The sequence below is a fragment of the Lygodium microphyllum genome, chromosome 1 (genome assembly GCF_053477565.2).
Source record: "Lygodium microphyllum isolate KBCC chromosome 1, Lygodium_microphyllum_v1.1.10, whole genome shotgun sequence".
Taxonomy (NCBI): domain Eukaryota; kingdom Viridiplantae; phylum Streptophyta; class Polypodiopsida; order Schizaeales; family Lygodiaceae; genus Lygodium; species Lygodium microphyllum.
In genome coordinates, this window is record NC_141135.1 from 33,885,625 (window position 1) to 34,173,982 (window position 288,358).

The 288,358-nt window shown below is 42.0% G+C and overlaps 3 protein-coding genes and 2 pseudogenes across 13 annotated transcripts; 2 read left to right on the forward strand and 3 right to left on the reverse strand.

Annotated features, from left to right (window-relative positions):
• Positions 1-5,126: 5,126 nt before the first annotated feature.
• On the forward strand, positions 5,127-7,652 carry LOC148040982 (uncharacterized). The gene is made up of 2 exons (XM_087687359.1): positions 5,127-5,750; positions 7,294-7,652. The coding sequence occupies exons 1-2, from the start codon at positions 5,211-5,213 to the stop codon at positions 7,474-7,476; spliced, it is 723 nt and encodes a 240-aa protein (XP_087543485.1). The 5' UTR covers positions 5,127-5,210; the 3' UTR covers positions 7,477-7,652.
• Positions 7,653-64,444: 56,792 nt separating this feature from the next.
• On the forward strand, positions 64,445-237,709 carry LOC148040983 (uncharacterized). Of its 8 annotated transcripts, none has more exons than XM_087675297.1 (9): positions 64,447-64,600; positions 64,759-64,874; positions 103,982-104,084; positions 136,426-136,618; positions 189,800-189,870; positions 189,984-191,087; positions 222,758-223,045; positions 223,141-223,197; positions 236,941-237,697. In XM_087675297.1, the coding sequence occupies exons 3-9, from the start codon at positions 104,016-104,018 to the stop codon at positions 237,100-237,102; spliced, it is 1,944 nt and encodes a 647-aa protein (XP_087531423.1). In that variant the 5' UTR covers positions 64,447-64,600; positions 64,759-64,874; positions 103,982-104,015; the 3' UTR covers positions 237,103-237,697. The 8 variants fall into 8 exon arrangements, with proteins under 8 accessions (XP_087531428.1, XP_087531449.1, XP_087531423.1 ...); XM_087675313.1 differs by having other exon boundaries at positions 64,448-64,600; positions 189,812-189,870; positions 236,941-237,692; XM_087675306.1 differs by having other exon boundaries at positions 64,465-64,600; positions 64,797-64,874.
• LOC148040984 (secreted RxLR effector protein 161 pseudogene) lies at positions 94,429-94,941 on the reverse strand (annotated as a pseudogene).
• On the reverse strand, positions 183,443-184,025 carry LOC148040985 (uncharacterized; annotated as a pseudogene).
• A 29,153-nt stretch (positions 237,710-266,862) lies between the features above and the next one.
• On the reverse strand, positions 266,863-273,014 carry LOC148040986 (uncharacterized). Of its 4 annotated transcripts, XM_087675328.1 has the most exons (9): positions 272,624-273,014; positions 270,792-270,847; positions 270,441-270,576; positions 270,261-270,325; positions 269,645-270,121; positions 268,858-269,508; positions 268,568-268,780; positions 267,833-267,985; positions 266,863-267,629 (listed from the first exon to the last, which is right to left on the reverse strand). In XM_087675328.1, exons 1-9 carry the CDS (start codon positions 272,670-272,672, stop codon positions 267,024-267,026), a joined length of 2,406 nt encoding a protein of 801 aa, XP_087531454.1. In that variant the 5' UTR covers positions 272,673-273,014; the 3' UTR covers positions 266,863-267,023. The 4 variants fall into 4 exon arrangements, with proteins under 4 accessions (XP_087531454.1, XP_087531462.1, XP_087531456.1 ...); XM_087675336.1 differs by lacking the exon at positions 270,792-270,847 and having other exon boundaries at positions 272,779-273,012; XM_087675330.1 differs by lacking the exons at positions 270,792-270,847; positions 272,624-273,014 and having other exon boundaries at positions 270,261-270,339; positions 270,441-270,578.
• Between the last annotated feature and the right edge of the window lie 15,344 nt (positions 273,015-288,358).

A 288,358-nucleotide genomic window follows, 5' to 3' on the forward strand; every position in this document is an offset into this window, starting at 1 on the left:
TCCAATCATCAAACCAATAAAATAACCCAAAATACTTACTTGTTTCGAATATCAAAAAACCCAAACTTCGTACCTATCTCAAGCTTTGTTTCGGGGATGAATCCCTTATTTCGATGCTCGATATGAGGTGCACACGTGCTCAAGCTTGAATCCATTTGTCCCGTCAATGGAACCTAAATGTAGTGGGAGCTCACACTCAACCGCCAAGACCCATGAACCGCTTATTGTTTCAAGCGTTTCAAGTGAGCTCTCATGGCTATCTCTCACCTAGCCGACGCGCCGTTGATCCTCTCATGGTGTAGTGAGCTTACCTCGATGCTGGAATGAGTTGCCTCCTCTCTCACACATGCCGGTAGCTCCACGATCCTAGATGCTAGCTCAAGCATCCTCAAGCCTTCTCCATCTCCAAGCTCCATCCACCATAACTACGCGCTCGAGAAAAGAGAAGAGAAGAGAAGGGAGAAGAAGAGAGAAGAGGGGATGGTGAAGAGCTTCACCCTCTTGATCCCTCACTCCCACACACTCACTCACTCCTTCACACTCTCACACTCCCTCTCTCAAGAGCACACACACAAGCAAGGTGAAGAGAAGAAGAGAAGAAGAGAAGAAGAGAGGACTCTTGTTAGCCACACACTAAAGAATCTTCTCATTCACTTTTCAACTTTATATACAAACCCTAAAATCCCATGGGCACCCATCCCTTTTTATATGACCGGCCATTGTGGCAAGGTCCCTTTTTCTAATTCCCCCTTCTTGCTTCATGCCCTAAGCCTATACCCATCTATTCTTTTACAAATGGCACAAGAGGGAGCCTTGCGCTCTTTTACAAGAGTTTTTAGAGTTTTTTGAGGTGCTTTTCATTTAAAATTGTGCTTTTTGCCTCAGCTTAGCTGTAGGGGCTGCCTCTACGCCTTTGCTCTTTTTCCATCCTTTTTTCGCTTTTTCCTTCATTTTTCCGCCATCTCAAATTTGAGGTTAACAAAGCTCTTAACATTACACCTCCCACCATCATTGAGGATCAGTTCTCATGGCCACCATTGCATGAAGTGTGTAACATGTTGTCCATATTTTTCTTGTATTTCTCTTTTATTCTAGATAGGGCTTCCTTGTGCCATATAAACCATATGAATATATGGCATGGCTATGGCATTCTTGGATGTAACATGTATTTTCTAGGTTAAAGTGTTAATTCCATTCACTTAGAAGTTCCTCTCTTTCACTTTTAATGCAATGCATGTCTCAAAATTTCAAAAAATTATGAGAGGTATACTCTCCAAAACTATTAGTCTACAAGTATCTCAACTTTTTCCCTATGACTAATTCTTACTAACATAAGAAACTTTGAAATGTATCAAAGACATCACTCTTCATACAAAGGGAAACACCCATACTTTCCTAATGGCACTATCAATGAAAGTGACAAAGTAGGATGCTCCATCCAAAGAAACTGTAGGTATAAGTCCACATGCATCACTATGCACCCAATCCAAACATTCATATCTTACAGTATCAAAACCCTTCTTATGTGAAATACTTACAAATTTCAAGATCAAAAAAATTAAAAGACAACAAGTTCTACAAATCACCTTTCTTTTCCCTTATTCTTGCTTCTCCACTTGAAACAATCCTTCTTTATGTCACCTTCTTGTTGCAATAGTATCATTCCACACTTTTCTAGTACATGACTTACTCATGGTGCTCCCCCTATCACAAGACTTCCTCCTTGCATTAGATCTCCCTCCTAGAGCTCCCAGTATCACACAACACTTACTCCTTGCATTTGATCTCACTCTAACTATCTATGAGCAATTTGCTTTCAATATTTGTAGCTGTCAAACTACTAGCAGATGTAGAATTACTTATGACACTCTCAAAAGTAGGCCAACTTTCAAGTAAGTGATAAATAAGAACATGGCATTCACTAAATCATGAAAAATGATGCTTTATACTGTCAATTGATTACAAATATTATTGAACTCATTGAAATGATTGGACATAGAAGTCCCCTCCTCCATGCAAAAGTTAATGGCTTTCTTCAACCAGTACTCCTATGAAGCAGTACATTCTTTTTCACACAAGTCATATAGCTTCTTTGGACCCCAAATGCACCATCTTCCATATCCTTAACATTAAATTACATCTATTCAGAGAGTGTTAGCATAATGGTAGAGCACTCAATCTCATTGAAATCATTCCATGCATCCCTTCCATGTCCTCAAGTTTCACACTTCACAATCTAATTGGCTTGATCTGTCTCTTTTGAGCTAACATATTGTAAATATGCTCTTCTCAATATGAAAACTTTGTACCATCTAGCTTTTCAATGTTGAACAATGCATTTTTAGAAGCTAAAGAAGAACACATAGCCATTGCAATACATGTCAAACAACCTACAAGACCAAGAAGACCACTAGATTGCAAATCAGAGTGCTTATCACAATAGCCAACTAATAGCAAAAGAAATAACAAAAATATCCCAAGAACTTTTTAGTGCATACCAACCTTTTTTGAAAATTAGTCCTATAATTTTTTGGGTGTATATCTCAAGAAAAACCATCTCCAAAGAACTTATATCTTCTCTTTGTAGAGTGAAAATGGTACTTTTTCTAATCTTAGTTCAAAGGTTAAAGTAAAGGTTCTTTTTTATCAAACTAATGCCTTGTAGCTTCCACAACATGGAAAAAAAATGGGAAAATGGTGTCAATAGCCTTATTCATCAAAATAGGTCATTTTCATCAAGAACAACCTCTTGGAGTAGTTTGATGCACATTACAACCCATAGATATATGTTGGATTTTTTAGCCTACTTAACTGGCATGGCACCTAACTCTAGATCTTGTATATGATTCTTTGATGAGCCATCAGTAGTCATAGTATTCATAAAGTGATGCATAACAAACAATTGTTCACTTCTGTCATCATTGTTTCTACTATTGGATGTATAATTGCCTTGTTGTTTTTTCTCATTTCTAATTTCAACCTTCTTTTTAAAACAATTTTTAGAAATGTGGCCTTTCTGACCACAATACTAACACTTCCTAATATCACTAGAATTCTATTACGCATTAAAATCTGCAACTTGGCCTCTTTGGATCCCCCTTTCTCAAGTCTGTTCTCCCCTATTTTCTATGCATCATAACTTTGACCATGACCACCACTTTTTCCTCTCCCACAACCTCTACCCCTACTAGTAGAGTAAAACACATGTTTAGACTTGTTATTTCTTTGAGAATAAGAGAGATCCAAGCCAAGGTTCTTCTCATTAAGTATTAGCATAGAAATCAAGTCTGCAAAATTAGGAAGAATATTATCCCTCATATTTGTAGATGACCTGAAGCTCTTGTATTCATCTCCAATTCCATATAAACATGCATGCACAATATCATCATCATCAACTATCACACTGATAAATCCAAGAGCTTCCACAATACCCTTGATCTTCAAGGCATAATCATTAATGGACATGTTCGATCTTTTCACTTGGTTTAGTCCCCCCTAACTTAAGTTGCAGCTTTCTAGTCTTTGTATTTACTTTGAATAGCCTTGCCAAATTCTTTCGTGTAATAGTAGGGGTATTAGATTCCTGTAAATAGTCCATCGTGCTATTAGTGATACTAATAGATAGCCAATACATGACTTTACTTTGTGTTTGCTCCTAATCTTTCGTAGCCTTTACATGTTCTGCAATAACATTCCATGCAAGAACTTCAGGTGCTTTAGCCATGTCTCCTTCAATGTAAGTCCAAACATCTTTTTCCTTCAAGAAATTTGTCATTCTAAACTTCTGTATAACATAATTTTTATTATCAAGTTTCTTGCTAACAATCTAGTTGAAGTTGTCCGACATTTTGATGAAACAAACAACTTGCAAAAAACTATAATTTGGAGCAAGCTAATACTAGATGCACTACAAGTAAATACACAGCCTTTTTCACTAACTACACAACAATAATCGTAATTTGCAATTTGTATGCAAATGCCTTTTGTGTCTACAACCTAGCAAACACCTAAACCTTATATATTCGAAATCTATAATATGTGCATCTATAAATGTCCAATAGAACTGAAACTATAGTGTACACAAAAATTGCTATCGGGCCACTTGTAGATCCAGAACAGAGGGTGAAATGACTTCAGATACCACCCTAAAGGGCCATTTGTGGTAAATGCATTGTTGTTCTTGCTCGTCAAGTTTCATTGCAATCGGAGACTGTGGCCTTCCCAGTCCCTTAGGAGTCTCTTGCAGCTATAACCTAAGGCAAATCAAGCAAAGTGGAAGAGCTTCTTGCCCGTTTCTTGCTTGGTTAATCCTTTGACAATGTTAAACCACCTAGGAGTCATACTAGTTCAACTATTTAAAAATGTAGTTGTGTCTCTATATACATCCACCACAATATGGTACTTACAACATTAATGAAACACCAACATTTCCTCGATGCAAATTATTTTATGATTAGATTTTATGACGAGGTGTTTGGTTTGATTTCAATGTCACAAAAAACGTACCCACATCAATGCATGTTTTACCCTTTGTGGCAATGTATATGGTAGCACATCAGAACACAATGCCATAATTTGCATAACAACATATTTGATTAGGATTTTATGAACCTTTGATTAGGTCCTATGGTAGCCTATGGGTAATTACACCTCACCCTTTATATGACCTTTGATTAGGTCCTAATGGCAGCATGTGGGGTGGAGCACACCCTAGCACGAACGTATACAATTCAATACATGTCTTACTTGAAGTAACCTTTGGGGGAACATGGTAGCGCTTTTGGGTAATTACAATTAAATACATGTCTTACGCTTGGATTAGGGCTTTATGTGACCTTCGGTTAGGTCCTATGGGAGCATGTGAGTGACAATCACACTTGAGACTAATTTATGAGACTAATAATCACATGTTACAATGCGACCTTTGGTTATCACATCACCCTAGCATAGAAAGACAAACAAGTAATAATCCATTCGATAAAGAGGGTGTACATTCTGGACGTTTTCTGTAGGAGGTAAGACACTTGGCAGGAGGGAGAGTCTGCATGCCTGCCATGAATGAGCATGGAGGACGCCACAAAAGACGAGAGGAATGCGCAGCTGGTTGTTTAATGGCACTGGTTATTATTGGAAAGAATCCAAGTTAATCACAGCACAGATGTGACAGACAGAGAGAGAGTCTGCATGCCTGCCATGAATGAGCATGGAGGATGCCACAAAAGAGGAGAGGAATGCGCAGCTGGTTGTTTAATGGCACTGTTTATTATTGGAAGGAATCCAAGTTAATCACAGCACAGAGAGAGAGAGAGAGAGAGAGAGAGAGAGAGAGGGGTCAGAGCAAAGAATTAGCTGCAGAAAGAGGAGGAGCGTCAAATAGAGAGGATCAGATAGGCACAGACACAGAGATGCAGAACCCCCGTGAGGACATCAAGCATGTCGTCCGCCTGCTTGTGAACCGGCCCACGCTGCAGCGCCAGGCTGAGACGCTCCGCCGCTACTACACCCCTGACGTCGCCTTCTACCACTTCTATGTCAACGTCAAGGGCCGTGAGGACCTCACTGCCCTCTATCAGATTGGCGAGGTCTTCTTCAACTACCAGGATGCTCAGTTTCATGACATCGTTTATGACGAGTCTGCTAATGCGATGTGCGTCGAGGTGACAGTCTATGTCCGCCCGTTCCTCGCGCTCTACCAGGAGTTCCCTATGGAGTTCTTCATTCTGCTTGAGCTGGAGGATCATGTCCGCAAGGTACTGCTCTTCCAGCTGCATCTTGTATTGAATCAGCGTGCCCAACACACAATCATGTCTCCTCACTGCATGTTGGATCAGTGTATCAACACCCAAGTACAGCTTGCTGCATCTTGTATTGAATCAGTGTACCAACACACACAATTATGTGTCTCACTGTATGTTGTATTTGATCTGTTATATCTTGTATCTGATCAGTGCTGCATCAACACCCAAGTAGAGCAATTAGAGCTTGCTGCATCTTGCATATTGCATCAATGTATCATACGTCTGGAAAACACACCAAATAAGAGTTCTGTCCATTGCACCTTGCATATTGCATGTATGATACAGAGTTCTGTCCATGGCATCTATGCATATTGCATTAATGTATCATACATCTAGAAAACGCACTAAATAGAGAGCTGTCCGTTCTGTATTGAATCAGTGTTATGTGCTGTATAATATACAATCTGTGCATGGAATTCCTTGCAACAGAAATTGTGTGTTGGGAATCCATATATATGGCTTTTTTTGCGTTGGTATCAGTATTCACAAGAAGTAGAGCACATTAGGTTACAAGGTAGGTTATAGGGTAAACTTCAAATGATGGCATTACTCTTCAAATATCGATTGCCAAATAGTGGCTCCCTTGTAGTTTATAGTGGCTTCTTTGTAGGGGCATAGGGATTCTTCAATTGCTTATAGCTTCTCCTGTTCAGTGGTGTTATTATCTCCCTTACTTGTAAGATGAGGTTATAGTTGCTCCTATGTAGTGGTGTTATTGTTCTTCATAATTTTTCTTGTTGGCCCTCATCTTACATTCTCAAGCATGGAGCTCCTTAATAGTGTTAGTACTATTTAAATGTTGATTGCTGAGTGTGCTCTTAGTTTTCTTCAAAATTTTCTTACAAGGTGCAATGATGTCGGAGGGATAACCTACCTAAGGTTTTCTTCTTGTTGTTCCTTGATGTTTTTCCCTTTTCCTCACCTTTAGGTTGTGATGGTATTTACATTTTACCATCCCCACTTTAGGGTGCATGTATATTGGAAGGTTTAAGGAAGCGTTTTATCTTCCTTAGGGTTTTCCCATGTTTGCTATATTTTTACCATGTTTGCTTTATTTAAAAAAAACCAAGGATTGGAGGGATAGACTACCTAGGGTTGTCCTCAGGTTTTCCTCATATTTTTATCTACTTTAGCGTGCAAGGATTTGAGGGAGTTTTCAACTTCATCATAGTAGTGGAAATTGGCTATTTTAGATGTGAAATAATTAGATTAATAGTCTTGTAGATTATTAGTTAAGTCATAATCATGACTTTAATCTTTTGAGATATCATGTTGATACTCTTGTAGCTTACCAATAACTTGAGGAAATGCGTTGTATTCTTAATTTTTCATTTTGTGATTTAATGATATTTCATCAATACAAATGTATAATTCTAGATTTGAGTTTGGTTTCATTTCCCTATGGATATGGGTTTCAATAACTCTTTTATCCTGTATCATACAATTTGTAGTGCTTGATGTGAGATGGCATGTTTGATTCTTGTTTACGATGTAGGATGGGAAGGTTGTGAAGTACATCAAGGCGCAACATGATTACTTCGATCGTTCACCGATGATCTCAACTTTTCCCGTGATAAGTTCAATTTACAACTCTTCAAAGTTACGAAATGCAATCGCGCATATGCAAATCATGCTCTTTGCTCCACTGAAAAAGGCATGCACTGTATTTCTTCAATAGTTTGTAACAAATATGTGAACCCTCGGGATACACCATATTTCTTTAGATAGTTTGTGTTAAAGAATCCTAAATCCTTCAAGTACATTAGCCATATTATGGTAGCACGCCAGATAATACTAATTTTGTTTTTGACATTAGATGTTTGAGAATATTAGATACCATAAACACCATATTTCTTTGAGGCTTTAATGAAGATGCCAAAACACTTTTGAGCACAAAAGGCATGTGTGCACTCTTTCTTCAATACTTTGTAACAAAATAAAACTTTGCGGGCGTGTTTTTGGATTTATGTGGGGTTTATTCAACAATAGGGGGTGTTTAAATTAAATAAGAAAATTGGGGCATGTTCTCGAAGAATTGACTCAAATTTTGGGGGTGTTCAAAAGTTCAAATGTTTAAAGTTTAATAGGCTATGTTCACGAAAACTTTTGGCGAGGGTTGAGAACTTTTGGTGAATTGGTTTGAAATTAACATTCACTGGAGGGAATATAGTTTTTTTTGTCATGTACTATGTTTTTTTATTAGAGTGAGGTTCAAAAGTTTATAAAGTTTAGTGTAGGCTATGTTAGGAAAATTTTTGGTGTGGGATTGTAGAATTTCTAAGTGTTTTCTAAATCAATATTTGTGTATTGTGAAAAGTTATAAATTTTGGTGTGGGGTGGTAGAATTCTTAGTGTGTGTTCTAATTTAGTATTTGTGAAAGTTATAAATTTTGGTAGAAAACAATATTTGTGTATTGTAAAAAGTTATAAATTTTGGTGTAGTGTGTTCTAAATTAGTATTTGTGAAAGTTATAAATTTTGGTGTGGGATGGTAGGATTCTTAGTGTGTTCTAAATTAGTGTTTTTGTATTGTTCAATTTAGGAGTGTTTTCTAAATTAGTGTTTTTGTATTGTTCAATCTAGGAGTAGCACTTCATAGTATTTGTGTATTGTTCAATTTAGGAGTGGCACTTTTGGTGTGGGGTAGTATGATTTCTTAGTGTACATTTTCGAAATTGGTGGGGTGTGTGTTTTCAATGTTTATGTATTGTTGAATCTAGAGTAGCACATTTTCTAAGTTCTTTTTTTGTATGTTTGGTTTTGCTATTTTTTTTGAAATTTTTAGTTCTCGAGAGAAACTTTGTTTGAGTGTGCGTTTGAGTAGCACATTTTATAAATTGGTGTTGTGTATGTTTGGTTTGTTATTCTTTGGAAAACATGTAGGCGATTCCTTGAGAAAAATGTACACCAAGAAGTGCTTGAAACTTCGTATGTAGGCACCTTTAGTTTTGAAAGTTTTTGAAACTTTGTTTGATTTGGATGTGTTTTTTTGAACATGTAAAGAATTGAATTCTATGGCGATGTGTATAGGTAATTTTGTGGCAAAAATGTAGGCAAGTTTTTTGAAACTTTGATTTTGGTTTTTTTTTTAATTTCTAGAGAAAATGTGGGCACCTTTTTGAAACTTTGATTGTGGTGTGTTTTTTTTTTTAATTTTGAATTCTTTAGAATGTAGGCAATTTTCAAAGAGTGAAAAGAATAAATAAATTCTCTAGAGAAAATGTAGGTGATTGAAATGTAGGTGATTCTCTAAAATGTAGGTTAAGCAATTTTCAAAGAGTGAATTTCTCTAGAGAAAATGTAGGTGATTCTCTCTACTTGAAACTTTGGAGTATCACATATGAAAAAGTGGTGTGACGGTCCAACCCTCGAATACGAGGACCCTCTTTGGACCTTGTCTAGGCTCCAGAGGAGCGCCAAACCCTTTGCCCAACATTGCCATCCAAACATCTCAACACGACACGAGACACCCCAATGCGCCATGAAATGTGACACGAATCATAACACGCTCACGGGTTTGCACAAGGGCCCATCTTGAGGGCGGCACGTCATATTCATAGCCAGAAAATATGTACAAGATAGCTGGGGCACAGCAAGGGACTTTGTGTCACGGGTGGTGGGTGGAGCTATCAATGTGCTGCGACACGACGCCAACCACGTGGGTGAGGGAGCTACAAGAGGTACTCCCTCGTACACACCTCCCCTTGAAAAAACTCAAATGACCACATTGAGTGGGGAGGCACAACTTACTAGCCTTGCAAAACGGCTTTTTGATTCAAACTCATGTTTATCATCGGGGGTCTTAACATGCTTCACTATCAAGGTGGTCAATGTCTACCAGTTAGGTGCCATGCTCACTGACTCTATTTACAACAGTGAAACATGGACTTTTGCATACTTCTTGCGTTCCACCCATTGACTTTTACAACTGTGGAATGGAATGGGACTTGGGCAGAATTGTGAAAGAGACTTTATTGTGCACATCAACCCATCCACCTGTTGACCATATTTACAAGCACAGAATGGATGGTATTTCGGTCGGAGACACGTTGCGCACCCATGCTCCAACTTAGGCCAGATAGCTTGAGCGCACAGAACTGCCTGTGGACTAAGAGCTTGAGACACAGCTTTCGCTCTGAATGCCAAGCCCAGAATGCAAGGGTCCATGCAATAACACCTCGCAAAAGAAGTCCCTCTTTGGTCACATCTTGCAATCTACTACCGATGGGAGTATAAGAGGTGCGTTCACCTCCCCTTGAAAAGAGCTGGATCTTCATCATCCAAATCTCCGTTGACATGCACCCTTGAGTCTTCTTGCCCTTCTTGGCTTGAATCTTCGATGACACGCCTTTCCTTCTAGCTTTTCTTATAGTGCCCGGAGGCACAAATCTGATTTGAAGCACCTTTTGAGTATGCCATTTGGCCCTTCGCACGAGGTCCATTTCACTCGTGTCTAGAATCCTTCCCTGCCTTGCAGCGCACAACTTGAAATAGATTTGGGAAAGTTTTTTGCTAGACTAAAGCTTCACGGAGAGCACGTGTGACATGAGCGAACCGTACAACACGCTTGGAAGCTACATATCGTCTAGCCCGTTGCACGAAATCCATGTCTCCTACATCAAATGTCCTCACCCTCGTTGAAGCACACCCCTTTGAAAGGATAGGATGAGAGCACCAATCCTGGTTGGAATGGAGAGCTGGAGTGCTTGGACAGCTCGTGACTACTTGATGGGTTGCATGAAACCGCCGCGCGTGTAAAGTGAGGGCCATTTCCCTCGCTGCGATCATCTTCGGGCCTCTGATGCCCAGATCTGACAGTATCATGTGCAAGAAAAGAAGGCAGGCTTTAGATCTATCTGTACATGCGACGCCCACTTGAACTTTTAAGTCCTTAGTGGCCAGATCAATCTCTAGACGGTTGGGTCCATTTCATAGCGTTGAACCTTCTGGCTTGCATTGTGAGGGTCATGTCCCCCGCCATAGTCACGTCGAATTGGCCCTCCACGGCCTGAAAAGGCAAGAAGGTTCCCCTCTACTCAAGCAAATCTCAGTGAGGGGTCACCATGCCTCGCTTTGCTTCAGAAATGGGCCTATGCACGCCCGGACCCGTCTTGTTAGCTTGAATGAGAGCTAATCCTTCACACTTCACCCTCTCCTTCGTCACTCGCTCCTTGATGAGCCACATTTGCATGGAATACTTTGGAGCGTGAAGCCTCTTCCCCCTTGGTTTCATCTCGTAGTCTTTCGGCTACTTTGACTTTGCCAAGATTGCATCCCTTAGGCCCAGAGACCAAAATGCGCTTAATTGCACACATGGGATTCCCCAACTCCTGCACCTTCCTAAAGCTCACCGTCATGTTGAGCGCGGGTCCGATGTCATTCCCTAACCCAGCCACTTGGGTTCGATTCCTAAAGTTGTCACCCCGGAATCGGCCTTTGCTTTGCACACTTGCTCGTTGCATGAGGGATTTTCACCCTTTGAATTAGCCATTGAAGCACAAGTTAACTCCTCCTCGGTTTTGTAGCAATGGGACTCCCCTTTCTTGCGAAAGCTAACCCATTGTCACCTACTAGCTAATTCAAATTCAAGGGGAATTGGATTTGACAGCTTTGTCTCCTCCTTTGCCCCAGAAATAGACATAAGATTCACAAGTTTCCAAAGTTCTCTTCCTTCTCACCACTTTCTTCCACACCAACACGCTTCCTCCTCTCCTTTTTTTCGCCCAATACCTCACCTTCTTTTATACTCCCGGCTGAAGGAGTCTTCCACACCCACATCTCCTCTCATCTTTCCCAAACACCTCTTCCTCTTCTCAACCCAACATGCAACCATTCTTTTACCCTCCCAGCACAAGGAGCTTTCCTCAACACATAATAAGGCCGTTCTTTTATACTCGCAGCTAAACGAGTCTTCCACACCCACATCTCCTCTCATCTCTCCCACACCCCTCTTCCTCTTTTCCACCCAACATGCAACCATTCTTTTACCCTCTCGGCACAAAGATCCTTCCTCAACACAAAACAAGGCACGTTCTTTTATACTCGCGGCACCACAAGTTTCATCAATAAGGTTGCCCGTTCTTTTATCCTCCCGGCGGTGCAAGGAGTCTTCCTCAACACACTTTCCTTCACCCAACTCATTCCCTTCATCATCCAAGGCACATTCTTTTATACTCGCGGCACCACAAGTTTCATCAACAAGGTTGCCGTTCTTTTATCCTCCCAATGCAAGGAGTCTTGCTCATGACACTTCCCTTCACCCAACTCATTCCCTTCATCATCCAAGGCACGTTCTTTTATACTCGCGGCACCAAGAGTCTCATCAACAGGGTTGCCCGTTCTTTTATCCTCTCGACGCAAGGAGTCTTTATCATCACATAGCAAGGCCGTTCTTTTATCCTCTTGGCTAAAGGAGTCTTCCCCAACACACTTTTCATCACCTAACTCATCCTCATCAACACTCAAGGCACGTTCTTTTATACTCGCGGCACCACGAGTTTCATCAACGAGGTTGCCCGTTCTTTTATCCTCCTGGCACAAGGAGTCTTCCTCATCTTCATGCCCAAACACGGCCTTTCTTTTAGACTCGCGGCTCACAAGTTCTTCATCAACTATCCACTTGGTTTCATCTTCCTCCATCACCCAACTACCTCCTCCTCCACACACCATTTCTCAACTCAACATAGGCAGCTTCAACTCTTCCTCTTCCTTCATCTCAACATCAACACCCTTCAGAAAATCTTCAATACATAACTCCTCATCTGCACTAAACTCAACACCCCATTTCATCTCACCCTCAGCACAAGACTCCACCATTTCATTTTCTTTTAGCTCAACACACTTTGACTCAACCTCACTCTTCAACTTAGCATTAGCACACGGCAAAACACATGGTCCTAGTTCATTTATGCTCATTGGGCCGAATGAGCGTTCCTTCTCTCTTCTACCTCTTCCAAAACATGGGGCACATCACCCCACAACACACTAGAAACACAAGATTTAGACTTTGCCTCTTTGGCTTCGTCCATCTCCTCAATCACCACTCCATCCACAACACACCTCTTCCCATCCATGCCCTTGAACATAACATTCTTCAGTTTTATCTCCTCTTTGGCTTCGTCCATCTCCTCAATCACCACTCCATCCACAACACACCTTCCCATCCATGCCCTTGAACATAACATTCTTCTTCAACTCAACACACTTCGACTCAACCTTACTCTTCAACTCAGCATTAGCACACGGCAAAACACATGGTCCTAGTTCATTTATGCTCGCTAGGCCAGACGAGCCTTCCTTCTCTCCTCTATCTTCTTCTACCTCTTCCAAAACATGGGGCACACCACCTCGTAATACACTAGAAACACAAGATTTAGACTTGGCCTCTTTGGCTTCGTCCATCTCCTTAATCACCACTCCATCCACAACACACTTCTTCCCATGCATGCCCTTGAGCATAACATTCTTCTTTAGTTTTATCTCCTCTTTGGCTTCGTCCATCTCCTCAATCACCACTCCATCCACAACACACTTCTTCCCATCCATGCCCTTGGACATAACATTCTTCTTCAGCTCAACACACTTCGACTCAACCTCACTCTTCAACTTAGCATTAGCACACGGCAAAACACATGGTCCTAGTTCATTTATGCTCGTTGGGCTGGACGAGCCTTCCTTCTCTCCTCCTCCTCCTACCTCTTCCAAAACATGGGGCACATCACCCCGTAACACACTAGAAACACAAGATTTAGACTTGGCCTCTTTGGCTTCGTCCATCCCCTCAATCACCACTCCATTCACAACAAACTTCTTCCCATACATGCCCTTGAACATAACATTCTTCTTCAGTTTTATCTCCTCATGCACACTCTGCTTCATCACCACACCCTTCTCATCAACACAAACTTTTTTCAAACAAGGGGCCGGCGACTTCGCCGTAACACGCACCTCATCCTTCCCTTTCCCACTATTCATACACTTTTTTTACCACATCCACTGGGACATCACTCTTGGCCTTGGGCATCTCTCAACATCCTTCATACCCTTCTGCATAATTTTCATCAAGTTTAAAAATTGGACCTTCATCGCTCATTCCCTTTCTTCACTCTTCTCATCCTCATCCTCACTCCCATCATCATCTTCATCTTTAGACTCGGAGCTCGAACTCGGCTCCCTTCACAACCTCAACTTCTTTCTTCACACCCAGCATTCCAGCAATAGCAACCAACGCATCAAAATCCAAAGCAATTTTTCTTTTCAACTCACTTTCAACCTCCAATGCATCCCAATCTCCCTTCCTCGTCGTCTTCTCTCTCCACTCCTCAATCCCTCCATTCACACCCTTCAACTTCATCTTCAACTCATCTTGTCTCTCTTCAATCATCCTCATCTTCTTTTCCAACTCATACCGAATTTGGGGTGGGGCACTTGCCCCGTTTCCACATCCATACCTCAACTTTTCCACCAAACCTCGCAGATCATACTCCAAGTCATAAAAATCATCTAAAAGGCTTCTTCTTCTTTTATAAATATCCTCCACAACATCAATTCTTATTGTATATGAAAATGTAGGCAATTTTCAAAGAGATGAATTTTCTAGAGAATGTAGGTGATTCTTTGAAAATGTAGGCAATTTTCAAATAGAGAAAATGGCAATGAATTCTCTAGAGAATGTAGGTGATTCTTTGAAAATGTAATTCTTTAGAGAATGTAGGTGATTCTTTGAAAATGAATTCTCTAGAGAATGTAGGTGGTTCTTTGAAAATGTAGGCAATTTTCAAATAGAGAATCTAGGCAATGAATTCTCTAGAGAATGTAGGTGATTCTTTGAAAATGTAGGCAACGGTGTTTGATTCTGAAGTGTTTTTTTGGAATTTTGGATTCTCTAGAGAAAATGTAGGCGAGTTATTGAAACAACGGTGTTTGATTCTGATGTGTTTTTTTGGAATTTTGGATTCTCTAGAGTGAAACTTTGAAAATTTTGGATTTTTTATAGAGTTTTTGAAAGAGTAGCACGCTTTCAAAATTGTTGTATGTTTTGATTGTTTTTGAATTTTGTAAATCTAGATTTTTGTTGTTTTTTTTAGCATGTTTTAAAAAATATTAGTTGTGTTTTAAAAGACTTTGAATTTTCTAATAAGCATGTTTTAAAAGTTTTTTTTTTAGTTGATGCATGTTATAAGTCAGAGACTTATAAATCTTCGAATGAGACTTATAAATCTTTTTGAGTGATGTGTGTTGTGTATTTTAAGAGACTTGTAAATCTTTTAATAAGCATGTTTTTAAAATTGGCATTGTTGTGTTTTTTTTTTTTGAGCATGTTTAAAAAATTATTGGTTCTGTTTTAAAAGACTTTGACTTTTCTAATGAGCATGTTTTTTTTTTTGGAGTTGTGTATGTTAGAGACTTTTAAATCTTTTGATGAGACTTGTAATAAACCTTTTTGAGTTTGTGTGTTGTGTACTTTAAGAGAGACTTATAAATCTTTTGATTAGCATGCTTTGTAAATTGACATTGGTGTGTTTTTGAATTATTGTGAAGCATGTATGTTAAAGACATGAATTTCTTAATGAGCATGTTTTTTTAAGTGTATTTTTAAAAATCAATGTTGGTGTGTTTTATTATTATTCTATAGTAAATCGATATTGGTGTATGCTTTTTGGATTGATACTAGTGTGTTAAAGACTTTGGTTTTTCTAATGTGCATATGTTTTTGAACTATTTTTCAATAATATTTTTGAATTTTCTAATGAGCATGTTTTTTGAATTGGATGATGTTTTTTTGGTCAATTGAGCATGTTGGAAATACTTTTGAATTTTCTAATAAGCATGTTTTTTGAGATGAATGATGTTTTTTTGTCAATTGAGCATGTTTTTTTAATCTAATAAAATGTCTCTCTCTGATGTTGGTGTGTTTTTTATTTATTTTTGAGTAGTGTTTTGTTTTATTTTTTAGTAATGTTTTATATATGTTGAAAGACTTTGAAATTCCTAATGAGCATGTTTTTTGAATCAATATTGGTGTATGCTTTTTGGATTGATGCTATTGTGTTAAAAACTTTGAATTTTCTAATGCGCATGTTTTTTTAGTGTGTTTTTGTTAATGAGCATGTTTCTTAAATTATTATTATTTTTCAACTAGGTCTTTTGAATCGATTTTGGTGTGTTGAGACTTTTAAATCGATTTTGGTGTGTTAAGACTTTAAATTTTCTAATCAACTTGTTTTTTAAATTTGATGTGCTTTTGGCAATGAGTGTGTTTTTTGAATCTGATGTGTTTTTGACAATCAACATGTTTTCTAAATTATTGTTTTTTAGTACTTTTTTTAAGAATCAATATTGGTGTGTTTTTTAATTACTTTCAAGTAATGTTTTGTATTTTTTTAAAAGGATTGTTAAGCATTTTTTTGAATTTGATGGTGTGTTTTGCTCGATTAAGCATGTTTTTTTAGTATGTTTCTTGAATCGATGTTGGTGTGTGTTTGAATTATATCAAAGTTTTTTTTTAAATCTTTAAAATACTTTGAATTTTCTAAAGACTTATTTTTAAATGGATGTTGATTTTTTGAAGTTGATGTGTTAAAAATTTAAATTTTCTACTGTTTTGGGTGTTTTTTGAATTGATGGTGGTGTCTTACAAACTTTGAATTTTCTAATGAGCACGTTTTTTGAATATAATGATTAACTCTCAAATTTTATAATGTTTAAGGTGTTTTTTGAATTGATATTGGTGTATTAAATTTCAAGACCTTGAATTTTCTAATGAGCATGTTTTTTTAAATCTAGTGATGTGTGCTTGCTCGATGAGCATGTTTTTTATATTATTGTTATTTTTAGAGTTTTTTTTTGCAATCGATGTTGGTGTGTTTCTAAATTACTTTCAAGTAATGCTTTATGTATGTTTCAAAAAATGTTGATAAGCACATTTTATTGTAAAGCATATTTTTTTAATCGGCTATATTTTTGAATACTTTTGAATTATATTCAAGTAATGTTCAAAAAATGTTGATAAGCATGTTTTGTTTTAAAGAATGTTTTTTTGATCAACTGTATTTTGAATATTTTGTAATTATATTCGAGTAATGTTTTTTGTGTTTAATGTATTTTTTAAATCAATTGTGATGTATTTTTGAGTTATATTTGAGTAATATTTTTTGTCTTTAAGAGACTTTGACTTTGCTAAATAATTATTTTCAAGTAATGTTTTATATATGTGAAGATTTATTTTCAAGTAATGTGATGGTGTATTTTTTAATTGTATTTTTGAATTATATTTGAGTAACATTATGTATCTTTCAAAGATTGAGAATTTTTCAAAGAATTATTTTGAGTAATATTTTATGTATGTAACGAATTATTTTCAAGTAATGTTGGTGTATTAAAGACTTTGCATTTTCTAATGAGCATGTTTTTTGAATCTAACGATGTGTGTTTTTGTCAAAGAGCATGTTTTTTAAATTATTAAAGACTTTGATTTTTTTAATGAGGATTTTTTTAGTGTTTTTTTAAATCCATGTTAATGTATTTTTAAATTACTTTTGAGTAATATTTTGTGTATGTTTCAAAAATTAATATTGATAAGCATGCTTTTTTAATCTCATTCATTTTATCAATGAGTATGTTTTTAAAATTGTTATTATTTTTCTAGTATGATTTTTGAATCGATGGTGGTGTATTTGTGTATGCTTAAAAGACTTTAAAGAATTATTTTTTAGTAATGTTTTATATGTTGTACATGTTAAAATATTTTGAATTTTCTAATGGGTATGTTTTTTCAATCAATGATGTGTGTTTTTTGAATTTGATGTATGAGGCATATTTCACGATGGGTTCCATAAAACTATATTTATTTATCGGGGCTCGTACACAAGGTGGATTCCTTGTGCAAGAAGTTGATATGGACGCTTGTCCTTTTTGGGCGTTAGATTAATTTAATGTACATGTGGGTGATTCCACAATGTGCGATTCCGTAAAATATATATCAAATTAATGGATGTTTATGAGTTTAGAGTGTGCACTCGAATTAAATTAAGTTTAGGACAAAGTTCCAACCTATTTAATTATTTTGTAGCTGAAGATTGCTAGGTATTCACTTTTGTGGGTTTTATCTTATTATTTTCTAACAATTGTAAATGCTTCAGTTGATGTGTAGAGCAGGTGACGGTTGCGTTGGGTAGTACTAAGCGATGGCGTGAATTTAAAATACCTAGAAGAATAATATTTTTTAATGGATGCGCACCTTATCATTAAAGGCATGGCGTCAATATTTATTTAGGCGCGCTTATTTATTAAAGCGTTTGACAAGCATCTATTACTTTATATATGTATAGGCATTTGGTTAAATATTTTATTATTTGGTATTTGTATTTGGATACATCCCGACTATTGGGATGCCCAAACGCTTGGCTCTTTACTTGGGCAAAAGCAAACACAAAAGCCAAAAGCATGCTAATTATAAAGTGGGCTATTTTTTAGCTTGGAGATTAATAAATCTATAAATACATGCCTTGTGAAACGCTCACACAAGGCATGGGGGGAGATTACATCCAATTGGTATTTTTGTCTTGTGTCGTGCAAATCCTCTTTTGCTTTTTATGAAGCTTTGTAGAGTTTCTTGTTCTTGAGAACCTTCCGACATTCACTACGCGAGCATACAGTACCCGATCTGCGCACTAGTTACAAATACCAAATAATGAAATATTTAATCGAGCACATATGCACATACAAAGTAATAAATATTTGTTAAGCGCTTTAATAAATAAGCGCACCTAAATAAATATTAATGCCACACCTTTAATGATAAGGCGTGTGTCCATAAAAAATAATAATTATTCTAGGTATTTTGAATTTACACCATTGCCATGTGCTTCCCAATGCCTCCATTGTGTGCCTTACATATCAACTGAAGCATTCACAATTGTTAGAAAATAATAAGATAAAACTCATAAAAGTCAATACCTAGCAGTCTTCAGCTACAAAATGATTAAATAGATTGAAACGCTGTCCTAACCTTAATTTAATTCGAGTGTGCACTCTAAACTCATAAACGTCCATTAATTTGATATGTATTTTGCGAAATCACTCGATGTGGAATCACCCACATGCACATTAAATTAATCTAACACCCCGAAAAGGACAGGTTTTTCCATCAACTTCTCACATAAGGAATCCACCTTATGTATGAGCCCTTGTAAATAAATATAGTTTTACGGAATCCACCGTGAAATAAAACCTCATGGAATCCATCATGGAATATTCTCTTAACATCATACCCCCGGTGTTCTTTGAAATGATAGTAGTGTGTTTTTAAATTATTTTCGAGTAATGTTTTATCTTTAAGAGACTAATAATTTTCTAATGAGTATGTTTATTGAATCGATGATGGTGTATGTTTCTTGAATCAATATTGGCATGTTAAAAACAAAAAATTTCAATTAAATTATGTGAGTAATATTGTGTGTGCTAAAACACTTTGAATATTCTGATGAGCATGTTTTTGAATCGATGATGATGTATGCTGGTAGACATTGAATTTTTTAATGACCATGTGTTTTGAATTTGATCTTTTTTTTTTGAGTTAATGTTGGTATATTAAGGACATTGAATTTTTTGACGACCATGTGTTCATGTGTTTTTATCAATGTTGGTGTGTTTTTGAATTATTTTTTAGTAATGTTTGGATATTTGTGTGTTCCTGTATTTTTGAATAATTTTTTAGTAATCTTTAGATGTTAGTGTGTTTTTAGATTATTTTACTTTGAATGCTCTAATGAGCATGTTTTTGAATGGATAATGGTGTATGTATTTTGAATCAATGTTGGTATGTTAAAAGACATTGAATTTTCTAATGAACATGTTTTTGAATTTGATTTGTGTTTAATGTTGGTTTGTTTTTTAATTATTTTTTAGTAATATTTGGATATTGGTGTGTTTTGGTGTGCGTTTGAATTATTTTGAAGTAATGTTTAGATGTTGGTGTGTTTCTGAATTACTTTAACTAATTTTTTGTGTATAAGAGAATTTTCTAATGAGCATGTTTTGGTGTTGAATTTTCATTAATGAGTTTTTTAATATAATTAGTGTATGTTTTTTGAATTGATGTTGGTATGTTAAAGACATTGAATTTTCTAATGGACATGTTTATCAATGTTGTGTGTTTTTGAATTATTTTTTAGTAATCTTTGGATATTTGTGTGTGTTTGAATTATTTTCAAGGAATGTTTAAATGTTGGTGTGTTTTTGAATTTTCAAGTAACGTTTTGTGTATAGGACACTGAATTTTCTAATGAGCATGTTTTGGTGTTGAATTTTCATTAATGAGCATGCTCGTTGAATTTGATCTGTGCTTTTGTTGATGTTGATGTGTTTTTGAATTACTTTCAAGTAATGTTTGGATATTGATGTTATGGTGTCTTTTTCTTTTTTAAAACTATTTTCGAGTAATAAGTTCAAGTAATGTTTGGACTTTGGTATGTTATTATGTTTTTTGGAATTATTTTTTAGTAATGTTTTGTGTATATTAAAAAGACTTTGAATTTTTTAATGAGCATGTTTTGGTGTGTATTAAAATGATTTTCAAGTAATGTTTGGGTGTTAGTGTGGTTTTTGAATTATTTTCAAGTAATGTTGTGTATATTAAAAAACTTTGAATTTTTCTTTGAATATTGGTGTGCTTCGGTGTATTTTTGAATTATTTCCGAGTAATGTTTGGAGGTGTGTTTTTGAATTATTTTCAAGTAATGTTTTGATGTTGGTGTGTTTTCAAATTATTTTCGACTAATGTTTTGTGTATGTTAAGAGACTTTGAATTTTCTAATGAGCATGTTTTGGTGTGTATTTGAATGAAGTAATGTTTGGATGTTCATGTGTTTTGAATTATTTTCAAGTAATGTTGTGTATGAGCATGTTTTATGAGTTTGATTATGTGTGTTTTTATCGATAAGCATGTTTTTTAGTTATTTTTCAGTAATGTTTTGTGTATATTAAAAGACTTTCAATTTTCATTATTTTTTAGTAATGTTTTAATATGTTTGAAAGACATTGAATTTTTAAATTATTTTTTAGTAATATTTTTGGTATGTTTAAAAGACTTTGAATTTTCTAATGAATTATTTTCAATTAATATTTTATGTATGAAGGACTTTGAATTTTCTAATGAGCATGTTTTTCGAATTGATAATAGTGTATGTCTTTTGAATAGTTGTTGGTGTGAAGACATTGAATCTTCATTAAAAGAGACTTGAGGTTTCTAATGAATTATTGCATATGAATTTTATCATTATTCTTTTACTTTTTCATTTTATGATTTGTTTCTTTAATAATGTTATTGTTTTTACTTTTATTAACTCAAGTACTTATTTGTAACCCTATGCTTCATTTTATTTAATAAAATGACTATGTAAAGCTATGCTTCATTGGATACTTGTTAATGCTTCTTTAAGCTTCTTTGTGAATGCTTTGAGCCCATGGTTTATTTCTCTTTGTTGTGCTAAGGTCTTTATGGTTGGTTTGTGTACTTTCATTGTTTATGTTGTACATTTGTGTGATGCAGTGTTAGTTGCAAAAACATAATAGTTGATGTGGATGTAAGGCATGAGTAGCGCTATAAAAGAACTAAAATAGGGGCATATAAAAGAGCAAAGGATTGTACATGCAATCAGTTTTTACACAACAATACATCTTTGTCCATCTCTCTCTAACTCCTCTTGTCCTTTCATGGCTTCCAGCTATCTCTCTTCTTCTTTCTTGTCTTTCTCTCTCCTCGTCACTCTCTTTTTGTCACTTCTACACTTCTTTTTCTCTCTCTTATGCAGTCTTCTCTCTCCTCTTTCTCTCTCTCCAGTTCACTTCTTGACAAGTGGTATCAAAACATTGGTCTTTGATCCATTTTTCCTCTATTTCAGTCCAATTTTTCTCCATAAAACCAATTTCAGACAAGTACTATAGGTACTTGACATAGACATTGACTAGCAAAGGTTTCCAAATCATCTATAGCTAGCAGGAGACTATATCTGGAGATCTTCAAGGGTAGATATGGCACTAGAAGGCTAAAATAGCAAGTCCTCATCAAATTTTCATGCAATTTTTGGAGACACCTTGAGAGCCTTACAACCATTCAAGATCTACACTGATTCTCTGTGCACTTTGAATAGGTTCCTGAATTCATCCTCCATCCTAGACATGGCAAGCTGCAAGAAATTTTAAGCTTCATCAAAGCTACCATTATCCCTGCAATCTATAGGTCCCATGGTCTACAAGAGGAACAAGGGGAACAACAGGTGGAATAGGAGGAAGGTCAACAGGTGGAACAGGAGAAAAGCCATACTCGAGGACCCTGTCCCTCTGCCTTCTCTGCCTCTTATCTCCATGACTCTTGTGCTTCTCCCTGTCAGTTTCTTTCTCCTTCTCCCTCGAGCTTCTTTCCTTGTCTTTCTTCTTCTTTGACTCCCTTTCCTAGTCCTTATGCCGATGGCTGCTTTCCCTCTCTTTGTCAGAGTCTCTCGTTTTGTTCTTGTAAACCCACTCCTTGTCTTTCTTTGAGTCCCTATCCTTCTCTCTATCCTTCTCTGAAGTGGCGCGCCTCTTCCTACCTGTGGTAGAAAAATCGTCCTCCTCCATTCGATGCTTTCGGCTATTCGAACGTAGTTTACCCTACTCTCCTTCCATGGCCATGGGGCTCCCAAGCTATCTAGACCTTACAAAGGACCGCCAAATAGAAGCTCTCAGACTTTGTGGGAATGTGCAGCAATGCAAGGATGGCTAAACAGAAGCTTTCAGACTTTGTGGGAATGTGCAGTAATGCAAGGAGACTTTTGAATAGAAGCTCTTAGCTTTTACTCAACATTGAGCAACATCCATGAAGAAAGCTTTCGACCACTACCTATGAGGCCACATGTGAGACATGGCCCCTCAGTTGCACGGCTGTGCAGGCGAGAGCCTAGGAATTCTTCAAAATGGCAATCAATGCAGCTACACAAATCCTTAGACGACGACTACTACATAGAAGGCGCAAAGGGACTGAATTCTTGCTGGCACATAACCATCTCCTTGACAAAAGGATAATCCTTCATCATCGTCATCATCAATAGAAGAAGAAGAACACAAGGAGGACATCAGGAGAACACAAAGAGGAAGGAAGAAAACAACAAGTTAACGAAAAGGCACATCAATTTATTTTTCTCTTCTGTCAGATCCATCTCTGTTATAGAAGACGCAAGAATTGTAGCCCAGTTATAATCCCAATGCAGAAGATTTGGAGTGCTTGTTGTCAATTGACGATGTTGGAGCCAATTTATTGTTTATGTACACACCTGTAACTCAAGAAGGTGTAAAAGGAGAACCTCATTTTGCAACTACGGGTGTAGAATTTGGAACAAAATTCTGCACCTGAATGCAGACTCTTGAATTTTCAAATATAGGGGAACGGCACTTATCCTCGTATGAAAGTTTGGCTAGCACCTCATTTGTGTCAATGTTTGCCTTCCTAGATTCTTTATCTTCAACCTACTAAAGAATTTCTGATAAAGATTCTCTTAGTGGAGTATTGGGCAACCAAGTCTGACATAGTAATGGATGAGTGAGTAGAGAACAATCAGCGACGTGCTGCCATGAATTCTCATTGATGTTGTAGATGAGGCCCTGGTTGTAGAAGTAACAACAAAAGAAGATGAGATGTCCCTGCATAGTGCAGTAGAAGCATTCAGAAGGGGAGCTAAAGAACTGCTCACAAATCACACGAGGCATCTTGCCTACTTCTTTCCATCTGAAGGTAGTCTGCTTCAAGGACCATATGTAAAGGCCCAGCACATAGCGACGAAGGGCCTTCCTGACAATCACAATGCTGCCCCGCATTCCACTAGATGTCTGAACTTTGAATAACCAAGTATCCTCTCAAGTGTCAAATGCCTGTACTACACAGGTACCACTTATCCTATCATTTCAGGGCATGAAGTTGTTGGAAATGTTATTTTTACTGAGGTCAGTTCTTCAGTTCAGACATCACATGATTCAAGGTTGGCGATCATGTTGGTGTTGGATGTATTGTGCACTCACGCGGTGATTGTGAAGCTTGCAACAAGAGATTCTTGAGAAGTTTTGCCCCAAAATTGTGTGGATGAACAATAGCAGATTGAAAGACACATTGAAATATTAAAAATTACATAACTGTTAGTAGGCAGGTGACATGCAACAGAGGAAGACATAATAAAAGTAGAGAAAGAAAAGGAAACAGACCAGGACTTCCTTATTGTGCATCTATAACTTCTGTTGGACTGGCTATTGTGGGCAAAGGATGCATCCACCTGGTGGAGCTTGATGTTGAGCAGTGTTCATCTGTTGATGACAATGGAGTTCTAGTATTAGCACACCATTGTACGGATTTACAATAGGTCAATCTATCTTACACTGCAGTGTGATAGATCAAGGCCTTATAGCAATTATCAAACTTAATCTCATAAAAAAATATGAAGCTGGGCTGTTGCCATGATTGAGGGATCTCCTACCCCGGAAAGTAATAGCATACAATTCAGCATCCTTCACCATCTTTTGAATGTCATCTTCAAAAAGGCCTCCAGATGATTAAATGAGTGATCATCAGTGGTGATCAGAGGCAGCTGGTTGTGGTCATGCTTGAGCTCACCAGGATCTACAGTTTCTCCATAATCAAAAAATGCATATGACCAGGCTACCCCTATGCTTCTTATTAATGAAAGCCATATGGCCTTGTTGGCACAAGGTTTGAAGTAGGAAATTGTTATAAATGTCAACTTGATAGTGATAATAAACACATATATAGCAAGATGGAGGTAGATTGGTTGTGCAAAGAGGAGACGGTACCATCCCTGCTAGATATGCCTAGTCCAGGTGATTGGGAAACTATTGTAAATGCCTAAGACACAGATGGGTTGCCAACTGAGGAGTTAATTTGACCTCCTAGAGAATTCATCACACCCTCAGACATTCTCCTCAACTAAAATGCATCTTGGAGTTCTTTATGTGACTTGAAATTGGTCACTAATGATGGGCTTGCAGAAACCCCAACATTGTTGAATTGCTTGCATTGAAAGCCAAGGCCCCTTACACAACATTAAGTGTTCATATGAAGTGCTGCTCTCTTTTGGGATGCCTTTCTGATTTTTCTTTTTTAAAGATCATCAAAGGGTATGCAAAGTAGCAATCCTCTTGTTTCTATGCCAACACAATTACCAAACTCAACAGATTCCCCATTGTCTATGCTTATGCTTCAACAAGGATATTGCTCACATGGTTTTGATCCCTATCATATACCACAAGGCAATATTGACTCTGAATTGTCTTATAGAAGGCAAGTGGCATCCAGTAGCAATATTATGAGCATCATAAGAGCATTGGAATTCAATAAGTCAGTTGCTCACATGCTTAACATGATTGCTGTATTGGCATATGCACTTATACATTTTGATGCAACCATGATGGCAGAGCTGAAGTGATAGATGCCATCTAGATAGAACAAGCACTTGTTAAACATTTGACATCTCATATAGATTAGTTGGTACAACCATGCATCTTGGAAGCTCTCATCAATCTTTATGGTACTATTGTTTTACAAGAGGGTTTAGCACATGTATATGGCAAGTATATAATGGTTGTATCGATTGCCATGGCTGATGCAATGGTTCAACAAGACTTATTACAATCATTGCTAAATATATACAACAATGAGTATAGACAATCACTCTCTCATGGACACCAATACCTATATGGACAGCAATATGACTATGAGCAGCATTCATGTCATTCTTAGCCATATGCTTCTCATGAATATCTTGAACAATAGTATGATTATTCTATTGCTGATCTATATAGTAATGATGCGGGCAACATTGGGTCTAAAACCTATAAAGCTCGATAATTAACCAGTGATCAAATCAGAGAGTTGCATACTCAAGGGTTATGTTATAGATGTGATGAACCGATGTATTTTAATCACAAAGACATGTGCAGAGCAAAGAATGCAAGGATATTTGTGGTACTTGAATATTCTGAAGAAGAGGATAAAGACAGTCATGCTGAAGATAATTTTGATGATGATCAAGAGGTAGATAAAGAGTCTACAGTTGCAGCCTATGAAGCTTCTGATGAGGAAGACCATGACCATGGGCTTCTATTTGATTCTATTGCTTATGCTTTTGTGGATTCATTCGTACATGCATATTATCTCATGAGTGATGATATCTCTGATTTGGTGGTCATGATGCATGGATGGGATATTACCTTTTCTTTTGACCTGGGAGGTTAAGGGCTGGACTTAACTCTCAGCGTGGACCAGCATCACTTTGGGAATGGTGTCCTTACCTTCAAGAATTTTTAGACACATATCATGCTAACTAGTGGGCTTTGTTGCACTATAAAGCATATCTCTGTTTTGAACCAGATTTAATAATGAATTAATGACAAAGATGTGTGAGTCATATGGGCTGAAAGCACTTAACGAGAGCTTCGTTTGGAGCTATAGCATGTTTAATTCGGATCAGCCAATCCAAAGTTATTACAGATTTAGTTTCGGCAAGCCTGTAATGGACAGCACAAAGTCTCCATCTGGGAGGAGCTCTTAATGGTAACATTTTGGTCCAAGATTTAATTTTCATGTTTCCCAATGGTTGTCAATGATTTATACTTGATTCTCAGCCCTCTACCTGTACTTATTTTGTGAATCCTTGAAGATTAGGCCATTTTATTTTAGTCTATGCAGAGTACCCTACCCTTTACACAACAATACGTCTTTGTCCTTCATCTCTCTCTAGCTTCTCCTATCCTTTCATGGCTTCCAACCATCTGTCTTCTTCTTTTCTATCTTTCTCTCTCCTACGCTAGCTCTCTCTCCTCATCACTCTCTTTCTCTTACTTCTACATTTCTTCTTCTCTCTCTTCTACAGTATTCTCTCTCCTTTTTCTCTCTCTCCAGTTCGCTTCTTAACAAGCGCTCATTGATTTCTAGCTCGCTATGGTAGTAGCAATAATTATGCTAATAACCCTTGTGGTGCAATGCACATATCTCTTGTGAATAACTAGCACATTGAAAAAAACCCAAAAGAATTGAAATACTAGTGTGCTTGCTATACCTTTTTTTTGCCCCCCCCTTCTCCTTAGGATGCAGCAGGTCTATGAAAGGGAGCGACGGATCGAAGGTTGGACTCGAGAGCTATGGCGGGAGAGCAAGAGCAAGAAAGGGAGAGACTAGAAATGGGAACTCCAACAGTCACAATGTGTGATCGGGCCTCCCTTTATTCAAACTGTCACTAAAAGAATAAAGAATAAAGTGACGGTGACGAGCGCCCACCACCTACAGTGTGTAGTGGCGGTGATTGTCAGTGTAGTAATACACGGGCGGCTAGGCAGAGGCGCCTTTACCCCCAACAACCTCCCACTTAAAGACGAATCTACCCCAGTGAGGAGTGAAAAGAAAAAGAAAAAAGGCAGTACAACATGTACACATGTACAACAGGATGAGGAAAGACGTCATCTCATCCCACGCCCATCAACCTCCTGAGGAAGGCAAAGCACTCTGTAGAGAGGCTTTTTGTGAGTAAATCTGTAGGATTCTGGTCAGTCGAGATCTTGACAAGATCAACAGACTTGTCCTCAATGACCCCACGTATGAAGTGATACCTCACCTCAATGTGTTTCGTCTTCGCATGAAAGACCAGATTCTTGGCTAACTGAATAGCCCTAATAGAATCCGAATGCAGTGTAGGGATAGCATCAATACCAAGGTCAGTAACTAAACGACCCAACCAAATGGCCTCCTTACAAGCCTCAGTGGCTGCAACATACTCGGCCTCTGTAGTAGAAAGGGACGTACATTTTTGCACCCTGGACATCCAAGAAACAGCACCTCTAGCATAGGTGAACACATAGCCGGAAGTAGACTTCCTACTATCTGCATGTCCTGCATAATCAGAGTCAGTGTACCCCACGACTCCTGTATCCTGGCTGCCATAGCATATACACATATTTGCAGTGCCCTTCAGGTACCTCATGATACCCTTCACGGCATCCCAATGCTTCTTGCCATGTGTAGTCATATAGCATGCCACAACACCAACTGCAAAGGCAATATCTGGACGAGTGGCTATCATGGCATACATAAGACTGCCCACTACGGATGCATAGGGAATCTTGGCCATCTCGGCCCTTTGCTCATCTGTCTGCGGATAATCAGCGTGTGATACCTTCACATAAGAAGGCAATGGACAGCCAATAGGCTTTACGTACTGCATGCGGAAGCACTCAAGGACTTTATGAATGTACTCCCTTTGTGACAAGTAGAGGAGTCCCTGATGCCTGTCGCGTCTAATGCGCATACCAAGTATGTGAGCGGCCTGTCCCAGATCTTTCATCTCAAAGCTCTTCTTGAGCTAAGCCTTAAGAGCATCTAGCTCATCATGAGCTTTCCCTGCTATCAGCATATCATCCACATAGAGTACCAAAATCAATAAAGAACCATCACAGGCTTTCTTCATGTAAAGACACGGATCCATAGCACTCCGACTGTAGCCTTGTGACTGCATAAAGGCATCAAACTTATAATACCACTCCCTAGGTGCCTGTTTCAAGCCATAAAGATTTTTCTTCAATTTGCACACTAGGTGCTACCTCCCAGATTCTGCAAAGCCCTTAAGTTGCTCCATATAAATCTCATCATGCAAGTTCCTATACAAGAAAGTCGTCTTGGCATCCATCCGGTATAAATCCAAGTCAAGCTGAGCAACCAAAGCCAAGACTAAGCGTAGGGTGGTCATCTTAACCACAGGAGAAAAGACCTCGTCAAAGTCCACACCATACTCCTGCTTAAAACCCTTTGCTACCAATCTAGCCTTGTATGCTGGCTTGGGGTGTCCAGGGGTACTTTTTAGATTGTGCACCCACTTGCATGGCAAATCCTTCTTGCCCGTAGGCAAGGAAAACAAATCCCAAGTGTCATTCTTATGCAAGGAGTCTATCTTAGACTGCATAGCCCTCTCCCAGGAGTGACTGTCACCCCTGCGCATAGCCTCATCATAGGTGAAAGGCTCTCCTGCTTCTGTAACCAAGACATAATGCATCGAGGGTTGAAATCTATCAGGTGGACGTCTGTCTCTAGTAGACCGTCTCACGGCAGGCTCTGCTGCCTGTCCAACATCCTGACCATGAGTATCTGCTGCAGCTGTAGGCTTTCCAACTGGTTGTGCGGGAGCTCTCGGCTTCTCCTGAAATATGACCCTGCGGATCTCAACAACTCTCTCAGGTTGCCTATGCATTTTGTCTTCACGGAAGACTACATCATGACTGCGGATGACTTTCCGTGCCTGCGGATCCCAGAGACGGTAACCCATCTCGCCTGCATCTCCATAACCAAGGAAAATACATTTGACACTCTTGGGATCTAGCTTACTTCTCTTGTCCCTGGGCACATGGCAAAATGCCTCACGTCCAAAGACATAGAGATGTGCATAAGAGGGAGGCCTTCCAGTCCATACCTCCTCTACAACCTGGAAATCCAAACCACTAGAGGGTGATCTGTTTGTAATATACACAGTTGTACTAACTGCCTCAGCCCAAAAGCTCTATGGTAGGCTTGCATAGCTAAGCATACTGCGTACATGCTCGTGGATGGTTCTATTCATCCGCTCAGCCAAACCATTCTGGGGGAGGGGGGTAGGGGGCAGTCAACTGATGCTTAATATCCCTCTCATCACATAACTACTCAAAAGCACATGAGACATACTCACTCCCATTATCTATCCTTAGGCATTTTAGCCTATACCCAGACTGGTTCTCAACTAATACAAGCCATCTCTGAAACACTGCCAAGACATCGGATTTCAGCTTTATGGGATAAGCCCAAACTTTCTGTGAAAAATCATCTATGAACGTAACAAAGTACTTTGCATCACCCATAGACTGACAAAGCATGGGCCCACAAACATCCGAATGTACCAATGCCAAGGGCTCACTCATGCGTGGCCTACCAGACTTCTTATGCGTAGACCTAGTCTGCTTGCCATAAAGACAATGCTCACATGAATCAAAACATGCATAATCAAGGGGCGGTAAGTAGTGCAAGCCAGAAAGCATTTTCATTCCCTTCAAAGACATATGGCCCAAACAGGCATGCCAAAGAGATACATGTGGGATAGAACCCACAGACAAAACATGATCAAGGGAAGAAGCTGATACAATCAAGGGGTAGAGACTGCCAGCCTTGGTACCTCTCGCAATCACAAGTCTGCCACGAGTGATCTTCCATGCAAAGTCTCCAAAACATACATGATATCCTACATCATCAAGCTGTCCAGCTAACATGAGACTACGTGTCAAAGCAGATACATGACATACATCCTGCATAACAAAACTGCTACCAGAAAGAAAATGCAGCCTAACATCACCAATGCGCACAATATCAAGAGAGCTATCATCACCCAAGTGCACAGAACCCGAAACAATACGGTATGAATGAAACCACTCTCGGCAAGGTGTCACATGAAAGGACGCACTTGAGTCTAAGAGCCAACACCGTGCATACATAGAGTGTATCTCTGTCATCTGCAAAGCACTAGAAGAAGCTGCTAGGATATAATCATCATCATAACATTCTTAGGCTGCATAACATTGATCTCTTCAATTTCAACACTAGACTTTGCAGGTACTATGCTGCGATCAGAAGACTTATCTTGCACTTTGTCTTTCCCCTTATCTTTACGCCTTTTATTGCGCAATTCATGGCATTGTGGCCTAATATGGCCCTTTTTCCCACAATGGTGACAAGTAACATCTACATTCCTGCCACGGGATTTGCTACATGACTTCCCACGAGACTTGGATCGACATTTCTAAGAATCCCATCCACGGCCACTACCACTGCCATGCTTTCCATATCCATCATTCCTTCCTCTAATTGTTATAGCATGAGACACACGAGAGACATCCAAATTCTTACGGTTAACCTCTTCCTGTAGAAGAGCACTCTTAACATCAGATAATTTCAAGGTAGCAGTAGAGGCACATAATGCAGTGCGGAATACATCCCATGACTCATTAAGAGTACCAAGCAAGAAAAGAGGAGTGACATCCTCTGCAAAAGTGATGTCATGCGAAGTCAAGTTCTTGAGTATAGCATGGAACCGGCTCAAGTGAGCAGATATAGTCACATTCTCATTCATGCGCAGATCCATAAGCTACTTCAGCCAATACATCTGACTCGTTGGACTTTTCTTGTCATAGAGATTTTTGATCTTTTCACGCAACTGCCATGCACTCTGTTCTTCCTCAAAGACATTATAGTGAACCTATTCTGTGAGAGACAATACAATAGTGGACTTGCATAACTCATCAAGCTCAAGCCATTCCTCATCTAGCATAGTTACAGGTGGATGCCCGCTTAACCTCAAAGGTTTGATTTGCGATTTCTACACCAACACCTGCCAAATCTAGCTCTTCCAATAAGAGTAATTCGTACCATCAAGCTTAGTGATGTTGAAAATAGCATGATTAATGGACGAACTTGCCATAATGCAGGTTGAAAGACTGTAGAAAATTTAAAATTGCTTGTTGTTTACTGCAGAAAATGACAAAAAAATCACCAAAATCGAGGAAAAATGGCGAAGAAAGTGAAACCAAAGCTGCTGCCCACCAAGTACTAGTGAAAGTACATCATTTCAGAGTGTTTCAACATGAAAAATCCATGTCAATCCATACATATATGCTTGTTGTAATAAATTTCAGATTTCAGTAAAAGAGAGCTAACAGTGCCAAAATCAAATCCCAAGGCAATCAGATACTGCCAAGACCAAAGCTAGCATCATGCGGGCATAGCATAAACATATGACGGTCGATAAGCATGAATCCAACACCCGTATGTCATACAAACATCTGCCAATGAGTAGGCACACCCCCCAGGCAACGAGGCAAAGTGTTCCTGCCACTACCAAAACTTGACACAAGTAGATGTTAGTTCACAAAGATACGGATCCAAAACTGAGACTTAGCTCATAAGCATACAGTGAACCAAGACATATGATGTATCATCCCAAAAGGTAAGAAGTCCCAAAGTCTCAAGTGTCTGTAACTGCTCAATAGCATGTAACGACTCAATCCATAAAAGTACCACCTGGTCAATCTCTGATAAGCATTCAAGAATGCTCCCATTGGCACAAAATCCGTATGTACGAGCTCAAGAGCTCAAGCCAAGGCAAGACACAGTGCCAATGACATAAGTCCAAGACAATACATCAATAGTACATCTCGAACATGTAGGCAGTAGAGCATCTATATGTAGCATCCATAAGCATGTAAGACATCAAGTGCATCCCAAGATACAATTTTGGCAAACCAATAAATAGCTCAAGTAAGCTCCGAGAATCCAAAGGTCAAGCCAAGACTAAGCTCCAGTAGCAATAGGCTCCAAACAATGTAACTAGCATGTAGTAATGGCATAGGCTAAGCATGTCAAGACCGGTCAGACATACGCAACATACATGCCATAAGTACATCCAAGATGGAGCATCCAAATGCTTTGCAAAGCAAGCTCAAGCTCAACCAACGATCCCAAATCAAAATCAAGCTCTATGTCGAGCCCCAAGTGTCAATACATCACCATATATGCCCGAAACATAGTCCGAAAAGCATAGGCATAAGTATGCATGAGTAAAATGACTTCAGCCCAACTGTGTACAGGAGTGATTTGCTGTTCAAAACTAAGAATTTTAGCACCAAAATCAGCTCCAAATGGTTGCCAAAAAATAGGCATAAATTCCCCTAACATCCGGGACCAACCGGGCTTTAAATGACAATGCCAAACAAGCTATAGCATCAAATGTCAGTGTAACACTATCATAAACTGCCTGTGGGCTGTTATGACAGTCCCAAAATAGTGTTAAATCAGTCCAAATGCTATGCGAACACATCAATTATCAAAACCAAGCATCAAAGCATGTTCATATGTCTGAAATGGAGCCTTTCCAAGTGCCAATGGAGGGGGAGAGTTGTTGTTGTGACTATCAATGCTGAAGACACATATGGGAGGGCTGTGTGATTCTGCCAACTGTAAATGCTGGTCCTGGGGCTACAAAAAAATGGTGGCCAAGCTTTGGAGGGGTCCGGTTAAAGCCAAGGAAGGCCTCAAACAAGCTCCAGCAAGTCTTGTTCAAAGGCAAGTGAGATATGAAGCAAGGAAGCTTCAATGGTGGCTGCCCCAATCTTGTTTACAGCCTGTGAGACTTGAGAACTGAAGTAAACCCTGAAGAAAATGATCAAATACCTTTGATGTAATGCCTTGAAGGTGCCCAACAATGCCGTGGGGAAGCCGAGGAGTGACGGGAGCTCGAAGGAGTCGGATATGGCTGCCGGGAAGGAGACCCAATGCAAGTAGGGAGTCAATGGGATGCTAAGAATGCCATGAACCAAGCTCAAGAGTCAAAAAGCAAAGCTCTGATACTAGTTGAAAGGGAGCGACAGATCGAAGATTGGACTCGAGAGCTATGGTGGGAGAGCAAGAGCAAGAAAGGGAGAGACTGAAATGGGAACTCCAACAGTCACAATGTGTGACTGGGCCTTCCTTTATTCAAACTGTCACTAAAAGAACAAAGAATAAAGTGACGGTGATGGGCGCCCGCCACCTACAGTGTGCAGTGGCGATGACTGTCAGTGTAGTAATACACGGGCGGCTTGGCAAAGGCACCTTTACCCCCAACAATCTATAGAAAAACCATCATTAGTAGTTTCTCCCTTATGTGGAGAATTTTTATAATACGTGCAACCTTATCGAATGCAACCTAATTGGCCACCATAATTTAGAGAAGAGTATGTAGAGAAGAAGAAGGTGACAAAGAAAGCAAGAAGGCAAAGAGGGAGGGTAAGCTAAATGCAACAATTTGCAAATGAGCCCCAGTTTGTATGTCATTGAGCTAATGATCAAAGCTAAAAAAGTTTTCACCAATGTATGCTTGCCACATCAACCACCTTCCCCATGATGCTGTTAGAGATCATAGCCTGCACAGTCAGTTGGACTGCCACGTGGCAGTCCGACTGTCTGCAGCCTAGTTGGCTGCATTTAATGCAGCCGACTTGTTTCCAGGCTGCGCCCTGTTTCTGGCGCCCCAGTTCGTGGCAGATTTCGACTATTTAATAGTCGACACTTTCAGCAGTCTACACACTTCTTCTCTGACGCAGATTACAGACCAGTGACGCGCAATCTCTGTCTCTGTTCACAGATTTTATACAGCAGACAGTGCAAACTGCAGCAGACTTCGAGGTGGACAGCAGATCGCATCGTCGAGGTGGAGACACGCAGTCCAGCGCACTGCGCCCGTGTATATCTTTGTATTCAGCATTCTTTATATAGCAAATCTTCATTGTCCACTGTCTCTTTCTCTCCCTTCTCTCTCTGCATTCTCTCTCTCTCAGTCCTACGCTTCCGCACCGCTGCACTCTGACAGATGCACCATTAGTGTCTCTTGCATCACAAAGAATTATACCATTGCTATAAAGAATGCCCACCAAAAATAGTAAGTGTCTTTAAGACCTCCCACACATAGGCCACATAGTCCACCATCAAAGCCATCTAGACCTGAATACCTACAATTATTGGGTCTATGGTGTCATAAGATTGATCTACAGACTGAAGGATAGAAGAAACTGGAGACTCATTGGATTCATCCAATAGAAAGAATGAGCACACCAGCCCATCCACATGATAATGGCACAACAGAAACCCATTAACTATGTGAGAAATGAGATTTTCCTAAATATCTATGAGGTAGGAGGCATTCAATCCTGTACTACAAAAATCCAGTCCATTTGAATTTTAACTTGCTCGAAAGATTTCCCATCCAAGTTTTGTATACCAAGACTACTTGGGCATATTTGAATAAGTGCCTCTTAGAGAAGCAATCAATTTGATACTTGTACTGCCACAATTGAACTTAAAAAAGAAGATAAGAACTCTCAATCTAGTATCATCCAACTAGGCCATCACTTTGAGCTTGAATGGTAAAGACTCCTCCAGAAAGAGCCAATTGGAGACCACAATCCATAGGTTGGATACTTGAAATTCTAGGTGAGTGAGAGCTTCCAACCTAAAGGCCAATTTGTATGGAGAAAGCCTAGTAGCCACTTTATAAGAAGTTCAGTAGGCCCGTAATCTGGCTAGAATTTTATTGTCCCAATCTTTTCGATGATGCTCTACCAGCTCTGTCAAAATTTTGCACAAGGTTTTATTAGTAGATTTTGCACAATCTTTTCATGGTGATCCATAAGAAATCTCTCCAAGCCAATCCATTGGCTTGGAGAGATTTCTTATTTATCACCATGAAGAAGGCCATCGGGCACTTGATCACCTTCTTAATGAAATGACATCCTTGGTCACTCACAATTAAAGTATATAGTGCAACCATCAAAATAAAGCAAATCTATTTAATCTCATCATGATTCCCTACTTGTTCTTCTTTCCCACATAATCTACTCTTCTTGCTCAACCATGTTTTCCAACATGGTATCGGAGCCTCATTCCTAGAGGCTATGTGGTTATCGGAGTTTCCATGGCTATAATTCATGGTTTGAGAGTCCTAGTGGTGGTACTACTTTCCAAGAAGCTCAAAGCTTAGAGATTTGAGGCCTACAAGGGTGTGGAGTTTGGTTAAAACTTTTGAAGAGTCTTCCATTGAAGAAAGGTATTGAGATATGTCATTCTCACTTGGTCATTATCATTTCATAGGCTGTCATTCTAAGAAAAGGAGAAGGCTAAAATCATTGGAAGGGTGGTGTCAAGTTCCATCACCTCCATTTTTTGGTTGCCATTGCTTGCACATAGGCCTATTCAAGGGGGTTGCATGTGCCCTATGCTTAAAGGGCTTACTTCAAACAAGCTAAGGGCCTACTTGGCTTGAGAAGCTTAGGGGCTGCTTACATTACAATCTAGGGGTTAGGTTCTATGTTTGACATCGAGAAAGAGAAGAGCAAGGATGAGATTGATTGGAGCATAGAGCCATTAGGCTCCAAAGAGCATCATGTGTCTGCTATGTTTAAGGACAATGTTAATCCATTCAAAGGCATCATCGATGTCTTGAAGGATTGCATAGATTTTTCACCAACACAACAAATGCTGACGCTACTTGTCAAAAAAACGTCTTCTTTATCTTTTCTTGTAGCCTTACATTGAAAGGCTAAATTAATCACCTATTCTAAATCACACCTACTCCTCCACAAAAGCTGGTTATCCACAATACCCTACTCGCATTGAATAATTCAAAGTCTACATTCACACTACATACTATCTTGAATTGGTTTTTTTGAGCTACATTCATAACTTCACAAAGTGGAGCTAGTTTTAAATAGCACAAGGTTTGTTCACATTGCCCATGCTAAATTCGTTATTTGTAAAGGGCACAGGAAAATCAAGACATAAAAAACTATTCTTTTTTGAAATTTTTGAAATTGACAAAACTCTTTGAATCCTTCCAAAAACTAATTGCATCCTTGTAAGGAGTTAAGATACTTCTATGTGAGTCACTAGTTAGTCCTCTCCATTTTCAAAATGGCTGAGATTGAAGCATTGTAAAAATTCAATGGCTTCAATTCTCACACTTGGAAGATGATAAGCATGTATCACCTAATGCAAAAAGACCTTTTGACAATATATGAGGAATCCAAGAAGCTTGATGACCCAACATGGAAAGGAAAAAACAATAAAGCACTCCAAATAATAGCATGGGGCTTGTCAGATGATATCACATATTGGGTATTACAAAAGCAAAATAAGCCTAGGATGGACTAGATAAAACCTTTGGCCTCCAAGCAAATAATTCAAAAATAAATATTTTAATGGAAATTTCAAGCTAGATCTAAATAATTATGACTCCTTGAATTCACTTATAAAACTAGCTTTGCTTAATAAAAAACATTGAAGCAATTGTTGTGCTACTAAATAGTGTGGTCAAACCTAACAAAGGCTATGAACAAGTTGTGGCTACAGTAAGGAATATACTCAATAGAAAGCTCAATGTAGTGGAAGCCACTTGCTTTGCTCGAGCAATAGAGCAAGATCAAGGCAAAGACCCAAGAAACTTCATGGAATTCTATAGGTTCTACACTCTATAGTAAGCTTCAAAGATTTAATAGGACATGTGAGAAAGCTAGACACAAGAAGCAAGACTACTAGAACAAAGGGAAACCCAAGTGGAAGAACTATAATAAATTTGGATACACTAAGAAGGATTATTACAATAAAAAAGCCAACTACGTACAAGAATCATCATTCTCTAAGCAATGTAATGAAACTCTTTTCCAAACAGATGTATTGTCTACACACTACATGACTTAAAAATCTTGTAGGCATTCAAAGGGCGCACTTGTCTAGAGGGTGAGCTAGTACTAAGGGGGAAATGTTAAAACTATATGGTGCTAAAGGCTATGCTACAAGCACATGACAAAACATTGTATCCCATAAGCATAGAGGGAGATGTGTATCCAAGTTGAAAAGCTATAAAATAATGTACTTGCAACCATCAAAATAAACCAAGAGTCGAGTGAAGCAATAACTTATCACAAGCCAAAGACCACTAATAGGAATCACACTATCTTTTCCATCTTTGCACATGATAGATTCCTATTCCATTGCCAATAGAGATGAAAGGAAAATATTTGAATTTTATGAGCTCATTAGTATTATTATTATCAATGGGTGTAATTGTCACTATTTAGTTTAGTTTATTTTAGTAGCGGATTGTTTTGAACTAAGGCAGCACCACCCTTTGTAGAACTCCAAAAAAAGTTTGCTGATAAAGTTGATCCAAGATACATTTAAACCACCAGCTTTATAGTGCTTATGTTAATCCATTGGAAAGTGATCTAGGACCTCCCATAGTCAAAAAGATAAGCTTTTCCTCATACCAGGTCCATGGAGGATTGACACAACCACTTGCTAGATTCTTGTTGCCATATTCTGAATAACTAACATCACAAAGAGTTGAGCATTGGAAAAATCATCATCCACACCCAACAAAACCTCATAAAAATACAACTGAGAAAGAAAATCTACCACCACATGCTAGACGTGGACAAGCCGATGCACAACTTGAAGCTCCAACTCCTAAAGCAAAAGAATCCAGTGTGCCAAGTTATTATAACATTTTGCTACTTAACCAAATAAACATGGGCCAAATAATCAACATGAAAGAAAAATGGATGTCCCTAGCATAGTACATAGACTATAACCATCCATCGAAATCTTCCTACAGTAGCACACTACCAATTGCACTATTCAAAGCATCCATAAAGATATGGAATTTCTTGTTTGAGTCTAGAGGAATTACTATTGGATCCTTCGATAGTAGCAACTAGAGCCATCAAAATGCCAAGTTAGCTACATCATCCCACTTGAATGCTAGCTTCGAAACATGGGCCAACTTGTTTAGAGGAATGGCCACATGGGCTAGAAGCCACAAGTATCACCCATGCCAGCATACCTAGGGCAAAGGAACCTCAGAACAGTCGATGGATAATTAGGAACTTCCACCTACATTACAACTATCATCTTCCATATGGATTGACAATGATGTCATATTCTAAAATGACATGTTCTAGTAGCATGCATCCCTTCATAGCAAAAGAACTTTTCATGGGTTTGAGATTGAGTCTGACCTCCTGACATTGCGTAAGGCACAACCAAAGATGGTAGAGATGTAGGAGAATAGTCTTGAATATGCCAAAGTCATCTAGAAACACCCTCATGAATTCTCTTAGGTAAGGCCCAAAGATTTTGTAGCATGTCATGCTAGAAGGAAGTCAAAGCGTTCTTAAGACCAAATAATATGACTATACAAATGAACACTCTCCAAGATATAATAAAGATTGTCTTTGATTAGTCCTCTCGAGCAAGTTGGACATGGTTGTAACCCCACTGAAGCCATCTAGGAAGGAGTACGTCTCATGACCAGCTAACTCATCCACAATGTTATTTAAATATGGTAGGGGAAAGAGATCGAGAATGGTTGCTTCATTTAACTTTCGGTAATCCACATAGATTCAAAGCTTCTTATTCTTTTTTGGAATAATGACTATGAAAGAGTTTCATTTTCCTCAAACCATTGGACCAATGAACCCCACACAAAGCAATCTATCTAACTCCTCTTTCACTAGCTCACCATGTGTGGATTCATTTTATATATTTGCATTTAGACCAGAACTACATTTGGTTTGAGTGGAATGTAGGGCTAATAAAAATAGGGATCTAGGACCTTCATATTAGAATAATCCAAGGTGAATACATCCTTAATTCCTTCAACAAAGAGAGCAACTACTCATGAGACTCTAAAACCAAATGAGCATTGATTTTGATTCACTTGACCTCATCTGAACCAAGATAGATTGTAGATTTTAATTCACTTGGTCTCATCTGAACCAAGATAGATTGTAGATAGCTCATCCTTCAGTGGCCCTTATAACCTTCTAAAGTTGGGCCTCAAATTCATATTCTTCATGTAGCACTTTTTCCACATCCAAATTTGCAATAGCCACATCTTTTGCTTCTTCCTCTTGGATTCCAAGACAGTTGATTTCACTGGTTCCTACACTAATGCCAACTCTACTGCCTTTGAAATACCTCCGAAAGGATAATTGCCAACAACAATGAAATGAGATATTGATGACTGATGTGTAGCATATCCACATTCATGTTCATTGGAAGAAATCCATGGATGAAGAAATGGCTATGTTTTGATGTAAATCTGACTTGGGATTTAGTGTCATTACTTAAGGGAAGGAAAGCTATAAGTTGCAACTAGATTTGTGCAAAGTGCTTGATTGAAGAGTCTTCAATGGCATGAAATTCTAGTGGCCCATCTCAAGAGATATACCTAAGTGACGTTGTTCAAAACTCCGTGGAATATCATTGAGTTTTTCACTCAGGTTTGCTTGAGTTTGCATTGCATATAAGATTCTAGCCATATCCATAAGGATCAACTTGAATCTAGATCCCTTACATAAGCTAAGGTAACCTAATGGTCTTCTAACCTTGGTCTTTGAGCATCTACTTTGCACAAATACACTAGAATTGAAGCGGATTAGTGTCGCACATGGTTTAAAGAGAGTGAGAAATGACACGATAACTTTAAAGCAAACCCACGTCATGTTGAGATATCGAGCTCCACTCGTGATATACCAGGGTGACTGTTATGCATTTATGTCACCGACATGTCAGTTGCAGATATAGTTGGTACACCGCCCATGAATAATAGCTAGATGACAGCTATCCTTATCTACTCTAGTTCGTGGCTCAGTTAGTATACCACCTTAGTTAGTTGAGTTTGGTTTAAGACCCATATATAGGGTTCTTCTATTTCTATGTACTTGAGTTCTTTTTGGCTTACACAACTAAGAAGAGGAAAACTGTTTTCAGCCTCCACCTGTGTGTGTATTCCCCCATTGTGCAAGCAAGAAAGCTACAAGTGAGACTCCTTCCTTCTCTCCCACAGGTTACTCTGTTTTTTTAATTTGAGGCCATTTCAGGGCCTGTTTTGAAGGCGGAAGTTTTTTGCACGCACTCAGGAAAAGGCCCTGTTTTATGCTGTGTGACCACTGTTCTATAGGTCGGTGAAAAGTTATTGTAGAAATTGCATCGTATACCTGTGCATAGAGACATTGGGAGTTACAAAATCATCCTTGTTGCCTGTTGATGCAAAATCATCACTAAGAAGTGACTGTGTGGTCAAATACCACTTTCGTCAGTTTTGCAGATTTGCCCTTGTGAGGCTGAAGTTGTGTTCTTTGCAGTGACAAAATATTTTGCAGTGTTCTGTAATGGCGTCTGATTCTCTTTCACAGATTGTCACTGAAAAGCTTGACAAGCACAACTTCCAAGCATGGAAGTTTAGAATGACGAATTTCCTTATGGGAAAAGGATATTGGGAATTTGTTGCAGGAAATGAAGAAGAACCAGTTCTTCCTGATGTTCCCAATCAACAGCAAATGCAGGCATTTAAAGCATGGCATGAGAGAGCCATGAAAGTTATGTATTGGCTGTCTATCAGCATTTCAAACTCTATGATTGTGCATATTCAAGATGCAAGTACGCCAAAGGAGGCATGGGATACTTTGTCAAAAATGTATAGCACAAATACGCAAGCCAAGAAAATGCAGCTCAGGCAAGAGTTGCACAATGTGCAAAGAGAAAGTATGAGCATCAATGACTACCACATGAAGGTGAAGAAGATTGCAGATGCACTTGCTTCCATTGGGTCACCAGTGGAAGATGATGATTTAGTTTCTGTGACCTTGAATGGTCTAGGAAAGGATTATACACAGTTCCGAACATCCATTTCCGTCCGTGAAAGATTTTCTGATTTTGAGGAGTTGATTGCTCTTCTAATTTCTGAGGAGCAGAGAAATGGTGGTGCATCTTCTTCAGGAGAAACTTCAAAAGAAGCTGTCTTCTACTCAAATGCTGGAAGAGGTAGAGGAGGCCAATCTGGAGGCCGTGGTAGAAATCAGAATATGCAACAAACTCAAGAAAGCCAGTCCTATGGAGGAGGACGTGGTAACTGTAGAGGCAGGGGGAGCCAAAGAGGTCGTGGTGGATGGCAAAGAGGCCAAAATGTAAACAGCAATGTTGAATGCTACTACTGTGGTAAAATGGGTCATATGGCTAAAGACTGCTATAAAAAGCAGAATGACATCATGAATGGAAAATTGCAACAAGGAAATTATGCATCTTCTAGTAGACAGGGTGATGACAGAAATGAGCATTTGTTTATGGTATAGCACATGACCAATTCTGTGACAAGTGCAGAAGAAAGCAACGATGTGTGGTATGTTGACTCGGGTGCATCAAACCACACAATAGGTCATGCAGAATGGATGCATGATGCAAGAAAAATGAAAAAACCAGGATTTGTGGAGACTGGTGATGATACTGCACATCCTATTGTGCAGATTGGAAAAATTCATTTGTCTATGCAGGATGGGAAAAAGAAATACCTATCGGATGTATTTCATGTCCCGAATATCACCAAGAACCTAGTTTCTATTGGTCAAATGGTTGAGCAGGGCTTGCAGGTCAGATTTAATTCTCCTGGATGCTTTGTTGAGGATATGAAAAATAAATGTCGCTTGATAGCAAAAGGAAAGAAGAAGGGCAGAATGTTTACGTTGGATGCAGACATGTCTGAATTGAGTGCAGTAATGTTTGCACATGGGACCGGTGTAGTTGCAGATATTGATATCTCGCATAAACGCATTGTGAGAGCGGAATTTAGGTGACGGGAAGTGCTTAAAAATAGCTAAAAATTATGAAGATCAAGGGAAAAATATCCACCGTCAAAGGCGGCGGCTCGATCTAGGACGATTTTAAGCGCCAAAGTGCTTTAAAGGCGCCCGAGCGACACTTGGTGATTTTTCATAATTTTTCAGACAGTCGTGCGGATTGACACAAGCTACTGGCCAATGCGGGATGCTAAGCCGGATGCCCAGGATTTTTCAGAGCTCGATTCCGAGTCCGGACGGGGAAATGGCCAAGAAACCGGTCAAGATTTGAAGAGGTGGACAAAATTTGGCCAAAATGGGCAAGTGACCCTTGGGAGCCCAAATTTAAATGTCACATGAAAGTTTGGGAGAGAAGAGATGCAACAAATCGTGGGAAGAAAACGTGAGCAGATGGCGCCGAAATTCACGCCATGATGTTGATCATGCTTCTCCCTGCCTGCAAACAACCCCCCTGTTTGACAATGGCCCCTCATTCCCCTCCGTATCCTGACTCTATCGCCGCCCTTCGCCCGTCGAATGATGGCCTGGTTTGGAATTTCTGATTCTAGTCTTTCTCTCTCCTCCCTCTCTCTCTTCTAAAGGCAAGATCATGTGGGGAGAAGAAGGAAGAAGAAAGAATGATGGAGGCTTGTCCGGCATGGACCGGATTGCTCCACGGGCTGAGAACGGTGATTTGTGATGTTGCTGGACATGAAGTGTTGCTGTTTTCCAAATCTACAGCCATGGAAAAAAAACCCGAAACACGCGTTTAAGCGGTAAAACAAAAAAAATTACAAAGAAAATTTAGTGTTTTATGCTTTTGATTGATGGAATGCCGTTCATATGGACTAAGATTTGATTATGCTGCTGATTCTTCTGAGTTCTTACTGTTTATAACCAGAAATCATGAAAAACATGCATTTCATGGCTCGAAATAATGTCAAGAAACCCGAAAACGCATGAAAAATGGGGAAAAACAAGGGTTTTGGGCATATAAATGGGGAAAACCGTCGATACACATCAACTAATCTTTCAATTTTGTTGCAAATGAACTAAGGGCCACAGCCCACAAACTGGTTTTCATTTTCAGCAATTTAAAAAATACAAGAAAATGAAGAAAATGGGGGAAAATGGTGAAAAACCCATGAAAAATAGGGGAAAAATACATTTGGGGTTACGAAAAATATAGAAAAATAGGATTTATGTTTGTTGATGTATAGCAAGGCTGGGGCATGAAGTTATGCTTCAGTTCAGCCTTGTTTATATGTTTTAGTGCGTGTTTCCTTCCTTTCTCCACATAAAATGACAAGGAAACCCTAAAAGAAATGAATGCAATGATGCACTATCAAAACGGGGAAGGGTAGAGTTGTGGAAAAAATGGTTAAATGCCGCTGAGCATGAGGAATAATTTGCTGATTTTATATGCATCGCATCTAGGACGGAATAATAATGATAAAAATTAAAACCTAGTGGCACGAAGATCACTTCGGTGCTAGGTGTTGCAGCGAAGCACAAAGCGGTTAGAAAGAAAAGCATGAAAGAGATGTTTTGCACTTGCACGCTGCTGGTTTTTTAAAATGTTTGAGCACTAGGCATCCACCTCTTTGCATGATCATTTAGAGGAAATTAAAAGTATCAGAGTTAGCTCCTGGATATGCATAGCAATTGTTTTCAGTAGGCCTGTGACCCACCGTTGAGAGTGTGAGGTTCCTATGCTGTAGGCTAGTCGTGGGATCAAAAAGGGGAAATCAAGTAAGGACAATGGTACATTCCTGGATACGTTTATTTGGTACCTTGAGCGACATTTGTGCGAAATGTCTAAATGTTGAGCGACGCATCGAGGGGCCAATCCCCAAGGTGTAGGAGAGTCGCAGAGGGTTGACGGCATTCAGCCGTAGGAGGAACCCCATGTGTATGTGATTCGAGCCTCTTGGCCATGTGAAAGGGACTCCCTCTGAGGAGTAATATTGGGTTAGGATCAGTTGGACTACAACGTATTACAAACGCAATGTTTAGGAAGGCAGAGATTTTGATAGACGCTCCTGGCCGCGAGGCCGAGGGGTTGTCTTGTGCATAGTGACGAGGTCCGGCTAGTGCATGAGCCAGTGCCGGCCCGTTTTTAGGTCCATCAGTGGTGCGTCTGCCGGGAGCTGCCTAAAAGTGGCGGTTCTCGAATCCTGGTTGTTTAAGGACCAACTAGCAGTTTATGCCAGAGGATACTGAGCTTGATCCGTTATTTATTGATAAGCATCGTCTAGCAGAAGTCCAAAAGCAAGAAAGAGACGAAAGAGCTAGGCGACGTGCTGAAATTTTTAGGAGATATTCCCCTAAGCGTAGCGGTGCTGAACCCTTACGAGGGAGTGGATCTAGTGGTCTTAGGACCACAAGCAGTAAGTTAGGAGAAGGTGGAAGCTCTAGTGCTCCCCTTCCTTCTATAAGTCAGTCCACGTCAAGTACGGGAGGTGTAACCCCACCGTCCCCTATTCCTAGTACAAATCCAATCCGTGTCATGGCGCAGCCTATTGCAATTCCAGCAGGAACGACGGATTTGCCGGCTCTAGGTTACCCGCTTCCCATTTTTAATGGGCTAGTTGAGGAAGATGCGGAACTCCACATTAGGGAGTTTCAAAAGTTGATGTTTAACTGTCGCATTCAAGAGGAAGGACATTTAATGATGTTCTTCAACACGACTCTCAAAGGAAGAGCCGCTATATGGTATCATGGTTTAGAAGCCGGAACCATATTGAATATTGATGCATTTTATGGAGCTTTTCGAAGGGAGTTTGCCCCTGAAAGGGGTGGGCAATATTGGTTGCGTGTACTCAACGTGACCCGCCAAGAACCACACGAGGATATTCGTGCTTATGCGAAGAAGATAAAAGAGGTTTTCCGTAAGTTGGACACCTCTATTCCTATACCCGCAGCTGCCCAATTGCAATATTTCCTGCATGGGTTGGACTTTAATATCCAATTGCAGTTGAGTAGTGTCCCCCTGGGGGATATAGACACTGCCATTACACGAGCACAAGAGGTGGAATCCCGACTACAAGCAGCCTATGCTTCTAGAGGCAATTCGAATATGGGTTTAGTATTGGGAAATAATGTGGCAATGGCCAATGGCAGTAGTGGTCAAGGGATAGCGATGGCTAACCCTAATGGGAGAGGGAACATGATGCAGAATGTGCCTTTATTACCAGCTCCCCCTAGCATGTCGATGCCGACGGGCAGTCAAATGGCTCCAAATGGTGGAGGCCAGGTGGTCAATTCTAATACCATGCCTGTGACTCAACAGCCTGTGCCTAATCGAATTGTTAGGCCGATTGAACGACATGGTAATGACCAAGGCTATGAGTCGAGTTCTTCCAATGTTCTTGGCGAGGTTAAGGACATGATGAAGCATTATACCGACATGATTACGGAGCAGTATCGGCAAATAGCCGTTGATGTCAACTTCCTTAAAAAACAACAAAATTTGATAGGAAGTAGATACCCGGAGGAGGGTGCACCGTCGAGGTTTAGTTGCAAATGGTGTGGCGGGCAGCACTATCTAAGAAATTGCCCAAATGTTAAGTGCGATATTTGTGGAAAATCCGGCCATCTAGCGGCTACTTGCTGGAGTAAGATCAGTTCTCTCCAGCGGGGTAGTCGGCAACCAGGGCCTGTTAATCATCGTGCTCAAGGAAATGATTCCCAGCCAGAAAATGGGCCTAAACAAATACTTCAACGACCAAAGACTACAGTGGAAGAGCTACCAAGTGGTAGTGGGGTTAGTTTGATTGAGGCTGTACGCGTTAATGATGTTGAAACCTCTAATCTACGAGCTGTCCTTACAAGAGGTAAAAAGGGTAGAGAAGCCGACATGGATAAGCCTGTCGACGGAAACCCTAAACAAGGCGACAAAGGAATGCAAGTTTTGGATCCTGCCCTAGAAGGGGGACCTTTGAAGCCCGTAGAGAGTAAAGCCGATAAGGAAGCACCAAAGAAGAAGGTGAAAGTTAAGAAAGAGGCAATAAAGCCAGCTCAGCGACCTAAAGAGCGGATGATTTGGCGTGAAAAGCGAGCTCTTTCGAACTATCATGAATTTGATTTGGCGGGCTCTCTTTGCAAAGTCAAGCCGGATGTGAACCTTTTGCAGCTTATTAAGCTTTCCCCAGGAGTACGCAAGGAATTTAGAAAGATCCTACGTACTGGGTATATCGTAGAACCTTTGGGTATTGCGCGAGTTGGTGATGACTGGTTTGAGCATGCTGAGAAGCATTGCCCAAGGGTTGCAGCCTATGTCGATGGGATATTAGTAGATTATGCCATTGTCGACACAGGATCATCTGTTAACATTATGAGTTCTGAACTGATGGAAAGGTTGGGTCTTGCGATTCAGAAAGATACTTCCACAATTCTCAGAATGGCAGATGACAGTTTGAGACAGCCGGAAGGCTGCATTACTAAGGTCCATGTCACTGTTGCAAATGTAGAATGCATGTTGGACTTTAGGGTGATTCGTTTTGCAGGGCGGCCAAGTTACCAAGTATTACTTGGACGACCTTGGATCTTGTAAGCGGATTGCCAAGTGGATATACCCGCCGGTCGATTAATATTCGGCAGAGGTGCTCAGCGTGTGGTGGTTGATGCTTATCCTGAGTCCCCGTAGAGTGAGAGGGCTCCTCTATCTTCTACAGAATTGGAGACATTAGAAGATTCATCTGTTAGTGAGGCATCATCGAGTGATGAGTCCAAAGAGGGATCCACCACGGAGGACATCTATCAGATCACTTTGAACGAGCCGATAGAGGCCCAAGATCGTATAAGAGATGCAGATGTTATCGAGCTAGACCTTGGTACGCTTGATGATTCGCGGCCAATCAAATTAGGGTCCATGCTCAGTACAGCAGAAAGGGAGGACTATGTGGCCTTGATCCAGGAATTCCGTGATATCTTTGCCTGGAGTTATGATGAGTTGAGAGGCATCCCTCCTAGTCTTGCTGTTCATACAATTCCGTTGAAAGAGGGCAGTCGTCCTGTACGGCAGAAAGTAAGGCGTATGCCTTTCGAATTGAGGGACGGGCTGTTTGAAGAGTTAGAGAAGCTTCGAAAAGCGGGTTTGATTTTTCCTGTGCAACACACGGAATGGTGTTCGCCAGTTGTGATTAGAAAGAATAAGAATAATCAGATCCGTTTATGTGTAGACTTTAGGGAGCTGAATAAGCAGACAGTTAAGGACTACTACCCATTGCCATTTATTGACCAGATTTTGGATCAATTAGCGGGCAGGGAGATATATTCGTTTATGGATTGCTTTGCAGGATACAACCAAATGGCAATTGCAGAAGAGGACAAGTTGAAAACAACTTTTATCACTGTATTTGGTACTTTTGCGTACCATGTGATGGCCTTTGGTTTATGCAATGCGCCTGGTTCGTGGCAACGAACAGCAAATAAGACATTCGGTGACATATCCCCTGAAGAGTTGAGGGTGTTTATTGATGACTTAGGGGCCGCCACCGTGAGAGAAAGGCAGTTGATCATTTTGAGAAAATGCTTTGAGCGCTGTAGACAATTTTGCATCGCCCTAAACCCACGGAAGTGTGCTTTTGGAGTACCTTATGGGCTATTGCTGGGCCATGTGGTCAGTTCGGTAGGAATTGCGACAGACCCCAAGAAGGTGAAAGTTATAGTTGCCATGGGTCCACCACGCACTCCGAAAGAAGTTCATAGCTTTCTGTCTTCGGTTGGTTACTACCATAGATTCATTAACGCCTTAGCAGAAAGAACGTTGCCTCTTACAAATTTATTGTCCTTTAGCTGTTCGTTTGTGTGGGGTGACCCTTGTAAGGTAGCATTCGAGGATGTGAAACAAGAGCTAGCAAGAGCGCCCGTTTTAAAAGCACCTAAAAGAGGTGAGGTGTTCTATATATTCTCAGCAGCCACCATGTATAGTATCAGCTGCTGTTTAGCCCAAATTTGGGAAGAGAAGTGGTACCACCCGATTGCTTTTGCTAGTCGGAAGCTGGGGGTATCCGAAATCAATTACACCTATATGGAGAAGCTGTGTCTAGCGATGGTCTTTGGGACCAAGAAATTCAGGCATTACATTCTCTATGAGAAAGTCGTGCTTTATACGAAGGCGGAGGGACTTCGACTATTGATGAATAAGTTACAGCCGCCTGATCGTTTAGCGAAGTGGTTGATCACTTTGCAGGAATTTGATTATGAAATCAAGAGTAAGCCACCAAGGTTGCAAGGCATCGTGGAATGTCTAGTGGACTTTGGGGAGCCGAAAGAATTTGTGGCTGAAGGTAGTGACATAGAGATGATATTTAAAATAGATACGGCATCTATTCCCTCCTGGTATGCTGCAATAACGCATTATTTATCAACGGGAGAGGCGGGATCCGAATTATCTAAGGCTAAGAAAAGGAAAATTAAGCAGCAAGCGTTAAAGTTTGCCTTGATCGCAGGTACATTATATCGGCAAGGGGTTGATGATATCTATCGCCGATGTGTGACGCCTGACGAGGTGCCATTCATTTTGGAAGAGTGCCATGATTCTGCTTGCGGTGGCCATTTTGCTGGACGGCTTACAGCACAAAAGGCGTTAAGAGTAGGTTATTGGTGGCCTGCCATCTTCCAGGATGCGTTTGCGTATGTTAAGAGATGTGATATTTGTCAACGACATGATAGTCGAGAGAATAGGAAACGACCACTCAACCCTATTATGGCGATACTTCCATTTGAAAAGTGGGGAATAGACTTTGTGGGTCCTATTACTCCGTCGTCGACTACACAAAAGAGGTACATCATTGTAGCAACTGACTACTTCACAAAGTGGTCAGAAGCACGGGCAACAAGGAAAGATGATGCTAAAGAAACTGCTAGTTTTCTTTTAGAGCAGATAATATGCCGGTTTGGTCCACCGAAAGAATTAGTGTCGGACCGCGGAACTCATTTCCTGAATAAGGTGATCAAAGGTTTGACAGAGTTGTGGAACATCAAGCATAACAAGACAACCCCATATAATCCGCAAGCCAATGGGCAAGTCGAAAGTACCAACAAGCAGCTTGTGGGCATCCTGTCCAAAACTGTGTCGGAAAAGAAACGGGATTGGGATAAAAAGTTATACATGGCAGTATGGGCTTATAATACGACTTTCAAACGAGCCACTGGCCATACCCCGTTCAAGTTAGTATATGGGGAGGAGTGTGTCTTGCCTCTAGAAATTGAGCTGCCGACTATTCGGTTTGCCATCAATCATTCTTTGAGCGATGAAGACGCTCTTTTTGAGCGCTTGACGACATTGGCCCATTTAGACGAGCTTAAGTTGCAGAGCTTATTGCACCAAGAAGTGGCGAAGCGCCGAATGAAGAAGCTACACGACCTCAAAGCCAAGAAATACACCTTCAAGAAAGGACAGCTTGTTCTGTATTATGACGCACGACGTGAATTATTCCCAGGCAAGCTAGAACCCAAATGGGATGGGCCCTATAAGATCGTTAGAATAGGAAAGAATAAATCTACAGTGCTGTTAGCTGACCTTGAGGGGATAGAATTTAAAAATAAGGTTAATCTTAATAAGATTAAACCTTATTACTTCTGATTGCACTAATGCTATGACTGCCTTGCAGGTCTAGGCAAGATTGATCAAACATCTGCAAGGAGATCGTGATAGAGGTTGATGGGTCGTCTGATCCCTTATTTAGAACACCCATATTTGGAACAGAGATATCATCAGGGAAAGCTCATTTGGTGGAGCAAAGGATACAAGGTGATTGAGCAAGAAGGCGGGACATTTATTTGGGAAATCAAGGTCTTCTGCCATCACTGCCTACAAATTTTGACGAGCATCCCTGTTGAATTCAATGATGATGGAGGGATGGAGCCTACAGTCCACCCGTTGAATATGCTGAATTTCGATTACCATAATTACGAGTAGAGTTCAGGATGGCAGGATATGTAAACCCTTTATGGACGTACACCTTGTACTTTGATGGGGCGTCCAGAGGTGCATGCAAAAAAGGAAGTGTAGGAGTTGTCATCCGCGATCCCCAACGACGCATTGTCATGAAGTTAGCTGCTTATCTCGGGGCGAATTTTACCAATAATATGGCAGAATACAAAGCCCTGATCATGGGTTTGAATATTGCAAAACAAGGTGGTATCCGCCAGTTGTTGGTGAAAGGGGACTCTCAGTTGGTTTTAAATCAACTCAATGGGACGTACATGGTGCGGAACCCGATCCTTTGTATGTACCATCACACTGCCATAGCCCTGCTAGACGAATTCGATAGAGTGTTTTTTCAGCTGATTCCACGGAATTGGAATCAGTTTGCCGATTCATTGGCTAATCTTGCGTATGAAGAGGACCTCTTCTTTAATTGTGGCCCTTGTCCCGATATATCTATTGATGGTGAGACAGGACCTGGTCGTTTGTGGGGTATGCTTTCTAAACATGCCCTCTTTGGCAGACGATGGTTGATTTGGGTGATGCAGAGGGTAAGTGAGACTCATCTACCTTTATTATCGGGGACCCATAGACTGATTCGACGACATGTGATGCGAACACCTCTTGCGATATACGCAGGAGGGATAGGTCATAATTTAATGCACCTAGTTTAGGGCTACAAGCCCTGTTCCCCTGGGAATAGTATGCTTTGATGTCTATCATGGTTGTTTCCAGGTGGATGTTCTGCATAGTATTGTTTGATTTCATTAGGCCAAGAGGGCCGATTCAGTTTTGTGGCAAAGTCATGTCTGATTTCATTAGGCCAAGAGGGCCATTTCCCTGTCTAGTGCGGGTGCGTTTAATTGGGTTTTTGTTTTAGTGTTGTGCTGGACAGGTTTCGTGGTTCGTGGAATTTGGTGGAGCCTGGAGGAGCCTTTGCTGCGATGGAAGCTTCTTGTGGCCACTCCAGGTGATATTTCTCCTTTACGAGTACCTTTCTTTCCTGTTATATGTGTATTTGTACTTGTTGAGGGGATACTTTTTGTTGGGGACCGGCAACCAAGGCATGAAGTCCCAGGTTGGGCTAAGTATGTTTGAGGGAGGTCGGAGTAGTCATTGCCTCCTGTAAAGACATTGTTCGACATTGAAAGACCTGTTTTAGACAGAAGTCCTAGTGGCTCTGTTATGCTAACCTGCTCGGCAGCCGTTCTAGGAGTTCTTGTTAGTAGTGAGGCAGTTAGAGAAGCCTGCTAGAAGATCATAATGCTGATGCCAAGAAATCCTGAATCTCCCAAAAGATGAATATAAATGTGAAGGTGTGTAAAAAGGGGTTCTAACCCCTATCAAAGAGGAGAAAAGAAATGAAAATATATAAGCAGTTGATCATTGCCTTGCGAAGGCCTGGTAGGTTCCTGGGGACGAGTCAGACCCGGGGCCGATACCTTGTCTTCCTAGGGGTGGCTTCTTGCTGGAAAAATAATATCAAAACCAGGAAGGTTGGAGCGAAAATAAAAGTGAGCGTTAGAAAAGGATTAAGTGTCGCCTTGCGAGGGCCTGGTAGGTTCTTGGGTGCCGAGACAGGTCCTGAGACCGATGCCCTGTTCTCCTTGGGTCACTACCCTCAGCTCCCTCCTTTTTACATGCCCAAGTATGTTCATCTCATAAAAACCCTAAAAGAAGAAATGGACTGAAAGAAAATATCATTTGCTTAGGCTATAGGAGTCCTCGCCTTGTAGGAGCTCCTAGTTGTGTTGTCTTTAGTTGGTCAGTAGTTCAGACTACCACTTAGGGCAACCTCTTTGGCAGTTCTTTTTAGTTTGGCTGTGTTGGAGCAGCTGGTTAGTGACTCACTTCGGATCTTCTATTAGATGATGCTAGGCCTACTCCTTGTGGATGTCATGCCTTGGTTCTGTCCAGGGGTAGGGGGAGCATTGTGCTGAGTTTTATGATGATAATTGTTTTGTATCAGTTTGATGCTTCTTTGGTTGTTTATGTGCAGATATGTTCGTGGATTCGACGGGCTAAGTCGCCCTATCCCGTGGTCGCCAATGAGAGCGGAATTTAGGTGACGGGAAGTGCTTAAAAATAGCTAAAAATTATGAAGATCAAGGGAAAAATATCCACCGTCAAAGGCGGCGGCTCGATCTAGGACGATTTTAAGCGCCAAAGTGCTTTAAAGGCGCCCGAGCGACACTTGGTGATTTTTCATAATTTTTCAGACAGTCGTGCGGGTTGACACAAGCTACTGGCCAATGCGGGATGCTAAGCCGGACGCCCAGGATTTTTCAGAGCTCGATTCCGAGTCCGGACGGGGAAATGGCCAAGAAACCGGTCAAGATTTGAAGAGGTGGACAAAATTTGGCCAAAATGGGCAAGTGACCCTTGGGAGCCCAAATTTAAATGTCACATGAAAGTTTGGGAGAGAAGAGATGCAACAAATCGTGGGAAGAAAACGTGAGCAGATGGCGCCGAAATTCACGCCATGATGTTGATCATGCTTCTCCCTGCCTGCAAACAACCCCCCTGTTTGACAATGGCCCCTCATTCCCCTCCGTATCCTGACTCTATCGCCGCCCTTCGCCCGTCGAATGATGGCCTGGTTTGGAATTTCTGATTCTAGTCTTTCTCTCTCCTCCCTCTCTCTCTTCTAAAGGCAAGATCATGTGGGGAGAAGAAGGAAGAAGAAAGAATGATGGAGGCTTGTCCGGCATGGACCGGATTGCTCCACGGGCTGAGAACGGTGATTTGTGATGTTGCTGGACATGAAGTGTTGCTGTTTTCCAAATCTACAGCCATGGAAAAAAAACCCGAAACACGCGTTTAAGCGGTAAAACAAAAAAAATTACAAAGAAAATTTAGTGTTTTATGCTTTTGATTGATGGAATGCCGTTCATATGGACTAAGATTTGATTATGCTGCTGATTCTTCTGAGTTCTTACTGTTTATAACCAGAAATCATGAAAAACATGCATTTCATGGCTCGAAATAATGTCAAGAAACCCGAAAACGCATGAAAAATGGGGAAAAACAAGGGTTTTGGGCATATAAATGGGGAAAACCGTCGATACACATCAACTAATCTTTCAATTTTGTTGCAAATGAACTAAGGGCCACAGCCCACAAACTGGTTTTCATTTTCAGCAATTTAAAAAATACAAGAAAATGAAGAAAATGGGGGAAAATGGTGAAAAACCCATGAAAAATAGGGGAAAAATACATTTGGGGTTACGAAAAATATAGAAAAATAGGATTTATGTTTGTTGATGTATAGCAAGGCTGGGGCATGAAGTTATGCTTCAGTTCAGCCTTGTTTATATGTTTTAGTGCGTGTTTCCTTCCTTTCTCCACATAAAATGACAAGGAAACCCTAAAAGAAATGAATGCAATGATGCACTATCAAAACGGGGAAGGGTAGAGTTGTGGAAAAAATGGTTAAATGCCGCTGAGCATGAGGAATAATTTGCTGATTTTATATGCATCGCATCTAGGACGGAATAATAATGATAAAAATTAAAACCTAGTGGCACGAAGATCACTTCGGTGCTAGGTGTTGCAGCGAAGCACAAAGCGGTTAGAAAGAAAAGCATGAAAGAGATGTTTTGCACTTGCACGCTGCTGGTTTTTTAAAATGTTTGAGCACTAGGCATCCACCTCTTTGCATGATCATTTAGAGGAAATTAAAAGTATCAGAGTTAGCTCCTGGATATGCATAGCAATTGTTTTCAGTAGGCCTGTGACCCACCGTTGAGAGTGTGAGGTTCCTATGCTGTAGGCTAGTCGTGGGATCAAAAAGGGGAAATCAAGTAATGACAATGGTACATTCCTGGATACGTTTATTTGGTACCTTGAGCGACATTTGTGCGAAATGTCTAAATGTTGAGCGACGCATCGAGGGGCCAATCCCCAAGGTGTAGGAGAGTCGCAGAGGGTTGACGGCATTCAGCCGTAGGAGGAACCCCATGTGTATGTGATTCGAGCCTCTTGGTAATGTGAAAGGGACTCCCTCTGAGGAGTAATATTGGGTTAGGATCAGTTGGACTACAACGTATTACAAACGCAATGTTTAGGAAGGCAGAGATTTTGATAGACACTCCTGGCCGCGAGGCCGAGGGGTTGTCTTGTGCATAGTGACGAGGTCCGGCTAGTGCATGAGCCAGTGCCGGCCCGTTTTTAGGTCCATCACATTGGTCATGTTAATGTACAATGACTTAAATCAATGCAGGCCCAAAATATTGTTGCAAGATTGCCAAAATTCAAGGTTGCAGAAATGCATAAGGTATGTGAAGCCTGTCAGTTTGGAAAACAGGCAAGGAAACCATTTCCTAGACATGTTCAAAAGAGTAAGAAGCCATTGGAATTAATCCACTCTGATGTGTGGACTACTAAAGCTGCATCTCTTGGAGGCTGTCATTATTTTGTCACTTTTATTGATAACTATAGCAGAAAATTTTGGGTGTATTCTATGAAAAAGAAAAGTGAAGTTTTTGGGCATTTCAAAACTCTTAAAGTTATGGTTGAAAAAGAAATAGGCCTGCAAATAAAATGCCTAAGGTCAGATGGAGGGGGGGAGTACCTCTCAAATGAGTTTGCAAGGTTCCTGCAGGAGCATGGCATAAAGCAGCAATATTCATGCAGTCATACCCCACAACAAAATGGAATTGCAGAAAGGAAAAACATGCATATTGGAGAGGTATCTCGTGCCATGCTCAACGAAAAATACTTGCCAGATTTTTACTGGGCTGAAGCAGTTGCTACAGCAGTCTACATAATGAACATGACTCCCACGGTAGCAATACATGGGATGACTCCAAAGGAGAGGTATACTGGTAGGAAACCAGATATTTCTCATTTGAAGATTTTTGGTTACATTGCCTATGTTCATGTGCCAGATGAGTTGAGATCCAAGTTGGATCCAAAAGCTGAGAAGTGCATCTTTATTGGTTACTCTCTACAGCAAAAAGGGTATAGATGTTATAACCCTTCTACTCGAAAGTTTACAGTGAGCAAAGATGTTTTTTTTTATGAGATGAGTAGCTGGTATAAACCAGTAAATGTGATTGATAACGTAGATGCACAAAATGGTAATGCTGCACAGAATTCACAGCAGCAGTCACAAGATATTAGTGGACCTGGAGCGTCCTCTAGCAGTGGTTCACATTCTTCGCCATGGACAGGCAGATTGAGATCAGGAGAATCTTCTCAAAGCAATGCAGATAGTGGTATGCAGGTATCACGAAAAGAAAAAGAGAAGGTAGATCAGCCCATGTTTGATGTGAATGCAGGTCACTCTTATGTGGATGGTGAATCTAGTGGCTCAGAACAGAGCATTGATGATGAGTTGGGTATTCCTTCTATTGTTACACTTGGAGTAAGGAAGACCAGGGATGTTTTGAGAGCACCTGGGAGTGAACCTACTTTGCCAGGTCTACCAGAGCTAGGTATCCTGTGGATAGACTGAAATATGATGGATTTACAACCATTCACTATGCATGTATAGTCAAAGTGATACAGGAACCAGAACCCACTTCTTTTGAGCAAGCCATGGGAAAAGAAAAATGGGAGCAAGCCATGGATGAAGAAATGGATGCCTTGGAAGCAAATGCTACATGGGAATTGGTATCTTTACCTAAAGATAAGAATGCAATTGGTTGTAAGTGGGTTTATAAGGTGAAACACAATGCAGATGGTTCTGTGAATAGATACAAGACAAGATTAGTAGTCAAGGGGTATGCACAAACATATGGCATTGATTATGGAGAAACATTGAGTCCGATTGCAAGGATGGCAACCGTAAGAGTAGTCATTGCTATGGCTGCATCAAAGGGATGGTATTTACATCAGATGGATGTAAAGAATGCCTTCTTGCATGGTGATTTGCAAGAAGAGGTCTATATGGAGCAGCCACCAGGTTATATGCATGCTATTCATCCTGAGTTTGTTTGCAGGTTGAAGAAAGCCTTGTATGGGTTGAAGCAAGTACCTAGAGCATGGTCTGACAAGATAGGACAGTATCTTGTTACTATTGGCTTTCAGATTTCCAAGGCAGATTTCTCACTTTATGTGAGAAAAACAGAGAAGGGTATTTTGCTACTTGTCATTTATGTTGATGATTTGATTATGACAGGTGACAGTGATGAAGATATCCTTCATGTGAAAATGCTATTGAAGCAGAAGTTTGAGATGAAGGATTTGGGAGAGCTGCATTATTTCTTGGGCATTGAGGTGATTAGATCACCAAGTGGGATACGACTCTTGCAGAGGCAGTATGGATTGGACATGCTGTCCAAATATGGGATGATAGGCTGTAAGCCTATTTTAGTTCCTCTGGAGCAGAATGTGAAGCTGAGGGCAGATGCAGGTGAGTTTCTCGAAGACCCTACTATGTACAGACGTATAGTAGGGAGTTTGATTTATATGACTATTACCAGGCCAGATTTGAGCTATGTTGTTGGATTGGTAAGTCAGTTTATGCAGGCTCCAAGGAAACCGCATTTGGATGCGGCTAGACGCATACTCAGGTATGTGAAGTCGACATTGCAATATGGACTACTTTATGAGACTCAGGTTCAGATACAGTTGCATGGATACACTGATGCTGATTGGGCCGGTAGTATTTCTGATAGACGATCTACCAGTGCATATGTATTCTCTTTTGGGAGTGTGCAATCACTTGGAGTAGCAAGAAACAGCCTACAGTTGCCTTGTCGAGCACAGAGGCTGAGTACAGGGGCGCAGCAATGGCTGCATGTGAGGTAGCTTGGTTGCATAAGCTACTTTATGATATGCATCAGCCTACAGATGGGCCAGTTGTCATTTATTGTGACAACATGAGTAGTATACACTTGGCAAATAACCCAGTCTATCATGCTAGAACAAAGCACATTGAGGTGCATTATCACTACGTGCGAGAGAGGGTTTTACTAGGTCTTATTGATCTAGTTTATGCCAACACAGAGGATTAGGTAGCTAACATATTCACGAAGGCATTGGGCGCAGAGAAGCTACACAAAGTTCAAAGACCTGCTTGGTGTGCAGGAATTGGGATTGAGCTCGAGGGGGAGTATTGAGATATCGAGCTCCACTCGTGATATGCCAGGGTGACCCTTGTGCATTTATGTCACCGACTTGTCAGTTTGCAGATGCGGTTGGTACACCTCCCATGAATAATAGCTAGATGACAGTTATCCTTATCTACTCTAGTTCGTGGCTCAGTTAGCATGCCACCTTAGTTAGTTAAGTTTGGTTTGAGACCCATATATAGGGTTCTTCTATTTCTATGTACTTGAGTTCTTTTTGGCTTACACAACTAAGAAGAGGAAAACTGTGTTCAACCTCCACCTGTGTGTGTATTCCCCCATTGTGCAAGCAAGAAAGCTACAAGTGAGACTCCTTCCTTCTCTCCCACAATCTTGACACGTCACACAAATCTTGAATTCTACTTGATTTCCTAATTAGGTCAATTTGTGATTTCCTAACTAACACAACTTTGAAGAAAGCTCTTAGGTAACCAATACCACATGACCTTACGACAAACCTATCAAGGGTTCCGTCCTCCCGCTTTTATTTTGAGATAGAGTTCTTTAGTTTTCTAATTACCTACCATATTTAAGTGAACACATAACAATAGCTACTTTAATTATTCTTTAGGCACTAGGTTTGTTCACATAAATTAAATCACAACACTCAAACAAGTAAATCAATCATTTTCAAACTGTCCCTTACTCATCTTAAAGGCTTAACTTATTACAATAACTTTTCCTGTCCATAAAGATGAGTTCAAAGATACAATCCACCAAGTTCCTACTCTCAAGTGATAACAAGGCCTTTCATGAATACCATCCTAGTCTTGTAGAAGTTAGGTAGATCCTAGGCATGTAACAAATTTACAACCAGAGCCCCCTTCAAGCACTTATCATGTCCTACCTAGTGTCCTCCCTATGGAGAAACTTCTCGAAAATGAGACCGGTCCTAGCTTCCAATGTGGCTAAAAAAACTCCTTTAGTGTAGGGTTTCCATTACTAGCCTTAGGGGAGGTCCAGTGTAATCTATGTCAACCTGTTATTATTAAGGTTTAATCAGAATCCTAAATCTTACAAACATAAATATTTCATTTCATGGTGTATCAATCAATCCTTAAATGCACAATTTAAAATGAAAATTACCCTGGTAAGCAATCCCTACAACAATCCTTGGGTTCACTCTTCCCCTTGGGATTTTTCCTAGGATTTCTAAGTCTTGAATAACCTTCTTAAAGAACTAAGGTTCTGTCTTGTGTTCATCTTCTTTTACCTTATAAATTCATCAATTGCTTTTACAAATTAATTAGGATTTTTCTTACAACAACCTTAAGTCCAAGGACTCGAGAGAAGAATACTTTTTTGGCCACGCACAAGTAAAGGTGACTATGCATATATGCTCTAGTTACTGCATGAAAGGTATGTGTACAAAGAGTCTTAGTGCAAACTGTAGTGCACAAGCACACTTGAGTGTTGAACAAGTGTATATGTGCACTAATGATTACATCAACGCGCTAGTGTGCACTAGGGTCAAGTTGGTGTAAATGGGGTGCCTTGTGTAGCACTACATGTATGCTTTAGGTGCAATGAGGTGGGTGCTATGGTGTGTTAGGTGCACTTGTGATGGGGGTGCATTAAGCTATGTGTGCACGAGTGCACAAGGGTCACTGATACATAAGGGTCACTAGTGCACAAGGGTGCACTAATATGGGTATTGTGTTATGGTTAAGTGCACTGTGGGTTATGCATGCAAGAGTGTATGCTAGGGTGCAAGGTTACACTCAATAGTGTTTATGATAGGCTAGGTGCAGGGTGGTGCATTATGGAGCATGGAGGAGACACAAGGTGCATTGGTGCATGGACTGTGCACTATGGTACAAGTTGTATGTATTTGTTTAACCATGCACTAATGGGGTTTATGGTGTAACATGTGTGGGGCTAAGATGAGTGCACTAATATATGTGTATATTGAGTTGCAATGCATTGGCTTGTGCAGTTAAGTGCACAAGCCACTTGTGTGCAAGGTCCTAAGGGTTGGTGCAAAGTTGTGGCTTGTGTATAGTGAGTGCATAGATGTGCACTGTGTAGGGTGTGGATGGTACAATGTTGAATGCAATGTAGTGCTCAAGGTGCAACACAAACCTAAGGATGGTTGATCTTGATGTAGGTGTAAATGTGTGAATCTAAGGGTGTGATCTAGTCAAACAAGTGTAGAAAAGGCAATGCACCTTGGATGGACGGAGGCAAGTGCAAGGTATAAATGTGGTGTACCAATGCACAGGTGTGTACAATGCACCATGCAGTGCACTAATGCATGAGGGTAGTGTGCTAGGTCCATCATACACAGTGCTGTAGGTAGTAGGTTAAATGTATAGTGAAGAGGTTCTAGTGCCTATGCACACAAACATGTGTAAGGGTGGGTATGCAAGTGGATGTGTGCATTGTGGATACTAGGTTATGTGTGAGTCCGCTACCTTTCGCTTGTGGTGGGTGGCGTGAATGATTTTTCCTACATGTGAGTGGACTAAGATGGCTATGTGCCAACTATGCCATGTGCATACTAATGCACATAAGTGTACCCTAGTGCACGTGGGTGCACACAAGGACACATGCTCACAAGTGTTCACTTGTGCATGCTATTGGTGAGTGTATATGAGTTCACTTGTGCAATGGGTTCTAAGTGGATTTAAGGGTTGTGCTAGGTGTACCGTGGGCATTACCCATCTTCTTTCAAGCTCCCCTCAACCCTCCCCTTCCATGAGATGGCCAAAAGAGAAAGGAAGAGATAAGATACATATGAGTACACATGGCATGTCCCTTCATACATGAGTACATTGAATTTGTGTATTGTGTTGGTATATAATGCTTTTGCCAAAGTGGGGAGTAATTTTGGATAAGGAAAGTGGTCACAAACGTGTTTGTGTGCCCAAGGCAATTGTGTAATGAAATGCGTCTACAAGATGAGTGCAAAGCAAGTGCATTATGGGGTGCACTAGTGTGTTGGGCCTTATAGCCCAATGAGAATGACCTTCCTCGATCCTCAAAACTACTAAGAGAGAGAAGGAGAGAAGAATAATGATGAGAGAGAGAGAGAGATATCAATGCAAAGAGGCAAGCAAGAATGTCAACTGAATTGCACATGAAATGAAGAGCATACATGTGTTGATATAATAACCTTTGCACCCCTTGGCACCACATTAAAGTGAGTTTACATGAGAAATTTGATGTGCTCTTTCAACCCTTAACACTTAGCATGCACCAGGGACCAATTGTGAAACAATTAAGACCCCACTATTCCCCTAATTGAATGTTAACTGCATTATCTCTCTATCTATGAAGTAGATTTGGTTACAAATAGTGGAGAATGATGAACAACAAAGATAATAATATTGGTCTAGCATTGATTCACCAAAAGAGTCTTCCAAAAGCTTGTCCAAGATTGTGCTTCTTGCAGGCTCCACATCTTAGGTAGTACATCCGATCTTCTCTTTACTCGATATGCCCCCTTTGGATTACTTCATCCTTGCTGAAATCATTCTCTTGAATCTACTTCAAAAATACACCTTCTAATGTCCATGGCTTGAAACTTGATCTTCACTGACTTCTTACTTTGAATTTTTGTTGCTTTAGTCTTCTCTTTTGAATAAACTTGATGATTGCATTTGAAGATGATAATTACATATTGAAGAGGATGGGTTATCAAGAGTAACATGATAGATTGTGGGGATGGTAGCTATGTGGATGGAGTTCACTTATATATGTGAGATTTGATTTAGTGAGGTGATTAAGGCAAAATGTATGTGCATCTACAGGTTTTATTTGTGTAAAAGTTGTATTGTTATGACCTTTATCATAGAGAAATCAAAGACAAAGGTTAAAGACAAAGGTGATGCATATGATGACATGGTGAATAGCATGACATCGATATTCATGTGGATGTTGAGGCTGATGTGTCGACAATGACTAGTTACGATGCATTGATGCTGACGATGACAGTGAACTACTGATGGGCAGGCATACGAAGCACTAGTGTGGTTGGATGTCGAGGCAGATGGGGTGTTATGCTAAGATGACATGGTGGATTATAGGTTGTCGTGGCACAAGCACATGCCCATAAAAGAAAGCTTGCAAAAAGGTATTAGAGCATTCATATGAGATTTAGCATTGTCACGCACGGGACTAGCCTTATGTATCGGCACTAAAAAATCCCTCATGCAATTGTTTAAGGGAGGACTTCATTTTTACTTTTAGCAGTGTTTAGATTTTTAGTACGTACAAAACACTTTCAAGATTCATTAGACTGCAAGGCATCTATGTAAATGCTTCCTACTAACAAATAATGTATTGAGGCCCTCAATTGCATTTTCATTGGACATATTGCACATTTGCATTAATTTTATCTAGTTAATAAAACAACATCAAGTCTTGAACTCAAAATGGCCTTCTGTTTGAGAGTAATACCACTATATTTTGTTCAAAAACTCCTTAGACTTCATCTATAATTTTTTTGTTTAAGTTATGTAATGTCTTACTAGAAGAATGTCCATTAGTTATGGAACAACGAATACGTTATGACCAAACCCAAGCTAAAAGATTGAATTGAATGACTCATCAAAGTTAAAGTGAAGGGTGTGAGTAGCTATTATTGAAACAAAAAAGTAATTAGTCAGTCATCTTGGGAAAAACAACCCTTTTGAGAAATCATGTCAAACCTATTAGCTTTTCTCAAAAGGGTAGTCATTTTAGATAGGATAATAGTTACTTCTCACTTATTAGGATGTCCCATAAGCCCCTCACTATCTTCCATCTTATTACCCCCACCTATTAGTTAAGAGGAGCTTACTCCCCAACCAAAACTAATGAGGGTTCCCAATCACAAGAGTTGGGTGGAACCTCTCCTAACTAGTGTAGTCAAGTTGTTTTACATAGTAATCATGTTCATCGTCTTTCCTTAAAGTTTAAAAAAAAAACTTATGTTTGAGATAGTCTCAATGATGCCTTCAAAGATCTTCCTATGATTTAGGGGATTTAGTTAGATTTAGGAGGAATTTAACTATTAACTCTCAATACTCCTCTACTAAGGATCTTCAAGGTGGAACATTTCATAATTGGAGCCTTTGTGTGACTCGAAAGTTTAATGAGATTAATCAATCAAAGTCATGTCATCCAACTATATCATTGAGCTATAAGTTGTAATATCCAACTAGTACAGTTTATATAGATTTGTTGCATAATAGATACAAAGATCAATAGGTTGTAAGAGACAAAAGATTCTTTTATGAGTTTTGTATGTTTTCCTTGAGAAGTGGAGATAAAAACCCTAAAGTTAAATGTATTTTAAGTACTTGTGTTTACCTATGAGCAACCATAAAAATGATGCCTTTCAACTTAACCTTTAAAATGGAAGAAATTATGTGAAATGAATCTATGATATCAAGCATAAGGATAGTGAGCATCTAACTAGTTTTGGTTGTCCCAAGGTTGTCTATTCTCTTTCCTTTATTTCCACTTCTTCTTTCCTCAACTCATGCTCTCTCAACAATATTACCAACCATTATCAACTCACAATCATTGACAAATTGATTGAAAGGAATGGGGGGAGTTCAAGGAAGGGGCATGTTATCCCTATACATCAAGAATCACTTGCCATCCCAATAGTATCATTGGCCTCCCTTCAAAGGGCACATTCCTATAAGGCTAATAAGGTTCCCATTGATCAAATAACTCTTGTGTATATATGGGTGCATGGGTGCAAGTGCATGCACACGTGCACATTTGCACGTGCCCACATGCGTGCACGCACACACACATACGGTATGCATGTATGCATGTGTGTGTAAATATATTTGAGCTCATATAAGAAATTGCCCAAACTACGGGGATAAAATCTCAGAGGTGGAAATTATTTCAAAACATTGCTTCTCTCCATCTAGGTAACTCCCCTTCGATTGGCTTTTCTTTGTAGTATATGCTCTTATTCCCAACCAGACTACCAATTCACTCCTCCATCAAAATTGATATTTCTCCTTCTCAATTTGGGTAAGCTCAAACCTCCATATCTCAATTTCCCATTCATCATTCTCTAGCCCTCTTAAAATTTTGGACCTCTAGTGCATACACACCATATCAATTTCTTAGGTACATATTTGTTTGCATGCTTTAAAAGCATATGCCTATAATTTTGGACCTCTAGTGCATACACACCATATCAATTTCTTAAGATACATATTTATTTTTATGCTTTAAGAGCATATGCCTATAATGGTTAGATGCACCAATGGTTTAGCATTAAAAGATTTACTTCAATTCTTTGCAACATGTGGCATCTCTTCTCTAACTTCTCATCCCCTCGAATAATGTTTTTGTATGTACACATGTATGTATGATCACTATGTTCTATCAGTAGAGTTGCCAAAAGGATTAGATAAAGAAATGTCACTATACATATTTAGTACAATATTGTACTCATTTAAGATTTACTTGTTTGAACAAATGAGCAACAAACATTGGCATGAAGTGAGACAAAACTAACTCCATGTTTCAACCTAATTTTCTCTTTCTTGTGGCCATCCTATAAGGTAAAGAAGAGAAGAGGGAAAATAAGTTTCAATTTGTTTGAATTGTCTATAAGGCCATCCAATTGAAATAGTTGAGGTGCCTTCTTGTTTAAACAATTTCGTGTTAATAGAAGTTTTGGACTTTGTTTTTTGGGTGTGTTTGCATTTCTTGAAGGCCTCAAATAAAACCTAGCATAACGATGGAAAAATTGATGGCTTATTGGCAAGCTTATTGGGGGTTCATAACAATGAGGTTGTGACTCCAAAACTTGAGTGATGGGTCCATCATTGGACACCCTACATTCACATGGTATGTTTGTGTAAGTCGAGGCTTATGCACTCGAATGCTCAATTGGTCCTCCTTCTTGGGAGGTTCACCATACCCTACCAAGGAGGAGGGTCCTTATGCTATCAAACTCCATTGTTCATCTAGCTTTGTGAGCTATCACATTTGCACATAGGGAAAGATACCAATGTGGCTCTTGCTTGCTCTCTCCTAATATTTGGAGGTGAGGCACCCCCTTTGTGGGTGTTCAGTTATGTGTGTGTGCTATTTGCCAGAAAAAAAATGTAGAATAACAAGAAGAAACCAACATTTGAATTGGCATTTTAATGCGTTGAGATGCCCCATTGTGGGTGTTTGCATGTGTGTGTTTCTTATCTAAAAAAAAAAGGATACCAAAACAATAAAAAGAAATTCTCATTTGAACCCAAGGTGCCCCATTGTGGGTGTTTAGGTGTGCATGTCTTGCCTCGAAAAAAATAAATCAACACAAAGAAAAAACCGGACTCCAATGCACCAAGGTGCACCCTTGCACTAATGTTTTATTTATCATTATTAAGTTTACTACTACTACTATGGCTAGTATTATTATTATTATTAGCCTTTAGCAACTACTGCAGCAAAGGAGAAAGAAGAGCATTTTGGACAATGCCTCGTGTGAAGTCGCCTTTAGGATGCTACCTTCTCCAAGCTTTCTGCTGCAGTGAGAGTGCCTTTGTTCCATTTTTGGCTTGCCAATACAAGAACGAGAAGAATGCCAGGTATGATTCCTCGACATTCGCCGAGAATTCAGTCGAATTCCAATGGAGACCATCTCATGTGTTCGATTGTTGCTGCTGTATATCTTCTTACGGTGTACAGATTCGTGACTATTTGTTTTCTCTCCCCCTCCCTCCCCCTTCCTCCCTGCTTGATCCAGGAATGCCTGAAATGGAAGGAATTGTCTCGTCATTACAGAATAATTCAAGACTTCTCTGTCGAGTGTGGATTCCGTTGCATTTTTGATTACCGAAATATGCTCTAGTTCGTCCATTTGTATGATTTCTTCTCCTTTTGCGTAGCGATTCGTTTGAATTTATGACGGAATTGTGATACATCGTGCGTGTGCCATTTTAATTCTGATTGTTGATCGGCGATCGGTAACGCCTGTATTCGTAGACTGCCAATAGTTTGAATGTGACAATTTCATTTCGACATGATAATTGACTGTTTAGCATGTGCTAATCTGTTCTAATGGCACGAAAATAATGATCACAGAGATGTGCACATTCGGAATGTTGTCTATATGCTGGAGAGACATTTAGATTTATGGCCCGGAACTGCATAATTTTGTGTAATCATGAAACCTTTAGTTATGCAAGCCGGAAAACACACATCCTCTTGAGAACTAGTTACTTCATATCCATTGTCCAATTACATTGGCATTGGTGATCCAGAATGCATGCTTACTACAGTAAAGCAAAGGTGCGCCTCTTTTTACTAGGGATTGTCCCTTTTTATCAGTAAGGAGTGGCAAAGTGCATCACAGTTTGAATAATGTCATGACAGGTTTTTGATGTTAAAGGACATTACATGCTGTAACTGTCATGACAAGGTTTTGCATGTTAGTTCATTCTTGTATCAGTTTGTACACATCAGTTCACTGACCAGTGTTGCTTTGAAAAGTGCAGAATCGCGTAATGCTTTAGAGCCACTTGGAAGCTTAGTGCTGTGGTTTTTACAAGAGGAGGCTTTTATTTCCAGCATGATTGTCAATCAACAAAACTGACACAGGGAAAAACATGTGTTGTCAGTGCAGTTGAGTCTACATAGGTTTAACATTTCTTCTAAAAGTAGTTTGCTGAGCTACTGGGTCTCAAATCTTAACCTTGCACCGTAAAGGCTTAGTGACTGGGCAGGAAATGAAAGGTCTACAAGGTTTATCTAAAGTCAAGTGGGATTGCTAGCTAAGTCGAGGCTATAGGGATACATTCTATTCATGAAGTTTCATCTTGAATGGATCATAAGGCAGGTGCCTTTTGAGTCTATTTTACTTTTATTGCATAATTCTGTTTGCTTTAGGTTGGTCTCCTGAAGAAGCCTAATTATGTGATATACCTGTGGCACTTGATGTGCAAGTTTCACATGTTCTTTTCAATCAATGGTCAACTTGGTGGCAAAAAAATTTCAACTGGGGCCTGAAGATGAGGCCAGTAAACACCAGCTTTGTTTCTCTAATTACTGATTCATCTGAAAGATACGTTCGTGACAAAGAGCACACTTGGCAACCTTCATGGTACAAGGAGACTACGATAGTGACTTGGGGGATAGGGCCATGGACAGAGGCCTTGCATGTAGACACGAGGATTTTTCAAGTAAGCTAGTTGTTTCTCATATTTGGTTGATACTTGAGCATGGTTTCCATGCCAAACATTTTGGAGTTAGAATGTGTAAACATTACATGGTGCAGTAAACAAAATATGGCAAGGCAGTCAAGCGACAAGTCTTCTGCTGCAAACACAGTATTCCTTGGTCAAGTAACAACGCTTCTCAGCAAATGCACGTAGTCTTCATGCAGGCGACAGTCTATCTCCCCCGGGTGGATCCTCTACATCGCCTTCCTTGTGATCCTCTAGCCATTTCCTCTTGTTTCAGGGCTGTCTACCGCCCAAACGCAGATTTCTTGTGGGTGTCTTGCAGGATATCGAAGATGTCTTATCACCAATTCTTTGCCAACTCAAAGGATGAGGTCTCTGTTCCTTCCTCTGAGAGACGGAGAGATTTTCATGCTAGTTCATGCGACGACCGGAGATCAGCTAGCCTGTTTATATGGGATCTCTCTCCTCCCTGTTCTCTCCATGTTTCACGGAAAGCCTGTTCTGCTGGCCTTCATATGCCTTTCGTGGCACCCTCTATACATGTGCCGTACTCCCTTCTTTGGCCAAAGAAGACTGGCTTGATGCTTCCAACTGTCAAAAGATGACGTACCAGCGAGACAGTAGGGTTTGCGGGGAGGAATACGGAGTAAACTCGGCAAACATGGAGAAGAGAGAAGAAACTCTGATAGATGAATGGAATGATGGAGTTCTGAATCATGGGGTGAATGTGATACAAGGGAACAAGGGTGCGGTAGCACAAGGAAGATGATGAAGACAGCCATGAACCACGAACCGCAATGTCCTCTTGAAGGGGTGTGAGGGCGGTGGAGAGGCTGGAGAGAAGAGGTGACAGACTGAATGAATCGGCCGCAAGGAATGAATGAGAGAGTGGCCTATAAATAGGCACAGTTAGTCTAGGATGGCGCCCTTTTTGGGGCTGCAAACCCTAGACGCAAAACGCAGAAACACAAAAAATGCAAATTGCGGTGAAGGGTTTCTCAACACCCCCTCTCAGGCCCAAAAAGGGGAAGAAGAGAAGAGTGAGGTGGAGATGGAATGCTACATGCTGAAGAATGCTCATGCAATAGGTGCCACTTGGATAATGTCCCTTGTGGGGAAATTGTTCACTTGCCCAAGCGCCCTAGTACAAAGATGATGAAAACATGCAATGCATAGGAGGAATGTCAGACTTTGTGTGGTGTCAAGAACCATAAGAATATGCTCGTACTTGATCTCAGGAGTTGGCTCCATGCTGACCAAGTGACCAAGGCAAGAAGAAGAGGAGGAAGAAGATGTAGAGGATCCCTAAGATCCAAGATTTCCACGTGAAAGGTAACTTGCAGTAAAGAACAGTAGACAGAGTGAACTGGAGAACCTGAAACTCAACCTCGGGAGAGAAGCCACTAGCTCCATGCATTCATGCAAGAAGGAATACGAAGGCCTCGTCATCAAGTTGCGGCTAAACCTCCAAGATCCTCGAGATCTTGGGAATCAACAGATGATATGACCGCTGGAAGGAAGCCATCCCATCCAAGGGAGGAAGAAGGTAAATGGCCTCTGCCAGATTGTGTAAAGGATGAAGCGGTGGGTGGGGACCCCCTTTGAAACTGGAGGAATAGGAGCCCCCTCTGAAGTTGCAGTAGATGTAGATGCCCCCTCGGAGGGCAAAGAAGATCTTCCCCCTCTGAATCCCCCTCTGAGATAGATAGGGAATCCGAAACTCATGGATCATGGACTCCAAAATGTCTGAGGGTGAAGGAAGTGCTGCCGGTCGTGCCGAAGAAGGTATTTGGGGTGGTGAAGAACGCCTAGAGGTGGCCTCTCGAACCTGAGTAGGCGAGGGTGAAGGGTGGGGCTCAGGTTGAGCAACGAGTGGGCAACAATTGCTACTTCTCAATGGAGAGGACCAGGAAGCCGAAGAAGAGGAAGGAGTCGAGCAGCCAATGTCTCTCGAAGGAGCGGACTGACGAGGAGACGGTATCAAACAATCATTGTCTCTTGATGGAGCGGACTGCCGAATCGTGGGCCGTGGTAGCCACTGTACCCAAAAATAGGTGGGAGAAGACTGCCGTTGGCATTGCGACGATCTCTAGGAGGTTGTAGCACCAATCAATCTTCCATGTGTCCGAAAGGACTTAGTGCGCATCGGATGCGTCTTATTGCCTTGAGCATAGTACTCTGATAGCCGATATAAAATGATCTTTGTGGCCTAGAAAGGAGAGGTGGTGCAGGAAGTGCTAGGTGGGAGATGCATATACTCCAGGGGGTCGGGAGCAAAGATCGAAGTTGGCAAAGCATCGGTGGTGTGTCTGGCGATGCCACAATAGGAGCACCCAGTAGTCGGGTCATCTGTTGGTAAAGAAGCCACGGGTACCACTGTGCCTTGTTGAAGAAGGAAGAGGCGGAAGAGGTTAGCCACGAACCGCAAGCCGCAATGTCCGCCTCAAGGGGTGTGAGGGCAGTGTGAAGCACGAACCACAATGTCCGCCGCAAGGAGTGGGAGGGCAGTGGAAGGCTTGGAAGTGAGCTGCCAGTGGGAGGAGGATACTACCCATAGTAAGAGGTTGCAACCAGTAGAAAAACGTAGGTGAGGAGAGAGAAAGACTAAAAACGTAGGAAAAATCGGCAGTAGCAGTCAATATGCTAAAATCAGCTCCGATCAGTGTGTGGTAGGCTGGAAACAGGTGCCAAACTGTTGTAGACAGCAACAGCCAGCTTGGACCGCGATGTCCTCTGTGTCTTGTTGGGAATAAAGGCCTCGTGCCTTTAAATGTGCTTGGGTGCGAACACACCCTTAGCACTTGTACTTACACATATATATCTATCTAAAAACTTAAAGGTTCACTCGTTGGAAAAACCGGCAGTAGCAGTCAATATGCTAAAATCAACTCCGAACAGTGTGTGGTAGGCTGGAAACAGGCACCGGACTGTTGTAGACAGCAACGGCCAGCTTGGACCGCGATGTCTTCTGCGTCTTGTTGGGAATAAAGGCCTCGTGCCTTTAAATGTGCTTGGGTGTGAACACACCCTTAGCACTTGTACTTACATATATATATCTATCTAAAAACCTAAAGGTACACTCGTTATTGTACCTAAAAACGTGCACACTCTTTGCTCACTCACTCTCTTTGTCTCTCGCTGTGCGTAACGACTCACTGTCTCGATCTTTGTGTTTGACCAGTCACTACAAATTGGTATCAAAGTGCAGAGTGCATGCTCCCCGAGGTCAAAGGCAGCTTGTGTATAGCTGCTGAGTGACTGTCGACAGACAGGAAACGAGTAGCAGTCAGGCAGAAGCAGGCGACATTTCCAGGTAGCGAGTAGGTCAAAATGTCATTAGTGCAGTTGGGCAGGTGACTTGTAGCAGACGTGACACGCAGCAGACAGCGCGTGCAGCAGTTGGCGACGTTGCAGACTAGACAAGGCACATCGGGCACCAAACGCGCCATGCCAGCGACCAGGCGCCAATGCATGGCGCCATGGAACCGGCAGCGGGGCTCACGGCGCACGACTGACGGGTCAACGGACCCGTCATCCTTTTTTTTTATTCTTCAAAATTTTTTGAAAGTCCTCTCCCCCTACCAAGGGTTCACGCGTTGGAGGCATAGATCTCAGATCTGTGCAAAATTGAGCCAGAAATTTGGGGCTTTTCTCGAATTTGGGGATCTTAATGCAGAATTGGACAATCTGACTTAGAAATTGCAAAGTCGGTGCACATTTGCCCGGGAATTTTGGGGCTTTTCACATTTTGGGGTTTTGCTGAAATTGCTCTATTTTGGCAAAATTGGCTTGCTTTATGCTTGACAGAAAAAATGCAGATGTGTGGTTGATGCTTTGAGCACAAATATTTTGGGGCTTTTGACCGTTCGTGTCAAATTTTATACCCATGGGTACATGTACAACAGAAATTGCAGCTAAAATTTGGGATTTCTCATGTAAAGTGATGCATATGCCCTTGGAATAGCTGTAATCAGTTGTGGAATGCTGTAGCACATGGCTTGGCGCTTCTGAAAATTTAATTACAGATCTGAAATCTGTGCTTCTAAGTGGTCATTTATTGCTGGTTGGTACTTATTTGTACCTTAGTCACTTGGGTGACAGTTTGGACTTGCATTTGCTGATTTTTTGGTCACATTTGGGCTGAAAATCATGGCTGGCAGCAGTGACAGCAGTAATCTCATGCACATAAAGAAGCTTGAAGGAGCACATAACTTTGCAGTTTGGCAAAATCAGTGCTACAATATCCTGTTGCAAAAGAAGTAGGCAAAGCCGATCAAAACACAAGGGGCAAAGCCCGCAGATATGGAACATGATGATTGGGATGAGTTAAATGAGCTTGCACGCTCAATTATTGAGCTATCGATTTCTGATGCCTTATTGTTTAACATTGGAGGTTTGGATTTTGTATATGCTATATGCACTAGACTGGAAGAACTGTATGCACAGAAGAGTGCTGCAAGCAAAGTGTATGGGTTGAAAAAGCTTATGGATTTGCGTATGAAAGAGGGTACAACAATGTCTACTCACTTGAGTGAGTTTAACTCCATTTTCAGCCAGCTGGTTGCCTTGAAGTTCATGATTGATGAGGAATTTAAGGCTACTTTCTTGCTTTGCACTCTACCAGAGAGTTGGGATACATTCAGGACTGCTATGAGCAATTCTAATGTGATCCTTGTGTATGCTGATGTAGAGAGTGCTCTACTCATGGAAGAAATGAATTGGCACAATAATGCATCCAGTAAGTCTTTCAGTGCTTTGCATACTAGGGGCAGATCATAGCAGAAAGGCGAATATGATGGCAAGAGACGCAGTAAATCACGTGGCAAAGATGTTGAATGCCATCATTGTGGCAAGAAGGGTCACTTTAAATGTGACTGCTACAAATGGAAGCAAGAGAAAGGAAAGGGAAAAAAGACAGATGATAGCAAGAAAGAGAAGAAAGACAGTCAGCCTAAGAAAAGCAGTGTCAAAATTGAAGAGGTGAATGTAGTCACTCATGACAGTGATAGTGGGAGTGATGTACTCTTTGTCTCTTCACACTTTGGTGCACATGCTTTACTTGCAGATACAGATGATGACATGCATACCTGGATTCTCGATTCAGGTACTTCCTTTCATGTCACCCCTCATCGTGAGTGGTTCTTTGCCTATACAGGGGGTCGACATGGTGTTGTCCATCTTGGGGACAACTATGCATGTGAGATTGCAGGTATTGGCAGTGTGCAGTTACAGTTTCAGCATGGCTCTGTCTTCACACTTCAGCATGTACGGCATGTACTTTAGCTCAAGAAGAGCTTGATTAGCACAGGGCAGCTAGATGATGATGGTTTTCATACCACCTTTGGTGATGGAAAATGGAAAATCTGTAAGGGATCTAGAGTGATTGCCAGAGGGTGTAAGAGTAATACTTTGTATCCACTTCATGTATCTAGTGTGCGTGACCATGTCGTTGCCGTGACCGAGCAGCCAAGTGTTTCTTTGTGGCATGGCCGGTTGGGACACATGAGTCAAACAAGAATGAAAGTGCTTTTTTGTTTGGGTTACTTGCCTTGTCTTCGTTATACTGATTTTAAGCATTGTGATCATTGTATTTATGGTAAACATGCACAGACGTCTCACAAAAAGTCTCTTTCTTTGAAATCTTCTCCTCTAGAGTTAGTACATTCAGATGTATGTTAGATGTCAGGATTATCTTTAGGGGGAAATATATATTTTGTTACCTTTGTCGATGATGCTACACGAAAGGTATGGGTTTATCCTATTCGTAGCAAGGATGAAGTGCTTGACAAGTTCGAAAAATTATTGGCGTTGGTTGAAAATCAGATTGATAAGACACTTAAGTGTCTTCTCTCTGACAATGGTGGAGAATATGTGTCCAAGGCCTTTCAGGCATTTTGTGACAGCAAAGGGATAAAGAGGGAGCTCATTGCCCCTCATAATCCGCCCCAAAATGGAGTTGCAGAGTGTATGAGTCGGACCATACAGGATAAGGTCCACACGATGCTGTCTCATGCTGCATTACCCCATGGTTTTTGGACAGAGGCTGTTATGACAGCTGTTCACTTAATTAATTGGTTACCAAACAGGTCTTTGGGGGGGGGAAGGGAGGGGAGTTCCCCAAGAAGTGTGGTTGAGCAAGCCACCTTCATATGCTCATTTGAAAGTGTTGGTTGTGAGGCTTTTGTGCACATTCGTAAAGAAAAACACAGCAAACTTGAGCCAAAGTCCTGTAAATGCATTTTCTTAGGATATGGTGACGAGGGTGAAATGGGGTATAAATTGTGGGATCCCGAGAAAAGGAAAGTAGTATGCAGCAATGACGTTATCTTCTCGGAAGATCGCATGCATAAACAACCCAAAATGACTGAGGAGGTCCGTAGGGTTGTATTCGGGGAAGAAATACATTTTGGACAGCAAAATGTGCCCGCTGTACAGTAGCAAATACCTGCTGTAAATGAACCTATAAATGCAGAAAATGATGCTGGAAATAATCAGCTAGCTATTGCCCATGATAATGAGCCACTACATGTGCAGGAACAGCCAGGACAGCAAGCTGTTAATGCTGATTTGCAGGCTGAAATGCTAGGACAGCATGCTGAAAATGGAAATTCGCAGAAACAGCCAGCAAACAATGACCATTGGGTTAGGAGATCGTCTAAGGCTACTAGACAACCTGATAGATTTGTTCCTAGTGCAAATTTTGTGGCTGATTATGTCATGTTGACAGACTGTGGTGAACCGTCTTGATTCATGGAAGCAATGGACAAACAAGACAACAAGAAATGGTATAAAGCCATGTTGTTAGAAAGGGAATCTCTTGAGAAAAATGGCACTTGGGACTTGGTGCAGTTGCCTAAAGGGCAGAAAACCCTTCCATACAAATGGGTTTACAAGATGGTCACTTCTAGTTCCTCACCAAAGTACAAAGCAAGATTGGTTGCAAAGGAGTATAAGCAGGAGCATGGAATTGACTTTGATGAGATTTTCTCTCCTGTAGTGAAGATGACTACATTGAGAACCATTTTGGGCTTGGTTGCAGTTGAAGATATGGAACTCATATAGATGGATGTAAAGGCTGCATTTTTACATGGTGATCTGCATAAAGACATATATATGCAGCAGCCTGAAGGGTTTGTGGAAAAAGGGAAAGAGAAGATGGTATGTAAACTCAAAGGAGTTTGTATGGGCTAAAATAAGCACCAAGAGAATGGTATCATAAGTTTGATACATTTATGCAGTCTCAAGGCTTTCATAGAAGTCAAGTGGATCACTGCTTGTACACCAAGAAGGCAACGGATGGCGGCTTGATTATCTTGGTTTTGTATGTTAATGACATGCTGATTGCTGGCAGGGATACTCATGCCTTGGACTCACTGAAGCAAAATCTTCATGGTAGCTTTGACATGAAGGATCTTGGTGATGTAAATCACTTTCTTAGCATGCGAATACTCAGAGATAGGTCGACATGCTTACTCTATCTATCTCAGCAGGAGTATATCTCTAAGGTTTTGCAGCGTTTCAATATGGAGGGGGGGAAAACAATTGGGGTTCCATTGCCTCCATATGTGAAACTTAGTGCAGAGGACAGCCCTGCTATACGTCCTGACATTGCCTTTGCAACGGGAGTGGTTAGTAGATACATGGCAATCCGTGGAAAGAATCATTGGGATGCAGTGAAAGGTATTATGAGATACCTCAAAGGCAGAAAGGAGTTGTGCATCTGCTTTGGAAAGCAGAAGGCATCTGTTGTTGGCTTTACGGATGCAGACTATGTTGGTCATGCGGATTGTAGAAAATCCACTTCTGGGTATGTGTTTACTTTTACAGGAGGAGCAGTCTCTTGGATCTCCAGGCTACAAAAGTGTGTTGCATTGTCTACTATAGAGGCAGTGTATGTGGCTACTACTGAGGCATGCAAGGAGGCTTTATGGCTTTCACATCTGGTGGGAGAGCTTGGCATTACATAGTTACCTGTTCTCCATTGTGATAGTCAAAGTACTATCATGCTAGCACGGAATCGTGTCTTTTATGTAAAGACAAAGCACATATAGGTGAAGTACCACTTCATTAGAGATGTACTTGACAGCAAGAGCATTGAGCTTGTCAAAGTACATACAGATGATAATTTTGCAGACCTCATGAAGGGTCCTCTAGCCAGGCGGTTTGCTCATTGCCGATAGATGATGGGAGTTGGATAGTTATATGCATTTCAGCTTTGTACATACTAGACTTAGCTGATTCTTTTCTCCTTTGAAGACACATTGCCTTTAGGTGGGAGGTTGTTGGGAATAAAGGCATCGTGCCTTTAAATGTGCTCGAGTGTGAACACACCCTTAGCACTTGTACTTACACATATGTATCTATCTAAAAACCTAAAGGTACTCTCGTCATTGGACTTAAAAACGTGCATATTTTCTGCTTTGCTCTCACTCACTCTCTCTATCTCTTGCTGCGCGTAACAACTCACTGTCTCGATGTTCATGTCTGACCCGTCACTACACGTCTGGGGTGTGGGCAGCAAGCTAAAATACCTGAAATCTGCAAAGACGAGATTGTTTTCTGAATGGAGAGTGATCAGCAACAGTCGCTCTACTATAAACAGCTGCAAATTGCGGGTGGAAGGCTGGAAACAGGCGCTTGACCGTAGATGACAGCAAGGGACAGCTGAGACAGCGATGTCCTCTGTGAAAGGGGTGTGGGCAGCAAGCTGAAAACACCTAAAACCTGCAAAAACGAGATTTTGATGCAGCGGAAGAAGAAGAGAAGCAGATGCCGAACCCGCCACTGGTCTTTGCCGTCATTGGAGTGGATGATCTTTGCCGTTGTTTGAGCAGATCCAGCTCTGATACCATGTCAAAAGATGATGTACCAGCGAGACAGTAGGGTTTGCAGGGAGGAACATGGAGTGAACTTAGCAAACATGGAGAAGAGAAGAGAACTCTGATGAATGGAATGATGGAGTTTTGAATCATGGAGTGAAAGTAATACATGTGAGAGCGGTGGAGAGGCTGGCGAGAAGAGGTGATGGACTGAATGAATCACTCGTAAGGAATGAATGAGAGAGTGGCTTATAAATAGGCATAGTCAATCTAGGATGGCGCCCCTTTTTGGGGTTGCAAACCCTAAACGCAAAACGCAGAAACACAAACTGCTGGTGAAGGGATTCTCAACACTAGCTACTCACTTTTGTCATGTAAGGTGGAGTGTATCCTTGATACCTTCGATCTTTGGGAGTTTGTTACCCATCCTATTCCCCGTCTAGTGGAGGATTCTGTTTGATCTTTCCTCTTTATGAGCTTACAGGATTCTGTCCTAGTGCATGTGCGCAGGTTGTGGAAAGTAGCAGAAGTGTGGACAAAGCTTGCTTCTTTGTACCATTAGAAGACATTTGCCCATCGGATTACTCTCGAGAAGAAATTACGGATACTTGCTGTGATGATTCTCCTTCCATGAAGGATCATATCAACAAGTTGGAGGACATGAGGGATGAGCTTACATCCCTTGGCAGGATGATCTCTTCGAAGGATATGGCTATGATTCTTTTGACTCAGCTGCCATCTTCCCGGTTTAATGTCATCTACACTAGCCTTCTTGTATCAAGGACCCATTAGAAGCTTCTATGGGAGGAGCTTGCCCTGCTCGTTTTGGAGCATGACGAGCATGCCAAAGAGATAGCTAGTGGATCCACCTCCACCAACTCTTTTGTTGTAGGTTCGGGAGGGGGGAAGCAGAAGAAATGGAAGTTGAAGGGTAACAGACAGGAGAGTTCTTCATGCTCTGACTTTGACTTAGAGAAGCCTAAATGTCCATACTGTGGGAAGGGGACACATCCAGAGGAGAATGTTGGAAGAAAGCCTTCTTTAGTGGTTGCCTCATCTTTTGAGAGACCTTGGTTGGTTGATAGTGGAGCTTCTAGTCATATGACTCCACGAGCTGATTTGTTATAGGATCTATTCCCTTCTGAGGGTTCAGTCACTGTTGGTGACATTGTTTCGGTGCTTGTTTGTGGTGTTGGCACTTTCCCTTTATTTTTCGACCGCGCGTCGAGCTCCCTTTCACAGGCCCTTTATGTTTTGGACTTGTTTCCACCTCTCTTAGTTCATGGCCTTACTAGGCTTGGTACTTGAGTTGTCTTCATTGAGTAGGCCATTTGTATTGAGGATTTCTTATGTAGGGTCCTCTGAGGCAGTTATCTATTGCTACACCTGTTCCCGCTTGTGCACCATCTTTTCCATAGGTTTCTTCCGATCCCCCGCCCTCTCCTCCGGTGGTTGACCCCCATTCCTTTTAGAGGGGGTTGATCTCGATGATGTGGTTATGGATTCCCTAGCCGCTAGTGTTTCAAAGGGGGTTTCCTAGGATCGTGAGGAGCTTCTTCATTGGTAGTCTTTATCGACGGACTTTATCGACATTGGCATTTCTCTCGCCGCCCCAGGATCCGTTTCTTCCTTGGCCTTCTGCCATATCCAGGATCTAAGAGGGGGTGTTAGCAGTCATGTTTGTTATCCCTTGTCATCTCCTTCCTGTGAGCCTTAGTTGCATTTTCTCCTCCAGTCGGGATTTTATGTGCATTTCCTAGGCAGTTTTTGCATTCTTCAGCCTGGCTCTCTTGTCGGACATTGTCCACCCTTTCCGGGATTTTTTTGAGCATTTGTGGCATTTTTACCAGCATTGAATGTTGGTCGGCCATATTTTGGTCATAGATTTTAGGTCAGCCAATTTTTTGGGATATTTGGCTATTTATAGCCATTTCCCACTTGGCAGTCACATATATCATCATCTTCCCTCCTTCCTTGGTAGATGCACTCTCTGACCTCATCATCTTCTTCTGTCTTCAGTGTTGCCGTCATCATCAACCTGATCTAGGGCCCTCACTGACGCTCTGGTCTGCGTGCAGGGATTGAGGACCATTGTTCCTTGTTCAATGCAGGTTTCTTTTTTTCTTTTCTTGCAGATTGTATCTCTCTCTCCCTTTGTGTTCGAGTTCCTTCTTTTGTTGTGCACTCTCACATATCTAACATAGCGGATTGAGGACCATTTTTAGGACAAGGTTTAGTTGCTAGCATTATTGCTTGATACTTTTGGATTGCAATATATTTGCAAGACATACTTACTTTAAAGATTTTCAAGGATTTGAATAGAGATTGTCCACATACTCTATGGGAGATGGGAGGGACTATACGGCAACTTTGAGTGCACAAGGAGTAGGAGATGTCTCTTTTGCACTTGGGACTCTGGCACCTTCTACCATTTAGAGTCGCATGTGGTTTGGTAGTATAGACCACTTGATTGGCGACACAATTGGCTTTTGTATTGGACTTCTTATTTTTCATGGATGTGTCATTGAAGCTGTACACTAGGCTTATTTTGTATTTTTACCTCATGAACTCTTTTGTGAGGTGTTTATTAATAGATTTCTATTTTCTTTGGGGAAAAGAAAAATCTAGGAAGGGCATTGCTCTTAATCCATTTGAGAGCTTGGTTGGGGCAGGGGTGAATGTGTGGCGCTTTGTTAGTGGATTTCATCTTGTGATTTTGGATTGCCTAGAAGAGAAAATTTCCTGCTTTTTAAAATGTTGATGTTCAACTTGTGAGCATTCCAAACAAGCTTTCTCCAATGACATCATGTACCACACACGTCATTGAGGATGTCAATCAAATTAAAACCCAATCTCAAATAGATTGCGAGAACTTAATGAAATATTGTCTAGCTAAAACCCCAATTGCCTTTGCCTTGTGTTGTGACATCTTCTCCACATTCCTTTGCCACATGCTTAGTAGCCCCCTCTTTAGCATCTTTCAAAGTCATTTGGAGTTAATAGCACTTCATTTTTGCCTTAGAGATGGGTACCAATAGTTTGTGACTGTACAATGATGTTAACATTTAGTGAGTGTTAATCAATCTCATGATTTGGATGATGCTGAACAGGGAGCCCTCATGCATGTAAAATATACCATAATTGGAAATGATCAGCATAATTTGAGAATAATGACTAGAGCACAATGAGAGTCTCTTTTGAATAAGGGATGTTCCTTCTTCTGAAATTTGCATACCTTCAAAGAGAGGGAGAATTCAAAGGGTGAAGAAAAATAATGGGTAATACACACAAACTATGAATGAATTGAAGCATTATCGTGTCTTTTATTTTACTCATGTATTTGTTGCTCCTTGCTCTTCAAAGCGTGTTGCACCAAAGATGAATTGCTACAACATGTTCATCTGATTATAGATTGAGTTAGTCTCTTGTATTAGTTCTTGGCTTCATGCTTAAATATGCCTTCATTCACTTTTATATTTTCATCCCAGTTGCCTAAATTTCAGTCCTTACCTGTTTCATTTGGTTACTAATCTCTTCCATGGCCAGAAGACTGCTGTATTTCAGCCTATGTCTGCTCTGTTTCAGACCTGGCAACACCCTTCCAGCCTTAAATTGTTGTGTTTGAGAGTTCTTGGCTGTTGTCATGCTACCAAGCCTTCTTCATGAGCATTTGATATTGAGTGAAACCAGCCTTTCTTTTCAAGAAACAATGGTGGTATCTTGAATTATACTTTATGTAAAAAATAAATAATATATTGAAAATTCAGCACTTTACCACTTTGGGCTAGATTGCCCCGACATGGGCCGACATTGATGGGCCTTAAAAATGTTGGTGCCACTTGCGGTATTACTTTTCACATTAATTTTAGAAACTGCTACAGTTTGAATAGGTCGAATTCCAAAGAAATTGGCGGGCCATGCCATGAACTCAAGGAATATGTCTGAGTTCGCAATCCTCAGCATATCAAGCATAATCCCACACAAATCTGAAACCACTTGCTATTTTCTGTAAGGAGCAATCCTATAATTCAATTTGCCCCTTGATTCTACATCACGGGTAGCACAATTGAATCTTCTCCAATTTTATGCAAATTAGTCCTGCTGTAGACCACCAAATCTCAGTGATCCTGCTGTCCGCTAATCGAGTTTACATCGGCAACCTTCCTCATTCATCGAGGCATGCATGCATGCATCCCAACGCAGCCATGTAAGACTCTAATTCTTGCTGGTTACAGATTGGATCTGTAAATTCCTAATTAGCAACACTTTAGGTCCACAATCAAGGTTTGAATATTCAATTTTCACCACCAGAATGCACATGCATCAGCCATAGAGGAGAGAGAAGAAACATGAGAGGAAAAGTTTTGAATTCCAGCCTTGGAAATGCTTTGTACAACCTTTGCCCAGCAGCAATCAATGCTCCCAAAGCTATTGCCTTACAATGGGGGAACCCTTCTAGATGCTACTGCATGGCTCAGAAACTGTGCCAGAGCAGGTTGTTAGCAGTCTAGTCAGCTCATATGCGAGTCTCTGGGCTATGCTGGGCATTACTAGGTATATTAAGCATTTTTTAGTGGCCAGTATGCTGATTATTTTGGCATTTTTTGCTTGCCAACCAGCATTAAATGCTGCCCGCCTTGCTGCCATTTATGACATTCTTTTGGCCTATTTATTCAAGCTCCTCCTCCCCATTTAGATCATTCATCACTTGTAGATCTAGTGCATGCCTTGTGGCGAGAGGGAGCTGGTGCTAGTGCCCACGCAGCTAGTGACTCACTGTTGTATGCGACTGTCTCGTGTTTGGTATATGGATTCCATTTTCTGAGGTTTTGGCTTGCCTTCACATGTTGCAAGTTCTTGCCACTGCTGGTTTTACCTTGTGAAGAAGGTACAACCAGTCCCCTATCTGAATAAGTATGTGGAGGATTTCTTATGGACTTGGGTCATGTAGCCTTGCGTAACACAAGAATGGCACTCAAACTCGTAGAAGGTCGGCAATTTAGGTAGTGAGATAATGTGCTGAAGCCCATAAGATAAGGGAGCATTCACACTAGAACATAGGAGAAACATGATAAGTGTAACAAAACCCCTTGAGTGATTGATGTGAACGTATAGAGGGAATAGGCAGATCAATCCCCTCATGGTATCAAGCCGAAAGCCTTGCGAAAGGCTTCAAACTTCTCTCTGGAGAGAGCTTTTGTAAACACATTTGCCAAGTTGTCCTGTGTAGGGATATAAACCAAGTCAATCTCCCTTGCATGGAGTCTTCCTCTAACATAATGATAATGCACCTCAATGTGCTTAGAACCACCACTGTCAAAGTACCAAGTGTTGCAATTTTCAGCAACTAAAAGACATTGCTCATGTGAAGAAGGATCATACGAACAACGCACAACAAAGGCATAAGACTATGACCAATGTCCAAGCTTGCCAAATGCGTTGTTGCATCCTTTGCATTAGCTGAATTTTCAGCAACACTCATGCTTGATTGTTTCTTCTTTTCACTTGCCATCCTCTTTCTGCATTGTTCAATTACATACCCCTTCTTCTTGCAATAATTGCACCTCTTTTTCTTAGACCATCATCCTTGGTGCTTGAGGAGTCGGTGGAAGAAGTTGTTTTGGCTTTTTCTTCGGAGTTTGAGGGCTGCCATGACTTGCCTTTGTTATGATGGCTGGCTGCAAATGCTTGGTTATCCATACTTATATTAGAGTGATTCAGTTGTGATTGCTCTTCTTGCAACAATAGTGATACCGATGCATCAAATATGTAAGCATTAGCATCTCCCTTTGCAAGTAAATGAAGTATAGTGGTAAAATTTTGATAAGTATTAGTTAGACCAGCCAAGACCATGGATACAAGAGATACATGACCAAAAACTCCCAAATTTTCGAAAAATTTATGGTGTTGATGAAGAAATTGCAGTTGAAAGGACTCCAATATTCGCAAATGTTGATGTAGGTGTTATTGGCCGCAATGTTGATGAATTTGGGAAATTTTGCAAAAGCCCCAAATTTAATTGGTGAAATTTGGTGAATTGAAGCCAAAGTGTGAAAAGCCCCAAATTTCGGTGCAAGACTGAGTAATTTCTAAGTTGTGAGTGTAGAATCCCGAAAATGTTTGTGAGATTTGGGGTTTTCAGGCAAAAGCCCCAAAATTCTAGGAGGAATTTTGGGGGAAATTGGGATTTACTGCAAAATTCCCAAATTTTGTGTGTTTTAGGGGCATTGCGCTTGAATGAGAGCAATTTTAAGTGGTTTAATGTTGTTTAAGGCTTGGGGAACAATAAAAATTAAATATGTGACTGTCAGGGGCGTTAGACATCAGATTCGTGCAAGTTTTCAGGTGACAATGATGAGGTAGAGGTGTTGGTACTTTAAAAGTGGACGGGCTGTTGGGTGTGGACAAATTCACGACTGCAGGCGTGATGTGGCGAACTATCGGGAAGAGGCGACGTGTGCAGCGAATTGATTGTCGGGTGGAATGTTGGATCAAGATGTAAATAGCACAGATAGAAATAGGCGTCTATTGACCAGACTATTGGGTAGAAGTGACATGGTTGTACCTAGCAGAGATTGTTCAGCGCTTGTCTGACGTAAAGGTTTTTGGTTAGCGCAATGTGTTGAGCGATAGGTAGGAGTTGGACAATTGTCACTGTAGGCTTGAGCCAGTGCTATTGAGGTGAATAGATGGCATGCAATATGAGGAACATAGTATGCAGCCGAGCTCGAACTGGGCATGTAGATCGAGAAGAGGGAGAGTAGCCAAGATTAAGACTCAATGGCAGCTATGGCAGCATGCGAGCAAGGTGGCAGCAGCTGAGATGTATGGTTGTGATACCACTGTTAGGTTAGGTTTCAGTAGCATGTGCACACTCACACACACACTCAATGAACTAGTGAACAACAAGAGAGGAGAGTGTTGGAAGGTCACATCCACGATGGAAAAATGAATGAAAGTACAATTCCTAAGGTACTAAGTATCACACCCATTGATGGGTGTTTGTACAGGGAAAAATCTCTTCTCCAACTAGGTCACAAGTGCTCGTGAGATAAGGGAGCGTTCATATCGTAACATAGGAGGAACGCGATAAGTGTAAGAGGCATTGAACAAAGGGTACATGGTTGTTGCCCAGTGGCCTACCAAGTCTACAGAGGCGATGATTATTTTACCAAGGAAGTCCAAGTAGTCACCCTAGAGAAGCCAGGGCCTCGGACAAAGGGTGCACGTTGGCTGCCCAATAGCCTACCAAGTTTTGCGAAGGCGGATGGAACCATAGTGAACTTTGGTTTTTTTTTTTTTTTTTTTTTTTTTGTGTTGTGTTGTGTTTTTTTGTTTGGATGGTTTGATAACGATTATTTCAAAAAGGGGAGGTGGCAGCCGATTAAGTAATGGACAAGAGACTAGTAGCTAGAACCAAAGGTTTTGATAAAATAAACAAGCTATTCCTACCACTATTGGATGTCGATGACAAAGAAATAGGCCAATGATGTGTGAAGCAAATATGGTGGGTATGTGGAGAGGCAAAAAAGGATGTGTCGAAAGCAAGCTAGCAAAGCCAAGCAAGCAAGGTAGATTGCCATGTGCAATGCTACAAATATGGTGGATCTAGAGTTGACTACTCAAAAATACTGAAAAGGGATAAATGCGCACAGATGCATGTTTACAAAATAGAATACCAATGTATTAGAGTTATGCAAGAGGCGATGCATGTGTGATTATGCTCATGCAAAATGCTATGCAATGGTGCCACTTGGATAGTACCCTCACAGGGGAATTGTTTGCCCTAGTACCCTTTTACAATCATGTCATCTTGATGATGTGGATGAAGATACAAAGGTACAATATATACACATGTTTGAAAAAGAATCTGTAAATAACATCTTGTCACCACCAAGAGAAGAAAGCCACCCCCTCTCAAACTGAAAGGGAAAGGTGGAGGGAATCACCCTCTCTCTTGTCAATCTAAAGTAGGGGAGGGTATACCCAATTGGGTAGAATATATTGCAACATTGGGGCTGATTGACTGTCTTGGTCAATATATTTGCAAAATTGTCGGATGAAGGCACAAGCTCTAGGCTTATGGTGCCTAGCTTAACTTGCTCTCTAGTGAAGTGCAAGTGGATTCCCATATGTTGTATCCGTGGTATAATGATTGGATTGCTTGTAAGGGCAATGGCACTTTTCTTGTCGTAGTAGATAGCAGTTGGAGAGTTGTATGGAAAGTGAAGTGTTGCCAGTAAGCTCCTCAAGTAGATAGCCTCTGTGGTACCATAAAAAAGAGCCCGATACTTAGTCTCGTCCGTGGAAGTCGCCACCGCCTCTTGCTTACGACTAGCACAAGAGATGGGTGTTGTGCCCAAGGTAAAGAGGTAGTTGCCATGGGAACGCCGGGTGCGAGGATCTTCTACCCAGTCAGAGTGAATGTACCCTTACAAACATAAATGAGAACCATAAGTTAAGTCATAAGAATAGGTACACTGCAAATATCTCGAAACATGAAGATATGCAATCCAATGTGACATCCTAGGTGCAGTGAAATGCTGACTAAGCAAACTAACTAAGCTAAATCTAGCCTAGTGTGAATCAAGAAGTTTCCCTTACCATAGTTCTATAAGTGTGCGTGGAGGCACGACTGCCAAACACTCTAAAGTGGGAAATTACATGCTGAGAGCCAAAGAATGCCACATACGGAGTCCACCGAGGGACCGTCGCAATTGGGGGCATCGGTTGAGGATGTATACTGAAGTGTTAACAACTTCGACCTAGAGACGCTTGGGGAGCTTTGCTGTGAATAGCATAGAGCGTGCCATGTTCATGATGGTCTGGTTCCTACGCTCTATGACTCCATTCTGTGAAGGAGAGATGGTAGAGGTAAGTTGGTGTGAAATACCATGCGCCTGTAGAAACGCGGAAAACTCGTGGGAGGTGAACTCGCCCCTACTATCACTCCTCATGCATCCTATACGATGGCTAGTCTAGTTATGCACCAACAACACCCAAGCAGAAAAATATGTGAAGGCATGGGACTCATGCTTGAGAAAGTACATCCATATGTAACAAGAATGATTATCCACAATTAAAAAAAAGTGCAATGCGCCGTTCAAGGTAGCGGTGAATGTTGGACCATAAAGATCAACATGAATTAATTTAAGAGATGCCTTAGCTTGATGTGTAGATTGTTGAGGGAATGGGATATAGTGCTATTTCCCGAGCGGATAGATGTTATGGTATCACCTATTGTGCATTTATTGAGGGTTATGGATGCTATGCAACCTTGCATTGGCAAGGTATATGAGGCTATGGATAGGCTGAATGAAAAGTTGCAGGAGTTGGCACCAAATGATAAGGCATATGAGGAGGTACGCCATTTAGTTGTGACGAGGTGGAACTCCTATAGCTCACCCATGCATGCAGCTACATTTGTTGTGGATCTTGAGTTCCAGGGCAAGGGTTAGGAGAATGACATTGAGGTTATGGATGCATGGAGACTTATAGTGTCTCGTCTAGTGCTTGATCCGCTGTAAGATTGGGGCAACTTTGTGATGGGAGGACTATGGTTCGGATGGTCTTGAGTTGCAGCAACTAGTTATCCGTATTTTGAGTCAGTCAGTTAGCTCCTCTTGTTTGGAGCAATTGTGGAGTACATACGCTCACATTTGCTTCAAAGAAGAGGAACCGTCTTGGTGTGGAGAGGGCAAACGATCTAGTATTTGTCAGTGGTAATTTGAGAATGCTATGTAACAGTATGACAACAAAACCCAATCCATTCATAGAGTAGGAAATGCAGCAAGAAGAGGAGACACATGTTGATATTGAGGGAGATGCAACAGTTCATGGTACACATGATGATGAGACTGATACTTCAAGAGTAGCTAGAGCAGCCTCATATCATGATGATGATCTTTGATTTAGTTTGCTTATTATCATGAGTCTCATGATACATGACACATGTACATTGTATATGATATTAAGATCATTGATTATAGTGTGACACTTGGGCGGTTGTGCCAATGTGACATTATATTTGTACTTGCAGTCTTGCAGTTGCCCTTGGGCTATTTTAGCATGCCGCATTTTGCTTCAGTCTAGAGATTAGACTTCATATTTGTAGTCTTTTTTGGGGCAATGAGCATATTCTTTCAAAGATTAGACTTCATATTTGTAATCTTTTAAGTTTTTTGGCAATGGGACCATGGGCATGTTCTTTCAGCTTAGACTTTAAAGTTTAGTTAATTATTCATTGTTTTATCATTTATGGCATATGTATTATGCATTTTATAATTGAATAACTTAACTCTTGAGCCTTGTAAGTTGTAATTCAATTTCTAATGAGTAGTTTTAGAATAATGCATAATATCTTTAAAGTTAAAACTTAAAATGATTTTTTCTTGTGGATTATATACCTTGGTTTTAACACTCCACATGGATTATGAATGAAATATTAAATTTTTTCATTAATTCTAATTTTTTAAATGCCCTTCCCGTTCCCACGTCCTTGTTCCCTAGGTTTGGCGTCCCCGTCACCATCCCTATGAGGGTAGTAGTCCTCCCTCACCCACGTGATGGCGTCGTGGTATGCATGTTGATAGCGTCCATCCTCTACACGTGATTTCTCGTCCCTCAAGCCTTTCGGCTTTCTTGTAATTATTATCGTGCCTCCGTTGCACCTCATAATATACATATCGCGTTACCTTGATTCCGTGTCGTGTTACCTTGCCCGTTACGTGTTACCTTCCGCTGCCTATGACGCGTTATGTTCCGCGTTCCGTGCCATGTTGAAAAACGCTTCTGCACAACTGTGGGACCGCTGAATAGAGGGTGATCCCTCATGAGGCGGGCTCCATGGGGTGGGTGTTGCCTACCCCATGACGGCTCCAAGGGAGTGTTGTCTCACTTGGTATCAGAGCAAACTCCTCGGTTGGTGCGCAATGACCCCCGAGTGAGTGAGCCTGGTCGAAGTACGATGGGTAAAAAGAAGAAAGGTGCTGGAAAAGTGAAAAATGAGCACAAAACAGTGGATAGGGCCCAAAATGAGGCCGAAAAACAGCAAATTGAAGATTTTTATGCTGAAAAATACGAGATTTTGACGCACTGGTTTAAAAATGAGGATGAAAAATGGATCCTTTGGACATCGAAGATACAAGGGCTGCTAAGCGGCCATGTTTTGTCAAAGAAAGAAGAAAAAGATTTTGAAGGCAAATTGAAGCTCGTAAAGGATACACAACTAGGTGTAAAAATGTGTCTTCGAGCAGTGAATGACGATATAGCCGAATGGTCTGAAGCACAGAAAAAGAATTTGGCTTTTGATTTGCTCCTTGTCGAGCGCCAATTGGAAAAGGAAATGAGAGAAAAGTATGGTGTTGTCATAGCGCAGGGGGGTATGCCAGATGTCATAGTTTCAACAGAGACACCCCCCGTATGTCAATCTACACAGTGTGCTGATATGCACAAATCCGACAGTGATGATGAGTCAGAAAGTGAATCAGAAAGTGAAAGCGGCGCAGATGATCTATTGAATGATCAAGAGTTTTTGACTGCAACAGAATGCCGCATAGCCATGGCTGAACAGATGATATCAAATGGGTAATTGACTCTTGAACAACAAAGAATGCTACCACAGATGGTAGAAAGGATGAAGCAAGCGCTGGCAATGCACAACCGACAAACTCAGGAAACTGTCCAACTACAGCTTGGCAGTATTGATTCAACATATACAGAAGCAGATGACGAAGGTCAGCACTATGATGATGAAGCAGATCAAGAATGGTCCAATGGGCCAGATGCAAATGAACAGTATGAAGAACTCGTAACGGCACGGACGAGTATAAATGAAACCGTGGCCAAGGAGCCTCCAATATGCATATAGGGGCCAGTACGCCCAATTACATGGTAGATGGAGTGCTTATTGAAGAATATGAAGAGTGGCAGGCGACCTCTGGGTCGGATTTAGATATAGAAGAGCAGCTTGAAGAACTTGTGACGGCACGGGCGAGTATAAAGGAAACCGTGGCCATACAAGCTCCAGTGTGCTTACCAGTGGCATGTGGGCCTAGTTATTTGTTTCATGATGTCTTGATAGAAGACTGTGCTGAAGAAAAGACGACCTCCGAGTCGCATCTATTATCAGATGGCGTGATCCTAGAAGAGTGCAAGATCGTGGATGAGGCAATTATATGAAGAGTGCAATATCGTGCATGAGGCAATTATAGCCCAATCCCAAGCAGTTGACCACCCCTATGGCATGGAGTCGAGTTCGAACTCGCATGACCAGTTTCTATATGAAGACTCCTGGAGCTGGAAGGATAAACGAACGGCTAGATCATCTATTGAGGACTCTTGGAGCTGGGAGAATAAACGAACGGCCAGAGCATGTATTGAGGACTCCTGGAGCCGGGAGGATAAACGAACAGCCGAATCAAGTAGTGAAGACTCCTGGAGCCGGGAGGATAAATGAACGGCCAGATCACGTAGTGAAGACTCCTGGAGCCGGGAGGATAAACGAACGGCCAGAATTCAGGATGAAGCTAAGCAATGTCGCCGGGAGCCGAGTTTGAGCTCAAGCGACTATAGTTCCAATTATTACAGTTATGACTCTTATGAGTCCAATGATGAAGATGACTATGCGGAGTCCAGTTCAGAAGAAGAAGAAGCAGAAGAAGATGAAGAAAAAGCAGAGCAGAATGCAGATCTTACAGCAGATGAAGATGAGTCAGATGCAGATCAGAAAGAGGACGGTGAGCATGGGAGAGCGGTTTGGACTGCCTCGAAAAAGATCGACATGGCAAAGGTTATGCTCAGATGGGCTGAGACCCTGAAGGGAACAAGGGGCTAGATGGAGTAGGGTTCGAGCTCGTGGGTTGGTGACTCTCCCATAAAGCTGCTGGAGGCCATGGTCGTGTCTAAAGAGGATGAGTCAGAAACCGAGTCCCCACATTCAGATATTGACAGTATTGAAGACTCCTAGTGTGGGGAGGATAAACGAACGGGCACATCCTGTATTGAAGATCAGTTATATGATGTTGAACATGCAAGGTCGGTCTGTACCGTCTCGAGGAAGACCGACATGGACCAGGTTATGCTGCGATGGGGTGAAGCCCTCAAGGGAAAAAGGGGCAGACGGAGCTGGGTGCGAGCTCGCGGGTTGGTGACCCTCCCTATGGTATCGTTAAGCTGTTGGAGGTTATGGTTGTGTTTGACGAGTCCGAGTCAGAATCCGAGCCGTCTCATTCAGATTATGGCAGTGTTGAAGACTCCTTTTGCCGGGAGGATAAACGAACGGCGATAGTTTATGTTGAAGACTCCTTGTGCCGGGAGGATAAACGAACGACGACATCTTGTGTTGAAGACTCCTTTTGCTGGGAGGATAAACGAACGGCGGCAGGTTATGTTGAAGACTCCTTGTGCCGGGAGGATAAATGAACGGCGACAGTGTTGAAGACTCCTTGTGCCGGGAGGATAAACGAACGGTGACATACTGTGTTGAAGACTCCTTGCGCCGGGAGGATAAAGGAATGGCTATGCTTATTGATAATCTTTTCGAAGGCTCCTTGCACCGGGAGGATAAAGGAATGGCTATGCTTATTGATAATCTTTTCGAAGGCTCCTTGCGACGGGAGGATAAACGAATGGCTATGCTTATTGATAATCTTTTCAAAGACTCCTTGCGCCGGGAGGATAAACGAATGGCCACACTTCATATTGAAGACTCCTTGCACCGGGAGGATAAACGAATGGCTATGCTTATTGATAATCTTTTCAAAGGCTCCTTGTGCCGGGAGGATAAACGAATGGCTATGCGTATTGATAATCTTTTCAAAGACTCCTTGAGCCAGGAGAATAAATTAATGGCTAGAAAGCATCTTATGCTGGGTCAAGACTCCTTTAGCCAGGAGGATAAATGAACGGCTATGTTTTAGTTTGATTCTTTCGAAGACTCCCTGTGCCAGGAGGATAAAGAAACGGACAACCTTGCTTCACATTATGTTGAAGACTCCCTGTGCCAGGAGGATAAAGAAACGGACAACCTTGCTTTACATTATGTTGAAGACTCCCTGTGCCAGGAGGATAAAGAAACGGCCAACTTGGGTAAACTTTCTGTAGAAGACTCCTTGCCGCAAGAGAATAAAGAAACGGGCAATTGTCAGGTTTATCTTGAAGATATACCATCCTCCTTGTGCCAGGAGCCTAAAAGAAAGGCCATTTATCCTGTTACTATATGGTACTTGAACAGAGTGCAGATGCGAAGGATAAAGAACTCTCGTCGCCAGGAGTATAAACGAATGGCTTATTTGCAGGCTGCCAGAAGAGCAGTCCAAAACTCGCGTCGCCAGGAGTATAAAAGAACGGCTAGTTCCCTTTCACTTGGTGCTTTATGCGTCATTACAAGGGTTGCAAACTCGCGTCGCCATGAGTATAAAGGAACCGCTAGGTCCCTTTCACTTGGCGCTGTAGGCGTCATTACAAGGGCTGCAAACTCGCGTCCCCACGAGTATAAAAGAACGGCTAGTTTTCGCTTACTTGGCGCTGCAGGCGCCATGACGAGTGCTGAAAACTCGCGTCACCATGAGTATAAAGGAACGGCTAACCCCCCTTTATTGGGTGCTTTATGCGCCACCAGAAATGCCACCTTCGCAAGACAGCGGCATACTCGAAAATATTGGGCTTACCTGGCCCAACTTTTTTCAAGGGGAGGTGCGTCATCACAATGCACCTACTATCTTAAGCAAGAATTGATAGATTAGGACAATTGGGGCCTCCTTTTTTAGATGATTCAAGGATTGACAAATCAGGCCAATTGGGGCCATACTCAGAAAGTTTGGGCTTACTTGGCCCAAATTCTTTCAAGGGGAGGTGCGCCATCACAGCGCACCTCGCGCAACTAGAATGTTCCTGGATTGACAGATCAGGCCAATTGGGGCCATCAAACTCAGGGCGCCTCTTCATGGGCCCTCGCATTCATGGCGTGGCACACTCCCAGCTGAGTTACGCGCCTCGCCTCTTCAGTCCACTGACAGTTTTTGCACACTCATACTGTCAGGACCTTCAGTTATTGCAAGTGAATACAACTTGTCTTAACTTGGTTATTCTCCATTCTATGATTGTAAATCTGGTCAGCAGATGCTTGAATTGAAGTGTTTCCAATTTTACTTCTCTTCCTAGTCAGCCAGTTTGGATCATTCCACAACTATAAATTGAGTCAGTGGGTGATCATCTTTGAGTCTTGAAGACCATGTTTCCACATCTGTAATTGAGTCAGTGGGCATGGCACCTAGTGGGAAGACACTGGTCGGCTTGATATTGAGTTGACAAAGACCCCCAAGTTTGTGGTCATAGGTTAGGTCTAGCGGGTAGACACTGGCCGTCTTGATAGTGAGATGTGTTTAGACCCCCGAAGTTTTGAGTCTCATCACACCACTCTTGGTGCAAGTGTGTCTAGTTGCGCACCTCGACGAGGACGTTGAGTTCTTTCAAGGAGAGGTGTGTATGAGGGTAGTAGTCCTCCCTCACCCATGTGATGGCGTCGTGGTATGCATGTTGATAGCGCCCACCCTCTACACGTGATTTCTTGTCCCTCAAGCCTTTCGGCTTTCTTGTAATTATTCTCGTGCCTCCGTTGCACCTCATAATATACATATCGCGTTACCTTGATTCCGTGTCGTGTTACCTTCCGCTGCCCATGACGCGTTACGTTCCGCGTTCCGTGTCGTGTTGAAAAACGCTTCCGCACAACTGTGGGACCGCTGAATAGAGGGTGATCCCTCATGAGGCAGGCTCCACGGGGTGGGTGTTGCCTACCCCATGACGGCTCCAGGGGAGTGTGGTCTCAGTCCCCATCCCCGTTCCCCGTTTCATGTTTCTATGAAACACAAGCTGACCACAAGCTCCCTTTTGAAGATACTCGTAGTTGAGGTGGCAAAATTGAGCATGCCATAGGTCCGAGTCTATGAAGGGAGAAGGAGAGAAATAAAGGCTAATGAAGTCCATATCTTGTAGACTCCATTCTCCTCACGACCTGTTTAAAGAACTTGTTGAGAATACTCCATCAAGAACTCGGAAAGAGTCCTTATCAAGCTCGAATATAAGGCCAAGAGCACAAATCTTGCTCATTGAAAGAAGATGATAACCTCAACTCAACACATAGAGAACTTCTGATGTGTGGGCACCACCTTGTCCATTCGGAACTAGTTGCATATCACCTTTGCCTTTGATTGGGACTAAAGAGCTATCACTAATGAGAATTTTCCCATGCATCGGACGCATATGGGCAATACCATCTGTAGAAGCAGTCATGTGGTAGGAAGTGCCATTATCCACAATCCAATCATGAGGCCGTGGGGCCATCATCGTTGCGTCACACTTTATCTTACTTGGTCTTCTTCTTCTTTCCCTTTTGTTGAGAAGATTGTCATGTCAATGTCTTTGTCTTGGGAGTGTTCTAACCTTTGACTTGTTCCTCCTAATTCAAGACCATCGGAACCAACTTCTCCCACTTTAAGAACGTCTGTTTGCTTTGAAGCAATCAAGGCAGAGTAGATGCATTATATTGGTAATTGCAACAGAAGAGTTGTCGCCATGTCCTTTGATGTAATCGCCTTCTCTGCATTCTGGACGTGCATCTACAATTGCTGAAGCTTATTGATATGCTCCCGCATGGAAGTGGACTTGGACAGATTCAATGTTTGCACCTGTACCTCTAGAGACACCCACTTCATCACGGTCATTTGATTGTACAATTGATCTCATTTCAGCCATACCGCTCGAGCAATAGCCAAATGCTCGATGCGAGTAATCATGGCTGGAATGCAAGAGAGAAATAGGAATGATCGGATGCAGGCATTCAATTTGTCTCAATGTGCATGTACCTTCACCAACTCAGCTTTCTCATCAGCAGAAACCTTGTGACAATCGTAAGACAGTCTATGTTCTCGGTCACAAGCTCCGCCAAATCATAGGACTCCAAGATGGCAAGCATCTTTACTTGCAAGATGTGGTAATTTTCCCCATTGAGCTTTTGATGTGAAGGAAGAGCTGATAACATGGGGACCTTACAGTCCATAATAGCATGAAACTCCACGCCAAACTTGGAAGACATTGTCACCTGAATAATGTATACAAAAACAAAGGTAGGCCCCTTTGACTCCGAAAATGCAGCTTGCTAGGGCTTCCTCTGCTCGTTGGGAATTTGTTTCCATTGCCAGAGGTGATGCAAACTCAATTTTTGCACCAAAAGGCTGAAGACGCAGCCTTTTCTTCTTCCCGAACAGCAAAAACCTGCAAAAAACAAGACTTTCCATATGGATCAGCTTCTAATCCAGTTTCCATTGATTAAAATCCTCATTTGTAATGGTTAGGTTTATGTTATGGGCAACTCCACTTTGTATTCCTAGAATAAACTTCCAGATGTTTCTTTGTTTATGTTTGCTTTAGTTTTGGTTATCCTGGATTTTGGAGAGAAACATGAAACTCTAAACACTCTAGATGTTTGTTTCTACCTTGTAATCTTGGATTTTGGAGAGAACCAAGAAACACCAAAAACTCTAGATGTTTGCTTTGTCTTAGAAATCTTGATTGGAGGAGAGAACCAAGATGTTCCATCCATTTCAGATGTTCTATTTTAGTTTAATATGGGAGTGAATGCCAACCTAGCCAACTCTAGTTGGAGATAAGAATATGATCTCATTGCTTATGCGATGCTACAATGATATCATCTATGATGTCATTACCCCACTTGTCTCACCTACTTATATCTGCCTATATAAGATGCATTAGTGAAGCTCACTTTGCAATCCCATTGCGAATGTCTAGCAATGACAAGAGCATATGATTGTTGAGTGACAATTGTATTAGCTTCAACTTCAATATGAGATTCATTTTCTTTCATTCTTAACTCAAATCTTGTCACTTGGTCTGCCCTTGCTTTGTATCTAATCTTATGCATTTATCTTATGGCTATTTTTGAGTTCCAACCTCCTTAAGTGATTTAGTATGGCATGTGGTTAGTTGAATGTACTCTCATTTCTCCAACAGTCCTTTGCTTTGCCCTTTTGTGCCAAGTTGTAACTTGTCATAAAGAGGTGGCTGCAGGAATGGTGCATTTGCTGAAATTCCACCTTGACCAGCATTAAACATAGCATTTTATGGACTGGCCCCAATCCCATGTGCACCACACATGCGAAGAGCACTGGATGCATTGCCAAACATTCCCGTTTGCGTACCATAGACCATAACAATGTGACTATACATGGATTTTGCATACCACAGCTGCTATTCTTGGTCATATTGACATATGTATTTCATGCATCCTTGGCTGAGCACCAAGTACATTTGTGCCCTGCATACCAAAAGAGCAGTATCTTGACCAAACATAGCATGAAACATGGATGTACCTCTAAAGCATCCTAGATGTTCCACATTTGGATGGATACCTTACTGTCCGAAGAGCATAGTGTTTGTATTTCTAAGATTTCCATGCATATGCAGTCCTTGCCCCAAAGTAAGCATTTGTATTTGCTTATTCGTTACATGGGGTGTATTTTGAGGCTGTGCTGCCCTTACCTTTGGAGATTCATGCTGTCCTAAAGCTTTAGAGGACGACTTCCTCTTTGTCCTCTTGTTTGTGAGAGTGCGCAATGGAAGAAGAAACATGAGAGAGAGAGAGAGAGAGAGAGAGAGAGAGAGAGAGAGAGAGAGAGAGAGAGAGAGAGAGAGACAGAAGATGAAGGAAGAAATACTGCACTGACAGAAGAGGAATGCTGAATACAATGATGAGGACTGATTAGTCCCTGCACGCAGCCCGGAGCATCAGTGAGGCACCAGATCAGGCTGAGATGATGAGGGCAGCACCAGTGACGGATAGTGTCAGAGAGGAGTGTGTTGAAGATAACCTACAAAAGAAGTGAGAGAGTGATCAATGAGGTGGCTATAAATAGCCAACACCCTCCAAATCTGGCTGATTGCTGCAGGAGACTGCTGTAAAAAATGGGAAAGATAATGACAAAAATAACCAGCAGGTGTGGAGCAGTCTAACACTGACCAGAGGTGGAAACCTCCTAATAGACTAGGGAAATGCACAAGAAATGTGCCTAAAATCGGAGAAATGCACACTAAATTGTTAGAGTTCCCATGTCTCGTCAGACTCTGACAGGAGCTCACAACTAGGAGATGAGAGATTGACATGACTAAAGCAAGCAAGCTAACACCCCCTCTTAGATCCTGGGAGTGTTTGAAGACCCAATAACGTCATGTGATGAAGCATAGAAGCCTGAGGCAAAGGCTTCGTGAAGAGATCTGTTGCATTGTCCTTCGTGGGATAGTAGGCCAGTGCTAACTCGGAATCCTCTATCTGCTCTCGAACATAATGATACTGAACCTCAATGTGCTTCATGCAGACATGAAACACTGGGTTATTTGCTAGAGAAGGGCACTTTGGTTGTCCACACGCAGCTCTGTAGGTCCTGTTTGAGGAAAGCCAATCTCCACCATCATGCGATGGAGCCAAACTGCCTCCATGGCAGTAAAACAAAGGGCACGATACTCAGCCTCTGTAGAAGAAAGAGCCACAATAGGCTGCTTCTTATTGCTCCAAGAGATAGCTCCCGATCCAAGGGAGAAAGTATAACCTATAGTGGACCATCTCCAATCTACATCACTTGCCCAATTAGAGTCACTCCATCCAGAAAGAGTAACCTCCTCTCCATACATATGCCGGTCGGACCGAGTCCCCTGTAAATACCAAAGAAAGCGCAAAGCTGCTCTCCAGTGATCTTGGGTAGGAGTCTTTATAAAAGAAGACAACAAAGCCACCACAAAAGAGATGTTTGACCGAGTATGAATAAGCCAGATCAAAGAGCCAACAAGGCACTTGTAACGGGTAGCATCAGTAAGGGGATCTCTTGCTGCCACAAGCTTGGACTCAGGGTCCATGGAGCAAGAAAGAGGCTGACACTCCGCCAAATCAAACTCCGAAAGAAGCTCGGAGATTATCTGTGTTGGGAAATAAAAATGCCATGTGCCATCTGACAGATCTCCAATCCAAGGAAGAAGTGAAGGATTCCAAGATCTGTCATGTCAAACTTCTGTCTCAAAATCTCCGGAGTCCGATCAACTTCCTGTGCAGAGCTCCTAGTGATGATAAGATCATCCATATACAATATAATTAGAACATGTCTATCACCTGCAACCTTGTAGTAAAGGTTGGGGTCATGTACTGCATGATGGAAGCCACTGTGTAAGAAGAATTGATCAATCCTCTACCAAGCCCTGGGAACTTGCTTCAGGCCATAAAGGCCCTTCTGCAACTTGTAGACATAGTCCTCCTTCCCGTGCACAAGAAAACTTGGAGGTTGGGAGACATAAATCTCCTTCTCGAGGACACCATTCAAGAAAGTGGACTTGACGTCCATCTGGTAAACATGCCAATGATTATGGGTAGTGATAGCCAAGATAGCCCAAATAATAGCCATCCGAGCCATAGGTGCGAAAGTCTCAAATCCAAAGTATAGGAGTGTAGTGCATCCAAGTGCCTCTGTAGACCCTCTGGAGAGTCAGCTATCAATACAATGTCATCTGCATACAATAGGAGAGGTATCCAAGTGCTAGCTAGTGAAGCTCCTCTATCTCCTTCCTCTGAAATGTAATTAGCAATCCCATCAATGTACAGGCCAAATAATGTCGGAGAGAGGGGACATCCCTGCTTCACCCTAATGGTGGAGTAAATAGGTGTTGAAAGGCCCTCAGGTGTTCGGACCCTGCCCACAACTCTCTCATACAGTGCCAAAATACCCCAACTGAGCTCTTTCGGTACTCCCATGGCGTGCAATCTATTTATCAGCCTGTCTCTCGGTACTGTGTCAAAGGCTTTGCGGAAGTTCACAAAGCAGTAGTAGGTCCGTCGGCCATGGGCCCTTCCCTCCTCAATGATCGCTCTAAGAGAGAGAGAAAACTCTTGCAAGTAGATACAAATTGAAAGATAGATTGATAATAATAAGTGGGATGATAGTACAAGTGATAGGGCTTGAATATATAGGCTGAGGAATCCACCTAGAGCTTTGACCCTTATTTAATGCTAAGTGGTGTAAAAGGTATTCATACCTAAACACACTTTTTTACACACAATAATGTGTGTTTACACATGAGGATAAATAAATCTAACAAACCCCTGTTCAGATCATGGGTGACTAAACTTGTGACACGAAAAAGGAAAAGGGAAGGTCTTACCTCGAAGAGGCAGTGTCTAATCCTGTACAATGATTTTGGAAAAGGAGATGCATATGTAAGAGAGATACAACACGAGGTAGGTCATGACATGGTCTACCAATAAGCTCAAGGACCCTATGTAAGACATTGTTCAGAGGTGTGTGTGCATGGCTCAGAGGCTAATTAAAAGCCAACATGGCTTAGAGGCATTGGGCACATGAGCAGAGGCCAAATACATGGGTATAGCTTTTGGAATCCACTCAGAGGTCTTTCATGCGCAAAGTGGTTAGAATCCTTCCTGAAACATAGCTCCTTTGTGAATCAGAAGGAAAGAAAATAGAATGAAATACAACTCGTTTTGGATTAAAATCTGGACAGAGAATCCCACACAATTATTTAATAAGTGATGAAAAGGCCTTAGCGTATGTGTGTACATGACTAATGTTTAATTCTGATCACCTAATTACACACACACACACACACACACACACACACACACACACACACATGTATGTATGTATGCATACTTTTTAAAAATTTTATTAGGATAAAAGTCCCCCCTTGATGCTGATCTCGAGGACATTGTGATCAATGTTGATTACTTGCGACGGTGTTGCTAAGCATTGGACGCTTGGCGGATATATATTTTTTAAAAATTTTATTGGGATAAAAGTTCCCCCTTGATGTTGATGTCGAGGACATTGCGATCAATGTCGATCGCTTGCGATGGTGTTGCCAAGCATTGGATGCTTGGCGGATCATTTAACGCATGATGTCAAAGGCGAGTGCTCGGGTAAACTTGACTACGTGGTTGGAGTAAACTTGACTATGTGGTTGGAGGCTTTGATTTGATGGAGAAAGGTGCCAGTGTGAAAAGCCCCAATTTTTATTGGGTAGATGACAAGAAATTTTGATAAAAATAAGAATCCCCAAATTCATGTGAAGAATTCTCGAGAATTTTCAATTAAGATCATATCCGCCTTTTTTTTTGTTTGTGGGGGGGGGGGCGCGGAAAGAGATTTGGGGGTTTTAGAAGAAAGCCCCAAATTCCATGTAAATTGGCCCTAAAAAATTTTGACCTTAATTAATAAGGTTGATCTTAAGAATCTTATCTGTATGATCCAATGTTGGGCTGTTGAAAATATGTGGGCTATGGATGGTGTAAAGATCGTTGACTTGATAGGATGCGACGTGCATGATGCGATTAGAAAGTGTCTTGGGAGTTGTCAGGCAGGTCGAGTTGCACACAAATAGGACACAAGCAAGGTAGGTTATGGAGGGCATCGTATCAGAAGTCTGATGCATTTGCTGCAGATTGGCATTCTATTCTGATGTCGAGCAAATGGCAGGCATCACACGTGGACAAGCAAGTTGAGTCGTCTTCAAAACAACACTTTTAGGCGCATAGCTGGTTGAGAGAACTTAATGGGGTAGTTGTCCTTTTTCTGCTCCTTATTCTTCTTGTTGAACTGGAGTGGCAGCTTGGGCTGTGTGTAAGATGTGACCGGCTGAAGATGTGGCAAGAGTTGGCGAACACACAGGGCTGAGTTATCAAGGCAGCACGAATGTCACAGCTAGTAGCATTTGAACCTGGCTCTAATACCACTGTTGGGTATGGTGGATAGAACTCCATGGAGAGAGAGAGAGAGAGAGAGAGAGAGAGAGAAAACACACAAACTAAAAGATAGATTGATAATACTAAGTGGGATGACAGTACAAGTGATAGGGCCTGAGTATATAGGCTGAGGTATCCACCTACACCTTTGACCCTTATTTAATGCTAAGTGGTGTAAAAGATGTTCACACCTAAACACACACTTATATACACAATAATGTGTGTTCACACACAAGGATAAATAAATCTAACAAAATTTTAATGTTGTATGCCTTGAATCTTGTGTTATGATAGAGAATGGACTCTAATCCCTAAAAAGAGTCAGGCCTTTCCTTGGATTTGAAAGATATGCTCTGAATTACCGTCTTCCTATTGATTGGCTAGTCTCTCTACCAATTCTAGAACTTAGGGCTTTCATTAATGACCACCAACATAAGTCCCCGAATTGCCCCTTGATTCGAGGCACCTTTGGGCACAAACTGTGTCTTTGATACTTGCATGTAGGTTGCTTCAATTGTAGATGAGCAATCCTCTATAAAAAAAGCTGATATTTCTTGGCATGCTTCCCAAGATTGTTGAGAAACCCTAGTTACGACAGTAATCAAGTCTGAGTTTAGCAAAATAATGCTGAATTTCTTCAATCTTGCTGAGATGAGAGAGATGAATAGTAGAAGAGAGAGAAATGTTCAATCTGATGCTAGAGGCATAGTATCCTGAAATGGTATTTCAGATCCCTATTGCTGGTTTTGAAACATATTTGAAACTCCGAAACTTCGAAATGTGTTTTGGGATCTATCTTTTATTTTTGGGTTCGTGACAAAAAGGTTTTTTTTGGGGGGGAGAGGCTTTGAACTTTGCCAACATGTGTTTCAACTTTTAGCCGACAAACAATGTGTTTTAGTTCTCAACCTTCAATTCTAGCCTTCAAAAAACACATTTATTGCATGTGTTTGCATGTCTATTTCTTTCATTAGAGCCATTTATAGTGAGAGGATGGAAGTAGTTACATAAAGATTTGCATAAGTAAGAAGGTAGTACTAACTCTCAACTCTTGCTAGCAACTGGTAACTACTAAATAGTGACACGAAGGCTTGCAACCCTCAACTTGTTAGAGTTCTTTTGATGTAAAAAATGGAGACAAGACGAAGACAAGTTCATGTGACATGAGGGCTTGGAGTTTTGTATAAAATTTGAGTAAGTGATGTTATGTGCATTGATATGTTAAAGTACCTATGTATGGATTTAATGCTAAAATTTGAACCTCCTCCCCCCTTTTTTATTGTCCCTATTGCTGAAACTCCCCTATACTAAGGAGGGAAGTACCAACAATTTTCGCTTGCTGCCTAGAGAAAGAAAAATGCTGTCACCTGCTGTCCAAGAGAGGGAATGTTAGTCACCTGCTGATCTGGATCCCTTGAATGCTGTTGCCTACTTGGACAGCCTCTCAATGTTGTTGCCTGCTGTAAAACCTGCTCTACCAGCCTTGAGCTCACCTCCATGAGCAGTCACCCAGCTTGGATGCACTCTCTCAGACCTTCAGCCAGCCAGCCTAGATTGGCTCCCCATAGGCTGTTCTAGCTTTGCATGGCATGTTTGGTCTGAATTTTCAGCAATAATTAGCTGTGGAAAACAAAAATTGCTTGGCCCAGCCACAAATTGGCCATTGCCTATCTACAATTTAAAATGCCAAGCCCTGTGGACTTGAAAGTGTCCAAATTTTCATTAACCTTAGTCCTTGACATTGAATGTTTAATCTTACTAACCTCCATGACACCACAAATTATTTCCAAGAAGAGGCAAATTCTATAGTGCTTGACCTCTTGAGATTCTATGTATTTGAACATAAGTCACAATGGAAGTTGTATTTGCCTTTGGTAGAGTCTGCATATAATAACACCTTGTATAGTTCCACTGGCAAAGGTTCGTTTGAGGTTGTGGAAGGTGGCAAGAAATTGCCCCCTATTTTGCGCATAGAGGACAAGATCTTTGAGGCTGATCGGTAAGTGGAAAACATGGATGCAACCTATGCAAAGGTTACGTATGCTCTTCAGAGGTCTCAAGTGAAGCAAAAGAAGGCAATTGATCGTCATAGACATGCTTTGCAGTTTGCAGAAGGCGATTATGTGTTGCTGCGTTTTAACATTTTGGTACCTAAGCAGATTTTGGCACGTAAATAGAGAAGGATTAGAGGTAAAGATTCCAAAAGAGATTTGGTGAAGTTTGAGAACTATTGACCAATGGATGCTAAGTGGATGGAAGAGGATGGCTTGATAGACCATTCTCAGCTATTGTAGCTTTACCTCGAGGCTTTTCGTTAGAGCCAACATTGGATCGGGCTGGTTTAGCAAAGCAAGGGTCTAAAGCATTGCCTGATGCTCAAGGGGGAGGTAGCACTTCCACTCCTTCGGTGATGGAAAACTCTCATGTATAGTGGATCTTGGATGTATTTAGCATGCATGGAAGATAGTGTGTTGATAGTTTGTTTGCCACGAGGTCACGATTTAGTGTACTAGTCATTGTAGTTTGTACATAGATGGATGCGGTTTTTATTGCAGTTTTGAAACCATACGTTTGCATCAGTTTGACATCATTTTGAGATCAATTTGTGATCATCATATGATCCGATGATGATAAGTTTATGATCAATTCTCAGTGGTATTCAGTTGGTTCTATGGACAATAGTATGTTTAATGAATGCCATTGATAGTTCAGCCATGGTTTGTGCTTAGTTTATGCTTTACTATGGTTGGTTAGCCAAAACAGTTGAGAAATATAATAAATAGATGCATCTTGTGAGTTTTTGGCAACAAGTTTGGACTCTTTTTCAGTTATATGTTGTTTTTATTTTGGCTGGAAATTTTCAGCAAGTCTTTGGCAGTAGAATAGCTAAGTAGCAATGGCAAATGTTGTTTTGACTATGATGCCTTATGGAAATTCTAGAGTAGTATACTTTTCTTTGCCACATTGTAGTCTGTCAAAAGACACAAACATGGTAGTGTGAAAACACACTATGTAGGTACTATGCTTGAACTTGATGTTAAGCTTAAATGTCTTGTTACTTGCTTCAAGTTTGCAAGATTTCCCCTCCTTATTGATTTGTTGGTCTAGTTAGGCAGTAGTCTTGAGTGGCAAGAGCTCAAGTTAGCTTGAGAAAGTGTAAAGGATGAAATTTGGAGCTTTGGCTATGGAGTCTGGATTAGGGTTTTTGACCCAGGCCTGGTTTTTTGCTTAGTGTGCATTGTTTACTCAATCATTCCAAGAAATTTTTATATGAGATTGAAGCTTGATTAATGGGCTTCAAAATCCCTATGGAGTTGGGTAAGATTGCGTTGTGTACACAAGGAAAAAAACGGCCCACCGATTAGGACTGCGCCTGTTTGTAGTAAAGATTCACCAAAATTTCCACCTCCAACGGCTAGATTGCTGTAAAACTTGGAGCAAAGCTGAGAAATGGTTGGAGAAAGAGAGAAAATGCTGTAGAGAGAGAAAATTCAGAGACTTGTCACGAGAATTTGGTGAAATTGAGTTGCTAGTCTGATTTTCCAGCCCTAAATGGATTCATCAATAGCAAAGGGGACATCAAAGGCTAAGAAAGTGCATCAACCACAATCACCAACTTCCCTTGGTTAAGAATATGCAGTGGCCTTTACCAAAATGGTCTCCAATGGCTAGGAAATGGCCCCAAAAGCAAGCATCAATAGTCTGACACCTCTTCAACAGCTCCAAAATGCAAAATCAAGATTTCCTTCTCCCTTCAGCCCCAATTTAGCTTTCCTAAACTTGCATGGGCAAGTTTCGCCAACTGGCACCCTTCTAAACTGAATTTGCAGTATTATCCAGTCCATAAAATATTTTTTTTGATAAATTGTAATGATTAATATAGTAATTATTTCTATGCCCATAAAAATAATCTCATTAGTCAATAATTAAATGGGCTAGGCCAATTTTTTCCCAAGTATTTTGAAGCACTTATTAGCCTTAGACTAGCATTAATTAGTTAATTAATGCCATGTCTCTAATGTCTGCACGGACATCTATGGCTAATTAAAGTGTTCTAGGCCAATATCTAACACTAGAAGCCACCTAGAATCCAGTAAACATAACTTGTTACAAATTTTGCCTTTGGCACGAGCTTATATTTTGGGGTCCTTGACCGGCTACTTTGAAATAACTTGCTTGCATATTACATGTGCATCTCACATTTTCACATTTGATTATTAAATTAAGCAATTGCTAAGCAAGCATTCAAATTTCACATCCCGTAATAAACCTCCCCCTTGAAATTCTTGCAATCGTCCTTTTTTACAACAAAAATTAGGGTTTGACAGCCACCTCAAGAGGTGTTTAAGTTCAAAGGCTTTGGACTTGAATTTTCAGAGCTCAAATTAGTGCATTTTAGGAGGATTCAAGAGACAAGCCAGTCAACATTGAATTTGGGGCCAATTTATTTCCCAAGGAGCACAGTGTGATGGCCAAAACAGTGACAAGCTGTCTTAAAGCAGCAATTTCAGCAGAATCTCAAAAAAGCGAGTGGCTAAATATGAAACACCTCAAGAGGATGATGAATGTGCTTTGATACCACTGCTGGACGAGGGAGAATCGAAGGTCTCTCTCATATAGACAACCACACACTGTGTAGATAACCAATTTATGCGAGAGTACAAGAGTAAGAGTACTAAAAGTACTCTAGTCCCAAGGCTAAAAGCCAAACACGCATGTGTGGTCACACATGGAAACAATGCTTGTCCAGCCAAGCTAAAGCCCGTGTATGAGACGACTCCGCATTTCAACTGCTAGAGGTAGGTGTAAAGACAACAATATGATACCAAGTTGTTAGGCATACTTGAGTCTAGACAAAGGGGAATTCTGTAGCAAACCCTCCTTTGGATTAGCAAGGACCAAATTGGAGAATGATAGCTATCAACTCACTCCTCAGCAGATGAGGTAGTATACAAGGGAAGGAAAGGCTCATTTACAAATGTAGGAGTAACCAAAAAAGATTGCTTCCAATGTTAGGAAAAGGGACATATAACTTTTAGTCATGTCCAAGTATGTCAAATGTAACTTTAGATTGTTTTTCATCTTTGGTCTTGGACATGTGCAGCTCCATTTGCATTGGGAGAAGTTGAGTTCCTATCTTTGAAGAAGAAAGAGCACCCATTTCATGTCTTGAACACAGTTGCATCGTTCAACAATACACCTGTAGTTTATCTGTTTTTCCTATTTTATCAGCCCCTTATGATCACATCTGTTAAGGCTTACAATGAACTTATAACGAAAATGGGTCCTATATGATTCAGGAATAATGGAAGAAGTAAAATAAAGATGCCAAGCATTCAGGATAAAAAGAGTAATGCCCAACACCTTAGTGGGGTCACAACTGCCTGCCTCCAAAGAAAGAAAAAAGAAAATACAAAACACTTTTCCCCCTCTTGCTCTTTCCCTTTCAGAGGAGTATTTGCTTCTTTGATTGCTAGTCCAGCATAAAGTGATACTTTTGTTTAGAAAACTGCTGCAGATCTCCTACTGTTCAGAAAATGAAAGATTAGCTGCTTGAGTGATTTGTTGACTTGAAAAGGAAAAAGTTTAGATTTGTTAGCTGGAACTCTAGCTTTGTGACCAATGAAACACTGAAGCCTTCCCATTAGCATGTTGTGCAAACACCTACACTACAATTTGCTGCCCTTACAGCTTCCAAACTTGTAGCTCTGATATGAAGTAAAAGAGTAAACTTATCTTATGGACAATATTATGTTGCATCCAATGTTGCTGCATGCTCACCTCAATCTGTAACTCTTAAAGCCCCCAAAACGAATCTTCTGCTTGCACACCGCAATTCACTGTCCACTTGCTTTTTCATAGCAAATCCTACTCAAAAACAGCATTGTAAACCTGATTTTTACATCCATACCCAATGTATATATATCTTCGATGTTGCGCAATGTGTTTGTTTCCTTGATCTTGCAACTATTTCAGCACAGAAAACGAGGTCAAAGAGGTTCATACTGTAAAACAATCAGAAGAAGTGATGGCTAACTAGTCCACTTGCTTTTGAAGGTTCACAATCTAATGAAGTTTCTAAATTTAGAATGGCTAATATAGGAAGATTGAGCTTTCCTTGTTGTCCCTCTTACTTCGTTTCTTTTTTCATAGCTTGGTTGCCAGATAGTTTCATCAGACTCACAGCATGGTAGAAAAGGAAGCCGACTCTGTAGAAATGGAGATGACAGATCGACTTTTGTATCAGCTGGTTCGGGTACAGTGGTCACTGGTTGTAAACTTTCTTTGTTAGTAGCAGTCTTACTTTTGTGTGTGATCTTTTTCTACATAAGCAAGAGTGAGCATTTATATTGTATTATTTTGCTTCTTTTGTTATAGCAGTTCATCTTTAAACTTTCTTACAGTTAGAATTATCTGAATTGCTGACAAACAGAATGATTTTTTACAATTAATGAGTAGTTCTGGCATGTGATTAACTTTATTCATGGCAAAAACCAAACAATTTACATAATTTTATGAACGCACCTACAAATTCTATTGCAGTCTTCCTAGTGTAAGGACAGTTTCTGTCCTGTGACTTAAGAACCAGGGCACAACAAAGCATTCATAGCCTTGCTTCGTGAAGTAAGGCAAGGAGATGATGGGCATTATCATTGTAAAAATCTGGATGTCTAGAAGTTGTCCGTTTGCTTCTAATGCACTAGGGAAGTGCTCAAGCGACTTTAGAATTGAGACCTGTAGATAAATCAGGGAGGTTGTGAACTTACAAAATGAATGAAACCAGCCTCCTGTTAAAGAAGGCAGTCTTAGTAAAGGCTCTTCCTTTTCCTTGTTAAGCATCCATGCACATAGAGGGTCTGAGAGGAGTTGTTCACAATATAGCTTGTGATCACCTAGTGGGGGAACATTAGGAACTATGTATGTTGTGCCATTTTCTCAGGAGTCTAGTCATATATTGTAATTTGTCTGGCCAACTTTTTGGGCTGGATCCACTTATGTTGTATTTGACTACATAGGCACCGTTGTCTACATTTGATATCTAGCACTTGTTCCTTCATTCTATCTTCGTACCACTCTCATTTTCAATGCACTTCGCACATGCAAGGGCTATGTGCACATGGGCATTCATACCTGCTCAGCTTGTTTTGTGGCTTGGTGTTCACTTTGCTCATTCTTGCATCTTGCTTGTGTACACTATTATAAGTACAACCTCATGAAAATTTTGGATATGCGGCCAAACTCGATAGGCATTTTCTATCACATGCTTTATTCGTAGAATGGATGCGATTCTAAGCTCTATGGACTATATGGGTTTTCCTTAATTACATCATCTTCCATGCCAAGCATATTGATGGCAACATTTAGATGGTAATTAAATATCTTAGTAATTGGATTAGTAGCAACTTTATTTGTTCTTTCACTATGTCAGACGTAGATGTTCCCTTACAAGGAGGTACTCATCTTTGTACTTAAAGCTAATAGAATAGTGGTCTACACCAAAAAAGGGGTGTAGGTATATGTGTGTGTTTGTGTACGTATTTCTTTTTTAATAGACTTTTTCAAGAAGTCTATTCCTGTTAGATTACGGGAACAGATTTCTTGAGACTGATGGAAGCACGAGTGTTCTTCACCTCCTAGCCACGCCTAGATAAGTGCTGGCCTTCAAGCTTATCTCTTTGCCAGCCGTCAACTAGCTGGAGTCCTACTATTTCTGGACTCCCTTACTCTCTAGGCTCCCCTTGACCCCGTTCGGGCGCCCAAGAGCCCGGACGGTCCTTCTCGTGTATGTTCCCCTAAATTTACCTTAATGTAACATTAAATATTCCTTTTAATGTCACATTCCACACTTATGACCTTAATGTGACATTAAATATCACTTTTAATGTCACATTAATGTCACATTTCCTTCCCCTTAAGAATCGGTTTCGTCCTCGAAAATGATACTTGGAAGGTCTAACTGTAAATCGGGAAACCTTTTCTTTAAAATACTTACTCGCTCCCATGTTGAGCTTTCTTCTGAACAATCTTTCCACTTAACCAAACATTCTTGATAAATAGTATTCCTCGTTCGTCTATTACGAACATTTAATATTTTTTCTGGTTCATGTGGATTAGATTGGTCATAGAATAACTCCTCAATATCATCATTTAAGATTAGATTATCCAAATCACCCAGCTTCTTCCTTAATTTGCTTACATGAAAAACTGGATGTATTTTACTACCAGTAGGTAGTTGGAGCTTGTAAGCCAATTCTCCCACCCTTTTAAGTATTATGAAAGGACCACAATACCTTGGTGAAAGCTTTGGACAATGTCCCTTTTTCATAGTTTTAGTTTGTTCAGGCACCTTAAGATAGACCAATTCTCCTTCTTCAAAGGAGATGTCTCTTCGGTGAGGATCTGTATATGCTCTAGCTCGACTTTGAGCCTTTTTAATATTTTCTTGAGCAAATTTTAACATACTATTCATATCCTCCAAAAAGTCTTTAGCTGCCTGAACCTTTTCCTTATGCAGTCCTACTGCAAAAGGAGCTCTGGGCTGAAACCCATACATCAACATAAATGGACTATATCCAGTGGAAGAGTGTTTGGCACTGTTATATGCAAACTCTGCTATCGGTAAATACTCTTCCCAATTAGTTTGCCTTTTGCTTACATATGCCCTAAGCATATCTTCAAGAATTTGGTTAACCCTTTCAGTTTGCCTATCTGTTTGCAGATGATCCGCCGTACTCATGCTAAGTTTAGTATCCAATTTCCTAAATACCGCACGCCAAAAATGGCTATCAAATTTTCTATCCCGATCAGAAATTATATTTGCCGGAAGGCCATACAATTGGTATATGTTCTCTACGAACAATCTAGCCAATTCTGGTGTTTTAACATCAGTTGAAGTTGGAATAAACCTAGCCATTTTGGTTAACCTATCCACAATTACCCACACAGAGTCGTGCCCCCTCTGTGTTCTAGGTAAAGCAACAATAAAATCCATGGAGATACTCTCCCATTTTCCCGAAGGAATTTCTAATGGATGAAGAAGTCCTCCCATTTTTAATTTTTCAGCTTTATTAACCTGGCATTTATTACATTTGACCACATAGTCAAGGACGTCCTTATTCATTCCAGGCCAATAGAACTGCCTTTTAATAAGACTATAAGTCTTATTAACTCCTGGATGTCCCGCACTAGGGGTATCATGACACTCAAAGAGTATCTGGCGCCTTATTTCTATATCTTTCGGGACACATACCCTATCCTTGTAGAGTAAATAACCATTATCAATGGTGAAATTATTCCACTTGAATCCAGTTTGAGCAACCCCTGATGCTCCATTTCCTAGTTGAACATCCTCAGATATTCCTTCCTCAGTAGAAACACTTTCATTTGGATCCCCATTTTTTATTGCTTCCCATATGTTGGAATATGCCGGATCAACCTGGCATTTCCCTTTTAAAGATTCAAGCAAGCTGGAAGTGAACTGAGTAAAACTCAATTCATTAATGATGGGCATTCTGCTGAGTGCATCAGCTACTATATTATACTTTCCTTTTCTATATCTTATTTCATAGTCGAACTCTTGGAGGAGTTCGGCCCATCTGGCTTTACGCCCATGTAAATCTGGTTGATCATTAAGCCACTTAATGCTTTCATGATCCGATAAAATCAAAAGTTTGGCACCATACAAATAATGCCTCCATTTCTTCATTGCATGTACTATTGCATACAGCTCCCTCTCATAAACAGAATAATTCTGTTTTGCACGATCTAATTTCTTGCTTTCAAAAGCAACTGGTCGACCTTCTTGTAATAAGACCGCGCCTATTGCCTTGTCACTGCCATCAGCTTCAACCACAAATGGTTTATTGGGATCCACTATTAATAATACTGGAGCTGTAGCAATAGCTACCTTAAGTTTTTGAAAACTTTCATTTTGGTCTGTTCCCCAATTAAAACTTTTCCCTTTCCCTTTAAGTTGGTCTGTCATTGGAACAGCTATTTTGGCATAATCTCGAATGAATCTACGATAAAATCCAGATAAACCTAGGAAGATCTGCAGCTCTTCCAGGTTCCGTGGAGGTGGCCATTCAATAATTGCCCTTACTTTTTCTGGATCCATGTTGATTCCCTCTTTCGAGATTATATGCCCTAGATATTTGACCTCTTATGCAAAGAATTCACATTTAGTTTTCTTCGCATAAAGGGAATGTGTTCTTAACAGTTGGAATACTAATAATAAGTGTTCCAAATGTTCTTCTCTTGATTTACTAAAGATCAAGATATCATCCAAAAAGACTACTACAAAATGTCCTAGATAGGGCCGTAAAACACTATTCATCAGCTTCATAAAAGTAGCTGGTGCATTAGTGAGACCAAAAGGCATCACTAAAAAATCATAATGCCCGTATCTAATACGAAATGATGTTTTGGAAATATCTTGTGCCTTAATTCTTATTTGGTGATAACCTGATCTTAAGTCTATCTTTGTGAAGAATTTTGCCCCTTGTAATTGATCAAAAAGATCTTCCATTCTGGACATAGGAAATTTATTCTTCACCGTTATTTTATTAAGTGCTCTATAGTCAACATAAAGTCGCATAGAACCATCTTTTTTCTTTACCAATAAAATTGGTGAAGCCCATGGTGAATTACTGGGTTGAATAAACCCTTTATCCAGGTAATCCTTAATTTGTCTCTCAACTTCTTGATGCTGTGTTTCACTTAACCTATATGGTGGTTTTGAAATTGGGTGTGTATCCTTATTTATATCAATTGGGTGATTTATTTCACCCCTATCTGGTGGAAGGCCACTAGGTAAATCAGAAGGAAACACATCTTTAAAATCATCTAACAAACTGTTCAATTTATTATTTACATTCAATTCGCAAACATAAGAAAATTGTTGCTTTATATTACAGGAAGTAAAAGTATTTTGTACATGAAGAGACCATAGCATATATACCTCACAAACTTCCTTCTTTATCAGCTTTTGAACTTCAGTAGAACACAGCAAAGGATTATCAGATACTTCATGTTCACCTTGAATAACAAAAGTCTTACCATCCCTTTCAAATTCCAGTGTATTATGGTGATAGCTACGTTTTAAGGATGGTTCCAATCCCCATAGCCACTCCCTCCCTAGAGCAATATCAGCTCTTTCCATGTTCATTATTTGGAAATTAAGCTTATCTTTATATCCTTGAATCTTGATTTCCAAATTGGATACCATTGTATCCCATATTTTATTGTCTTGGCCTTGCATCATACGCACAACGTATTGATGCTCACTGTTTTGTTGGGGAAGTTTCAATTTTTTGACAAGTGCATAATTTATAAAATTATGTGTGGCAGAGTCATCAATCATGACTCTAACCCGTTTTCCAGCTATCAATCCATGTACTCTAAGTAAATCATGTGGCCCAAAAGTAGGCTGCCACAAAGAAGTTGACATACAACACTTATGTTGTACATCCATGTGCAAGACCTTTAAAGATTTATATTTTTCATGGCCCTTTAATTCTAAGGTTTGCACTATATGGATTTGTTTTTCTTTTCCCTTGCCCTTGTCCTTTTCTTTATCTTCCCCCTTTTTCTTTTGAGGGCAATTCCAAGCAGCATGGTTAGGGGATAGGCAATTAAAACACAATTTTTGTTTTTTGGCCTTATCAAAGTCATCAGGACTTAGCTTTGGCCTCATATATGGTTTCTTTTCAAAAGGTTGTTTTTTACCTTTGAAAAATGGCATTTTTCTTTTAAATTTGCCCACAAATTTTGAGGTTTCTAATTCCTTAGACTTGGGCTCCATATCAGTGAGACTGGTGAGTGTACCTGGACGCATACTATCTTCATAAATTAATGCAAATTTAATTGCCTCTTCAAGCGTCTTAGGTAAACTCCGTTTTACTTCCTTTTTACAGGCTTTATCTAATCCCCTAATGAATCCTCTTGTTTTTTGAAATTCATCAATTCCTTCCAGTTTGAGGATTATCTCACGATTTTCCTCCAGATATGTCAGTAGGGATCGTCCCTTTTGTCTGACATAATCCCAATCTTCCCAATTTCTTTCCATTTCATTTTCAGGAAGAAATTCTTTTAAAAATACGGATTCAAATTGAGCCCAAGTTTCAGGTATTTTATTCGCCTCCTTTAAGGTTCGCCACCACTTATATGCTTTGGGCCCCAAAGTTAAACTGGCCTCCAGTGCTTGGAGATGTGGTGGTGTATTTTTTAATTTATGTAAATCTTCCCATTTTTGGAGGAAATTAAAGATTGTATCTTTATTCCTGTCTTTTTCCTCCCCGTAAAATTGAGGTGGTTTCATATCTTTTAAAACTAGATTATCCCTCAATTTATGATAGGTTTGGGGTTCTTTAGAATCTCGAATGGTCGCATCTAAATCTTTCGATGAAGATGGGACATCTGAGATTTCTATCTTATTTTTATCTTTTTCCAATAATAAAGTTAGCTGAGATTTTATTTCAGTAAGTGTTTGAACCCCTTGAGTTTGCACACGAGCAGAAAGATCATCAAATTGCTCTCTCGTGGCAAAAAATTCTTTCCATTGTTCTTCTTGTGTGTCTGGTTCATGGGGATCTGCCATAGGTTGATCCCCGGAACTAGAACTTTCCATTACCCTTTCTTTCCCTTTTTCTGCCATTAATACACTGGAATTGGAAAGCAAAAATAAGAAATTTGCATACAAGATAAAATACTTCCCTGATTTTTAATGGCAGGCTGTGGCTTCAGTTATGTATGAAATTTTTCTGCCTGTCTCACAGCAGTCGCAGTCCTATCCGTCTCAGGAGCAGTCCTATTCGTGAACAGCAATCTGATACTGACGGCTCCACTTCTGATCTAGTTCTCGCGGCTGCTGGCAGCTTCACATCTGAGCTGGTTGGTCCTCGCGAATGCTGGCGACTCCACTCCTGGTCCTCGCGAATGCTGGCGGCTGCACGCCTGGTCCTCGCGACCCACGTTTTTTATTTCTTTTCTTTTCCTTGCCCGTCACGAAACGGGTCACCCTTAATGTGACGTATCCTTCTCTGCTCGCAACGAAATGGTCACATTAATGTGACGTGACGTGGCTTCTCCTTTTTAATTTTTTCTTCACGGCCCGTTTACACGACGGATCGGACAGAAGTGACGGCCCGTTTTCTTATGTGATGGGGCAGGGCGGAAGTACTACGTCAGATCGCGTGACCATCTGGAATTAAGTGCCGTGAAGACGCGACGGGACGGGACGCTTCTGGCTTCTGTCCTTCACGACTGACTTCCATTCACATTCGTCACTGCTCTTCTGTTGAGACCTTCAGGAATCCTTACGGCTACCTGCTCTAATACCAATGTTAGATTACGGGAACAGATTTCTTGAGACTGATGGAAGCACGAGTGTTCTTCACCTCCCAGCCACGCCTAGATAAGTGCTGGCCTTCAAGCTTATCTCTTTGCCAGCTGTCAACTAGCTGGAGTCCTACTATTTCTGGACTCCCTTACTCTCTAGGCTCCCCTTGACCCCGTTCGGGCGCCCAAGAGCCCGGACGGTCCTTCTCGTGCATGTTCCCCTAAATTTACCTTAATGTAACATTAAATATTCCTTTTAATGTCACATTCCACACTTATGACCTTAATGTGACATTAAATATCACTTTTAATATCACATTAATGTCACAATTCCTTTGCAAATCAATAAGAGAATGAATCATTATTTTATAGAGAGAAAGAAAGAAAAAATCTATATCAATGTCCTCAAAAGGCCAAAATTGACCTATGTAACTCAAAACATCATATACATGTTCATGAATGATATGAAGAGAATAATACACCATGGAAAGGAAAATGAAAAATGAAAGCAATGCCATAATTGTCTAGGGGGTGTTGGGTTTCACTCACACCTACGCTCACAGAGGAGTGTCAGTGATCAGTAGGACACTGGGGCACTTTCTACTCTCGGTACGAGAAATTTTTTCTCCCCAGACCTATTCTCTTTTTTCGTATATGCCTATGTTACACATTTACGGGCACTTATCATGCTCGGGTGTGAACACCCCTTACAACCCTAAGGTTTAAGGGTTGTACTTTGTACTTTCAGTTTACATTCTTTCAGTCTATTACATTGGGTGTCGTGATTCACTCTACACATTGTCTATTGCACTCTCAACTGAGCTTTGATCCTCTCAGCCTCTCACATTTGGTATCAGAGCTGAGTTCAGCTCAGTCTAGCTCTGCTCCATCAACTGCCTCACCAGTAGCGCCTCAGTGGAAGACCGCCACTGCCCCTTGCAGCAGCTCGCTAGCAGTACTCGACTGCCTCTAGTCCAGTGCTGTGCCTGTTAGCTCCGGCCCCTGTTGCCACTGCCCAGCAGGCGCCGCCTGCCTGTGTTGCCTGCGCTGCGCTGTCCTGTGCCGCCTGTTTGCCTGGGAGCCCGCTTGACTGTCCGACGCCCCGCTCTGTTAAGGGCCGCTTGCCTCGTGCGCTGCTCGCGCCCACCCGTCTGTCTCTAAGCGCCCTTGTGGGCTTGCTTCTGGTGTGTGCCGCCCCTGCCCTTAGCTTGCACCCTGTGCCAGCGTTGCCTGGCTGCCTGTCCGCTAATCCGCTAGTCGTCAGCCACTCCGCCACCAGAACTGTGGCGCCCCTGCACGTAGGTCCTGCACGGCCTTACAACAAAATGTAGAGTTTGACGCCACCTTGTAAAGTGTGCTCAAATTTGCAAGCCTAGGGTTTGAATTTAGCAACTGAAATTGAGGAGTTCTAGGAGAGTCAAGAGGTCAACCAGCCAACAGTGACTTGGAGTTGAATTTGTCACCCAAGGAGCACGGTAAAGGCCGATTGAAACTAGCCTTCCTCCTCAGATAGGGTGGTAACAACCTAATTAATCAACAATTACAACAAAAATAAAATTCACATAAACTGAAAATGCACACTTTATCACTTTAATCTTGGACAATGAAGAGCATGTTGGCCCCAAAATTGGCTCCCCTTGCGGTATTTCTTTAGTTTTATTACAAATGGATAGAATATAACTGAGATTCTCTAATCTCCTCCACTAATCCAAGTGCTACTTGTCATTAAGCCTTCAAACCAATTTGCCCCTTGGTTTGCTTGGGAATTGGCATGCACTTTGCTCTTTGAAAGATAAATTAAGCCGCAGATCTAATATGGGCTGGTTGGTCCCTTGAATCTTCCTGAATTTTTTTAATTTAAGGTGCTTAAACTCAAGTCCTAGGCTCTCAATCCTGAGCACACATCCCAAGGTGGCTTTCAAACCCTAATGTTTGTTGCAAATTAGGATTTACAGCAGAGATTTTTCAATATCTCTATCTCTAATGACTCAAATTTGAGAAATGGCTGTACGATGAAAGAAAATGCTGTAGAAAGGGAAATTTCAGAGTTTCGTCGCGAGAGAGGTAGAAAAACTGTTGTTGCCATGGTCAAACAATTGAGGACCTCCCAAAAAGTTGCTACTCTCTCTTGTATGCTGCCACTTGCACTAGAAGAACCTTGGGCTGCTGTCACTTGCCTAAAGGGCTTCAAACTGCTGTCACGTGCTTAGGATTGGTCCTTGGTGACTGCAAATCATATCAGCAGCATCTCTTGCTCTGTAATAGCCTCCTTTTCTCTCACAATAGCTGGAATAGACTTCCACCAGCCCCTAAAAACATTTTTTCCACTTGTATGAATAAGTTTTGCTAAGTGGTAGCCTCCTAATCCCATTTTCCAGAATTATGAAACTTATTAAAGTAATCAGAATATGAATTTTAAAAATTAATTTAAATTATTTTATTACCTAAAAAAAATACCACCAGCCAATAATTATATTGGCTAGGCCAATTTGTCTTCCAAGTATCCTTGGATGGTTATTAGTCCTTAGACCAATATTAATTAATTAATTAATACCTAGTCTCTAATATCACCACCACTGACTTTAATAGCCAATAAATTAGTCCAGGCCAAAATTTAACACTAGGTACCAGCGAGTACCTATTACACATAACTTATTACAAATTTTACCTTTTACACCAACTGATATCTTGGGATCTTGGGTTCCATGTTGTGAAATAATTGATGCATATCTCACGTGCAGCCACATTTGCACGTTTGATTAACTTTTAATCAAATGCTAAGCAAAGCAATAAAATCTCACGTCCTCGTGACACTGATTCCCCAAGCAAAAAAAGAGGCAAATTATTTTGAAGACTTCCAGTCATATGTGTGGAAAGAGGCAATTGGAGAGCGAAGGAGATTCAAGGAATCTATGTATTCCATCCAGATTTTTAATAAAGGCTGAATTCAGCTATCTTTTCAATGCATTAACTTGGCTTTTATGCTTATCAGCAATAAGCATATCATCTACATAAAGCACAAGTATAATAAGGCTTCTATCATTAGCCTTCTTTATATATAAGCAATGATATGCATTGCTCCTTTTAAACCCATGTGAGAGCATGAAGGCATCAAACTTTTTATACCACTGTCTAGGAGCGTGTTTCAAACCATACAAGCTTCTCTTAAGCTTACACACCAAGTGCTCCTTTCCTAGCATAACAAAGCCTTCTAGTTGCTTCATGTACAAATCTTTTTCCAAGTCACCATGCAAGAATGCAATTCTAACATCCATTTAATCAAGTTCAAGATCCATAGATGCTAGGATAGCAAACAATACCCAAAGAGTGGTCATTTTGATAACAGGTGAAAAAACTTCCTGAAAGTCAATCCCCTCTTTTTGTGTATAGCCCTTAGCCACAAGCCTAGCTTTGTATTTGGGTTTGCCATCCGCACACTTGATTTTATAGACCCATTTGTTAGAAATAGCTTTCCTATCTTTGGGTAATAGAACAAGATCCCAAGTATCATTATCATACAATGATTTCATTTTTTCTTGCATAGCTAGCGCCCACTTTTTCTTTTAACTCACATGATAATGCCTCTTTGTATGCCAGAGGCTCACCTTCGTCTGTGAGCAAAATGCAGTCCAAAGAGGGATCAAACCTTTGTATAGGTCTTCTGACATGTGTAGACCTCACCCAATGATTTGTGTTATCAGGCAATGGATCCACGTCCAAAGGAATGTCAATGACCTCATTATTTAGCTGTTGAACTGCATGTTCAGGTTGCTGTAATACATTTTCAGGCTGCTGTAATTCACTTTCAGCATGCTGATTTTGTTGCCCAAACTGGTTTTCAGCATCCCTTTGCTGCCCATTTTCATCTGGTTCAATGATGATATGCTGATTATCATAACTAGCATGAATGGCTGTTCAAGTGGCTGATCATGCTGAAATTTTACTTTTTTTTTTGTCCAAATCATTAGATGTGACATTTTTCAACAACTTTGACTCATTAAATACCACATCCCGGCTGCATAGCACCCTTTTCATGCTTGGAACCCAAACTCTATGGCCCATTTCACCTTTATCTCCATAACCCATAAAGATGTCTCTATGGGATTTCATGTCAAGTTTGGTTCTGCTATCAACATGTACATGTACATAGCATTCGCAGCCAAAGACCCTTAAGTGGTTATATGAAGTAGGTTTGCTAGACCAAACCTCTTTAAGGATGTCACTTTCAAGTGCACGGTGTGGAGATTGGTTGCAAATATGCACCGCGGTTTTAAGTGCCCCTTCCCAAAATGATTGCGGGAGATTAGCTGTGGACAGCATGCACCGAATCTTCTTACATAATGTGCGATTCATTCGCTCAGCCACACCATTAGATGATGAATTATAAGGAGCTGTAAGCTCCCGTTTAATCCCATCGACATTACAAACTTATTGAATTCTTTTGATACATACTCTCTCCCGTTGTCTATTCTTATGCATTTTAATTTTTAAACACTTTTGAGTATTAACAAATGCATAAACTTTTTAAAGGCATCCAATGTCTCACTTTTGTGCTTAAGCAAGTAAACCCATAGCTTTCTAGAATGGTCATCAATAAAAGACATAAAATAACAAAAACCACTATGAGTTTTTATTGGCATGATGTATACATCAGAATGGACTAAATCCAAGATACATGCCTTCCTAGAGACTCCATGAGAGAGAACTTTTTACATGTTTTTCCAAAACACTGTTATCACAAAAGTCAAGCTTTGAGTTTTTCACATCAACTTTTCTAAGTGAAAAAAGTGCTTGTAAACCCTTTTGGCTCATGTGTCCAAGATGCTTGTGCCATAACTCCATATGTGACTGCACTTTAGCAATTGTAACAAACTTTCCAAGAAGTGCCTTGCAGTAGAAATAATATAGAGTTGCTCTTTTTTCACCTCTAGTGACTAGCATAGACCTTTTTTGTATCTTTCACATTCCATTACCAAAGGTAGTAAAGTAACCCTTGCTGTCTAGCTGCTCAACAGAAAGCAAGCTCTTCTTAAGGCCAGGTACATACCTAACATCATGAAGGATCAATTCCTGACCATTTTCAAGAGCCAGGTGTATGGTGTCAATTCCTTCAATATCACATGCATGGTTGCTTCCTAAATAGACTTTCCTAAGGTTACCTTCTACGTAAGAAGAAAAACACTTCAAAGATGGAGTTACATGAAATGAAGCACCAGTGTCAATAATCCACGATTGTGACAAGCTATCATGAGTTGACAACAAGGCATCTATCATATCCCTTTTAGTGATATACATGTCTTCCACTGTCATAGTATGTGGATCTGAAGATGCAACCAGCAAATCAACATCTTTATCTTCTTCTACCTCCTCAATAACAACATTAGATACCACATTTGCCTTTTTTGTTTCTTTAGGAATAGAGTTGCCATCCTTCTCATTCTTTTTGCCTTTTGCATCAGCTTGTTTCTTGCATACTTGCTCCCTTTTATAGTACCTGCAATCACACTTTTTATGCCCTTAGCATCCACACTGATAACAAGTGACATCTTGCTGTTTTCCTTGCTTTTGCTGCGATTTTTGTTCTTATTTGCAGCATTTGACTTTTTTTCAGTTCTTCCTCTTGCATTGTAGGTTGATCCACTGTTTTCTCCACTTGCTTTGAATCTAATCTCTTCATTGAGAATAGAACCACACACACCATCAAATGTCAAGTTGGGGTGGTTGATGCTCAATGACACAACCAATGCTTCCCATGAGTCGGACAAAGTCATGAGCAAGAAGATAGCCCTTAGGCTAGGATCAAAAGCTAGCAAACCTGCATCCTATAATTGACTCAAAATACCAATGAAAGCATTTAAATGCTCTGAGGCAAACTTAGACTCAACATGCTTCAAGTTGACCAACTTTCGCATGAGATGTACCTGGTTGACAAGAGTTGTATTCTCATACGTAGCCTTGAGTTTTTTCCAAACTGCATGAGCAGTAGTAAGTCCCTTGATATCAACCAAGATATCATCTGTGATAGCCATTTTAATATAAGTAATGGCTTTTTTGTTCATTTTAGCCCAATCCTCATCTGACAAAGCAACAGGCTTACATTCTCCCAAAGCATCATCACAATCCTTTAGAAAAAGTATACCCTGCATACGATCTTTCCAAAGATCAAAGCCATTGCTGTCAAATTTATGAATCTTAAAGAGATTCTTTGTGTCAGATGTAGATGCATTGCCAATCATCTTCAGCAATAAAGGACTGCAATAAAATGCTGAGAACTTTCAGCCAATAGCAAGGTTGCTGAATATTACAGCAAGTACACACACTTGTACTTCCAAATGTGTCCAAGAAGCAGATGTTTTGCTGCAATTTCAGTCTCAAGTACTGATTACAGCATGTACATGAATCAAATCTGATACATTTGCATAAATGACAGCTCCCACTTCAGTAATACATCACCATAATGCCCAAATGCAATAACCCAAGTGCTATATACCACGGTTTCATTGCATAATGAGCATTCAGCAATACATGTACCAAGAGGAGCTGCCCTTTTATAACATTTGAAACATCCGAAGTCCAAATTTCTCCCACTCAGTAGTAAATCTGCTGTAATTTCACTGTCAAAGCATAAATCGGCTCAAATGCATCACTAGTGCAAAAGGCCCCAAAATTTTTGTAGTGAATCTACCCCAATTGCATCAATACATCATCCCAAGTGTCAAATACGAGCAAATGTTGCAGAAATTTCACAAATTCTGCAAAACCCCTAAATTTTGAGGTCCAAAGGTGCACAAATTATGATGAAATTGGCTCAGCAGAGCAAAATTTCACTTGTACATGAAAAATCCCAAAATTTCTGGGGCAAATGCGTACAATGTCTGCAATTTCTGGGTCAAATGTCACTATTTTGCATGACTAGCATCAAATCCAGGAAAAGCGCCAATTTTTCAGGCATAAATTTGCACAGATCTGGCCTCTATGCTTACGCGCGTGAACCCCCGTTAATGAATAAGGGACCTGGTTGCTGGAATGAATTAGAAATTGTCAAAAGTATCAGAAAAAATGATGAACGGCCCAGCCGTTGACTTGTGACGTGTTGACTGCTGCCCGTCGCCTACTGGGACTGCGCCACTGATCGCATGCCTGTCAGATGCTGCACCTGTTGCTGATCAACTTGCTGCAATTTCTGCCTGACTCGCCTGTTGCAGTTCGTGGCTGTCGATTGCACTGCAGGCCTGTTCGTCACCTGCGCCTGATGTTGACAGCTGTTACCAGCCTCGTCACGATTGTGCCTGCTGCAAACGTTGTCACCTAGATGCAAACTGTTACGCCTACCTGTTGCCCATGCTTGCTCATCAGACTGACTATGCTGCGTGTTCCAGTCCTTGACAACACATACACGTTTTCCAATACTCTGATACTAGTTTGAAGATTGAAGCAATTGCCCTTGGGCTTGTGATGCAGTTAGCGTGTTTGGAGGGGGACAAGCATGCTTCTTGATGCAAGAGCCGAGGTTGGGCTGCCTTACTTGGGAGCTTTCGCTAGCAGGCAGTCAGTAGCTAGCTGCTGCTTACTTGTGGGACTGAGATACATGACAATCTTTATCTTGAGGATGTCTTCTGTGCTACTGTCAGATTAGACACTTGCCCAGCTGACGGGTTCTCGAGCCTTCAGCATTGCGATCAGAGATCTGCTAGCTTATAGGGAGCCTCACTTGTGGCATACCTAGAAGGCCTGCTTGCCAAGTCCTGGTATTTTATTTTTCACTCACTTCAAGATGTTGTGATAGCTTCTTTCACTACTAGGAGCTCAAATAGGTGTTCCTTCACTCTAAGGGTAGCATAGCTTGTTCATGCTACGAGGTACCACCCCCTGTTGGATCCATACCCCTCCACCTTGGTTTCTTTATCCTATTCCACAGTAACTGCCCTGAGAGGCTTTGTATGTATGTGATGTAGCTCTACCACTGGTGAGCTTTGTGTGATATGAAGGCAGGATTGAAGCTCAACACAGAAATCAGTAGATAGTATGAGAGTGAAGTACGACACCCAATGCAATAGACTGAAAGAGTGTGAGCTGAAAGTACAAAGTACAACCCTTAAACCTTAGGGTTGTAAGGGGTGTTCACACGTGAACACGATAAGTACCCGTAAGTGTGTGACATAAGCACATAAGAAATAATACCATAAGTCTGGGGGAAAAAACCTCTCTTACCGAGAGTAAAAAGTGCCCCAGTGTCCTACTGATCACCGACACTCCTATGTGAGCATAGGCATAAGTGAGGCGTAAGTGAAATACTCAACAAACCCCCTTGGAGTGAAGAGTGATCAAGAGTACAAGGATCATCCACCACCAAAGGAGAAAAAATTTAAAGCATTGCGAAATGCTTTAAATTTGTCACGAGGAAGAGCTTTGGTGAAGATGTATGCCATATTACTGGTGGTAGGACAATAGACAAGGCTGATATCACCTGCATGTAGACTTTCTTTGACAAAGTGATAATGTATCTCAATGTGTTTCGTGCATGTATAAAACACTAGGTTCCGTGCCATCGCAATGGCACTTTGACTGTCATGAATAAAGGAGTAGGCTTCGTAACAGATACATCGAGATTAGCTAGCAAGCGTCTACTCCTTACGCATTCAACTATGGTAGTGAAAGCTGCCTTGTATTCAGCTTCACATGATGATGTGGCAACAATGGACTGTTTCTTGCTAAGCCAAGATATGCAAGACAAGCCAAGAAAGAAACAATTGCCACTAGTGGAGTGACATGAATCATAATCACCAGCCCAATCAGAATCACTGTATGTAACTGCAATGGTCTCCCCTTGGCATAAAGTAATCCAAGAGATCTAGTACCCTGCAAGTAATGGAAGACATGCTTAACAGCTTGCCAATGTGACATGTGTGGCTGATACATATATCTGCTTAGGGCTGAAACTGCAAACTGTATGTCGAGCCTAGTATTGCATAGGTAAATAAGACGTCCAACTGTTGGAGCATATGTGTGTATATCAAATAAATCACTATCATCATGTAATGACAGCTTTAGTCCAGGTTCCATTGGTGTATAGACTGGCTTGCAATCCTGTAAGCCAAACTTCTCAAGAAGTTTACCAGTGTATCTTGATTGTGATAACCCAATACCTCTAGCATCATGTATGAATTGAATTCCCAAGTAATAATGCAAAGATCCCAAGTCTGACATGTCAAAAGTTTGCTGCAAATTTTGTTTAAATGCTGAAATCTGATTAGCATGTGTCCCTGTAAGTAAGAGATCATCAACATATAGACAAATGATCAGCATGGATCCCCCCTCTTTACATACATAAAGGGTAGACTCAAATGAGCTGTTTATGAGCCCTTGGCTAAGCAAGAAAGCATCTATCTTTGCATACCAAGCTGTAGGAGCTTGTTTCAAACCATATAAAGCTTTTTCAGTTTGCAAACCAAGTGTTCTAATCCTTCAACTGCAAAACCCATGGGCTGTTGTACATATACTTCCTCATGAAGTTCCCCATGTAAAAATGCAACTTTAATACCCAACTGATGCACAGTCCATCCATAATGAGCAGCCAAAGCAACCATAGACTTGATGGTCGTCATGTGGAAAGTAGGAGCAAATGTCTCCTCATAGTCAATGCCTTTCTTCTGTGCATAGCCTTTAGCCACAAGCCTTGCCTTGTATTTGTCAATGGATCCATCTGCATTCCATTTCAGCTTGTAGACCCATTTTGTTCCAATGGCTTTCTTCCCTAGGGCAAAGATACCAAATCCCATGTTTGATTCTTAGTGATAGAATCCAATTCAGCTTGCATTGCTACCATCCAATGCACACTTTGTTGTGCATCTTCAAAATATTCAGGCTCCTCATCATCAAGGGTGCTTGCGGCCGTAACAAATTCCATGGTATGTGCAGTATCATGCATACAAGCTTGCCTTCTAGTACGACCAGCCATGGGTGCATCCAAATGACTATCTTTCATAGTTTGTAAATACCATCTAGGCATTTGTCTTGCTTCCTGACTGTGCATAAGCTCTTGTTGAATTTCAGTTTCAACACTTTGTTGAATATTCAGATCAGCCAATGGCTGATTTTCTGCAATTTCCAAAGGAGCAGTTGACTGAACATTGAGTTTACTTGCTGAAACTCCAGCTGAATCATCAAATGTAATGGGTAGCAGCCCTTCAAATACATCACGGGCAGCCTGATATGTGTCTAAACCAGCCAAGGACAATTCTGATTTTTCATCAAATAGTACATTCCTACTAACAAACGCCTTTGTAGAAACAGGATCATAGAGTCTGTAGCCTTTGCTCTCACTGCTATATTCCACAAAAATGCATTTGACAGCCTTGTTATCCAAATTTTTTCTGAGTACTTGTGGTATGTGTGGATATGCAAGGCACCCAAAGGTACGAAAGTGTCCAACAGAAGGTTTCCGGCTGTTCCAAGCCTCAAAAGGTGTAATTTTCTTCAAAGCTTTGGTGGGGCATCTGTTCAGAACATAACAAGCACACATGATGGCTTCCATCCAAAAACTATGTGGCAAGCTCTTTGCCTCTAGAATGCATCTGGCCATCTCCATGAGTGACCGATTCTTCCTCTCTACAACCCCATTCTACTGTGGAGTATAAACAGTGGTGTACTGATGGACAATGCCCTTATGCTTCAAAAAAGAATTCAGCATAGAGGACATGTATTCCCCCCCTCGGTCCGATCGGAGAGTCTTAATTTTACAACTAGACCGGTTTTCAACAAGTGCAATAAAAGCCAAGAATGCGTCATACACTTCTGACTTTTTCATTAAAGAGTAGACCCAGCAAAAGCGAGTAAAGTCATTAATAAAAGTCACAAAATAGTAACATCCTCCCAATGACTTTGTCTGCATAGGCCCATATACATCTGAATGCACTAACTGCAACCTGGCTGTTGCTCTAAAAGCAACATCACGGGGAAACGAAAAATGATGCATTTTCCCCAAAATACATCCTTCGCACAAGTGCTCAGGAGGTCTCTCTAGTAGAGGTAATCCATCTAGCATCTATGTATGTTGTAAGAGCATCAAGCTGCCAAAGTTCACATGCCCCATCCTAGCATGCCATAACTCTGCCTGTATCATAGTAGGAGTAAGAGTGGATGCCAAGTACACTTATTGATCAATTGAAAGAGCATCCAACTCGTATAACCCATGACATAAAGTGCCTGTCAAGACTAAAGTCATGTGTTCTTTGTCTCTCACCATGCATCTGTCATCATCAAATGTGACTTGCAATCCACAACGTGCCAAAGAAGAAATAGAGGGCAGATTCTTCTTTATGCCTGACACAAGCAAAGCATCCTATAGGCGGAGAATAGAGCCATCAATGGCTGTGAGCACAGTCTCCCCAATGCCTCTAACAGGGTATGATGCATTGTACACACACTGTTCATACTTGCCAACTGGAGCTGCATTAATAGAAGCAAATAAATCTCTCTGAGATGTACTATGCCTAGAAGTACCACTGTAAAAAAACCAAGTGTCTGCATCCTCAGTAGAGCTAAATGCTCGATCAACCCAAGAAGTGTCATAACTGCATGTGTAAAAGCAATAGTCCCTGTCTGCAACAAAGGACGCGGACTCAGTAGCGGTGGAAGGAGCATAAAAAATAGACCTTCATGACTCCTCCTTCTCCTTGGCAATGCACTTTTTGCACTCAGTGATGTAGTGGCCTGGCTTCTTGCAATAATGGCATTTGCCCTTTTTGGCTTGCGTGTCTCCTTGTTTTTTAGTTGCTTGTGATGTGCCAGAAGTCCTAGAGCTCTGCGGAGCATTCTTTACTTGGCTGCCTTTGTCTTTTTGTCTAGCCATAAAAGCCTGCTCAGAGGCTATGGCATCCACACCACTATTTCTTCTTGTTTGCTCCTCCTCTAGAAGCAAACTGACTAACTGAAGAAAAGTGATTGGCTGTGCGGCAATCCTCATGGTGAGGTTTAAGGCCGTATGAAAAGCCAAGGACGGATATAATGAGTTCAAAGTGGTAGATATTATATGTGCATCCAAATAGTACTCATCAACATTCATGAGTTGCTCACACAAGTCCTGAATTTTGTTCAAGTAATCTTAAATAGAGTCACCTTCTTCCATTTTCAATGTCTCTAGCTCTTTCTTTAAGAAAGAGATGCAAGTTTCATTCTTGCCTGCAAACATTTGCTCCAAAGTTAGCCAAGCTTCTCGTGAAGAAGCTGCTGAACGAATGTGGAGGATGATTAACCTCTGAATTGCCAATGCAATCAGCGACAACGCTTGTGTATCCCGTGTATCCCATGCTTTTTGAGCTGCTGTTCTTTGTGGAAGTGGCTGAAGTGAAGCAGGCTGAGGTGCCCGTTGTGCATGTCCTCCCGGAGGAGGAGTAGCTGGAGTCACAACTCCAGATCGAGCTTCTTCTCCACTGACATAATCCCAAAGATTTTTTCGCCACAAGTACATTCTTCATCATGAAGGACCAAAGTGAATAGTTATTTCCATCCAATCTGTCCTCCTTGGATACATAGGTGAAGACATCTCTTGTTGGAAGCGATAGGGACGCAACTCGAGCAGGAGTGAATGAGTGAGTGTGATGGCTTGAGAGAGTGTGAGCAGAGTGAAAGTATGAGATAATAAGAGTGTACCAACAATGTGTTGGTACACAAAGAATAAAATGTATTTATCCTTAGGGCACGTAAAGGGTGCGTTCACATATACAATGTGCGTGTACTATACATGAAAGTTACCGGGTCTTTATCCCAACAACCTCCCACTTAAAGGTCTGATATGAACCTCTAGTTAACCAACTCCCACTAATCGAATGCAATGCTCGTGCTGAGCTTTGGTCAAACTTTTAGTGAGAACATTTGCAGGGTTATCTTGTGTTTTAATCTTGGTCAATGTGATTTGACCATCTTCTAGAATCTGTTTGATGAAGTGATATCACACATCTATATGCTTTGTGCATGAATGATACATGGCATTCTTAGCCAGATACACAGCACTCTGGCTATCACATCCCAAAACTGCAGTATCCATAGACATGCCGAGATCATGTGCAAGTCTGCTCAACCATATAGCTTCCTTAGAAGCTTCAGTAGCTGATATGTATTCAGCTTCAGTGGTACTCAATGCAACAATATCCTCCAACCTAGAACACCAAGAAACAGCCCCACCAGCAACTGTAAAGACATACCCGCTGGTGGACCTACGTGTGTCCAAGTCACCTGCCATGTCTGTATCACAAAAACCCTACAAACTAAGTGCATCCTGCCCATAGCAAATACTTTTTCTTTGTGTACCCTTAAGGTATCTCTTGTTCCTTCTTATAATACCTGCAATCAAGTTTCTTGTGGCCGTTCCAATCACAATGATAGCAAGTAATGTCACTCTTATCCTTTCCTTTGCTCTTGCTCCTGTTTCTCTGCTCTGCATTTGCATTTTTCTTTTCAGCCTTGCCTCTTACATTATAAGCTGAGTTGCTGCCTTCTCTACTAGTCTAATTTCTTCATTCAAGATAGAACCCCTTACCCCATCATATGAGAGATTGGGATTATTGCCGAGTGAAACCACCAAGGTTTTCCACAAGTCCCCGGCAGTGTCATGATAAAAAAGATCGCCCTCAACATATCATCAAAGTCCAAGTTTGCATCTTTAAGATGATTTAGAATCCCTGTAAATGCACTCAAGTGCTCAGTTGCAGGCTTTGACTCATCCAGTCTCATATCCACCAACTTACGCATTAAATGCGCCTGATTAACAGGTGTGGTGATCTCATAGGTAGTTTTCAACTTCTCCCATATTGCATAACCTGTGTCTAAACCCTTAATGTCTGTCAGAATGTCATCAGTGACACCCATCTTTATGTAAGCCATAGCCTTTTTATTCACTCTGGCCCAATCTGCATCAGACATTAGTCCGAGTTTATCTTCTTGCAAAGCATTCTCACAATCCTTTAGGAACAAAATGCCTTGCATACGGTCTTTCCAAAGGTCAAAGCCATGACCATCAAACCGTTTGATCTCCATCAAACTCTTGATGTTTGAATTGGAAGAAGTTGCAACCATTTTATCACGAACACAAGAGTAAATGCACTAATTTGCAAAAGCACAAGCTGAACCAGCAAAATGCATTGCGGTTCTTTCTCAACCAGAAGTAAATTTCTGCTGTTTGTACATAAACCAGCCAACAAACGGGCAAAAGATGCAGAAATTTACCAAATTCTGCGCAAATCCCCAAAATTTGAAGTCTAAAATTGCATGAATGTCAGTCAATCTGACCTAGCTGAGTAAAGCTTTGCCAATACATGAAAAGCCCCAAAATTCTGGGATCCAATGTCAGAAAATTTTGCCTGGAAGAGCGAAAATCCGACAAATTTGGTAAAATCCCTAAATTAATTTGGGTCACCGCTCGCAATGTCTACAATTTTTGACTCGATAGTCACTGATAGGCATGAACTATGTCCAATCTGGGAAAAGGCCCAAATTTTTGGCTCGAATCCTCACAGATTTGTGATCTGTGCTTTTGGCGTGTGAACTCCCGTAAAAAAGGAGAGTAATTGAAGAGATTAAAGGAAATATGTTGATTAAAAAAAAAAAGGAACTGGCGGAGAGGGGGGGGGGTCCGTTGACCTTGCCCCGTCACGTCGCGTCTGTGCACCCGTTGCCTACCCGCAGCTGGCGTCACCCTGGACCCCGTTGACACGCAACGGCCTCCACGCTAGTCGTCGCGTGCACCTACAGCCTGCGTCTCATGTCGCCTGGTCCCCCCGTTAACCTACTGCTAGCTGTCGGCTGGTCTTCTACACGACGCCCTTGCTGGTCTTCACGACACTTCTTCCTACGACTGTAGCCCATCAGTTGCTAGCAGTGTCGCCGGTCCCGTCAGGTCACGCCTAACTTGCTGTCGTCGCCTGCTCTTGCTGCTACACGCCTGCTACTGCAAGCTCAACTGTCGTCGCCTGGATCTCCTGAAGCGTGCAGAGTCTTGGCTCTGATACTAGTTGTTGGAAGCGATAGGGACGTAACTTGAGTAGGAGTGAACGAGTGAGTGTGATGGCTTGAGAGAGTGTGAGCAGAGTGAAAGTACGAGACGATAAGAGTGTACCAACAATGTGTTGGTACACAAAGAATAAAATGTATTTATACTTAGGGCACGTAAAGGGTGCGTTCACATGTACAATGTGCGTGTACTATACACGGAGGTTATTGGGCCTTTATCCCAACATCTCCTCCCTGATTTGCCATGATAATCAATTACCAAAAGAAGCAAAAGAGCAATGTCGAAGCGGAACCAAACTGGAAATCTGAAAATTTTCAAAAATTGCAGGAAATAACTTTCTGCAATTATTGTACAGAGTTGCACTCTTTCAAAACTATCTTTAATGCACGAATCCAAGGTGCAATCAGTGTTCAACAACACTGTATCAGCAAAATCCCCAAAATTTCTTGCCCCATATTTGTTCAAAACAGTCTATCAATGATTGTAATTGTAGTACATATGTAAACGCCCCGAACAACGTAGTATGCTTAACAATTATGATATTTGCTTGTTTTCGAGATTTAATAGAAAAGAGAATGAACACTTAAAGCTGAAAATGAAAATTACTCACAAAATTACAGCCATAAAAATGTAAAAGTAATGGAGACAAGATTGAGGGTTGAAGATGGGCAACCCCCCCCGAAGGAATGTATTTCTGCTCAACCCAAGTCCCTTAGGGAAGAGCTCAGTTACAATCAACCTGAAAGTAATGGAGACAAGATTGAGGGTTGAAGATGGGCAACCCCCCCCGAAGGAATGTATTTCTGCTCAACCCAAGTCCCTTAGGGAAGAGCTCAGTTACAATCAACCTGAGAGTGAGAAGAAGTAATTCTCACTCTCACAAGATCATGCAAAGATGTACAAACACACATGCATTATCTATTATGTAATGATAAGAACTGATTTCTTTACAGTATGAGAGAAGAAAAAGGGGAATTCAGCCTTTCTCCATCGTTGATCAGCAGTATAGGGATAGAGCTTGCTTCTTGTAGCTAAAATGGAAGAAAGAGCTCAAGAAGGAGGTGCTGTAATGAATTTACAGGCTTGCTGTCTTGTAAAACAGCAGTGATAGAAGAGGGAATATGGAGGAATTTGATAATGGAGAAGTGGGGGATGATGATGGGGATGGATGGGGCCAGTTTCTGGCTATCTGTGGGTGCTGTACATGAGTTTACAGCAAAGAAAAATGATGCCCAATGAAGAAAAACGAGCTCTTATTTATAGGAGAGGGGAGAGCTAGTACAAAAGGGGAAAGTGGAGTAGCACAAGACAAGTGTCCAGCCACATGTCATGAGATGTGACAAGTGGTGGGACACTTGGAAACTTGTGTGACAAGTGTCTTGACACTTGTCTCTTCTTTATGGCCTTCCTTTTTGGGTTGAATACTGTCAAGAATAGAAACAACCAAATTTAGTAAGCACAATCAGAGTACAGAACTTACTATTTTTAGAATGACATCCCTATTTTTTAAGACTAGCATTTTTAGGCTAATTCGAGGCTCCTAAAATTTAGGGACCTCCTAAAATTTAGGGATCTCCTAGAATTTAGGGACCCCCCCAATATGGGTATCATATGAAAGCTTTTTCCGTGTACATCGCAAAAATGGTATCCGAATCTTCATGTGACTTTCCTATGCAAAGAAATGTGCATTTCAAGCTTTCAGCCCACACATGCACATTATACAAGTATTTCATGATCATGCCATCTTGTTGATTGTAACTGTCTGTTCTGGTGGATCTAGCCCACACTTCAAGGCATCAATCCTTTCTGTGTGCGAGTCTAACCCTGATATGCGTGAGTTCTAGTCACAGGCGCCCAATCGGGTCATATAGGTGGAAGTGTGAACTATCTTTTCTCTAACCCACCGTGTGGGTCCACCATAACCTGTGACCACTCATCAGTGGCCAGCTCCAATGCACTTTTCTTTATATCTAATTAGTGCAAAGGAAATAAATTTAATAAATCATTATATAGATAAATTAATGAAAAAGGATACAAATTCTGTTTCTATAGAGTTGTGACAGCCCTCTGGCTTTTATTCAGCTGTCCTCAGCTGAAAATCTTCTTGATATTGTTGTAGAATATTTGGGTAATCCTTCATGAATTTTTCATCTACCCACTGTGCATCTGTGGTGGGTAGATTCTTGAATTTTAGCAATAATTTTCGTGTCACAAGGCCACTTCTCGTGGTTCGATCCTTGAGAAACAAAATCTTTTCAGGTTCCAAGAGTTGCTCTGTTTCTTCAACTTCTGGGGGATCTTCAGTAATGGGTTCCTTTGGTTCTGGTCCTATGTAAGGTTTTAGCAAACTTACATGAAAAGCATTGTGTATTTTCCAATGAGTAGGAAGCTCAAGTCGATAAGAAACTTCATTTATTTTCTCAATCACTTTGAAGGGTCCAAAGTATCTACTGGAGAGCTTTGGAAAAGATGAATTTTGACCAGAACCTTGTTTGAGCCTGCTTTTATCAAACTTTAGCAAGACATATTGACCTTTTTCAAAAGCCAAAGGTCTTCTTCGTTTATCTGGTTGCTTCTTTTGTCGCTCTTGCGCAACTTTGATAGTGGCTCGAACTTGATCCATTGTTGTTTTTAAATCTGAAGCAAACTCATCAGCAGCAAAAATCTTATCTTTAGTGCGAATAATTGGAGGAGGAATCACTTTACCCTGTACTATTTCATTTGGAGCTTTCCCTGTGGATGAGTGCACTGTATTGTTGTAAGCAAACTCCAATAATGGAAGATATTTCTCCCATTGTGACTTATGTTCACTAACATAAGCTTTCGACATATCCAAAAGAGTGAGATTCATCACCTCTGTTTGGCCGTCAGTTTGAGGATGAAAAGCTGAGGAGAACTTTAAAGTGGTTTCCAAATTCTCAAATAAAGCACGCCAAAAGTTACTTGTGAATTTGGAGTCTCTATCTGAAATGATCTCAGAAGGCATACCATGTAATTTGAAGATATGTTGAATGAAAAGTCTTGCAGCTTGTGCGGATTTCAATGTTTTATGACATAGAATAAAATGTGATTGTTTGCTGAATCTATCAATTATGACCCAAATCATATCATGACCTTGAGGTGTTCTTGGAATACCTGAGATGAAATCCATTGTGATAGATTCCCATGGATCTTTGGGCACTGGAAGAGGTTGCAACAATCCTGGAATCTTCTGCCTATCATATTTGGATTTTTGGCATACCAGACAAGTCTCGATGAAGTTATGTGTATCTTTTCGTAATGTTGGCCAATAAAAGTAGCGCTCAATTGCACTTAGAGTGGCTGCCCTCCCTCTATGCCCTGCATAAGGGGGTTCATGACTTTCTTTAAGCACCTTTTGTCGAACAGGAAGAGTGACACAAAGGCGATTGTTCATGAGAAGGTAACCGTCTTTGATGGAATAATCTGGATGAGAACCTCCTTGCTGTAAATTTGACCAAACTGCTGCAAAATCAGTATCTTCATCATAAGTATTCTTCATCGTTTGAAAATCTTCATGATGAGCCACTGTAATAGTTGCAATGCGAGACACTCTAGAAAGTGCATCAGCAACTACATTTTGTTTCCCTGGAGTGTACATAATTTGAAAATGAAACATAGACAAGAAATTTTCCCATCTTGCATGTTTCTCCTGCAAATGCTTTTGAGTCTTGAAATACTTCAAGCTTTGATGATCGGTTTTAATAAGGAATTCATTGCCTAAAAGATAATGTTTCCATATCTTTAAAGCATGAACCACTGCTAAGAGCTCATTTTCATAAATGCCATACCTTTTCTCCACATCATTTAGATGGCGGCTTTCAAAGGCTACGGCATGGCCTTCTTGATTTAGCACTGCACCAATACAATCACCGCAAGCATCTGCTTCCACCACAAATGGTTTTACCAGATCTGGAATGATAAGAACAGGTCCAGAAGTAAGAGCTGTTTTCAGCCTTGTGAAGGCTGCCTTCTCTTTTTCCTTCCATTGGAAAGAGATCTTCTTCTTTGTAAGGTCATGAAGTGGAGAAGCCATATGTGCAAAATGCTTGATGAAGCGGCGGTAATAAGAACATAAGCCAAGAAACGATCGCACCTCATGTACATCACGAAGATGAGGCCATTCTTGGATTATCCTGATCTTTTCAGGATCCATCTGAATCCCTTCAAAAGAGATGACATGCCCAAGGTAATTTATTTTATGCATGAAAAATTCACTCTTTTTACCATTTACCAAGAGTTGATTTTGTTGTAGTAATTGTAGAACAATTTCCAAGTGTTGATGATGCTCCTCTTCATTCTTGCTAAAGACAAAAATATCATCAAAGAAAGTACCGACATATTGTCGATGCTCTCTAAAGATGCGCTCCATCATTCGATTAAAGGTGGCTGGTGCATTGGTTAATCCGAAAGGAACCACCAAGAATTCATAAAGACCGTATGAAGTGCGGAAAGCAGTTTTGTGTACATCTTGTGGTATTACCCTAATTTGATGATAACCACTCTTTAAATCAATGCGGCTGAAAACCTTTGAGCCTCCTAGACGATCCAAAATGTCGTCAAATCTGGGAATAGGAAACCGATTCTTCACAGTGATTTTGTTGAGGGCTCGATAATCAATGCATATCCTGAATGTGCCATCTTTCTTTTGAACAAGAAGAACCGGTGAACAAAATGGTGAGCTACTTGGCCTAATTAGCCCACGGTTGAGTAGGTCTTCGACTTGCTTTCTGATTTCTTCTTATTGAGGACGGCTCACACGGTATGGTGCTATATTAGGAGGAGAACTGCCCGGAATAATATCAATATGATGGTCTTCTGGCCTTTCTGGGGGAAGCTAATAAGGAAGATCTTCCAAAAAACAATCTTTATACTTTTCCAAGAGCTGAAGTTGCTCTTGGTTTTCAGCATTCATATTATCTTTTACATCAGTGACATAAAGCAGACAACATTGAACACAATCCTTAATTGCTCTAGAGACTTGCATATGGCTTACCATAGGTATGGTGTCTCCAGAAACTCCAGCTTGGATCTCGTACTTCTTGCCTTTGTTGGTGAGTTCTACCTTCTTTTTCTGAGAGAAGATGGTTGAATCTATTCTATGATTCCAGGGCATGCCAAGAATCACATCGCAACCATCAAGGTCTCCGATACAGAAGGTATCTTCGTCACTGTAGCCTTGAATTTGAAACTTGAGCTTGCCAATGTAGGGTATCACAGTCTTCATTGTGTCACCTTCATCAACATTTAAAGCTTGGCGAACTTCTACCGGAGTGTCCATCTCTTCATTCTTTAATCCAAGCTCTTTAGCTAATTGCAAGGAAATAATATTTTCATTCGCCCCAAGATCTATCAAGAATAGTGCTTGCTTACCTTGCAACTGTCCCCAAGCTTTTAATAATTTGCGCGTCTCTGGAGTGTGAGTTGTGTTTACAACTATATCACTGATAGCATTGATTTTCACTGGCGACTTAGGCTTGTTGTCAGAAACCTTGCTTTGTCCCTTGTTTGGACATTGCTTCGCTATGTGGCCTGTTTGTCCACATTTAAAGCACTTCCCTTCTTTCATGAAGCGTTGCTTTTCTTCTTCGGAAAATTGCTTTGCTTGTGGGTATAGATTGGAGCGAAATTGAGGAGCATTAGGAGGTGCATAGGGCTTCATCTTCTTTTGATTTGATGGCTGCTTTTGCCACTGTTTTTGTCCTTCATTTGGGGCTGAATACTCCTCATCATCAGCTACTCTCTTCTTATCATTCTTTTGGAATGATTTGTTGCCATTGTGCTCCATTTCCCATGTCTCAGCATGGTCAATAAGTTCCCTGAGACTAGAACAATGATAATGATTAAGAGCAGTACGAAGTTTAAAATGCAAACCTCCTTGAAACTTCCTAAGCTTTTCCGAACTGCTGATCTTCTTGAAATGTTGGACCTTCAAAAGTAGCTCCCAAAATCTCTTGGTATAGTCACCAAGTGACTCATTTTTCCTTTGCCAAAGCCGATCCCATTCCATTTTTACATCTCTTTTGAAATGAACAGGAAGAAATTGGCTTTGTATCAAGCGAACAAAGGACCGCTATGATTTTGGGGCAGCATGATCATATTCCAACCCCGTCCACCAAGTATGGGCTAAGTCGGTTAAATATAAAGCTGCAAACTTAATCTTTTCTTTTTCTTTATACTTGTCACGACCATACAAAATTTGAAATTGACAAATAAACTTCAGAAGAAGATCAGGATTTCGGGAACCATCATACATACTGAACTTGATCTTCTTTTCAAGTTGAGATAGTGACTTAGTCTTCTTCTTCTTCTTATGCCTTCGTCCATGCTTGGATATTGAGGTTGAAGATGATGAAGTGCTTGATGGGGATGAAGATGGAGACGAGGGTGAAGAATGTCGACGCCTTTGACGATGATGAGGTCTTCCACGAGAAGGGTGTGACTCTTCATTACTAGAAGAGGATCCATCAGAATAGGCGCCAGATGACTTTGAAGAAGAGGATGAGCTTCGACGCGATCTCTTTCTTTGTCTCCTTGAAGTAGATGGGCTTCTTTCCTTGAATTCTTTGGGATTCTCAACTTTTTCTAGTTTGAGAAGTTGCTCACGAATTTGCTGATTCTCCTCTCTAAGACTTTGAATGGCTTGAAGGATAGCACTCGATTGATCCATTGAGACTAAAGAAAAAAAAAATGCTCACGCACTCAGTGCAAGGGCTGAAAACAAACAAACTTATAGTTGTAAGCACTACCAGTGTTAGGGGTGAGGACCGAGCCAAAGCTCTGATACCACTGTAAACGCCCCGAACAACGTAGTATGCTTAACAATTATGATATTTGCTTGTTTTCGAGATTTAATAGAAAAGAGAATGAACACTTAAAGCTGAAAATGAAAATTACTCACAAAATTATGTAAGCATACTACGTTGTTCGGGGCGTTTACAAAAAGAAAAATGATGCCCAATGAAGAAAAACGAGCTCTTATTTATAGGAGAGGGGAGAGCTAGTACAAAAGGGGAAAGTGGAGTAGCACAAGACAAGTGTCCAGCCACATGTCATGAGATGTGACAAGTGGTGGGACACTTGGAAACTTGTGTGACAAGTGTCTTGACACTTGTCTCTTCTTTATGGCCTTCCTTTTTGGGTTGAATACTGTCAAGAATAGAAACAACCAAATTTAGTAAGCACAGTCAGAGTACAGAACTTACTATTTTTAGAATGACATCCCTATTTTTTAGGACTAGCATTTTTAGGCTAATTCGAGGCTCCTAAAATTTAGGGATCTCCTAGAATTTAGGGACCCCCCCAATATGGGTATCATATGAAAGCTTTTTCCGTGTACATCGCAAAAATGATATCCGAATCTTCATGTGACTTTCCTATGCAAAGAAATGTGCATTTCAAGCTTTCAGCCCACACATGCACATTATACAAGCATTTCATGATCATGCCATCTTGTTGATTGTAACTGTCTGTTCTGGTGGATCTAGCCCACACTTCAAGGCATCAATCCTTTCTGTGTGCGAGTCTAACCCTGATATGCGTGAGTTCTAGTCACAGGCGCCCAATCGGGTCATATAGATGGAAGTGTGAACTATCTTTTCTCTAACCCACCGTGTGGGTCCACCATAACCTGTGACCACTCATCAGTGGCCAGCTCCAATGCACTTTTCTTTATATCTAATTAGTGCAAAGGAAATAAATTTAATAAATCATTATATAGATAAATTAATGAAAAAGGATACAAATTCTGTTTCTATAGAGTTGTGACAACATATGCCAATGCCCTCAAAAAACATATAAGCCCCAAATTTTTTTATGAATGTGCCCAGAAATTTGCATCCAATGTGTCCCAGACACGTATCCTGAATTCTGCGCCTGCTACGTAGGAACCCCCTCTTCCAGAAATTTGTTTTGGAATAAAATGATATTAAAAAAAAAAACTTAGTGATGACGGCCTTTCGCTGATGACAGGCGGGTGTCAAGGGAGTGGTCAACGTGGTTGACGTGAGGGCAGTCGGGCTGGACATCACAGGTGAGCTGGTGGGCGTCAGAGCTATGGCCAGCTGGCGCAATCGCGAACGGGCGACCTGAGCAGGCTTCGAGCTGCAGAGCATGGCATGGCGACTGCTGACGGGCGGCGCAGAGGACCAGTCTACTGAGGCGTCACAGCTAACAAAGCTGTTGATGGGCGGAACAAGAGATGCGACAGACGGGCAGCGCTGGTGACTGACAGGCGTGACGTCTGGCGGGTGGCACAACAACGGAACTGGCGGGACGAGCTGTTGGCGCTTCAGATGGACTGGTGGGGCAGTTGACGTGGCATGCAGCACAGGGGCGGACAAGAGGCAATCTGGCATGTGGCGCAAGAAGCAACTCGAGCTGCTGCAAGTCGTGGCGAATCTGACAGGGCAGAGTGAACAGAGCCAAAACCTCCGAAAGGCTGAGTGGAGCTGATGAGAACCTGAGCTTCAGCTGAATAGAGCCAATGCTGTTCTGATACCAAATGTGAGATGAAGGCAAGATTGAAGCTCAGCACAGAAATCAGTAGACAGTATGAGAGTGAAGCACGACACCCAATTCAATAGACTGAAAGAGTGTAAGATGAAAGTACAAGGTACAACCCTTAAACCTTAGGGTTGTAAGGGGTGTTCACACTTGAATGCGATAAGTGCCCATAAGTGTGTGACATAAGCACATACGAAATAATACCATAAGTTTAGGGTTAAAAGCCTCTCCTACTGAGAGTAAAAAGTGCCCCAATGTCCTACTGATCACTGACACTCCTGTGTGAGCATAAGCGTAAGTGAGGCATAAGTGAAATACCCAACACTTTGTTTCTCTATGCTCCAGCTCTGCTGTTAGGCTCATTTATTGTCATATATACATACATTTTCTGAGTAATAAAGTTAGACAACCTTTTCTCAAAAAGAGAAGAAAACAAAACAAGTTATTGATGTCCTAGGGTACAACCTTAAACAATCCAATTCATGTACAAAATTACAGCATGCAGGTTATTTTGAGTCCGTCTTTTCTAATAATCGTAAAGGTATCTGTAGTAAGAGTTAGAGTTAGGTGACAAGGTTGGAGATAGCTGCACCTATGTACTGTTCTTACCACAGCTTCTCTTCTCATGGAAACCGCTTTTTCCATAGAAACAGGGAACGGCCATTCCGGCCTGTAGGAACGGCCTAACGCATTCCAAACCCTCCAAGGAGGTGAAACGACCAAGGAACATTCCTTGCCGTTCCCTGCCGTTCCCTACCATTCCCCTGCCGTTTCCTGTTTGAAACGGTCGTTCCAGGCCTGTTGACCGAAAATTGACGTTTTTTAAAGGTTTTTCCTTTTTACTTGGATCACACTCCTTCGACCACATGTTCACCCATCTTCATTGCCTAATGTGCACACACTAATCTCTCTCTCTCTCTCTCTCTCTCTCTCTCTCTCTCTCTCGGGTTGAAGATTCAAAGTGTCAAGACAACCCACAAGCTAATTAGGAGTCCATGCAAAGTTCAAATTTGATGCATTATCAACTCTTGCAAATGACAATCAAATTTCAGCCTATCCTCAATTCCAAGGTACTCATCCATTTATATTGTCTAATTTCAAGGGAAATTGGGATAATTGGGGCAATTCAAGGCAATTTGGAGCTATGGGGGTAATCAAGTCAATTTTGGGGCATTTGGGTCAATTTCAAGCACTAAGGGGTGTTGGGGCAATTAGAAGGACATTTTTTGGGGCAATTTGGGTCATGCAGGGCATATTTGGGGAACTTAAGACACGTGCCGTTCCCCCCGTTTCCGTTCCCCGACCTTGGACGTTCCCCCTGTTCTAGGGGGTCCCGTTCCCGTTCCCCGTTCCAGGTAACTATGGCTTTTTCATTAGGTATTCTTTTGAACTACCATCAAAGCATGCATATGAAGCATAGATTGCCTTCTATGTAATGTGTATTTGGCTCACATGAGTTTTGTCAGTCCCTTTGTATAGCATGTTGTGGTCTAGAAGTGCTGAAACTGCTTTTTTATTAGTTACTTCTTTTGAACTACCATCAAAGCATATGAATCATATTGCCTTTTAATGTAATGTGTTTTTGGTTCACATGAGTGTTGTCAGTCCCTTTATATAGTATGTTGTGGTCTAGAAGTGCCAAAATTAAACACAAACAAAGAACTACTGGTTAGGATCTTGTTATCTTTCCTTTCAGCACACACTTTTACTTGTGTGCATTTGGTGGCAGGTTGATGAAAATGGGATAGTGGTACCTGCTACAAAAGATGAAGTTATACAAATGGAATCATTTTTAGAAGGGGATGTTGACACCCAAGTTCCGAATGTAGAAAGCAATCTCACAGATTTAAAGGATTGTGATGTTGATATATGTGAACCTCCAGAGGGGTTTAGTACAAAGGACAAAAGCTTAGCTAGTACTGGTTAGTCATCTTCCTATCTGATCATTTTTAGCTGGAAGTGCAGACAGTTTATAGTCATCAACTTAGTGTAACAAACGGGGGCTTTCTACTTAATGATGCAGGAATATACTGTAACCTTAAGATTGTCAATTGAGATGCTGAAATCATTGTGGCCTGTTATTGATCATTTCTCCATTGTGTGCAGCACATAACGTTTTTGAACGGATTGGATGGTTACTGCCCCATTGTTGAATTTTCAGTTTAAGATCGGTCTTTCAACTTTGCTCTAGCCTGTTCTTATCAACAGGACATAACATAGTTTGTTTGTATGCTGGTAAATATTGAGTTGAAATTGGTTCTAAATGACATGGAGGGGTTTTTGTTTAGTGGCAAGAGTATGATAAAGAGAAATGTTTGTCTCTGTCAGGTAAAATCTTCTATCTCAATCCTCACCCTTTTTTCCACTGCAGCCCCCTCTCTCCTCCTTATCAGCTCAGGCTTGCCACTTGAATTTCTTCTTGACACCTTTGCTCCCCTGCCAATTAGTAAATCAAGAGGTTGCCAATATCTCATGGTAGGCTCCCATTTTTTGTGCTGTAGTAATTCTTGCCAAGACACCAAGAGATGGGATGGAAACACTCACGAGGAGATGAAAATTGTTCGACTTTCATTAATAATATTGCTATGATGCTCTTAGAGCCTAAAATGCGGTTTGTATATTTGTTTGAGTATTTAAAAATATGGCTAAATGCTCCTCTTTTTTCATTTTAGGGTGGGCAATGGCCAGAGCACCCTAGATACTCCAGTTGACTAGTCTGACTTGCAGAGTTGCAGACTTAGCCGACTTAGTGAACTTGCATGACTTGATCACAAGTGACTTGCAGAACTTGATTTCGGAAGTGCAGGACCTGGAGTTGCTGACTTGCAGAGTGGTGATTTGTCTTGTCTGACTTAGGTAAGTTAACTTAGCTTTAGTGGATTAAGCCTTGAGGCTTAATCGTTGAATTTCGTGGGGGGGGGGGGCGGGGGGGGGGGGGGGAGGGGCCGTTTTTCTGAAACGGTGAAAAACGCGGCGAGATCTTGAGATACCTCGTTGACGATTTGGTTGGGAGAAGCCTTCTTAAGCTTCTAATCAAGTTGATTAAGTTTGAACTTGAAGCTTTGAAGCTTAATGAAGAAAAAAGTTACTCTTTTTGTCTGTTATCCACGATTTTGGTGAAGGAGATGATTGCGTGGTCCTCCGCCTGTACAGCTTGGTCCTTCGCGATCTGAGAGTAGAAACAGGGGTTCTTGATCGCCGGAAGTCTGCCTGTATCGACGATTCGCGACGAGATTGACCGTAGAGCCCGATCGTTCTAGGAGCTCCGCCTTCGCTCGAGATGGGTAGCGATTGGAAGCTCTTGATCTCAGCTTCGCTCTGATACCACTGGTGCGCAGATCGGTCGCAGTATGCTCACGTAGTGAATCCCGGAAGGTCCCCTAGAACAATGAACTCTACCTTTTTGCACAAAAAACAATGTAAAAAGCATGAACGACAAGAGCAAGAGACCAATTGGGTTCAATCTCCCCCCATGCCTTGTGTGAGCGCTTCACAAAGCATGTATTTTATGTATATTTCCATCTTCATGCTCAATAATAGTCCAATTTACAAAAATATGACAAGCTTTTAGCTTTTGAGTTTGCTTTTACAAAAATAGGAAATAAAGCTAATGGACGATGCCCATAGAGTCTGGCATGTCCAACACAATGTCCCAAATAGAAATAACATATCCGTGCGCATAGGCGCATACCAAATAATAATAAATAATCGATGCCCATGTACACACTAAATTAATGAAACGCCCGAAAAGGACAGGCGTCCCCATCAACTTCTCGCACAAAGAATCCACTTTGTGTATGAGCCCCGGTCATTAAAGTTTACGGAATCCACCGTGGAATATGCCTCCTGGCATCAGGTGGAATTGTGCATTATATTGTTCTAAGCATATTCCACAAGAGGCAAAAACTATTTTCATTTACTTTTATGCTCAAACACATAGCGTTTCAAAAGATCTAAGGCAGCAACATTTGCCTCTTTAGATTGTCCATGTGTTTATGGATGAAAATAAGATGAGAACTTTAGGATCATACCCATATTCTCAAAAATGCATCTCCGAAAGAGACTCCTTATGCGAGGATCCATGTCACTCACAATAGACTGTGGCATACCGTGATATTTAAAGATGTTCTGCATGAATAATCGTGCCATGTGATCCATAGTCATCTTTTTTCTCACTAGAATGAAATGAGCATGCTTGCTAAATCTACAAATAATGATCCATATACCATCATTCCTTGTAGGTATCCTAGGAAAATCAAAGATAAAATCCATGGCTATGTTGTTTTACGGTCTATCAGCAATAGGTGTCATGGACATGCCATGATCAAGTGTACGGATTAATTCTTACTCATGCTATATGAATCCACACCCCATGTGAACACAACCTTAACAGGACATCCTCGAGCCAACCATGCACTACTTGCCCTAGCCATGTCATCATAGAACCTTCTAGAAGGAATGCCATATCATCGCTTGCATCATCGATGATGTCATCATAGAACCTTCTAGAAGATATGCCATGTCATCGCTTGCATCATCGATGATGTCATCATGGAACATTCTAAAAGATCTTTAGCCACCCTCCAACACCTATAAAAGGAGTGGCTCGCCATAGAGCTCCTTAATCTTGCCAATGCTAGTTGGGAGCTCAAGGAGTCGAGACCTCCAAGTAAGCAACTTCGAGTTACAGTTATTGTTCTTGTCTAGTCATGGTATCTAGTTTTGTCTTGTCTTCCATTATACTCCTGTTGTCTTGTCACCTTGTAATCTCGTAGTACGAGATCTTGTCTAGTATTCTCTTGTATCTTGTTTATCCCCGTCGAGGAAGATCTTATAATTCTGATATCCTGTATTGATTGTGGGATTCTTCGTATCCTATCGAGTCCTGTTGTCTAAACCTACAGTCCTGGGTTGTGGGATTTTTTGTATCTTGTTAAGTTATCATTGTATCTTGTGGCCTTATGTGGGATTATCTTGTAATCAAAGTTCTTGTAATAGATCTTGCATCTAGTCTAGTCTCTCGAGCACAGTCTAGTGCTCCCATAAGAGTTTGACAAGACCACCTTCTAGCCCTATTGAGCACCATGGAGGCGACCCTTGAAAGAATCGTGGCCTCCCTTCAAAACCTCCAACAACAAATTCAAGACTTGAATGAACAACGAGTGTAACTTCAAATAGAACACCCTATGCATCTAGACACTACGCTTCAAGAGATGTAAGACCAGATCGGAGAATTGCAGAACAAGAGGAAGTGATCAGATGATTCCGCGTGTTTATCAACCCTCAACAAGAGAACCCAAGATCAACAGGTCAGAGAAGTTTAATGGTGACCGTTCGAAGTTTAAGGGATTCCTGCAACAAGTAAAGCTCTATATCCGTATGCAACTAGATATATATCTAGATGATGCTGCTAAGGTGGAATTCATTGGGGCTTTGCTTTGTGGTCAAGCTTTATCATGGTTCACCCCAATCTTGGAAAAGAATATGCCAATGCTTCATGACTATGAGGCATTTCTTTGCAAGCTCGCTTCCACATTTGGAGATACAGACACTGGTTGAGTAGGAGAAACAAAACTTCGAAAGCTATGACAAGGTAACCGCCTTGCCTCTGCTTATGCATTTGAATTTAGGCAATTAATTTGTGACCTCACTTGGCATGAGAAGTATTTAATCAACCAATTCAGATGGGGTCTTCGAGATGACATCAAGGACCTCATGCTCACTATGTCTGAGACAAGAATACTCAACGATTATATCATGCAAGCCATTCAATGTGATAATAGATCGTTCGAGAGGAAGCAAGAAAAGTGAGAAGAATTAAGGCCTCGCTAATGGAGCCCAGTCCCAATTAGAGACCCAATCAGAGAAGAAATCAAGTCCGAATCCCAAGAGTTGTTGCAACCATCCTCGAGCACGAAAATGAGGATGTCTGGTTGTAAATGAGATCGTATAACTGGACCTTGATATAAGAAAGGGTCTCGTGATCCCAATCACACCCATGGAAACTTTCCTTGTCATAGTCCAGATGATCCTGCCAAGAAAGATCCTTTCTCTCAAGGCCCTGATTGACTCCGGGACCTCCCCATGTTTCATTGATGATGGCTTTGTGAATAGGTACCAGATTCTTGTACTCCAAAAGACCAATCTTGCACCAGCTGAAGTCGTGGATGGAAGATCTCTAGCATTTGGAGATATTACCAAGGAAACCCAACCACTCATGGTAACTCTTGGCGATCATAAATCTCGTGTATGCTTTAATGTCATATCTAGTCCTACAAATCCAATCATCCTTGGGATGCCCTGACTAAAGAAACACAACCCAGGAAATTGATTGGGTTAAGTAAAAGATAACACGTTGTGAAAATCAGGGAAAGTCAGTATATCTAGGAGCCAAAGCCTTTATGCACATACCAAGGCAGGAACCGGTCTATATGATATATCATATACCAACTCAAGAATCTAGTAAGGATGAGTCAGTCAAGCTACCAAGCCAGTATGAAGAATTCCAAGATATCTTTGAAAAAAAGAATGCAGATCTCTTACCCGAGCATAGACCATATGATTGTGCTTTAGAACTCCATGAGGGGACTCAACCACCTTTTGGACCAATCTATAGGCTATCCCCTGATGAACTAGCTGAACTACGCAAGAACATCGATGAGAACTTAGCCAAGGGGTTCATTAGGCACTCGAAGTCTCTTGCTAGAGTCCCAATTCTATTCGTAAAGAAGAAAGACGGGTCACCTCAAATGTGTGTGGATTATCGAGGACTCAACAAGATAACAATCAATAATCGATACCGTTTGCTGTTGATACTAGAGCTCTTGAAACTCCTTGGAAAAGCCAAGATCTTCACAAAGATTGATCTATGAGGGTCTTACAATCTTATACGGATCAAAGAAGGAGACGAATGGAAGATAACCTTCCGTACAAGGTATGGTCACTTTGAGTATGTTGTTATGCCATTCGGTCTCACCAATGCTTCTGCAGTGTTTCAACATATGATGAATGATATCTTTCGAGAACATCTAGATGATCTTGTAGTTATATACTTGGATGATATCTTGATATTCTCAAAAGATCCAAAGAAGCATGAGCACCATGTAAAATTAGTTTTAGAAAAGCTTAGAGAAAAAGGACTATATGCAAAACTTGAGAAGTGTTTTTTCCATCAAATAGAAGTAGAATTCTTGGGGTACAATATCTCCTAGAGAGAAGCACATCCAGCTAGCAGCCATCTTCAGTTGTCACTAAGACGACTTTGCCTTTGATCCAATTAATCCTATGCTCAACCATTCTCAACAATTCTCAGCCATTTGGAGGAGATTTTAGCAATTTTTGGTGGGCTGATCTGTAATTTCTGCAGTAAACCCTAATTTACAGCAGAAATTAGGGTTTAGCAGTCACCTTGGGATCCGTGCCAGAGATTGAAGGCTCAAGGAACTGAAATCAGCAAGCTGATAATTGAAGATTATCAAGGGAATTCAGGAGCCAGCCCATTCCAAATTGATTTGGGGCAGCATTTGGCTAGCCAAGGGTCAAATTGGGGAAGAAGTCCTAGGTGAATCAAGGGGCAAATGACCCAAAAGGCTTGCTGGTCATTTATGACAGCAAGAGCAATTGGTTAGCAGGAGGAGATTGAAGAATCTCGAGTTGTACTCCTTCCAATTGAATGAAAGCTAAAGAAATACCGCAAGGGGCGCCAATTTTGGGGCCAACAGGGTGTCTACTGTCCAAGAATGTTATGGTAAAGTGTGTATTACATTTTATGTGCATTTATTTATTGCATTTGGGGCCGCATTTGGCCAGCCAAGGGTCAAATTGGAGAAGAAGTCCTAGGTGAATCAAGGGGCAAATGACCCAAAAGGCTTGCTGGTCATTTATGACAGCAAGAGCAATTGGTTAGCAGGAGGAGGTTGAAGAATCTCGAGTTGTACTCCTTCCAATTGAATGAAAGCTAAAGAAATACCGCAAGGGGCACCAATTTTGGGGCCAATAGGGTGTCTACTGTCCAAGAATGTTATGGTAAAGTGTGTATTTTATTTTATGTGCATTTATTTATTGCTATAATTAACTCCTAAATCAGGTTATCACCACCCATTCAAGAAGGAAGGCTGGTTTCAAGGTTCCATTGCCGGGATACATCAAATCTCTTGATTTGGTGGGCCCGAGGCGTATGATTGCAAGCCAAAGATTTGTGCTAGTGTTGATCTTTGTGCTCAGCTGAGAAATTACAGCAAGATGTCTTCATAGAGTGGGATGCAATCAAGTTTTTTTAATGATGCCTCTCATGATGCACATTCACATGGGGAAGAAGGAAATGCAATGCCTGATCTTTGACAAGGCACGAATCATGGACAACATGCTGAAAATGTGGCTGAAGGCCAAGATGTTGGACTCTCAATGCAGAAAGTGGATGATGATCAACAAGGGGAAATGGAATTTGATGATACATTCAAGAATTGAATGAGGGCAGCAACCAATATCTTTGCTGAATCGGCAAAAGATTCTTAGTTTACTCAGTTTTTGAACACTCCTACGAAGGACAACAAGGGCAAGAAGAGAAAATTCTCTTCTAGAACTTCGGGACAGTAAGATGCACCGAAGAACAAGCCAAAGCCTTCCCAGATGCTCGTGGTGAAAAGCAATTGGTGCCAGTTGAGCAAGAAATGCAAATGCAAGTTCATGATGTAAATGTTAATCCTATGGTTTTTGGACAGCAACGTTTGCATGAGAATTTGGGGCTACTTTGGTGGTAGCACAATTTTTCATGCTATGGTGGGTGAGCGACCGAATGTGGGAATGTATGGTACACCTCCCCATAATTTTCAGCAACCAATGCATGGCTTGCATAACCCAATGTACTCGGGTATGGCTTATGGAATGCATAATCCGATGTATGGCGGCATCGGTATGATGCCCGGTGTGCAAAATCAGGCATATGGGCAAGCATCGGTACCCCGTCGTGCTTTTGGGACTCAAGGAATAAGTGCTGGTCATGCAATTGCTCCGTTTAATGCTGGCTATCATGGAAATTGCCTCTACACTAGTGGATACACTATGCCTTTCATGTGAGCTCGTTGAGGCCTTTTTATACTGATGTGCCTAAGGATGTATCTGCTGAAATTCAGTCCAATGTAGAGGAGCTGAATAAGATATTGGTATCTGAGCAGATTTTGGCACATAAAGAGAAAAGGTCAAAGGTAAAGCTTCCATAAGCTATTGGGTGAAGTTTCACAACTGTTCACCAATGGATGGAAGAGGATGACTTGGCAAACCATCCTCAATTGTTGCAGCTTTACCTTGATGCCTTTCAGTTAGAGCCGACTTTGGATTGGGCTCTTTCAGGTTCAACAGGGCAAGGGTCGAGAGTACCACCTGATACTCAAGGGGGAGGTAGCACTTCCACTCCTCCAGGAATGGACTGCTCTCGTGTATAGTGGATCTTGGGTGTGCTGACAATATGTTTGCCATGAGGTCACTATTCAATGTACTAGTCACTGTGGTATGTATGCAGATGGATATGGTTTTCATTGCAGCTTTGAAACTATACATTTGCATCAAGTTATAATCATGAGAGACTGATTACCGAGTGCTGGTTTTCAGTGTATGATCATTCTTTATGATGGTATTCAGCTGGCTCTATGGACAACAACATGTGTACTGAATGCCATTGACAATTCAGCCATGGTTTCGGCTTGGTTTATGCTTTACTATGGTTGTGTAGTCAGCACTGTTGAGAAACAAGAGTTTGGGATGCATCCGATGAGTTTCTGGCAACAATTTTGGACTATTGTTGAGCTTTATGCTATGTTTATGCTGGCTGGAAATTTTCAGCAAATGGTGGGCATATGAGATAGTTAGCCAGCAGTGGCCAATGTTGTGTTGACTATGATGCCTTGTGGAAATTCCACTGCAGTATTGTTTGCTTTGACACATTACAGTGCAATCGAGAATGATTGCAAGGATTTCAAGGGGGTGGTCTGTCATGAGGACGTGAAAATTTGATGCTTTGCTTATGTTTAATTGATATTTGATTAAAGGATTAATCAAATGTGCAATTAAAATATGCACATGTGTTGCACATGTGAGGTATAAGCTACTTTTTCACATTTGAAGGCCAAAGAACCCTGTGAAAAAGATGGGTGTCAAAGGCAAAAGTTGTAACAAGTTACACTTTTTAGATTCTAGGTGAATTTTGGTGTCAGTTTGTCCCTAGGAGCATTAATTGGCCATTAAGTGTCAGTGGTGACACTAGGGACTAGGCATTAATTAATGGATTAATGCTTGTCCAAGGATCAATTAATGCATGGGACCACTTTGGGTTGCAAATGGCCTAGCCAATTAATTTTTGGATGGGCAAGGTGAATTTTTCGGGCATGGATTAAGGGATGAATTAATTTTTAGAATTAATTAATTCTGAAAATTAATTAAATGGATAGAAATTGCTGAAAATGGATTAAGAAACCTACCTCTTGGCAAAACTTTCCCATGCAAGTGGGGGAAAGGCTATATAGGGCTAAAGGAAGAGGAAAATCTCGTTTTTTCATTTTGGAGCTGTTGGAAAGAGGTGTTGAATTGTTTTGTGCCAGCTTCTGGGGCCATTTCCTAGCCATTGGAGACCATTTTGGTGATGGAGATTGCATATTCTTGACCTTGGGAAGCTGGCAATTGCTGCTGATGCACTTTCTCCTAAAGATCACAGTCTCTGATGCTCCTATTGTTGTTGGTGCATCCGTTTGGGGCTGGTACAACAGGGCAGCAACAACTGATTTTGATCAGTTCTTCACGACAAATCTCAAAATTTTCTCTCTCTACAGCATTCTCTCATCTCCTTTAGCCTATGCTCAGCCATTCTCAACAATTCTCAGCCATTTGGAGGAGATTTCAGCCATTTTTGGTGGGCTGATCTGTAATTTCTACAGTAAATCCTGATTTACAGCAGAAATTAGGGTTTAGCAACCACCTTGGGATCCATGCCAGAGATTGAAGGCTCAAGGAACTGAAATCAACAGCTGATAATTGAAGATTATCAAGGGAATTCAAGAGCCAGCCCATTCCAAATTGATCTAGGGCAGCATTTGGCCAGCCAAGGGTCAAATTGGAGAAGAAGTCCTAGGTGAATCAAGGGGCAAATGACCCAAAAGGCTTGCTGGTCATTTATGACAGCAAGAGCAATTGGTTAGCAAGAGGAGATTGAAGAATCTTGAGTTGTACTCCTTCCAATTGAATGAAAGCTAAAGAAATACCGTAAGGGGCGCCAATTTTGGGGCCAATAGGGTGTCTACTGTCCAAGAATATTATGGTAAAGTGTATTTCACTTTATGTGCATTTATTTATTGCTGTAATTAACTCTTTAATCAGGTTATCACCACCCATTCTAAGAAGGAAGGCTGGTTTCACCGAGACTCCAAGTCCAACAACGCTATAACACCCCAATAGCAGGACACTTTGGAGTTAACAAGACCTTAGAGCTTATTTCAAGAGATTCTTGGTGGCCTCAAATGTGGAAAGAAGTTAAGGAATATATAAAATCATTTGATACCTGCAACAAGGCCAAGGTACCTCGCCACAAACCACATGGCCTTCTCCAACCCTTGCTCATTTCAGCACAACCATGGTCTTTCCTGTCTATGGATTTCAGCACAACCATGGTCTTTCCTGTAATTAACTCTTTAATCAGGTTATCACCACCCATTCTAAGAAGGAAGGCTGGTTTCACCGAGACTCCAAGTCCAACAACGCTATAACACCCCAATAGCAGGACACTTTGGAGTTAACAAGACCTTAGAGCTTATTTCAAGAGATTCTTGGTGGCCTCAAATGTGGAAAGAAGTTAAGGAATATATAAAATCATTTGATACCTGCAACAAGGCCAAGGTACCTCGCCACAAACCACATGGCCTTCTCCAACCCTTGCTCATTTCAGCACAACCATGGTCTTTCCTGTCTATGGATTTCATAACAGATCTTCCCAAATCAGAAAAATATGACTTTATTCTTGTTGTGGTAGATAGGTTCAGAAAAATGGCACATTTCATCCCTACCACTAAGACCGTCACAGATGCAGCTACCGCTGGACTCTTCCTCAGGTACATTTTCAGACTACATGGAGTCCGAGAGGACATCGTCACCGATTGGGGTTCCCAATTTATATCTAGCTTTTGGAAGAGCCTTTGCAACCTCCTTGGAGTCCAAGTTAAGTTATCCATAGCCAATCATGCACGGACTGATGGTCAAACAGAACGAATAAATCAAGTCTTGAAACAATCTCTTCGTTGCACCATCAACTACCATCATAATGATCAGTTTGAGCTCTTTTCCTTTGCAAAGTTTGCTTATAATAATAGTATCCATCTATTCACCAAGTAAACTCCTTTATTTGCAAACTATGGCTAGCATCCAAGGATAGATGTACATCTCTTTAATCAAGTAAAGAACCCTGTTGCCTGAGATAAAGCTCAACACCTAGCAAATATACACCAATAACTCAAGCAATAAATCCAAAAGGTTCAGAATCAGTACAAGCACTATGGAGACGAGCATCGTCTCCAACATCCAGCATACAAAGTCAGTGATAAAGTATGGTTACTTAGGCATAACTTGTAGACAACAAGGCCCTCCACCAAGCTAGACCACCAAAGATTTGGGCTTTTCACTATCATAGCCCAGATCAACCTAGTTGCTTACCGACTCCAACTCCCTAGCACCATGAAGATCCAACCAGTCTTCCATGTTTCCTTGCTCGAGCCATACCATAGCTCACCCCACTTATTGAAGATCATCAAGAATTTTAGGTCAAGCATGTCTTAGACTCTAGGATCTCCCAAGATTGATTGGAATACCTTATTCACTAGAAAGGATGTCACATCAATGATTGCACTTGGGAACCTGCAGAATATCTCGAAAGAGTACCTCTCAAAGTTAAAGAATTTTACAAGAGGAATCCAACGAAACTTGGACTAAACCACCAAGCCGTTCCTCGTGGAACTCGTCGCTAGAGGAGGGGGTGATATCATGGACATGCCATGATCAAGTGTATGGATTAAATCTTGCTCATGCCATATGAATCCACACCCCATGCGAACGCACCCTTAACAAGACATCCTCGAGCCAACCATGCGAACCCACCCTTGTCATGTCATCATAGAACCTTCTAGAAGATATGCCATGTCATTGCCTACATTATCGATGATGTCATCATGGAACATCCTAAAAGATCTTTAGCCGCTCTCCGATACTTATAAAAGGAGGGGCTTGCCATAGAGCTCCTCAATCTTGCCAATGCCAATCTTGGGAGCTCAAGGAGTCGATACCTCCAAGTAAGTAACTTTGAGTTCTAGTTCTAGTTCTTGTCTAGTCATGGTATCTAGTCTTGTCTTGTCTTCCATTATAGTCCTGTTGTCTTGTCACATTGTAATCTCATAGTATGAGATCTTGTCTAGTATTGTCTTGTATCTTGTTCATCCCCGTCGAGGGAGATCTTGTAATTCTGATACCTTCTTGTATCCATGCCTAGGATCCCGGATTGTGGGATTTTCCGTATCTTGTTAAGTTATCATTGTACCTTGTGTCCCTATGTGGGATTATCTTGTAATCAGAATTCTTGTAACAAATCTTGCATCTAGTCTAGTCTCTCGAGCTAATGCTCCCATAACAATAGGTAAGGATTGCAACAAACCCGGTGCAACCTATCAGTCAAACTTAACCTTTTGGCATACAATGCATGTGCGTACAAAGTGATCCACATCGCATCTCAAAGCTGGCTAATAAAAAAAAGTCTTAACTTCTTTCAATGTAGCATTAATGTCACGATGCCTTTAATTGCTTTGTAACACATAATCGACCATGCATCATAAGAAAGCCCTCTCTAGTATAATGCTCATGGTGCTAACCATCTAATAAAAGATCATAGACTCTAGCAAACTCCTCATTCACTACATACTATATCTTCATCTTATATCTAACCCTTGCGATATGCCTTAGAATCGCTGAAATCTGTGGTTTTATAGATAATGCATCAGCTACAACATTCTTTTTACCCTCCATGTGCACTATCTAAAAGTGAAACATGGATAAAAAGTTGGCCCATTGCATATGCTTCTCAAGAAACTTTGTCTAAGTAGAAAATATTGCAGAGTTTGATAATATGTCTATACAACAAAATTAGTCCCTAGTAGATAGTGTTTCCAAGTGGAAAGAGCATGAATTATAGCAAGCAACTCTTTCTCATAAACCTGTAAATTTTTTCAGCACCTTGTAAAATTCTACTCTCATAGGTCCACAACATGGCCCACGCTGTTCCCACATGCATCACATTGAACAACGAAAGCTTTTGGAGATTTGGCAAGATCAACATTGGATTTGAAGTGAGTTTTTCTTTCAACTTTTCTTGACATCCCATTTCACGACACATCTAACCCATCACGTAGCCCAAGAGGCCTACCGATAGCCAACATGTCCGTTGCCTAATCAACCAATAGCTGCCTTTGCCTGCACACCTGTCTGCGACATCTACACAACATATATTATTAAAATGTTCTTGGTCTACAACCTTAATGAGCATTAATCTCTTAAGACAACCCGCCATTCACGTGTAGCCCTTCACTGGCATGAAATTTGGGGTTATTTGCAGTAGACGTTAATTTCCACTCAATTTCTCTTTAAAAAAATTTGGGCTTTTACTGAGAAATCTCAAATTTTTGGGGATTTTGTGTTCAGTGTAAAAAATTGTCCAATTTCATGCCCAAAATTTGGGGCTTTTCACATTCACACTCAAAATCCACCAAATTTCAGCAAAAGAAATGTGGGGCTTTTGTGAAAATTTCCCAAATTCATTGACATTGAGGCTAATTATACCTTCTACATCGATGTTTGTAAACATTGGAGTTTTTTCAGCTGCAAATTCTTCCTCACCATCATCAATTTTGCAAAACATTGCAAGTTTTTTTGCCTTTTCTTTGCTTTATTTCTATGCTACCCTTGCATTTGTATTTTGGACAGCAGCTGGTCACAAATACTAGCAATTTATAGCAACAAATGGCAGGGCAAAATGATTTGCTCAATATATTTGGGGACTCTAATAAATTGGATGGTGCTAATGATCCCATGTGGGCATACATGATGAAGCCTATCCTAGTTGCCAAGCAGCTTTGGGGTTATGTATATGGTTTAGAGGTAAGGCTTGCAGCATGGCTACACAAAATGCTACAAGTTCATCTAGCTCATCCATTGTCACCAATGGATCTTCCACTCCATCCCTTGCTGCACCTCCCATTGCACATTAGCTGAGATGGGATGGGCATGATGCCCAAGCTCATGCTTTGCTTTGCTGTATTGGATGCGCAATGAGGCTCATGTAGCCTATTTGTGTAAATAGCCTAAGACAGAGCACATGACAGAGGGTGATTTAGTGGATACATACATTACACGTGTCGAGGACATCACGGAGGAACTTGCAAATATTGATGAAATAATTCTCGATGCCTCTTTTGTATATATAGCCTTGGCTAGCCTAGCTGATACTTATCAGAGTTTTGCCACTACACTTCGCTTACTTACAAAAGGGGATGCTGAGGCATACACATTTGATGTGTTGGTGTCATTGCTCTAACATAAGTATGGACAATCAAGCATTTGTAGCTAGCCATTGGAACAAAGGGAAGTCATGGCAACCCTCAAACTCAAAGGGTAAAGGTGAAACTTCTTCCACAAACTCTTTAAGCACTGAGGTTGATGGTGCTAAGAAAAAGAGATGCAATTATTGCAAAAAAAAGGGGCATATTATTGAAGAATGTAGAAAAAGGATGACAAGTGAAAAGAGAAAACAACTGGCATGAGTGTTGCTGAAAATTCAGCAAGTGCAAAGATGCAACAATACATTTAGTAAGCTTGGACATTGCTTAGTCTTATGCTTTTGTTGTGCATTGTTCGTACGATCCTTCTTCACACAAACATGTCTATCCGTGGTTGAAAATTGCAACACATGGCATTTTGATAGCAGAGCTTCCAAGCACATATCTTTCGAGACTTGTTTGCATCATATGCAAATGTACAAAAGAGGGTGTTCGTTGTATGTGCAAGTAATGTTTCAAATGTAATTCAAGGCATTGGTAGACAAATTTCCATTATTGCAGAAAATGGGGAAACTATCATGCTTGAAAAGGTCTTCAAGTGCCTAGCATCAAGAAAATTTTGATTTCAATTTCAACCATCACATGTGTTGGTTTTGTGGTTAAACTCCGCATGGATCGATGCACTGTATGATTGTAGTGATGGGGATACTCTCATTGTCACTGATACATTGTACAATGGCCTCTATCGGCTTGCTTCATACGAGAGGAGACCATGAGAGGATGCATTACAAGTTGATGCCGCCATTGTGGATGGCATTGAGTTATGGCATACTTGGTTTGGTCATCTTAATTATGACAGTTTGCTTCGCCGAAGAAGCAAAACTATGATGTTTGATCTCCCTTCGTTAAAAGCACCTACTCATAATGTATGTGAGAGTTGTATATTTGGAAAAATGCATCATGATGCTTTTAGACCCATGCGTGTTAAATCCATCAAAGGGTACTTGTACTTTGTTACCTTCATTGATAGGATGACTCGTCATTATTGGGCATTTGCTTTGAGGCACAAATTAGAAGTGTTTGCATGCTTTAAAACTTGCTTGGCGGTGGCTGAAAATGGCAATGGATGCAAGCTGATAACACTCCATATCGATCGAGGGGGGAAATACATGTCACGAGACTTTAACTCCTTTTTGGCTGAAAGGGGCATTATACATCAGTGTACTATGCCTTATACACCTCAACAAAATAGTGTGACTGAAAGAAAACCTACACTTTGATGGAAATGGCACATTGTATGCTTTCACACAGTGGTGAATCGTAGCCCCACCAAAGCATTGGCTAAATGTACACCTTATGAGGCTTGTATTGGCTGGAAACCATTGGTCTCACAAATTTGTGTCTTTGGTTGTTTGGCATATGCTTTAGTGCTGCAGCTGCGAAGATATAAATTGCAAGACAAGGCTATCAAATGCATTTTTATTGGTTATAGTGCAGAAAATAAAGGGTACTGCTTATACCAACCTTCCACAAACAAGATTTTTGTTAGTAGAGATATAGTATTCATTGAAGATGCTGGTCAGCCCTTCATGGACTGTAAAAATCAACCCAATGTGAGGTCTATTGACATGCTTGATAGTTTAAAGCACGTTGTATGTCCGCAAAGATGGGGATAACCTCTTGATTCTTGTTCTTTATGTGGATAATATGTTGTTGATTGGACCTCATGAGACACAGATTTCAGTAGTTAAAAGCTGAATTACAGCATGTTTTTGATGTGACAGATCTTGGCCACTCGCACTAGTATCTTGGCATACAGTTTACTGCAGTTGAGAGGGGCATTATTTTGCAATAGTCTAAGTACATTGGGTAGCTCCTTGAGCATTTCTAGATGCAAGGTTGCAAGCCTATCTCTACTCTAGTTGAGAGAGGCCATAGGTTTACACTCAAGGATGTAGGAGATCCATTTGATGCTTTTCTTTATCAATAGGCTGTTGGCTGTCCATTGCACTTGTGTAATACACGGCCAGATATTCAATTTGGAGTTTCTCAGTTGACACGCTCTATACACAGCCTTGGGTAGCTCCTTGAGCATTTCTAGATGCAAGGTTGCAAGCCTATCTCTACTCTAGTTGAGAGAGGCCATAGGTTTACACTCAAGGATGTAGGAGATCCATTTGATGCTTTTCTTTATCAATAGGCTGTTGGCTGTCCATTGCACTTGTGTAATACACGGCCAGATATTCAATTTGGAGTTTCTCAGTTGACACGCTCTATACACAGCCTTGGTACTACACATTGGCAAGCAGTTAAACAAGCCTTTCGTTATCTCAAAGGCACTCAAACATTGGGCCTTTTCTATCCAAAAGGCACTTCTTTGTGCTTGTATGTATTCATAGATAGTGATTGGGCGTCCCCCCCTAGGGCCCTATTCCCACTCCAAGATTTCTCATTCCCATTCTCGTTCTCGTTCTCGTTCCCATTTCCTTGCTACTATGCCCTAATGTCGAATGTAAAGAATAGCCTCAGTAGGGCTATTTTGAAATCCAAGATGCCATACATGAGAGATATCCATGGAGAAATGTGGTCTTGATGTCCAACTGATGCATCTCCCAATAAAAGTGGACATCAAGGGCAATAATACTCCTAATGGTAGTGGTGCGAGAGGTAGGGACAAAGGTCTCCTCAAAGTCGATTCCTTGTTGTTGGGCCTATAGCCCTTAGCAACAAGGCGGCCTTTGTACTTGTCACTAGAACCACTTGAATTTCTTTTTATTTTATAAAACCATTTGGTAGCTATTGCACGCTTGCCATGAGGCACGTCACACTCCCAAGTGTCATTTTGATGGATGGAATCAATCTTTACCTTCATGGTTTCCACCCAACAATCATCTGAAAAAGCATCTTTAGAGCATAAAGATTCTTCATTGCATGCCGTAGCCACCAATGCACATACAACAATATTATCTTGTTCTGCGAGTGGAGGCTCGTGTTTGGGCAGCCAAAGAAAGAGGCTACTTGCTATCTCGAAGAGTGTCTAGCAGCCAATGAGGGACTCTTTTAGGCTACTGAATTGCAGCCCTTGTGTGCTCCAAGTGATTATGAATAGGGGGCTACTCATCGGACAAGGTATCATAATGCTATTGTGGCTGTAAATCCAGTTGAATAGGTTGCTGTAATGTATCCATATAGGGGGTGGAAATGAAGGCTGAGAAGAAGAATCAGCCATAGAACCATTATGGAAAAGTGGTAGTAGGCTATCAAAGATGTATGAAGCATGAGCTGTTTTTGACAGTCCAGCAAGGGATGAATAGCATTTTCAGCGAATATAGCATCTCACCTGACAATAATCTTGCATGTGGAGTTTGATAAAGTGGTACCCTTTGCTTTCAGCACTATATCCAAATAACATGCAACGAACAGCCTTATCATTTAACTTGTGCCTTTTTTTAGAAGACACATGAGCGTATACCAGTAAATTGAAAGTCCTCATATAAGAGAGAAAAGGCTTGGAGGCAGTTCGTACCTCATAAGGAGTGATTGTGTGTAAAGCTCTTGTGGGACACTTGTTCAAAACATAATTGGCACATGGAATAGCATCAAACCAAAATTGAATGAGGTAAATTCTTACTCTTTGGCATGCATCTTGCCATCTCTTCGAGTGACCTATTCTTCCATTCCGCTACTCCATTTTGTTGTGGAGAGTAAGGGATGGTGCACTGATGATGGATACCTTGAGATACAAGATACACTGAAAACGGTTTAGAAAGATATTCAACCCTCTTGTTGGTGTAAAGGGTTTGAATATGAAGCCCGCTTTGGTTCTCCACCATGGTAATAAAAGTCTTAAAGCAAGGGAAGACTTCAAACTTGGACTTTAGCCCATATACCCAAGTGAATTGGGATTTGCCATCAATAAAGGTGACAAAGCATAGGAGTCCACCAAGAGATTTGGTCCGCATAGGACCACAAACATCACTATGAAAAAGATTCAAAATGGATGGAGATTGAACATGAGAATCCTTAGGAAAGAAAAATCAATGCATTTTACCAAGTAAGCAGTCTTCACAAAATGTGGTTTGATGTTAGCAAATGAATTTTTGGAAGATCTTTGACCATGTTCTTTGACTAGGGCTTCATCAATGCTCGATAGTTAATATGAATATGTATCTTGGAAAGATTCGATTGTGAATCGGGCACTATCAATAGGATTTGCAGTAAGTTGCTAATCATATGTATCAAGATGATAGAGACCTGTAGTGAGGGTGTGTGTCAAGACAATGGAAGAATAAACTTGATTATCATATACCCCGCTGCGGAGGGGCCATAAAAAATGATGTGAAATCCTGGAGTCACAACGGTTGATATGAAAATAAGATTCTTTTCTATGCCGAGCACACAGAGAACATTGTGTAATATCAAAGGAGTGCCCAAAACAGAGAACTTGCACATGACCAATGCCTTCAAGTGCATAAGAGGCATTGTTAGCACACATGATTGTGCCCCCTTAGGTATATTCATGAGGAGCCTGCTTGAGACCATAAAGAGCCTTATGGAACTTGGAGACCATGCGTTCTTTTCCCTTAACCACAAACCTTGGAGGTTGTGAAACACAAATATCCTCATATAGACCCCCATTTAAAAATGTCTTTATGACCAATTGATGCACTTTCTAGCCATAATTTGCAGCCATAGCAATGACACATCTCACTATACTCATATGAGATGTTGGAGTAAAGGTTTCCTCATAATCTATGGCCTTCTTCTATGCATAGCCTTTTGCTACCAACTGGGCTTTGTACCTATTAATAGTACCATCGGCCTTGTGCTCGAGTTTGAAAGCCCATTTTGTGCCAATAGCCTTTTTACTTGGTGGTAAATCCACAAGATCCCATGTGGAGTTGGTGGCTATAGAGTCTTAACTCTTCCTGCATGGCGTGCATCCAATGTACATCTTGTTGAGCTTTGTCCAAGGAAATAGGCTCATCATCATCTAATAGTGAGCTTATGAATACATGCTCATCACAAACATCGTCTACTTCCATAAAATCAGCCAAGTGTGCCCCCCTTGCCTCATGTGCTACATGTCTAGCAGCCCTTGTAGTACGCTGAGGTAAGGGAGCATCCATTCTACTCTCCTGGAGAGTGTGTAACAGCCATCTAGGGACTGTTTTAGCTCCATTTACAGCAGCCCTTTCATGATATACTACATCTTCCACTACATGAAGCAATCTAAGATCAAGTGCATGTTGTTCGGGAGCATGTGGTTCAGCAACAGCTTGCTGTAATCTCTCTCTCTGTCCGTTTACAGTAGGCAAGGACTCCGATGAAAGTGGTAGAAGGCCCTCAAAGACATCACCAATGTCATGGGTAGCTGGCATCTCAACATGATAATATGAAAATGCAGCATTTTCAGCAAATGTAACATCCTGACTGACAAATACTTTCTTTGTGCATGGATCATATAAAGGATACCTTGCTCTTCGAACTATAGGTAATAAAAATCCATTTTACTGCTTTCCACGAAGCTCTTTCGGAACATGTGCATAGGCTATGCATCCAAACACCCAAAAGTAATCAACCTTGGGTTTCTTGCCACGCCAAGCTTCAAACGGTGCCATCGTCTTTAGTACTTTGGTGGCATGATTTTAGACATGATTTGCACATTGAAGGCCTTCCATCCAAAATTTGTGTGGGAGCCCTTTGCTCTTAAGCATATAATGGAGTCATTTCCAGAAGTGTCCGATTTTTCTTTTCAACAACACCATTTTAATGAGGTATCATTCTAACACTAGCTTGATACATAATGCCATTTTCAAGCAAAAATGTCTCAAAAGCATAAGCCATGCATTCCCCCCTCTATCCGTGCAAAGTGTCTACACTTTCGAGCCAATTTCAATCTCAAGCTTTGCAAGAAGATGCTTAAAATGCATAAACACATCAAATTTTGCTTTCAACCCATACACCCATGTATACCGAGAGTAGTCATCAATAAAAGTGACAAAATAAAGATTACCCTCGAGTGCACATGTCATCATGGGGCCACAAACATCGGAGTGGATAAGTTGTATTTTCTAAACAGCATGCACTACACCATTCTTCTTGAAAGCAAACCTGTGCATTTTGCCCAAAATACATCCCTAAGATACATGGAGAGGTGGAGTCTCCACCAAAGGCAATGCATCTACCATCTAACTCCACTAAAGGGTCATCAAATTGCCAAAACTCATATGTCCATAGCGGGCATGCCATAGCTCCGCATTCTACATTGTAGACGAAAGAGTACTAACTGCCAATAGAGCATCACGAGACCATCCATCATACACATCCAATAAGAAGAGACCCTTATATAGGGTACCGGATAACGTGAGAGCATAATCCAACTCTTTGTCTCCAACAATACATTTGGTATCTTCAAAGATGACACGAAAGCCATGCTTGTTGAAAGCAAATATAGACAATAGATTCTTTATAATGCCAAGCACAAACAAAATATCGAGATTCCAAATGCATGAAATCAGAACCATCTACAACAGTAATCATGATTAAATCAATACCACATACATTATAACTATTGTTGTTCACACATGTAACACACTTCCCTATAGGGACGGAATGCAAAGATGTAAAGAGACTTCCTAGAAGTGATATGCCTAGATGCCCCGCTATTGAAATGCCATGTATCTTGTGTTTTAGTAGCATTAAATCCTGAATCAACCATCAAAGAATCAAAATTGCATGTAGAAATGTATTGTCTTCCACAAAGTTGGCTGAAGCATCACCATTAGAAGATCTATTGATTGATGTCTCTTGGACGACTAAACTAGAGTGTTTCTTCTTATCTTTGGCCAATCGCTTTCTGCATTCATCAATTTTGGACTTTTTTGTATCTTGGCCAGCCTAATCTGATGTTGTCCTATATCATCTCTGTGTTGATTTTCCACATTATGCTTGAATTTCCCTTTGCCTTTGCATTTTGAGAGCATGCCTACATCACATGAATGCAATGCAACATTCTTCCAAGTTTCTTCCTCTTGTAGCGATAAGCTTTTCAATTTCACAAATGTAAGGGGCTGTTCCCCCCCCCCGACAACATCAACAAGGTTTGGAATCCAAGGTACAACTTAGGAAGTGAGTTCAGTGTGATATTTACCAATTCTACATCCTAAATGACCTCACCAACATTAAGCAACTGCTCACGTTGCAATACTGTCACCCTCATCCACAGAATAATAACTCTTTTTATTGACAAGGCAATCAAAGATAGGGCCTTTGAATCCTTCAAGTCCCACCTCCGCTAATCCTCTGTAGGAGGGAAAGAGGATTGTTAACCCCAAGTCAAGATGGCGAAAGATGGAGGAAAAGCAAAGGAAGATGAAAAAATAGTGAAGACACGCAAGCGGCCCCTAAAGATGGACCATGGCAAAAAGCGCAACCATAAAAGAAAAGGCGCCTCAAAAAACTCGAAAAATCTTTGTAAAAGAGCGCCAGGCTCCCCCCTGTGCCCATTGTAAAATATTAGATGGGTGTAGGCTAAAGGCACGGGGCTAAAAGAGGAAAATGGAAAAAGGACCTTGCCACAATGGCTGGTCATGTAAAAAAGAGATGGGTGCCCATGGGATTTTAGGGTTTGTATATATAAAGTTCAAAAAGTGAATAAGAGATTATTCTTTGGTGTGTGGCAAAAGGAGTCTTATTCTTCTTCTCTCCTTCTCACCTTCTTGCTTGTGTGTGCTCTTGAGAGAGGGAGTGTGAGAGTGTGAGGGAGTGAGTGTGTGTGAGAGTGAGGGATCAAGAGGATGAAGCTCTTCACCATCTCCTCTTCTCCTGCTTCTCTTCCCTTCTCTCTTCTTGGGCGCGCGGCTATGGAGGATGGAGCTTGGAGGTGGAGGAGGCTTGAGGATGCTTGAGCTAGCATCTAGGATCGTGGAGCTACCGATGTGTGGAAGAGAGGAGGCAACTCATATCGGCACTAAGGTAAGCTCACTACATCCGTAGGATCGACGGCGCATCGGCTAGGTGAGAGATAGCCCTTAGAGCTCGCTTGGAACGCTTGAAACAATAAGCGGTCCGTGGGTCTTGGCAGTTGAGCGAAAGCTCCCACATTTTGGTTCCGTTGCCGGGACCAACGGATTCAAGCTTGAGCACTAGCGCGCCTCATATCGAGCATTGAAGTAAGGGATTCATCCTCGAAACAGAGCTTGAGATAGGTAGGAAGTTTGGGTGTTTTTGATCTTCAAAACAAGTAAGTATTTTGGGTTATTTTGGCTGTTTAATGATTAGGAAATATGGAGAAATCAGTTCAGTATTTTGCTTTCGATTCGTGTTGCATTTAGAATAGGATAGGATTAGGAAATCGCACCGGAGAAGGGTAGGGTTTATTGTTGCAAAACGGGGCAAACAAGGCAAAAAATTGTGCAAAAAGGGCAAAAAGCTCGCTTGCGATACTTAAGAATGGTAAGTGAGTGATTGGGGGCGTCAACACCATACCCGGGAAAGGGTATAAGAGCCAAAAGGCCAAGGAAACACTCATTTGTAACAGTTCAGTGAGAGAGAGAGAGAGAGAGAGAGAGAGAGAGAGAGAGAGAGAGCTACCGGCCGATTCGATTCGATCGCACCAACGATGAGCCCGTCACTCCATCCAGGTATATGAATCCCTTCTCTTACTCCCTTAGGTTGGATCTGGAAGGTTATGCCTGGTATGATTGAGTGAAGCACGAGAAACGATCGAAATCGAGTTTCCGCTGTTTACGTGCGCCGCGCTCGGCCCGTCTGAGTGGCCACTCCTGGGCCAAGTCCCAGAATCGGCCCTTAGCTACGTGTCGAATTTGGCCCATCCGACCAAAACCCTAATCGGCCCGTCCGAGTCTATAATTCGGCCACGTATCAAACTCGGCTCTCGGCCCACTTGCCTCGGCCCATCCGAGTAACCTTGTTCGAGTCAACCGCTCGGCCCGCCCAAGTGACCCCGTCCGAGTAACTCTGTCCGAGTCCACCCTGTCCAAGTCCCCGGATTCGACCCTCGGCCCATGCACCTCGGTCTGTCCGAGTAACCCACTCGGACCCTGCAATTCGGAGCAGTTGGGCCGAGTGTAGATTTTTACCAGATTTTCAGAATTGACCTGACCCCGCTAGGACTCCGTAGCTCGGACTGTCGAAAGCCCGTAGGACGCTCAGAACTTGATTCTGGCACGCGGAATAGGTAAAATCGTAGGGCGCCGCTGCTTAGCGGATAGACGTGGGCAGTTGCGAGACCTAGAGGCTTAGATGCGACCCGCTGAGCTGTAAGGCCTGATCGGACAAAAAACGAACGAGGCGACAACTTAGGAAAACCCTAACCCCTGACAAGACGGCCAGGAAGTTGATCAACAAGCCTATTCGGCCCAAAACAACGCGAGAGTGTGTAAGACGACTAGGAAGTGGTTGCTGCACTCACCCTGAATTTTTGCACTTGAAGTACACTTAAGGAAACTGAAAGCCTGATTGAGCACAACTGCACGAGGAAGGACACATTGAGTGGCCATAAATTGAGGATTGTATTAAATAATTGAAGGAACTCACCCAGATAAACCACTCAAGGAATCCACCAACAAGAGAGAACCCAATACAGAGACAAACCATCAACGCTCAGAGGTAGAACCAAGCAAGGGACGTCGATGAAGTGGATTTGACAAGCCTACTGAACCTAATCGATAACTTGGTAAAGCACGACAACTCGACAATGGCAGAAGAAAGTTCAGACCACAGATACGACGAGGAATTCGACTTAGGAGCCTTTTCAGATTTAGTTCAACAGCTGGTTAGTAGTTACGACGCTCATGCTTGGTAAGAGCACCGCGGTAGGACGGCGGACGCTATCATTGCAAATCTAGAGGAGGAGAGAAAGCTGGCCCGCAAGGCATTGCAAAGCATGGCTGAGTACAATAGGGATCAGCAGGCGAGGAACCAAAGGCAAGGCATGGAGTTGCGAGAGGTACAGTGGGTACTGAACTTGGCTGGCAGGAATCGAACGGACCATGAGAGGGCACTAGAAGGGACTTAACGCTGAGTGAGCTTCTGATGAAGCGACTGCTCAATAACACGGCTGTAGAGCAAAGTGCCACGGCTCTAGCGACATCGTTGCTCGCAGGATTAGGAGCAAACCAAGGCTCAAAGAGCTAGGCTAAAATCCCTATTGTTGCCAAGCAACTCGATAAGTACCAGCCCCATGACGATCCCTACAGCTTTGTCGAGCAGTTCGAGCAAGTCTGCGAAGCCAACGGCCTCAACGACCTGACTCAACGCTCGCAAGCATTCGGACTTTGCTTGGGCGGCAAGGGTAGGACGTGGTATATGAGCCTAGATATCGCAGAGCGAGCCAACTTCGATGGCCTCAAGGATCTCTTCATTAAGAGATTTGCCGAGCCCGGATACTCTGATAATCTACTTGTACACTTGATGAACGTCAAGCAGAAAGAGAAGGAGGACATTCGCGATTACGTGACCCATGTACGGAGTCTCTTCAAGAGAATCCCTATTGGAGAGCGACCGACTGAGAGAGCAGTGTCAATTGTATTCATCAGCGGGATTCAGAACGAGGAGCTATACAAGGCTTTGGCAGGCAACTCGAGCTTGCAACGGGACGCGCTAGCCAGGGTCTTTGAGGAGGCCATCTGAGTGGACAATCAGCTGAAGGAGCAGAGCTCCAGAAGCGCGAACGTAGAAGAGACCAATTCGCGAAGGTCAGAGAGGGCGTCAGCCTCGAGTGAGCAATCAGCACCATCAGCCCAGGATAAGGGAAAAACCACCGAAACGAATCAAGACTTGACTGATGTTAGAATGGAACTAGCCAAGTTGCAAGATATGTTGAGACGACCAACGCACCCACACATCCAATGCGTGTACTGTGGCGGAAACTACTTGCCAGCCGAGTGTCAAGACCCTAGGTCACGACCTTGCACTAACTGCGGTAGGTTCGGTCATGACGTCACGCATTGTAGACTGCCAAGGAGACTTCCATACTCACAACCATACGGCCAGCCTTACCTAGTGAGCAACCCGTAGCCATTCTTCGGAAGGGAAGCCCCATTGGCCCTTCCCGCGTCCAACGACATTAAGCCGGCCGTTCCTAGGATGGAGATAAATCCTACAAGCATTCCTAGGCCGCCTGGTCCTTACGTAACCCACCCACCGAGTGACTCTCCTGTCCACTATGTAGAAGAACCAAACGAGGAGAAAGCTTACATATGCCCTTATGTTTCGCATGACGACGAGGGCAACGCTGTCCTCATGGACTATCGCCCAGTCCCGGTGATGGCGTTGGGAAGAGGACGAGGTAAGGGCCTAGGAGGGCAGGCACAGGACCCAATCACTTGTTGGACCTGTGGCCACCCAGGTCATGTCTCGTCGCGCTGCCCTGAGAGGGAGCAACAAAACAGAGATAAGGTTGACCAAAGGTGTGCTGAGTGCGAAATCACCCATCTTTTCGTCAACTGCCCAAGGAGAAAACCGTCACCTAGTTCAGCCAATGAGCCGTCTGTCCCATTGGGGCTGTTCGGTGTCGAGAACCACGACGGGGAGGCCACGCCTATCCCGTTGCGGGTCATGACCCGTGCCCAAACGAAGCAGGCTGGTATCTCTCTGCCAGGACCTAGCAATTTGGATGCAGCCTCGATGGGGAAGAAGAGCCGTAGATGGCGGAAGAGGAAGTCGGAAGCTAAAATCGCACTAAAGATGAAGAGTGTTACAACTCTGCTCGCTGGAAAGAAGGTCTCCGATGCAGAAGCAGACATCAGCCCCTAAGACAGCCGAAAAGGGAAGCGCTAAGGTAGGGGAATACTTGCAACCGAAGCGACAATTAGAGGCCATAGAGAATGTGAGAGAATGGGTGAAGGAAGCCCAAGAACACCTAAAGAACGCTGAGCCCATCATCGAGGATGGGATCGATGACCTCTCTAGCATAAGTACGCCGACCTCACTCCCACAACCAAAGTTAAGAGAGGCAATTGCACCACAAGCGGTACCGCTAAGGCCAAGCCTCGGCGCTGTTACAGGGCCACGGTTCAGTCACGGCCACTGGCCAGGACAATCCAGGTTAGGAGAGAGACGAACACCCAATGATCTCCTGACCACGCTAGTGACTACCCCTGTAACACTCAGTCTGGGAGATCTGCTTAGGCAGCACCCCACCCTATGGCAGGACCTTAAGCAGTGGGTTGAAGATACACAAGAGCAGGTCACGACAGACCCTCATGACCATGAGGCAGAAACGCAAATACCGAGTTTGACGCTGCACTCTACACCTAAGTCCTTGCACGTCAATGCCTTTTGGGAAGGCTCCGAGATGCATGCAGTCTTACCGGTCTTAGCCCTAGGCGATACAACGAGGAAGGGAATCGTAGACACGGGGGCCGGGGTTAGTGTGCTTAGCCACACAGTGCTTCAGACTTGGGGAAATCCACTTGTTGAGACTGCTAGGTTTAATGTCACACTAGCGAACGGTATGAGAGTTAAGCCATTCGGGGTGCTTAAGAATTGGCCAGTGAAGATCGCAGGTGTCCAGTTCTTCGTTGACTTTATAGTCATGAAGGGAGTGGACTACGACATCCTATTAGGCCGCCCCTGGATGCGCAACGCTAGGGTCATCGAAGATTGGGGTAACGGCTTAATCTTCCTTGGCAATAGGACGGACGCCGTGAGAGTAGAGATGGACACCTGGAAGACCTCATCCGTCGACTTAGATGCCATCTCTTCTATGCTCAAGGGTAATGCTCAGGCCAAGAAGTCCTACGGGCCCTTGACCAGGTATATCCCATGCCCAGAGGACGAGCGGGATTGGATGCATGTCCTTGCTACAATCGACCTGCCGTTCTCTGATCACGAAGCATACGAGCAAGCCATCAAAACAATCGGCGAGGCCGACGACACACCCTCCGTGCCAGTCTGCATGATGACAGGAAGCCTTCAAAGGAAGCCGAAGCCCGTCAACTCCCACGTTCCAACCAACAAAAGGGAACTCCAAGAGATACTGGAATATCTATCGGACAAGCTAGCTGGCAATCCAGCTGCAAATCTCAAACCACTCCAGGATCTCTTAGATGAATCCAAGTGGCAATGCATGAGAGTGCATGACTTAAACCTCATGTATAACTGGGCCCTGGTGTCTGAACAATGACCAGGGATAGACGATGAAGAAAATTTGAACGACGAATACGAAGACTGCCAGTCCTTCAATGATGGAAGTGACGGTGAGATGGATACCGTGGAATACGACACTGAAGGACAAGAAATAGAGCAAATACGAGCGGACTCCAAGCCGCAGAGAAAGAGTATCTTCCGAAGGGAGCGAGGAGTCATGAGCGTGGAATGTGACCGCGCCTGGTTGGAACACATAGGAGCCATAGACCTCGAGCAAGCGGGACTAGCCTAGCCAGGAATGACGTCGGTTTTTAGAACTAAATCACCATCTGAACTGCGCCCACTAGGAGAGACCACCTCTTCTAGCGAAGGAGGGGGATTCGACTCTGAATCAGAGGTTAGCTCGGACAACGATCCAGAGATCCCTAGGCCACCCACAACCAAATGCACCAAGGCGGACCTACCGGTCCACCTGAGGCGCAGGCGATTGAGACAGGAAAAGGCAAAGCAACCCAGGAAGGCCCGAACGGAAGAACAACAGAAACCGCAGGACCTCCCTAAACGATTCACGATATTCAAAAAGGGAGATAGGATGGTAGTGCTGTTAGGTGCCAAACGTCAAGCACAAACAAGCGAACCAATCGAGGGACCAGCCAGGGTCAAGGAGGTGGACCTAGCCCAAGAGGGGGAACCACCCCGACCAGTCTTCATTGCTGATGATTTGACTAATGAAGAAGAAACGAGTCTTGTCACTCTCTTGCGAGAGTACATAGACATGTTTGCCTGGTCCTTAGGAGAGCTTAAGGGGGTAGATCCAAGTGTCGTGACCCACAACATACCCATGACACCGGACGCAATACCAGTCAAGCAGCGACCGTACCCTATGAATCCTAAACATCCTCATGCTATCAAGGAGGAGATTGATAAGCTAATGAGAGCAGGATTCATTTATGAAATTGAGTACACGGACTGGGTATTGCCCATAGTCATCGTGATGAAGAAAAATGGAAAAATCCGAGTGTGCGTCAATTACAAGAAGGTGAATGCTGCCACCAAGAGGGACAACTATCCGTTGCCGTACACCGAGCACATGCTGGAGAGAGTGGCAAGCAAGGAAGCCTACAGCTGGACGGCTTCTCAGGGTACAACCAGGTGCAAGTGCATCCTGCGGACAGGCATAAGACTGCATTCGCCACTGAGTGGGGTGTCTTTGCTTACATAGTCATGCCCTTCGGGTTGACTAATGCCCCTGCCACTTTCCAACGCCTCATGTGCACCATCTTTAAGGACATGCTTCGCAAGGAGTTGGAAGTCTTTGTCGACAACCTATGTGTCCACTCGACGTGGGTCGAACACTAAGACAAAATCCGAGCAGTCTTTAAGCGGTATCGTTTATACCGCCTCTCCTTGAACCCCTTAAAGTGCCAGTTTTGGGTGAAGCATAGATGCATTCTAGGGCACGTGGTATCAAAGAACGGCATTGCCACTGACTTCTCGAAGGTCAGGGTCATTGTTGACCTTCCACCCCCGAGCAACTACAAAGGAGTTCAATGCTTCCTAGGCCATACCGGGTACTATCGGCGGTTTGTACTCAATTATGCGTTGATCGCCAGACCATTGTACAAGTTGCTTATAGTCTTCGAATGGATTGAAGCATGCCAAAGGGCATACGAAGAGTTGAAGAAGGCTCTAACCACAGCACCAATCCTATGAGCCCCAGATTGGACCATCACCTTCCACGTGCATATCGACGCTTCTAAGTTTGCCGTGGGAGCAGTGTTGTGCCAGCCTGGCGAACACAATTTAGACTATCCAGTGAGCTTTGCTAGCAGACAACTCACTGAGACAGAAATGAATTACTCGACGACGGAAAGAGAAGGACTAGCCATGGTATTCGCAGTGAAGAAATTCCGGCATTACCTCTTGGCCACGCCCTTCACCTTTTTTGTGGACTATCAAGCCTTGCTATATCTAGTAAACAAACCTTGTGCTACAGGACGCATAGCTCGATGGCTCCTGCTTTTAGAGTTCGACTTCTCTGTAGTGGTACGGAAGGGAAAGCAGCATTACATGGCTGATTACATGTCGCGCGTTCCCACCGGAGAAGCCGCTGGACAAGGTGTTATTGATGAACTGCTCGATGCCCATCTGTTTAACCTCTCCGGCGAGAGAGACCTGTTTAAGGCTGATCTAACACCGTATTGGGCAGATGACATAGTCCAAGTGCTTGAGCACGGACTGCCTGACCGACCAATAGAAAAAGCCCGGCTTAGGCGATTAATCCTTAAGATCCAGCCCTATCAGCTGATTGCAGGCCAACTCTACAGGCTGGGACAAGACGGATTGTTGCGCAAATGCGTGTGCGAATATGAGATGCACGATGTGCTCTCTGAAGCGCACGGCGGCATTGCCAGGGGGCACTTTAGTGGAGACATGATAGCACGAAAAGTGTTGCAGTCTCAACTGTGGTGGCCCACGCTTTTCTGCGACGCAGCACGATTCGTCAAGCATTGTGACGAGTGCCAGCAAACCCTTCGAAAAATGGGAAATTGATTTCATTGGGCCCATCAGTCCTGCAGCACAGTATTCGCAGGCTAAGTACATCATTGTGGCCACGGATTACCTCACTAAGTGGGCAGAAGCGCGAGCCACACGAAAAAACGACGCTATAACGACGGCTAAGTTCTTATGGGAGCAACTGGAGCAAGTAATCTCACGATTCGGTTGCCCCATCGAACTGGTCAGTGACCAAGGCACGCACTTCATCAATGAAGTGATCGCGCACCTCTTGTCCACCTTCCTCATCATCCATCGCAAATCCTCGCTATACTACCCTCAGGCAAACGGCCAGGCCAAATCAACAAATAAGGTTCTCATCAATGTCCTAACCAAGGTCGTCTCTGCTTCACGCAACGACTGGGACAACAAGTTGATGGCAGCTCTGTGGGCTTACCGAACCGCTTATAAAACGGCTGTCGGTCAAACCCCCTTTAGGCTAACATATGGGATAGAAGCGATTCTACTGGTAGAGTTCTTCATCCCTAGCCTGAGAATAGCGCTTCAAGAGCGATGGGAAGGGAAGGAGGCATGGACGCAACGACTAGTTGAGCTCAAACGTCTCTCAGAGACTCGTCTTCTTGCCACCCATACACTGATCTGCGAAAAAGCCCGACGCAAGAGTTGGTTTGACAAGCACGTCAAGCAGCGCGAGTTCGAACAGGGTGACTTAGTGCTCCTCTACTCAATTAAAGGGCATAAGCAAAAGATGAAATTTAGAGGTCTTGGACCATTCAAGGTTCGTGCAATCAGTCGAACAGGCAACGTCGAACTTGAGACCCTAAATGGTGAAGGAATATGCTTCTTTAATGGCAGCCGTGTCAAGAAGTACTACCCTCCTACGCATCCTTTGCATGAACCACCGATGTTAGAACCGCCTGTCAAGGTCCGAGTAGCCACAATCACTGAAATCGATAACGAGGATGAGGAAGCCGTGGAACCCGCATACCTTCGTATCACGGTCACGGCCAAACAAACATGTGCTTTCACCGCCTTGATCGACGAGGGAGCAGACTTCAACGTCCTGACCTACGATCATTGGACTCAACTTGGCCAGCCACAACTTCAACCCACCACTGCAAAATTAAGCCCATATGGGGCTCATTCCTATGCACTACTCGGCAAGTGCAAGGCAGCCGTTTCTATCGAGTCTGAGACTGTTCCAATGCTTTTCTACATGCTGCCAAATGCTAAAAACGCAGACACTGAGTCACTGTTGGTGCACCTTCAAAAAGCAGACCCACTGCAATGTCGACTACGTGTCGCAGCGCATCCACCTAGTAATAGGCAACGTTCGCATTGTTACAACTTTCAACAAGGGCTGCGCGACCTCATCCCAGGCCACCCAGCCACCGATAGAAACACACGTAGGCAATTCTAGGGAGGGGGGTAGGGTACGGCCGCCACTCCCTGAGTCTCATCGCCTGCAACCCATACCAGTCAAAGCTAAGGCCCCACAATCTCGCCTCCAATGGGTGCCCAAACAACCACAACAGCCGCCTAGGAGTCGACGCTCCTACCCTCAGAAGACCAGAAACTCTAAACCTAGGAGGCCCAAACGCAGCCACAGGAATAGACGTGTAATCAGTCAGAGATGGGTCCCCAAGGCTCTCTTACGCGCATAAGGCTACTATGAGGGTAATGCTTGGCTATGGATACCTAAGGCCCACGCGGCCAGAGGCACCACTCGTACGCCAACCTCAAGCTCGATCATCCCAAAAACCGTAAGATCTCGAAACCACGAGCCGCAGAGCTTCCCCGACCCGCAACCATCGAGTCCATCCACGCGTGAACCTACGCGAATCACCCAAGCCTGTCAGACCAATCAACAACCGCTAGCTCGAGCATCATTACAAGCAGGAAACGATCCGGGTTTCCAACTCCATCCTGAAAGCAATAGGCCATCACTTGAGGCCACTGCTAACCTAGCCTCCGTCCCAGCGACCCAATTGCAAGCTCCTGAAGTCCTACCACAGCAACTCTCTGTAGTCAAAGGCTCAAGTCCTACCATACCCCAACCACCCGCAAGCCTTAGGCCCTCTTACGAGAGGAAATCCTTTCTATCACTAGCAGCTGATTTAGCTGAGGAAACAGGGGATGATGTGGTGGATTGCATTAAGCGACTGGACGCTACTTTTGTGTCGCTAGCTCTGAGCTACGATCGCCTCGACTTAGGCCTATTGGATGAATCCTTCGCAGTCGAAGTTCAAACGATGCCTTGTTCTTGGGAAACGTTTGAATTTGCATTTGCAAAAGCCCCTACCTCCACTGCTAAGTTGCTCAGCGGTGAGATCTCAAAAGAGTAGGCAATCAAACAACGTCTCATCACGTCATATGATCAGCGAACCACCTCTGCCATCACTGACCAAGAAGTGGCAGAGTTGTCAAAACTTGCTGAGACAAAATCCCAGTTCTTAAGGCATTGGTACGATCTTAGACTTCAATGGGAAGTTGAAGGATGCCGAGTAATGACCAACCTCGAGCAGCGACGCGCTATCAAAACGGCAGAGTTCGACCCCACATACGTCACGCCGACATCATATCGAGTGTTAACCATGCTGCGAGGCCGTCCTATAGAAGACCACATCAAGGGATACCCCTACCTCGACCGCCTGTTGACTGAAGAAGAGTTACACATCGCTAGCCGAGTCAACTCAGGTGACTTCCTAACTGATGTTCTCACATACATCACCCAAGTGGGGATTAAACCCTTCGACCTGGACCGCGAAGCCCATTTGGAATACAACCCCAATTTCTATACTTGGCTCCTTCACAAGTAGCCATCCATGCCGAAAGACCTACACCTTCTAACCCTCATCCTAGGAAGGATTCTTCTCAGACTTAAAGGAGAAGGGGTAAGGTGAATCAGATCAAAAGTAATAAAGCAAATCAAAGCCATGAAGTACATAGACATACATTGTGAAAAACGGATGGGGTAGGAAAGAGGACACAAAAACTTTGAATTAAAAGACAAAAAGTCAAAGTCTAAAAAGCGAACATGCACTAGACTTTAATGAGTTCATTCAAAAGCATAAAATTTTTTCTGTTTTAGCGATTACTATGTCATAAGCACTAACAAAAATTACGGTTATGACAGGAACAAAAGATGTCGCAGTAGGACCGAGCCCATCGACTTCCCTTCACAGAGGAAGAGAGAACGCGGTACAACATCAACCTGGAGAACCGCACCTATAATCAGCTGAAATTCCGAACTATCCACAATTTGGAAGAATTAGTGGCCAAGGAAGAGGCGGCCAGGAGCATCGTGGAAAGCTGCAACCTTAAAAAGTACCTGGAAAGTTTCGCACGAGAATCTAAGCACACGAGCTGTGTGAAATTCCTTAGGACCTACAATCCCGACGGAGAGTGTGGCACTGTCACAGTGGGGAGAGGACAAAATGCTAAGCAGGTGCTGGTCCATCTAACCCTGGCCTTGGTGGAGAAGGCACTGGGGCTGGAACCGAAGGTGGAAAAGAAGCAAAAGAGGGACGTGTATGCCATGCTGGGGATGAGGAAGGAGGATGTGCTGACGAACGATGGCATCAGTATCCAGGCAATCCCCAGTGCAGAGACCAGGCTACAGGCGAAGCTCGTACATGCGCTTTTCTCCAGCCAACGCTATAACACGCTGATGCACCGAATCAGCGTACCGATCCTGGAAAATGTAGCGGCCCAGACCCTGCACGAAGTTGACTGGAACGGCTATGTGCGCAAGACTATTGATCAGGTAGCCCGAGCGCTAGCCTTAGGAAGCCTGCCAGCAGGAGGAGAATCACCGATGTTGAAGGCTGCAGAAAGAAAAAGGGCTTCCTCCAAAGCCTCATTCATCGCATATGGGGGTATTTTAACGGTGCTTATCTAGGAGGCCGTAAAGAAAGCAGAAGAGGGGGAGGGAGAAACACCCGACCGATCACCGCCCCATCAACACCAAGACAGGTCTAGCAATAGGATGGAGACAGAGGAAGAAGGGGAAGAGCAGAAGAGTAAAAAGCAGATTAAGGAGACTAAGAAAAAAGCAGCGCAGAAGAAGAAGAAACATGATGAAGGTCGTAGAAAGGAGAGGGAGGACTTGGAGAAAGCGAAACGACAATCCCTCAAGGAGGCAGAGGAGAGAGAAAGGAAGAAGAAGCAGGAAGAAGAAGAGACAACGGAACAAGTCAGGCAGGCTAAAAAGGCGTCCAAGCGAGAAGCCGAAAGGAGAAGAAAAGAAGAGCAAGAGGAAAAAGAAAAACTAGAGGAAGAATGCAAAAAGGCTGAGGAGGAAAGGAAAAGAAGAGTCGCGGAGGAGGACGAGGAGTTAAGAAGAAAAGAGGAGGAGGACTTGGCAGAAGCTATCTGCCGGTCCATCGAGCAGCAGTGCAGGGAAGATGACCCAGAAGCCTGGAATCAGCCCAGGGAAGAGAGGCCTAGCTCCAGCATGCAGGCCCCAGAACCCGCGCCCCCCGTTGTTCCAGAAGGAAAAGGCAAAGCACCCCTGCATCCCATCCCCACCCTCATGGCGCCCCCCACTGAACCCACTACGCCCGCCCCTAACATCCTCACCAACTTGGAAGTGTTCAACCTGGTGGCTTGGATGCAACACTTCATCAGCAAGGAAATGGCCCAAGGGAAAAGCACGAAAACTATGACCACATGACCAAAAAGGCCAGCTGCAGATGCTTAATCAAGGCAGGATCAAAAGCGTCCACGCATGGAGGCCTCAACCACCCCCACCCACAAACAATGACGCCACCAGCCGGTTATGACAAATACGTCGCTGAGCTGCTCTCCCAAGTGGAGAGAGCGAAGGAGGAGAAAAGGATGGCTGTGGCTGAGTTGATGGCAGAAAAAGAGTCAGTGGCGGCTTTCCAATTGGAAAAAACCCACATCATCGCCATGCAACAACGCCAAATCTTCGAACTCAAGCATGAGTTGAAAGCCAAAGAGAATAAGAAAGAAAGTTACAAGCAGCGGCTGGAGGACGAGAATTAGGAACTCGTGCAGATGCAGTGGGAGTACAAGCTCCTCCTGATGCAATATAAGGAACTAGAGTCAAAGTATAAGGAATTGGAGTCAAAGACCACCACCATTGAGCAGATGATGGAGGAGCTGAACGCCAAGGAAGAGGAGAGGAGCCAAGAGAGGGAGCAACAACAAAAGAAGATCGAGTCTATCTCCGCCGATCAGCTACGTCTCGGGAAGACTGAACAAGACAACATGAGCAAAGAGCTCAGGGCCCAAGAGCAGAAGCTCGTAACCCTAGCTCAAAAGCAGGGGGAGAGCATGGAAGAAATGAGCAAAAGGGCTGAGGAATGGGCTATGCAAAACGAGGCGCAGGTGAAGGCTCTGGCGCGGCGCCTCGCCTTGGCGGAGAAGGAAAAAATCTTGGCAGAAAGCAAAGTGGGCGCCATCCAGACAGCCTTCACTGCCCAACAACAAGCCTTCCTCAATACGCTGCTGGATACAACTCAACCAGAGGGAACGGAGCCGTTGGAGGTGGTGAAGAAGAAATTAAGCATCGCACGCAGAGCTCTGCACGCGGGGCTACAGATGCCACCCCAACTTGCAAAGGTAAGGCTGGGCCTAGAGGAGCAGCGGAAGTATCTACTACTGGCCGGCCTAACCCCCCAGGAGGCAGATGCCCTCGGCTTTGAGGAAAGAACACTACAAGAAAACTGGTAGGGGGAGGAAGTCGAATTCAAAATTGACATGAACAGATTCAGAGAAGATGTAATCCTGCAGTCCCCCCTCGCCGCACGAACATAATCAGCAACAACCCGACTCGACCCTGGACAGACAGGCCATCCTTAAAGAGCGGCGGAAAAAGTTGGTGGAAGAGGCTAGAAAACAGCTGCAGGCCAAGCCCGTCGTACAGCCATCCGCTCCCCTCCCACCATGCCCTGAAGACCTACCTATGCAATTCCATGCAGAACTGGTGGTCTGGGAATGGCAAGAACTGGAAAAGGACCCTTTCTCCTTCAGTTTCCTTATGCCTGATAGCCTAAGAAGGGTCCTGCCGATCAAGGCGATGGAGAAGGTGATCGCGGTTGGCAACCGACTAGGCCAAAGATGGCTGGAGGACAGGGCAAGAACCCCCACCTTGTGGGGCACGGAAGAGGCCGAATTCTGGCAAGACAAGATATACGAGGTGCCACACACAGTAAGGGGCTACGACTGCCAACCCCCCTCTGGAGGAGGCGAATATGTAATACCAACATGCTCGCCTGGATGGCTTTTTGTAACACCCTACCCCATGAGCGGAACGACCCCACGTTTATGGCGTATCCCCGTAGGGTAGGTGTGGATTTTGTCTCCACCCTCCATGGAGGCATGACTTCCCCATCATCTACAATGCCAACGCCACTTTCTTTGAGAACACTCTACTTTTTGATCTAGAAAGCCTGCCCGCCTCCATGACGCGTTTTCTTGCTGAGTTCTCCTCCTGCCCAGATCCCGCATTCATAACCACCTGTAATTACCTTAGGCTCCTTAAACTCCTACTTAAGCAAGATCCGGCACCGCAAGAAAGCGGCTTGCCTCCCCTCTTTTTAGATCCTAACGTTATCGATAGTTGCGCTATGACCCGCTTAATGATGCGGGCTAGCCTTCTACCTTCATTTTGCCTAGCGCTCCTTGAGGATATGAGTGACAGCCAATTCACTAGGTGCAATCACTCCTTCCTATCCACCACCTCTCTCCATGTCCGCATGAACCTGAAAGGGTACATGCAGAGCCATCAATTTTTACGCAAATCCATCCGCCCGCCCTCCCCCCCTCATTCCGACGACGAGAGCTAGCCTTGGCTGTCCTGCTCCTCATGAAATCCTATCCCGAAATGTATCCAAAAAAAAAAAAAAACGCACGATCACTGCACCTAGGGGTCCTTAAGTTAGGCGTGTCCAGTGACCTTGGTCGGCTGGCTCCACTCCTAACCCCCTAGCCCTTTTTACCCCCCCACGTCACGCTTAGGGCACATCAACGGTAGGACACACCTAGGGAGGTAACACTCACCTATGGTTTGACCTGTCACCCTAAGCCATTGGCACCACCCCCTTGGCACAAATGGGGTCCTCAAGTGTGGGACATCACCCGGGGTGCGCATCTATAATTTGCCTTGGAATGGGTATTGAGAAAAAGTCCCAAATGTTGAGTGCCTCGAGATGCGCACACAGAGTTTGGGACCATCAGGCAGTTCACAATGTAGTTTGGATTGCACCGGTGGCAGCAGTTGGAGCTGAAACGAGCAGAGATGTGTTGGAATGGGTGATGGTCTACAACAGAAATGGTGACTGGCGGTATCGTAGGTGGTCCAAGCATCAGTAGAGGCAAAGCTAGAGGAGGCAAAGCTAGAGATAGTGGCACTAGTGGACCAGGTGAATTGGGCAAGGTTGCTAATGGTCTCTAATAATAGCAGTGGCATTGGTCTCTTGGTGCTTGCAAGTTATGGAGACAATGGCAACGACAAAAACTCAATTGAGCTAAGCAGCTCATTGCTTCTCTTCCTCACATGTACAAAAGCTAGTGGCAACTAGACCTCGGGTGGAGTGGTTTCGTGTCACTACGCGGGCACAGTGTGAGAAACCCTCGAGTGCATCATCATCCGGCTTTCTTATTAATCTAGAGAGTCAATGTCATATTAGTTACCAGGGTTAGTGTCCATAGTATGAATGGTTCAAACTTATGGGATCTTTGGACAATTTTAGCCTATGTTTGATATTTTGGACATTATTTTTTGTAAATATCCTAAAAAAGTATAGAAAACTTCTAGAATAGGGTATCATGCAAACAAGCAAGTTGCTTTTCAGCTAGTTTTGGATATCTCATTAAAAAAGGAGGGCTCCTAAATTTGCACTAGGCATGATTACAATTTTCAAGCAACAAATAGCACTCTGGATGGTGAGAAGGGAGAAGGAGCGATCTGGGAGAATTTTGAACAAGTGTTCTAAGGTTTTACCCCCTTTCAGAGCCAACGGAACCATCAGATTTGTTGTTTGAGCAGCAGAGTAGAAGCTAGTATTTGGTGCGAGCTTTTAGATATGACAAGGTGAAAGAGGACACGGTGAAGGGGAGACTCATTGTAAACAAGTTTTCTTAATCAAGGATTGTTTTTGGAATACTTTGAGCCACTGATCTCTTTCATGTGTGTTTTCATCTCTTGTTGGTCTCTACCCTACGTAATCTCTATCTTCATCTCTACTCTTATACAACAATCCTAATCTCTTACTACCGTTAATCCTCTCTTAAGAATCTCTCTAATATCATATATATCCATCCATCCATTACTACTCTTATTCTCTCATAGCCAGAGACCTGATGTCTACCCGGCATATGCGTAGATTATCTCGACATCTTTTTGGTGAACCCGATGTGAAGGCCGGGGTGAAGAGTCAAGTATGGATGTTGGTATGGATGTAGATGCACAGATACTTCTGGAACAAGATATATAGCAAGTTATGGAGTATCTTCAAAAGCTACTTGAGCTTAGATACATAGATGATACAATTGGGATGCAACTTTTGGTTATATATCTAATGCTCCTTAAAGCTTATAAGTCCCTGGTGAAATTGGACGAGTCTAAGGATGAACGTATACTTTGTATGCGAAAGATACAACAAGTGTTGGATGTCAGTGCAGAGATGAGTGAGCATGGATATGTAACTTATGTCACTTATGGATTTTGGAAGAAATTTGAGGATGTATGCAAGAGGCTTATTGCAGCATATAAGTATCAACAATAGCAATGGGAGAAGCAAGAAGAGGAAGAACAAAGGAGGTGGAACGAGGAAGAAGCAAGAAGACCGATAGAGGAGACATCTCAGATGTGGAAAGAGGAGAAATTAAGGATGCAAATGCAACCAGAGAAGGATAAACGTATAGAGAAAGCACAAGCTTTTGCCCAAGCTTCACTACTTGCTGCCAAGGCTGAGCGACAACCTACTATGGATGTTTTTTATGCACTTACTAATGAATTGAGCACTTATGTAGTAAGTGCCTATGTTGAAAGTACAAGGGTTGTGATTTGCCCTATTGAGGATGCTTATGCTAGTGATGCTTTGAGTTGCCATGCCGATGAGGTCTCTACAGTTACTATGAATGTTGTAAGTCACCACAAAGATGATGTTTATGTAGATACGTTTGATGTTGTGAGTATCTATGTAGATGATATCTTGAATGAGCCTAAAGCAAATGACAGGGACAATGCATATGTAGATTTTCTGAGTGCTTATGAGGAAGCCTATGAGGCTCATGTACTACTGAATGTAGTAGGACTATTGATGTGTTGAGTAGTCATACCACAAATGCCTTGGAAGAGCCTGTAGTGGAAGAGTCAGCCATTGCATATGTAGATTTTCATAGTGCATATGAAGAGGCTTATGAAGCTCATGCTTTACTTGATATAGGGACTCAGAGAGAGATTGGTGACTTACTGGATGTACATGATTTGCAAGACATAGTTGCTGTCTTTGAGACAATTCATGAGCTAGAGGCTATGCAGATAGAGGATCTTGTGTATAATGCTCCATAGCTAAAAAATGTTTCGAATGCTTTGTCAAAGGCCTTGATAGGCAATTCAAAGATGCTTTAAGATATGGACTACTTCACTATTTTCGATGATGGTCAGCATGTGTTGGATGCAAGGGAGAGTCAGTTTATGTTTGATATGGTACACAATTGTCAGTATAAGCAACTTTCCATGTGCTAGACTCTGAAAGAGCAAGCATGTTGCTATGTATTTGTTGATGGGTGTATTGATAGCATGTGTATGGAGATTCAACAGCCTCTAGAATGTGATGCATACCTAAGGCCTTATGACCCTAGAGCAGGTGCTTGGTACGGTGTTGAGTTGTGCAAAATCCTAGTCATTTTGATCTATGATCCAGGGGGATACCTACTTATATACATGATGAGCGAAAAGTTGACGATATGGGCGTTTGATCCAGTGGATACATTATTGGCACATACCGGAGAATATGCAAGTTTAAAGGAAGTGGATGTTGTGCCGCTACGCAGACACAATGTGAAAAACCCTGGAGTGCATCATCAACCGGCTTTCTTATTAATCTAGAGAGCCAATGTCATATTAGTCATTAGTGTTAGTGTCCATAGTATCGATGGTTCAAACTTATGGGGCTTCTGAACAATTTTAGCCTATTTTTTATATTTTGGATATTATTTTTTATAAATATCCTAAAAAGGTGTAGAAAACTTCTAGAATAGGGTGTCATGCAAAAAAACAAGTTACTTTTCCGCCAGTTTTGGAGATCTCATAAAAAAAGAAGGGCTTTCAAATTCACATCAAGCGCAATTGCAATCTTCAAACAGCAAATAGCATTCCAAAAGGTGAGGAGGGAGAAGGAGCGATCCGAGAGAATTTAGATCAAGTGTCCTAGGGTTTCACCCCCCTTATGGAGCCAGCGGAACCATTAGATTTACTGTTTAAGTAGCAGAGTAGAAGCTAGTGTTTAGTGTGAGTTTTTGGGTATAACAAGGTGAAACAGGACACGATGAAAGGGAGAGTCATTGTAAACAGGTTTTCTTAATCAAGGATTGATTTTGGGATACTTTGAGCCTCTGATCTCTTGCATGTGTGTTGTTTCATCTCTTGTTGGTCTCTACTCTATGTAATCTCTATCATCATCTCTGCTCTCAAATAAAAATTTGCCTGATCTCTTACTATCGTTAATCCTTGCTTAAGAATCTCTCTAACATCATATACATCTATCCATCCATTACTACTTTTATTCACTCTCACAGCCAAGGACCTGGTCTCTTCCCGACATACACACAAATTATCTTGACAGCGGCACTAGCTGACAGTGGTTGAGCGAAACCTACACACGGAAGCTACTTTGATACCAAATGTGAGAAATGGCACCAACTATGGAGAAGAGAAACGAGAGACAGTGAAAGTGAGTGAGCTAGAGCAAGAGAGTAGAGTGTACTTACTGAATTGAAGAGTGAACTCTAGACTGTATTGTTACTACTTTAATGTTCCAAGATACTAGGTTTACATGCACTACATTGACACTTTAAGTGTCCACACCACACGAATTACATGGGCAGTGTCCAAAATTGGCAAATTCTAACATGCTACACTCATTGTTCACTCACTCTCGATTCATGCGTCACTCTTGGCTCCAGCTTGTTATTAGTGTTCTTAGTCGCTGCTTTGGGGTAACTCTTGTGTTATCTTCATCATTTTTGAATTGTTTTTCTTTATCCTCATTGCTCTTGTTGTTAGAATTTGCCAATTGGTAGTGCCCAATATCTAAGTGTGTGGTGTGGACACAACTAAGTTAGTAGGTTGTGTCACTATCTCTAAAGCTAGTGAAACCGGTCTATGACTCACATAAAGCGGTAGTTCCTTCAATTAATACCTGGTCTTTTTACATACACACACAAATGGAGACCTCACTCCCCCGCTCAACACCAGATTGGCCCCAAAGACCAGCCCCCCTCTCGGTATTTCTTTATCAATTAAAAGATGGAAGGTTACAAAAAAAATGAAATGCTCCAAAATACAAAACCTATGAACAGTTGGCTTTCATCTTTTCTAAGTAAATTTCAGCGGCATAAGGACAGTACAGCATATCCAAAACAACATTCCTTTCTGAGTAAATTTCAGATGCATAAGGACAGTACAGCATATCCAGAACAACATCCCTTTGTGAGTAGGAAAACACTTTCTGTGACCATAACTCAATAATTTAAGTGTAGAATTGCAATCTGCAGAACTCTATATTTACTATTTTTCACCTGTTTCTTGACCTGTTCTCAGCCTTATTCCATTCCAGATTTGTTGCATACCAGTTGGACTACAAACCCTTTGACCCTGGCATCATTCCAGGAGTAAAATAGTCCCACAAACAGCACTAAATCAGAGCTGAAAACCATGTTCTTGTGTGGCGTGATCATCACGTTTTGTAGTTCCTGCATTGGAGAAGCAATCAGCTGCTCTTGAACCTGGATAGTGAGGCTCTTGCCTCAGCAAAAGTGCAAAGAAAACACAAAACTATACATTTGATGAAATCAGCCCATCATGCAAAGCATTTCCTTTGAGAATAGAGAGAGAGTTGACCAGAGGGAGCAAGCTCTACCTGCTTACACGAGTCAGAGACGAAGAGGTACTCTCCATAGCTGATGTACTTACAGCAATCTGCCCTCAGCCCCTAAAAACTTCATGCTCAGATCTGCCCCTCCTACCTATTACGTTTTTTTTTAATGCTCTCTCTCTCTTTTGGGAATTTGTGCCCAAATTGTGACACATGGCATACAGGTAACAATTTTCCTATTTAAACCTTCCGGTCTGGAATTCTCCATGATCGGTGCAAAATTTGATCTCGGCACAGACCAAAGAATTAATCGTCGTGCAAAAACAAAGATAATGACGCGAATAGATTCTGGGTTCAAAAATAGTAACTCCCTAAATTTTAGGGATGGTGACCCCTGCATTCCTCGAGTTGTTCTGAGCAACTTTTATCATTGCAACCACATCAAAAAGTGTAATGTGGCTCAGTTACGGTGACTTTTATTCCATGAGCATTCTCACATGTGCATCTTCTATCTTGGCCAGGCTCATTGTCTTGCACCATATCCAATGGCTAAGTACACAATCCCAAAGCACTGGCATTCTATTCTTCAGTGCCCATTCAATATGGAACCGGTCCTAAGGCTCAAACAAACCATTAGTCCAATTTGTCCCAATGGTTGCCTCTTCTGACCATGCAAAGATCCCGGCTTAATCCAAGAGAACTCTAGGGGTAAAAAGCAACAGCAACTAAAGAAAAGAAAAATAAAATATTTATATAAGTAAATAAAGAAAGCAACTGCAAAAAGTATCACCACCTAGTGACATAACCCCTCTTAAAAGAAGCAAGCGACCTCGATTGCATGCCACACATGCTAATGGTTGACACAGGACAATAACAAGATTCTCCATGTTATTAGTGCCATCGCATGTATCACTTGCTAACAGATAACACAGGGCGATGGTAGGAGTTTCTCCACTACCATTTGTGCCATTGCAAGTACAAGTCTCACATAGGTGGAGGATCATATCCTATATCCAACTATGGTTACTAGGAGCCTGTCTAATATACATGTTTCCGGATGCGACACAAGGCGATAGCACGTATCCCCGAACTATTAGTGTCAAAACATGTATAATCATTCAACCAAAGTGTAACAAATACAACTTCAAAGCACTGGGATTTCATTCAATGATACACATGTTAATGCTAAATGTAAACCAAACATTGTGCATTATTCAATGAGATGTAGTATTCAACTGTACAATAGAGAATGTACATTGCTTTAAAAAGTATTCTAAGTCACTGTAGGTTCCAGCAAGAAAGCTTCTCGGTAAAGTTGTAATAACTGAGGCGAATCTGCCAATTCAGCCTCTTCCATCCATTTGGCATCCATTGGTGAATACTTCTTGAACTTCACCAAAAATCTTCTTATAACTCTACCTTTCACTTTCCTATCCTTATGTGCCTGGATCTGCTCAGGAACTGGAATCTCATCTAATTCCTCTACTTCAGGCTGTTCCTCTTGAACCATATCTTTTGGCACTTCACCAATAAAAGGCCTCAATAGGCTCACATGGAATGCATTATGAATTTTCCAATTCTCTGGCGATTTCAGCCTATATGCCACGTCATTGATCTTCTATGAGACTTTAGTAATGCATACTCAGCTTTGGAAACAAACGTTCCTTGCCCTTCTGTTTTCTCAAACGTGCCTTTTCAAAACTCAATAAGACCCAATCATCCTTTTTGAACAAGAGTTCCTGACGATGACTATCAACAGCTCTTTTCTGTTTAGCTTGTGACTTTTCTAAGGCATACTTGACCTTTTTATATGCTTCTTCCCAATCTTTTACATAACGATCTGCTTCAAAAATGCTATCTTTTGTCTGCAAGATGGCAGGCAGTTTCTTTCCACCTTCCACAATCTCAAAAGGTGCTTTGCCAGTAGATGAGTGCATTGTATTATTATATGCATACTCAACCAATGGCAAGCAGTGTTTCCAAGAAGTCTTATGGCCTGAAACATAACACTTTGTTAGATCTAAAACAGGCAAATTCACTTCTTCAGACTGTCCATCAGTTTGTGGATGGAAAGAAGATGAAAATTTCAGCGTAGTGCCCATGTTTTCAAACAATGCTTTCCAAAACAAGCTAGTCATTCTTGGATCTCTATCACTGACAATTGACCGTGGTATTCCATGGTACTTGAAGATAGTATGCATTAATATCTTTACCATGTGCTCTGACTTAATCTTTTTTCTTACAGGAATGAAATGAGCATATTTGCTGAATCTGCAAATGATAGTCCAGATTTCATCATTCTTTGAAGAAGTTCTTGGAAGATCAAAAATGAAATCCATGGCAATACTTTCCCATGGCCTTTCTGGAAGAGGTAGTGGTTGCAATAACCCTGGTGCCTTCTGTCTATTAAATTTGACCTTTTGGCATACAAGGCAAGATCTGACATATGCATCAACATTAGATCCAATAGAAGAAAGTCTCTACCGCTTTGACTGTAACATCTATACCACGATGTCTTGCATACAGTGGAGAATGACTTTCTAATAAAACTTTTGGCCTTAGTTGTTCTGTAATGCATAGTCTTCCATGCATCATGATAAAGCCTTCTTTGAACACATAATGATCATGATGTTGGCCACCATTGATCAACTGTTCATAGATTTCAAAGAAATCTTCGTCATCAGCATACTGCTCTTGCATATTATCCAATTCATGGTTATAAGAAATTTGAAACAGGTGACACCTATGGTTTGCGAGATAAAGCATCTACAACTACATTCTTCTTGCCTTCCACATGCACTATTTGAAAATGAAACATAGATAGGAAATTTGCCCAACGCATGTGTTTCTCTGACAATTTAGCCTGTGTGAGAAAGTATCTAAGTGTTTGATGATCCGTTTGCACTACAAAATCAGCACCAAACAAATAGTGCTTCCAACTAGAAAGTGCATGGATCAAAGCCAATAACTCTTTCTAATAAATTTGGTAAGTCCTTTCAACGACAGAGAATACTTTACTCTCGTATGCCACAACTCGGTCATTCTGTATTAATACAGCACCAATGTTGTTTCCACATGCATCACATTGTACTACGAATGGCTTAGATAGATCTGGCAAAATAAATACTGGATCTGTAGTCATTTCTCTTTCAAACATCTAAATGTTGATTTCTCTTTGTCAGTCCATTGCCATTTGATATCCTTCTTTTCAAGCGCATGTAAAGGAGAAGCAATCTCTACAAAGTGTCTTACAAATCTTTTGTAGTAAGAGCATAGGCCAAGAAAACTGTGGACATCATGAACGGTTTTCAAGTCTGGCCAAGAGACAATTGCTTCTATCTTTGCAAGATCCATCTTCACACCATCTTTAGAAACTATGTGCCCAAGGAAGTGAATCTCTTCCAAAAAGAATTCACTCTTCTTACCATTAATGAGCAATCGGTTACACTTAAGCTCATTAAAGACTGTAACTAAGTGTTTTCTATGCTCCTCTTCATTCTTTGAAAAGATAATCATATCATCAAAGAAAGTGCCAACGAAACTTTGATAAGGGCGGAAAATTCTATCCATCATCCTGTTAAACGTGGCAAGAGCATTGGTCAATCCAAACGGCATGACTAAAAATTCATAGAGACCAAATGTCGTTCTAAAAGCAGTCTTATGGATATTCTCTGGCCCGATTCTGATCTGATGATACCCACTTTTTAAATCTATCCTGCTAAACATTCCTATTTCCTATAATCAATCAAGAATGTCATCTATCCTCGGAATCGGAAACCTATTCTTGATTGTGTTTTTATTCAAGGCTCTGTAGTCAATACGCATTCGCCAAGAGCCGTCCTTTTTCTGAACTAGCAACACAAGTGAACAAAACGGAGAACTACCTGGGCTGAATTAGTCCCTTCTCTAAAAGCTCATTAACCTCTGTCATAATCTCTTTTTGTTGTGCTACACTGACCCTGTACGGTGGCCTTTTGGGTAGACTAGTCCTTGGAATAAGATCTATGGTATGATCTTTAGGCCTCTCAAGGGGTAACTCTCCTGGTAACGAATCTGAGAAACAGTCGCTGAATTTATCCAAGAAAGCCCTTCTACTTTCATCTAGTACAAACACATTACTGTCAACTTCATTAACTTACTTTGCAAAAACCAAGTACGCAGAAATATGATTTTTCATTACAGAAGTAATTGCAGAAGAAGAAAAAACTGGGATAGACTCTCCTTTAAGCTTCACATCTAACACATGAGTCTTACTCCTATATACAAGAGTAATCATTATGTTATAAGTATCCAAGATAGCATGCTTCCTGTGGTACCATGGAATACCCAACAGAACTTCACAGCCCTCTAAAGGCATAATATGGAACTCCTTTGTGTCCACATAGCTCTAGATGTGCATACGGAGTTTACCAAGAATGGGGGTGATAGGTTCAGTATGTCTTGGGCATGCCAAATCAGCTTGTCCAACTGGTCCCATTTCCTCGAGACACTTAGAAGTAATATGGCCTTTCTATTCACATATAAAGTATTTCCCAGCCATCATTAAAGCCTTTCTTTCTTCAAATGATTTGCCAAAAAGTGGCCTCTTCTGTCCTTTGCCTTGTTTAAAAGAAGTCTGAGACTGCTGCTGATAATTTTTCTTCCAAAAAGACTTCTTTGTAAAGCTGGTCTTTTCTGGAAATTGCTTCTTCTTCTTGCCAGAATCTTTCTTAAACTGAGAATCCTTCTTTTCAGTGCCTTTAAAGCTGTCAGCTTTTCCTTTCAACAATGCATTTACCACACCAGCATTTTCAATTAACTATACCATATTTGTAACCCTGGTCTTGGTACAATAATCCCTGATGGCTTCGGGCAAAGCGCAACAATACTTTTCAATTTGTTTTGATAGGGGCACTGTCCTATAAGAACTCACGGGCAAAAGTGCTTCCCAAAATTTCTTATTGTACTCTTCTAAATCCACACAATTTGCCACGTCCAATTTATGCCATGCACTCATGACATCTACTTCAAACGTGTTAGTTAACCATGAAGCTGTAAACAACTGTTTAAAATGGACCCAAGTGGCAGGTACATATCCTTGTATCAACAATATGTTCTACCATTGCAAAGCATTACCTTTCAAAAAAATTGCAGCCTTCCGCACCTTAGAAGTCTCAATAAAATTTCCTCCAGTGTAAGCTGCATCAAACTGTTGTACAAATGGCAAAGCTTTCAGCCTATCTTGCATACCACTGAAGGTTTCAAACTTTAATGCCTGACCACCCTCTTTATTGTCTTTAGGCTTTGCACTTTTTGGTGTCAAGTTGTCATAGACAGGTGGCTGTAAAAAGGGGAGTCCCTTAGGCGCATTATCAGCATTAATTTCAAGTGTCTTAGCTGCCATATGCCCAGTAGGCTGAGAAAAACCAGCCGCTGCATTTTGTACTCCAAGTATCAATTAAGGACTCTACAAAGTCTAATAACCAGGCTATAGACCAATATTAGCATAAAGTGGATTCACTGCCTCAATAGGCATCATTCCTGGTGGCCCTCTCGGCAAGTATCCCTGATAACCAGTGGGTAATCCAACCATTGCTTGAAAAACTGACCCACCATCAAAGTAACCAAGATAAGTAGCAAACTGAGGAGGAATAGTCTGTTGTGCCACTTGTGCATTGCTGCCTTGACCATTTACCCCCTGGTCTTGTGCTTGTGCTTCTTGTTGCATTGGAACTATCTCCATGTTGGTGTTTTTTCTGCATGCTCAAACACATTAGAGGTTTGCCTTTTTGAGTGCTCCATGGTATGATGTGATGACTCAACCTGAGAATCCTCAATATGTGAACTCAAAATTTTTGGATCCGAGGATTCTTTACAAGCTGTTCGAAAGAGCCAACCATACTAAGGAGTTGTGCCATAAACAAGTCCTCCTGTTCTTGCTCCTCATCCTGTGGTTCAATCTCGGTTCTAGAAGGTGCTGACACCTATGCACCAATACTCTCTCTTCGGTGTCTATGAGCAGAAGAAGAACTCTCTTCTTCATGAGGGAGTTTTCCTTTGCCTTTGTCCATGTGTGCTATCTCTCTAGTCTTGTATCCAGCAAATACTGTATCCAAGAAAAATCTTGTAGTCTTTCTCACTTGTAATCTTTGTAAAACCTATGTGTATGGCCTTTTCACCCTAAACTGTCCGAGCTTAAATTCTTACATTAAAAAATTCAAATCCCGGCAATGGAACCATGAAACCGGTCTATGACTCACATAAAGCAGTAGTTCCTTCAATTAATACCTGGTCTTTTCACATACACACACAAATGGGTGCCCTCCAACGCTGCCCTGCCACTCAACCACTTGTCCAAGGATCGCCCAATCCCTCCCCATTTTGGACTATCCAACACATCTCTAACACATTCAGCATCTCCACATGCATCCCAAGGACTCGAAAATTTGGGGCTTTTGCCCGATTGAGGGTCTTTTGCATGCAGCATCACCGAATTCGCTGACATTGTGAAATGTCTTTACAATTTTGCAAGAAATTTGGGTTATTGCTAATATCAACTCCAATTTGTGCTGAAATTTTGGGATTTATCCTTGACATTGATCATTAGCTTTAAATATTTATGAATTTCTGTATTTTCTCAAAATTTAGGCAAAAAATTTTGGGGATTTTTGCTTTCATGCCTTCAGATGCATATTACAAGTGGTGATACAGTATTAAATTGCTGTTTTGATCAGTTTGGTCATGGAAATCAAGGTATTGACAGCCATTGTTTGGCTTTGTAGCAATGATTCAGCACTCGACAGTTTTGTTACAGCAAATATACTTGTTTGCAGTGGGATCCCAAAAAGAATTTTGCTCACTTTACACCTCTTCCATTTTGAAAGTTTTGTTTATAGCTTCCATTCATTTTTTAATTCGGCAATGGCAAGGAATAACAATGATGATTTTGGCATCCTTAGCAATGAGGACAAATTAGATGGTACAAATTATTGTTTTTGGAGTTTCATGATTTGGAACCTCCTTGTAGCCAATAATCTTTAGGATTATGTCACAAATGATGAAGTTCGATCCACAAGGATTCTCCTTGTACACCTCCTCCCCTCCAAGGGAGAGTTAGAGGATAGCTTGTTGCTGCCCCCATTGTTGTCGCACCTAACTAGAAGATATGGGATTCTCATGATACACAAGCCTTGCCATTGATAGCCCTATCAATGAAAAGAGCTATCATACCTCACATTTAGTCTTGCAAAACCTCACGTGCAGCTTGGGTTTTCCAAGAGCAAATGTTTGCAGCCAGGAGAGTTAGAGGATAGCTTGTTGCTGCACCCATTGTTGTTGCACCTAACTAGAAGATATGGGATTCTTGTGATGCACAAGCCTTGCCATTGATAGCCCTATCAATGAAAAGAGCTATCATACCTCACATTTACTCTTGCAAAACCTCACATGCAGCTTGGGTTTTCCCAAAGCAAATGTTTGCAGCCAGGAACGAGACCCGCATTTCCCTCTTGTGAAGAGGGTTGGCCAATGCTCACATGTATGAGGGTGATTCTATGACAATTCACATCATATACATTTAGAATTTGCATGAGCAACTACTTAAGATTGATGAGTCACCTCGAACTCTCTTCCAAATTCGTAACTTGGTTTTCACACTTCACTGAATTTGTCCTTGAGGACTCAGCCTGTTACATTCGTGGAGTTGACTAGCTTCTTGCTCAAGAGGAGCAAACTCAAAAGAATATGGCCCTACGTTAAAGTGATTCAGTCATGCTCTCTAGATATAAAGGCAAAGGGAAAGTAAAATGTAAATCAGCCCAAAGCTGATGTTGGGCAGCCTTCAAACCAGGGCAGCAATGTCGCAAATAAGTCTAAGAAGAAGGATAAGTGCCACTATTGCAAAAAGCCAGGTCATTACATTGAGGAATGCAATGAAAAGGCTTGCAAAAGAGAAGAACAAAAATCTGATATGGCTGTCCAAGAGATATCAGCCATTCACATGACCGATGGTGATGTTTCAACCAACCTTGCAAAGGGCTATATTTTTTCTTATGTGCAGTTATGACTCTTCTATATATGGGTCAGCCTTTAATGCATCAGAGACAAAATACTTCTATATTTTTTCTTATGTGCAGTTATGACTCTTCTATATATGGGTCAGCCTTTAATGCATCAGAGACAAAATACTTGTATCTTGACACCGGCCCATCATGTCATATCACTTGTAGGAAGTGTTTGTTTTCTTCTATACATTCAGCCCCTTCTAGCAACAAGGTATCTTTTGTTACAAAACTTCTTATACAATTTGTGCTAATGGTGAGGTGCTGATTACAGCAACAGATAGGCACAAATTTCTGATTTTTGGATGTTTTGTAAGTGCCAGGGATTACAAAGAATTTACTTTCAATATGTACTTTTAACATAAGTGCTTTAAGGATGACAAATGCATTGTGCATGACAAAGAGCATGATTATGCATTGAGGCTTTCTAGCACTTTGTACAAAGGTCTCTTTCCTTTGAATGATTATGTGAAGAGATCAAAATATACATTTTCACTTGCTACACTTACTCCTATAGTGAAAAATGCAGAGTTATGTCATGCTAGATATAGGCATACCAACTTTGTGTAGGCCATTTGATGGGTTAGTTCTTTGATCCATGATTTGGGCTCCCTAGGCATTTAAATTGTTATTAAATGCAATTCTTGCTCGTAGTATCCTAGACACTAAGTGACACTAGGATCAGGGTTTTATTTAGGGTTTCCTATGATGGTTAAGCCATTAGGGTGTCATTTTATTATTAAAAGGCACTTTGTGGGTCATTAGCATAGAAGTGTGGCATTATTCATTTTGGTCGCCTTGAGCATTGTATTCTCTCTCACTCATTAATACATTTCCTTTCATTTGCGATCAAGTGTTCTTGTGCATCGATTAATTCTTTCATTCTCTATCAAATTAATCACACAATTACTCCAACACATCAGTAAACAATGGTATTAGAGCCACTTACCTTCATCACCCTCGCCATCGCTCGTGACCATTCACCACCAACCATTGCCATTGAACTCCTCCTGCTTGATTGGCTATCCCACAAGCCATTGCTCTCACACCGGCTCTATTGTCTTATTGGCAATTGCACTCCATGCTGCCATCTTCGCCCATTCACTGCCAAATGCCACCCTAGGCTCTGCTCAACAATCTAAAATTGATAATTATTTGGCTAGCAAAGGGCTCAAAAATAATCCAACTACTCCCACTCTATACATTAAGAATGAAGGGGAGACTTGTTGATCATCATTCTTTATGTGGATGACATGCTAGTCACTAGATCTAAAGAGGATAAAATTGTAGATTTCAAGGTTGAATTGGAACATGCATATGCTATGTTAGATATGGGCTATCTACACTACTATTTGGGGATTCAATTCACCCAAATTAGCATGGCATCATCATGTCACACTCACAATATCTCGATAAGCTTTTACATAGGTTTAGCAGGCAAGATTGCAAACCTATGTATACTCCTATGGAGCAAGGTCTAAAGCTGTCTATGCATGATAGTGAGGAGATGTTTGATGTTGTAATTTTCAGCCAGGCTGTTGGTTGTCTTATTTATCTTAGTGCAACAAATGCCCTGACATTCAGGTTGCAATATCTTAGGTGAGCAGGTATATGCACAACCCATAGACCATACATACATTAGCAAGTTGTTAAGCAGAACTTCAAATATTTGCAAGGCAATTAGTCATATGCATTATTATTTCCCAAGGGAGGAGACTTGCTTCTATAGGCTTACAATGATTCAAACTAGGCTGGTGATCCAATCTACTAGTGGACATTATTTATTTATGGGTTGTTTATGCATTTCATGGCTAAGTAAGAAACAACTTATTTTTATGCTCGCATGAAACACATTGGGGTGCATTACCATTATGTCAGAGAGAGATGCTATGCAAGAGAGATTAGCTTGATGTATGTACCCACACAGGAAAATGCTACTGACATTTTCACCAAAGCATTACCATGTGAGAAGTTTGAGGTTTTTCAAAAGTCCTTGAACTTATTACCATTTGGTGATTGATCATCCTTGTACTTCATCACATTAGCGCTGGAGGGAGGTGTTATAATTTCCCAATTTTGGGCAATGCCTATGTAATTGGTGTGGTGTGGACACTTATTAAAGTGTCAATGTAGTGTGTGTACACCTAGTGTCTTAGAACGTTAAAGTAGTGACACTAGGGTCTAGAGTAAGCAAACCGAACTCTAGTTAGTTGGTGGAAGGCTGGTTAGGTCAACCTATGACCTAAACTAGAGTTGTACTTTCACTCTATCTTTCAGTTCAGCATGTACACTACTCTCTTGCTTCAGCTCACTCACTGTCGTTGTCTCTCGTTTCTCTCTCCTCCATAGCTGGTGCTATTTCTCACATAGCACACTGTGAGGTGGCATAGGGTTTCCTTTATATAGGTACTAGTGCAATGTGACTGGAGGGTCACATTGTTGAGAGCCAAGAGGAATCACTATGAGCTCCTCACAAGAGGAATTCAGATACCACTTTATAGAGTAGCATTCATATTTCTAACATGAACACCCAGTGAAAATGTTTTGAGTTTTGCCTTTTTTTAGGGCTATATGAGAACTGAATAATTTAGCCAGCAATTAATGCTTTTTTTCCTCATTTTTAAAATCTTAACAAGATGCAGTCATGCAGGCAAGAAGATGTCTGGCAGTATGATTTAGAGTTTCAGCAGATTGGGCTGGTCAGAGGAGTTGTATTTGTAGTGAGGGGTCTCACTAAGTTGAGATCATACGTGCATTTTTGAGGTGTGTGGGAGTATTTTAGATTCAGTCCAGATTTTGGGCATAACCCTTTGCTTTGTGTTGTGTCTTGCGAGCTTATGTGTTCATTGTGCATGGTTCGAGGCTCCCAGCAGGATCATAGTTCCTGTCAGCAGGGTAGTGGGTTACATTTTGGGCAGGTTGGAACTTCTTGGAGCACCAACATTTGGTGAAAAAAAAACTCCACGGAAGTAAGTTACTAGTCTCCCATACTTCAACATGCCTGGTGGAGAGGTTGCACAGGGAACTCTTGAGAGCATCTTCTAGGATTCATTTTGTGGCTCTCCCCCACAGTCCTCGTAGGGTTAGGTTTGTAATTGCACCCATTGCCAAAGGCTGCACTTCTCACATTCCACCTTGTGCCAAACCTCTCACATCCTAGGTACAACCTATGCAACAGACAAAAGTCACACAAACACCTCAACACATGCAAGAAAATAGATAGACAAATATGCATAGCAGTGAGATAGGAGACACTGTGCCAAATAAACGGAACTCAACTAACCATTAGGAATCAATTTTAATGTATTGAGAAAACAAAAATTGGGCACCCTACCAGCCAAAAATAGTTGAATAACTTGGTTGCATCGTGAATTGTACTTGGTGATCGCTGAAGTGCTAGATTTTGTTGGAGTTATATCTTGAGTTAGGGTATTATGTTGGGTTCCCCTTTGAGTAGTATGGCACCATGAAACATTTCAGAAGCAAGATGCTCAAAGTGAAATGCTTCAGTGTCCTAAATTGCTATTGTGAATGGATAGTTGTATAGTTAAAGAAATGCACCAATCTTTTAGTCAAATGAAATATGGTGGCCTTGCAATTACCTGCTGAAACATTCCAGCAGTGAAAAGCATTTCACATATCAACACTACTGAAGACAAGTTTTTTCTGTTCACTATAATTGCTTCTTGGTTGTTACACTTCGTTAACAGATTAAGATTATTCAAAACACGTCTCTGGTTTTTATGCAAGAAATGGTTAAGGTAGTTTATTCTAAAAATGTGTAGGTCTCTTTACAGAATCACAGGATTTAGGTGGACTTGAAGCTAAAAGGAAGAGGCTACTTGCTCAGTTAGAGGTTCATTCTACTCCTTTCCTCTTGTTCTAGCTTTCATAAGTTATCTGTCTTGAGTCTTTTGTGTAAGAGCCACTTCAAATAAGAATAATAATTCTGGTTCCCCTTGACTGTAGTTCCTTGATACAATGCTTCAAAAATTGAAGGATGAAGAACAGCAAAGAGTATGCTCAGAAGGAGTCGATAATGTTGGTGTATATTCGAAGCTTACAGAAAGCCATAAGAACCATTCCAATCAGGAAGTCACAAGGCACTTGATATCTACTTGCAAGTTGGACCTTCCATCAGATAAACACTTTGAGTCACTGGACATTTTTGATGAGACATCCAAAATATTTCCTGTATCAGTTGACCAAACAAACCAGGACAAGTCCTATTTGCGAGAGTTGGAAAGTCCATTAAGCACTAGCAAGCAGAGTTGGATCAGCATTGCAAATGGTGATTCACTCAGAGATAAAGTAAAACAGAGAAGTGTGAATGATAGAGTTATGTCTCCCAAAAGTATGGAAAATGTAAATATGAAGAGCCATGTCTGTCTGGATAATCTTTCCATCAGAGAGCTTCATGAAGCATTTCGCGCAACATTTGGGCGCCCAACATCTGTCAAAGACAAACAGTGGCTGAAACGAAGAATTTTGATGGGTAGAGTAGAATCTTCTGAAAGAAAAAGCAACAATGTTACTCAAGAGAGCAAATTATTCAGTGATGAGGAAACACATGAGCTTACAACAAGGATTGGGAGCACTCCAGCAGATCAGCCATTAGATTTTGCAGAAACTGGGCTGGAACTTCAAAGTGGGTCACCTGAAGCAGTTTCTTCAACCTTGGCACAGACAAAGTTTGCGGATCAGAAAAAGGACATCCGTGTAATACATCAAAGTACACCTATTCCAGCCATTGACAAAACTGGGGTGTCAGAAACCCTTGTGATAAAAGATGAACTGCTGCTAAACAGAGATAAAGAAGGGAAAAGACAACGGAAACCAACTAAAAGATATATTGAAGAGCTTGCAGTGCTTGATACAAAAGATGTAACTGGTAAACCAACTGGTAGAGGATCTAACCAGGATCATTTTGCTGTAGAATCAATAGATAATGGCGATTTGAGTGAGCCAGGGGACCAGGCGGGCCCAGTGAACTTTGGGGTTTCCATCAGAAAGTTAAGAACAGGTTATAGACGGCTCCGTGATCGTCCTAAAAATAATGGAAAGATGCCTGTGGTAAGCCCTTTTTCTGCCTCTATGTTTTTTCACTGTTTGTTGTTGCATGAACTATGAATTGGCTGTACTATTCAAGAGGTGTATGCATGTCTAGATCCTACATGCTCGAAATACAGTATATTTGCAAAGTAAATTTGTTGCAAGTAAATGGATATGCTTGAATGCAATCCTAGACTTATGTGTGATTGAGCTAGAAGTATCTTGGCTGCAATTGTAGCCTTGGTCATGCTACATGAGGTGGTTATTGAGCCTTACGCTTGGTTGAGCTAAAACTTCACTTATTGAGCTGGTTTGGTGCTAATCAAGGGTGGGCCACCCCTCTGCCAATCAGATTCCTTGTTTTATTTATGGGTAAATGGGGTTTGGATGATACAAGACTACTGAGATGGTGGATTGTGATTAGAACATGCATTCATAAGGTCATGTGTTCCACTTATTTTCCCATTTTTGAGATTGGCATTACTCCTTGTTGAGAACTCGCAAAAAAGATCAAGGCTTACAGTGCTCACTGTAGGGACAGTGTATATAGATTACCGGGCATTGGTAACCAACGATAGACTATTAGAAACAAGCAGTTTTTTGCAGGTTGTTTGACACAAGTTACAACTTACAGATTTCACAGTCTTGGAGTTTGCTGCTAGCTGCTATTGTCTATAGCAAGTATTATTGGGGTATAAACTTTGATGTATATATAGTAGCAATTCTTGAGCTACATATACTGTCACACTATCCATGCATATTTACTTGTGAATGAGCAAGAACTGTGTTCTTTGATGTACGACAGTGGTTTCAAGCAGAATCTACTGATCAGAATCGGATGCTATTATGCAACTATATATGCGAGGAAGTATTGACGTAGTAATACAATGTTAACTATACACAATGATTTTCATAACGTTTGGACAATGATATATACATTATGGCCGAGTAGTGGTTCTTTTTTTCTTTCAGTTCTGGTTATACCCTGTAGGTGCTGCTAAAATTCTACCAGTTTTGTGGTGCAGATTGTTGATTTGTTGTTTGCTATTACTTGACAGCTAGTTGTTGTTTTGTGCAAATGGCTTCACCATTTGCAACGGACAAGAAACTGTATGACATCAGAAAGTTTAATGGTACTAACTTCAGTTTGTGGAAGGATTAGATCCAATATGTCCTTATTCAAAAGAAGCAGTCGAGGACTATAAGAGGCATAGATACAAACCCAGCAGACATGTATGAAGAGGATTGAACGGAGCGTGATGCATTGGCCAAATCCACTATTTGGCTACACTTGGTAGAATCTATGAATTTACAGTTGTGAATGAGATTGCTTCACATGACCTATGGGAGAAGCTATGTGACACTGACGAGAATGAAACTACCTCTAATAAGGTGTATCTCATGAAAAAGTTGATTTGAGTTGTGGATGGAGGACACTACTATTGCCTCCCACCTTAATGAATTCAACATCATATTCAATCAAATGCAAGCTGAAAAGTTGAAGTTTGAAGATGAGCTTAAGGCAATCTTTTCGTTGTGATCCTTGTTTGCTAAATGGGATACCTTTAGGACAACTATGAGTGATTCAGCTCCAGATGGTGAGGAGAAGTTTAATGATGTTGTGGGTAGTTTATTAGCTGAAGAGATATGCAGAAAATTCATGGACCAAGGAAGAAATGGTTAGGTATTAGCAACTCAAGAAGAAAGAGACAGAAAACAGTATAAGGGCAACAACCAAGACCCTGGGCGGCCATGCAATAAATCCATGTCCAAAAAATACATTCAATGCTTCCATTGTGGTAAAATAAGTCACATCAAGGACTTCTACAAATTGAAGTGGGAGCAAAAAGATGAGGAGAATAAGAATGCTAATAGGAAATAAGATAAAGAAAATGTGAAGATTGAAGAAGTAAATGCAATGATGAAGGTGAAGTGCTCTTTAGTTTTACTCCTTTACATATGCTAGTTGTAACAAATTGATAATTGACTCAAGATTGGATACTTGATTTCGGGGCATCTTTTCATGTAACTCCTCATAAAGAGTAGTTCTATTCATATGACAACAATGGGCATGGATTAGTCCATCTTGGTAATGACTATGTATGTGATATAGTTGGTATAGGTAAGATTAGTTTGCTTTTCAGAGTTGATCTACCTTTACTCTTTGGAATGTATACCATGGGTACTCGAGCTTACTAAAAGTTTTATATCTACTGGTCAATTGGATGACTTGGGATACTCTACTACTTTTGGGAGTCAGTCATGGAAAGTCTATGAGGAATCATTTGTTGTTGCTAAAGGAGCCAAATGTGGCACATAATATATCTCCTTCATGTATCTTTTGTCCAAAATCATGTAAGTGTAGTAACCGAGCTATCAAATGCATCTTTGTTGCATCGCCAGTTGGGACATATGTCTGGAACAAAAATGGCTGTCTCATTTGGGTTACCTTCCTTTTCTTGATTTTTTTTATCTTTCTGCTTGTGAGTGTTATATATATATATAGAAAGCATGCATGCTCAAAATGCAACTAGAAAAGTATGAGCTTTCACTATGAATGTGAAAGATGAGGCTTTGTCATGTTTTCAAAAAAAATTAGCACTTGTAAAAATTAAGTTTGGCAAGAGACTTAAGTATCTCAAACTCAATAATGGTGGAGAATATGTCTCTCATGAGTACAACAATTTTAATGAAGCATGTGGGATAAAAAGAGAAATCGTTGCACCTAGTAATCCTGCCCAAAATGGTATTGTAGAGCATATGAATAGGACGATAAATGGAAGGATGGTGAGTATGCTATCTAATGTTGGTCTTATTCAAGGATTTTGAGTTGAGGCTATGGCAACTATTGTAGTCGGGCAATAAACCCTCTCATGATCACTTATTAAGAGTATTTCATTGTGAAGCTTATATACATGTATCAAAGGAACGGTGTAGCAACTTACAGCCAAAATCCTCTACATGCATCTTTTTTGGCTATGGACAGGCAAGATGGATTATCGCCTTTGGGATCTAGAAGGTAGAAAAAGTATCTATAGTAATGTGTGATCTTTAATGAGAAGAAGATGCATAAGCAGCCTCGAGAAAGTGAAAAAAAGAAATGTTACTTTCTATGCACCACCTATTATTTTGCCATATAGAGTAAGTACTAGTGTACCGTGCAGAAAGAGAACACAAGTGATGCTTTACTCATATATCTGATTCCCCTGAGAAATTTCGGCCTGGGGTTAACTATATAATGTTGACAAATTGTGGGGAGTCATCTTGTTATAAAGAGGCCATGACTCGTGATGATAAACGTACGTAAGAGCTAGCAATGCAATCTAAAATGGATTTCATTACGAAGAATCAGACTTGGGAGTTGGTTCCTTTGCCGAATGGTAAAAATGCTCTAATATCCAAGTGGACCAATAAAGTGGCTAAGGATGGCATGGACCTTATACAATTGGATGTCAAGACAATAGTTTTGCAAGGTGACCTTCATGATGAGATATGCATGCAACAATTAGAGGGTTTTGTGGCACATGGTAAAGAAAAGCTTGTTTATAAGCTAAAAAAGAGTCCTTATGGATTAAAGTAGGCCCCATAGGAATGGTACAATAAGTTTAATGCTTTTATGCAGTCTCATGGCTGCAAGAGAAGTGAGATAGACTATTGCTTATACACTAGAAAGGCTAAAGATGGCAACTTGATAGGATTGATTCTTTATGTGAATGATATGTTAATAGCTAGGAAAAACAAGTATACGATTGATGCTCTGAAGAAAAGGTTAATGGAAACCTTTGCAATAAAGGATATGGAACATGCAGATCACATTCTTAGTATATGCATAATCTGAGATAGAACAAAGAGATTGCTCTATCTATCCAAAAAGGATTTTGTCAGCAGTGTTGCAGCCTTTCAATATGGAAGGATGCAGGGGGAAAATGCAGGTAGTACTACATTGTCTTCATATGTGAAACTTAATGCTGATGATTGTCCCAAATTTGATGAGAAAAGGGTTGAAATGACCAAGGTTCCATATTCATCATGTGTGAATAATTTGATATATGCCATGATTGCCACTCACTTGGATATTGTTTTTGTAGTGGGAGTAGTGAGTAGATACATGTCAAATCCTAGCAAGAAGCACTGGAAAGCAGTGAAAGGCATCTTGACATACTTGAGTGGAACAAGAGATATGTGCATATGCTTTAGGAGTAGTAGTAGTGGTGTACTTGGGTACAAAGCAATAGACTATGTAGGGAATGTTGACTAGAGAAAGTCAACCATTGGATATGTTTTTATCTTGTATGGTGGTGCAATCTCATGGATATCTCATTTCTGGAAATGCATGGCATTATCTTCCACTAAAGCTGAGTATGTTGCAGTTAGGCACATAGAAATTACAGATGTTTGTAGATGTCTAAAAAATAGATGTTTGAAAAATGCATTTCAGACTTGATGTTCTCTTTATCATATAATTTTGGGGGAAAAAAAGCACTAATTTCAGGTTACTTTTCCCTGTTTACTCGTCCATGAGGGTGCCAGCCTGGAAATCGCCTTTCCTGCCTGAGAATGACTGAAAATCCTTGCACAAAGTCCACAAATTGTGGGGAACACAGCTGCCTGCCTGGAAAGACTGCTGCCCCATACTTTTGGACCACCAGGAGATGGGAGCATATGTCAGAGTGCCGAATAAGATCTATCTGCCAATGCAAGAAACCTTTAAGCCTAGCAATATGCCGCTGAACATTATAGGCGGAATCAAAAAGAAAAGCATTCCGAATGGTCCAGTTATGCCAACAGCCCCAATATCTACGAAAGTGAAGCAAGATCTTCATATATGGCTGTGTCGGTGTGGGGTATTTGGGCTGCACAAAAACCCAATCAAACGGGCGTAGCGAGAAACCGACCACCGCTTGCCAAACGGCTGACAAGAATGACCAGATTTTCTTAGCAAGGGGACAAGAAATAAATCGATGACGGGCCAATTCCACACTGGTGGTGCAAAAGAAACAGTTGCCGTTGGAGATTCGACGCTTGGAAAGAGCTGAAGCAAGCGGAAGACCACCAATCATCACCCTCCAAAGAAAGACCTTATATTTGAAGGGTGTCTTGTTCAACCAGCCCTCCATCACAGTTACCCTCCACCATGACCGGGATTTACGCAATCCCCATAGAGTATTAGCTTTAGTAACCAGCCATTGATAATCTTTAATCAGAAGATGATACACCTGGTTAGTTGAAGCCTTTTCTAAATTCAGCCGGCCTACAAAGTCCCAGTCCTGCCAGGGACGATCCGAAGCAAGGACAGGAAAGGGTTGTCTGCTCTGGAGCACCATCAAAACCTGTCCCCATAAATCCCTGTATCCACGAGGGATCCTGAAAAGCCTCTTGGCTGTACGAAACGATATCAACACATTGCGACTAGCAAGGGTGGCATCTGCGAGTGAAGTCAAGCCCAAACGTGCCATGCGGTTAAATTTTGGTCGAAGCTCATATTTACCTTCCCACGAAAGTAACCGCGAGACTACCAGCAATTCCAATTGAAAAGAATTAGTAGCTAAGCGATCCTCCGTTGGATGCCACTGAGCCTTCCGGAGGACCAGTCTCCAGGAACATACCAAATGGGCAAGCAGAACAACTGGAAAACCGAGAATCGACATTAAGAACATGCCACCAAGAACTCCGGATTTGGATATTACCATGTAGAAGCCCATGATCCTCAAGAAAATAGCGGGCTATAACGACCCACGGGTGATGATCCGAGCACATGGCACGAAAAAGAGACCAACAGAGTGCAGCATATGAGTTGGGCATCTAAAATAGCCCCACCACCCATGCGTTTGGGGGTGCACGCATGCGACCAAGAAATCCAGGAAATGTCTGCATGCAAGGAATTGCAAGAAATATGTGAGCATTGGCAACATAATTGTCTGAGCTACTTTGAGGCGAACATGGAAGGGCCAAGCCTGTGATTTCCAATACAGAAACTTAGCCTCCAGTTTCTGTGAAATCCATTGTAGTAGCTGCTTTGGTGGAACATCAACACCCAAAGGGTACCCAAGATGCCTGACAATGGAACCACGGGGAACAACCATTCCGTGCCAATCCAAAGACTGCAAATCCGACTCCGTGCAGCTGAGAATGGCTGATTTCAAAGCATTGATGCGAAGACCGGAAGCTTGACCAAAGAGAGCCCAAACATCTAATGCTTTGCGAAGGTTATCCTTGTCCGCACGCAGAATCATAAAGCTGTCATCAGCCAAGGATTGACTAATGAAGTGCTGTCCAGAAGGAAGCAACAATCGAGCCAACTGAGTAAAAGCTGCCATATGAGATAACATCGAAAGAACTGGATGAGTCACAAGGACAAAGAAAAGAGGACTCAAAGGGCACCCCTGTCTGACAAAGCGGGCAAGGACAAATGGCTCAGTAACGCCTCCATTCAGCATGACTCGCGAAGAAGCCCCAACACTAATGGTGTAGATCAGACGAGACATCCGAGCACCAAAGCCCATAGTAGACATAAGTTCTGCAATGAAAGACCAGTCCAGATAATCAAAAGCCTTTTTCAGGTCCAATTGAATCAGTACGACCTCTTGATTAGAATGCCTTGCATAATCAATCGCCAGTTGTGCATTTAATACATTGTGCAGAATGTTTTGGCCCTTAATGAAACCATATTGGAGAGGATGCACAATGGCAGGAAGATGCTTATGGAGCGGATTCGCCATTACTTTGGAAAAGATTTTATACATAGAACCCATCAAAGAAATTGGGCACCAATGTTTCAACATAGACGGCGAAGGAACTTTTGGAAGCAATTTAATAAGTTCTTCTTTCCATGAGGAAGGCATGATCCCCATTTCCCACACCTACTGAAACAAAGCCGTCAATGGTTTCGCCAGTTGGGTTGCAAAAACCTCAAAGAACTCATTGGTGAGACCATCCCAGCCAAGACTTTTATCCTTGGGCAAGTGTAACAGAACATCCATAACCTCCGCCATACAAATATCCGTCTCCAAAGTAGCTTGCATGTCGTGCAGAACCTGATTGTGGACCAGATCATAAAAAACTGAACGGGCATGAGTAATTTGGCCTGAAGGTGGAGAAGTGAAACCAAGAAGGTCGAGAAAATAATTTCTACACATATTCACAATAGTCTGCAGATCAAGGACCATTTGACCTTCTGTATCCTGGAGTCTAGTCATATTCTCTCGAGCAGGAGAGGCATGGAGAGCTCGAAAGAACTTATGAGTCTGACAAGCACTATCTTGCAAATTCTCCGTCAGATGTTGCAATTTGACCTGCTGATAAGATTTCAACTGAAACTCTTTAATAAGATCAGCCAAACGCATTGCCAGTGACAGCAAAAATACATCTAGAGTGTCCACCAGCAAAGAACGAACCAAAGCCAGCAGGTCCTCCGTTGCTTGTCAACGCCGCCGACAAAGAGAGGCATGATGGATCCCATACTGCCGAATAACCCGCTGCACATTAGAGAGCAATCGTTCAAACGAAGCAATGCCCTGAGAGGAGAAGTCCAATAAGAATCTATCAATCAATTGCTGCATATAGCCCTGAAAGATTGAATGCTTCAAATAAGACGAGTTGAAACGCAAAGGGAGTCTATCCAAAAATTGCTTAAAAGGTGCAATGGGTTGTGCAAGCATCTCAAGCTGTAGAGGGAAATGGTCCAACAAGGCATATTGTTGCAACACTTTCATTTCGAGCATCTCAGGAAGAAAATCATCATTCTGCATGATTTATATGCGGTCCAACCGCGACCATGTAGTTGCATACTGCACAAAATGGAAAGTAAACCTTGTAGAAGAAGAGTGTAGCCAAGACCAGAGATCTTGCCTAAGAACGGCGAGAGCCAACTCATGCCACACACGACTTTCCTGAGCGTCCATTACCGAATGCTCTGATGTGGACTGTGAAGAATCAACACACATATTAAAATCCCCCATCAAAAAACCCCGTCTGCCAAGTGACAAGGAGGTCTGCAAAGTATGCCAAAGATCCCGGCGAGATAAAGGATCATTCGGAGCATAGAGGCCAAGTAACCATAAGATCTCTCCTTCAAATAAAACTTCAATCACCACAAAGCAGCCATGTACATCATTTTTAATAAGAAGAGGCTGATATTTTTCATGTACAATTATGAGCACACCAGAATAATGCATGGCATGTGTCCCTGCATAGAACAAACGAAAGCCATGGCAATCCACAACTTTTCCTTCTTCACCATGACTCTTGTGCTCAACAACACACAAGACATCCCACTGATTCTCATGCAATACAATCCACATGGTATGTTGCTTATGGCGAGAACAAATTCCTCGCACATTCCACGTGGCTATCTTCATGTGTATTCAAAAGAAAATCAGATACGAGGCATAGCTTGCCTCGATTTGACCTTTTCTGCTAGAATGTCCAAGACTCCCTCATCCAAAAAATCAGCTAACACAGTAAAAGAGTTCTGACGACGAGATTTGGAGGTAGACGGCATATCCGCTGTCTTGGGGATGGAATGGGGATAACTACGATCCCATGGGGTAATCACGTTACCTCTAGTATCAAAAGCCAGCTTAGCAGGTGGACCCTTTGGACCATCCGTATACGCTCTCCTAGTGGGCTGATGACGGGGAGCAGAGGAAACCATAGCAGGAGCAGTGTGCTCTGAAGACAACATTTCTTTCCTGCGCATATAAGTGCGCATGGAATCTTGTGAGGCAGTAGGCACAGTATCTGCCATGCCAGCAACAAGCCTGTTGCCTTTTTTTGCGCGTACATCTACCCAGTCATTGCCACAGGAATCCAAACCCGAAACCTGTTGTTTACCTTTATCCAAAACTTTAGGTGGCTGGGTGGCATCTTGCGACGAAGCATCACACGCCATATCTTCCATGGGCAGCGCAACATGCTCAGCATCTGAAGTTTGTTGCTTCTTTGAGCATTCAGCCATAAAATGCCCCAATTTTCCATACAAAAACCAATGTCCTGCAAATTTGCCCCATTTCAAATGAAAGTCTAAAGGATGCATGCCAAAGCAATTAAGACGTAACCAAGTAGGCCTTTTCCTAGCAGTGTCCCATAACATACACAAACAGTTACGATTCATGGCCCTTAGGCTCGGGGGGACCAGAACAGTGCCCACAGCGGCCATGGCATCCTTTAACAGTGGCCAATAGACAGCCGGACAATTTTCCACTTCAACCCACATAGGGCATTCACGTTAAAGCAGGCGTTGAAAATCTGCCATTGGGCTCCATGGCACAACATGGACCAAACGGCGATCAAAGAACAATGGCAATTTAGACAGGAGAGCAGCACGGTGTGTCTCAGATTTCAACAGCACCTCAAAAAAGCCTCGGGGCCCAACAAAAATCTCTTCAACACACTCCCCTTGTAGCAGACTGTGCAGCCACTGGCGAATACGGGAAAGCACTAGGATCCTACCAGTGAAGAAGAGTATCACAGCACGTTCATAAAACACTGAAAATGAGCGCAAAACATTTTTCGGGTCCACAGTGGCTTCCAGAACATCTTCAGTGCAGAGTCAGAAAAGACTTCCTGATTATGTTGGACACAATCGCCAAGCAGAGTGTTGGCAAACTCCAGCAAATGCTCCCAGTCAACATCCTGAGAGTCCACAGAATTAGAAGCAACGTGAGCATAGGAACGATCCTAATGATCCATTGTCTCTTCCGAAGTATGCTTGGTGCGTTTGCCCACAGGCTGGAAGTCAGGACCCAGGGGCATCTCCTCTGTGCACGGAACCATATCCTCTGGTTCCTTTGTATCAGAATCCAGACCAAGAGCTGCTACCGTTTGGTCTATAAAAGCCAGATCCAGACCAGCCATGTTGTATCACTACATATGCCGGTCAGAGGCCGAGCCAAGAGATCACGGGAGGCAGAAACCGCGCAGGCCTCTCTCTCTCTCTCTCTCAGGCAGAACAGACCCTGCACTGGACTGACGAAGGGGCTTAGGGAGCACGCGAGCAGAAACAGACGCCCTCTGGGCAGAGAGGGCACATCCACAGGCAGGGAACAGGAGGCCTCGTTCCCTTGTTGGCTCACGCTCGCTGTGTGGCAACCTAGGTGTGACAGGCCGATTCCCCTTGGTGGCAAAAAACGGTCAAATCAGGGCGGTCAATTGTGCGGGGCCTAAGTTGGGCAGGACGAAGACGATCGGTAGGGCGGCAGGCTAGCACAGCGGTCAACGTTCGCAGAAAGAAAGGACCGTGTCGACAGGACATGTGCACGTCCACGCGACAGCAGGGACGCGCACGAGATGCAGGCAGCGAGGGGCGACGCCAGGGACATCGCCGGGCCAGTCAATGACACGCGATGGGCAGAGGGCCCTGCGGCGCAGGCCCAGGCAAGGGCACGCGACGGGCACAGGACCCCAACGACGGCAGGGCCAGACGACTCAGTCAGGCGGCAAGCGCGCGTCTCCACGATCAGCCATCGCTTCTCTCTCTCTCTTTTTTTCGTAAAAGGTAATTGTATTAATTACGAAAAAAATACAAGATACTTGATGACACTAAGCCATCAGGTGAAGAAGTTCTCTCTCTCTCTCTCTCTCTCTCTCTCTCTCTCTCTCTCTCTCTCTCTCTCTCTCTTTCTGATTACAAGAGACACGAGGGCCCTAGGCCAACGTGTGGGAAATCCCCGTAGTAATGCACTAAAAAAGGTTACACCAATCATGGCAACGACCTAGAGGCAATTGCCATATGCCAAGGATGCAAATCCTCCCGAGGGAGCAAGTCGGAGTGTCGGATGAGATCCAGCTGCCAATGCAAGATCCCTTTAAGCCTGGCAATATGGCGCGGTACATTAGAGGCCGAATCAAAGAGAAAAGCATTGCGCGTGGTCCAAATGTGCCAGCATCCCCAGTATCTGAAAAAGTGAAATAAGATCTTCATATGCAACTGTGGCGGTGTGGGATACTTCGGGCGCACAAAAACCCAGTCGAAAGGAGTTAGTGAGGACCCCACCACAGCGCGCCAAATGTGCGACAAGAGTGACTTGATATTCTTGGCGAGCGGGCAAGAAAGAAAACGATGTCGAGCCGATTCCGCCGTTGTGGTACAGAAGAAACAATTGCCATTCGAGATGTGACGCTTGGCAAGGGCCGAGGCAAGAGGAAGACTACCAATCATTACCCGCCAAAGAAAGACCTTGCATTTGAAAGGTGCCTTATTCAGCCAGCCCTCCATCAGCGTTGTCTGCCACCATGACAGCGATTTCCACAGTCCCCAAACAGTATTAGCTTTCTCACCCAGCCATTGGTGATCGTGAATGAGAAGATGATACACCTGATTAGTAGAGGCCTTTTCCAGACTCAATCGGCCTGTAAGGTCCCAGTCCTGCCAAGGGCGATCCACAGCCACGGCAGGAAAGGGTTGCCTACCCTGAAGCTCCGACGAAAGCTTTCCCCATAAATCACGGTATCTGCGCGGGATCTTGAAAAGTCGCCTAGCAGTCCGAAACGATACAAGGACATTGCGAGTGGCAAGGGTAACATCCGCAACCGACGTCACACCTAAACGGGCCATGCGGTTAAATCTCAGTCTGAGCTGATGTTTATCTTCCCATGAAAGTAGTCTCGATACTGCCAACAATTCCAGCTGAAAGGAGGTAGTCTGCAAGCGGTCCCCTACCGGGTGCCAACGAGCCTTTTGGAGCACCACTTTCCAAGAGCCGACCAAGTGCAGTAACAAAGAGGAAGAGGGACTGGAAAAACGAGAGTCAGCATTAAGGACATGCCACCAGGAGGCCCGAAGCCGGGTGTTACCATGGCAGAGCCCGCTGTTCTCAAGAAAATAACGGGCTATGATGGTCCACGGGTGATGATCCACACACATGGCACGAAAAAGGGACCAACGGAGAGCTAGCATATGAGTTTCTGCATCCAAAATAGCTCCACCACCTATGCGCTTAGGGGTACATGTATGTGACCATGAAATCCACGAAATGCCTGCCTGCAGTGAATCCTTCTTCCATAGCATGAAACGGATAGGATGAGTGAGAGCCTTCAAAGTAGTAGGCGTCCATGGCAACAATGGCAGGAAATACGTTAGCATTGGGAGCATAATTGTCTGAGCCACTTTGAGGCGGACATGGAATGGCCACGCTTGCGACTTCCAATACATAAACTTCGCCGCCAGTTTTTGTGAAATCCACTCCAGCAGGTCCTTTGGCCGTACATCCACCCCCAATGGGTATCCAAGATGCCTGACAATGGAGCCACGGGAAACCACTTGGCCTTGCCAGCCTAATGACTGTAAATCAGGCTCCGTGCTCTGAGAATGGCTGACTTAAAGGCATTGATGCGAAGCCCAGAGGCCTGACCAAAAAGCGTCCAAACATCTAATGCCTTGCGAATGTTGTCCCTATCCGCCTGCAAAATCATAAAGGTGTCATCAGCCAAAGATTGGCTAATGAAGTGCTGGCCCAAAGGAAGAGACAACCCTGCCAAACTGAGCAGAATCTGCCATGGAGGATAACATTGAAAGGATTGGGTGAGTCGCCAGGGCAAAGAAGAGAGGACTCAAAGGACAACCCTGTCTGACCGAGCGTGCAAGGACAAATGGCTCTGTAACCCCACCATTGAGCATAACTCTGGAGGAAGCCGCAGCACTAATGGTGTAGATCAATCGGGACATCCGGGTACCAAAGCCCATAGCAGACATGAGATCTGCAATGAAAGACCAGTCCACATAATCAAACGCCTTTTCCAAGTCCAATTGAATCAATACCACTTCCTGACCGGAGTGCCGCGCATAGTCAATAGCCATTTGCACATTTAAGATATTATGCAGAATGTTGCGGCCCTTAATGAAACCATATTGGAGAGGATGCACAATAGCGGGAAGGTGCTTGTGAAGCCGATTCGCCAGCACTTTGGAGTAGATTTTATACATGGAGCCCATCAAAGAGATTGGTCTCCAGTGTTGCAGCTTTGACGGCGAAGGGACCTTTGGAATCAGTTTGATAAGGCCTTCTTTCCATGAGGAGGGCATGACCCCTGTTTCCCAAACCTGCTGAAACATGACCACCAATGGCTTCACCAACTGCGTGGCCGAGTTCTGAAAGAATTCATTAGTGAGACCATCCCAGCCAGGACTTTTATCCTTAGGCAGGTGCAACAAAACATCCATAACCTCCTCCTCGCAAATATCCGCCTCCAAAGTGGCTTGCATATCAAATGGAACCTGCTGGCGGACCAGATGATAGAAGACCGAGCGGGCATGCGTAACCTGGCTAGAAGGCAAGGGAGAAGAACCAAGAAGTTCCATAAAATAATTTCTGCACATATTGACAATGGTCTGCGGATCAGTGACCATGCGACCTTCCGAATCCTGGAGTCTGGTCATATTGTCGCGAGCCGGAGACGCATGCAAGGCGCGAAAGAACTTATGAGACTGGCAGGCACTATCTTGCAATGTGTCAGTCAAGTTATGCAGCTTGGCCTGCTGATAAGATTTCAACTGAAACACTTGAAGAAGATGGGCCAAACGCCTCTCCAATGACAGCAGAAAATCATCATCTGGGGAATCCAGGAGCAAGGAACGGACCAAAGCCAATAAGTCCTCTGCTGCAGATCGACGTCGGCGACCAAGCGAGGCATGATGGATCCCATACTACCGAGCAACCCGCTGTACATTAGAGAGCAACCGTGCAAATGAAGGCAAGCCCTCAAAGGCGAAGTCCAATAAGAACCTCTCAATCAATTGCTGCATATAGCCCTGAAAAATTGAATGCTTCAAATAGGAGGAGTTGAAACGTAAAGGGAGCCTATCCAGCAACTGCATAAAAGGTGCAATAGGTTGTGCCCGCATCTCAAGCTGGAGGGGAAAATGATCCGACAACGCATACTGCTGCAAGACCTTCATTTCCAGCATCTCGGGAAGAAAATCATCCCCCTGCATGATATACATTCTGTCCAGCTGCGACCAAGTAGTTGCATATTGTGCGGAATGAAAAGTAAACCCTAAAAAAGAAGGGTGAAGCCACGACCAAAGACCTTGCTTAAGTACGTGCAAAGCAAAGGAATTCCACACCCGGCTTTCCGGCGCATCCATTACCGAATGCCCTGAAGTGGACTGAGAAGAGTGAACACACATATTGAAATCTCCCATCAAAAACCCCTTTCGGCCAAGTGACATGGAGGCCTGCAAAGTGGACCAAAGATCCCGTCGGGATGCGGGATCATTCGGAGCATAGAGGCCCAATAACCATAAAATCTCTCCTTCAAATAAGACTTCGATTACCAGAAAGCGGCCCTACACATCATTTTTAACAAGGACAGGCTGGTATTTCTCATGAACAATCATCAGCACGCCCGAATAGTGCGTAGCATGGGTGCCTGCATAAAACAGACGGAATCCATGACAATCCACAACTTTTCCTGCTTCACCGTGACTTTTGTACTCAACTGCACACAATACATCCCACTGGTTCTCATGCAAGACGGTCCACATGGCATGTTGCTTATGGCGAGAGCAAATGCCTCGCACATTTAACGTGGCTATCTTCATATATCTTCAAAAAAGGAAGTCAAGAACGAGGCGCCTGTTGCCTCGATTTCACCTTTTCCGCAAGAGCATCCAGGACGCCCTCATCCAGAAAATCAGCCAATACTGCAAACGAATTCTGGCGACCTGCTTTAGAGGTAGAAGGGAAATCCACTACCTTGGGAGTGGGGCGGGGATAACGCCGATCCCAGGGTGTAATCACATTACCTTTGGTATCAAACTCCAGCTTAGCAGGGGGGCCTTTGGGGCCGTCGGTATAGACTTTCCTTGGAAACTGATTACGGGGGGCAAACGGGGCCGTAGTACGCGCAGCCTGCTGTGAAGTGACCATTTCTTTTCTGCGCGTATACGTACGCACGGAATCCTGGGAAGCAGTAGGCCTAGGATCCGCTAGGCCTGCATCCAACTTTTTACCTTTTTTGGGACGTGCCTCAATCCAGTCAATGCGACGGGAATCCAAACCCAGGACCTGTTGTTTGCCTTTATCCATGACATGAGGTGACTGAAGGGCTTCCTGGGGCGAGGCATCAAGCACCATGTCATCCTTGGGCAGCACAACCTGCGCATCCTCCGAAGACAGTTGCCTTTCAGGGCATTCAGCCATGAAATGCCCCAATTTACCACATGAAAAGCAGTGTCCCGCAAAGTTGCCCCATTTCAAGCGAAAATGCAAAGGATGCATGCCTGAACAATTGAGGCGAAGCCACGCGGGCCTTTTCCTGGCCGTGTCCCATAACATGCATAAACGGTTGCGGTTCATTGCCCTGAGGCTTGGGGGAACCAGCACTGTTCCCACAACCGCCATCGCATCCTTTAACATTGGCCAATAGACCGCCGGACAATTTTCCACTTCCACCCACACTGAGCATTCTCGTTGAAGCAGACGCTGGAAGTCGGCCATGGGGCGCCATGGTACAACATGGACCAAGCGGCGATCAAAGAATAGTGGCAACTTGGACAGGAGCTCAGCTCGATGCATTTCCGATTTCAAGAGCACCTCATAAAAGCTGCGAGGTCCAAGGAAGATCTCCTCAACACACTCCCCTTGCAATAAATGGTGCATCCACTGGCGAATATGCGACAGCACTGGGATCCTGCCAGTGAAGAAAAGTATAACTGCACGATCATAAAACACCGAGAAGGATCACAAGACTGATTTGGGGTCCACCGTGGCTTCCAGCACATCATCCATTCCCGCATCAGAAAAAGATTCATGATTATGTTGGACATAGTCGCCAAGCAGAGTATTGGCAAAGTCCAGCAAATGCTCCCAGTCAATTTCTTGCGAATCCACTGGATCAGAGGCCACTTGCGCATAGGAACGTTCCTGAGGACCCATTGGCTCATCAGAAGTATGGTTGGAGCGTTTGCCGGCAGGCGGCAGTTCAGAACCCGAAGGCAGCTCCTCTGTGCATGGCACCATATCCTCCGGCTCCTCTACATCGGAATGAGGGCCAAGGGCTGCCACCGTCCGGTCGAGAAAATCCATATCCAGGCCAGCCATACTGCTGTCTTCTCGCTCGCTCTCTCTCTCTCTCTCTCTCTCTCTCTCTCTCTCTCTCTCTCTGTGTGCAAGTCCCGCAGACCTGCAAAATTAGGGAACCACCCGGGGTAACGGGTCAGACACCGGTGAGGCGTCAACGCGGCTGCAGCAGCCCTGCTCGTTGACGCAGAGCAGTCAACCACGGACGGAATGCTCTGCACCGGTCAATCGTGGACGGGGCAGGCGTCACGGGGTCAGGCACAAGGCAGACGGTGAGGGGCAGATGCGGAGGGCGCTGCTCGCTGGCGCAGAACCAGCGACCAGTGGCGGAAGTGGCGGGCAGATGGCGGGCGTCCACGGGGCCTGGCGATAGAGGGCGCAGGTTAGGGCGACGGCAGGGGGCGCGAGTCTCAGGTCACAGGACGGGGCGACGTCAGGGGCCCTCTCTCTCTCTCTCTTTTTTTTTCGTAAAAGGTAATTGTATTAATTACGAAAAAAGGTACAAGATAACTTGATTACAAGATACATGACGCCAATCCAGGCCATCATGTAAAGAGGGGGTAAGTGCTACATGTTACAAAGTTATGGCAAGGGGGCAGATGAAATAGCCATAAGCCAGGGACGGAAGTCCTCCCTAGAGAGCAAATCAGAATGCCGGAGAAGATCTAACTGCCAATACAAAAGGCCCTTAAGCCTCGCAATATGTCGCTGAACATTATAGGCGGAGTCAAAAAGAAAAGCATTCCTAATTATCCAGTTATGCCAACAGCCCCAATATCGAAGAAAATGATACATGAGCTTCATATGTGGCTGTGCAGGAGTGGGGTATTTGGGCTGCCCGAAAACCCAATCAAAGGGGCGCAGCGTGACTCCAACCGCTCCTTGCCAAACAGCCGACAAAAAGAACCAGATTTTTTTTGCGACAGGGCAAGAAATAAATCTGTGGCGGGCTGATTCCACCGCAATGGTGCAAAAGAAACAGTTGCCATTGGAAATTCGTCGCTTGGAAAGAGCCGACGCAAGCGGAAGACCACCAATCATCACTCTCCAAAGAAATACTTTACATTTGAAGGGGGTCTTGTTCAACGAGCCTTCCATCACAGTTGCCCTCCACCAGGACCGGGATTTTCGTAGGCCCCATAAAGCATTGGCTTTGGTAAGTAACCATTGTTGATCTTTGATCAGAATATGATAAACTTGATTAGCAGAAGCTTTGCTTAAAGGCAGCCGGCCTTGTAGGTCCCAATCCTGCCAGGGATGATCTGAAGCAAGGGCAGGAAAGGGTTGTCTGCTCTGGAGCATCCGCAAAAGCTGTTCCCATAAAGGCCTATATCCCCGCGGAATCCTGTAAAGCCTCCTGGCTGTACGAAATGAGATAAGCACATTGCGACTAGCAAGGGTGGCATCCGCGACCGAAGACAAGCCCAAACGAGCCATCCGGTTGAATTGTGGTCTAAGCTCATTTTTGCCTTCCCATGCAAGTAAACGCGAGACTGCCAATAATTCCAATTGAAAAGAATTCGTAGTCAAGCGATCCTCCGCTGGATGCCACTGAGCCTTTAGAAGGACCCGTTTCCAGGAAAATACCAAATGATTGAGCAGCGACGAAGAGGAACTGGAGAACCTCGAATTAGCATTAAGAACATGCCACCAAGAAGTCCGGATTTGGGTATTGCCATGTAGAAGCCCATGGCTCTCAAGGAGATAACGGGCTATATCGACCCATGGATGATGATCCGAACACATGGCGCGGAAGAGAGACCAACGGAGTGCCTGCATGTGAATTTGGGCATCTAAAATAGCTCCGCCACCCATGCGTTTAGGGGTGCAGGCATGCGACCACGAAATCCAGGAGATACCTGCATGCAATGAATCCTTCTTCCATAGCATGAAGCGAATAGACTGAGTAAGAGCATTGAGAGTGGTAGTAGTCCAGGGCAATAATAGCAAAAAATATGTCAGCATTGGCAGCATAATTGTCTGGGCCACTTTGAGACGAATATGGAAGGGCCAGGCTTGAGATTTCCAATACATAAACTTGGCCACCATTTTCTGAGAAATCCACTGCAGAAGCTGCTTTGGTGGAACACCGACACCCAAAGGATACCCAAGGTGCCTGACAATGGAGCCACGAGAAACAACCAGACCCTGCCAGTCTAAGGACTGCAAATCCGACTCCGTGCAGCTGAGAATGGCTGATTTGAGTGCATTGATGCGAAGGCCGGAGGCTTGCCCAAAGATGCCCCAAACATCCAATGCGCACTTGAGGTTGTCCTTGTCCGCCCGCAAAATCATAAAAGTATCATCCGCCAGGGATTGGCTAATGAAGTGCTGGCCTGAAGGAAGCGACAGACCGGCCAACTGAGAAGAGGCTACCATATGGGAAAACATGGAAAGAACTGGATGTGTCGCGAGGGCAAAGAATAGCGGGCTCAAAGGGCATCCTTGTCTGACGGAGCGGGCAAGTACAAATGGCTCAGTAACACCTCCGTTCAGCATGACTCGCGAAGATGCCGCAGCGCTAACAGTGTAGATTAGACGAGACATCCGGGGACCAAAGCCCATAGCCGACATAAGTTCAGCGACGAAAGACCAGTCCAGATAGTCGAAAGCCTTTTCCAGGTCCAATTGAATCAGTACTACCTCCTGGTTAGAATGCCTTGCATAATCAATAGCTAGTTGAGCATTCAATACATTGTGCAGAATATTTCGGCCCTTAATGAAACCATACTGTAGAGGATGCACAATGGCCGGGAGATGCTTATAAAGCCGATTCGCCATTATTTTGGAAAAGATTTTGTACATTGAACCCATCAAAGAAATGGGGCGCCACTGTGTCAACGTAGATGGCGAAGGAACTTTTGGAAGCAGTTTAATAAGGCCTTCTTTCCATGAGGAAGGCATGATCCCGGTTTGCCACACCTGCTGAAACAAGGCCTGCAATGGTTTCGCGAGTTGGGTAGCAAAAGCTTCGAAAAACTCATTGGTGAGACCATCCCAACCCGGGCTTTTATCCTTGGGCAAATGTAACAAGACGTCCATAATCTCTGCCTCGCCAATATCCGACTCCATAATAGCTTGCATGTGCTGCGGTATCTGATTGCGGACCAGGTCATAAAAATCCGAACGGGCCTGAGTGATTTGATCTGAGGGTGGAGAAGTGGTGCCGAGAAGGTCACGGAAATAATTCCTGCACATCTGCACAATAGTCTGCGGATCCATGATAAGGTGACCTTCTGCATCCTCAAGTCTGGTCATATTTTCTCTAGCAGGAGAGGCGTGAAGAGCTCGAAAGAACTTATGGGTTTGACATGCATTATCTTGCAACGTCTCTGTCAGATGTTGCAGTTTGGCCTGCTGACATGATTTCAATTGGAATTCTTTAATAAGATCCGCCAGTCGCATGGCCAGTGCGAGCAGAAAGGCATCATCCGGAGTGTCCCCCAGCAAAGAACGAACCAAAGCCAGCATGTCCTCAGCTGCCTTGCGACGCTGCCGACAAAGAGAGGCATGGTGGATCCCATACTGCCGCGCAACCCGCTGCACATTAGCGAGCAATCAGTCAAATGACGCAGTGCCTTGAGAAGAGAAGTCGAAGAGAAATCTGTCGATCAATTGCTGCATATAGCCTTGAAAGAGGGTATGCTTCAGGTAAGACGAATTGAAACGCAAAGGGAGTCTCTCTAGAAATTGCTTGAACGGGGCAATGGGTTGTGCAAGCAGCTCAAGTTGCAGAGGGAAATGGTCCGACAGGGCATATTGCTGCAATACTTTTATTTCGAGCAGCTCAGGAAGAAAATCATCATTCTGCATGATATATATACGATCCAATCTCGACCATGTTGTGGCATACTGGGCAGAGTGGAAAGTAAACCCTGTAGAGGACGGGTGTAACCAGGACCAGAGATCTTGCTTGAGGACGTCAAGAGCCAACGCCTGCCATATACGACTTTCCGGCGTATCCATCACCGAATGCTCCGATGTGGACTGGGAGGAATCCACACACATATTGAAATCCCCCATGAAGAAGCCCCGTCTACCAAGCGCCAAGGAGGCCTGCAAAGTTTGCCAAAGCGCCCGACGAGATATGGAATCATTCGGAGCATAGAGGCCAAGTAGCCATAAGATTTCGCCTTCGAATATAATTTCAATCACCAAAAAACGGCCATGAACATCATTTTTAATCAGAACAGGCTGATATTTGTCATGGACAATCATGAGCACACCCGAATAATGCATGGCCTGTGACCCAGCATAAAACAGTCTAAAGCCCTGGCAATCTACCACTTTTCCGGCTTCATCGTGACTCTTGTGCTCAACAGCGCACAGGACATCCCACTGATTCTCATGCAACACAGTCCACATAGCATGTTGCTTGTGGCGAGAACAAATTCCACGCACATTCCACGTGGCGATTTTCATGTATACTCCAAGCAAAATCAGGTGCGAGGCACTGCTTGCCTCGATTGGACTTTGTCAGCGAGCATGTCTAGGACTCCCTCGTCCAAGAAATCTGCCAACACTGCAAAAGAGTTCTGCGGACCAGATTTGGAAGTAGACGGCATATCTGCTGGCTTTGGGATGGACCGGGGATAACGACGGTCCCACGGGGTAATGACATTACCTCTGGTATCAAATGCGAGCTTCGCAGAGGGACCCTTAGAACGATCCGAAGACATTTTCCTGGCGGACTGATACCGGGGGCCAGAGGAAACCATAGCAGGAGCCGAGCGCTCAGCCGACTGCATTTCCTTCCTTCGCATGTATGTACGCATGGAATCTTGAGATGTAGTAGGCACATTGTTCTGCATGGCCGCAACAACCCTGTTGCCTTTTTTTGCACCTACTTCCACCCAATTATTGGTGCTAGAATCCAGACCCGCAACCTGTTGTTTACCTTTGGCCAAAGCTTGGGGCTGATGAGTAGCATCCAGTGATGGAGCATCACACACTATCTCCTCCATGGGCGGCACAGCATGGCCATTATGGGAAGTGTGTTGCTGTTCCGGGCACTCCGCCATAAAGTGCCCCAATTGTCCACAGGAGAAGCAATGCCCTGCAAAATTGCCCCATTTCAATCGAAAGTGTAACGGGTGCATGCCAGGGCAATTGAGGCGTAACCAGGCAGGCCTTTTTCTTGCAGTGTCCCATAGCATACACAAGCGGTTGTGATTCACAGCCCGGAGACTGGGAGGGACCAGAACAGTGCCCACAGCGGCCATAGCATCCTTCAATAGCGGCCAATAAACAGCCGGACAGTTTTCCACCTCGACCCAAACCGGGCATTCACGTTGCAGCAGACGCTGAAAATCTGCCATTGGACGCCATGGAACCACATGAACCAATCGGCGTTCAAAAAACAAAGGCAGTTTCAACAGGAGAGCAGCACGGTGCGTCTCTGATTTCAACAGGACCTCAAAAAAACCCCGAGAGCCAATAAAAATCTCTTCAACACAGTCCCCTTGCAGCAGATGTTGCAACCACTGGCGAATACGGGAAAGCAACGGGATTCGACCAGTGAAGAAAAGTATCACAGCGCGATCATAGAATACCGAAAAGGAGCGTAGGACCGTTTTTGGGTCCACGGTGGCATCCAGCACATCGTCAGGTGCAGAGTCGGAAAAGGCTTCCTGATTATGTTGAACATAATCGCCCAGCAAAGTGTTTGCAAATTCCAGCAAGTGTTCCCAGTCCACTTCCTGAGAGTCCACCGAATCCGAAGCAACCTGGGCATAGGACCAATCCTGAGAAACGCCTATCTCTTCCGAAGCATGCTTGGTACGTTTCCCCGCAGGCTGGATGTCAGGACCAAGGGGCATCTCTTCATTGCATGGAACCATATCCTCGGGTTCCTCCGTATCAGAATCCGGGCCCAGTGCTGCCACTGTTTGATCTATGAAGTCCAGATCCAAACCAGCCATCGTAGATGATGATTTGCTCTCGAATGAGGACTGACCCTCTGTTTTGCCGTCTCTCTCGCTTTCCCTTTTTCCTGTACCGAGGCGCTGTCCAGGGGTGCACTCAGCAAGGAGAGCTAATGAAAACCGAGGTTTACCTGTCTCCGTGCAGGGGCAGACAGGCGAAACACAGGCCGGGCGGTCTCCACAGCAGGACGGGACAGGCTGGGATGTCGGTTAGGGGTCCGTCGGCAGCGTCCGGGAACAGGGCGTTAGGAGGATGCTATCCTGAATAGGGCAACAGCAAGAGGGCAGCTGGGCGTTGACAGGGCGGCCGGAACAGAAGATGCGAGCTCCAGGGGCAGGGCGACTGCTCCCGCCGGCTCCAGGAGCTGAACTGCCTGACGACGGCACCAGGGATGACGCCCGCCGCACAGGGCGCAGGCATGGCTAGTCGAAAGAGGCAGAGACGCAGGCCGCGATGGTGGTGACGAACTCGAACGCCTGGCGAACAGGGGCGACGACGCGCTTGAGGCAAACGCGGGGTGGCGACAGGTAGGGTTTTGCAGGCGGCGGCTGGCAGGGAACTCGGCTCAGTCGTGCGCGCGGGGTCCCGCAGACGGGTTGATCAACGTCAGGCAGTGGTCAGTCAGGGCGCGGACCAGGGTGAGCTTGGGCGAACGGGCGCAGGCAGGCGCGACCAGGCGTGAAGTGGGGCGGACAAAGGGCAGACGAAGGCGGGCAAAAACGGCAGGAACTAGGGCGGACGAAGGCGAGCAAAAACGGCGCGAACCAGGGCGGCCTGGTTCGAACAAGCGTGGGCAGGTCAGGGACGAACGACGACAGGATGTGCAACGCACATGCGAGTCGCGACAGGCGCCGAAACGATAGGCGCAGCATCAACAGCTGCAGAGACGGGCTGATCGCTCGCTCCCCGCCATCGCCTTTCGACCCGCCATCATCTCTCTCTCTCTCTCTCTCTCTCTCTCTCTCTCTCTCTCTCTCTCTCTCTCTCTCTCTCTCTCTCTCTCTCTCTCTCTCTCTCTCTCTCTCTCCACACACACACACACTATCTCTCTCTCTCTCTCTCTCTCTCTCTCTCTCTCTCTCTCTCTCTCTCTCAATTCAGCACTCGCCAATAGCAAGACACTCCAGTTCACCCTTTACTTGACGCTGATGTCCCTAGTTCTAGATGTATATACATCAAAAGACTGAGGTAATGGATTAAGACATGACTGAGGTTATGAATGCTCCTTTGGAAGAAGAGGCTAGGAAACGAGCTAGGGTACTACATGTATGGGTAGTAGGATAGGAGGAGAAGAGCAGCCCACATGAAGATACTAAGACACTTGGCGGCAAAGTTGGGGCTTTAGATGTATATATAGTTAGTGATTGGAGAGTAGGGAAAGAGGACTATAAGTCCAAGGCTTTGAGGCACTTAGGATGTTAGTATGGAATTGTAATGGAGCCCTACACTTAGACGCTAGTTACTTTGAAGATGGCTTCTGAAACATAGACATAGCCATGTACATAGAAACACACCAATGTAAAGGTAGCCGATTGCTAGACCTGCATGGATACATATGGGAAAGTGAATTTTGTCCAATTACTAAAAAACTAGTAAGCACTGGGGGTTATGGAGGTATAGCCAACCTAATCGAGAAGACCTCAAAGGGATGGTGCAGGTAATGAAGAGAGATGATGATGCATGTTACTTATGGATTAGAATACATGTAGGAAGACTATGGGATATATTCATCACAACATGCTACTTTTCTCTTGCAAACTCAACCTATGCTACATGAGATGGATCTCCCTTTGATATACTTGCATCGGGGACATATTATTAGTGGGAGATTTCAATGCATACATTGGAGATAGACAAAGTGACTTTTACATTGTCGGCAGAAGTACCCCCATTTAAAGTCCAAGGAGGAGTGTGAAGATTCGAAGGCTACACCCTATATCATGGAGTTTGTCTTCGTACACTTATTCAAGGTGAAGGATACATCACTTGCTTGTTCCTCTTAAAGGAGAAGCCTTGGCTCATGGATAGTGGATCCTCTTTCCATATGACTTACTGCCAAGATTGGCTTCAAGACATGAGATCCAAAGGGGTATCTATCACCATTGGTGACAACTCTTTCGTCCCTGTGCGAGGAGCGTGGGAACCATTCCCCTCTTATCTAATTGGCATACTTCTTCGGCCAATGTCCTATATGTACTAGATTTGGGCTTTAAACCTCTTGTCTGTTTATGGTCTTACACAGCTAGGTACGTGAGTCATCTTCACCCAAGATGCAGTCACCATAGAGGATGCATCTACAAGAGCTGCTCTTTGGACAAGTACATAGTAGGGTGGACTTTACACACTTACAGCCCTTGCTGCACGGTCTTCCCATGAGCTTGGGCTACTTTGGCAGGCTCCTTATGGGCATTTAAACCTTGATGCTATTTGATGGGCTTCTCGAAAGAAGATGGTGGAAGGACTTCTAGATTTTCCTTCCATTCATAATTTGTACCCCAACTCCTCGAGGGGCAAGCAACATAGGCAAGCTCATCCATAGGTTGCTACTCGGAGGGCTTCCACAATGCTTGAGTTGATTCACACCAACCTTTACAGCATAGAAACAAGGAACGGCCGTTTCAGCCTATAGGAACGGCCTAACGTGTTTCAAACCGCCCGAAGAGGTGAAACGGCCAAGGAATGTTCCCGAGTCCATTCCTTGTTTGGAACAGCCGTTCCAGGTATACTGACCAAAAATTGACATTTTTTCTAGTTTTTTATTTTTGCTTGTGTCACACTCCTACCACATGTTCACCCATCTCCATTACCTAATGTGCACACACTGATCTCTCTCTCTCTTTTTTCTTTCATAAAAGGTAATTGTATTAATTACGAAAAAATGTACAAGTTTACTTGATTACAAGATACACGATGACACTAAGCCATCATGTGTAAAAGACCCCAGTACTAAACTACAAAAGAGTTACAAAAGTCATGGCAAAGACGCAGAGGAAATTGCCATATGCCAGGGAAGTAAGTCCTCCCGAGGGAGTAAGCTAGAGTGCCGAAGGAGATCTATCTGCCAATGCAAGAGACCTTTAAGCCTCACAATATGTGCCGGGACATTAAAGGCCGAATCAAAAAGAAAGGCATTCTGAGTGGTCCAATTGTGCCAGCATCCCCAGTATCTAAGAAAACGAAACAAGATCTTCATATGTGGCTGTGCCGGCGTGGGGTATTTTGGTCGAGCAAAAACCCAATCAAAAGGGCTTAGCGAGAAGCCTACCACTGTGCGCCAGACCGCTGACAAGAGCGACCAGATATTCTTCGCGAGAGGACACGAAATAAATCGATGACGGGCCGATTCCACAGTAGTGGTGCAAAAGAAACAATGGCCGTTAGAGATTCGACGCTTGGAGAGGGCTGAAGCAAGCGGAAGACCACCAATCATCACCCTCCAAAGAAAGACCTTGCATTTGAAAGGTGTCTTGTTCAACCAACTCTCCATCACAATTGTCTTCCACCATGACTGAGATTTCCGCAATCCCCATACAGTATTAGCAATCTCTCTCTCTCTCTCTCTCGGGTTGAAGATTCAAAGTGTCGAGACAAGCCACAAGCCAATCACAAGTCCATGCAAAGTTCAAATTTGATGCATTATTAACTCTTGCAAATCACAATTAAATTTCAGCCTATCCTCAATTCCAAGGTAATCATCCATTTATATTGTCTAATTTCAAGGGAATTTGGGATAATTGGGGCATTTGGGGCAATTCAGGGCAATTTGGAGCTATGGGGATAATCAAGTCAATTTTTGGGACATTTGGGTCAATTTGGAGCATTGAGGGGTATTGAGATAGTTAGAGGGACATTCGGGGCATTTGGGAATTTGTGGCATGTTTGGGGCGTTGAGAGCAATTTGGGACAATATTGGGGCATTTAAGGCAATTTGGGCAATTTGTAGCATTGGGGGGCTATTGGGACGATTTGGGGCAATTTGGATCATGCAGAGCATATTTGGGACACTTAAGACATGTGTCATTCCCCTCGTTCCCGTTCCTTAACCTTGGACGTTCCTCCCATTCCAGAGGGTCCTATTCCTGTTGCTATTCCCCGTTCCAGGTAACTATGCTTTGCAGACCTATGGGCATGATCTTCATTGGGAAGCCCAAGTATCTCATGCTGATTATTGACTTTAGTCATTATGTATGGCCCTACTTCTTGGAGTACAAGAGTGAGGCGTACTCCTACTTTTGTGAGTAGAAGGGGTTTTCAGAGGCATAGACCTCTTTCAAAGTTCGTGGTATATGAGCAAACCACAATGGCGAGTTTTGTTCTAACCTATTTTCTCCCATCCAAACACACCATTAGAGAGACTAGTGTGGTGGAGCGCACCAATCAAACCGTGCTGGAAATGGCTCGATCGATGTTGGAGCATAGGAGTCTCCCCCATTCCCTTTGGGATGAGATAGTGGCTACAGCAATACATACCCACAAAAGGTCTCCGACTTCAGCATTGTAGGATATGACTCCCTATCAAGCTTTCTTTGGGAAAAAGCCTTCTGTATCCCACTTTCGCATCTTTAGGTGCGAGGCATATGTCCATGTGGACAAGAAGAAAAGAGGGAGGAAACTCAATCCCAAGTTGAAGAAGCTTATCTTCATGGGCTATAGCACAACCATGAAGGGCTATTGGCTCTATGACCCGCAAACTCGAAAGCTCAAGGTGAGTAAGGATGTGATCTTCAATGAGGCTATGGCCTTCAACCCTTGACAGCTCCTTCCTTTTCTACCTCATCCTCAAGTGTTTCTACCCCTTTTCCATCTCCTCGGGTTTCTTCTGGGGGGGATTGAGCCGTTTGAGAGGGAGCCTTCGAATGAGGTGGATTTGCCTTTCCTTAGTGAGGGGGAGTTCCTACCACAAACAGGTGCTTTACAAGTAGTGGAGGCTTCTCGATCTCCTTCGCAACAGAGTCTATCACCATCCCTCGGTATGGTATCAGCAGCTCATGTTGGATTTAGGGATTACTGAGTCCCTGAGTCACCTTTTGGGCCTTGTAGATCAGCCTTGATTTAGGCCCAACGGGATAATTCACTCTACATGAACTATGCCCTCATGTCACAAATTCTTTAGGACCATGATTCTACTACAGTTGATGAGGCTCTTACACAGGAGGTTTGGCACAATGCTATGCAAACTAAGCTCGATTCTATCGAGCAGAACTAGACTGGAGAGTTGGTTCCTTGTCCAAAGAAGTGAAAGGTGATTGGTGTAAAGTGGTTCTATAAGACCAAGTATCTTGCAAATGGGACCTTGGACAAGCATAAGGCTCTGCTTGTTGCCAAGGGATTCTCTTAGTGGGCAGATTTGAATTACTTTGAGACCTTTACACCTATAGCTCAAATGTCCACTATTTCGAGATATCTTGGCTGTAGCCTCTCATCACCATTGACTGGTTTATTAGTCGGCCTTTCTGAATGGTGTCTTGTAGGAGATTTATGTCTCACAACCTCCTAGTTTTCTTGTGCTAGAAAAGAAAGACCATATTTATAGGTTGCAGAAGGCCCTCTATGGCCTAAAGCAAGCTCCTCGAGCTTGGTACTAAAGGATTGATCACTTGTTCTTACAAAGTGGCTTCCATCATTCGGGTCATGACCCCAACCTTTATTAAAAGGTTTAGGGTGACAGGTGTGTGTTGGTCGTCTTGTATGTTGATGGCCTTACTATCACAAGGAGTGACTCACGGGAGGTTGATCAAACTCAGGAAACATTGCGACAAGAGTTTGACATGACAGATCTTGGGATCCTTCACTTCTTCCTTGGTTTGGAGATCTATCAACTGGCACAGGGCATCTTTATTTTCCAGCATAGGTACATCTTGGAGTTACTTTTGGAGTTTGGTATGGCCAAGCGTCAGCCTATTTTTTGCCCCATGGACCCCAAGTCCAAGCTATTGGCAATAAGTGATCCCCTCCCAGATGCTACCCGTTACAAGTGCCTTGTTGGCTCTTTGATCTGGCTAATTCACACTCGACGAGACATATCTTTTGTGGTGGCTTTACGATTTTTTCATGAAGGCTCCTATTCATGCTCATTGGAGAGCCACTTTGCACATTCTATGTTACCTATAGGGGACTCGATCCTACGGGATAATGTATGGAGAGGGGGCCACTCTTTCTAGATGGAGTGACTCGGATTGGGCAAGTGCTATGAATTCGAGACAATCTACCATAGGTTTTACTTTCTCCCTTGGATCGGGAGCTATCTTGTGGAGCAATAAGGAGCAACCTATAGTGGTGCTTTCTTCTATAGAGACAGAGTCTATTACCACACCCTTTGATTGACTACTACGGAGGCAATATGGCCGTCGTATGTTGGTGGAGATTGGCTTTTCCCACACAGGACCCACTCAACTATGCATGGACAGCTAGAGTGCCCTAGCTCTGGCTAAGAACCTCGTGTTTCATACCCACACGAAACACATTGGTTTAATACGATTATATTCGAGAGCTGATCATGGATTCTGAGTCATCGGTGGTTTACTATTCCACGGAGGACAATGCAGCAGATCTCTTCATGAAGCCTTTACCCAAGGCTTCCATGCTTCATCACATGAGAGTGTTGGGTCTTTAGACACTCCCAAGATCTGAGAGGGGGTGTTAGCTTGCCTATTTTAGGGTTGTCAATTTGTCATCTCCTGGTTGTGAGCTCATGTCAAAGTCTAATGGCATGGAGCTCTGACAGCTTAGTGTGCATTTGCTTTGTGTTTTTCCAATCATTCTGCTGCCCTCAGTCACACTACAACTGCCACATCATCATCGGACTGTCACGTCAGCATCCATACTGCCATGTCATCATTTTTGCAAGCAACCTGTGCAGTCAGACTGCATTTACTGCAGTCGGTAGTATTTTATTGGCAGGTCAGACTATTTTTGGTCCCCAGATGCTGGTTGGCCAATTTTGCACATTTTCAGCTATTTGTAGCTGTTGGGCTGGCTGGGTAGATACATTCCTTTGCAGGTTGCTGATTTGCACACTCCGTCTCTGGCATACTCCTTCGTCTCCAGTACTGCTGCTGCCAACATTATTCTCAGCTTGATCTAGTGCCCTCACTCACGCCTTGGGCTGCATGCAAGGACTAATTAGTCCACATTGTTGTATTCAGCATTCATCTTGAGTCAGTGCAGATTTCTTCCTTCTTCTTCTTCTTCTTGTCTCTCTTCTCTTTTCTCTCTATACTCGTGTCCTCCTTTCGTTGCGCACTTTCACACTTTTTCACCTGGAAAATGGTTAGGGATGCGATTTATAGATTACAAAATGGGAGGACATAGGATGAGGATAGGCTAGTGGACCAATGGTAGAACATTTCTCACATGCTTGCAACATACTAGCACCCATACTGGCATGTATGTTCATTAGAGCAGTATGTGAGGGCTGCCTTGCATCAAATCTTCCTTCTACAGCTATTACCCAGCTCCAACCTTGTTGCTGGTGACCAGCTGCCATCATCTTCAAGCACTTACATTGCTGCATTTACTACTCCCAGCCCCAAAACTGCTGTGTTTTGGTTTCCAGCCTGCTGCTCTTCCACTTTCAGCATCATCTCAGCTTCGAGTAGTGGTTACAGCACTCGGTGTTTGTCTCTAGTGGACATCACTCTCCGACTACGCCCTCAACGTGCTCCCATGAGAGCTACCAGCTGTTGTACAGCTTTGCCTTTGAGCATCTTGTACATCCTTTCATTCATTTACAGCATTTATTCTTCCGCTTCATAGTTCTTTTTCTTCTTTGTTTGTGTTTTTGTGTTTTGCATTTGTGTTTTTGAGTTCTCTATGTTTCAGTCATGGTCTCACATTGTTTTCTTTTGCAAATCCTAGCATATCTCCAGACAGAGATCAAGAGAATGAGTGTGTCATGTTCAAATGGAAGAGCAGCCAGCCAGCACTTGAAGGACCCAACATTGGCAATGATGGTGGAGATCTGTGTTTAGCTGGAATAAGCAGTCGAGAAGCAGCAAAACTGCATTTTGGAGGGCAGGCAGAAGGCTGCATGATGATCTCCAACAATAGCAACATGGCTGTCTGGAGAAGCAGTGTGGCAGTGTAGAGCAGTTGCAGGACAGCAGAGATGCTGGAACCTGCTGCATTTTGGTGCAGGGCAGCAGCATGGCCATCCAGAGCAGCAATGCATATCAATGAAACAAGCTATGGAAGGCAAGGGTCTGGTGGTGTTGTCACTGCATGTGTACAAGTTCAACATACCCTCATGTGAGCCTATCGTGTGATGCTTGTCTCATGGAGAAACGGCTTCCCTATTGATTCCTAGGTATGCATTCACCCCACTTGGCTACCTTTGTTCTCATTCTCTTTCTCTCACGACCCGCCTGGACATGAAAGACCACAACTTTGGTTTTCAAACCAATATGGAGGTAACCACTATGGAGAGTGATATTGTATCTACAGCCTGAGACCCAGGGATTTCAGCAGCCTTCCCCTCCCCAAGTGAATGAATTGGTTAGAATCTTGGGAGCAATTCCTAGCAAGGCGATTGGTATCCACTCAGTGATCTCGAATCTTTCCCACCCTTGGATTGAGGTGAACTAATCCCTCTGAATGTTTGCAAGGGAATGTGGGACTGTGCAACCCCATATGAAGAAGAGAATGGTAAGGAGAGGGATATTGTGTCTGCAGCCTGAGACCCAGGGATTTCAGCAAAAAGGACAAACTGATTTGGAGACATGCAACTGTCATGGCAATCTGCCAAGCAGGCTTCTGGTCTAGCTCAGCAAGTTTTTGGGACGTTACTACCTCCACATAGACCTGTGGAAAATAAAGCTCTTGGGAGTCAGCTTGAGGCCAACAGTTGAAGTCTCTAATCTGATCTTGTTTCATGCTAGCTGGGAAATATAATGGGAACAGTAAGTGGAATTCTGATATTTTACGAGTCACTGGTGAAGTGCACATGCAGCTGCTTGCAATGTGATCATAGTCAGCCATTTGCTTCACACTGCTAGATAATATGGTGGCAGTACCCACTTTAACGCTGTGGATCTTCCAATGGACAGTTTCAAAGATGATCCTGCTTTGTTAATTTCTTTTGCTTTAAAAACGGCTGTACACAGATGAAAGTCTTTATGGTGCCTCCTATTGGGTTTGCCACTTGAAGTATGAATTCAGATGATGTGAGAGAGAGAGAGAGAGAGAGAGAGAGAGAGAGATGAAATGAAATGAAATTATATATTAACGTCTACAAAAGGCCAACATGACCTATGAGACCATGAGTTACAATCATGTGTATGATGGTACAACTGTCTGGGCAAAATATGTAGCACAAAGCAAAATAAGAAAGGAAACTAACTATGCCTATGTGTAGAACATAGAGCTTTATCTAGTAACAATGAGCTCCAGATGGTACAATCTCATGTGAGTATGGAGGGCCTAGCTCTAGCCTGAGCAATAATCCCTTGTATCCGCCTATGAGGGTGTCGTCAGTGTCTGTGTCGAGGCCTAGGACATCTGGACTGGCTAAGCTGAACAGCCTGATCAATCAGTACTCCTTGTTTCTATGTGGACTGTGGCGGTGAGAGAGAGAGAGTTGTGATTGCTGGGATTTTCATGGCTGGCCAGAAGGCCTGATGTAAATACTTTCATTTAATTTAAGCTTCTTCTCACATGCACGCACGCACAGAGAGAGAGAGAGAGAGAGAGAGAGAGAGAGAGAGAGAGAGATATATCAGTTTTAACTTCTGGTTTGATGATGTCTACTAGAAAGCAACTTTGCTTGTTTCAAGAGGTGCATCAGAATTGACAGCGCTTCCTCTCTCAAATAGTTCCAATCACCCTACTGCCTTGCCCAATTCAAGCTCTTCTGAGAGTAGTATAGAGGCCATTCCAGCTGTGAAGGATGGAACGAAAAGGAAGCATCAACATCCTTGGACACTCCATGAGGTGATGAAGCTGGTGGAGGGTGTATCTCGTTGTGGAGTTGGAAAATGGGCAGAAATTAAAAAGTTTGCATTTTCTAGTAGTGCTCACCGCACATCAATGGACCTAAAGGTCTCTCTCTCTCTCTCTCTCTCTCTCTCTCTCTCTCTCTCTCTCTCTCTCTCTCATGCCAACTCACTTCTCACCATTGGCATTTGCATTTGTAGGACAAGTGGCGCAATCTTCTAAGGGCTAGTAACACACATTTTCAGTTGATACGGCGGGTACAACATTACTGTCAATTCTTGCTCCTGGAATTTGTGGGTTGTATTGTTTTGTTATTAGATGACTAAATTGAGGAAGAGTAATTATGTTTGAGTTGTTTCTGGGGATTACAGGACTGCATTTGTGGAAGAAAAGGAGAAAAGGGTTATTGAAAGTAAAATTATATCAAATGCCTAAAAATATTAAAGGGTCCATGAAACTAAGGCCGCACATTTATAATGTACCTGGAAATTCCAAGCTTTATTTACCATGAAATGAAACATTGTGGGATTGTCGGCTTAATATGAAAATCCCCTAAGGCAAGCCCTCCAAACATCAATTTTAGTTATTGGAATCCAGATGCTTTCTAGAATAGTTATATTCTTTCACATATTTAACAATTATGCAGATCAATAGAACCACTATGAGCAACCATGGAAATCAAAGGCTTTTCCATAATTGTCTTTCAACAAGCTTTTGCCTGCAGATATGGCTAGGCATTGTGCCTCTCTGCTTTTCCCATCAAGCATCTGTGAACTTGTGGCATAAATCATATGATATCCAGTGATTGGGGATCATTGAGGGTTTACTGATTGGGGAAACTATCATGGGTTTACTTAAAGATATGTCAAGCTCCAGAGTGATTGGGGATTGTTGAGGGTTTACTGATTGGGGAAGTTATCATGGGCTTACCTCAAGATATGTCAAGCTCCAAAGCTGAAATTCTCCACTCCACTGCATTGGGCATTCACAAACATATGAGAATCTCTTGATCATTTCTTCCTATGTTGTCTTAAGATATGGACTCTGCTTGAATCTTTCTTACCCATGCAAGATGAGGGTTATTAGTGAGAACCAAGCAAAAGCCCTCTGAATCACACATAAACTTGGATTTGTCCAAGTTGATCTGCCGCTTTTGGTGACAAGCAGATTGAAAGGTAAAGTGCATCTCAAAATCAAAAAATGAGGCAGAAGCTAAAAGAGAAAACAAAAATAGCAAAATAAATACTAGAAGTGCTAAAACATGAACACAAAAGCAGATATGGAATCATTTAAAAGGGGAAAATTGTTCCACACCAATCTAGGAATTTCTGTTCTAGAGGATAGAGCTTTTTGAATGCCTCGTGTCATCAAACAAGATTGTTCATTGCTTTTTTGAGAACCTCCTATCATCAAATAAGGCTATTCATTTCTAGTTTTTGGCTCAAAGAGTTGATTTTGTAACAGATTGCATATCATTGGTCAAGAGCTTCGTTGTTGGCTATAGGATGATTCGTCGTTCGAGAAAACAGTTTTTTCCCTTCTTTGCCTAATCCATGTCAATCACAGGCATCTTGTTTTTGGCCAAGCAGATTTGTATTAGTGATCAGGATGTTGAAGCATCTGTTGTGGAAGATTCTGGCTTGGTTGATGCCCAATTGTGGGTTTTGAGCAGCATGAGAGAAGGCCTTCCTTCATCAGAATATTATGTCTTTGTTTGCATTGTATGGTTCAAAGGGGTCACCTTGTATGGATCTGATATGTATAATTTCTATTATCTAGATCTTCTCCTTTCAATTATTCTATTTCAAAGTTTCTGGATTGTAGTTAAGGATATTAGATATATGACATGGTGTGCAACAAAGCTACCCCATCCCGTACCTAGGAATTATAACATGAACAGTTGGCCACCAAGCTTGTCCCCAGGCATCTTCATTTCTTTTCAGAGGATAAAAAAATTGGTTGCATCACTTCTTGAAGGGCATTCTTAGACCAGGGCAACAAAGGAAAATGTGAAATTAATATGTTGATCATAATAAACCAAGGCACTTTCGGTGTACATGAAGGTCCTAACTCTAAGATTCATTATGCAAATATATTTTTGATCCTCCTTGAGAGCCATTTGAATTCGAGTAAAGTATTGGGCATGGTTACATTCCATCCGCAGAGGGATCTATATAGTACGATCCATTCAATCTGATCGGACATGTATGATCCATATGGGATTCATATGGTCCAAATAGTAAAAATTTTGATCTTTTTTTTTTTGAAAAGTGATTGTTGGAGCTTGAAAATGGGTACTTCTTGCCACCCTTTTTTTTTTTTGTAACCTCTTCATTGTTGTCTTTCTCTTTGTTTTCACCTACCTCTATCTCTACCTCGCTTACCATCTCCTCTTTCTCTACCTCTCTTACAAGGTCCTTTACTTTTCTCTCTCCTACCTTCGTCTACCTCTTTCTACCTCCACCTCCTCCTCTTCCTCTTTCTTTTCATCCCATATATCTAGCTCTATTTCTATTTCCGCTTCCTTTAGCTCTTCTTTCCCTTCTCCTACCTCTACCTTTATCTCTATATTCTTTATCTATCACAATGTCTAAGCCTCTTTATGAAGCCTTCACATTCCATACAACTCATTTTGAGAAAGCACCACGAATCGAACCAATGACTATTGGACTTGCAAATATTGTGACATGATCCAAACTAGTAATGTTCAAGTTAATAGGGGGCACAATTAAAATTCTGCACAAAGAGCATGATGTTGAGCAAGTTGCCATATACAGAGACATCTACATGGAGCTAGAGGAGATTAACCCCATTTATCTCACATACTCATAGGGGGTGATGATCCACTACTTGAGGTGTTGCAATCGGTGGCAACACAAAACTAGTAGTTGGGATGAGGTGTGGCTCTAGGAGTTCATCTACTACAACTACTCATGCTTATGAGAATGCTCTTGTTTTAAGAGCCGAAGTATGATAATGGTAGTAATGTCCTTAGTGATGGTGATTCTAGTACGGCCTCATTAGACTATCACAAGTCTCTTCTCAAGGATGGGTTTGATGACTCGTGATATAAGCTCTTAGGTGACAAGTCCTAGGACGTCTAGAGCCTTTTGTTTAGTGACTAGTCTTTTTTAATGTACTATAAATTAGTTGTGTAGCTCTCTTTTTTGCATGCATCTACACTCTTGAGAATATACAAAAGATTTTGGAATGTGAATGATTACTTGCCTTCTTAGTGTCACTCTATTTAGATTTTGTATAATCGGTTATGACTCATCATATTGAAGCAAAAGTGTAAAGTTTATACTTAACATATTAATCCTTAATTTCTCAAGTATTTTTAACGACTATTTGAAACACGGTATTTTGTCCAACATTTTTTCGTGTATGTTCGGTACCAGACTTGGTCCTTAGACTAGACTGATCGGATGGATTGTACTTGACTACCTAATGTCAGAATAACAGGTATGCTCTGGTACCATGTCAAAATATGCAAGGGTGCAGAGAGACAATAGGGTTTACAGGGAGAAACATAGAGTGTATACGGCAAACACTAAGAGAGAAGAGAAACTCGGGAACAAAAGAAGGGTAGTGATGAACCAGAGTGTGTCGGAGCTATCAAACACAAGGGGAGAATCCCAGATGCCGACGCTAGGGGATGGATGATGATGCTAGATGAAGGGACAGCCCCAACAGGAGGGTAAATGCAGCTTGTGAAGGCCTATCAACCCAAAAGCCCAGGTACCTTGAGCTACAGAAACCGACACCAAATGTGGGGCAATGCCAAGGAAGAAGATGCTGATGTGAGGCTAGGGAAGGTGACACCAGATGTGGAGGGGGTCTCTAGGCGACCAAATGCAAATTTGGTGAAGCCTGAAAGGAGTGGAAAGGTTGCTAGCTATGGAGGACTAACACCAAGGTAGGAGTGTTGTCGCCAACTATAGGGAAGATGCGCCAGCTGAAGATGGTAGAAAAGGGCCATGAACTGCGATGTCCTTCGATAGGGATATGGGCAACAATGGCATGAAGAGTGAAGAGTGTCAAAGTGATGGAGGAAGAGGGGTGAAGAATGACTAAAGTGGGTGTTGGTGTTGGTGAAGAATGAATGAAGTGACTGCCTATTTATAGGCATAAGCTATGTAGGGTGGCGCACCATTGTGTGTGCGGCCACTAAAAAAATGACCAAAATGTGGACATCAGCCCTTTTTGGGGCTGTCAATGCAACACCCTAATTGAAGTGTGTAAACTAAAGAAGTGGTTTCTCAACACCTAGGTATTGGGACTCACATCCGTACTAGGCATAATTGCTTGGTGGCATAGTATCTGTGACAAATTGACCTCTTCAACCCAATGCTGTAAAGTCTTCTAAAAAATCGGTGGCTAGTCATAGTACTTGAATCGGTGGCTATCATAACCTTGGAGTAAAGAAAGAGAGCTCAGAATATATAGCTACATCAAATTAATATAAGCCTTTTAGGGCAATCTAAAAAGAATAGGGAAGAGAAGCCAATATGATAACGGAGCATAGATTTGGTGTGATCTTTTAAAGTGAAAAATGATTATGACATTTCTAAATGTGAAGGAACACTTGTCTAAGCTCTTGATGGTGCCACAAGTGGTGACTCAACTTGAAACTCCTCCCAATGCCCTCAAAATTAATGAATAATAGAACACTAAAGGTTGACAAGATGGCATACATCGAGGGGAGCTCTGCACAACAAAAGACCAATTGGTGGCCGGCCTTCCATATATGTGGCCGTGTGAGGCTTCTTATTGGCTTGTACATCTTTGATTGCATAATGGAGGCTCCGAAATCTAGTAGTTGGGGAAAGGCTCTAATCCAATGGCAATTAATGTGCTGATTTCAATCATACAAATCATGTTGTGTGTCTTAGCTTTGTACAGTGTGTGATGCACCTACTTGATTGACTGCCAGCAGAAAGTCCCCCTAGGTAATGCAACTTACTTAGGCTTAGCTCAGCACAGCAAAGAACCTTCAAATCCTTCTAACCAACTGAGCCTACTTTGGCATTTCCAAGCACTACCCAAAGACAATCTTTGGGATCGTTAAGTGCTAGTGTTAGTAACTCTAACAAATCCCATCTTGTTGCATCTATGCCAATTGATTGTTGATCACCAAGGTGTCGTGGGAAGCCAACCACATGGAGCCTACTTTTTTTAGCGGCTTGTCTTATTAGTGGTTTCAGAGGGCATGTGTAAATGGCTAGGTGACCCTTTGTCACCCTATGGCAGCTCATGGTGTGGCCCACTTGTTATTATCGCTCATTAGAACATGCCTAGCTACCCACACTGTGTAGATACAAGTAATAAAAATCTCATTAGGATTCAGAACCTTTGGTACCAACAAGGCCAGCCACCACCACTAGCTTGGATCACAATCCTACTTCATCCAAGGCTCACTTTCCCTACATCAAGAGCCACGACTTATTTAGGTCTCCTAGATGATACAAGGACCTAGCAACTAGGCCTTTCTTCTCAATCCAACAATCCGAATCTTCCTCCAAGGAGGTTGCAAAGTCATCCCTTGCTGAGCACTATTCAACACCAACCTGCCCTCCTTGTAGTCTATGAAGAAGATATCTACGAGGACTCTAAAAGTAGGCCTTTTACTTGTATTATTGATGCTGATAAAGTGGAGAATTGGGCCAATGTGATGTGGCCGTCCTCATGGAAGGTGGTCCAAGTTGGAACCATGTAGCTAGAACAGAATCATCAATCTCTTGTCTACAAGCTTCCAAATTACTCAAGGCTCCCCTCAACTAGGTGAAAACCACCAAACTTGTGAAATGAATGGCCTCCCAGGGTGCCTCAAGTGAGGCAAGAACTCAACCTTGGGAGGAAAAGACTCCATGTTGGTCTAAAGTGTAAATCCCCACGGAAGAAGGGCAATCAAGGAGTGTTGAACAATCCAAGCCTTTGCTTTGATCGACTGGTAGATCCTGCAAGGGTTAGTGCCAACTTGCAAAAGACAAGTTAGGAGCAAAAATACCACATAAGACTATCAAACATGGATACCTCAACTTCAATGAAAAAGTGCTTGTGAGTGCAATGGGCTGGTTTTGGAGATGGTCCCACTACCAAAAGGTAGATAGGCTAAAGATGTAGGAAAGCAAGAGTAGGAATGTGTAGCAGAATAGTGAAGCTAGACTACAACATGCCCTACAAGAATCAATGGTGGGAGGTGTGGTAGGTATATGGTTAGTGTTGTCAACATCTAAACAAGGAGAAGGCTCCAAGATCTGTTGGATCGGAGGATCTCTAGGAAAAGGGGACCCAACTACTTTTGGCTGCACACTTGATGTAGAGGGAAACTCAAAAAGCGAAGGGGACTCAACAAGTCTATCCTCAAGGGAGACAAGGGAGTACTCAAGAACTAAAGTCCAAAACAGTAGGGTGGGCAGATATTTCTAACTTCTCGAGCGAAGAGGGAGAAGATGGTGCAGCAGCCATGTGAACAACAGATCTATCTTGCTAGGGTGGAGGATGACCTCCTCTTGGCTATGAAGGCGGGGCTGAAAGGCCCTCACTAGATGTGCTCGAGGGACAAGTCTTGGGTGGACTGCCCTTGGCCTTCGAGCAACACTCAGTGTCAAAGTGACTAGCCTTGTGGCAATGGCAGTACTTGTTCCTTTTGGGAATGTTTTGCCAACCTAGTTTCAATCTTAAAGGGTGCTACTCTATACCTCATCACTCAATTCAGTCTCGGTGTTGCTCTTGCCACCACCTTGCTTCACTTTCTGGAAAGTCAAGGTCCCCTCTGAAGAGGAAAATGGGGAGGTCTTATGAAATTGATCGAATAGTCAAGTGTTACATATTAGTTGACACTCAAAATCATAGAAAGCGGGCATAGTCGGTTGGCAATGATTTGTGGATAAAATGGAAGTATTTTCGAGGTAATTTATTCATGAATAAAGTAACTTAATCATCTGGTGACTTGGATAACCTAGTTATAGCGAATCTAGCAAGTAATCACCGATACTCAGCCAACTCGACAGACAAATCATTCCTCTCAATGATTTTGAACTCTTGGAGCTCATGGTTAAGATTGATATGACGGGTACAATCACAACCTGTATAGCGGTCAAGGAGATGTGCCCAACACTCGAAGGCAAGATCAAAGTATTGGAGTTTGGAGTGAAATCTAGGCATAAGGCTTTGCATCAACTTGACTATGGCTATGGTACTCTTCCAAGAGCGAACAACCGCATATGAGAACCAGTGGGGGTTAGGCTTGGATTCTTGTCCTTGGACAAGTTTCCACAATGCTTGGAATCCAACATATGCCGCGTCAAAATTAGACCAAGTGATAAAGTTTGACCCATTAAAATGAGTCTTAACTATAAACTCATGCTTGGCTGATGAGGATGAATGGATAGCTAGTGGGGGATAGATGGATGATATAGGATAGAACTATGTGGGACTAGATGCTACATGCGGCATCAAAGTGCCAGGCATGGTGACTCTAGATGTTTGTCCCAAAGGAGGTGATTGACTAGTGCATGGACTAGATGCCACAAAGGTGTGTGATGACCCCTAGGTAATGACATGTTGACATACAGTGTGGCCACTTGGGAGATGGGAGGGTAAGATGGGGCTTGAGATGTGTGGGTGGGATACAAATAGATATAGGCCCCCATGGATGGTTGTCTTGGGGGATAAACCCCCACCACTATTGCACCTCCACCACTTAGCTATGCAAAAGCAAAGGACCTAAAGGAATAGGATATTCCTATGTCTGAAGATCCCTCTAGTGTGCTATATGGTTGGACAAGTGGAGTCTAAAAGGGGAAAGTAAATGGTGTGAATGGTAATGGTGATGAAACGGAAAAAGTAGCCAGGATGGGTGCATTTTGAAATTGGGGTGTAAATGATGTGGTTGCAGATGCATTGATGTGGAATGCATAGAAGATGAAACGCCAAACTCATTTTGATTTTGAGAAGCCTAATTCAAAGAAGAGAAGGAGAAGAGGAGTTTTTTATCTCCTTGGCTCCATGAGCCATGATCAACTGCAACTCCTTGTTTGTAATAGAATAAGGTCTTGTTTCTCCAAGGTAGTCAAAAGTATATCCACCTATGTTGAAACCTTGTGGGATAGGATGTGGGACCCACTCCTACTCAGTTCTCAGCATAGGCTCCTTTGGAGACTGAGTTATTGTGGAAGTGCTCAATGTTATCTTCCCTTTGTTATTTCTATTTCTTAAAATGGGCTTTCCAAAATGAAAGGCCTAGGTCTCTTCAATGAGTACCTAGCTCTAGTTCCATATAAAGAAATGCTCAACTACAAAATGCAAGCACAATCATATGACAAACACACAAGCTGATAAAGAACACAATTATGGTTAGGATAATACAAAAACAGTGAACACAGAAGATCAGAGAAATTGAATCATGAATAAATACAATTTTCAATGTAGCAAACACACTATGCAAGGTGAAATACTCGCCCCCAAACTCTCGTGTCTCTTAGATTAGGGCAGAGAGTATGAGCAAAAGTGTATCGTACTCGGGCAGACCTCGAAACGCAGCAGGCAGCTTCCCAACATGTTTGGCGGCAGCAAACCCAGTTTTGTGAAGGCCCAATCAGACAGGCTGTTGGTGTAGGAAATCAGCAAATGTAGCAAATACTGATGTCGTGGCAGTTGGACGATGCAGCAGAACAATCAAATGCAGCACTCTGATGATGTGGCAAGCTAGGCAGCTCTCGGAACAGCAAAATGCAGCAATTTAATGATGTGGCAAGGCTGGGTGGCTCCAAGAACGGAAAAATGCAGATATCAGCTGGTTGTATAGCTGTAAATGCAAGAGTCTGTCCACACGGCAGTCAGCAGTCTCTAGGCTGGACAGCATGCTGAAAAGGCTGTTAGCTATCACGAACAGCAATAGAAGGCTGGATAGCAAGCATCTGATGATAGTAAACTATGGGCTGCAGCTTGAATAGAGATGTCCTCAACTAATGGGGTGTGCACAATAGAGTTTTGGTAGAGTTCGTAACATAGGGAGTCCTTTCAGAGTGGAGGACATATACAACCACTTCTCAAACTTGGATCGCTCTCTTTTCCAAAGGGGACATCCTTTATAGGGTCGTTGTGACTAGCAAAAGCTAATCTTCCCTTTTACGGTGGAGGATGGCCTACTTCAAAGAAAGGACATGGATCAAGTAGAGTTCACTAGCTGCTCTAGATAGAGGATCAAAATAGTAGCACACTGTGAGTGGAGGTGGTACATCAACCTAGACCTCATCACCTACTCAATTGATGGTACATCCTTCATAGGGTCATTGCAACTAGTAGAAGCTAGATCTTCCCTTTTGCGGTGGAGGATGGCCTACTTCAAATAGAGGACATGGATCTAGTAGAGTTCGTCGGCTGCTGTAGATAGAGGATTAAAATAGTGGCACATTGTGAGTGGAGATGATCTATGGGATTGTCTAGACCAGGTGTGAAGGAGAGTCCTCAAGATGGTCTTTCAGGGCACAAAAGAGACTATGGTTGTAACTTGAGGGGCAATAGCTTGGGTCACAGATAGAGACCCAACATACAGGTATGAAGACCTTCATGGAGCCACTCTTTTGCCATCATTAGCCAACATTTGAGCATGATCTGTACTCCAAACTACTCGCAAGCATAGTGACTAAGCCACACTATTATAGATGGTAACTGATCATTAATATCAGTGTTTGGTTTATTTGGATTGTGAAGTGTAGCCATGCTACAGACCTCCAAATTGTTTCCACTAGAGAGACTCTTTCTAGGATTGGGGTATAGATCATCCATTCTCTCCGTGAGAGATGGGAGGGGCTCCAAGTACCGACTACTAAGCTCCTATGGTTAGTAGGTCATAGGAGCATAGTAGTTGGTACTTGGTTCAAGTATGGTAGGGCCCTAGTGGCATGTCCGAGATGTGGTTAGTTAGAAGAGAGGCAAAGGCATTGTCTATGGGACTATCTAGACCTCAAGAGGTGTGGATGAGAGTCCTCAGGATGGTCTTTCATGGCACAAAGGAGACTATGGTTGCAACTTGAGGGGCAGAAGCTTGGGTCACAGCTAGAGGCCCAACATGCAGTTCTGAAGATTTTCATGGAGCCACACTTTTGTCATGGTTGGGCAACATTTAAGCATGACCCCCACTCCAAATTACTCACACTGAGGCACATTGTCAGAGGTGGTAGTTGATCGTTAGTATTAGTGCTTAGTATATTTGGACTGAGATGTAGCCATGCTATAGACCTCTAGAATTTTCCCACTAGTGAGACTCTTTCTAGGATTCCGGTAGAGATCGTCCATCCTCTCCATGAGAGATGGGAGAGGCTGCAGAGTGGTTCTGAGAGGAGAAGGATGCAAAGAGATGCTTTCAAGCGGACTCTGGATTCTAGCATTGTCTTTCACATAGCCCTTGATATAGCCCACTAGATTAGTGATTCACACAACCGTTGTATTTTTTATGTACTCCTTTGCCCTTTATAGGGCCTGCTTTTAACTTTGCATTTTAATGTTAGAAGGATATTTTCTCAGTTGCCATTGATAGACCTCTTCTTGTCTTTGAAAGAAAAAGTGAAAATTGGAAAAAGTAAGGAAAGTGTCAACCACTAATCCAACTCAAATTTTAAAGTCCACCACAGTAAGTACTAGAGTCTAGATAGGTATGCATGTCCTTGGTGTAGCATATAGACTACTCAAAAGAGGCACATTGTCAAGGATAAGCAAACTGCTGAACTCGGAAAGAGCACATTGTCAAAGATAAGCAAACTCTCTCTTTTGTTTTTTCGTTCCTAGAAGTTGCACTTTTCTCTTTTGGCCATGGGTGAATAAGAAACATATTTCCTACGCATGAAATTTTTCATGCGCTTTCTATTTCAGGAAACTAGTTTACATGAAATTAAGGTGGCTCCATTCCTCCTGCTCAAAGGGAAGCACTATAGCCTCCTCAAACTTGAGGCACTTGTCACAGCGCCCATCTCTCAAAGAAGTTGCACAAACTTTTGTATGATGTTAGCAACTTGACTAAAAGAGTATGAGGAAGGTATGTGTTCTTGAGTGGTGACAACTGCCAACATGTCCCCAATATTTCTATCTCAGTTTGATGGAGGACATGGAAAATTCCCCGTCCTCCCATTAGAAACCATACAGCTGACACTCAACATTAATGACCTTGAAGAGGCTCATGTTCTCAAACTAGTTTTGCAGGTCTCTGCAATATGGATCTGCAAAATGACACTGTCATATTGATGGTGATCATGGTAAATGTTTGAGCACCTCTTTTCTCCCATTCTTCCATCTTGGTTGGGTTAACTGCATATTGTCCTTCTATAAACTCATAATGCTCTTTGACAGAGGCACCGAGCCTATGAGGGCTTAAGAACCTTTGGCTTCACCTCTTAAAATTGACCATGTTCCACAGCTTCATGGGAACTGGGTGGCTCTTGATTTTAACTTTCCACAAGGGTTATAAGTCTCATCCAGTTTGCCTTGTTCTGTGAACGCAAACACATGGAACAAGCATGGGGCCATGGCCTCGGTCCTGTGCCAATCCAAACTGCTCAGAAGCAACTGTGACAAGCAAAAAACCATTCCTCAAAACTGCCAAACATGACCTATAAATGGCCCACACGCCAAGGTGAAAACAACAGGTTCACTTAACACACACTGAAAAATCTCTCACAAGTACCCCTCAAATACATGCTTTGATCCACTGAAGAACCAAAACATGATGGTTGGATTATCATCCCAATGGATATCCTGACATAGGGAGTAAGGGGAATCCTTCCTAAACAGGGATTGCCCCATTGCTGATGATCAGCAATGAACTAATCCACCTTGTATAAGAAAAATATTTCTAAAGAGCACCACTGCCTAATCTGAAACTCCCTTGGTTTCTGGTCATTGCCAGCCATCTGTTTGTGTCTGCCCAATTCTGGTCAAAACTGCCCAAAATGCAAATGATACCAAAACAGTGAAGTGGTGCGAATAATCTCAAGCCATGGCCTTATGAACTCACTTGTGCTATTTCCATTATGATATGCCTTAGAAGCGACAGGAAATATTGCAATGTGTTCCACATTTGCCTCGGGTGTCAAAATGCAAAGATGAACTTGATTCACCTTTGATAGGTCAAGAGCGATGCAAAGGATACCAGGTTGAGGTGGCTGTAAAATGTCCCTTGCACTTGTACCACCTTGAGTGCAAACACCATGGTTCTGTCGTATACAAAAGAGTGACATGCTAAGGGTGTGGTGCTTGATGAGCTCTCCTCTTGACTACATCTACCCACTGAAGCTTCACATAATGCTGCCTAGGTAAGCAAAAGGTTCAGCCTGCTGATCTTTATCACCAAAAAATCCATACGTGCTGCCGAAGTAGTGTCGCAAAAACCTAAAAGCAACCAGACTCACAAAGATGGAGGGAGAAACATAGGAGTCAAAATGTATAGACGAATAAATATGTAACATAAGTTGTCAACTGATACTATGATACAACTTATAAGGATCCTGCACACCAATGAAAGAAATAGAGAAGGGTATTGTTCACACAACTGAAAAGGGTTATACAAACCTGACACCAGGCTTGGCTATGATGAAGACAATGGGTTACCAGTCATCTCAAATGCAGCATATCCTCCTTGAGTGGAGAGGTAGCCAACCTCACCAGCTGATCCAGACTGATATGGAGAGCTCTTTGGTGTTTGGAGTGTAGTGGGAATATCTGGCACACATGAATTCATCAAACTCTGCTTACGTCATAAGCCTTAGATTTGGCCAAGAAGGTAAAGAAGAAGACGATGCGTCATCCTCCACGTTGAGGCCATGTCTCCTCAAGGCCTCCAATGAAGGAGAAGCATGAGAGGGCATCATAACTTTGCAAGATGAAGTCTTAGCCATTGTGAGTTGGTTATGTTTCATTCTTGTATCTCGCACAAACCAAGCCCCACAATAGCCATAGGACATTCATTAGAAGAGCACCGGCTCTGATAACATGTGAAGATATGCTAGAGTTTGCACAGAGAAAATACGGAATGCACAAACACGATTAAAACACAACTCAAACAAAAACACCAAAACACAAACAGAGAAGAAAGATAACTCTAAAGTAAATGAATGAATGCTATAAATGTATGAGATGCTCAAGGGCAAAGCTGTCCAACAACTGATGTACCCAATTTCTCCTCATCCGCTAGCTCTGCCTCCCCCCTTCTCAACATCCGTGGGCAACCTTTTCGGATCCCACAATCGTGCTCACAACCCATTCTTCTTCCCAATCCGTGAGGATTTCTGATATCATTAACCCGTCCTCTTCTTGCCCTCTCCATGTGCACGACCCTCTTCATTTGGCCCTGCAAAGGCTGCCCACGTGTGGACACGGGCATCTCTCTTCCCATGTGGTTTTTTGACAACAGGATGTTGAAAGGCATATGAATGTTGGACATAAGTGCTGGTGTAGTATACTGTGGACGGGGCTCATTTTGAAAAATATTACAAATAATGTCAAACTAATCCTTGATGTGAACTACATATAAAAGGTTAAATTTCTGACGATATTTTAGAAGGCCCGTGATTGGCTGCAACTAGTTTCAATAAACCATTACACCTGGGTTAATGGACTTTGCCTGCCTTGGTAGTGTAATGCTTGCTTTTGCCAGTGTTTATGAATAAAAAATAGAGAAAAAAGTCAATGCTTTCCTCGACCTGTTTGCTAAGTTCTAACCCTCTCACTTCTTTCTTAGTCTTAGCAGGCTCAAATGATAGGTTTTTATTTTGTTTATTATTAGTTGCCGAGATTCTCTGACAGGCTGTTCAGGAACAGGGCACGGTAGGACTTTAACGTAAACTTGAGAATTTGATGTATGTAGAAGAGAGGGAATATTTTTGCCAGCTGCTTTTACTTGACATCTTGTATGCATATCTGTAAATTGTGTAATATTTCAAATCTTCTGCTTAACCAAACTGTGGCCACTTATTTATGATCTGGCATTATCTTCGCATCAGGGTGAACATCGGCGAAAGCATGGATCTCCAGCTATCCCAAGTCCTGTTCTAGTACGAATTCGAGAATTGGCAACAGAGAAATCTCAGCCTGGACAAGGAAATGTTGACAATGGAATCAGCAAAAGTGGCCGCATCATTCCTAGAAGGCAACTTTTGCCATAGGCTCCCATAGCCTGAGCTATACTCTTTTAACTTCCAAATGGCTAATCTTGTTACAAGATCCATTTCATGGAGGCTGACGAACATGAACATAAGACTGTCATAGCTAGATCTGTGTACTAAAATCGATCGCATGGAGCCTTATAAAATTCCAATAGCTGTAGGCCACTGTATATATCTGTCTAAACAGAGCTTTGGTCTGTCCTCTGTTAATAGCCACCAACTCTTTGGCCATTGAGGGAATATCAACCAACAGATGAAAATGCAGGTGTATTATATGTAATGTGAAACTTCTTGAGGTGAACTTGAAGGTGGACTATTTCAATAATCCTCTACCAGGATACTTGTTGTAATATAAAGCTGCTGGCATGCAATTGCAGTGCAGTGTTGTTTCCAAAATACAATGCGGCTCCTTCAGCTTTGGCTGCTTGTATCATTACAAAGAAACTAGAGTTTCTGATACTAACTCATAAAGCAGTAGGGGGGAGAGAGAGAGAGAGAGAGAGAGAGAGAGAGAGATTCTTCTCATTATGTGTCACAGGCAGATTTCCTTGGCATTTATTTATGTGTTAACTGCTCAACAATCCCCTGACGTGCAAAACGACTCATTCATACATTTGTGTGACAAGTAATCGGTCTTTCTGTTATTTGATGACACTTCAAATGTTGGCTACTGTGCGGGTGCCAAGTTGGACAAGGGGAATGGTGCGTACAGTCTCTTGTCTTGTGATATACTGAAGAAAACTTCTGTTTGTAATGCACAGATCGAGTAAACGCCGAAATCACGAGGCTACCGTAAAGAGAAGGTTTTTGAATTTGCAGCATTGACCATACTTGTAATAGGGTAAAAATAAAGCATAATGGGTACTCGAGAACATTGCACATCTTTTGCCATCATTTAGGATTCCAAGTATAGGGGCGATGTTGCAGGCGTGGTGGCTGAGAGTTTGGGATAGAGTGCGTTTACATGGTAATACATGGCAAAATCGTCAATGTCGATAATAACAAGACATTGTAAAGCACAAACAAGAGCAATGACGACGATGGAAGGCAACTCAACAGTGATGAAGATGTTGCAACAGTTGTCCCAAAGCAAGTTACCAAGTTCTCACAACAAGTTTGAGCCAAGAGCGAAGCACCAACCAAGAGCAAGTGAACAGTGAGTGAAGCATCAAGTGTGGGGTGTTGAACAAAGTGCCTTTGTATAAGCTACAAGATTGAATGTAGTCAAATCGTTGTAGAAGGATTCATCAAATCACCCTCTTACTAACTAGGCAAAATGAAAGTAAATTGAAAGCTATTAGGGTTCTAAATACATCGATCAAAATGGTTGCGAACATGAAGAAGGATCTTAACATATTTCATGGCATCAATCAAGCTCCCAAGGATCAATTGTAATGTTTCGAGACATAGCTACTGTGCAAAAAGAACAAAGAACACATCAATAACTAAGAATTTAGAAGTTCTTGAGTGATGAGTAGTCCATGGTTCACACTGCAAGCCTACACGAGTTATGACTAGATTGTGGGACACCATTGAATTTTTGTGCTATGAAGATGTTTTATTTACATCGAGCAATTACTCAACTTCAATTACCATTATAGAGTGGCCTTGGGAGGATGGCAACTAACACCATCTCATAGGATAACTCAACACTTCCTTGAAAAGGTAAAGCTAGTGAAATTAGTCATGTTGAATGCCAAATCGTCTTCAACTTAACATATCTAGATTAAGACACACCAATGAGACAAATGAGATGTTCAACCATAGCATTTGAAGATGGATCTTGCTTATGGCGTTTGGCTGTTGGGTAGCTATCTACAATACATACGGAGCATAATGATCATAATCCACCCATGGAGTCACGTCATCATCTATGGGTGAGGTGCATCTCATGTAGGCTAGGAGAAGAATGTGTTATTCAATACACTAATATATGATAGCATCCTAGAAAGTGATAGAAGAATGTGTTATTCCATGCCAATGGGGTTGTAGCTCAAGTGGTTTTAGTATGGGGGGTGTGCATGTGTGCGTGAGTTCAAACCTTGGTTTCACCCTTGAGGTATCTTTCAAATTTTAAGCCTTTCTCAAAATTAAAAATAATAATAATAACTAGGTTAACATGTGCAACTATGTGGTCAATTTTGAATGGTTTGGAGGACCCTTAAGTTTTTATTGTTACAAAATGAAAGGTGAACATTAAAAATTTGTTTTTGAATTGTGAATCTTCTATAAAGAATGACATCAAATTAAGATAAAGTATTCTGTTCATAAATATTGAAAAATTAGCCATTCTATTGAAGGTTGTTGAATAATTGATTGAAGTTTGAGAAATGATGAATGTACTTGAAAATATATTTTTTTTATATGGATCATGTAGAATGTGGGATAATTGTACTTATTTATTGTCGAGAAGCATGGAATAGATCGTGTACAATATATTGCTATGCTAAATGAAGTTTTTCTCTTCAAAAAGTAATATTTTTTTACATCTCATTGGGTATCCATGTAGGTTGTTGTAGCATGCAGTAGTTACATTCTTTTTTAGAATCATATCATGCTCAAAGTTCCTCGAATTCTCTATGCTATTGATTGTCACCTCAATGTTAACCTCAAAAGTTTCTTCGAAAGGTTGGTAGGTTTGGATTTCTTTTTTCTTTTTTTAAAACAAGTTTTCTTATATGTTACTGGAGTCTCTTTTCAATGTTCGTCATATGGCCTATGCAAACCTTTTTATTTTGTTTGTATTTGATGTTGTAGATAAAGTGCTTGCTCTCGTTTCTTTGCATTGTTGCTTTTGGATTGGTCGGTAGGTGTTGCTTGAAGTTGGTTCTGGATGATATAGTTGTGCTTGAGCTAGTAGCGTCATTCGTAATGGCTGAGGTTGGTGTTCTAGCACCGTTAGAACTTTGATTTCTTGTTGGTTTGCTAGACTTTGCTCTTCTACAAGGAATGTTACTGTTGTTAGAGATATTTTTTATTTTGGATTAAATATAATGCAAGTCTTAAAGAAACTATGTTTTGAGTACTTGCATGGGAAGTGTATTATAGCGCTAAATGGATTACTTTAGATGGCATGGATTAGATTATAGGCCTCTCTATTAAGTAAGTACGTGACCTTTTCAATTATCATGACAGGATTTTTACGATCGTGGGTATAGTCATTCTTTGCCATTTATGTTTTTAGTGTTTTGCTAGCTTCTTCTTTTGTTACTTCTGCCAAGGCCTTGAGCAAGATGTTGAATCCGTAATGTAGGGTCTCAATTGTGTATATGGAGATGCCGTTTGTTTTGGTATCTAGTAAGACTTAGGCAAAAACTATTCATAGTGGATTGTCATGTGTATCTTTGTAGTGGAGTTTAAATCTATCAAGTATGTATTTTAGAAGTCATGCATATAAGATGTGTTTATGTTAGTGCAGTTAGATTGTACAAAAAAGAAAATATTAAAGATGATAGTAAGATTTGTACCATTTGTGATTCTATTCTATTCTCCATATGGGTTCTTGTTGAGTATAGGCTTGGAGGTGTCCGTCAAGTTTTGGAGATCGTTGTAGTTTGTAAAGCCCTCGATATATGTCAATGGTCTTTGATCAACGATGTTCTCCATTCTCATCTAGTTTTTTGCTAGATACCTATGTCGTCGTGCATTAATAGAACGATGCTCGATTTATTATTGGATATTCTTATGATTTTGAGTGTAAAGCTTGAACATCTACATGCATAGTTTAATGTCATTAGATGTATTTATATTGTTGGTTTTTTATAGATTTTAAGTAGTACTTCTTGTGTTGTGTGTGTCCCATCTAGAATCATCTTTACATTTGCATATGTTATTTATCTATTAGTATATTCGAAAGGATTTCAATACAAGTAATAATCTTTGGAAAAGGAACAACCAATTTTTTTATTTTGCATCTTGTTTGGAAGAAGTCTAGGCGATGTCTTTAGATTGTGTTGTATTGTAGTTGGTCTATGTGGAATTTTCTTGAGATGTGTTGTTTGTGTGTGAGTCATACTACTATATATGGTATTGGTGCAAAGGCAGATAAATCCAAAAAATGAATTATACATAAATTTATTATTTTGGTTATGCAAGAGAGCATCACATATTGGTGATTGCATACTCAAATGTTAGTGAGAATGTCAATTTATGGTACCACTTGTTGTTGTGTTTAATGCCTTGCATTGGTACTTGCTTCATTGTAGTGTTAGTTATTGGTTGGTAGATTGGATTGTGACTTGGATTCCGAAGATTATGTCGTTGTTTGTTCTATCAATATAGTTAATTTTACATGTGATACTATTTACAACACCTATCGTAAGATCAATGTTCTCTATTATTATTGTGGTCGCTCTGACTGTTATCTCTTCTATCACGTGGAAGTTATTGTCTTGTAATCAATTCTGCAGTGTTGGCTCTTCAATTGTGTTTATTTGAAATTTGGTAGTATTTATATCTTCATATATGTAGTATTTATGTAAAAGATGCTTATTGTACTTTTGGGCATCTTCCTTCTGTGTGTATATGATTGTTGTTCTCTAGCCTATGAAATCTAGCTCGTCAATGATGAACTCATCTAGGCACTGTCATATCTCTTTCTTAATTGGATATCGGTGCCTAATGACTTGCAAAATTGTAGAAATGATAGGTCTTGAGCATATCAAACTGAAATGTGGAGGGTGTGGTGTTTTGCATGTGTCCAATATAGTGACATGGCTTTAACTCGATTTGATGGTTGCAAATCGGTGGCAATTGTGCAAGATTACCAAACAATATCATGAGCTTTTCATTAAATGGATTGAGTAGAGAGCCTTGGCATATGCTGAACTATCCAATGTACTATTATGTCAAATGTTGATCGTGTCAACATTGACATCTCATCAATGATGATTGTGTCTACTTCTCTTATTTCAATTAATTGCTCATCAATCTCTTGCAATGATACAAAATATTATTGTGCATACATCGGTATTTTAAATTGGTAGTGAACTATCGTGGAGAGGCTAGATAGTCTAGCTATAGATACTCATGTACTTGCTATTAGCATGACACTTTTATTCCTATCAATGAGATTGTAATTGTAGTAGAGTATGAGGAATCTTTTCCCACTCCCTAGTGTGCCACTAGCGATGTGTAGGCTCGATGTTGTAGATGAGTTGGTTGTAGACCATTTGTTGTTCTATTGTTGAAGTACTACCAAGTATTGTTTTGAACTCTTTTGTCAATTGCAACATCTTGGTTTGTGTTGGTGCAACATTGTTTCGATGCTAAGTTTATGCTGGAGTTGTTGTGAATATTGTTGGTTGTCTTCAATGAATGGGATTTTTTGAATGATTATATTCATCAATTGGTGGGTCCAGTCCTTATGCGAATAAAGTTCTTTGTGTATACTCAATGACATAAATTTCAAGGTCTTCCTCGTTCATGACGAGATCACAGAGTTGCCACTCTACATAGTATGATTGTGTTGTATTTTTATCGCTTATCAACTCGTTCTCATATCTAATTGTTACTCACTACAATAATGTGTTGAAGAAAAGATCTTGAATTTGGTGGCTTGAATGAAAATCACTAAATTGTACTAGTCTTTTAAGATACTGGATAATGTTTTTATAAGCATCTCATTGATTATCTCCAAGATCAGATGTAGATGTATGTTGGTGATGCTATAGTTTTTGTGGTACTCATAGAATGTCTAGTTGTCTAAGCATAGAATGTCTGGTTGTCTAAGCATGATGGCTGAGTACAATATAAGTCAATGGGATGCATTACAATATTCCTTGTCCTTGTGACCTTTCATTATCATATGCTAGCAAGGAATATATCTATGTATTCAATAGCCTTGCTTTTTGTTAATGTCGAATTTTGCATGCAATTCAAGGTGCTTCAGTGGAAGGTATTCGCTTGGAAAGTATTGCAAAACAAAGACTAGTTTTTGCTTGTTTGAGTCCAAGTCTTGCAGGCCTAGTCTTTTGGCATCTTCTATATGAATGTTTGTTTAATCTACCCATTGGCTTTACAAGTCTAGTAATGTTGGGTGATATGGCACAACATTGCAATGCTCATCTCCAAGATGGTAGTAGATATATCGTTGGGTTTCAAGGTCTATTGTTGGTTTTGGATTGTTGTGTGCAATAAATGGAAATCCATACTTGTATTTTTTATGGCCGTTAGTACTAGTTATGTAGCAGGCATGATGATACTTATGAGGTTATTTTACAAGACGAGGTGTGGGGGTGATCAATCGCCGAGGCCCATTGACCGCTTATTGCTTCAAGCGTTCCAAGCCGAGCACTACTACCTCTCACATAGCGGACGCGCCATCCATCTCTATGGATGTAGTGAGCTTACCTCCATGCCCGATCGAGTTACCTCCTCTCCCAAGCACTCTGGTAGCTCCACGATCCAAGTGCAAGCTTCAAGCAAGCTCCATCCTCAAGCTCCACACTCCAAGCTCCATTGCCGCGAGCAAGAGAAGAGAAGAGAAGAGAAGAAGACAAGAGAATATGGAGAGCTTCTCCTCCCCGGTCCCTCACCCTCACACGCTCACTCCCTCACACTCTCACACTCCCTCTGTTAACCCTCAGAGGAACAAGGTGGAAAATCCGGAAAATCTAAAGCAGAAGACGAAGGCCAAGGCAAAAGTGAAACGAAAGATGAAGGCACACCAAGGAAAATATGAAAACACAAAAAGTGCAGAAAAGTCCTAAATAAAGGAAAAAGGCGCACAAGAAAAAGCCCATGCAATTTGTAAATGTAGACGGGCAGTGGAAAGGAAGCTAGGAAGATAGGAGGACAATGGGAAAAAGGGCCCCGGCCATGTAAAAAAGGGGATAAGGGGATGACCGCCCAAAAGGGATTTAGGGTTTTGTATATAAAGTTGAAAAGTGAATGAGAAGCTCATTCTTGTGTGTGGCTAAAAGGAGCTCTCTTCTTCTTCTTCTTCTTAGTTGCTTGAGCTTGTGCTTGAGCGAGGGAGTGTGAGAGTGTGAGGGAGTGAGTGTGTGAGGGTAAGGGACCGAGGAGGAGAAGCTCTCCATCTTCTCCTCTCTTCTTCTCTTCTCTTGTCTTATATTCTCCTCTTCTCTTGCTCGCGGCAATTGAGCTCGGAGCATAGCGCTCGCTTGCTTGAAGCTTGCACTTGAATCGTAGAGCTACCGGAGTGCGCGAAAGAGGTGGTAACTTGATCGGCATGGAGGTAAACTCACTAAACCCATAGATATGGATGGCGCGTGTGCTATGTGAGAGGTAGCCATTAGTGCTCGGCTTGGAACGCTTGAAGCAATAAGCAATCCGTGGGTCTTGGTGGTTGAGCGAGAGCTCCCACATTTTCAAAATGTGAGAGGTAGCCATTAGTGCTCGACTTGGAACACTTGAAGCAATAAGCGGTCCGTGGGTCTTGGCAATTGAGGGAGAGCTCCCACATTTTCAAAATGTGAGAGGTAGCCATTAGTGCTTGGCTTGGAACGCTTGAAGCAATAAACGGTCCGTGGGTCTTGGCGGTTAAGCGAGAGCAAAAAGAAGAAGAAGAAGAAGAGAGCTTCTTTTGGCCACACACAAGAATGAGCTTCTCATTCACTTTTCAACTTTATATACAAAACCCTAAATCCATTTTGGGCGGTCATCCCTTTATCCCCTTTTTTACATGGCTAACCATGGCCTAGGCTCTTTTTTCCATTGTCCTCCTGTCTTCCTAGCTTCCTTTCCACTGCCCGTCTACATTTACAAATTGCACGGATGAGAGCTCGGCACTCTTAAAATAAATCATGGTGCACCTTGCGCTTTATTACAAAAGTATTGACTTGCGCTTTTTCTTGTGTGTCTTTTTCCTTTATTTAGAACTTTTCTACACTTCTTGTGTTTCCATATTTTCCTTGGCGCACCTTCGTCTTCTATTTTACTTTTGTCTTGGCTTTTGTCTTCTACTTTAGATTTTTTAAATTTTTCACCTTGTTCATCTGAGAATTAACATTATCCCCCTCCCAGACGAGTGCCAGTCCCATGGCACTCACAGTCATAGGTAGCAGGCTTTAGCATGCACCGAAGACGTGGGTGGCAAGAACGTCTATGGTTGCCTTGGAGGATTTCTAGTGGTGGGCAGATGAAGGTCGTTGGGGCCACGTTGTTGGCATGGATGCCTGGTGGTAGGGTGGTTGGAGTTGGTGGTAGATCTGTTCATTGCTCGGAATTGCGCTGGGGGCTGGTACAGGTGGTGGTTTGTGGGGATTTTGCACAGGCCGATTGTTTGGTGGGCTTGCATGATAGGAATGGTTAAGAGGTCAGAATTGAGTGATGATGAAGAGCTGACGATGCATTTGATGGAGTCTTCAGTACCTGCGATTGAAAACCTCTCATATGTGGTGTCTCCCTCGAGGTAGTGCTAGTCTTCTTTATCGTGCACAAGACGTAGTTCAATTAGTTTGGGAGACAAATCGAACTCTAAGCAAGCTGAGAGTATTTTCTTGCACAATGAGGACCCAAACTGTGTATATATTTTAGTGTAGATATTATGTGAGTGCTCGTGCATACTTAGATATTATGTAGTTAGAAGACTGCGGGCTGGTTCCTCGTAACAACGTGTGGATGAAGCAAAGTTGTCCATGTTGAGAATAAGTACATGTGAAGGTATATGAGATATCCTTTGCGTTGTGACAGCACGATGTAGCATAATCAAACACATTGAAATCGAACTTTTGGTAGCTAGTAGCTACTAGGCTTGCTCAAAGAGTACGGTGTACTTTTCATGGCCATTCGTACAGTGCTTACCACGATTGATTGCAATGATACTAAGGCAGAGTGCAAAAAGAAATCATGCAAATGGGTCAGGGTGATAGGTCTAACCATAGGCAAGACAAGCTCCCTAGGTATATCCTACCCTTGATGTGCCCTGAACAATTGTGGGGGATGTGTAGAGGGCTAGGGGGCTAGGGACGGAGCCAACCGACCAAGGTCACTGAGCGTACCTAATTTGAGGACCCCTAGGTGTCGTGTTGTGATTGTGAGTGCTTTTTTCTTTTATTTTCTTTTCTTTCCTTTTCTTTTTTCTTTTTCTTCTTTCCTTTTCTTTCCCACACATTTTTTTTTAAGAATAACATGAGTACGACCATTGCAATACGTTGAGGCCACAGCCTTTCAATTGGATCGGGAAATATCAAGATTCAAATGTTGCAAAATTGGATATTACAGCGATGATTGTATCCCAGCCTTGTTGCTCGAGGAACAGTTGTTGAGATGGGGAGATACACGAGAGGTTTGCAAAACCTCTTTGTAACATGCGATGTTGGTACAATTGAGGTAACAGCTACCTTGAGTTCCAGGTATAGAGTTTGACCCAGAAAGAGAAAGTGGCCACACTGATCATGCTTTGGGCCATGCGATGTGGACAATCAGCAAGGGTGATTTTCACTTTCGGGAGCGTGGCTTTATCATGGCTCTTTGTGAGGTTGGTGGTCTTGCGGTGACTTGGGCATTAAACACTTTCGTACAAAGACCTGTGTTGTCCTACATCCACTTGACACATTCGTGGGAGTATATGCAAGTCACATGCATCAATTATAATGAATAGATGCAACACAAAAAGATATTACTTTATCAAAATCCTATGGTGCTAACTGCAATGCATATCCTCGGCGCTTGTTAAAGACGTGACATATATTAGTAGTAAGTAAGGGAGGTTTATACAACTCGGAATCCTGCCCCTTTAACCACTTAAGAACAAAAAGTCATGACAAAATGGCATTTGGCAAGCAGCTTATACACATAGGGCCTATTCTATTTGTATGAAGCGTCATGAATTTGGGTGATCAGACGATTGGGGTTGTGCCAGTGGTGGGCTCCTGTTAGGCTAGGCGGGAAAGATATCGGTCGGGACCCGAATGGTGTAGTCCCTAGCCGCAGTTGTTTCAAGAATGCTTTTAAACAATTCATCAAATTCTCGCTTGTCTCTAGCTGCCTTCTCCTCTATTGAGCACTTGGTGCTTGAATGTTTGGTGGGGGCCTGTACGGTCAGTGTTGCCACACCCCGAGTGCTCCCTTGAGCCTTCATCCTCTTGGCTTGGAGAGTTTTTGTCCTGCATCCTAGGCAGTATCTCTTGGGGCCTCTTTTCGGTGCGTACCTATTTAGAGTAGGCACATAGCATTCTGGTGGGGGCGCTAGTGCCTTATGCTCCCTTCTACAGAGGAGAGCTTCCTTGCATGCCAGCTACATTGTGTGCTCCATGACGGCTATTGTAGGAAAATCTACAAAATGTGAACCAAGGTTAGGCTTTGAGGCAATATTTGCATGAAAGGGATTAAACAGTGGATTATCAAGCGCATATGAGGAGAAGTGCGGTGAGGTGAGGCATGCAGTATTTGTTGTAGAGGGACGGCCCCCCTGATGATATTCGTCCTGCTTTTACTGCGGGGTGTATTCCAGCTATAGCAGATATTGGCTTATGCCAAGTTGTGTGGACTGGTTGTCATGGAGTGGAGTAGGGCTCATCCCCGAAAGGATAGACCGGAAAGGGAAAAGGTGTATAGAAGGGGACGGCACCCCATCTACACCATCAGAGATGTTGGTCAGGGCTTCCTATGGTGGTAATCAGGGTTGCATGCCCTCCACCTGGAGGCAGGAATCATCACATGACTTCTAGACATGTGGTGAGAGGATGACCTAGAGCTCAGCCTGCTGTCAAACCCAACTCTTCTCCCTTCGCTTGACTATCATTGCTTGTGTGTGTTGATATTATCTCTACAAGGTCACAAAACTCATTGTTTATTTATATACATATTTACGAATCCATGTCACTTTGTGACTTCTTAAGGATAAAAACCAATTGTAGAACTCGGGATTGTACTAGAGTGTGGCACACGCATCCAGTACTCATGGCAGCTTACTCAATAACGATAGATATTTTGCAACATTGAGTATTATGGTACTTTGTTCGAGTCTATTGGCAACATGGAACTCCTCCTCAGTGAGAACCTTATCAGCCAGAGAGTTCTCTTGGCTAGTTCTTCTAGCTAAGTCCATACCCCGAATGGTAGTCAGTACTCGAAAGGAAGTCGGCACCACATAGGTTGGGTCTCTTTGAGAATACCATTTAGCCAATCACTCCTCTGAGACTGTCATAATCTGGGCTCCTAATTCAGCCATTACAACGTGGTTTTCAAACCAACGTTGCTCTATCTCTAATAGATTTAGTTGGCAGAGCACATCATTGAATGTTACAGTTAAGCGTAGTTCGTCGACTTCCTCATCAGAGGTGAGTCACATGCGTTCATGCAGGAGCCTTTCATAGTGCTCATCATGATGTTATTGCTCTTCCCAGGATAGGGAAAATTGCAAGTATTCCCCAAGCTGCTTCTTGGGGAATGCACCCATGTCCGCAAGGACGTAGACACGTGCAAATACTTTGAGTTTAGCATCCAACTCAGTTAAGCATTCTGCGACACTTCTATGTTCAACAAGGGCTTGCTCAGTCGCTATCTCATGCAAGGTTCTAGGAGTTTCCCTAGACTTTAGCATAGCTAGGGGCTTAGGCCTAGATGAGCAAGATTGGTCAACGCTAGGATTGCTTATACTCTCAGGGTTTCCATGTTTCTCCTGAGGCCTTGCTACTATTGTGTCATGGTTCTCCTTGGTTGTGACCGTTGTCACCCTGTTGTGATAGTGTTGTATCCACTCTTGATTGATCAATGCAAGTTCTGTTGTCGGTGGATTGAGTGTTGCAAGCAACCATTGATGGTAATGGTTGCTTTGATTTTTCAGAGAACATGGATGTGTCTGAGGTTTCACCTCTGTTACGAGATATGGCAATGGGTTCATTCATGGGTGGACTCGCTGCTTTATTCCTTAGCTCTTCGACACTCTTGATCTCTATCTTCTTGGGGTCTAGAACAGCTTGCAACTTCTGTTGTTGTTTTCATTGTTTTCTCTTATCTTTCTTAGGCAATCGAGGTGTATCCCTGGAAGATTCGAGACCTTGAACTAGGTCAGTCGTTGATGTGCTTAGTTGGGCCTCAGCATTCTCTTTCTCTAGTGTGTCCTCATGGGACATAGTTGCAGCCTACTAAACAGCCCTGCTAGGTTGTGAGGGTGCAAGTGTCTCTCTTTTTGGAGAGTCTAGCTCTTCAACTAATTCCCCTCTGTTTAGCTCCTCAAACATAGGCTTTAGGTGCTTTGGAAGTGCTAGAGTTGTCAAGGATGTTGGTTGCGACACCTCCTCCACATGTTTTGGAGAGTCTAGCTCTTCAACTAATTCCCCTTTGTTTAGCTCCTCAAGCCTAAGCTTTAGGTGCTTTGGAAGTGCTGGAGTTTTCAAGGATATTGGTTGCGACACCTCCTCCACAGGTGAATGGCTAAGGACACGTTCCACAAGGGGCATTGTCACGACCAAGGGTTGTGACTGCTGTGATCCCTAATTGAAAGTAGTAGCAGCAAGTTCAGTGAACTAGCTACTATTGGTAGATTGCGGTGTCAAGTCCTTAGGCCGATCGGAAGTGGTCGTGTCTTTTGTTGCCCTTTGAGCATTCACTTGTGTAGATCGAGCTTCAATTGATCTAGTCACATTAGGTTGCACAAGCATATCCTTGGGCCGAGAGCTGCAGGTGGTGTCATGTCCCACCTCTTGGACATATGGAAGCTTAGATGGAGATAGAGGTTGGGATTGAGCAGCTGCACTTGACGGCTATAGTTGTACTTCCTGTGTCCGTTTAGGGAAAGAGGGTGTAGGAGATCTAGGACTCTTAGATGGACTTGGCACTGGCTGAAAGATTTGCTCGTAGCTGTTAGACGATTGTGCCATTTGCTTTGTTGAGCAATCAGCCTTCTTATGAGCAACGTTGTGCATGTGGTGCTCATGATCCTCTTGGGAAGTCAAGAGCTCCTTGAGCACTAGTGGTCTTTGTGCACGCTTAATGGTTACATCTGACATCTGCTTATTAAGCATGCTAGGCTCTTTCTTTCTAATACTCATGTTTGGTTTCTTGCCCCGAGACCTAGATTTTCTCTTAGATTTCCTCTTGTGCTTCTTTTCTTTTGATGCAATCTGGCCTTCTGATACAGGTGGTTTAGCAAAGGATTTTGGTACCCAAATCCATCAAAAACCTGCGTAATACCCTTGAGCACATAGCAACGCTTTGGATATCCATTGCGGTGTTGTGCTAGCTCTCCATCGATGCCTTCGTCTATAAGGCTTGGGCTTCTTTTGTGGTCTCCTACGATATTTATAAGTCCAAAGCCTGTCCTTGGCATTGCCTCCTGACTTCCTTGTTTCAAGCATGGCCTCACTCACTGGTTCTCTTTGTTCAACATGCGCTTCTATCAACTCTTTCACCGAGTCCTTACTCTCGTTACTAGGCGGTATATCAGAATATTCCTTATCTCTCCTTCGAGGTTTAATGAGGTCACATTTACTAAAGGTCATGATTATCCTCACACCTGGTAGTGTCAAGTGTATCCTCTGTGCAACATAATTGGCCTCACACTTAGTTGCCCTTTTGAAGGGTCGTCCAAGGAGGGTTTCCTGTCCACAACTAGCACTATTTGGAGGAACATGGAATAGGACAGGCAAGCTTTCAGTTTCAATAGTTACAAGGATTTTGCACTTCCATATAAGTGCTTGTGGGTGTCCCCGTAAGGACTAAGAGTTGCATTAGTCGGTGTGAACTCTAGTTGGCCTAGTAGGGTCCATGCTTCATAGGTCAAGATATTTAAATCTGCTCCTTCATCAATCAGAGCATCCATAGTGTGCTCTCTTTTCACGGTGAGTTTGACCCTAAGATAAGCAAGCGGTACTATGTCTCCATCTTTCGGGTCTTGGCTTACAAATTTAAGGCTTCTGACAAATGCCCTTGAGTCCCCAACTGCACGACCAAATGTGGATCCTCCACTGATATCTTGGATCATCTGTGCAGCATTATTCAAGGTGCATCTATCATAATGACTATCATATCTAGTCATCCTTGCAGTTGTAGCTTGATGTTTTTCTTTTCGCTTTGACTAGATGCAGTCCGAATGCAACACGTACGTGTTTTTGCTGTGTGGCCTTTTTTCCCTTGTTGGCTAGATTATCCCATTGAGATTCTAGGGTCTATGTTTGTCTTTGTTCGGATATGGGATTTTGGTTGCTCTTTTGCAAGTGACAATCCATGCTTGTGTAGAGCCATTACTACACTAGGGTCTAATTTGGAGGACCTATCACGGCGCGTATTTTCTCTCCAACCTACTTGGGGGAGGTGCGGAGGGGGCGCCCCCTCTATGGGGGTCCGGGGGGAGCAATCTCCTCTGACCCGCAGGGCTGTTAAGGTAAATGCCATGCGCGATTTAAATTACCGTTTATAGCCAAGTTTTGAAATACTTGCTCTAGATTTTAGCCCAGTGATAAATCTATGATGTGGTTTTGACTCTATATGGTCTCTCAGTCGGTTTCAAGGTCTACAGGTTAAAATTTGAAAAAATCCAAATTCAATCCAACAGGACCGAATTGCAAGGGTCGAGTGCTTAATTTGGCCTGTCCATATGGCCATGGGCCGAATCAGAAAAGGCCAAATGTAACTGGGTCGAATGTCAAATTCGGTCAGTCCAAGTGCACTTGTCCGAGGACTGAGTGGGTCGAGGGCCGAGTGGCTGAATCAAGTGGGTCGAGTGTCTAGTGGTCCGAGTACTTCACTCGATGGGCCGAGTGAAAGGCGTCCGAGTGTAGTTGGCCGAGTGGGCAGAATGGGAAAGGGCCGAGTGGATTGAGTGGTCCGAGGGCCGAGTGCCAAGTTGGGCCGAGGGCCGAGTACTAAGTTGTGAGCCGAGGTCCGATTCTGGGACTCGGCCCAGAATCGCCGTCACTCAGACGGGCCGAGCGCGACGCATTTTTTCGCCAAACTTCAAACAATTCATCACGCCGGCGATCAAGGCCTTCCTACTAGTCGAGCACCTCCAGATCCAACCTACTCATGTAGGGGAAGGTGTGGAATTACCTGTGGTAGGCAAAGAACTCCTAGATGACCAGATCGAAGCAGATCCACACAATGAAGCTCTCTCCCTCTCTCCAGCTTTCCTGAAACCCTGCAATGCAAAATGTGGCCTTTCTTGCCACTCCTGGCTCCTTATCACCTTGCCCAGGCCTACACTCACCTTAGTCTTGCTCCCTTCACCAACATTTAACCCAAAATTTCTTTTTTTACCCTTCTTTTCCCTATTTCATCCTGTTATATAGCAACAACAGAAAACCCTACTACGTGCTCCAATGTTTTGCTCCTATCCTTTCTAAATGCAAGAAAAAATCATAAGGGAAATACCTATACTACTCAAGAATAATAATAATAATAATAATAATAATAATAATAATAATAATAAGAGAGCTCCTTTTGGCCACATACAAGAACGAGCTTCTCATTCACTTTTCAACTTTATATACAAAACCCTAAATCCCTTTTGGGCAGTCATCCCCTTATCCCCTTTTTTACATGGCCGGCCATGGCCTAGGCCCTTTTTCCCATTGTCCTCCTATCTTTCTAACTTCCTTTCCACAACCCGTCTACATTTACAAATTGCACGGGTGAGAGCCTCACACTCTTAAAATAAATCATGGTGCACCTTACACTTTTTTACAAAAGTATTGACTTGCACTTTTTCTTGTGTGCTTTTTTCCTTTATTTAGGACTTTTCTGCACTTCTTGTGTTTCCATATTTTCCTTGGCGCACCTTCGTCTTCTGTTTCACTTTTGCCTTGGCCTTTGTCTTCTGCTTTAGATTTTCTGAATTTTTCACCTTATTCGTCTGAGGGTTAACACCGTCTCTCAAGCACAAGCTCAAGTAAGCAAGAACAAGAAGAAGAAGAAGAGAAGATCCACTTTTAGCCACATACAAGAATAAGCTTCTCATTCACTTTTCAACTTTATCTTAAGTCCCTTTTGGGCGGTCATCCCCTTATCCCCTTTTTTACATGGCCAGTCGTGGCCAAGGCCCTTTTTCCCATTGTCCTCCTATCTTCCTAGCTTCCTTCCTACCGCCCATCTATCTTTACAAATTGCACGGGTGAGAGCCCGGCGCTCTTAAAATAAATCATGGTGCGCCTCGCTCTTTTTATAAAAGTATAGACTCGCGCTTTTTCTCATGCACTTTTTTCCTTAATTTAGGACTTTTCTGCACTTCTTGTGTTTCCAAATTCTTCTTAGCGCGCCTTCATCTTTGTTTTCACTTTTGCCTTGGCCTTGTCTTCTGCTTTAGATTTTCTGGCTTTTCCACCTTGTTCATTTGAGGGTTAACACGAGGGCTCTTAGTTCTTGTGTCAAAACTATATCAATCATCATTCAACAAAATATATGTGCAAATCTCATTTGTTGTATTGTCAATGTCTGCATCATGCAACCATAAGATGACATGTGCATGCAATGAGTCCTTGTAACTTAATGTTGGACACGTCCTACACAAGTAGCTTTCCCAATGATATATTGATTGAAAAACATATGGAACCTAGTGTGAAACATGATAGCACACTTGACAGGGCAATCTTTCTAAGAGAATGCTAGATTGAACTACTTTGCAATGGCTTCCAATGTATTGATCTCAACCCACTTTGAACTAATCACCTCATCTGTAGTGAACGTAAGAAAAAGGTGAGGCATGTGCCACACATCTACTATTGTGATAATGTCCTTCAAGTTATGTCAATGCCAAGAAGGGGATCCTAGTATTGATGTAGGAATGCTATAGTGAAGTATATGTCTAACCACTTCCTCATTGTAAGTATTCTTATTTGCTCGCTTGTAGTTGTCGATGTCTCTTTGCAAGCAAGTATTGCTTGTACTATTTGCAATCAACATAGCTTGTTTTAGTTGGCATAAGATTAAGATGCAAGGCTTGTACAATGTATAGACAAAGAATAGTGTTAACGTAAGCATCTTAATGTATTCACTAAGATACTTGTTACCATCATGTGCACCATATCCAAGTGGAAAGAGGAATGGGAATAGTGCATTCTCCAAGGTGATATGTGGGTAGGATGAGCCTATTATTGTAGGTAAGTTGTCAGTTTTGAACATATACCTATCAATTAGAATAATACAGTTCCATGATTGAATGTACTCTTACATCTTAATTTGTATGCTTCAAAAAACAAGAAAATGTCTTCAACTACATCTAAGCAAAATAAAACATCATCTCTTTTTAACTATGTAGTATATGAATAATACTTACAAGTTTTGGGAGCTAATAAGATTTGGTTAGAAACTTGTTGTACAACTTAGCACGTTGTATTGATAAAAAGCACCTTGCAAAACATCAAGAGTTTTTTATGTTTGACTTTTAAAACACATTTTGTTTGGGATTGAGCTTATAACTTTGTAAAAGTGAGGTACTAAGGCAAAAGAATAGACAAACATGCTATACACGCAACATGTCAAAGAGCTTGCACAGGTCTCTTCGTTGTTTTATAATTATGGGGGAAAGTAGCACTCCCCTATCTTTTGAGAAGGTGTGGACTTTTCTTTGCTTTTATTTACTTTCCTTTATTGTCAATGATAACAAAAAGGGAGAAATGTAGAATCTTACCTTATCAAAGACTATATATATGATGATTAAAGTTGCCTTTGCTAAATTGGAGCCTACAATGATCAGACAAATAGCAAATGGGCAAATTGCATTACTTCTAAGTAAAACAATTATTAGTTTGATGCTAGAAAATAAAAACAATATAGTTAGTCAAAGTAATAGTAAACATATGTATACTTATATTAAGTTTCTAAGTACAAATCTATTATTCAATGAGTTATCAATCTAATTATATAATTGTAATTAAACTAACTACTTACTATTAACTATAGTTAAACTAAACTAATAATGGTTAAACTAAACTACTATTGTGAGCTAAACTAACTACTAACTAACCAAACTACTAATCATTAAACTAAAGTACTAATTGTTAACTCAACTAAGTACTAACTAATAAGACTACTAATTACATTTACTAACTAATAATGTAACTAACGTTTAGTAATCGATGATAACTAATGTTATTAACGTCTTATATCAATTGATGATGTAACATAACATCAACGTAAGCATAACATTTATTAATCGACGATAACTAACTTTTATTAATTTATGATATCAATCAACAAAATGAATTATTACTTATACTAGCATTCATTAATTGATGATTAATCGACAAAAAACGAATTATTACCTAGATCACAAACATGCGCAAGGTGGACATGGACGAAAAGATGATGCTACCAATATCACATGTTATGTTTTATAAATTCATGTACATGTTTGCCAACGATTAAGAACATGATTGAGGATTTTGCACAAAGCTTTTTGTAAGCTTCATCTTGGTAATGAACTATAAATTGGCAAGATTTTGCAATCTAGTAATACCATTCTATCAGTCATGCAATGATCACATGTTTCAATGTTAATCTATACTTACATGCATAGGGATTGTTTATGATGGTGCAACAATGGCTCTCATTACTTTCTCATGTAAAGTGGATATTCTAGAGAAGCCAACAATCAATTTATCATTGTTTTGTGAGTGCAACACTTTTTGTCTTACCATGTTTGGAAAAATATGTCTTGTATGGGATCTATCAAGTTGAAGATGGTACCCACGCTTCCAAAAGGCCAAAACCAACATACTGTCCCTTAGGGTACAACCTAATTAGAATGGCAAAGGAGCTAGCTCTCTAGATTATTGTGAAATTTGTTTGCATGATCACCATCTTTGACTCCATGAAAGTTTATTGCTTCATTGACATGCCTCTATCTTTCCATATTATATTGTGGCATGACCATCTTTCACTCCATGAAATTTTATTGCCTCCTCGACATGCCTCTATCTTTAGTAGACAGTTGCAAAGCGGGCTATGAGGCTATAGCTCTAGTCTAACATCATGGCCCATGGCCACAGGAGCATTAGCTACTACATATAACCTACATCATCCAATTGTCCAATCGGCTTTTGGTCAAGGCTGGAACATGGTAGGCATCATGCAAAGTAAACACACTGCCTAAAGAAAATTGCATCTAGACATCTCCAATACCAACAATGCCCAATGCCATGTCATTACCCAATCTAACAGATCTTGTCATGTTGCGCTAGAAGTGGAACCACTCTCGATGAGGGGTGACATAAAATGAAGCCCGTGAATCAAGCATCCAACATTGAGTATAAGTAGACAAGGCACCATTCAACTACAAGATATCAAGTAAAGAAGATGCAAGTATGTAGTCATCATCAGAATTAGTCTACACGATATTAGTCTCTTCAAACTTAACACTAGACTTGCTAGGGACAATGCTACAATCGTCATTATTTTCCTCCACTTTATCCTTTCCCTTTTCCTTGTGCTTGTCATCATGCATTTTATGGCATAATGGCCAAATACGATCCTGCTTCCCACAATAATGAAAAGTCAATGTGAACATATGGCCACAAGACTTACTGTGAGACTGTCCACATGACTAAGAACGAGACTTCTGAGAGTCTCTCCCATGGCGCTCATTACCACTCCCAACATTATTGCCTTTGACTCTCAAAGCATGAGAGGTACATGAAGCTTTATATTCTTTCTGTTAACCTCTTCATTCACAAGAGAGTACCCTCTATATCTTACAACAATTTCAACCCATCAATAGGCATATTTGCATACATAGTAGTACAGAAAATGTCCCATGATTCAGGAAATGTAACCAGCAAGAATAAGGGAGGAAGATTGTCCTTCAATTCAATTCCCTACAAAAAAAAAAGTGGGTAAAAATAGAATGAAATTTATTTAAGTGGGCGGACATGGAAGTCCCCTCCTTCATACAAAGATCCATGAGTTGCTTCAGCCAATACATTTGAGAGGCAGGGCTCTGCTTATCATAGACATTGCAAATCTTATCCCATAACTCCCATGTGTTCTAACTGTAAGAAACAACATTATAGAAGACCTACTTAGAGAGTGATAAAATGATTGTAGATTTACATACTCATCTAGTTCAACCCAATTCTTTGCATCAAGCATTTGGGCTTTACAGGCTTATCTCTCAATGGCTTAATATGTGAAATTTATTCACAAGAACCTACTAGATTTGTGCCTTCCAATTGCTAAGTTATTTTTAAAGAAAATTTAATGGAATGTAAGCCTTTAGAAAAGATAACTTCATTACCTCTGAATCGAAAAATAAAAAATTTTGAAATTGACCTTTTTTTCATTTTCTCCGCAATATTGATGCTATAATTTGTGCCATCCAACTTCTCAATGTTAAAGATATCATTGACATTCGACCCACCAACCATAATGCAAGAGATGAAAGCACAATCCAAGATAAACATGCTACTATAAATGGCAGCAAAAAACAGTCCCAAAGTCATAGCCAAATCAAGGGCTGAGCAAGAGAAACTGCCAGAAGGATGAGGTATCCACTAATCGTAATCAAGTAACTGTCAAGTCTAAGTGATTATCCTCATATAGAATGCATAAAACTAAAATAATAGGCTACTATAATAAATTGCAACAATATGCCAACAACCAAGTGTGAGCAGCCAAGAAAGAAAGGCTAAGAACAACCGCCACTGAAGATTGTCACAACTATAGTCTGTCAATAATCATACATGCAGTAAGCATAGACATCATGCACATATGAGATCTCAAGATAAAGAGAAGAGAATTGCCAAATGCACAACCCACTAAGAAAAGCTCAATACATAACCTAGAAGCATATAAATAGCATCGATAATATATTGACATACATAAGTGCTAGGTCCAAAGTAATCAAATCATCCCACTGTAGGGTAACTACATCTAATACATATCAAGAGAGAATGTACATGAAATAAGTGTCCCACAATGTCAATGGAATGAGCTCAAGCTCAACTACATAAATCCAAAGCTTTATGTAACATTCAAAGTAATGCAGCGTAGGTAACTCCGTGGAACAAAATCAAATGCCAAATGAGTGATGCAAGCTTAAAACATCAAGCACATGACATCCAAGTATCCAAGATATATGAAGCATAAGCTGAGAGCATAAAACCCAATTGATTTTTCAAGCCCATAATTGCATAAGCCAATGAGCTAAATGTAGCCACAGCCAAGATAAATGTCACCAAGCTCAAAATTGAAGCACAAAAGCTTTCAATAGCATATTCAAGTGCATAGACCAATGTTAATCATCATTACATTGATATGAAGTATTTGAATGACATCCAAGAGTAATAGGCATTTATGTATCCCTAATAAAAGCTTGTTGTCCACTATATTACAATAGTGAAATCTCTACTAAAATTGAGCCAATGCAAGCTCAAATCAACCAAGAAGCATCCCAATACAATGTCATAACATCCCTCAAGCATCGAGGTAGCATATGATCGGTAGACATAAACGAAAGCTTGAAAATCTAAGAGTATGTTGTCCCAAATATTATTATAGCAAGTTGCCCTGAATGACAATCAAAGGCTGACGTATGAAAGCTCAAATCCAATGCCACATAATCAATACCAAAGTCGAGAGCTTATGCCAGGTCTTTGCCCAAGAGTACCAAGGGCTGCAAAAGATGACTGGAAGCAAACTAAAGTGAAAAGAGCTAATCAAAGAAATTTACATTGAATTTTTACACATGTTTTGATTATGCCTTTGCTGAGCACAATGTTGGTGCTATTGAGAGTTACAAGGTTTTTGATTATGCTTAAAGTATCCCCCGAAAGGTCCCTGAAAATTGTAGAGAGGCTTGAAGAGAGTTGAGTATCAATGGTTATGTTAATGGGTTAAAACCATGGATGCCATTAATGAAGAGCTAAAGCTTCCAAGTCTAGATCGAACTAAAGCTAAAGGAGAAACTCCCCTAATCAATGCTCTAATAAGAGTTGAAAGGAAAAAGTCCCAAGTGGAAGCCCGCAAGCGAAAGCAAGAGTTATGTTGGAAGAAGTAAGAGAGCAAGAGATACAGGATGTGGGAACTCTAACTGCCACAATGTGTGACCAGCCTTCCCTTATTCAAATGTCACTAAAAGAATAAAGAATGAGGTGACAGTGATGGGCGATCGCCACTTGCAATATACAAGTGTGTGATTACTATCAATGTAATGAATACACAAGCGGTTAGGCACAGATGCCTTTACCCGACCGCTGCAAGAAAGGGATCATCTCCTAGAATTTTCACTTCTTAGATAACCCGTTATCTCCACTATGATATCCCTACTTTTGTATTTATGTTCATTATACATGGTTTTCTCCTTATAGATCTCCATTTTGGAAGTAACTTCATGTTTTTTGTATTAGTAGGTTTATTAAAGTTCACTTGTTATTGAAGGCTACTTGTACCTAGCCACCTACATTTACTTTGTATATAGTGTCTGCACACATATACACTACAGGTGATGGCTGATCACTAGCACTTTATTTTTTATTCTTTCTACTATGACAATAAAGTAAGGGAAGGTAGATCACACATTGTAATTATTAGAGTTTCCACATACCATCTTGCTCTCTTTTGCTTGAACTTTCATAGCTCTTGCTTGCTCTTACTTCCACTTGTGCTCTCACTCTTGCTCCACCTTTCAACTTGTATCAGAGCAAGCATTTGAGGAGCTTCATTGACATTCACTTTAGCCTGAGGAGAGAGCTTCATTCACAATTTTCATAGCAACCACTCATTGAGGTATGCATCAGTCTTGTTCTTTCTCTATTCAACTCCACACCTTTCAAGCTTGTAGAGGACCTTCTAGACATTACTTTGAGCATTGCCAATTGAGTTTTAAGATCAATAATAACAATAGAACCTTCAAGAGTAGCCAACATGAATTGCATCAATTTGGTTATCCCTATTCCTAACATTCTTCATTTACTCCAACTCCTACTTAGCTCAAACATAAGTTGGCACTTGCTTGGCATCCTTCTCAACATTTAATACTTCAAACTTGAGCATTTTTTGGGGTGTTTGGGTCAACAATACTATTCAAGATAGCAAACCTACTGTTCACTATTTGGATAACAAGTATTTTCTTGATTAATGCTCTATTGATGCTTATGGGGCAAGTTTATAATGCCTTGATAATGTATCAATGCTCATGAAAGGATTTTGGATCCATTAGAGCTTGAATAGCTCCATCATTGAAGGGTTCTTTGCTTTATATCTTACATCGTTGGGTCTCTGATACCATTCAGTACCTTGGTAGTTTTTCATGCTCTTTCTTGCACTTCTAGTTGTATTGTATATCCTAGTTGTTTGCTACCCAAATATCCCACGCAATAGGAGCTTTGTATTTTTGTCTTTTGCCTATAGTTATACATTCATTTACTATAGTTTTATGGACAGCCATGCTGAATTTAGTTTTGAACAATTTCTTTGAGACTGGACACTTGTGTTACACACTCTAATGCTTCCTACTTGTGGACAGCAATGTATTAACTCTGTCTTCCTCCAGCTATATGCTTTTTGGCTCAGTTTTGGGACTAATTTATTATTATTACAACAACTCATAATCTCTTTGATTTGCAGACATAATGGAATGTGTTTCAAATGCTTCCAATGATGGTGCTATCTTTAACATAGAGAAGTTGGATGGCAATAACTTCCAATGTTGGAAGACTCAAATTTGGCAAGTATTCACAAAAGGAACAAGTTAAGCCATTGAAAACTAAGAGAATAAAGCCAGATGATTGGAATAGACATAATTGGAAGAGCTTGAGCTATGCACAAGTCCACCATTATCTTATCTTTGTCTAAGCAAGTTTACGTCAATGTTATTGCAACTAAAGGTGGTGCTTATAATTTATGGAAAAAGATATGTGATCTTTATGACAAAAAAGATCATGCTTCATATTTGTATTGGTTGAAGAAACTTGTGGACCTTCATTAGAAGGAGAGCACTCCCATGTCCACTCATTTAAATGAGTTTCGCTCCATTTTCAGTCAACTTATCTCGCAGGGCGTTCATTTTGAGAATAACATAAAGTCTTTATTCTTACTTGTCACACTAGCTGAGTCTTGGGGTACATTCTATATTTCTATGAGTGTTAATCCTCTTGAAGATGACTTTAAATGCTCCGATGTAATGAGTGCATTGATTAAAGAATAACTGAATGGGAAGAACATTGATGCAACCCATACTTCTCATGCACTTATAGTTAGAGGTAGACATGATGGTAAAGGAAATAATAATCATCGTGGTAGAGACTCACAACCCAAGTCTAAGTCTCAACATAGTCACATAAGGCCCTAAGTTGTCTCTTACTTGTGATTATTGCAAATTCCAAGGTCACATAAGGCCATAGTGCCATAAAATGTACAATGACATGTATGAAAAAGGTAAAGGGAAAGTGTAGGATAATACCAAGTCTTCTAATGATTGTATTATTCCTAGGTCCACTGTTAAGATTGAGGAGATAAATGCATTAAAGTATAGTTCAAATGACTATATACTTGTTGCCTCTTCAATGCTACTCAATTGACTAATGTTCAATCCACTTACTCTCAATGTTGGCTTCTTGATTCAGGGGCTTCCTTTCATGTGACCCCGAATCTTCATTGTATGGAAGCTCTATCAAACGAACCTACCTTCTCCCTTTTTCTCCCTCTTCCATTGTATGTAATCATGAAGGAAAGGAGGTCACTAGAGAAGGAAATTTTAGAGAACTCAAGGAAGACGCTCCAACGAATGGACTCAGAGGATACCATCAAGGAAATAGACCATATCATACCTAGTCGCAATAATTCGACTGAAGTTATTTATTTCACATTTAGTTACTTTATTCAAGTTGAAAGGAATGTTTGTTTGTTGCTGGAAATGGACTATATTCATTGTTTGCGAAAGTCTGCTTTGTGATTTTTCTTGTGATTGACTCGTGTGAGAATGAAAACTCCTTGAGGGGAAAATTTATGCTCATCCAAAGGCATATGATTGGTTCAAACAAGGGAAAGTTACACGAGTAAGAACCATCTCAATGGTTTCACCATGGAATGTGCTTATTCTGAGACTGTGATTGGTTTAGATGAGAGAACGTTGGATGGGTGTAGACTAACTCTATGGTTTCACCACGAAATTACTGGTAAAGGCAAGGAACTCAAAAGGGCACTACTTTTTCAATGGTGGGCCATAGATATGACCATATTGATCCAATATTTAGCATATTTCCTAAGTGTTTACCTCAGCACAATGATTTTAGCTTACTTAAAGTTGACATGTACCTAAGAGAAACGTATGCTTTTTACATATGGCTCAAAGGATGAAAGGTAAATCTCTATACAAGTTAAATGACCTAATGGTATGCATTTCTACTAAAGAAAGAGAAGGTGGTAGGATATATCTATATAGCAAGCAATTCTCTTTCAATGAGAAGTGATTGCCTTCAAGGGAACTTAAGTTCTTGAGATACATCATGGATGTTGTAATGTTTGTGGCAAAACAAAAGCTGCTGGATCCCATCAAAGAAAATTAAGAAGCATCCAAGGATGGATAAGACATTGACCATATTAAATGCATACAAGAATGGAGGCAATTGATTGAAAAAGCATAACTGTATGGAAGCATCCAAGATGTGACTTGATAAAAGGAGTTTTTTCAAGAGGAAGAGAAAAGTATGCAAGCATCCAAGGTGTGACTTAGTAAAAGGAATTTTTTCAAGAGGAAGAGAAAAATATGCAAGCATAAAAAGTATGAAAGCACCCAATATGTGACTTAATAGAAGGATTTTTTTCAAGAGAAAGAAAAAAATACTACAAAGTTATGGAATGGTGATTGATAACTAAGAGGTCAATTTTCCTAGCAAGAGAAAAATACTTGTAAAAATAAAAGGAGTTTTTTCAAGAGAAATAAAAATATAATACAAAAATAAGGAATGATGATTAATAAGTAAGAGCTTAATTTTTCTAGAAAGAGAAATACTTGCAAAAATATTGATTGTGGTGTATGAAAGTAAAAGGAAATCCAAAAGATCTTACTCTTGATGAGTAAGAACTCTATCTTGAAATAAAATCAAGAGCAACAAATGAGAAGAGACAATGAACATGTCAAGATGGCATTGTTCATATTAGGATGAGCTCACTTATGGGGTGACACTAGCTAAAGATGATAACATTAGGAAAAATTGGACTCAAGCTTAGAATTCCCCCTCAACATAGAGATAGGGGTAATTCAAAGATCATTGAAAATAATATTTTCTTATTTTTTAAAATTTATCTCCTTTTTTCAAATATACATAAATCATCCCATAACTTTTAAGTTGTCAATTTGCCCTAATTAAGAGTATTTGGAATAAATTGCCCAATGCTCAAAATTTGATGGCTCGTGTCTAGGTCGATTAGGATTAATGGTGCATTTTTTAAAAATCTAAAAAAGAGCCAAAGAATTGCACAAAATCTCAAGTTTTGCTCGATAGATTATATTTTGTAATATTTTATTTCAATGTATTCTCATTTTTTGGAAGCAACTTTGCAAACATCATAAACAAGGATGGCATAGGGTCAAATCAACATCACAAACGGAAATGATTGGGGTCGAATCAATATCACAAATGGAGATATCACCTCCATGTTGAGCAGCTTGATCGTGAGTATGAACCATTATGTAAGAAAAACAAACTATTTTTCATATCTATTACATCCAAACAATACGTAGATCACAAGGAAACAAGAATAGATCTATGGACTGACAAGATATTGTATTCAAAAAATCATTTGTATAACTTTGCACCTCCATTCAAGGAAATAACATCCTTAGTTAGCTTTGTTAGAGACGGTTATATTACAATGGCCTCTTAGGATATACTCAACATTTGGATGCAATTAAAAATGTATATAAATTAAAAAGAGATTTGTTAGAGAGGGAGGATGCCTCTTTGAGGCTAATATTAGAGCAATGCAAGCACAAACTATTATAAAACAAGGATACTATTTTAGCACAGAGAAATAGAGTGACCACTTGAGGCCCAAAGAAAGAGTGTTAGGAGTTTGCAGATGGTGAACATTTAAGATATAAAGTTGCAAAGCCATGTTATTAAGAAGAGGATACACAATGAAGAAAAGAAGCTCTTTGTTTTTTCTTTCTCCATCTCAAAAATTATTTTTTAAGTACTTTATAGCAATCAAATGTTTCAATTTTGAATACGGAGATATCTTGCAACCTAATGAAGAAAGGGATTCAAGCACGGACATCAACTACATATATAAAAATGCTTCTTAATAAGGAAGCTATCAAAGATTCCAGATGAGTGCAATGATATCTCAAATTTGTGCTGAAGCTTCTACTGGTTAGAGTACTTATAGGCTTCTTCCCTTTCTACAAGTTAAGAGTTCTACATTTGGTCTTCTATTTGGTTTTACGGATGGCTCAGGCAAAGAAAACCACCAACATCATGTTCATGAGAGATCCTCACATTGTGCAAAAGGTGTCATTGATGGGAAAGAGTATGCCTACTTTGCAAGCAGAGCTTGATGTAGACAGTCTAAGCAGCACAACTCAATCCTAATGGAGCTAAAAAGAATCATGGACTACATTGAGGCAACTATGCCCAAGTTGCCATTCATGAGGGTGCTAAAGGAGATATACAAGCAAAATAACCTCAACTATTGCTAGCAAGCTTCGGCCCTTGTTTACCTATAAGAGGCTGCAAAGAACTTCATGGTAGAGTGTGTGCCACCTCAAGCCAAGGGACTTCACACACATCTCTTAGGCTACTGAGGTTTAGATACAACAAACTACTAAGCCTAGAGGGGATAACCAATAGAAAATGAAGGGAATTTTGGAGATTCCTCCCCTTACAAAGTCTAAGAAGGTGAAGGTCACTAATGTGATAGGGAGACTATCCCACTATCACAATATAAAGTTGAATGCACAAAAGGGTAAGCAAAGAACACTTGGTGTATGAGAGAGAGAGAGAGAGAGAGAGAGAGAGAGAGAGAGAGAGACTCTAAGAGGCACATTAGCATGTATAAGCAAAATCACAAGGCCCTAGAAATGCTAGGCCCACATTAATATCATTCTACCTCTATGAAGGCCACACCAATAGCAGTTGGGTGCCATTCATTTACATCATACATCACATATTCAATGTCATTTGGCAAGAATGAGCACTACATTGTAATTTGTGAATGTCTCTTAAAAATTACATTGTAATTTGTGAATGTTTCTCACTATTAAAAGTTAGTTTTCTTGCCTATATAAGTCCTTGCATCTACAACCTTATCACAAATATAGTTTTATTGCAATGGAATGCCAATCAACACAAATTAGATTTCTAATTCTTTATTGCTATTCACAAGGATTTTGTGTTTCACACACTTGGGAAAATAAACGAACGTGGACATTAGTAACGAAGCATTCTAATTGCCAAATATGCTCTCTTTTAACTGTTGTGAAAACTTTAAGGTGAAGTGAATATTATCTTGACAAGACTTGGTTTGTGCTAATAATCTATTTTGATCTCCACTCTAATCTCGAACTCACATGCATGTATACATATACATACACGAGTGTGTGTAAAAAAGGTTTTGTTGGGGCCGAGGGGATGCCACATGGCGGTCATGCGCTGCATCACAGCCCGCCCCCCCCAAAACCCACAGACGCCCAAAGCTCGCCGCTTCGATCTCCTCCCAAGTTTCTGAGCCTGTGTGGTAGCAAGAATAATGGTAGTGCACATAACCTCGACAACAAGCTTGACTCTGCTCTTGGGCTAATTCTTTGTCGAAACCACCAATGGCAATTAAGGGTGAGAACAATCGACTTCTCTGTATATTGGCCCCTCTGTCGCTCCTTGCTTAGTCTTATCTATCTATCAGAGTGGGTCACGAGCCATCCCTTTATGAAGTGCTTACGAAGGACCATGCCTTTAACTGTTTATTGTAATGTTTTTGTTGTGTAGTAGTGCTTCACCCCAACCGTGCAGCTTAGGCGTCTTAGGCGCAGAGCACCTAGTTCTATTACGTCAAAGTTAGCACAGTTTCCTTAAGAACCCACTCCGCATGCCATTACATGTGCCACTGGATATTTTAGTAACATGATAAACGTCAAGGCTCCAATAATGCTTAAATTTTCCAAGCCCCTACAAACCTATGTTCTCACTAATTCTACCCCAACTTCCATCCAAATTACCCCCCACATGGCATCTCAGTTGGCGGGATTAATGGGTGGGTGGGTATGTACACCATGTCCATATCACAGCTGCGCAGCTCCGGAGGTCTGTCAATGTGCGAGCTCAACAGCTTATCCACAAAAGGCACATTGCGTTTAAAAAACACTTCCAAGAACATCCATTTCCATTTACATCTCTCAGCATTACCATGCAATGTATTCAGAATTGACGCTCAAAGAGGCCCTTACACCTGTGATGCATGATGCTGCATCGTCTCAAAGCAGTCAACTGTCTACAGTTGAAGACTCCAAATGCTCGGTAGCACGAGTTCAACTGCTAGATATAGTAACAGTATCAGCAAAAGAGCCGATAGTAGTGTCATGAAGTGCAACCTAAACATAGTAGCGTACTCGCTTGTAAAAACTGCTGGTGGTCAGATGTTCTACTATTGGTCTTTTGGCCTGTAAAGCAAGGTTTCAAATCCCAAAGACTCAAAACAGATGTACCCCATGATACAACAATGGGCAAAACCACACAGAGGACCAAAGATTGCCGCCATGGAGATTTACCGTAAGCTTTTAGTAGCAATCAGCCACTTAAGTAAAAGTTAAACTTTGTCTGTGCAGTACACCCCTACCAAAATAAAACGGATTCAAGTTGGCAAACTAAGTTTTTACAGTCCTCTTAACCTACTCCCCCCCGCAAGGTGCCAGCATTACCAATAAAATACTATCCACCAACTACTTGACATTTCAAAACCTTTCTTGTTAACACTTCCAGATAATCATTACAGGTGGTCAAGTGAGACAAGACATCAGATACATGGTCCTACTCGACTTTCTCCACTAACATACCCTCTACAATTAGCGGGAAAAAGCCCAACAAAGTTTACACACCCACAGCTTGTTCCACTGCTGTAGCCTTCCCCTGTATGCCCTCGAGAAGGGCTTTCTTGTAGTTGATGACAGCCCGGGTCAATTCATCTTTCCCCTCTGCTGAAGACTGAGTATCCACTCTTGGTTTACCCTCTGACAAGGGACAGGAATCCAGTTTTGGCTTTCCCTCTGCTGAAGACGGGGGTTCCAGTTTTGGCTTTGCTGACTCCACTTCCAGCTTTCCATCTACTAAAGACTGAGATTCCACTTTGGCCTTTCCCTCTGATGGACACTGGGAACACAATTTTGGCTTTCCCTCCCCTGAAGACTGAGAGTCCAAATTCAACTTACTTTTGCATGCAGCAAGGTCAACAGGTTCAGAGGGTTCAGTAGGTATCTCATGCTTAATGGCAACAGAATCGTTATCACTGTTTACAATTGCACTGTTACAATCAACATCTCCAGTCATCTTCAGATCAGCTACTTTGCCGTCAAGGTTGGCAGCTTTCACATCATTTTTCACTTCATCTGGCTTTCCATTCTCTTTATCTTCATATGCTGAAGCAATGGACTCATTAGGCTTCTTGTCAAAAACTCTTTGCTTAATCTGTTTCACTGCCTGTTTGAAAGGACAAAACAGAGCTTTAGAAACCTAATATTTGGTCAGTACAGGAGGTTTGATAGGAAATCTCTCCAGACTGTGTTCAAAACTGTGGCTTTTTTCTCAAATGTTCTCTGTTAGATTGGTTGATTGCCTATGCAGAAGGAAACTCAAGATGGGTAACACACATAATTTCACAAGACAACAAAAATCAAAACCACCTGCTGCTGCTGCTGCTGCTGCTGTTGCCTCAGCTTTCTCTCTTGCAAGACCCTCTGGCGTCCATCATAGAAGGCAAAATCATCGAGCAATGATGTTCTAATTGGGAAATTCTTGAAAATCTTAAGCATTTCAAGACCTTGTTGATAATGAACCTGCATGCAAGTCAACAAGTTGGAAATGAAAGAAAAACAAACCTAAGGTGTGGAAACTGCTAAGATTACTGCCAACAGGAGAGAAAATCACATATTTAAGAATGGCACCACAAACCTTCATCCATTGATGCAGCACACAAGCCAGACAGCTGGACCAAGCATGGCATAGTCTTAACAAACATGGAACATCACATAATTGCAGAATTTCGCCTCTAAAACACATTCATGATGAATTTAGACTTGCAAATCTGACCAACAGCAATAATCAGAAAAACATTCAAAATGCACCAGATTGCAGCACAAACATTCATTGGCACTAGGCTGTGAAAAAATTTGCTTATGCAATAAGCTTTACATGTATAACCCACGCTTCTAGAAGACATGCAACTACAGACAACCATAAATAAACCAACAACACTCTAGTTGTGCCACTTCAGTGCACTACACACTCCAACAAAAGCCATAACAGTTACATACCTGGAGAGCACTCTAAAAGTACCAGAAAAGAAATTGATTGAAAGGCTCAAACATAGAGAGACTTAACAGATTCAGATGAGCCATCAAAAGACTGGTCCTCCTCACCTCTTGTGTGTCCCGACTGTGTGTTACTGGTTTGTTTTCGTTGTTTGCAAGGATAATATGCCTAAAATGACAGTTGGGCACATCCTTGACAATGTGCCATTTTACAGGTAAACATCCACTCCATTTGCCTTGGAGCCAAAAATCCATGTTCTTGTTGAAGTCCACCGCACCAACCATCTCAGCCACACCACAAAACTGCCCACTTGAATTCACCTAAAAACTTACAATGGTAAGAACGCACAGTCCCCCATGGTCAGCCACCAGACAACATACAGAAAAAATAGACTCACCGAAAAAAAGAAAAAAACTGGACAGCTGGTTGATATGGACTCCAACTTTTCTTGAGCTTTCCAATAAGCCTCATCTAGCCGCTTGTTACCATTAGGAGTACTCGACCAAACACCATATTTGATGCTTTTGTGCACATCATCTTCACTGTATGATTTAATGACAAAAAACTTTGCAGCATCGTAAGCTGTCTGGAAATCCTCCTTGTTATAGTCATTTCTGTTGACCACAGTGCTCTGGTTTTCAGATGTCTGGAAATCCTCCTTGTTATAGTCATTCCTGTTGACCACAGTGCTCTGGTTTTCAGCTACATAAGTTAGAAAGCAGGGTGTATCTGCATCTCCACATGCCTGAGCAGCTGTATGAACCTTAGTCTTAGTCACACAGGACTTCTGACTTGGTCCCTTTGGAGCACAAGCAGAGGCAGCAGGTGTAAGGGCTTGTACGTCCCCTTTACCCTGGTGCTTTGAAGCATCTTTCGCTCGCCAGTTGCATCCTGCACCAGCTGAACCAGGTTTTCCACTGCTTGCCTTTGACCCACCATTACCTCCCCGTCCAGCCATGTTTGGAGCTGAATATACCCGTGGAAACCCTTGGTATCTTCCACAACCAGCAGGTAGAGGAGGGATATAGCTGGAAGAAAAACCACCATTCTGCAGATAGTATTAAACACTAAAATCAGATGGTAGTCACCAGGAACTGAGTTTTATTAACACATCATGCTAATAGCACTAAAATTTGAGCCAGAATACATGAACACAAAGTAACGCCTTGCTCCAAAAGCCAAACCTGTGTTGAAGACATTTGCGGAAGGGCACGACCTGAGGAAGGCCACTGCTGAGAATAGTAGTCATAACCACTTGGTGGGCCATAATAGCCACCATTCACACCAGCTGAGAAACTACCCCACTGATTTGATCCATCAGGTGGAACAGGATTGCGGTATCCCATCTGATTACCCTGCCTGCCCCCACCTCCTTGCTTGATTTTCCGGCTCTGATTTGGTTCATTTGAATTCGCTTTCTTAGAACCCACCTTAGATCCCTCTTGACCTGAAGGAACTGGAGCAGAGGGATAATAGTGCATAATTGAAGATGATGGAACCTGCTGATAAATGTGTCCATAGAGATGTGGCCCATAACCCGGTGCCCCAGAATTCATGTTTGACATGTAAGATCCAGGGGACTGTGAGCAATAGGCAGCCTGAGGTGGGTACCCATAGCCAGGAGCATAATATACATGCTGCCCATTGTCTAAATGAACTCCCTACAGGAAATCATGTTAGGTTTACTGACAGTTCCGTAACTACAACAAATATCCAATGGCAATGTTCAAGCTGAAAGTAGCACTATCAGAAGTGCAAACTATTGTTCAAGATGCACAGATTTTCAAAAGAGATTCTTACAGGGTAATTGCTCCTTGCATCATAAGCCATGCTATCCTCCAGGCTCACCATTGATGAATTATAGCCTACAAAAACTCCCCTGTAAGCTCAAGATGCTTAGGTTGTATATATTGTAACATAGATTACTAACTCAAAAGCCTACATCTATCAACTTATCACTGGTCCACGAACACTGCACACCTTCACTATGGTACCCAGACTCTTTGCAAGGTCCATCAGGAGTGTAGTAGACACTTAAAACACCAGCTTCAGCAATCCCATCTGATGGTTTCATGTGAGTTGCATCAGAAATCTTATTTTCAATGATGGGTAGTTCCTAGAAAACATGACAAGTCAAGATATCAGTAAGATGGCACATCACCATTAGGACTTTGCATGAGATTTGCAACAGAATTCTTTTTTTCAAGACTGGGGAGTCCTTTAAATAAAATGGGACAGTTCAGGAATCAGCAAAATAGGCACAACTTATGACGGACATTACACCTCTGCTTGCAACCCATTAATACTGAGAATGCTGCATAAATTGACTACCTGCACTAGCTTGTCCTTGACAACTCCATTCATACTTTGAAGCCGTTCACCTGGGTCTATCTGAGAGTTAAGCTTTCAACATTTGAGCTTTTCTTTGTGGAACAATAAAAGTGCATCCACTCCCATGCTCACACAAAATCTTAGGTTGTGGCACATGGGAACAATCAATCTTTAATAAATTAGTGACGATGCAATGTTTCCCAAAAGCTACGACAGTTGCAACAACCCACTCAATAGTGTTTCCTCTTTATCCTTCGATGAGTTCTCCAACTTTCAGGTACACAAGCAGAAGAAGTAACATCATGAATCCAAAGGGCCCACCTTTGACGTAGACTGTCAAGACTCTAGGTACTGTTGACCGAGAATACATACTTCACATCATGCTTCAGAATTATGAGATCAGATCAGTATTACCATCACTGTACTCAAAACTGTTGTTTCACTCCAATTAATACATGGCACCCAGGCCAAATCACACTACATGTTCCTACTGAACATGTGGCACTGTGAGTGGCGATACAGATCCGATTCATCTGCTACCACTGTTGGCCCAACTAAGTATGAAAACCATTCAGGACTTCAACACTGGTACAACAGGTCTAATTCCCGATGTCACAGAATGTCTGAAAAGAGCATTCTCAGTGATTAAGCACAACGACACATCTTTGCATCTGCCTCTTGATATTACACGGTATTAAATAATGATAACAGACACACTTCTAACACTAAAGACTTGGTAACTGAGTAGCTATATATTTCAATATCATAACAATGACAGTCCACGCATCCCTAGTGAGACCACAGTTAAACATATCACAAAGACACTGGACTGTGCTATTGGTCTCATATATAGGCTATACACAGAAATTGTGACTTGCGCAACAAAGTGCGTGACAAATCCAATAAATTCTGTGATGCCTGTTTCATGAAATCAGAGAATCAGGCCAATACATCCTCAAAGCTGTCCAGTATCAGGGCCCGTGAATTTGGAATGGCTGCATTCATCACAAACAAAACTAACTATCCAATAAACTACAGCAAGCCACTCCTACTTGTGTGTGCTCACTAGCCAGATCCAGAATTCCATACTGCAAAAGGCCTACACACTTCTGCTGACTATGTCAAAAACAACTACTTACACTGCACTAAACCAGATTCCTCTTGAGTCTAGACTGTGTTACAGCACAGCCAAACCTTGGATCCGTGCAGAGACAGCTCAACATGTAACACTCAGAATCTCAGTAAATCATGCTTCATCTACATGCTCCGCATGCCTTTTTCATAAAGTCGCACAAGACATGTTGTCCTTACTTCAAAAATCAACCTCAATAAAGTGGAATGGCGCAGTTGAAGTGATTCAGTGTACCCTGCAGGTACAGGATAACATCGCATATGCCACACAGGTAAATGCCAGCACCAACCAGTTAGAGTCTGTAAACCCCCACTAAACCTCAAGAATTGTGCCAAATAATGTCTTGCAACTGGGGGGTGTCGAGTGCATTCCCACAGCAAGGGCGTACTAAAAACGCTGGGTTTATAATAAGAAACGACGATTTTAACTGAAAAGCACAGCAAGCACACACTGATTCACACTGTTGTAAACCGGATCTGTTGAGACTGCTGGCCACCGAATGAGCTAAAACACGCGGAAATGATTTTACAGCTGGCCGAGGCAGGACTGTGTTCCAAAATCTGGGGGGTTCCAAAACCCTCAGTTCTGTGCATATTCCCATGTAGCGCAGGAGGCTTGCAGAATTTCTACCAAGACAAAACTACAGAAAACAAAGATTGGGGGAGGGGGGGTGTGTGGTACGCAGACAAAAAATGGATACGTTTGGTGGCAGGTGCCGAGTCGGGGACGACCATTTCGGAGAAGGCCATGGCTTTTTCCACCTGGGGAAGGAGCTCGGGGGGCTGCGGAGAGGGCCGGGGGAGGGGGAATCTGATAGAAAAAAAAGGAGAGGGGGGAGCTGAAACGTGACCTGACCTGACCTGAAGCAGCAAATTGGAGCTGGAGCTCGCGGAAAATTCGAGAGGCCGAGGCGCGCACAGGCACAAACGCAGAAAGAGAGGCAGGCAGGCAGGCAGAGGAGGCGACAACGTGCAAGATGGAGGCGGCCGCCACACACACACACACACACACACACAGTAGGTCTCCTGCCCTTCTTCGACTCCTCTCCCTCTCTCTCTCTCTCTCTCTCTCTCCACGACGACCTAAAAGGACCCTCTCAGTAAACCTCTCCCCCACTTAAACGAGCTTCCTCCACCACTCTCTCATGAGAGTCGTTCTCATTCTCCTTTTGTCTCTCTCCCTTTGTTTTGGCTTTTGGCCCCTTAGGCCCCCTTTCCGACCCTTGGAGTTTTACGTAAAACCTTGGAATCCTACTCCTTTTCCTCAAAGACTCTTGTCTCCCCCACCCTCGAGATTCCTTGTGTTATACCTAGCAAATCCATGTGTGAGCCTCTAGATTCCCTCTCTCATCTCCCAAATCCCATTGTTACTAAACACTCGACTTTCAATCAAAGCCAACTTCCGTTCAAGCAAATGCCAGAATGGCAACAGGTATTCCAAATTCTTCATTCGCAGCGCCCTAGTAACCCATTAACTTCCTTATTTAAAAATCGGAAAGATATTCTATGCCAATGTTCCTCCTCCTCCTCCCCCCCCCCCCCCCCCTCTCTCTCTCTCTCTCAAAATAGTGTTGGCCACCAAAGCTAAGAATGCAATATCTTTCTTACGATATAATTTGTGTCAAAGTGGTTGGTTACCTGTAATTCCTTCATGTACTTCATGTAGCACCTCCTCAATTTCATATTCACATACACATCTCCAAAGAAGATCGTCCTACCCTGATATATATAACTACCCAACAATTATTTGATAAAATCGAGTCTTAATCGAGAGATGGGTGAGCCACCTTCTTTTAATTAATTGTTCGGGTAACCCATTCTCTAGGATGTGTACAATGTGATCAACCCAGTAAGGCATCAAGTTGCTTTGAAAAGTTGAGCCTCCTACTGTATTCTAAACAAGTGCGCATAACATAGGTCGTCATTATTGTCAGTTGCCTCCTCTCCACTTGTCACTCATGACATGTGATCAACCATAAACTATTGCTTTCCCTTCCACACAACCACTGAGAAGGCAATTTCCAACAAAAGCAAAAGTCATCAAGCTATTCTCCTTGTGGCACAAGGTTTATTTACCAAATACAAAAGTGCTTGATACTCTACAAAGAATATGAATGGTGTGGCTAGTAAATACTCACAATTTTTTACTTATGTACGCAATTCCCAATCCTTCCCTTTCCATTGTTGAATAAATCACATCAATATCAATGATTTGTATACTGGTGAAGCTCATCAGAAATCCATATTATGCTTGCTAGGTTGCCATATCACTACTCCGATTGTGATTTTGGATGCATCAATGTGCACGTGGAACGTTTCCAAATTGGGCTCGTAAGATGGGTGTGGACATAAGAGCCTTCGTGAGAGCCTCATAAGAAGCTTGTCATTCCTCAAAGTCCATTCCTAGATAGCTAGGAGCTTGCAGAATGGTCTTGCTATTGTAGTGTATTTTAACATAAAGTACTATAATATATGGTATGTCCCAAGAATCATTAACTACCTTTTTGGTTTTTGAGTGGTGGGAGATCCACTATCATTCTAATCTTGGTAGTGTCAATCGCAATGTTATTTTTGGATACCACATGGCCTAAAATGATGCAATGCTTAACCCAAAATTGGGACTTTACTAGATTCAATGAGAATTGGCATTATCAACACCTCTTAAAGACAACTCAAAGTTTCTCAAGGTGTTTCTCCCAATTGGAGTGACCATATATTTACTACACCTAAAGATGTGAACTTCCCATCAAATCCTTAATGTTCAAGGGTCTAGTGGGAAGTTGTTGAAGATAGGAGCTGTTCTCTATTTTGGAGGGTTCCTTCAAGTATTCTCCCCTATACTTAACCTCATGTAGACCAACTATTTTATCCACATGAATTGCAACTTTCAAAAAAAGAGCTTCCAATTTTGAGGACATAAGGTCTGAATCTCCAATCCTCTATTTGTAAAGCAATCCAAATATATTACAAAGAGTCTAATATTATGGGTTCTTGTATTGGGGTTGGGAATCCTAGAAAAGTTCACTATAGTGGCCACATTGACTACTCTCCCCTACTAACTTTTCATTATGTTGCTATTTTAGGATAGCATGTTTCTTTCCCCTACTAGTGCCATCACTCCTCCCTTAGAAATCACTCTCAAGCCCTTAGCTCTAACCTTGATGTTTTTCACAAGTATTGAGATCCCAAGTTCTTTTAAAGACATGTTTTGTAAAAGAAAACACAATTCTCATTATTATTTTCGATAAACACAATTGGGGAGCCACTTGATGTGCTATAATAGATACAAGGATCCTACTTACTCGTAATGAGTCTAATAACCTTACTACTAAGTAACCAAGGCTCTATTGATATATGGTTTTGCAACTCTACTCCTTTCCAAATCCATCTATAAGTTGGTGAATGTGCTTGGCATGGCATAAAAAGGTACAAGTGGACTACCACTCATCCAAAAAAACAACCTTAGTATTGGTTAAAGTCTTACAAAATAGCCTTACTATCGATTAAATTCTCCAAAAAAACAACTTAATGGTGCATGTTAATTTGTGCTTTTGGAACCTCTCTTTTGAAGAGGTCCATCACACCAATCCTTGCTCGAGTCCATTCTCATGTGCAAATATGGCTTGTAGAAGCTTAGTGCTTAAGCATGGGTAAGATGATGGTTCGAAATTTTATTTCTTATAATGCTTACAAGCAAATTGTTCATATTGGTCATTATTTTCTTACATTTCCTTGTGCAAAAGTTGGGACCAGTTATAATAACAACTTATAATTCCTACTCATTCAAAAAAGGTCTCCCTTGTGCAAAAGTTGGGACCACTTATAGTAACAACTTATAATTCTCACTCATTCAATACACTATGATCCTATAGGGGCCCCATGTGGTTACTTTTCATGTGCTATTAACATTTGCTCTATAAACAATCCAATGCCTCTAGCCCTATCACCTAAACCAAAAATATGCATCCAAGTATTGAAGGTGGAGATGGAAAACAAAGGCATCCTAGATTTTCTTTTATTGTTTTTGTACTTTATTGTTTCTTCCAAAGCCTCATTGATCAGCCTACATTTTCACAATGGTGCTAGTAGAATCAAAAGGTTCCTCAAAACCCTATCAGTGTTGGTGTTATTAAATCACCTCACTGTAATGATGGGATACCTCAAACCTCTTAAATGTTGTTTGTCAATTTGTTGAAATTGTGAGTTTCATTATCTTCATCACAAAGAATTTGACATGCAATTATTGTTCTTTCTCTTAGAGCACTTATCTTACTATGCTTAAATAGTTCCAATGATCACTGAACCCCCTTTCAATGAAATGCTACACATTTGTGATTATACATACAATCTTATTTCAATATGTCAATTCCATTATGTATATGTGTGATGAGTAGTCGATATGGAACAATGTTAGAAATGGATTCGAATGTGATATCGATATGTTTGCTTGTCAAATTCACTTATTTATGTGTGTGTGTGTGTGTGTGTGTGTGTGTGTGTGTGTGTGTGTGTGTGTGTGTGTGTGTGTGTGTGTGTGTGTGTGTGTACATAATAATAATTATATATATATATATATATATATATATATATATATATATATATATATATATATATCTCTCTCTCTCTCTCTCTCTCTCTCTCTCTCTCTCTCTCTCTCTCTCTCTCTCTCTCTCTCTCTCTCTCTCTCTCTCTCTCATTATACACCTTAGATGTTCTATTTCTTTTGAGTCTAGCATTCATGATATTTGTGAGATGGTATTCTAATCATCCTCACGTTGCACACATTATAACGTGATTCAAATTAAGTGGCACTATTCATCAAAATATCAACCATCTAATTGATATCATTTAGTATATATATTTAGTAATTTGATTTGAAATATGCACACAAGCATAGCATGTTATGTCATTTATGGCAAAGAAATTTTAAGCTTGATACAATTTGAATTGACTTTAATTATGCATTTGCAAGATTGTAAGTCCACAAGACAACACCTACAATGGGGACTATACCACCAAGATTATGATTGTACCAATGCCTTAAATAATATGTGGACTTTGTACTTAATGCCTATTATTAGTACTTTTCCATTAAGCTTGAAAATGTATATTGTGAGAAGATGCTTAGATTTCATGTAATTCCTATAAGCATTGAAAATTTGGGCACTCATGTTGCCCATCCCCAATATACATGAAGTAGGAAACAAAATATTGTGTATGGAAACTTCTACAATTTATCTACATAAAAAGGGCCTAACTCTTCTATCAAGTTGTTAACATTAAAATACTAACCAATGATTTACATCAATTAGCAACACATCTCATAGCACAATAGTTTCTATGTACCAATTAATGTCAATTCGCAACACACCTCACAGCCCAATTGTTTGGTGTAAGGAAGAGGGCCTGCGAGTCGTCGGAAGAGCTCTTAGCTGAGCTTCAAGTTGCATCTTTGATGTTGTATCTACTTACCTTTTTTGACATTAATACAATTTACGACATTATCAATAGTTTCTATGTAGACATTGCTAGTATGTAATATATAATATTGCCTAGCTTCAAAGCATTGAACCATCAACTTGTAAACTTGATGATAACTAATTAACAATTTTAGAGATACTAAGAAAATAACATAACATATATGCAAAACTTTATAAACCATAACATGGTTGACAAAGTCATGAGATAGTTTAATAATGACAAATATGGCTAGATAGATCCATCAAGTGTTAAATAACAACGGTTTATAATGATGTATTATGTGAAGAATCCTCTTGAGCTATCAATACTATTCTAGGTAGGTTTCACTTGTTTAAGAATTCAAATCTCATATTTAAGGTATTTAATCCTTTGATCACACCAACACACTTATGTGTAAAGCTATATTGGCTTATGCATGATATAAATAATTGCAATTAATAGGTTGAAGTATGGTTCATGATTTATCTATAACATGTTGGTTACAACCCAATATTTGCTTTTATGTTTACTACTAGTTGAGAAAAATGATCAATTGTGTCTATACATTTGAGTAAAGCCACAACTAGAAATAACCACAATTGTGTGCTACTTATACTATATGACTTCCAGAACTAGATGCTTCATGTGCATAAGGCAAGGGTATGCCTTACATGAAGAGTAACTTACATAATCAAATTCCACAATAGTAAAAAATATATTCTCATTGGCTCAAATCATGAGCCATTTCACATGCCTTGCATGTGCAACAATGTAGCCCAAGGCACAATATTTGCATGAAGTACAAGTACACTCCAATGTAAGTTTTGGAAAACTTGAGTGATAAAACATTAGATGTAATCAATCTTTTTCAATTGTTCACACTACAAGATTTGAGCTAGTAGCGACGGCGAATAGCGGCGTCGCTATTGGCGTCGCTAATAGTGTCGCTATTTGTGTCGCTAAATGCGACGCAAATAGCGATGCTCCACAGGGAAAAAAAGCGGCCGAAACCGAGCGTGGTTTTCATTTCGTGTTTGCGGCTTGTGAGTTTTGAGAGCGAGAGCGAGGGAGAGAGCGATTGTCGTGAGAGAAGGAGAGGAAGAAGACTTGCCGCCGCTGCCGCCGTTGTTCGCGAAGGAGAGGAGGAGCCTTCATCGCAAAGAGGAGCCGCCCCACGCTCGCCATATCTCATCGGCGAGTCTCCCTCTCTCTTTCTTTTGCTTGTTTAAGGTTTAAATCACTCTCTTTTGCTTGTTTAGGAGAGGAAATGAGAGAGAAAGAGAAGGAGAGGGAGAGAGAGGGAGAGAAAGAGAAAGAGAGGGAGAGGGAGAGGGAGAGGGAGGGGGAGGGGGAGGAAATGAGAGAGGGAGAGAAAGAGAAAGAGAGAGGGAGGGAGAGTGCATTCTCTCTCTCCCTCTCCCTTTTGCTTGTTTAATGTTTAAATCACTTTCTTTTCTGCTTGTTTAGGAGAGGAAACGAGAGAGTAAGAGAGAAAGAGAGGGAGAGGGAGAGGGAGAGGGAGAGAGAGGGAGAGAAAGAGAAAGAGAAAGAGAGGGAGAGGGAGAGGGAGGGGGAGGAAATGAGAGAGGGAGAGAAAGAGAAAGAGAGGGAGAGGGAGGGAGAGTGCATTCTCTCTCTCCCTCTCCCTTTTGCTTGTTTAATGTTTAAATCACTTTTTTTTTGCTTGTTTAGGAGAGGAAATGAGAGAGGGAGAGAGGGAGAGGGAGAGGGAGAGGGAGGGGAAGGAAATGAGAGAGGGAGAGAAAGAGAAAGAGAGGGAGAGTGCATTGTCTCTCTCCCTCTCCCTTTTGCTTGTTTAATGTTTAAATCACTTTATTTTTTGCTTGTTTAGGAAATGAGAGAGAAAGAGAGGGAGAGGGAGAGGGAGAGGGAGGGAGAGTGCATTCTCTCTCTCACTCTCCCTCTTGCTTGTTTAATGTTTGAATCACTTTCTTTTTTGCTTGTTTAGGAGAGAAAATGAGAGAGAAAGAGAGAAAGAGAGGGAGAGGGAGAGAGAGGGAGAGGGAGAGGGAGAGGGAGGGAGAGTGCATTCTCTCTCTCCCTCTCCCTTTTGCTTTTGGAGAGTGTTAAGATATATTGTGAGAGGGAGAGGAAATGCGAGAGAAAGAGAAAGAGAGGGAGAGAGAGGGAGAGAAAGAGAAAGATAACAGATATTAGAATGATAGCATATCCATGATTATGGTAATGGTATCCACTTTACTTTTTTTATGGATACCATTACATCGACTCCTTAAGGGGGCTAAAAATTAGTCATACCGTTTATAATGGTATGCAATGTGCTTTGCCATGGGCCACGTACATTGGTGACTCTTTAAGATGGCTTAAAATTGGTCATGTCCTTCATAATGTCCAAGTAGGGGATCTAATTGTGATATGCATAATTCATTGTTTTTGTATTAACTTTATAGGCATAACAAATTAGAAATCATGCCAACTAGTCAACGGAAGGACTAAAAGAAAATGATACCCTAGCTAATGGTCATTACGGTACTTCATCAAAATGAACCCAAAAGTATTGTTATAGAAGAAAAATCCCTTAAATTGAGTATATGATATTTTCTCTCAGGTCTTATGACTATGAGTAGAATTGATTGAAATAAATTTTATTACTATAGTTGATAAATTTCATAGATGGCATTAATTTTAATACGCGATCCTAGAACAAAAAAACCACATTTCTAAGATGCTTTTTGTTGAGACTGATTTATTATTAGACTAAGAGATTCTCAATTATGCTCATAAATGGATTACTTATACTCAAAGCCCTCTAGTGCAGTTTTTTACAATAATGAATAATTATCTACCGGGACAAACAAATCCTTGAGCATGATACAAGGCCGAGATATAACATCAAAAAATCTCTCAACTACTATGTACAATGCAAGATTTATGGTCAACTTGCAACTTGACGTACATCTCCATAAAGCTATCCATTTAAGCCTTGTTTGCTGTAATGTAGATAGGATGGAAAACGAAGAAGGTCTTATTGTTCAAGATCGCGAGACGTATCTTAATCAGTGTGTCCCATGTCCTTGCTCTCAATGCAAGTTGGCAATTAGAAGAAAACGCCGATTGTCTATAGAACACGTACGACGATTTGGCGAGTTTCAATTTGAGATCATTGATCAGGCGATTGCGGATTTTCAGCAAACGGTAATTTGAAGTTAATATTAATCATGCATTGTACTCGCAAGCTAATTGAGAACCATACACAATAAGATTGGGTCTTGTTGGCAAATTTTCTATCCAGGGGGGTGATGTCTCGACCCAAGGGGGAGTGCACCCTTTGCGGCCAATTAGAAGAGTTCGTGGACGTGTGATGGATGGATTGCAGGAGCCAATCCACCACTCGCAAGGCCCATCTATACCGTCAATGCTAGAGGAGACAGACAACCTTTCCGACCTACCTACAATCTTGGAGCCTGAGATGGAGGCAATGATCGATGCATTGATTCCCATGGATGTTGAGACATCTGACCCGCTTAGAGATGAAGCATCCATACCATTATATGATGGGTGTCGAGTATCTCGTTTGAAGACATTGCTTGCACTCTTAAGTGTGCAAGCAAAATACGGTTGGAGCGATATGAGTGTGACTGAGTTATTCAGGTACCTTGCACATAGGCTTCATTGATTTTTATTTTTTACAATATTATTGCAAATATTTGTGCTTTTTCAAGGTGTTTTATGATTTTTTTCAGGTTATTGAAATATCATATATTACCACCTGCAAATACCATGCCTGAGTCTCGTGATGATGCACGACATGTTTTACGGAAGCTTGGTATGGACTACAATAACATCCATGCATGTATCAACGACTGCATACTGTTTCGAGATGAATACGAGACTATGGAGACCTGTCCAAAGTGTGGTGCTCAAAGGTATCGATAGGACTTGCAAGGGCAAACCATCCCTCAAAAACTTCTCAGGCACTTTCCGCTCATCCCCCGCATGAACCACATGTTTCGCATGGCAAGCTTGACAACGTGCCATGTGCAGAATAGGTCCACGGATGGAGTTCAACGAATATCAGTGGATTCGCGCGCATGGAGCCACATTGACTCTACCTTCCCAGGCTTTGCGCGAGAGCCAAGGAATCTTCGACTCGGTCTCGCCATGGATGGTGTGAACCCATTCAGTCTGCGCTCAACTTCTTACAGTGTGTGGCCTATAGTGCTTGTCAACTACAACATCCCTCCATGGCTTTCTACGAAGAAATGACATCTCATCCTTAGCTTGCTTGTCCCGAGCCGCTACAAAGTAAAAAAATATGGACGTGTATCTTTGTCCATTAGTCGATGAGCTTAAGATTTTGTGGGAGGAGGGGGTCACTATGCAAGATATGAGCAGGCGCGATGGTCGGCGGTCAGCCAACATTCGAGCCATTCTCATGTGGACGATGCATGACTTTCCAGGATTGGGAGAGTGCTCAGGTGAGCAGACCTCCGTTCTCGCTGGTAATATCTATATTTTATTTCATTCAATCAAGTATTCACTAGGTCATGGCTCACCTTATAGGTCTGGTTACCTCAGGTTATCATGCATGTCCATTGTGTGGGCCATAGTTAAACTCCTAAAGGTCACGAACCATGAAGAAGATGGTAAGAAAGACCAAAGAAAATTGGTGATAAGAATTAGATGTGATTTTTGTGAGAAATTTTATGGTAGAGTATAATCATCTCTAATAACTAAGAAACAAATAGAAGAGGAGAGAACGATGATCCAAATGAATGTAGATGAAAAACAAACTTGAGTTTGGTGAAAAAATGTGATAATAGAATACTTAACTGTTCAAAAAGAAAGAATGATGATCGAAAAAGTGACCCTTGATATGAATTAACATCCTTAGGTGTTTAATGGACAACCTCTTAAATGAATAATATATATCTCATTAATCATGTCTGAACGGCTAAATTTGGAGGGCTCATTCTTTTAAAACTTTAGCTAATTAGTAACTTAATCATTTTCTTACAAGTGCCATTTTAAGGATATCAAAGACACGTCGCTTTCTTGCCGGAGGATCATGAACTCAGGGAAGGTTTTCTTGGACGACCTCCAACACGTATGAACGCTGCAAGCTGATACGAGTTGAAAATGGTAAACCCCGAATCACATCCAAATGGAATGCGACGGTTCTCAGTTTTCTACGAGTTGCCATATTGGACCCACTTACAGGTCAACCACTTATTGTATCCCATGCATATTTTCAAGAATGTGGGCAGCTTGCTATGGGACCACATCACAGGAAAGAGAGACACTATAGGGTCACGAATGGATTTGAAGGAGGTAGGTAAGATGGAGGTGCTTTGGCCGCAATCGAGTGCTGAAGGGGGAGTGCAGCTTCCTCGTGCTCCTTGGGTTTTGTCCACCAAAGAAGAGCGCATTGTAAAGCAAGTAATCAAGTCTATCTACACTCCGACGGGTATGATGCGTTCTCTCAGGTCCGCATTTTCTAAAGATGACCAATTATCGGGGCTAAAATCCCATGATTGGCATAAGATATGGCAGGTTTGTGAACAGAATGGATTGTAATTAGTGTGGGCATTTTGCAATTTGAAAAGTGGCCATTATTCATAATGCTTTCTCATTTGTGGCAGTTTGTCCTACCGATCGCGATCGCAGGATGCTTACTCCAAAAATTCGCGGGGCCATTTACAAGTTGTCAACTTTGGTGCAATGGATCTCATAGAAAGAGATTAAGACGTCCTCTATTGAATCCGCGAGGCGGGGAGCAGTGGAGACGGTCTGTCTCTTTGAGAAATACCCGCCCACTAGCATACTCACGATACAAGTTCACCTTCTTGTGCATCTTGTGGACGAAGTGGAGATTGCTGGACCTGTCCATACGCGATGGATGTTCTTTCTGGAGCGCTTCATGAAAACCCTGAAAGGCTTTGTGTGACAACGAGCTCGTCCAGAAGGTAGCATGGCGGAAGGTTGGTTGGTGTCAGAGGCGTTAGTGCATATCTCACAATGGCTACCAACGGTGGAACTAGACAATGAAATGCTATGGACGCTGAAGGACGATGATAGACTGACTGGAGATGTGGTGGTTGGAAATGGGGTAGAAAAAAGAATGGATGCCTCAATGGAAGAGAAGGTGAATCGCTTTTGTATGTTGCACCATGCCTCCATGGAGACGTAGCTCGCCAAGTACCAGATTACAAGGCAAGATCGAGAGGAAGCGCGAGCTGAATTCCGACACAGTACGCGTCATCGACTGATTCGATATCCCGAAGGCATGGAGGAGATGTTGCGATTTATGTCAACACGATGGTTGCATGGAGCCTTGACCGCAGCATCCAGCGAAAGGACAGAGGTCTCAATGGAGGAGTGGGAGTTCTCGAGGGGATGTAGTCCAAAGGTGATGAGGGGTTTAGAATATGTCGTATCTACATTTTATATGCGACATCTAATTTGAGTGTTTCAATGTATAATACAAAATATATAGTGCAGCGTGGTCGCGCAGATGGCATTTTCACGTGGAGTGTATTGACAAAATGTGCTCCACAATGGACTGTGGTGTCATGGCAAGGTTTGAGCAAGAGAGCCGGCGACGAGCAATGGATCCGAACACGGTTGTGGATGAGATGGAGTATTTTGGAAACTTGCAAAGTATTATTACGGTGGATTACCGTAGCTTCTCCATGATACTATTCGATGTGCAGTGGTTCAAAGTGGTACTTGGAGGAGCTGGAGCAACAGTTCGACAAGGTCCAACTGGATTTCTCGAAATAGATTCCGAAAAAAAATGGACGGATTTGCGCGACACCTTTGTGTTGCTGGCCCATTGTGAACAAGTGCATAGAGTCATTTGCTTGCTAATTGTAATACGACATGGTTTATGTCACAATGGTTTGAACTCGCTTTGTACGTGTTTGTGAACAGGTAATCTTCTATCCAAACCCTCGACAACCTCGATGGTGATATGTTATACCTTCAACTCCTCGAAGTGCGAGAGTATATGATCAAAGCGATGTTCCGAGCATAGATGAAGATAATATGCAAATAGAGGGGTCAATATTACAAGGGGTGGAGGCCACCGCAAGCTTGGAGCCAGCATCGGCTAACAATGATGGAAATACAGTAGTCCAAGAATTTTTTGAGAACAAGGCAGACTCGTTCTTTTGTGGTGACATGTCTATCGACCTTCCAGTGTATGCAGAGTTGTGTCACGAGATTAACATGGGACCATAGAATACTTCATTCTTGGAGAATTGTATTACTCAATTCGTTGTTTAGATCTTCCATAAAGGTACATAAGATATGCATTTTAAGAGGGGTTTTTCAAAAATGATTTATATTACTGTGCTTTGTATAGTTTAAATTGATTATTCTAACACCATGTTTTATCTGTGCAGGTGACATTTTCAGGATGAGTCGAGGGATGAGCGATGAGGAGTTTCAGGACATGATGGCACGCATGTCTCTAGACCAGCTCACGAGATTTAGAGAGATGGCAGACCAGGAGCTGTCTTGTTCTTCGTCAGGGCACTCTACTAGATCTGCTTCAGCACGATCAGATGCTTCAGCTTCGAGCAGACGATATCGACGCTCACGACTTGGGCCAGAGGGAGGGACTGCATCGGGATCAGGGGGTGCTGCTGTGGAGACACGGATGTGGTGTCTCCGTCTCGTCGTTCAGTTGGAGCTGCGTCACCTCCAGGATTTGTCACACCTGTGGGGACGTTTACTCCAGTTACTCTGGCTTTTGCGCAGCGATTAGCAGGGTGGCACCCCTTTTGGTGGCACCCCCTTTGGTGGCACCCCTTTGAGTGCCACTCCGAGAGAGGTTACCCCCGTCGGTACACCGGATGTACAGGGGTCTCCTAGATATGTCCAGGAGCGTGGACGGAGATGGGAGAGGACCCATCTTAGGCAGACTTCTAGGGGTTATGGATACCTGGTTGATAGTAGGTCATGAGCCATCATCATGAATGATGACGGGAGGAGGGTGATGGCTCGCATGAGAGAATTGTGCCAACAAGTTTTTTGGCACAACGTCTTGGATCATTGGAAGAACATACCGGAGGGGAGCAAGGACTACATAGTAGCATCCTTGCACGAGGAGTTTCCGATGCCAGCCGCAGTAGATAGATTCTCTACGGGTTGGATGATGGATTGCATGTGTGCATACATGTCACATAGACGATCCGACGCACGCAAGGCAATCAAGAGTGGGGCTGCAAAGCCTGAGTGGTTAGATGCAGACGACTGGCGCCGACTGAGGGAGGAGGCTACAGATTTGCCAGGACGTTGGAGTCAGCACAGCGGGAGGCGGCGAGAGCACGACTCGAGGCCGGAGTGGTCCATCATCTTGGGAGTGGCGGCCACATGACATATTTGGAGGACTTTGTAAGTTTCTCTTTTGTTTTGCTTGTTTGTTTTTTTGAAATATTCTTTGTACTAACAATCATGTTTCTAACAGTTAGCATTTTGTTTTCTTTGCAGCACTCCATTACAAATCGCGATCTGCAAGGCCTTGAGACTCGATATGTAGAGAGGCACGGTCTCAATGCATTGATCGACCGACTGTATAGACGCGGCGGCCCTGTAAGTCACTCATCTTTCTTGTCCGTAGTTACCATGAGATATTTGAATGCATTATTGTATGGTGGATTGATATGTTGTTTCTTTTTCTGCAGAATCCGTCGATGCTCCTTTGCGGCGGGACGAGCTTTCGAGGGACAAGGATTTATAGCTCGCCCTTGGATCCTTGGAGCTCACACACCTTTAGTTTTTAGTCACCTGATCTATGTAGACATTTTCTATGTATTAGTGATATCATTTCATGATTGTACCAATCGCATTTTATGCGATCATGTATTTATTTCATGTATGAGTTTTATGATTTCAGTATACATTTCTTTTTGTTTGCAAGCGCTTGGTACCGCGTCGCTATTGGCCTCGCTATGTGCATCACAAATTTACTGGTTGCGTCGCTATTTGCGTCGCTATATGCGTCGCAAATGCGACCCATATAGCGATGCATATAGCGACGCCAATAGCGACGTTTCTATGGCGTCGTCAATAAGGACGCTTTTTGCGACGACGGGGGTAAATTTTGTTGTTTGTATTTTCGTCGCTTTAAACGTCGGTATAAGGTCTATATCTTGTACTGTCAACTATATCAAGTATGATATATTATTTTTTTATCAAACATTATATTATTTACTACATTTTGTCCTTGCATTGATGTTCTCAAAGAGCATGCCAATTTGCTATTTAAGTATAGATGTTTCTAAATCATCTTATAGATTGATACCATAAATATTATGTGGCTACACCTAGGGCATATGTGATTAACTCGAGCTTCATTATGAACAAATCCCATATGATTAAGGTATCACAAGATAATAAACATGGCATTTTCACATGGTCATAAAACTTTAAAATTAATTTGTAGCATGGTGATATTTTTGCCAAGTTGAGCAAGTTGTTGATAACGTCATTTTTCCAAAATTTTCTCATGACTTTGTTTAGGAAGATTACATTGTAGATTGAATGTTTAATGCAATATTGGGAAACTTGGATAATAATTTTGACATAATGGAATTTCTTTCACAAGAAACTTAAGTGTTAGAGGGTGAGGCATCCCCAATAGCTTCCCCCTTGGAATATCAAAAAAAGGCAATGCCAAAGCATTTCCATTACTATCAACCTAATAGTCAAGGAGGAAGAGAACTAACTAAAATAATTCACAAAGAGATGGCTCTCAATTCCATCAAGTTTCAAAGTAGGGAGAGAAGAGAGATTTTAAACAAGAAAAAGAGGAAAGAAGGTGGAGAGCTCACTTGTAGTGGACACACACAAATGAGAAGTTACATTCACCTCATTAGCCCTTTCAAACAATACCTACATCTATAGTGCTAGTTTCTTCTCAATCTCACCCTTCTTAACCTTTGATGTGGTGTCTTTATAGAACTTGAGATTCATCTAAGGCTTCCATACCTCATTCATATACACAATGGAATCAACATCTATGAAATTTATTAGGTCAACTAATTTATTAAATATGCTATGTTGTCATTGTGATGATATTTGACCAACTTGTCTATGATGTAAAATGCATTGGATGTTAACTAGGGTTAATAATTTCTCCAAACCTTGCATTAGATTTTCCTCTAAGACAAGACATCTATAATAGAGGCCCAATAGATTACAACATGCATTAGATACAAGGTTTGAAAGTATTTCCAAGGAAACGACTAGATACTCCTCATACTCTCACTAGTTCATAGCTTTGAGGATAACTAGGATGTAATTGGGGTAATGTAGAGTTTCATATGTATATTTGGATTAGTTATTTTAATTAGTCACAATTCAATTCAATAGCCAAATGCTATCTATAATATTGGCTTAATCCTCATAGCACCTTAAAGCTTGTGTCTAGGCAATTGAAAAGTACTCAAAAGATTGAGCAAGGCATGTAGCATAGAATATAAAGCATCATCCATTTTGGAAAGAATTAGTACATGTGTTGGTCCATGCTGATCTTAAGAGCACTCAACATCATGATTGAGATAGGGGGATATGTGGAGCACCTAAACTTGGCAATAGAAAAAGTCCACCATTTTATATGTGACAATGAGAAACAAAAGCAAATCATGGGCACTAAGAGAGAAAAGGAGAGAGAGTCAAAGCAAGATAGAGAAAGAAAAAACAAAACATATATGATTTTCAGACTAAATTCAGTGTGCTATAGTCAGTTTCCCTACATGCTCCTAGATTGCATTGGTGAGGATGCCATATTGTGGTAGGGAATGAAAGAGAATGCAAGCTAGATAAGAGCACAACGAAGGTAACAAACTAGCATAAGTGATTGATAAATATGGTAGTAGCCTATAAATAGGAAAGTCCTCCAAATTTGGTCAACCTATTACCCAAAATGGCCAACTCATAGATGTCCAACCTATTGCTTCTAAAGCTGAAAAAATGGGTTGCTTGGCTAC

Excerpts from the sequence above, each read along its gene's own strand:
- LOC148040982 (XM_087687359.1), top strand. The coding sequence starts at position 5,211 with ATGCCACAAAAGAGGAGAGGAATGCGCAGCTGGTTGTTTAATGGCACT. Across the intron at positions 5,751-7,293 it reads TGGAGGATCATGTCCGCAAG|GATGGGAAGGTTGTGAAGTA; the intron begins GTACTGCTCTTC and ends TTTACGATGTAG.
- LOC148040983 (XM_087675302.1), top strand. The coding sequence starts at position 104,016 with ATGGTAGAAAAGGAAGCCGACTCTGTAGAAATGGAGATGACAGATCGA. Across the intron at positions 136,619-189,799 it reads CAAAAGCTTAGCTAGTACTG|GTCTCTTTACAGAATCACAG; the intron begins GTTAGTCATCTT and ends AAAAATGTGTAG. Across the intron at positions 223,198-236,940 it reads ATTTTCAGTTGATACGGCGG|GGTGAACATCGGCGAAAGCA; the intron begins GTACAACATTAC and ends TCTTCGCATCAG.
- LOC148040986 (XM_087675328.1), bottom strand. The coding sequence starts at position 272,672 with ATGGCCTTCTCCGAAATGGTCGTCCCCGACTCGGCACCTGCCACCAAA. Across the intron at positions 270,848-272,623 it reads CTCGGCACCTGCCACCAAAC|ACCCAGGTGAACGGCTTCAA; the intron begins GTATCCATTTTT and ends ACTCTCAGATAG. Across the intron at positions 270,577-270,791 it reads TCAAGGACAAGCTAGTGCAG|GAACTACCCATCATTGAAAA; the intron begins GTAGTCAATTTA and ends CATGTTTTCTAG.